The following is a 252,964-nucleotide window of genomic DNA, read 5'->3' as shown; positions in this document are numbered from 1 at the left end:
AAAGGGTATTAGAGGTCGAAGACCAACTTAATGAAACAAAACGACAAGACAAGAATAGAGAAAAAAGGATAAAAAGGAATGAGCAAAGTCTCCAAGAAATATGGGACTATGTGAAAAGACCTAATATACGCTTGATTGGTGTACCTGAATGTGACGGAGAGAATGAAGTCAAGCTGGAAAATACTCTCCAGGACATTATCCAGGAAAATTTTCCTAATTTAGCAAAGCAGGACACTATTCAACCCCAGGCAATACAGAGAACACCACAAAGATATTCCTCAAGAAGACCAACCCCAAGGCACATAATCGTTAGATTCACCAAGATCGAAACGAAGGAGAAAATATTAAGGGCAGCCAGAGAGAAAGATCAAGTTACCCATAAAGGTAAGCCTATTAGGCTTACAGCAGATCTCTCAACGGAAACCCTACAAGCTAGAAGAGAGTGGGGGCCAATATTCAATATACTTAAAGGACAAAACTTTCAGCCCAGAATTTCATATCCTGCCAATTTAAGCTTTACATTTGAAGGAAAAATAAAATCTTTTAGGAACAAGCAAGTACTCAGAGATTTTATTACCACCAGGCCTGCTTTACAAGAACTTCTAAAAGAAGCATTATACACAGAAAGGAACAACCAGTATGATCCTTTCTAAAAATACACCAAAAAGTAAAGAGCGTTAACATAAAGAAGAATTTTTATCAACAAAAGGACAAAATAGCCAGTTAATATCAAATGGCAGCAACCCTAAAGTTAAATCAACCAAATCTCCCAATCAAAAGATACAGACAAAATCCAACGGTATATTCAAAGATATACATAGACTCAAAATAAAGGGTTGGAAAAAAAAAAAACGTACCAACCAAATGGAGAGCAAAAATAAATAAATAAAAAGCAGGAGTTGCAATTTTCACATTTGACAAAATAGATTTCAAAGCTATAAGGATACAAGGGTAAAAGGATTAATGTAACAATAAGAGATCTTAACACCCAGATACATAAGACACATAGATTTAGATTCAACGAGACAACAAATTGATAACGATATCCAGGATTTGAACTCAGAGCCAGAACAAATAAACACAATAGAGGTCTCCATTTTAAACACATAAAATATGCATTAACCACATTAAACACTCAAAATATTGATCGGCCATTATTGAAACCCATTTTAGGAATGAAGTAATATTCCTTTTTCCCCCTTTTTCTTTTTTTCCCCTTCTTTTTCTAAAAAAAAAAAAAAAAAAAAAAAAAGAAAGTGGTCCAATGTAAGCACCTGCCATCTGGTGGCTAGCTGATCACCCTGGAGACAGGTGCCATATAAGAGACTCAGTGTTGCTCTCTGTTTCTGGCAGATTGTACACTCAGCAATGACTATGTTACAGAATTTTGTTCCTTAGTTCAGCTGAAACTGAGTTCTTGTCACATGACCAGGAAAGATTAAGTTCACGCACACATTACAGGGTGAGGAGGGGAATGTGTCGGTTGAAAAGGAAAATTAGGGAGGAAAGAACTCTCAGCAAAGCGAGAGGGAATCCTGCTAACAGGCCCCCACCTCCCAGATTGTTCCTGTGCCATCACACAGAAACCGAAGAGACCAGGCTCCCCATTGCCACTCCTGCACGAGACACAACTTTCCCATGGCTCTACCCTCTTCCCCCGGGTACCCGGCAGCATTAATGAGAAAGACTCAGTTGGGAAAGGGCAAGCAAACAGTGACAATCCTTTTTCTGGGTTGTGGGTTTCATTCAGGACCAGCAGTCTGGTTTTTCAACCTTCAGGCCGTTTTAGGCTTGAAAGTGGAGTTTAGCCAGGGACCCTTGGCTGTCTGATGTCTCTATCGACTGTAGCCAGGTTGGCCTTGGTGAGTGGAAGTCCATGCCTCTGAAGCATAATCTCTATCCCTGTCACTTTGGCCACTTTGTGAGCTCATGAGGCTGTGACACAAGTGTTGGGGAGAGAGGCTGATTAATATCTAGATAATAGGAACCTTATCCTTCAGATTATTAAACTTCTGCTCTGCTGAGGTTACCCTTTGGTGAGAACTCTCATGAGACTCAAATATCTTCACAATGGAAGTCCACTCGGACAGGTCTGTCCACATATTTTTCCCCAGACCTCCTTGTCACAGATTTTCAATCATGTGTCCTCAAAGTCCCTAATCATTCGGCCAATAAATGAGACACAGCCTGTACAAGGATACACACTTAAAAGTCTGGCCATCTCTCCTCCACACAGGAGCACCGCTCAAAGTTCTTTCCTCTGGGAGGATTTCCCTTCTCTACTGTCCTTCAGGGCTATCCCAGTTGGTCCTGTCGTAATGCTGCTGCCCACTTCTGGCTTGCGTGGTTGGCAGGCATTATGAACGGACTGAATATGTGAGACCTCTGAGAATTCATACGATGAAACCCTAAATCCCAATGGGATGATATTTGGAGGTAGACTGTTTGGGAGGTCATTAGGTTTAGATGTGGTCATGATGGTTGGGTCCCTATGATGAGATTAATGCCCTTCTAATTAGAGAAAAGAGAATTTGTTCTTCCATGCCTCTTCAAAATGTAAGGATATAGCAAAGTGGCTGACTACAAGCCCGGAAGAGGACCCCCACCAGAATTTGAGCTCGCTGGCATCCTGAACTTGGACTTCTAACCTCCAGAACGATGAGAAAGAAATGCCTGGTGATGAAGCCACCCAGTCTGTGGTATTCTGTGATAGCAGCTGGAGCTGACTGAGACAGCTGTAGTCTGATTCCCCAGATTCCCATCTCCCGGATACTCAATCAAGCACTAATCCTAATACTGCTATGGTGGGATTTTGCCGGAGAATTAAGGTGTCAAGTCAGTTAACCTTGAGACATGAGTGTGGTGTGGCTGGGCCAGACCTGGCAGCGGAATCCTTGAAAAGTAGAGCATTTTCATCACACAGGAGCAGAAGAAGAGCTAAGAGAGTCAAAGCACAAGAAGGATGTGACACAGCAGGCCCTCTTTGAGGATAAAGCAGTGCGCCCCAGAAGGTATAGGGTGGCTCTAAGCGTTTAAAGCAGTCCCTGGATGACAGCCAACCAAAACATGGGAACCACACTCCTACCACCTTAAGGAACTAGATCCGAATGAGCAATAACCTGAATAAGCTCGGAAGTGGATTATTCCACAATCTCCATATTAGCACCCAGCCGGCCCATTTAGAGTTGGCCTTGGGAGAGACTCAGCAGAGAGGCCGGTTGAGCCTTCCTGGTCTTGACTTGCAGAACTGTGGATAATACACGTGTGTTGTTTTAGGCCGATTAATGTTCTTCTAACGCTGTTTCCTGCTGAGTGGGGCATTCTCCCTGCCTAGCCTGGGCCCTAACGTCTCTTCCTGCCTGATCCTACAGGGTGGGAACCACATGTTTCACTGGACTGGTGGGCAAGACATGAGATAGCTCATTAGCAACCCAAGGTTGAAAGCCTTGCAAGACCATCATATGGACCTGGAGAAGCTGTAAGCAAGAGAGTAAGAAATCAGCATTTTAAACACACTGGGACCAAAAGTCAAAGCTAAAAGTATGTTAACGACTGGCAATGTTAAAGGGAGCAGAGCAGACAATAGCTAATGCTTCCAGTTCCCATGGAAGTTCCTAAAGTGTTCATTTCGTTTGCCTGGGTGATGACATTTCTGATATTTTCTTGGGCTAAACCAGACTGACTGATGTAAAAAGAGCATTCATCTCTCACATACCAACGTGTGTCTTTGACCGTCTGTGAGAAGACTGAAGGCTTTTCGGTTTTGTCGGACTATAATGGCTAGGGAGTCCAGCTGCTGTTGAAGTGTAGGGAGGCCCTCTGCCGTACGTGGGAGGGCCACCGTCATCTCCTCAAACCGGTTATGCTGGATGTCGAGGCTCTACCTCCCGTAGCTGACCATGATAATCCCCATAGAGAGGGCAGTAGTAAACTTAAGGGAATACAGAGGGTCTTGCTGGGAGCTGAATCTTGCTACGCTGGTACACGGGGAAAGGGAGAGACGTGTTAGCCCATGTGAAAGTTAGATAAGGGAAACGTAAGTGATAGAGCATCGCCCCTTCCACAGTGGGTAATTGTAGATATGCTGAAGATCCTCAAACCCCCAAAATTTGTTTGATGCTGAAATTTCTGCTGCAAAAGTATTTTGCATTAAAGTGGTGAAAGCAGTGGAGGGCCGATAAAAGGGGTCTCCCGTTTTCTGGCGTATAATTGAAAGTTTCTGTGCCGCTAAGTCGGCAGTGGTTACTGGACCCGTTAATGAATGGTAGAGTTCGGTGGCGGCATTAGTAAGATCTTTCAATGGACTTCCCCTTTTAGGGTTGGACCACAGGCAGAGTTATCTTTAGACAGGCTATGTTGACAGTCCCTGGGGGATACGTTGAGATGGGGCGAACAAGGGCTTTTCATGCAAGGATGGCCTCAGCAAAACCTAGAGGTTGTAGCTTTGTTGACAGGAAATAGAGGTGGTGCCAGTCCAGGGACATCATAGAGCAAAAAAATTGGTTTCCTGGGTGAGGTGTCCACTTATTAGTTTAGTTCCTGCAGATGCATTGACTCAGATAGGTGACCCGGTGACAAAGTTTCAGCTACACTGTCTGTCCTGGAGTTCTACGAAAGTGGCAGCACTGGCATGATTACTGTAAAGGCAGAAGGGGAACTGCTCTGGATAAAAGGTATGTAGGAAAGCACATTTTCCTTTTGGTACATTTGAACTACTGTCGATAATTAAGAGGAGGAACTTAAGGAACCCATGACTTGATGCAACAAAATCCCTTGGTATTGACTGTTGGGCCTGACATCCCCATTCTTTGGTCCAGTGAGTTTGCCCCTGGAGATGTGCTGGGATGCCAGGCCAGTCTTCTAAGGATCCAGGTCTGGCATATCCCCAGTTTTGGTAGTTACGCAAAGTCAACAAGGTTAAGTTTTGGGTTTGTTTTTTTTTTGTAATAGGTGCTTGTTTTAGCACATTCCTCAATGTTGTTCAGTACCGTGACCCATTGACAAGTGACTGAAACCCTGTTAGCATGGATTGGGCCCAGAAAAAAGAGAAAATTCTCTCATCCTACACCGGTGGTCTCATCTGTAGTTCCCTGTGACCAGTAGACTAGATAATAAAAAACATCATAACTGATTTTCATTTGTTACTTCCGAATATGCAGGCACCACATGTATTAGTTTGTTACTGCGGCAAAAAAAATCACCCCCCATTTAGCAGCTTAGAACAATGCAAATATATAAGCAGTTCTGTAGATCAGAAATCCAGGCAGTCTGGATATGATTCTCTGCTTAGGGTCTCACAAAATCAAAGTTAAGGTATCAACCAGGCTGGTGACTAATTGAAGACTCAGAGAGAAACTCTTTTCAAGCTCATTTGGGTTACTGGCAGGTCTAACTTCTTAAAGTTGTAGAACTGAGGTACCCATATACTTGTGGTCTTCGCCGAGGCCACAGTAAGCTACTTGACCCACATCCATACCTCCTTAGGTGCACCCCGCTATCTTTTAAGCAGTCATGGCGCATCATGACTATGGTGGCTGAGACGGAGGTTGTTCATGGGCTTGGCAACACTAACTTTCATTTACCAGGTCCACGTCACTACAGCAACTGCTGACTATTCCACCTGCTAGCTGCAGAGACCAATGCTGATTCCCCAGTATTGCACCATGTCCCAGACTGGTCAGTCAGCTTCCAGGTGGCACGCTGATTACTTTGGTCTGCTTCCACAGGTAAAGGGGCATCACTTTGATCTTCCTCAAACAGACTCTTCTTCTGCATAAGGATTTTCATTCCTACCCACGGCGCTTCAAGAAAACCAACACTGTGGTATTAGGAAAGGCTGTAACGAAAGGCTGTATCAACTATCGTGGTATCCCATACTGCACCAGTTTTAAACATGCAACTCACTTTACAGGAAATGAATATGGCAATGAGATCATACTAATGCATTACACGAGTCTCCTGATGTTCTTCCCCATGCTGAAATGGTTGGCTCAATAGTACAGTGCAATGATCTTTTAAAACCTGAGATGTCGGAATGCCTTCCCGGCAGTGCCTTGGGGGCTTGGCTGACAGTCTAGGAGGTGGCAATGCTGTATCGCAGCATCAAGTATATGGAACTATTTTTCCTATAGCTACATCTATGTCCTCAAGAATGAAGGAGGCAATATGCAGGCCTCTCTCACTGTTACTCCTGGGTATCTAGTAGCAAAATTTTGCTTCTTGTGCTCCAAAACCAAACTTTGATATCAAGAAGCAAACTTTTGGCTCTGCTGGACTAGAGGTATTAGTTACGAATTCAGAAATTTTTTCAACAGGGGAACCAAAAATGATTCCATTGAAATGGAAGTTGTGTCTACAAGCTGACCACTTTGAACTCTTCATTCATCTGAACTAAGAGACTGGCTTGAGGGGATCCACTACTGGCTCGGCTGATGGAAAGTAAAAAACAAAAACAAAACAAACAAAAACGGATATTGGGTTCCTACTAGACCAGGGGCTAAGGAACACTATGCCTGACATATCTAGAGAGCTTCTTAGTACTCCTGTGTTTTATGATCAGAGTCAATGAAAAATTACAGCAACGCCATCTAGGCAGGACATCTAATGGTTCAGACTGTTCAGTAATGAAGGTTTGAGTCATCCTGCCAGACCAAGCACCATGAGCAGCTGACATGCCATCTCAAGGCAAAGGGGATCAGAAATGGGGAGTGAAAGAAGGCAGTTATAAATACCAGCTACAACAATGTGGGCTGCTGCAGAAACCACGACTGTAATAGTATTTACCTGATGGGTTAATCATGTCTGCCAGCACAGGTGGGAAAATCAACCAACCAACAAATAAGTTATCCTTTCAAATGAAATGCTTAGGGAAAAAGACCAACGTTTACTGACAGAAATTTCTTAGCCTCTGGGAGGCCATTTTATTCACTAACACATGCTAGGAGGCCTCAGCCATATCCTGCTCGATTGTAGGAAAGAGCAATTTGATCCTCTTTCCTCCTCAATCATTAAAGAGATTATGCATTTAGGGTCTGATGTTCCTTCTTGGACAAGTAGTCAGATGTCATTTCTTCCAGTCTCTTTTCAAGGTGCGGAATTAAGTCTCCTCTCATATACCTGAAAAGAAAGAGACGTGTCATTAACCAAAAGAGAGCCAAAGAACCTATGCTGTAGGAAGCACTGTGGGAGATAGAAGGATGAAGTAACAGTCAGCATGGAGACAGAAATGCACCTGCATGGTAAGGGGTAGTCTAGCCAGGCAATAACAAATGCTGGCGAGGGTGTGAAGAAAAGGGAAGCTTCATACACTCTTGTTGAGAATATAATTTACTATGACAACTATGAAGAACAGTTTGGAGATTCCTCGAAAACCTGAAAATGGAGCAATCATATGATCCAGTAATCCCACTGCTGGGTATAGTCCCAAGAGAAAGGAAGTCAGTACACCGCAGAGATATCTGCACTCCCGTGTTGGTTGCAGCCCCGTCCACAGTAGCCAAGCTTTGGAAGCAACCTAAGTGTCCACCAACAGATGAATGGGTAAGGAAAACGCGGTACATATACACAAAGGAGTGCTGTTCGGCCATAGAAAAGAATGAGATTCAGTCTTGTGCAACAACGTGGATGGAACTGAAGGTCATTACGTTAAGTGGAATAAGCCAGGCACAAAAAGACAAACTTCGCATGTTCTCACTTATTGGTGGGAGCAGAAATTTTAAACAACTGAACTACTGGAGATAGAGAGTGGAATGGATGACTGCCAGAGGCTGGGAAGGTTAGTGGGGGTGGGGGGAAGTGCAGATGATTAATACGTGCAAAACGATTTGACAGCATGACAGGGTGACTACAGTCAGTAATAATATAATTGTACATTAAAAATAGCAAGAGTATAATTGGTTTATCTGTAACACAAAAGATAAATGCTTGAGGTGATAGATGCCCCATTTACCTTGATGTGTTTATTACACATTGTTGTCTGTATCACAATATCTCATATACCCCAGATGTACCACAAACCACAAACATTCCTTGTGGTGGTGAAATTTCTGCTGCAAAATATTTTGCATTACTCTGGTGAAAGCAGTGGAGGGTCTATGAAAGGGCTCTCCTGTTTTGTGGCCTGTAAATGAAAGGTTATGTGCAGCCAAGTTGGTAGTGGTTACTGGGTCCAAAAATGAATGCTGGAGTTGGGCAGTGGCATTAATAAGTTCTTTAATTAAAGCTCCTCCTTTAGGGTTTGACCACAAGGCATAGTTATCTTTCGATAGGATATGTTGACAGTCCCTGGGACATATATTGAGATCAGGTGAATAAGGGGTTTCTGTGAGAGGATGGCCTCAGCGAAATCTAGAGGTTGTAGCTTTATTGATAGGAAATAGAGCAAAGAACTGGTTTCCTGGGTGAGGTGTCCACTTATTAGTTTAGTTCCTGCAGAGGTATTGACGCAGATAGGTGACCCAGCGACAAAGTATCAGCTACACTGTCTCTCTTGGAATTCCATGAAAGTGACAGCACTGGCATAATTATTGTAAAGGCAGAAAGGGAATTGCTGTGAATAAAAGTTATGTAAGAAAGCATTTTTTTTTTCTGTTTGGGACATTTCAACTGCTGTTGATAAGGAACTCAGGACCTGACCGAATAAAATCCCTTTGCATTGACCGTCGGGCCTGACATCCGCATTCTTTGGCCCAGTGAGTTTGTCCCTGGAGATGTGCTGGGATGCCAGGCCAGTCTTCTAAGGGCCCAGGTCTGGCATATCCCCAACTTTTGGTAGTGAACCAAAGTCAAGAAGGTTAAGTTTATTTTTTCAAAATTTTATTTTTGACATGCAATTCTGCTCTTGTTGCCAAGGCTGGAGTGCAGTGGTATAATCTCGCCTCACTGCAACCTCTGCCTCCTGGGTTCAAGTGATTCTCGTACCTCAGCCTCTGACGTGGCTGGGATTACAGGCATGCACCACCACGCCTGGCTGATTTTGTGTTTTTAATCGAGACGGCATTTCACCATGTTGGTCAGGCTGGTTTCAAAACTCCTGACCTCCGGTGATCCACCTGCCTCAGTCTCCCCAAGTGCTGGGATTATGGGCTGAGCCGCTGCACCCAGGGGTGAGTTGTTTAATAGACGAACACTGTGGTTAATTACTTCCCCAGCAGACAGGCCACTATCTCTAAAAGCCATTAGAGTATGGCAGGCAGTGCTAAGAAAACAAAGATGAGATGTTACTTGTCTTCCAGATTGGCTTTATCTGGAATTGTGTTCTTGAACAGAAGCTTTAGAGCCTCTATGGGCTGGCAGGTGTCATTAGTAGCTTCCTCTGGTTCCCGTAAATGTGTACTGCAACCTTTAATTCTGGCCATGTGAACCCTATTGGCTATTCCTTGCAGCTTGACCGCCATCGGGGTGGTTAGTAGTACTTACTAGGGCCCCTGTCATTTTAAAAGAAGTAAAAATCAAACAAACGAACAAAGAAAAGTTGATCAGCCTGGGAGCCTTCCTTCCAAGTTTTCAATAGAACCCCGTCTCCAGGTATGATCGTGGGGATGCCTTCCACTTGTCCACATGAGGGCAGCACCGCATCGCTATATTCCTGGATAGCCTGCTGTATAGGGCTTAGATTTTTTTCCTAAGACAGCAGTTTTGTTTGTTTGTTTGTTTGTTTGTTTGTTTTTAGGCAGCAGAGTGCCATTCTGTCGCCCAGGCGGGAGTGCAGTGGTCCAGTCTCGGCTCACTGCAACCTTCGCCTCTCGGGTTCAAGCAACTCTCCTGGCTCAGCCACCCAAGTAGCTGGGATTAAAGGCCCACGCCTCCATGCCTGGGTCATTTTTGTATTTTGGGGGTTTCGCCATGTTGGCCAGGCTGGTCCGGAACCAGTGACCTCCAGTGATCTGCCCACCTCGGTCTCCCAAAGTGACGAGAGTGCAGCTGTGAATCACCGCGCCTGAGCCCTGGCTTAGATTTTGAATACATTCTGTATTAGACTGGGTTTCTGGTTTGATTAACAGGTCTAAGGTCAGGAAGGGTCTCCCAGAAGTCTTTTCAAACGGACCAAGTTTTCTCTTTTCCTTGGGTGCCACTCGTATTCTCATGAGGGCTATAGGCAACAGAGTGTACCGAGGTCCAGAAGTTCCCTGGCACGGTTTCGCCAGGGTCTGCCTTAAAGTTTGATTAGTCCTATTAACCTTGCGTGAGGAGTGTGGCCTCCATGAGGAGTGGAGATGAAGTTTAATTTCCAAAGCTTGTGCTGTCTCTTGGGTCACAGTTACAAGAAAACAGGGCCCTCCGTCGCTCTGGAAGGAGCAGGGGAGGCCAAATCCTGTTATGAACTCTCGGCAGTGCCTTGGCCACTCCTGTAGCTTTCTCTGTTCTGGTGGGGAAAGCCTCTACCCATTCAGTAAAGGCGTCTACAGAAACTAAAAGGTATTTTAAAACCTGGAAGGAGGGCCTTTGGGTGCAGTGAATTTGCCAGTCCTCACCAGAATAGGTTCCTCACCACTGGACTGAGGTTAATAGAGGAGGGGACCTTTATTGAGGTTAATAGAGGAGGGGACCTGTTTTGTCTGCCCACATGGCAATTTTGAGAGCAAAGTTCACAGGCCGGAGTCACCTTCTTATTGTGGTTGCCAGGCCTTTACCTGTAAGCACATGGTCCATCCAGGTGGTCATAGCGTCCTGCCCCACATGGAGGGAATTATGTACATTTCTAACAATTTTTCATGGGTGGCATTAGCAAGAGCTGCAAATCTATGAGCCTCCAACCCTCAGGATTCAGGGTCTTCTGATTTTCTTGAGCCCATGCTTGTTTTCTATAGTATAGGATCTATTTATATCAGAAGAATGGAGCCAAGCCTGGTAACTCGCATTTGTCCATTTCACCACTTTGGGAGGCTAAGGTCAGCCGATCACTTGTGGTCAGGAGCCCAAGACCAGCCTGGCCGATGTGGCGAAACCCCGTCTTTACTGAAAATACAAAAATTAGACAGGTGTGGTGGCATGAGCCTGTAATACCAGCTACTCCAGAGGCTGAGGCAGGAGAATTGCTTGAGTGAGAGAGGTACAGAATTCAGTGAGCTAAGAGTGCGCCACTGTACTCCAGCCTAAGCCACAGAGCAAGACTCCATCTCAAAAAAAATAAAAATAAAAAAATAAGAAATAAAGGGAATGGGCAGAGAGGAATAAGGCCAGCTGGGCTACAGCTTCCGTGGCTGACCTCCTAACTTCCCTGCCAGCCCTTCCATTGCGCAGTGTGACCGAGGAGTTTCTAAAACTAGCTGCACTTGATGGGGGATGAGGACCTCTAAGGTGTGTCTAAAAGTCAGCTTTAGGGCTTCCTCCACTAGAATGGCAGTGGCTGCGATTGTCCTAGGGCAACCAGGCTATCCACAGGCCATGAAGTCATGTGCTTTGAAACGTAGCCAACTGGATCAGGTGGTTCTCCCAGTTTTTGGTGAGGAGGTCCTGTTTCTCTGCCCCATATTAAGTGCCTGGATGTTCCAAGTCAGGAATTTCCAGGGCAGGAACCTCAATAAGGGCCTTTGGTAATGTCTTGAAATGCCCTCGTTCGTTCTTCTTCCCGTTGTAAGATCGGTGTCGGGCCCTTTAGTGATCTCAGAGCGAGGATGAGCCGTTAGTCCAAATCCAGGAATCAGGATTCTACAGGACCATACATTGCGAGCAAAGTTCTGCGTTGTCTCTTGGTTTGGGAGCTAGGCAACTCTAGTGTGGCCTGTTTGCTTTTTCCTGAGAGCCGCCTTATCCCAGGGATTATAATATACCCTCAGTAAGTTACTCTTTGTTTGGTTAATTGTGCCCTGTTATTTGAAACTTTATATCTGCTTGTTCCAAGAAAATTTAAGACTGTGATGGTATTCTTGTCAGATGTTTCCTCAGCAGGGCTACACATTAAGATGGTATCTGCATAGTGTAGGACAGTGCCTTCCCTAAGCGGTAACTTTCAAAGATCTTTGCCTCGGGCTAGTGCAAACAGATGAGGGCTATCTTGAAAGCCCAGGAGCTATAACGCCCGGGTGTACTGTGCGTGTTCCGTGTATTTGGATCTGTCCACTCAAAGGCAAATAGAAACTGAAAGGACAGGTGCACTGGGATAAAAAGAATACGACATCTTTAATGTCTAGTACACTAAACCATTGGCAATGTCCCGGAATTTGGTTCACAAGGTATAAGAGTTCTCTGCTAAGGGATGAAGAGGGTTCCTGCCTCGTTTATGATTCTCAAGTTTTGTGCCGGTTAATATTTCACATTTGGTTTTGTGACTGGTAGAATGGGAGTATTACAAGGAGATTGTCAGGACGCTTGTAGCCATGCTGTAAGAATCTAGAAATTTAGGGCTCCAATCCTTTCTTTGCTTCTAACATTAGGGAATATTTCTTTTTGTTGGGGTACCTATTGGGGTCCTATAATTTAATGACCACAGGTTGAGCCCAAAGGGCTCTTGTGAGCACCCTGTCGTTCCAGATGCAGGGTTTACTCGCTCTGAGATTGACAGACATAGAGAGGTGATCTGTTGGCCCTACAGTGAGGACCGTTTGGGAGGGACTGGTGCCTTTGAGTGGTATGCTGGCCTCTATGTTATTTAATAATTCTCTGCCTAAGAGCAGGGCAGGACACTCAGGCATAAGTAAGAAAGAGTGTGCCATCAACTGATGTCTATACTGACATGTGAGTAAGGCATTAAAATAGTAAGAACGGGGTAGATTATTGACCCCAGTTATAGTACAACCTTTGGAGGTAAGTGGCCCAGCATGAGAAGTTAATACACAGTAGGAGGCTGGATTATCGTTTAAAAAATCTGTGTTCTTACCTGCCACATCAAGGGTCAGCCAGGGTTCCAGATTGGGGACTGGAATGCTCCCTTCAGTGGGGGCTGTCTGGATCCCTGGGCCCCCTCAGTCTTGACTTAGTGCCATCTCGAGGGAGGATGCCCACTTTCCCCTTCGGGACGAAGGGAAATCCGTTCCCCAGTGGCTGTCTTGTTTACAGACTGGGCACGGCCCAGGGGCAGCTGTGTGCACTTTCTGTCCTGGTGCTCTGATTGCTTGGATTGAAGGCAGGCTCCTTGATGGCTGTTACCCTGTTGGTGATCGGTTTCCAAGCTTTGAGGTTTCTGGGGATGACTTGGAGGTTGCAGGTCACTACTGACAGAAAGAGCTATCATTTTAGCCTGGGCCTCATCTCACCTGTTCTTGCACTGGACTCTGCCTTCCTCCTCAGGCAGATTCCTATTATGAAATACTCAAAAAGACACTTCTATCAATTGAGACATAGGCGTTTGTGGCCCTAATTATAATTTCTGTGGTTTTCTCCTGAGATCTGGGGTAGACTGGCTAATCAAGTTGGGTCTTGGTAACACTTGGCCTTGAGCAGAGTCAGGGTCTAGGTTAGCATACTTTCGGGAGGCCTCCTCTACGCACCCCTGAAAGAGGGCAGGGTTTTCACCTTTTCCCTGTGCTTCGACTTTCTCATTGTTAACAGGTTTTGTAAGACATCGTCTGACCCTGCCAGGAGGCACTAGACCGTGGAGTCCGTCCCTATTCTTTATTCCTCCAGACCTGTTGTAATTCCAGTCTGGGTCCTGGGAGAGATCAGCAATAGCTGCCCCTTCATGGGTAGCCGGCTGGTCACCTGCCCTGCTATTCATGTATCTCCGACTGGCTAATCAGACTCTCTGCTGTTTCTGTGGAGTGCGGCAAGGGAAAGGACAACTTGTATACCCTTCCACGTTAAGTCAGAGGCCAAAATGAGAGCCTTGAATGTGACGGTCAATGCACTGGGTTCCTCCGAGAACCGGCTGAGGTTTTGCTTGCACTGGATTAGAACATTCACTGAGAATGGAACATGCACTCTAATGGTCCCTTCTTCATTTAGACTTCCTGTAAAGGGAGCAGTTTCTCTGGCCCTGGATGGTATGAAGTCCCACTGCAGGTTATTCCAACTGGGCTAGTTCTTACCGTACAAGGCAAAGGAGAATAAAGAGGAGCATAAGACGGGGGTTGAAATGGTATTACATTCTACACAAGACTCGGATAGGATGGGTGTGCTGGGGACTCAGAAGGAGGTGTGGGCCCCTGAGGGCCCCTATGTGCAGCTGGTGTTGGACCGTGGGCCCTGGGGTCCCTTTCCCTTAATAAAAGATGATCTCCTAGTGCATCTGCGTGGTTTTCTGTCTTACTGGGTTTAAGTCCACGGGTGCTGCATAGAGCTGGGTTCTGTTCTGAGGCCATGAAGACTTGCACGTAGGGAACATCAGACCACTTTCCTGATTTGCACAGAAAAGATCAAGCTGTAGGACAGTGTTGAAGTTCACATTTCAATTCTCTGGCCCTTTTTCATTGTTAGCTGAATTGTATCCAGGCCAAACAGTGTTAGAAAACAAGGTAAGTTTTTTGTTTGTTTGTTTTTTGTTTCTTAGCTCAACTAACCAAATGGCATTCAGGTTTTTAAAACATACAGCCCAGGGATATTTTTAGTGTAAGTAGGGGAGATGGGTCCCAGGGAACCAAGAGAATCATTCAATGAGAGACACATATACCAAAGTCCAGGAGGTTGTGGGTGTCCCCATGAGCCAATCTAGACCACAAAGTGGCACAGGGAACTTGCTTGAATTCCCATGTGACTGAGGCCCTAGGAGGTCACAGGTGTTTGCCATGCGTCATCCTAGGTCTCCCCAGAACTGGACATCTCCAGGCTCAACTGAGGTGGCCCCCACTGCCAGCTGGGGGCCCAGATGTCTCACGGACAAGAATTTCCCTACCTTACTGGTTTACCATTTGTGATGCCCGATTATAATACATAGAATACCTGGATGCAGTCCCTGCAACCAGGCATCTACATGACTGCACCTCTCTTTTTCAGCATAGAAAGTTTGTTGAAGGACAATCTGAAGGAGTATGAAAATGCATAAAGCCTGGAGGGATAGGGACTCTTAACGTGGCCCTAGAAACAGAACGTTTTATAAACAGAAAACCAGATTAGAAAATAAATCACGGTAGCCACTAAGTGGCAGTCAGGTATTTGCAGAGCAACAGCAAACGTCCTGAGTCTGAAATGCGGCCAGAAATATGTGACGCTAAGCAGCAGAGTGGCCTGAATATTGAGGGCAACCCACATGGTTCGTATAATTACGAATAGTACAGAAGTAGCAGCCAAAAGGAGAGCGCTACTTATATTCACATAAAGAATCAAAGCGATTTAACAACTTTTCTCCACAACTTCAATGTAACAACACTGGAAAAAGCAGTGATACGCAAGCAGGTAGTCTGGGACTGGTGAAAGGAAACGAAAGTCAGTGCAGCAGGCAAAACTCTACCTGTGTCGCGGCACCAGAAATGCTGACAGCCGCTGTGAGAACTCGGTTCTTGTTTTCTTAGTGCAAGAATTTAACCAAGCGACACACGGCTGAGGAGATGCAGCACAGAACAATTTATTGCAATGGAAAAATAATATTTTCAAATTTAAGTGTAGAAAAGGGAATACACCCTGAGACAGAGAGAATTCAGGGTAGCCTGCTTCAAAGCATGAGACAGTACTGGTTAATACTGGGGAAATTCCCTTTACGGGAGTCTTGTATGAATATTCATAAGGAGGTGGGAAAAGGTGTAGCTAGCAGGCATGTTCAGGGTGGTCCTCTGGGTGCACGTTTGCAGTAGCTGTCCATGCTCGTTCATACATCACAGGTCTCATTAGTATCTTAACTCTCCACCCGGGATGTGTTTTTGACTATTATAATGAGCAAAGGGTCAGTGTGAGGACAGGTCAAATCGAAACACAGAGGAAATTCCCGAATGAAGATAGCTTTGCCTGAATGCGCTTCACTACAGTGGGGATGCTGAGCCTTATTGGTGTTGATTGTATATGCTCACCACGACTGCTATGTCCCAAGGACGTGGTCGCTTCCTTGACTCCCTATCCTGCCTCACTGTGTTTACGTTATCATACCTTTGTATATAAAAGAATTTACCTCATGAAAGATTGCAAGAAATTATCGAAAGTCCACATGCTTTAAATTTCTAAATTTAGGCGAACTTACAGGTGTGTATAATGTTGTTACAGCTAACCATAGGCCATCATGGGTCTTATTGGTCGTAAAAATTCAAAACGAATATTTAATGTTTCTGGGAAATCGTGCTAAATCTCGTGAGAACCAAACAAGCAAACCGTGTATTCTCCCTTCTTGATTGTACACCAGATGTAACCAATTCTGAATGAATGTTTCAGACGATAACGCATATTTACATTAACAACCATGTTATAACAATAGAAGAATTTTTTTAACTTCATTGAAATGAAAAGAGTTGGGTAGAGTCTAGTTTATAAAATGATTAACAAATTAGAATATTCTAATGGCATAAAAGTACTCAGAGCTAGGGATATGATAAGAGAGCACTTACGGCAGGTGTATCAAGAGTACATAGCTGCCGGAATTTATGCAGAAGTAATTATGCCAAATACTAGACTCACTGGGCTCATTTTTTGCATGATTTCAATGAGTATAGGGAAATTCTTGTGTCTGTTCCTCATAATACATTAAAGTATTTCTGGAAAATATATATTTATGTGAAGATATACTGGGCATCAAGATAACAGGCAATCGAGACACTAGAAACTAACTAAAGATGGTTATCAACTATTAAAACACAAGACATGAAATGACATAAAACATTATGCCAAGCACCAAGGGGCTTGTCACATGTAGATTACAAAATTTCGTGGAACTTTTTTTGTTTAATAATGTTTTCTGCCAAGTAGAAGCAGTTAATAAAGCTCTATAATTTTTTTAAAACATAAGGAGGCCAGGTGCAGTGACTCAAGCCTGTAATCCAAGCACTTTAGGAGGCTGAGGTGGGTGGATCGCTTGAACCCAGGAGTTCAAGACCAGCCTGGACGACATGATACGATGCTGTATCTAAGAAAATATATAAACATTAGCTACCTGTGCTGGTGCACACATGTAGTCCCAGCTAATAGAGTGCATGAGATGGGAGGATCACTTGAGCCCAAGAGGTCAAGGTTACAGTGAGCTGTGATTGTGCCATGGCACTCCAACCTGGGCAACAGATCAAGACCCTGCCTCAAAAAAAACCCCCAATAACCACACATACAAGAAAGCAAAGCTACATTTGTTTATAGCAAGTGGAAGAAAGAATCTTTGAAAGTATGTTTCATGGAGGTGAAAGTTTCACAAGATAAAAGAATGCATTTCCTTGATTTGAAAACATTGGGAACAGAAAAGTAGAGAAGTTAGAAATGTCCAAATCACCAGCTAAGAATATAGATCTTACTTCAGATTATTTTGGGAAAACTACAATTCAAACAGAAAGTAAGATGTTTACAGATGTCCTAATTTCATAGTAATAATGGAGATATGACAAGGTAAACAGTGTTTGGAATCTTTACATGGAGAAATATTACTTCCTATGAATACATCTGATCTACAAAAGAAGCCACTGATGTAACTTGTAAATATTTGGTTGATAGGTCTTGTAGATTTTCACCTACAATAATTAGTTTGAAGCAGAACCTAGTATCAATACTTTGTAACACATCAACATCAGGTTTGGATCTTGTAAAATTGAGTCACTAATCTCCCTTTGCACAGTCTTATCCAAATTTAGCCCTAAAATTTTTATTAAACAATACCATTCACAGTGGCATCCTGCAAAAGGACTTTCGGTAAGCTGAGGTTGAAAAAAAATCACCTCAGATCATCATTTTGTCAAGAGAAATTGTCACACATGGCAATTCTTCTCACTGAAAACGAGATCAACAAAGTAGTATATTTTCAAAGTATGATGAGTTTGCTTCTATTAGAGCCAGAAAGTAAGATGTTAATAAATTCTATTTGGAGCATAAATAAAAATTCCAATTTAAAATAATGTTGCAGATGGGCCCAGTGTCTCACACCTATAATCTCAGCACTATGAGAGGCCCAGACAGGCGGATCCCTTGAGTCCAGGAATTCAAGACCAGCCTGGGCAATGTGGCAAAATCATCCCTACAAAATATACAAAAAGTAGCCACGCATGGTGGTGTACACCTGTAGTCTCAGCTACTTGGGAAGCTGAAGTAGGAGGATTGCTCAAACCCATGAGGTTGAGGCTGCAGTGAGCCATATAGTGCCACTACACTGCAGCCTGAGTGACAGAGCAAGACCCTGTCTCAATATATATATATATATATATATATATATATATATATATATACACACACACACACACACACACATTCATACATATATATATATATACATCATATATATATAATGTATGTATATATATATATGAGAGAGAGAGAGATGGAGAGAGAGAGAGAGAGACAGAAAGAGAGAGAGAGGGTATTTCAATATCTCTGCGACAACTTTAATGCCCTGGAAACACTAATTGTTTAAAAAATTATGAAAACATGTTCATCGAGGTGCACATTTCCCCTGTGCTTCGGGCTCCAGTGTGACCCCGCACAGCACGAAGTGGGGGCAGGGGAGTACGGCTCTCCACATCCAGGCATGGTGAGCGACTCTTCCTGGAATATAAAAAGGAGAGAAATGGAAGAAGGTAGGGGTGGCTCTGAAAGCAGAGGTTTTCCCAGACCATCTCAGATGACATCTCACTGTCAACAGCTGTGTCAGAGGACCACCCACACTGCAAAGGGTCTAAAATGGAAAACGGTTTTTAAAAGTATGCCCAAAACAAAATCAGTGCTCCAATAGAGAGGAAGAGAGTGGAATGGGTAGTGTGCAGTTAGGTAGCAATGCCTGCCCACGAATGAGACGCTGAACCATGAAATGGATAGACTGTCGGCGAGTTGTAGTGCTGTGATGAAAATAAGGGGCTGAACTCACTGAGGGTCTTACTTTAGACTGGATGACAAAATGGTCGCTCCGAGGGAGTGGTATTTAAGGAGAAATAGAAAAGATGACCAGGCATTGTGGCTCACGCCTGTCATCCCAGCACTTTGGAAGGCCGAGGCAGGTGGAGTGCTTGAAACCAGGAGTTCAAGACCAGCCTAAGCAACAGCAAGACTACATCTCTATAAAAAATGTTTAAATAAAATAAAGAAAAATGGACAAAATGAGAAAGACTGATTTGGGCAGAGGAAAGAACAACTGCAAAGGCCCCACAGAAGACACATCCCTGTCATGTTTGAGGAACAGCAAAGAGGTCAGAGTGGCTTCAGCACAGGGATGGATGGGACAGGAACAGGTAGGTGACCCCACGTGTGGTTGGGAATATGCAGCAGAGGCCTCACTATGCAAAGCTCTTTTAACGGCACTTTCTGTGATTGCCTCATCACTCCTTCTTGGCTGAAAGGTCTAAGATTATGGTTTGGGTTTTTGTTTTTTGGCCTCCATCCACAATATCCATCCTGCCCATCACGGAGTTGAGACGGCCAAGGCAGAAGCCCAAGATTCCTCCAGTTCCTCCAGAAGCCTCAGCTTGGGACTGGTTTTTCTGCCAACCTGCTAGCTGATGCACAGGGGATGAGGCCTCAGCCTGCGCTCACAGCATTCCCTAAAGCACTTCTCTTTAGAATGGGTATGGGACTGCGCTTCTGCTCAGTTTCCTTGACCAGTGCCTCTGGACCTTGTAAAATCTGGGGTCCACCAAACCTTTCATGTATTTTTCTAAATTCTGGAATTTCTATAACCTTGCAAATATTATTCCACTGGAGGCCCAAACCTGCTCATTGTGTCTCCTTTTTCTTACCTGCTTCTTAAAGAGATTGGCCAGGGAGAACCACCTGGACTGTACTCTTCCATTAAGCTTGCTTGTTGGGATCTCAACTGTCCGCTTAGGAAACACAATATTGAGGACCTAGGACCTGCCATCAAACTCTGGCCTTGTAGATGACAGATTCCCGTGTCCCCTGGGCACTGGCCCATCCTAAATCCTTCTTTCCAGTTCAGAAAAAAACCCTCAGTGGCTATTCTGACTTCTGATGCAGGCACTACCACTTTGGGTTCAAACACAGGTTTGCACAGCCCACTGCTGGCTGCACAACAGACACTGTGAAAAGGCAAACATCTATACACCCCTTTTTACATTTCTTTGGGCATCACGTTTACTAATCTCCCTCACAAGTCTTGCAGAGCACTTGGAACTTTCTCGCATGGAAAGATCTCTGCATACATAATTTTACATTCTGTAACAACTTGTTCAGAAACGTCTTCATTCTGGCTCTGAGACGAATGCATTCCATACACTGGACATCCCCCTTGTGAACGTCAACTTTAAGCAGAACATCAGGAATATTCGTGGACCTGCTACACATCTGCGGGAAAACCTTGTGGAAACCATGCTTTTCCACCTTCGGAGGAGACCTACTTTAAAGCAAAAGCTCTTTTGAGAATCATCAGGTTGTATTTGGCATGGGAGCAGGGGAAGGGAGATTAGGCCACGCGTTAGTGTCTTCCCCCCTCACCAAGGCTCCTAAAAGCATCGGCTGGCTCCAGTGTTCCTGTCTTATTGTCCTCAACCGTCAAGATTGGACTTGACCATCTACCGACACTGGGACTTGGTCTCAGTCTCCCCATCTCCATTGGCCTGAACTTCCTCACCAGTAAAGTGGGGTGAGCAAATTCTACTGCATGGATTCCTCAGCAGGAGTAAAAGAGGTGAGACATTCCAAGTATCTGTACTATTCCTGGGGATAGTTGGCACTCAGAAAATTTGTGGGCTAACGATGAGGGCAAAGATGAGTGACACTGACTGGGCTCCACAAGGGCAGGGAACTTTGCTCTATAGGCTGTTCTGCTGATCCTCAGATCCTGGCCTGCAGGCTACCACAGATGATGAATAAATGAAAGAGATGTCAGATCTGGAGTGGAAAGAAAGTCACTCTTTCTAGACAAAAGGGAAGGGTCTATAGAATCGTATAAACCCCGGTATGTTTGATGATGGAGTAGGGATAGAATGCTCAGTTCTAATAGCCACCTCTGTTTTCTCAATGCTTGAGCTAGAAAGGAGCCAGGTTAAGGAGGGCTCACCTAATCTGGCTTCCTGCTGTGTATGGCGTGGCATCGATAGGAAAACTATAAACATAATATCAAGTTAGAATTGTAAAAGGCAGCAAGATAATACAAAATAATGTGTACAAGAAACCTGTGAATGTTTATTCTACTGTCCTACTTGTTTACTGCATGTACTCATTGTGCCAAGAGGTAAAAAGGTAGTTTCATTGTATGATCTCACTTGACCTCTGATGGCAAGATCTGGGATTTCCACGTGGTATATGCTTCTGTTTGATGATACAAATAATTCCCTAGAAACTGATTTGTGTATAGCTGTCTCTCTGGAGGAAGTATGGGGAAAAAAAATCTATGTTGCAGCTCAATCACTTCATTTAGTTTCCAGATGCTAGTGTCATTCACAATGTCCGTGAAGAGAAGATGGAAAACAGCCAGTCACAACCTGATGACACCTTGTCAACTGTTCCATTAGGACTTATTAATTGGGCAGAAGCTGGTGTGTCATCCATGAGTACCAGATATCTGAGTATGTTAGTCTATTAGTTGCACTCTCCTGCTTGGTTTCCATATGTACGCATACTGTAATGAAGGGAAAAAGGTGTTCTGTTTTATTTTCTATTGTGAGCTCCATTTGAGGGGTTTCAGTTGGCCACCTGGCATATCCTCCAGTTTCATGGGACGATTTCCTAGAAACTGAGCATCAGTGGGATATACCAGTGAGGTTGTCATAAAGCACTTACCTCACAGCTCAACCTCTTCCTTTGACAGAGGATGGAAACCCGCTAACCCCAAAATTATAACGTCTTATAAACTGGTCCACCAGTGCTTGGTGATATGGCAGCAGCTGGAATTTCATCCACGAGGACCAGGGATCTGTGTATGTCTGCTTCTTAGTTGTTCCGTCCTACTTGTTTTCCATAAGCAGGCACATTTTCATGAAGGTTAGAAGGTTGGTTTGTTGTATATTTTTTCCTAGCCTCAATTTGAGGGGTATCAAATGGCTGCCTGGCATATGCTCTCCTGCATTCTTAGGTAATTTTACAGAAACTGACCATCAGAAGGATATGCCTGTGGGGTTGACATAATGCACTTAACTCACAGTTCAACCTCTTCATTTGGTTTCCACATTCTATCATGAATCACAATGTCCGTGAAGAGCAGATGAAGAATGGCCAAACACAAATGGAGAACGTCTCGTGAAATGTTCTATCAGGGCTTATGAGTACGGCAGGAGCTGGCATTCCAGCGACGATTACCAGGCATCTGTGTGTGTTTGTTTATTAGTTGCCGTGTCCTCCTTGGTTTCCATATGCATGTGGAGTATCATGAATGGAATAAGGTGGTTTTGTTGAATTATCTTTCCTGGTCCCAATTTTGGGGGATTTAGATCATTATATGGTGTATTCTCCTGCTTTATGGGATAATTTCCCAGAAACTTAGTATCAGTGGGATATACAAGTGTGGTGGACATAAAATGCACTTACCTCACAAATCAACCTCTTCCTTTGGTTTCCAGATGCTATCATCAATCATCAATCACATCCTCTCTTGGTGAAGAGAGGATGTAAAATAGCCAATCCAACATGATAATTTCTTGTCAACTATTCCACCAAGGCTAGGTCATATGGCAGCAGCTGGTGTTCCATCCATGAGTACCAGGGTTCAGTGAATGCTTACCAGTTATACTGTCGTACATGGTTTCTGTATGCATGCAGTGTCATGCAGGAAAGAAGGTGGTTTTATTATCTTTTCTGTCCTATATTTGAGGGACCCCAGACCACCACCTGACATCGCCCCCTGCTTTATGGGATGATTTCCTAGAAGCTGAGCATCAGAGGGACATACCTGTGGCATTGACATAATGCACTTCACTCGCAGCTGAGACTTCTCATTCAATTTCCAGATGCTACTGTGTCTCACAATATCTGTATAGAGAGAAAGTAAAATGGCCAACCGCAACCTGATCATGTCTTGTTTACTGGTCCGACACAGCTTATTTGTATGGCAGCAGCTGGTATTCCGGCCATGAGTACCAGGGATCTTTGTATGTTTGCTTATAAGTTGTACTTTCTTACTTGGTTTTCATATGCATGCACAGTGCCATGAAGGGAGTAACGTGGTTTTGTTGTATGATCATTTCTGGCCTAAATCTGAGGGCTCTCAGATCAGCACCTGATAGATCCTCCTGATTTATGAAATAATTTCATAGAAACTGGGCATCAGAGGGATGTACTTGTGGTTTGGCATAATGCACTTACCTCAGCGCTCAACCTCTTCCTTTGGTTTCCAGATGCTACCATCTTTCACAATGTCCATGAACAGAAGATGGAAAATGTCCAACCAGCACCTGAGAATGTGTTGTTGACTTTTCCATCAGGGCTTAAGATGGCAGCCACTGGTATTTCATCGATGAGTATCAGGGAGCCAAGTAATTTTGTTTGTTAGTATTACTGTCCTACTTGGTTTTCATATGCATGCATACTATCAAAACGGGTAGGAAGTGGTTGTGTTGTATTAACTTTCCTGGCCTCAATTACTACTTGCAATAGCATAAGCATTTCTACATATCTAAGGTTTCAAATCCTGTTTTATGAAACAAGTCATTTGTTATCCCTGAAGTTTTAAATTGATATATTTAATACAAGCAAGTAGAAGGAGGGGAATGATGAAAATTAAAGTAGAAGAAAATCAACAACAACAAAAAAAAAAACAAAGAATGAAATCAAAAGTTGGTTCACTGAAAAGGTGAAAAAAAAAAACAACAACCATTTAGCTTGACTGACCAAGAAAAAACAAAAAAACTATACAGATTCTGAAAATCAAGAATAGAAGGGGGTATATTAATACTGACCTTATAGAAATCAAAAGGAATACATTCTGAACAACATTCTGCCAAAAATTAACTTGGACAAAATGGAAAAATTCCTTGAAGACAAATTACTGAAATAGGACTATAGCATGAAAAGGGATTTAATTAGTCATTTAAAAACTCCCCACAAATACAAGCCAAGCCAAGGTGGCTTCGCTTGCAAATTCTACCAAACATTTAAGGAAGAAATAATACCAACACTTAGGGATGTCTTCTAGAAAATAACGCGGGAAGAAACACTACCGCATTCTGTGAGGCCAGTATTACTCCGTTATCAAAGCCGGACAAATATATCACAAGATATATTTGCCCGTCAGCTCCAAATTCACCCTTTTATCCCGCAGAGTGAGAAGGTTCTGCGTTCCTCTGCCTATGTGCGCGGTGCAGTTGATACAGAAGGCCGCCTTTAGAGGGCGCCAGAGTCAGCGAAGGGGAGCTCTCCTCTTCCTCGGTCTGTCTGGGCTGGCGCGATTGGTCCTGCTGGGTTCGAGGCTTCTCCTCTGGACTCTGGTGCCCCCAACAGGTTCCCAGTGGCCGGCAGCTTCCCTTCCTTCCGTCTCCCTTGGTCACTACGGGATCTGTGCTTCTGGTGAGACGCGACCCATGCACATCACTCCCAGGTGCCCTAGGGGGCACATTTCCCACAGTTCTCAGAGGGCACTTTTCTAGAAAGCTCAACCGGGGGGGAGGCGCCACAACAGTTTCACTGCCATTTTGTGATGTGACGCTTCCGCTTCTCTGGCAAGGTCAGGGCTTCAGGACTGTGAGTGGAGCAGTTTTTCCCTGAATGCTTTCATTTCACCCCGGAAAGGCTCCTTTGTCCTAGGAAAGCCTCTTTTCTGGGGTGCTCTCCGTCGGGTGTGTGGTACGGATCACTGGGCTATGTGTTCCCGCTCTGAGGACACCGCCGTGGGAGCCTGTGTTGGCCGTGGGGGAACATTTTCCTTCGGCATCCAGTCTCAGCTATGTTGTGGGACTGGGGGGTTTTCTCGGGGGCTCTCTCTAGGTGATGCGAGGGACTTTTTCTGCTGAAATGACCTGAACCAGGACGTAGGGATCCTGCCTTGGTTGCCTGTGTCAGCCTCGGGTTTAGGGGTGTGTCTTCCCTGCTCAGTCGCAGCCCTGAGGGGAGACTCTGCCTTGTGGACTCTGCCCGTGCTCATGGGCCGGGGTGGGGGTGTCTGTGCCCCAGACGCACTATCACCTCTCTGTGGGGTCACTGTCGTGGGCTTTATCTCAGCCCGCGAGGGACTCTTTTCTTCGAGTGCTGATGTCCTCCGTGGGGTGCATTTGTCTTTGGATGTTGCTCATGCTCAGCTAAGATGTGTTGGCCTTTCTTGGGTTCTGCTCGTCCCGGATGGGGATGCTTACCAAATGCTTTCCCTTGGTGCTGGTTTTTTTAATTATCTGTGGGTGCTGTCTCCCGGTGCTGCGGGGGAGTGGGGTGCTTGTTCCTTGGATTCTCTAAGCCTACGGTGGGACACGGGGAGCTCTGTGTCGGCCATGAGGGAGGCCACCTGACCCTGGGAGCTCTGTCTCGCCCCGGATTGGGGTGCTTTTCCTCCATTGGTTGATCTCAGTTCTGAAGGAGCTCTTCCCCGGGGTACTATCTGACCTTTCAGCCACAGCCTGGGGTGTCTGTGTGGGAGTCGGTGTACAGAAATATTCGAAGATTCCAGCTGTGCCACATTCACACACTCGCTGTACAGTTAATCTTTCATTCCAGTTGCTCTGATGGGTGTGCAGTGGTCTCTCCTTATGTCTGCACTTGAATTTCTCTGCTGATTGAGATTGAGCACATCTTTTAAAAAATTGTTTTAATTAATTAATTTATTTACTGTTTATTTATTAATTGATACTTGATTTTGTTTTGAAATGGGGTCTCCCTCTGCCTCCCAGGGTGGATACAGCAGCACTTCCACCTCCCGGGCTCGAGCAATTCTTGTGCCTCAACCTCTGGAGTAGCTGGGACTACAAGCATGCACCGGCAAGCCCGGCTAATTTTTGTATTTTTTTTATGCAGAGAGGGGTTTTGCCAAGTTGCCCTGGCTGGTCTCGAACTTCTGGCTTAAGCGATTCACCTGCCTCAGCCTCCCAAGATGCTGGGATTACAGGTATGAGCCACCAATCCCAGCTGTTTATTAATGGGTTTGGAGCACGTTTTTATGTATTTATTGTCATTTAACTGTGCCCTTTAGGAGGTTCCTTTTCAAGCCTCTACCCCCAAATTTTACTGAGATGTTTGTACTTTAAAAATGGATTTACATATTTTCCATATTTCAGTTATACACACATACACACAGGCATATATGTACATGGATAAAATACACATGGAATTTTAATGTCTTCTATAAATCTGTTTTGCTTTTACACTGTCTCGATAAAGTGTTTTTGATGAACAGACTCTTAATTTTATTACTCAGTGTGTTATTTATGGCTACTGCTTTTTATTATTTTAAGAAAAATCTTTGCCTTGCCCAATGCCATGACGATTAGATTCTGTTTTCTTCTAGGTTTCAAATTCATCTCAAATAAATTCTCGTTGAATGGAGTAAAGCCAGAGTCTGGGTGTGTTTTACGTGTTTATTAGAGTCATATTTAAGTGTGACTGTCATGAAGTGTGTATTCAGCTCCCCCTCAAGTTTTATTGGGATGTTTGTTTCTTAAAAATTGAAGTGTAGTTCTGGATATGTTGTGTATTCCACTTGTTTTTTGTCATACATACATACATACATACATACATACGTATATATATGTGTGTGTGCTTGTGTGAGTGTGGTTAATATATATTTTTACATATAACCTATACAATCTAATCTGTGATATGTAATGTACAAATACGCTTTGCTTTTTCACTGTCTTAGTAGTGTCTTTGGAGGAACAGAAATTTTCCATTTAATTATGTCAAATTAAACAATTCATTCTTTATGGTTAGTGCTTTTGTATCCTCATTAGAAACACCTTTGCCTGTTCTATAGTTGTGAAGATAATATCTCAAGTGTTTTACTAGATTGTCTCTCCATCTTTAATAATGTTTTTTGGAGCGGATGAGATAAGAGTCAAGGTTTATATTTTCCCTGCATTTATAAAGTGCATTTATTAAACGCACAGCCCTTTCCACAATGATTTACAGAATCTCTTTTGTGGTAAATCTCGCTCTTTTGTGTTTCCAGACTCTGTGTCCTCTTCCTTTGGTTTATTTGTCTGTCATTGCTCCAATACTACACTGTTTTAATTACTCTACCCTTACAGTAAATCTCATATTTAGTAGTGCATATCTACCAAATTAGTTCTTCTTCTTATAGATTGTCTTGGCTTTTCCAAATCTTTAATTCCCATATACTTTTTTCTTTTTTATTTTTTTAGACAGAGTCTCACTCTGTCACACAGACTGGACTGCAGTGGCACGATCCTGATTCACTGCAACCTCTGCCTCCTCAGTTCAAGTGCTTCTCCTGCCTCAGCCTCCCGAGTAGCTGGGACTACAGGCATGAGCCAGCACACCCAACTAATTTTTCTGTTTTTAGTAGAGATGGGGTTTCACTATGTTGGTCAGTATGGTCTCAGTCTCTTGATGTCGTGATCAGCCTGCCTCAGCCTCCCAAAGTGCTGGGATTTCAGGCTTGAGCCACCGCGCTGGCAATTCCCATATACTTTTTAAAAAACTATCAGCTCGTCAGTTTTTGGAAAATTTATTTTTCATGGTGAAATTTTAAGGACGATTGGCATGATCATTCAGGGAGAATTAACAGTAACATCTCTTAATAATGTCTTCCATTCCATGTAAAGAATATTTCTTCCATTTACTGCAGCCTTGAATTTCTCTCAGTGATGTTTTATAATTATTGTGTAGTGCTCCAGCACATCTTCATTAGATTTATTCCTAAGTATTTGATGTTTCTGGTGCTGTTTTTAATGACATTTGAAATTTCATATTCTAACTATTTGTTTCTATTAGTTATAAAGAAATACCAGTGGTTTTTATTATATCTAGTAACTTGACTAAGTTTGTTTATTAACCCTAATGATTTTATTCTTTTACATTGTCTATGTACAGAACAATGTTGTATGTGAATAATAACAGTTTCATTTCTTTCCAGTTTTTAAACCTATCATGTCTTCCTGATGCCACTGCACTTCTTAGATTCTCCAGTAAATTGCTGAATGGATAGTTGATATTTTTGTCGTGTTTCCAAACTCAGGGAGAAAATACTGATATGTCACTATTAAGTATGGTATTTACCATGATTTTTTGTGTGTGCATATGCTTCCCACCATTAGAAAGTTGCTTTCTTTTCTAAGTTACTGATGGTTTTTGTCATGAATAAATGTTAAACATTGACCCATCTATGAAAATAATCCTGTGGTGTTTCCCTGTTTTTTTTTTTTTTTTTTACTTTTTGTTAATGTGGTGCATTACATTTATTGATTTTCAAATGTGAAATCAATCTCGCCTTTCTGCAATATGTTTGACAATGGTTGATGAACGTTGTTTCTAAGTACTATTGCATTTTGTTCGCTAATCTTTTGTTTAGAATTCTTGTGTTTAAATTCAGGGTGATCTTGGCTTGTAGTTTTGGCTTGATCTTATCATTTACTTGTTTTCTATGGTCCTTGTCAGATGTTGTTACCAGGTTTGTATCAATCTCCTAAAATGAGGACAAAGAAAAGGAATCCCTTTTTCTAACAACGGTTGATACAAATTGATTCATAATCTTCAAAGAGTTAATAATAGTTTAATCTACATTTGGTTGATGGTCGCTGCCTTTTCTGCAATCATTCTCATTGATTTTGATTAAACTATCTTCCTTCTTTTTAACTTAGCATGCATTAAAAATAGGTTTCTTTTCATGAGAACAGAGTGTTTCTTGGGGCTTGGTAAATTTTGGCTCATGATTAAACGTCAAATTAATGATTCACATTCTTGGTTGGATACACATATGCAGACTGTTTGCCATTTGGTGGTTGTTAGATTTTTGTCATGAGTGGGAGGCGTTCATTGATATATTTCAGGAAACCATGACCCATAAAGGAGAGAAGGTGGCTGTAGAACCTGAAAATGTGTTTGAACGTCCCAGGGAATCTGACAGTCCTTCATATCAGAAAAGGCAGAAGATGGCCCTGTCAGCACGGACAGAAGGAGCAGGAGACGGTGGTATTGGACGCTCTGCCATGTCTACGGAAAAGGGTAAGTCAGCCTGTCCTCGCCTCCTTTTCGTGCTGTATCCAGTGCAGCTGGCCTCCTGCCTCTTACCCTCCTGTCCTTGTCAAGGTCAACAGTTTTGGCTTGCATTGCCATAAATTTTACAACAGCATTTGACAGTTGTTCCCTTGCTCCTTCATGGAAACCTTCTAGGATTTCCATTTTCCACAATGTGTACTTTTAAAATTTTCTTATCCTTACTAGTGAGCCCCTGTTTTCTTTTTTTTTTCTTTTTTTTTGAGACAGAGTTTCAGTCTTGTCAGCAAGGCTGGAGTGCAGTATTTCAATCTTGGCTCACTGCAAATTCTGTCTCCCAGTTCAAGTAATTCTCCTGCCTCAGCCTCCCGAGTAGCTGAGATTACAGGCACCTGCCAGCATTCTCAGGAAATTTTTGTATTTTTGGTAGATATGCGGTCTCACTATGTTGGCCAAACTTGTCTCGGACTCCTCTCCTCAGATGATCCACTGATCGCAGCCTCCCAAAGTGCTGGGATTACAGGCATGAGCCACCACTTCCGGCCCCTATCATTCGTTTTTTCTACCTTTCTTTTTCTTCTCTTCTCTAAACACTGTAAATATTCCTTGAATCCCAGCATTTCTCTCTCCTTCTATTCCACTTTGCCATGATGAGTCACTGAGCTACTGTGCTATCTCCATGTCTCCCATTATTGCCCCCATCTAACGCACACCCTCCAGCCCTGCAGCCAGGTCATCGTGTTGGCAGGTAAATGACATCATGCCACATCACTCCTGAAAATCCACCCCCAACTCTCCTAAGCACTCAGAACAGACCGTAAACCAGCTTTGGTCTGCGAGGCCTTCTTCACCCTCTACTAACACGGGTCCTATTCATCTCCTGGCTCTCTCTGCTTATCTCCTTCACTCCATAATGCCCGGTCCATCCTCACTACAGCCCATACCCTTAGACTCATTGCAGCCTGGAAATCCCCCTCTGCCTCTGCACAGGTAGCCCCACTTCTTCCTCCAATCCCTGCCCAAGGGCACCTCCTGAGAAGGCCCTGCCCAACCAGCAGCAGCTCCTGGGGCTCCCTCTGCTGCTGTCTCCCACAGGCCTGTGGATGTCTTCCCCACCACCAGCCTAACGCTGCTTTCTTTCATTTCCTCATTACGTATGTACTGTCTGACTGCCCCTTGAGGGTGTGAACTCCACAAGGGCAGAGAACTTTGCTCTCTGGGCTGTTTACTACTGATCCCTAGATCCTGGCATGCTGCCTGCCACAGACAATGAAGAAATGAAAGAGGTGACAGACCTGGAGTGAAAGGAAAGTCACTTTTCTGAGGCAGAAAAAAGAAAGAGGAAGATCATATGCTAAACGGGATTTTAGGTGATGAGTGGGTATAGAACTTTCAGCATTAACAGCTGCCTATATTTTCTCAGAATATATTTGACATAGCGAGGAGACAGGTTGAGGTGTATCCAAGTTTTCCGGCTTCCAGCTGAGTAAAGCGTGGCAGTTTGTATGTGAACCTGAAAAATCATGATATCAAGTGAAACTTGCTGCTTTCAACTTATAAAGCATGACAAGCTGACACTAACAGATGAGTACCAGGGACCTGTGAATGTTTGTTAGAGTTATACTGTCTTACTTGGTTTCCATATGTATTTATAGAGCCAGAAACTAAGAAATGGTTTTATTGTTTTATGTGTCCTGGCCTCAATTCATCAGGCCTGGGATTTCCCCCTGGTATACCTCCCATCTATGAAATAAATAATTCCCTAGAAACTGAGGAGCACATAGATATACCCAGAGGGGTGATAAAAGACACATTTCCCACAGCTCAACTTCTCAGTTTGGTTTCCAGATCTGTCGTTCGTGATGTCTATGTGGAGGGGAAAGAACATGGTGAAACTCCAACTGATGGCTTTTTGTCAAAATTTGTTCCACCAGAGCTTAAGGTAGCAGTTGGTATTCCAGCCAGCCAACTGGATTCTCGGATTGATGACTTCACTGGCTTCAGCAAAGATGGGCTGGTGCAGAAACCTGGTAGAAATGCACTTGTAGAAAGAATCATTACCAGCAATTTCTCTGCAGATGACCTAAAATGCAGAGAAATACTCCCTTTTCTAAAAAGCCGAGAAGAAATTAGTGCTGATATAAAATACCAGTTAGTGAAGGAAATTCAATGCTTTGGACAAAGTAAGTAGTATAAGAATGTCTGTTTTAAAAAAAATTGAGGAAGTCTCCCTTTCTTTAATTCAGAAGATATGCATGTTGTCTGTTGAGGCTAATTCCTTGCCAGAGTTGAGTTTACCCATAATTTATGGTAATTCGTCTTTTGACTAAAGCACAGTATACATTTTCTTTCTCTTTTCTCACCGGGTTATGGTTTACAAGACTTTCATTCATAGGTAGGTGCAGGTGTCTTTTTTTATTTTTTAGATTTTGTATGTGCAGGTATCTTGATTTAAGCATTTAAAACATTTTAGCCCATGAAGCAGGATTAGTGAGGTATAGGGTAAGCAAGATTCACTTCTATTCTTCTTTGTATTTGATAATACTGAAGTTTTTTTTTAACATCTTCAGAATATGAAAAAATCTTCAAATTGCTTGAAGGAGTGCAAGGACCTATAGAAATCAAAAAACAATTTTTGAATCCAACATCAAGGAAGCAGCAAGGTAGGTAGAGACAGGAACTGTCCAATTTCTTTAAGCACTCTGGTCCAACACAATACTGGCGGTGAGCATGGGGGAACGGCCTGTGCCTTGAATTTCTCAAACCTTGGCCCTCACTTATACTTACGTCTGTCTCCACAGTTACTTAGGTTAATGTTGTCTGAATCTAACTCATTCTTTTAAACCTATGGAGAATTCAATTCTTACCATAGTCTGAGGTAGACATTGTCCCTCAACTGACACTCTTTGTATTTGCTAATTACCTCTTTTTAAGAAATGTGTGTACGTACATAGCAGATGCATATATTCCTGGGGTATATGAGACATTGTGATACAGACAACAATGTGTAATAAACACATCAAGGTAAATGGGGCATCTATCACCTCAAGCATTTATTTTTTGTGTTACAGTTAATCCAATTATACTCGTTATTTTTAATGTACAATTAAATTATTACTGGCTGTAGTCACCCTGTCATGCTATCAGATAGTTTGTATGTATTAATCATCTGTAGTTCCGACCACCCCACTAACCTTCCCAGCCTCTGGCAGTCCTCCATTCTACTCTCTATCTCCATTAGTTCAGTTTAAAATTTTTGCTCCCACAAATAAGTGAGAACATGTGAAGTTTCTCTTTTTGTGCCTGGCTTATTCCACTTAACGTAATGACCTTCAGTTCCATCCATGTTGTTGCACAAGACTGAATCTCATTCTTTTCTATGGCCGAACAGCACTCCTTTGTGTCTATGTACCGCGTTTTCCTTACCCATTCAGCTGTTGGTGGACACTTAGGTTGCTTCCAAAACTTGGCTACTGTGGACGGGGCTGCAACCAACACGGGAGTGCAGATATCTCTGCGGTGTACTGACTTCCTTTCTCCTGGGAGTATACCCAGCAGTGGGATTACTGGACCATATGATTGATCCATTTTCAGGTTTTCGAGGAACCTCCAAACTGTTCTTCATAGTTGTCATAGTAAATTATATTCTCAACAAGAGTGTATGAAGCTTCCCTTTTCTTCACACCCTCGCCAGCATTTGTTATTGCCTGGCTAGACTACCCCTTACCATGCAGGTGCATTTCTGTCTCCATGCTGACTGTTACTTCATCCTTCTATCTCCCACAGTGCTTCCTACAGCATAGGTTCTTTGGCTCTCTTTTGGTTAATGACACGTCTCTTTCATTTCAGGTATGTGCGAGGAGACTTAATTCCGCACCTTGAGAAGAAACTGGAAGAAATGACATCTGGCTACTTGTCCAAGAAGGAACATCAGACCCTAAATGCATAATCTCTTTAATGATTGAGGAGAAAAGAGGATCAAATTGCTGTTTTTTACAATAGAGTAGGATATGGCTGAAACCTCCTAGCATGTGTTAGTGAATAAAATGGCCTCCCAGAGGCTAAGAAATTTCTGTCAGTAAACGTTGGTCTTTTTCCCTAAGCATTTCATTTGAAAGGATAACTTATTTGTTGGTTTGTTGATTTTCCCACCTGTGCTGGCAGACATTATTGACCCATCAAGTAAATACTATTACAGTCGTGGTTTCTGCAGCAGCCCACATTGCTGTAACTGTTATTTATAACTGCCTTCTTTCACTACCCATTTCTCTTTCCCTTTGCCCTAGCGAAAGCATGTCAGCTGCTCGTGGTGCTTGGCCTGGCAGAATGACTCAAACCTTCATTACTGAACAGTCTGAACCATTAGATGTCCTGCCTAGATGGGGTTGCTGTAAGTTTTCATTAACTCTAATCATAAAACATGGGAGTACTAAGAAGCTCTCTAGACATATCAGACATACTGTTCCTTAGCCCATGGTGTAGTAGGAACCCAATATTCATTTTTCTTTCCATCACCCGAGCCAGTAGCAGGCCCCCTACTTTGTCTCTTGGTTGAGAGGAATGAAGAGTTCAAAGCGGTCAGCTTGCAGACACAACTTTCATTTGCTGTAATTTCCATTAACTCTAATCGCAAAACACAGGAGGACTAAGAAGCTCTCTAGACATATAAGACATGCTCTTTCTTAGCCTCTGGTGTAGTAGGAACTCCATCTCCCTTTGATTGTCATTTTCCATCACCCCAGCCAGTAGCGGACCCCCTTCTTTGTCTCTTGTTTGAGAATGAACTTTCCAAAGGGATCAGCTTGCAGACACAACTTTCATTTCAATGGAATGATTTTTGGATCCGCTATTGAAAAAAAAAATCTCTCAATTTGTAACTAAGATCTCTAGTCCAGCAGAGCCAAATGTTTGCAAAAAGCAAAATTTTACTACTAGATACCCAGAAGTAATAGTGAGAGGAGGCCCTCATCTTGCCTCTTTCATTCTTGAAGACATAGATGTGGCTATAGAAAAATAGCTCCATATACTTGATGCTGGGATACAGCATTGCCACCTCCTAGACTGTTAGCCAAGACCCTTACGGCATTACCACAAAGCTGGAACTACAAGTCAGGCTTAGAAGATCATTCCACGGTCCAATTGAGCCCGCCACTTCAGGATGGTGAAGTACATCACGAGACTAGTCTAATTGGCTACCATAGGCCTATTGCCATACTTCATTTCCTGTAAAGTGAGATTCCTGTTTAAAACTAGTACAGTGTGGGATACCACGATGGTGGACACAGCATTTCCTAATACCACAATGTTTGTTTTCTTGAAGTACCATAGGTGAGAATGAAAATCCATATCCAGAATAAGTGTCCATTTGAGCAAATCAAAGTGATGCCCCTTCAATTGTGGAAGCAGATTCAAGTAATCACAGTGCTATCTGGAAGCGGACAGACCACTCTGGGACATGGTTTCATGTTGGGGACTCAGTGTTCGTCTCTGCTGCTGGCAGATTGAATAGCAAGCAGTGGCTGTACTGACATAGACCTGGTAAATGAAAGTTGATATTACCAAGACCATGGATATCCTCTATCTCAACCACCATAATCATGATGCACTGTTACTCTTTATAAGATGGAAGGGTGCACCTAAGGAAGTCTGGAGGTGATTGATGATAGCATCTGGAAACCAAAGGAAGAGGTTGAGCTGTGAGGTAAGTGCATTTTATGTCAACCCCACTTGTATATCTCACTGATACTCAGTTTCTAGGAAATTATCCCGTAAAGCAGGAGAATACACCATATAATGATCTAAATCCCCCCAAATTGGGACCAGGAAAGATAATTCAACAAAACCACCTTATACCCTTCATGATACTACACATGCATATGGAAACCAAGGAGGACACCGCAACTAATGAAAGAACACACACAGATGCCTGGTAATCGTCGCTGGGATGCCAGCTCCTGCCATCTCATAAGCCCTGATAGAACATTTCACGAGACATTCTCCATTTGTGTTTGGCCATTCTTCCTCTGCTCTTCACGGACATTGTGATTCATGATAGATTGTGGAAACCAAATGAGGAGGTTGAACTGTGAGTTAAGTGCATTATGTCAACCCCACAAGCATATCATTCTGATGGCCAGTTGCTGTAAAATTATCTAAGAATGCAGGAGAGCATATGCCAGGCAGCCATTGGATACCCCTCAAATTGAGGCTAGGAAAAAATATACAACAAACCAACCTTCTACCCTTCATGAAAATATGCCTGTTTATTTGGAAACCAAGTAGGACGGAACAACTAAGAAGCAGACATACACAGATCCTGGTCCTCGTGGATGAAATTCCAGCTGCTGCCATATCACCAACCCATGGTGGACCAGTTGATAAGATGTTATCATTTTGGGGTTAGCGGGTTTCCATCCTCTGTCAAAGAAAATGTTTAAGCTGTGAGGTAAGTACATTATGACAACCCCACTTGTATATCCCACTGATGCTCAGTTTCTAGGAAATCGTCCCATGAAAGTGGAGGATATGCCAGGTGGCCATCTGAAACCCCTCAAATTGAGCTCACGAAAGAAGGTACAACTGAACAACCTCCTTCCCTTGATGACACTATGCATACATATGAAAACCAAGTGAGACTTTCCAACTTATACAGAAACATACACAGATCCTTGGTACTCATGGCTGGAATACCAGCTGCTGCCATGTTAATACACCCTGGTGGAAAAGTTAACAAGATGTTACTAAATTGCAGTTGGGCATTTTCTATCCTCTCCTCACGGATGTTGTGAGCCGTGGTAGCATCTGGAAGCAAAATGACCAGGTCAAGCTGTGAAATAAATGCCTTATTTAAACACACAGGTATACTCTTATGATGCAGAGCTTCTAATAAATTATTGCATGGAGCAGGAGGACACGACGGCAGTGTTCTGAGACCCCTCAAATTGCACTTAAGGAAGAGAATAAAACAAAACCACTTTCTCCCCTTTATGACACTATGAGCGGATATGGAAAACAAGTAGGAAAATCCAACTAATAAGAGAAGATACACAGTTATATGGTACTCGTGGCCAGAAGAGCAGCTACTGCCATATTAGTAAGCCCTGAAGGAACATTTGACTACATGTTATGCGGTTGCGGATTTGCCATTTTCCATCCTCTCCTCATGGACATTGAGATGGACTATAGCATCTGAAAACCAAATGAAGAGGTTGAGCTGTGATGTACGTGCGTTATTTCAACCACACAGGTACATCCCTCTGATGCTGAGTTTCTAGGAAATTATCAAAGAGAACAGGGGTGCATATGCCAAGTTGCCCTCTGATACCCTTCATATTGAGGCTAGGAAAGTATATACCACAAAATTACCCTCTACCATCGAAGAAATTATGCCTGCTTAGGGAAACCGAGTAGGACAGCACAACTAAGAAGCAGACATACACAGATCTCTGGTCCTCCTGGATGAAATTCCAGCTGCTGCCATATTACCAAGCCCTGGTGGAGCAGTTGACAAGACGTTATCAGGTACCGGTTGGCTGTTACTTCTCTTCTCTTCACGGACGCTATGCGTCACTGCAGCATCTGGAAACCAAATGAAAGGGTTGAGCTGTGAGTAATTTGCATTATGTAAACCACACAGGCATAGCCCTCAGATGCTCAGCAGCTAGGAAATTATCACTTGGAGAAGAATATACCAGGTAGCAATCTGAGAACCCTAAAATTGAGGCCAGGAAAGATAGTACATCAACACTAGATTCTGTCCTCATGACACTATGCATGCATATAAAAAATAAGTAGGACATTATATCGAGTGAACAAACATACACTGATCCCTGGTACTCATGGATGAAACACCAGCTGCTCCCATATTAATAAGTGCTGGGGGAATAGTTGAGAAGATATTATTGGGTTCTGCTTCAGCATTTTTAATCTTCTCCTCGTGGACGTTGTGAGTGATGGTAGAATCTGGAAAGACAATGAAGACGTTAAGTTTTGAGTTAAGGGCATTATGTCAGCCCACAGGTATATCCCCCTGATGATCAGTTTCTAGAAAACTATTTCAAAAAGCCAGAGATGATATGCCAGATGGGCATCTGAGAACACTCAAATGTGCTCACGAAATATAATACAACAAAATCACTTTCTCCTATTCAGGACACTAGTCATGCCTATGAAAACAAGGTAGGATAGTACAAATGAATAAGCAAATATACACTGATCCCTGGTGCTCATGGCTGGCAGAACAGCTGTGGCCAAAAATGTAAGTGTTTGTAGAACAGTCAACAAGTCGTTATTAGATGTTGGTTGCTTATTTTCCAGCTCCTCTTCACGGACATTTTGAGTGACGGTAGCATCTGAAAGAAAACCCAATGAAGAGGTTGAGCTGTGAAGTAAATACATCATGTGAACTGCACAGGTATATCCCTCTGATGATCAGTTTCTAGGTAATCATCAAAAAAAGCAGGGGTGCATATGCCAAGTGGACATCTGATACCCCTCAAATTGAGGCTACTAAGGTATTTACAACAGAGTTACCCTCTACCATTCATGAAATTATGCCTGCTTAGGGAAACCGAGTAGGACAGCACAACTAAGAAGCAGACATACACAGATCTCTGGTTCTCCTGGATGAAATTCCAGCTGCTGCCATATTACCAAGCCCTGGTGGAGCAGTTGACAAGACGTTATCCGGTACCGGTTGGCTGTTACTTCTCTTCTCTTCACGGATGCTGTGCGTGACTTCAGCATCTGGAAACCAAATGAAATGGTTGAGCTGTGAGTAATTTGCATTATGTAAACCACACAGGCATAGCCCTCAGATGCTCAGCAGCTAGGAAATTATCACTTGGAGAAGAATATACCAGGTAGCAATCTGAGAACCCTAAAATTGAGGCCAGGAAAGATAGTACATCAACACTAGATTCTGTCCTCATGACACTATGCATGCATATAAAAAATAAGTAGGACATTATATCGAGTGAACAAACATACACTGATCCCTGGTACTCATGGATGAAACACCAGCTGCTCCCATATTAATAAGTGCTGGGGGAATAGTTGAGAAGATATTATTGGGTTCTGCTTCAGCATTTTTAATCTTCTCCTCGTGGACGTTGTGAGTGATGGTAGAATCTGGAAAGACAATGAAGACGTTAAGTTTTGAGTTAAGGGCATTATGTCAGCCCACAGGTATATCCCCCTGATGATCAGTTTCTAGAAAACTATTTCAAAAAGCCAGAGAGCATATGCCAGATGGGCATCTGAGAACACTCAAATGTGCTCACGAAATATAATACAACAAAATCACTTTCTCCTATTCAGGACACTAGTCATGCCTATGAAAACAAGGTAGGATAGTACAAATGAATAAGCAAACATACACTGATCCCTGGTGCTCATGGCTGGCAGAACAGCTGTGGCCAAAAATGTAAGTGTTTGTAGAACAGTCAACAAGTCGTTATTAGATGTTGGTTGCTTATTTTCCAGCTCCTCTTCACGGACATTTTGAGTGACGGTAGCATCTGAAAGAAAACCCAATGAAGAGGTTGAGCTGTGAAGTAAATACATCATGTGAACTGCACAGGTATATCCCTCTGATGATCAGTTTCTAGGTAATCATCAAAAAAAGCAGGGGTGCATATGCCAAGTGGACATCTGATACCCCTCAAATTGAGGCTACTAAGGTATTTACAACAGAGTTACCCTCTACCATTCATGAAATTATGCCTGCTTAGGGAAACCGAGTAGGACAGCACAACTAAGAAGCAGACATACACAGATCTCTGGTTCTCCTGGATGAAATTCCAGCTGCTGCCATATTACCAAGCCCTGGTGGAGCAGTTGACAAGACGTTATCCGGTACCGGTTGGCTGTTACTTCTCTTCTCTTCACGGATGCTGTGCGTGACTTCAGCATCTGGAAACCAAATGAAATGGTTGAGCTGTGAGTAATTTGCATTATGTAAACCACACAGGCATAGCCCTCAGATGCTCAGCAGCTAGGAAATTATCACTTGGAGAAGGATATACCAGGTAGCAATCTGTGAACCCTAAAATTGGGGCCAGGAAAGATAGTACAACAACACTAGATTCTTTCCTCATGACACTGTGCATGCATATAGAAACCAAGTAGGACAGTATATCGAGTGAACAAACATACACTGATCCCTGGTACTCATGGATGAAACGCCAGCTGCTCCCATATTAATAAGTGCTGGGGGAATAGTTGAGAAGACATTATTGGGTTCTGCTTCAGCATTTTTAATCTTCTCCTTATGGACGTTGTGAGTTATGGTAGAATCTGGAAAGACAATGAAGACGTTAAGTTTTGAGTTAAGGGCATTATGACAGCCCACAGGTGTATCCCCCTGATGATCAGTTTCTAGACAACGATTTCAAAAAGCCAGAGAGGATATGCCAGATGGGCATCTGAGAACACTCAAATGTGCTCACGAAATATAATACAACAAAATCACTTTCTCCTATTCAGGACACTAGTCATGCCTATGAAAACCAGGTAGGATAGTACAAATGAATAAGCAAACATACACTGATCCCTGGTGCTCATGCTTGGCAGAACAGCTGTGGCCAAAAATGTAAGTGTTTGTAGAACAGTCAACAAATCGTTATTAGATGTTGGTTGCTTATTTTCCAGCTCCTCTTCACGGACATTTTGAGTGACGGTAGCATCTGAAAGAAAACCCAATGAAGTGGTTGAGCTGTGAAGTAAATAAATCATGTGAACCACACACGTATATCCCTCTGATGATCAGTTTCTAGGTAATCATCAAAAAAAGCAGGGGTGCATATGCCAAGTGGACATCTGATAACCCTCAAATTGAGGCTACTAAGGTATTTACAACAGAGTTACCCTCTACCATTCATGAAATTATGCCTGCTTAGGGAAACCGAGTAGGACAGCACAACTAAGAAGCAGACATACACAGATCTCTAGTCCTCCTGGATGAAATTCCAGCTGCTGTCATATTACCAAGCCCTGGTGGAGCAGTTGACAAGACGTTATCAGGTACCGGTTGGCTGTTACTTCTCTTCTCTTCACGGACGCTGTGCGTGACTGCAGAATCTGGAAAACAAATGAAATGGTTGAGCTGTGAGTAATTTGCATTATGTAAACCACACAGGCATAGCCCTCAGATGCTCAGTAGCTAGGAAATTATCACTTGGAGAAGAATATACCAGGTAGCAATCTGAGAACCCTAAAATTGAGGCCAGGAAAGATAGTACAACAACACTAGATTCTGTCCTCATGACGCTATGCATGCATATAAAAAACAAGTAGGACATTATATCGAGTGAACAAACATACACTGATCCCTGGTACTCATGGATGAAACACCAGCTGCTCCCATATTAATAAGTGCTGGGGGAATAGTTGAGAAGACGTTATTGTGTTCTGCTTCAGCATTTTTCATCTTCTCCTCGTGGACGTTGTGAGTGATGGTAGAATCTGGAAAGACAATGAAGACGTTAAGTTTTGAGTTAAGGGCATTATGTCAGCCCACAGGTATATCCCCCTGATGATCAGTTTCTAGACAACGATTTCAAAAAGCCAGAGAGCATATGCCAGATGGGCATCTGAGAACACTCAAATGTGCTCACGAAATATAATACAACAAAATCACTTTCTCCTATTCAGGACACTAGTCATACCTATGAAAACAAGGTAGGATAGTACAAATGAACAAGCAAACATACACTGATCCCTGGTGCTCATGGCTGGCAGAACAGCTGTGGCCAAAAATGTAAGTGTTTGTAGAACAGTCAACAAGTCGTTATTAGATGTTGGTTGCTTATTTTCCAGCTCCTCTTCACGGGCATTTTGAGTGACGGTAGCATCTGAAAGAAAACCAAATGAAGAGGTTGAGCTGTGAAGTAAATACATCATGTGAACTGCACAGGTATATCCCTCTGATGATCAGTTTCTAGGTAATCATCAAAAAAAGCAGGGGTGCATATGCCAAGTGGACATCTGATACCCCTCAAATTGAGGCTACTAAGGTATTTACAACAGAGTTACCCTCTACCATTCATGAAATTATGCCTGCTTAGGGAAACCGAGTAGGACAGCACAACTAAGAAGCAGACATACACAGATCTCTGGTTCTCCTGGATGAAATTCCAGCTGCTGCCATATTACCAAGCCCTGGTGGAGCAGTTGACAAGACGTTATCCGGTACCGGTTGGCTGTTACTTCTCTTCTCTTCACGGACGCTGTGCGTGACTTCAGCATCTGGAAACCAAATGAAATGGTTGAGCTGTGAGTAATTTGCATTATGTAAACCACACAGGCATAGCCCTCAGATGCTCAGCAGCTAGGAAATTATCACTTGGAGAAGGATATACCAGGTAGCAATCTGAGAACCCTAAAATTGGGGCCAGGAAAGATATTACAACAACACTAGATTCTTTCCTCATGACACTGTGCATGCATATAGAAACCAAGTAGGACAGTATATCGAGTGAACAAACATACACTGATCCCTGGTACTTATGGATGAAACACCAGCTGCTCCCATATTAATAAGTGCTGGGGGAATATTTGAGAAGACATTATTGGGTTCTGCTTCAGCATTTTTAATCTTCTCCTCGTGGACGTTGTGAGTGATGGTAGAATCTGGATAGACAATGAAGACGTTAAGTTTTGAGTTAAGGGCATTATGTCAGCCCACAGGTATATCCCCCTGATGATCAGTTTCTAGACAACGATTTCAAAAAGCCAGAGAGGATATGCCAGATGGGCATCTGAGAACACTCAAATGTGCTCACGATATATAATACAACAAAATCACTTTCTCCTATTCAGGACACTAGTCATACCTATGAAAACCAGGTAGGATAGTACAAATGAATAAGCAAACATACACTGATCCCTGGTGATCATGGCTCGCAGACCAGCTGTGGCCAAAAATGTAAGTGTTTGTAGAACAGTCAACAAGTCCTTATTAGATGTTGGTTGCTTATTTTCCAGCTCCTCTTCACGGACATTTTGAGTGACGGTAGCATCTGAAAACCAAATGAAGAGGTTGAGCTGTGAAGTAAATACATCATGTGAACTGCACAGTTATATCCCTCTGATGGTCAGTTTCTAGGTAATCATCAAAAAAAGCAGGGGTGTATATGCCAAGTGGACATCTGATAACCCTCAAATTGAGGCTACTAAGGTATTTACAACAGAGTTACCCTCTACCATTCATGAAATTATGCCTGCTTAGGGAAACCGAGTAGGACAGCACAACTAAGAAGCAGACATACACAGATCTCTGGTCCTCCTGGATGAAATTCCAGCTGCTGCCATATTACCAAGCCCTGGTGGAGCAGTTGACAAGACGTTATCCGGTACCGGTTGGCTGTTACTTCTCTTCTCTTCACGGACGCTGTGCGTGACTGCAGCATCTGGAAACCAAATGAAATGGTTGAGCTGTGAGTAATTTGCATTATGTAAACCACACAGGCATAGCCCTCAGATGCTCAGCAGCTAGGACATTATCACTTGGAGAAGAATATACCAGGTAGCAACCTGAGATCCCTAAAATTGAGGCCAGGAAAGATAGTACAACAACACTAGATTCTGTCCTCATGACACTATGCATGCATATAGAAACCAAGTAGGACAGTATATTGAGTGAACAAACATACACTGATCCCTGGTACTCATGGATGAAACACCAGCTGCTCCCATATTAATAAGTGCTGGGGGAATAGTTGAGAAGACATTATTGGGTTCTGCTTCAGCATTTTTAATCTTCTCCTCGTGGACGTTGTGAGTGATGGTAGAATCTGGAAAGACAATGAAGACGTTAAGTTTTGAGTTAAGGGCATTATTTCAGCCCACAGGTATATCCCCCTGATGATCAGTTTCTAGACAACTATTTCAAAAAGTCAGAGAGGATATGCCAGATGGGCATCTGAGAACACTCAAATGTGCTCACGAAATATAATACAACAAAGTCACTTTCTCCTATTCAGGACACTAGTCATACCTATGAAAACAAGGTAGGATAGTACAAAGGAATAAGCAAACATACACTGATCCCTGGTGCTCATGGCTGGCAGAACAGCTTTGGCCAAAAATGTAAGTGTTTGTAGAACAGTCAACAAGTCGTTATTAGATGTTGGTTGCTTATTTTCCAGCTCCTCTTCACGGACATTTTGAGTGACGGTAGCATCTGAAAGAAAACCAAATGAAGAGGTTGAGCTGTGAAGTAAATACATCATGTGAACTGCACAGGTATATCCCTCTGATGATCAGTTTCAAGGTAATCATCAAAAAAAGCAGGGGTGCATATGCCAAGTGGACATCTGATAACCCTCAAATTGAGGCTACTAAGGTATTTACAACAGAGTTACCCTCTACCATTCATGAATGTATGCCTGCTTAGGGAAACCGAGTAGGACAGCACAACTAAGAAGCAGACATACACAGATCTCTGGTCCTCGTGGATGAAATTCCAGCTGCTGCCATATTACCAAGACCTGGTGGAGCAGTTGACAAGACGTTATCAGGTGCTAGTTGGCCATTATTTATCTTCTCTTTACGGACATTGTGAGTGACTGCAGCATCTGGAAACCAAACAAAGTGGTTTTGCTGTGAGGTAAGTGCATTATGTCAACTACATAGGTATACCACTCTGATGGGTAGTATCTAGGAAATTATGTCATACAGAAGAAAGATATACCAGCTAGTAATCTGAGAACCCTAAAATTGAGGCCAGGAAAGACAGTAAAACAACACTACATTCTTTCCTGCTTACAGTATGCAAGCATGTGGAAACCAAGTAGGACAGTGCACTGAGTGAACAAACTTACACTGATCCCTGGTCTTCATGGATGAAACACCCGCTGCTGCCATATTAATATGTGTAGGGGAAACAGTTGGGAAGACTTTATTGGGTGCTCCTTCAGCATTTTTTATCCTTGCCTCCTGGACAGTGTGAGTGATGGTAGCATCTGGAAACAAAATGAAAAGGTTTAGATTTGAATTAAGTGCATTATCTAAACCCCACAGGTATATCAGCCTGATGCTCAGTTTCTAGAAAACTATTTCATAAAATCAGAAATGATATGCCAGATGGCCATCTGAGAACACTCAAATGCAGCTCATGAAAGATAATACAACAAAATCACCTTCTCCCATTCAGGACACTAGGCATGCCTATGAAAACAAAGCAGGATAGTCCAAATGAATAAGCAAACATACACTGATCCCTGGCGCTCATGGCTGGGAGACCAGCTGTTGCCAAATAAGGAAGTCCTTGGAGAACAGTTGACAAGACGTTACTAGGTGTTGGTTGCTTATTTTCGGTCTTTTCTTTGCAGACATTTTGAGTGACGGTTGCACCTGAAAACCAAAGGAAGAGGTTGAGCTGTGAGCTAAGTACATTATGTCAACCCCAGAGGTATATCCCTATGATCCTCACTTTCTAGGAAATTATCAAAGAAACCAGGGTAGGGTATGCCACGTGGCTATCTCATACCCCTCAAAGTGAGGCTAGGAAAGTACATACAACAAAATTAACTTGTAGCATTCATAAAACTATGCCTCCTTAGGGAAACCAAGTAGGACAGTACAACTAAGAAGCGGACCTACACAGACCTGTGGTTTTCATGGATGAATTTCCGGCTGCTACCATATTACCAAGACCTGGTGGAGCAGCTGACAACACGTTGTCAGGTGCTAGTTGGATGTTATTTATCTTTGCTTCACGGATATTGTGAGTGACTGCAGCATCTGGAAACCAACAGAAATGGCTGGGCTGTGAGGTAAGTGCATTTTGTGAATGGCACAGGCATATCCCTCTGATGCTCAGTATCTAGGAAATTATCTCATAAAGAAGAAGGACATACCAAGTAGCAGTCTGAGAAGCTTAAGATTGAGGCCAGGAAAGATAGTACAAAAACTACATTCTCCCCTCATGACACTATGCACGCATATGGAAACCTAGTAGGATTGTAAACCAATTGCACAAAGGTACACTGATCCCTGGTGCTCATGGATGACACAACAGCTGCTGCCATATTAATAAGTGCTGGGGAACTAGCTGGGAAGGTTTCATTGAGTGCTGCTTGGGCATTTTTAATCTTCCCTCACAAACATTGTGAGTGATCGCAGCATATGGAAATGAAATGAAGGGGTTCAGTGTTCAGGTATGGGCATTATGTTAACCCCACAGGTATATCCTCCTGGTGGTCACTTTCTAGAAAACTATTTCATAAAGCCAGAGAGGATAGGAAAACTATTTCATAAAGCCAGCAGGGGTGAATATGCTAAATGTACATATGATGCCCCTCAAATTGAGGCTTGGAAATTATAGACAACAAAATTAATTTGTAGCATTCATCAAACTATGCCTGGTTAGGGACACAAAGTAGGACAGTACAACTAAGAAGTAGACAAACACACACCTCTGGTCCTCGTGGATGAAGTTCCAGCTGCTGCCATATTACCAAGCCCTGGTGGAGCAGTTGACAAGATGGTGTCAAGTGCTCGTTGGCCGTTATTTATCTTCGCTTCATGGACATTGTGAGTAACCGCAGCATCTGGAAACCAAATGAAGTGGTTGAGCTGTGCGTTATGTGCATTATGGCAACCGCACAGGCATACCCCTCTGATGTTCAGTAATGAGGAAATTATCTCAAAGAAAAAGAAGGACATACAAAGTAGCAATCTGAGAACCGTAAAATTGAGGCTAGTAAGGATAGTACAACAACACTGTATTCTTCCCTCATGACACTACACATGCATATAGAAAACAAGTAGGACAGCACGCCAAGTGAGCAAACTTACACTGATCCCTGGTACTCATGGATGAAACACCTGCTGCTGCCATATTAACACGTGCTGGTGGAATAACTGAGAAAAGATTATTGGGTGCTGTTTGTGCATTTTTAATCTTCTCCTCACGGACATTGTGAGTGATGGCAGAATCTGGAAATGAAATCAGGAGGTTCAGTTTTGAGTTATGTGTGCTATGTCAACTCTACAGGCATATCCTCCTGATACTCAGTTTCTAGAAAACTATTTCATAAAGCTGAAGAGGATATGCCAGATGGCGATCTGAGAACACTCAAATGCAGCTCACAGAACACAATACAACAAAATCACCTTCTCCCGTTCAGGACACTAGGCATGCCTATGAAAACCAAGTAGGATAGTCCGAATGAATAATCAAACATACACTGATCCCTGGTGCTCATGGCTGGGAGATCAGCTGTTGCCAAATAAGGAAGTCCTTGGAGAACAGTTGACAAGACGTTATTAAGTGTTGGTTCATTATTTTCCATCTTCTCTTTGCAGACATTTTGAGTGACGGTAGCATCTGAAACCCAAATGAAGAGGTTGAGCTGTGAGGTAAGTACAGTATGTCAACCCCAGAAGTACATCCGTCTGATCCTCAGTTTCCTGGAAATTATGAAAGAAACCAGTTTAGGATATGCCACGTGGCTATCTGATCCCCCTCAAATTGATGCTAGGAAACTATATACAACAAAATTAACTGGTAGCATTCATCAAACAATGCCTCCATAGGGAATCCAAGTACGATGGTCCAACTAAAAAGCAGACATACATAGATCTCTGGTCCTCGTGGATGAAATTCCAGCTGCTGCCAAATTACCAAGCCCTGGTGGAGCAGTTGACAAGACGTTATCAGGTGCTAGTTGACCATTATTTATCTTCGCTTCACGGACGTTGTGAGTGACCGCAGCATCTGGAAACCAAATGAAGTCGTTGAGCTGTGTGTTTCATGCATTATGTCAACCGTACAGGCATACCGCTCGTATGGTCGGTATCGAGGAAATGATCTCATAAAGAAGAAGGACATACCAACTAGCAGTCTGAGAACCGTAAAGTTGAGGCCAGTAAAGATAGTACAACAACAGTGTATTCTTTTCTCATGGCACTACGCATGCATATAGAAACCAAGTAGGACAGCACGCCAAGTGAACAAACGTACACTGATCCCTGGTACTCATGGATGAAACACCCGCTGCTGCCATATTAATACGTGCTGGTGGAATAGCTGAGAAGACATTATTGGGTGCCGTTTGGGCATTTTTAATCTTCTCCTCATGGACATTGTGAGTGATGGTAGAATCTGGAAATGAAATCAGGAGGTTCAGTTTTGAGTTATGTGTACTATGTCAATTCTACATGTATATCCTCCTGATATTCAGTTTCTAGAAAACTATTTCATAAAGCTGAAGAGGATATGCCAGATGGCGATCTGAGAACACTCAAATGCAGCTCACAGAAGATAATACAACAAAATCACCTTCTCCCGTTCAGGACACTAGGCATGCCTATGAAAACCAAGTAGGATAGTCCAAATGAATAAGCAAACATACACTGATCCCTGGTGCTCATGGCTGGGAGACCAGCTGTTGCCAAATATGGAAGTCCTTGCAGAACAGTTGACAAGACGTTATTAGGTGTTGGTTGGTTATTTTCCATCTTCTCTTTGCGGACATTTTGAGTGATGGTAGCATCTGAAAACAAATGAAGAGGTTGAGCTGTGAAGTTAGTACATTATGTCAGCCCCAGAGGTATTTCTGTCTGATCCTCAGTTTCTAGAAAATTATCAAAGACAGCAAAGTTGCATATGCCATGTGGCTATCTGATACCCCTCAAATTGACGCTAGGAACATGTATACGACAAAATGAACTTGTAGCTTTCATTGATCTATGCTTCCTTAGAGAAATCAAGTCGGACGGTACGACAAAGAAGCAGACCTACACAGACCTGTGTTCCTCGTGGATGAAATTCCAGCTGTTGCCGTATTACCAAGACCTGGTGGAGCAGCTGACAAGACATTGTCAGGTGCTAGTTGGCCGTTATTTATCTTGGCTTCACGGACATTGTGAGTGACGGCAGCATCTGGAAACCAAGAGAAATGACTGGGCTGTGAGGGAAGTGCATTATGTCAACCACAGCATACCCCTCTGATGCTCAGTATCCAGGAAATTATCTCATAAAGAAGAAGGACATACCAAGTAGCACTCTGAGAACCTTAAGATTAAGGCCAGGAAAGATAGTACAACAAAACTACATTCTTCCCTCATGACACTATGCACGCATATGGAAACCTAGTAGGATAGTAAACCAATTGCACAAAGGTACACTGATCCCTGGTGCTCATGGATGACACAACAGCTGCTGCCATATTAATAAGTGCTGGGGGACTAGCTGGGAAGGTTTCATTGGGTACTGCTTGGGCATTTTTAATCTTCTTCTCACAGACATTGTGAGAGATCATACCATCTGGAAATGAAATGAAGGGGTTCAGTTTTGAGTTACGTGCATTATGTTAAACCCACTGGTACATCCTCCTGATGCTCACTTTTTAGAAAATTATTTCAGAAATCCAGAGAGGATATGCCAGGTGGCGATCTGAGAACACTCAAATGCAGCTCATGAAAGACAATACAACAAAATCACCTTCTCCCATTCAGGACACTAAGCATGCCTATGAAAACCAGGTAGGATAGTCTAAATGAATAAGCAAACATACACTGATCCCTGGTGCTCATGGCTGGGAGACCAGCTGTTGCCAAATAAGGAAGTCCTTGGAGAACAGTTGACAAGGCCTTATTAGGTGTTGGTTGGTCATTTTCCATCTTCTCTTTGCAGACATTTTGAGTGATGGTAGCATCTGAAAACCAAATGAAGAGGTTGAGCTTTGATGGAAGTGCAGTGTGTCAACCCCAGAGGTATATCCCTCTGATCCTCACTTTCTAGGAAATTATCAAAGAGTCCAGGGGTTGATATGCCACGTGGCCATCTGATACCCCTCAAATTGATGCTAGTAAACTATATCCAACAAAATTAACTTGTAGCATTCATCAAACAATGCCTCCTTAGAGAAACCAAATAGCACAGTACAACTAAGAAGCAGACGTACACAGATCTCTGGTCCTCTTAGATGAAAGTCCAGCTGCTGCCATATTACCAAGACCTGGTGGAGCAGTTGACAAGAGGTTTTCAGGTGCTGATTGGCCGTTATTTATCTTCTCTTCTAGGATTTTATGAGTCACTGCAGCATCTGAAAACCAAGTGAAGTGGTTGAGCTGTGAGGTAAGTGCATTATGTCAACCCCACTGGTATGATATCCCTCTGATGCTCAGTTTCAAGGAAATTATCAAAGAAAGCATGGGTGAATATGCCAAGTGCACATCAGATACCCCTCGAATTGAGGTGAGGAACGTATATAGAACAAAATTGGCTTGTAGCATTCATCAAACAATGCCCCTTAGAGAAACCAAGTAGGACGGTACAACTAAGAAGCAGACATACACAGATCTCTGGTCCTCGTGGATGAAATTCCAGCTGCTGCCAAATTACCAAGCCCTGGTGGAGCAGCTGATAAGACGTTATCAGGTGCTGGTTGGCGGTTATTTATCTTCTCTTCACGGACATTCTGAGTGACTGCAGCATCTGGAAACCAAAGGAAGTGGTTGAGCTGTGAGGTAAGTGCTTATGTCAACGCCACATGTATGTCCTTCTGACAATGAGTTTTTAAGAAATTGTTCCATCACACAAGAGGCTGTATCAGGTGGCGATCTGAGACCCTTCAAGTTTAGGTCGGAAAAGATAATACAACCAAAGCACCTTTTTCCCTGCATGATACTGCATGTTTATGGAAACCAAGTAGCACAACGGAGTTAGTAAATAAACATGCAGAGATCCCTGGTACTCGGGGGTTGAATACCTGCTTCTGTGAAATTCCTAAGCCCTGCTGTAATAGTTGACAAGAATTCATGAGGTGCTGTTTTGTCACTTTTTATCTTTTCTTCACAGACATGTTGAGCAATGGTAAAACCTGCAAACCACATGAAGAGTTTCAGCTGGGAGCTAAGTGCATTATATCAGCCCTATAGGTCTATCTCTCTGACGCTCAGTTTCTAGGAAATTATCTAATAAAGCAGGGGAGGATATGCCAGGTGGCCCTGTGAGAACCCTCCAATTGATCCCACCAAAGTATATGCTATAAAACCACTTTGTACCTTTCATGAAATATGCAATCATATGGAAACCAGTGATGACACTACAACTAATTAAGAGACATACACAGATCCCTGGTACTCATGCATGGAAGAGCAGCTGCTACCATATGACCAAGCAGTGGTGGAACAGGTAACATGAGATTACCAGTTTGGGATGGGCCATTTTCCATCTTCTCTTCATGTACATTGTGAGAGATGGTACCATCTGGAAACCAAAGGAAGATTTTGAGCTTGAAGTAAGTGAATTACGTCAATGCCACCAGTATATCCCATTGATGATCAGATCCTAGGAAATAATACCATAAAGCAAAAGAACACATCAAATAATGATCTGCAGCTCCTCAAATTGAGGCCAAGGAGGACAATTCACAAAACAACCTTCTTCCCTTCATGGCACTATGCCTGCATATGGAAACCAAGGAGGACAGTACAAGTAAAAAATGAACATACACAGATCCCTGGTACTCATTGCTGGAATACCAGCTCCTGCCATATTAATAAACCATGCTAGAATATTTGGCCAGACGTTATCCTGTTGCGGTTGGTCATTTTCCATCCTCTGTTCATGGACATTGTGACTGACGGTGGCATCTGGAAAACAAATGAAGAGGTCAAGATAGGAGTAGGTGCATTATGCCGCCCCCACAGGTATATCCCTGTGATGCTCAGCTCCTGAGAAATTTTTGCACAAATCAAGATGACATGAGCGGCATCTGGGACCCCTCAAACTGATATCAAGAAAGATAATACAACAAGATCTCCATCTCCCCTTCCTGACAATATACATGCATATGGAAACAAAGTAGGAAAATCCAACTAAAAAGTGAACATACACAGACCATCGGTACTCATGGCTGGAATAGCAGCTCCTGCCACATTAGTAAGTCCTATTGGAGCAGTTGATGAGATGTTGCCATGTTGGTGTTCGCCCTTTTCCATCTTCTCCTTAAGGACATTATAAGTCTTGGTAGCATCTGGAAACCAAATGAAGAGATGTGAGTAAGTGTATTATGGTAACTCCACAGGTATATCTGTGCTCAGTTTCTAGGAAATTATCTCATAAACCAGAGGATATACCAGGTTGCCATCTGAGACCCCTGAAATTGAGGCCTGGAAACATAGTATAACACAACCACCTCCTACCTTTTTTGACACTATACATGCATATGGAAACAAAGTAGGACAGTAATACTAACACACAAACTTACCCAGATCCCTGGTACTCATGGATGAAATACCAGTGCCTGCCATATTAATAAGTCGTGGTGGACGTGTCAACAACACGTTGTCAGGTGCTGGTTGGACATATCCCATCTTCTGTTCATGGACGCTGTGAGTGATGGTAGCCTCTGGAAATCAAAGGAAGAGGTTGAGCTGTGAGGTAAGTGCATTAGGCCAAACCATAAGTATATCCCTCTGATGCTCACTTTCCATGAAATTATTTCATAAAGCAGGAGGATATATAAGGTGGTGTATATATCTGGGGCCCCTCAGATTTAGTTCAGAAAATATAATACAACAAAACCACCTGCTTCCCTTCAGAAGGTACTACCAATGCTTGTGAAGAGCAAGTAGGACAGTACAACTTATAAGCGGACATATAGCGATCTCTGGGACTCATGGCCGGAATAGCAGTTGCTACCATATTACAAAGCCCTGTGGAATCAGTTGACAAGACGTTACCAGGTTGGGGCTGGCCATTTTTCATTCTCTCTTCATTGATATTGTGAGTGACGGTAGCATCTGGAAACCAAATGAAGAGTTCAAGCTCTGAGGAAAGTGCATTATGTCAACCCCACAGGTATATCCCTCTGGTGGTCAGTTTCTATGAAGTTAACCCATAAAGCAGGACATATCAGGTGGAAAATGAGACCCCAGAAATTCAGACCAGAAACAATAATAAAACAAAACCACCGTTTTCCCTCCATGTCATTGCATGCATACGGAAACCCAGTAGGACAGTATAACTAGTAAACAAACATACGCTGATCCCCAGTACTCAGGGGTGGAATACCAGCCCCTGCGAAATTTATAAACCCTTCTATAACACTTGACAAGAATCTATCAGGTGCCATTTGTTCATTTTCTATCTTCTCTTCACAGACATTCTGAGGAACAGTAGAATCTGGAAACCAAAGGAAAAGGTTGAGCTGTGATGTAAATGCATTATGTCAGTCCCACAGGTGTATCCCTCTGATGCTCAGTTTCTACGAAATTATCTAAGAGACAGGGTAGGATATGGCTGGGCACGGTGGCTCACGTCTGTAATCCCAGCACTTTGGAAGGCTGAGGCGGGTGGATCTCGAGGTCAAGAGATCAAGACCATCCTGGCCGACACGGTGAAACCCTGTCTCTACTAAAAATACAAATATTAGCTGGGCGTGGTGGTGCATGCCTGTTATCCCAGCTACTCAGGAGGCTGAGGCAGGAGAATCACTTGAACCCGGGAGGTGGAGATTGCAGCGACCGAGATAGCATCACTGCGCTACTGCCTGGGCGAGAGAGTGAAAATCAGTTTTGAAAGAAAAAAAGAAAAAAAAGAGAGATAAAAGAGGAAGGAAGGACGGAAGGACGGACGGATGGAAGGATGATATGCGGCCATCTGAGACCCCTCAAATTGAGAGTAGGAAAGAAAATACAAGAATACTGACTTCTACCATTCATGCACATATGCATGTTAGGGAAACCAAGTATTCAGTACTACTAATTAAAAGACATACACAGATCCCTGATACTCATGGATGGAATACCAGCTGCAGTCATATGACCAAGGCATAGTGGAACAGTTGACAAGACTTTATCAGTTTGGGGTTGGCCATTTTCCATCTTCTGTTCATGGACATTTTGAGTGACAGTAGCATATGAAAACCAAACAAAGAGGTTGAGCTGTGAGGTAAGTGCATTATGACAACCTCACTGGTATATCACTCTGATCTTCACTTTCTAGGAAATTATCTGATAAAGCAGGAGCAGACATCATATAATGATTCGAGTTCCATCAAATTGAGGTTGGGAAAGATAAGTCACCAAAACGACCTTCTCCTCTCCATGACATTACGCATGCATATGGAATCCTAGTAGGATACTACATCTAATAAACAAACATACACACATCTCTGGTATTCATCACTAGAATACCAGATCCTGTCATATAAATGAGCTGTGACCGAACATTTGACAAGACACTATCTGGTTGCAGTTGACCATTTTCCATCCTTTCCTCAGGGATATTGTGATTGACGGTAGTAGGTGGAAACCAAGTGAAGAGGTTGAGCTCTGAAGTAAGTGCATTATGTCAACCCCACAGGAATATCCCTCTGATGCTCAGTTTCTAGAAAATTATCTAAAAAATCAGGAGAGAATATGCCAGGTGGCCATCTGATATCCCCCAAATGGAGGCTAGTAAAGAATATGAAACAAAACCACCTTCTACCGTTCATGAAAATATGCCTGCTTATGGAAATCAGGTAGGATAGTACAATAAAGAAGCAGACATACACAGATCTCTGGTCCTCGTGGATGAAATTCTAGGGGCTGCCAAATTACCAAGACCTGGTGGAGCAGTTAAAAACACAGTATGAAGTGCTGGTTGGCCGTTATTCATCTTCTCTTCATGGACGTTGTGAGTCACTGCAGCATCTGGAAACCAAATGAAGTGGTTGAGCTGTGTGTTTCATGCATTATGTCAACCGCACAGGCATACCGCTCGGATGCTCAATATCGAGGAAATTATCTCATAAAGAAGAAGGACATACCAAGTAGCAGTCTGAGAACCGTAAATTTGAGGCCAGTAAAGATAGTACAACAACACTGTATTCTTTTCTCATGACACTACGCATGCATATGGAAACCAAGTAGGACAGCACGCCAAGTGAACAAACGTACACTGATCCCTGGTACTCATGGATGAAACACCCGCTGCTGCCGTATTAATACGTGCTGGTGGAATAGCTGAGAAGACATTATTGGGTGCCGTTTGGGCATTTTTAATCTTCTCCTCATGGACATTGTGAGTGGTGGTAGAATCTGGAAATGAAATCAGGAGGTTCAGATTTGAGTTATGTGTACTGTCAACTCTACATGTATATCCTCCTGATACTCAGTTTCTAGAAAACTATTTCATAAAGCTGAAGAGGATGTGCCAGATGGCGATCTGAGAACACTCAAATGCATCTCACAGAAGATAATACAACAAAATCACCTTCTCCCATTCAGGACACTAGGCATGCCTATTAAAACCAAGTAGGATAGTCCAAATGAATAAGCAAACATACACTGATCCCTGGTGCTTATGGCTGGGAGACCAGCTGTTGCCAAATATGGAAGTCCTTGCAGAACAGTTGACAAGACGTTATTAGGTGTTGGTTGGTTGTTTTCCATCTTCTCTTTGCGGACATTTTGAGTGATGTTAGCATCTGAAAACAAATGAAGAGGTTGAGCTGTGAAGTAAGTCCATTATGTCAACCCCAGAGGTATTTCTGTCTGATCCTCAGTTTCTAGAAAATTATCAAAGATAGCAAAGTTGCATATGCCATGTGGCTATCTGATACCCCTCAAATTGACGCTAGGAACATGTATACAACAAAATGAACTTGTAGCTTTCATTGATCTAGGCTTCCTTAGAGAAATCAAGTCAGACGGTATGACAAAGAAGCAGACCTACACAAACCTGTGTTCCTTGTGGATGAAATTCCAGCTGTTGCCGTATTACCAAGACCTGGTGGAGCAGCTGACAAGACATTGTCAGGTGCTAGTTGGCCGTTATTTATCTTGGCTTCACGGACATTGTGAGTGACTGCAGCATCTGGAAACCAAGAGAAATGACTGGGCTGTGAGGGAAGTGCATTATGTCAACCACAGCATACCCCTCTGATGCTCAGTATCCAGGAAATTATCTCATAAAGAAGAAAGACATACCAAGTAGCACTCTGAGAACCTTAAGATTAAGGCCAGGAAAGATAGTACAGCAAAACTACATTCTTCCCTCATGACACTATGCACGCATAAGGAAACCTAGTAGGATAGTAAACCAATTGCACAAAGGTACACTGATCCCTGGTGCTCATGGATGACACAACAGCTGCTGCCATATTAATAAGTGCTGGGGGACTAGCTGGAAAGGTTTTATCGGGTACTGCTTGGGCATTTTTAATCTTCTTCTCACAGACATTGTGAGAGATCATACCATCTGGAAATGAAATGAAGGGGTTCAGTTTTGAGTTACGTGCATTATGTTAAACCCACTGGTATATCCTCCTGATGCTCACTTTCTAGAAAATTATTCCAGAAATCCAGAGAGGATATGCCAGGTGGCGATCTGAGAACACTCAAATGCAGCTCACGAAAGACAATACAACAAAATCACCTTCTCCCATTCAGGACACTAAGCATGCCTATGAAAACCAGGTAGGATAGTCCAAATGAATAAGCAAACATACACTGATCCCTGGTGCTCATGGCTGGGAGACCAGCTGTTTCCAAATAAGGAAGTCCTTGGAGAACAGTTGACAAGACCTTATTAGGTGTTGGTTGGTTATTTTCCATCTTCTCTTTGCAGACATTTTGAGTGATGGTAGCATCTGAAAACCAAATGAAGAGGTTGAGCTTTGATGGAAGTGCAGTGTGTCAACCCCAGAGGTATATCCCTCTGATCCTCACTTTCTAGGAAATTATCAAAGGATCCAAGGGTTGATATGCCACGTGGCCATCTGATACCCCTCAAATTGATGCTAGTAAACTATATCCAACAAAATTAACTTGTAGCATTCATCAAACAATGCCTCCTTAGGGAAACCAAGTAGGACAGTACAATTAAGACGCAGACGTACACAGATCTCTGGTCCTCGTAGATGAAAGTCCAGTTGCTGTCATATTACCAAGACCTGGTGGAGCAGTTGACAAGAGGTTATCAGGTGCTGATTGGCCGTTATTTATCGTCTCTTCAAGGATTTTATGAGTGACTGCAGCATCTGAAAACCAAGTGAAGTGGTTGAGCTGTGAGGTAAGTGCATTATGTCAACCCCACTGGTATGATATCCCTCTGATGCTCAATTTCAAGGAAATTATCACAGAAAGCATGGGTGAATATGCCAAGTGCACATCAGATACCCCTCGAATTGAGGTGAGGAACGTATATAGAACAAAATTGACTTGTAGCATTCATCAAACAATGCCCCTTAAAGAAACCAAGTAGGACGGTACAACTAAGAAGCAGACATACACAGATCTCTGGTCCCCGTGGATGAAACTCCAGCTGCTGCCAAATTACCAAGTCCTGGTAGAGCCGTTGACAAGACGTTATCAGGTGCTGGTAGGCGGTTATTTATCTTCTCTTCACAGACGTTGCGAGTGACCGCAGCATCTGGAACCCAAATGAAGTGGTTTAGCTGTGTGTTTCATGCATTATGTCAACCACACAGTCATACCGCTCGGATGCTCAGTATCGAGGAAATGATCTCATAAAGAAGAAGGACATACCAAGTAGCAGTCTGAAAACCGTAAAGTTGAGGCCAGTAAAGATAGTACAACAACAGTGTATTCTTTTCTCATGGCACTACGCATGCATATAGAAACCAGGTAGGACAGTACGCCAAGTGAGCAAACGTACACTGATCCCTGGTACTCATGGATGAAACACCCACTGCTGCCATATTAATACGTGCTGGTGGAATAGCTGAGAAGACATTATTGGGTGCCGTTTGGGCATTTTTAATCTTCTCCTCACGGACATTGTGAGTGATGGTAGAATCTGGAAATGAAATCAGGAAGCTCAGTTTTGAGTCATGTGTACTATGTCAACTCTACAGGCATATCCTCCTGATACTCAGTTTCTAGAAAACTATTTCATAAAGCTGAAGAGGATATGCCAGATGGCGATCTGAGAACATTCAAATGCAGCTCATGAATGAGAATACAACAAAATCAGCTTCTCCCATTCAGGACACTAGGCATGCCTATGAAAACGAAGTAGGATAGTATAAATGAATAAGCAAACATACACCGATCCCTGGTGCTCATGGCTGGGAGACCTGCTGTTGCCAAATAAGGATGTTCTGGTAGAACAGTTGACAAGACGTTATTAGGTGTTGGTTGCATATTTCTCATCTTCTCTTTTTGGACATTTTGAGTGACAGTAGCACCTGAAAACCAAATGAAGAGGTTGAGCTGTGAGGTAAGTGCATTATGTCAACCCCACTGGTATAATATCCCTCTGATGCTCACTTTCAAGGAAATTATCAAAGAAAGCATGGGTGAATATGCCAAGTGCACATCAGATACCCCTTGATTTGAGGTGAGGAACGTATATAGAACAAAATTGACTTGTAGCATTCATCAAACAATGCCCCTTAGGGAAACCAAGTAGGACAGTACAACTAAGAAGCAGACATACACAGATCTCTGGTCCTCGTGGATGAAATTCCAGCTGCCAAATTACCAAGCCCTGGTGGAGCAACTGATAAGACGTTATCAGGTGCTGATTGGCGGTGATTTATCTTCTCTTCACGGACGTTGTGAGTGAATGCAGCATCTGGAAATCAAAGGAAGTGGTTGAGCTGTGAGGTAAGTGCTTATGTCACTGCCACATGTATGTTTTTCTGACAATGAGATTTAAGAAATTGTTGCATCACACAAGAGGCTGTATCAGGTGGCGATCTGAGACCCTTCAAGTTTAGGTCGGAAAAGATAATACAACCAAAGCACCTTTTTCCCTGCATGATACTGCATGTTTATGGAAACCAAGTAGCACAACGTAGTTAGTAAATAAACATGCAGAGATCCCTGGTATTCGGGGGTTGAATACCTGCTTCTGTGAAATTCCTAAGCCCTGCTGTAATAGTTGACAAGAATTCATGAGGTGTTGTTTTGTCACTTTTTATCTTTTCTTCACAGACATTTTGAGCAATGGTAAAACCTGCAAACCACATGAAGAGTTTCAGCTGTGAGCTAAGTGCATTATATCAGCCCTATAGGTCTATCTCTCTGACGCTCAGTTTCTAGGAAATTATCTAATAAAGCAGGGGAGGATATGCCAGGTGGCCCTGTGAGAACCCTCCAATTGATCCCAGGAAAGTATATGCTATAAAACCACCTTCTACCTTTCATGAAATATGCAATCATATGGAAACCAGTGATGACACTGCAACTAATTAAGAGACATACACAGATCCCTGGTACTCATGCATGGAAGAGCAGCTGCTACCATAAGACCAAGCAGTGGTGGAACAGGGGACATGATATTACCAGTTTGGGATGGGCCATTTTCCATCTTCTCTTCATGTACATTGTGAGAGATGGTACCATCTGGAAACCAAAGGAAGATTTTGAGCTTGAATTAAGTGAATTACGTCAATGCCACTGACGATCAGTTCCTAGGAAATTATCCCATAAAGCAAAAGAACACATCAAATGATGATCTGCGGCTCCTCAAATTGAGGCCAAGGAAGACAATTCACAAAACAAGCTTCTTCCCTTCATGGCACTATGCCTGCATATGGAAACCAAGGAGGACAGTACAAGTAAAAAATGAACATACACAGATCCCTGGTACTCATTGCTGGAATACCAGCTCCTGCCATATTACTAAACCATGCTAGAATATTTAGCCAGACGTTATCCTGTTGTGGTTGGTCATTTTCCATCCTCTGTTCATGGACATTGTGACTGACGGTGGCATCTGGAAAACAAATGAAGAGGTCAAGATAGGAGTAGGTGCATTATGCCGCCCCCACAGGTATATCCCTCTGATGCTCAGCTCCTGAGAAATTTTTGCACAAATCAAGATGACATGAGCGGCATCTGGGACCCCTCAAACTCATATCAAGAAAGATAATACAACAAGATCTCCATCTCCGCTTCCTGACAATATAAATGCATATGGAAACAAAGTAGGAAAATCCAACTAAAAAGTGAACATACACAGACCATCGGTACTCATGGCTGGAATAGCAGCTCCTGCCACATTAGTAAGTCCTATTGGAGCAGTTGATGAGATGTTGCCATGTTGGGGTTCGCCCTTTTCCATCTTCTCCTTAAGGACATTATAAGTTTTGGTAGCATCTGGAAACCAAATGAAGAGCTGTGAGTAAGTGTATTATGGTAACCCCACAGGTATATCTGTGCTCAGTTTCTAGAAAATTATCTCATAAACCAGAGGATATACCAGGTTGCCATCTGAGACCCCTGAAATTGAGGCCTGGAAACATAGTATAACACAACCACCTCCTACCTTTTTTGACACTATACATGCATATGGAAACCAAGTGGGACAATAATACTAACAAACAAACTTACCCAGATCCCTGGTACTCATGGATGAAATACCAGTGGCTGCCATATTAATAAGTCCTGGCTGAAGAGTCAACAACACGTTGTCAGGTGCTGGTTGGACATATCCCATCTTCTGTTCATGGACGCTGTGAGTGATTGTACCGTCTGGAAATCAAAGAAAGAGGTTGAGCTGTGAGGTAAGTGCATTAGGCCAAACCATAATTATATCCCTCTGATGCTCACTTTCCATAAAATTATTTCATAAAGCAGGAGGATATATAAGGTGGTGTATATATCTGGGACCACTCAGATTTAGTTCAGAAAATATAATACAAGAAAGCCACCTGCTTCCCTTCAGAAGGCACTACGCATGCTTGTGAAAAGCAAGTAGGACAGTACAACTTATAAGCGGACATATAGCGATCTCTGGGACTCATGGCCGGAATAGCAGTTGCTATCATATTACAAAGCCCTGTAAAATCAGTTGACAAGACGTTACCATGTTGGGGCTGGCCATTTTTCATTCTCTCTTCATTGATATTGTGAGTGACGGTAGCATCTGGAAACCAAATGAAGAGTTCAAGCTCTGAGGAAAGTGCATTATGTCAACCCCACAGGTATATCCCTCTGGTGGTCAGTTTCTATGACATTAACCCATAAAGCAGGACATATCAGGTGGAAAATGAGACCCGAGAAATTCAGAACAGAAACAATAATAAAAGAAAACCACCATTTTCCCTGCATGTCATTGCACGCATACGGAAACCCAGTAGGACATTATAACTAGTAAACAAACATACGCTGATCCCCAGTACTCAGGGGTGGAATACCAGCCCCTGCGAAATTTATAAGCCCTTCTATAACACTTGACAAGAATCTATCAGGTGCCATTTGTTCATTTTCTATCTTCTCTTCACAGACATTCTGAGGAACAGTAGAATCTGGAAACCAAAGGAAAAGGTTGAGCTGTGATGTAAATGCATTATGTCAGTCCCACAGGTGTATCCCTCTGATGCTCAGTTTCTACGAAATTATCTAAGAAACAGGGTAGGATATGGCTGGGCACGGTGGCTCACGTCTGTAATCCCAGCACTTTGGAAGGCTGAGGCGGGTGAATCTCGAGGTCAAGAGATCAAGACCATCCTGGCCGACACGGTGAAACCCTGTCTCTACTAAAAATACAAATATTAGCTGGGCGTGGTGGTGCATGCCTGTTATCCCAGCTACTCAGGAGGCTGAGGCCGGAGAATCACTTGAACCCGGGAGGTGGAGATTGCAGCGACCGAGATAGCATCACTGCGCTCCAGCCTGGGCGAGAGAGTGAGAATCAGTTTTGAAAGAAAAAAAAGAAAAAACAGAGAGAGAGAGAGAAAGAAAAAAAGGGAGATAAAAGAGGAAGGAAGGAAGGAAGGACGGACGGATATACGGATGATATGCGGCCATCTGAGACCCCTCAAATTGAGAGTAGGAAAGAAAATACAACAAAACCGACTTCTACCATTCATGAACATATGCATGTTAGGGAAACCAACTATTCAGTACTACTAATTAAAAGACATACACAGATCCCTGATACTCATGGATGGAATACAAGCTGCAGTCATATGACCAAGGCATAGTGGAACAGTTGACAAGACTTTATCAGTTTGGGGTTGGCCATTTTCCATCTTCTGTTCATGGACATTTTGAGTGACAGTAGCATCTGAAAACCAAACAAAGAGGTTGAGCTGTGAGGTAAGTGCATTATGACAACCTCACTGGTATATCCCTCTGATCTTCACTTTCTAGGAAATTATCTGATAAAGCAGGAGCAGACATCATATAATGATTCGAGTTCCATCAAATTGAGGTTGGGAAAGATAATTCACCAAAACCACATTCTCCTCTTCATGACATTACGCATGAATATGGAATCCTAGTAGGATACTACATCTAATAAACAAACATACACACATCTCTGGTACTCATCACTAGAATACCAGCTCCTGTCATATAAATCAGCTGTGGCCGAACATTTCACAAGACACTATCTGGTTGCAGTTGACCATTTTCCATCCTTTCTTCACGGATATTGTGATTGACGGTAGTATGTGGAAACCAAGTGAAGAGGTTGAGCTCTGAAGTAAGTGCATTATGTCAACCCCACAGGAATATCCCTCTGATGCTCAGTTTCTAGAAAATTATCTAAAAAATCAGGAGAGAATATGCCAGGTGGCCATGTGATATCCCCCAAATGGAGTCTAGGAAAGAATATGCAACAAAACCACCTTCTACCGTTCATGAAAATATGCCTGCTTATGGAAATCAGGTAGGATAGTACAATAAAGAAGCAGACATACACAGATCTCTGGTCCTCGTGGATGAAATTCTAGGGGCTGCCAAATTACCAAGACCTGGTGGAGCAGTTGAAAAGACAGTATGAGGTGCTGGTTGGCCGTTATTCATCTTCTCTTCATGGATGTTGTGAGTCACTGCAGCATCTGGAAACCAAATGAAGTGGTTGAGCTGTGTGTTATGTGCATTACGTCAACTGCACAGGCATACCCCTCGGATGCTCAGTATCTAGGAAATTATCTCATGAAGGAGGAGGACATACCAGTTAGCAATCTCAGAACCCTAAAATTGAGGCCAGAAAAGACAATAAAACAAAATTACCATCTTCCCTCATGACGCCATGAATGTATACGGAAACCAAATAGGACAGTACAACAAGTGAACAAACTTACACTGATCGCCGAAACCCAGGGATGAAATACCAGCTGCTACCATATTAATAAGCGCTGATGGAACAGTTGGAAAGACATTATCGGGTGTTGGTTGGCCATTTTTAACCTTTTCTTCACAGACATTGTTAGTGACGCTAGCATCTGGAATCCAAATGAAGAGGCTCAGGTGCAAGATAGGTGTGTTTTGTCCCATCATCCCGGTGAGACAGCTATGTATGAATCCGTTTCTATGGAATTATTCATTTCACGAAACAGAAGGACTTACCACATGGAAACATATATCAGGTCAGATTACACAATAAAACTACGTATGTATCTCTTGGCATAACGATGGTATGTAGTAAGTACGACAGTAGAATAAACATTCACAGATTTCTTGCACTCATCATTTTGTATCATCTTGCTGCCCTTTACAATTCTCACTTGATATCGCTTTTATAGTTCACCTATACATGCCATGCTGTGCGCAGCAGGAAAGCCAGACTAAGTGAGGCCTTGTTAACTTGCCTCCTATCTACCTCATATAATCTGAGAAAATAGAGGTGGCTATTGGAGTTGAACACTCTTATCTCCACTCCATCGTCACACATCTCTAGTTTTTACGTGATTCTACAGATCCTCCCCTTTTGTCTGGAAAAGTAACATTCTTTTTACTCCAGGTCTGTCACCTCTTTCATTTATTCATTGTCTGTGGCAGGCGGCATGCCAGGAGCTGGGGATCAGCAGTAAAGAGGACGGAGAGCAACGGTCCCTGCCTTTGTGGGACTCATATCCCCATGGGGCAGTCACACAGGACATACACAATGAGCAAATGAAACAAGTAGCATTGGGCTGGTGTCGGGGAAGTAGTCCACAGGCCTGAGGGAGACAGCAGCAGAGGGAGCCTCAGGGGCTCTGGCTCCTTGTGCAGAGCCATCTGAAGAAGTGCCATTGGACAGGGCTTGGAGGAAAAAGCAGAGCCTTCTGTGGAGAGGCAGAGGGAGAGTTCCAGACTGCGGTGAGGCCAAGGGTAGGGGCTGGAGTGGGAATGGACTGGGCACTACAGGGTGTTAGACAGAGGCAAACAGAGCCAGGAGGAAATGGATGGGACCCTTGTTAGGAGAGGGAGAGTTGAGGATGGGGTTTTAGGAGGGAAATGGCATGCTGACCTAATTTTCTAGCCACAGGGTTAGAGAGTATGCTACAGATGAGGGAAGATTAGAAACAGAGCTAAGAAGATGTTGTACTACCTTGGTCAGCGATCACGGCAGTGTGCACTGGAGGGATAGAGGGAAATGGTGGGATGCAGAGTTTATACTGGGCATTGACTGCTGAACTTGATAAGAGATTGGAAATGAGAGAATAATAAAAGAATCATAAGAGAAATCATAAGTGACTTTAAGTATTTTGGGGTGACCTACTAAGTAAAAGTATACCAGGCATGTGCAGGAGGGGTTAGGCAACCGACTACGGGAGCAGAATGCTGCCAACTCTTCCTGATTCTGGTTCAGTGACCTTATGTCGACAGCTTGAACTAGGCCATGGTGGGATTATTTGTACCGTGGACAGCTGAAAACTCTAAAATCAGGACTTCTGAATCCCCCATACCTGTGAACAGCTGCTTGTTACACCTTTGTGGATGTTTCACCTAATGGACAGTGTCTTTAACTGAAACAGTGAAGGCTGCCAGTAAAGTATTTTTGGAGAGAGGGAGGTCAGAAATTTGAACTTGGAGAGCTGGTTGAAATGTAGATGCCTGTTAGACACCCTATAGAGATACAACACGTGTAGTTGTTTATGAGTTTGGATTTCAGGAGCAAGTCGTAGCCTAGAAGTTTAATGGTGACAGTTCTTGTAGTGTGAATCATTTAAAATTCTAAGACAGCATGACATCACCTAAGGAGATAGGATATTGAAGAGAAGAGAGGATAAGATCAAGTTTTGGCGCCCTGAAATATTTAGAGGTGGGAAGGAAGAGGAGAAAAACAAAAAAGGAGAAGGAAAATGAGCCCGTAGTAACAGAGTAAGAAATCCAGGTGTCTGGGGACCCAAGAAGTTTTCCGTGCAGGAGGGCGTAAACAACTGTGTCACATGCTGCTGAGGAATTGATGTCAAAGTGCAGCAAACATGGCGACCTCGATGGCACTATTTTCATTGGAGTAGACTAAGAAGAAGCCATACTGCACTGGGTTAGAGAGGAGTGTGTGGACAGGCGGAAAGTGAGCAGACCTGTCCCCTTGTTGTGCCCACCACCTCCTTCTGCCTCAGGAACCTGCTTTATTCATCTCACGCTTGCAGCAACTGCAAATTGTTGCACCTAATTAGAACCTTGCCCTTCCACTTGCAAATGTGCTCATATCTGTTCATCCTTCAAGGACAAGACCACAAATGTCCTTTGACAGGATTGAAGCCCAAAGATTGGATTCCCCCTCAGCTTCCTGTTGGTGTAACCACAGGGACGTACCCTGCCTTGTCGTAGAATAATAGCGTCTCTTGGATTTTCTGGAACGACTCCTTTTCCTTCGATGCCTTCTTGCAGCCTGATTTACTTTGTCACTCCTCATTTGCTGAAAAACATCAGTGAACATATTGCATTAAAGACAAATACAACCATTGCAAAGTCACAGTCTTCATATGCATACACAGCCATGCATTTATATCATTAAGTTTTAGCCAAAGGTCAAAGATTCATCATCACACACGATGCTCACAGAAGAGGCAAGCCAACTATAATGTAGTTTCAGTGAAACAAGCGAAGGCAAAATACAAGGTGTTATCCAAAGTCAAAAATGGTACAGTCACGATTAATCGGAGTGCTTGGGGAATGAGTGGCTTTCATCAACCAAGGCAAGAAACATGCTTATCTCTCTAATGTAGTACACATAATTGTCTCTCAGCCCTTGTTAGGGGACAAAAAAAAGCAAATACCGTTTTTATTTTTTAGTTGTTGAAAGTTACTTATTAACAAATACTGATTAATACATTATTAGATAATATACGTAGACAGTGAAAGGTAGCATCGATTGAAAAGGTAAATTTTCCCACCTCCAAGCTTATGGTGACTCAAATATGTTCATTTTGGAGCCAGGCAGGGGCAGGAGGTGCTTTGAAATATTGGTGGTAAATAAGACATGAAATTGAAGGATATACTAGGTTAACTAAAAGGTCCTGCCATCAAAAGATAACCCGAGCATATGCTCCTGCCTACTAAAAAAGTACAATTTGGCACTATTTCTACTGAAAGTATATAAAAAAATTGAAAAGGAGGGACTCCTACTACATTTTAGGAGACCAGCATCATCCGGATACCAAAATCTGGCAGCGATACAGCAACAACAAACACTTCAGGCTGGTGTTCCTGATGAACAATGACACAAAAATCCTTAATAAAATCCTGGCCAACTGAATCGAGCAGCACATCAAAAAACTTATCTACCATGATGAAGTTGGCTTCATTGCCAGGACTCAAGGTCAGTTCAGAATAGGTAAATCAATAAATGTAATTCATCACATAAATAGAACTAAAGGCGAAAACCACATGATTATCTCAATGGATGCAGAAAAGGCCTTTGATAAAATTCAACATCCCATTATATTAAAAGCTCTCGGGCCGGGCGCGGTGGCTCAAGCCTGTAATCCCAGCACTTTGGGAGGCCGAGGCGGGGGGATCACGAGGTTAAGAGATCGAGACCATCCTGGTCAACATGGTGAAACCCCGTCTCTAATTAAAATACAAAAAATTAGCTGGGCATGGTAGCACGTGCCTGTAATCCCAGGTACTCGGGAGGCTGAGGGAGGAGAATTGCCTGAACCCAGGAGGTGGAGGTTGTGGTGAGCCGAGATTGTGCCATTGCACTCCAACCTGGGTAACAAGAGCGAAACTCCGTCTCAAAAAAAAAAAAAGCTCTAAAGAAACCAGGTATTGAATGAATACATCTCAAGACAGTAAGAGTCATATATGACAAACTCACAGCCAATATCATATCGAATGGGAAAAAGCTGGAAGCATTCCTCTTGATACTTGCACAAGACAAGGATGCCCTCCCTCACCAGTCCTCTCCAACATAGTATCAGACGTTCTGGCCAGGGCAATCAGGCAAGACAAAGAAAGAAAGGCTATTCAAATAGGGAAAGAGGACATGAAGTTATCTTTGTTTGCAGATGACATGGCCCCATATATAGAAAATACCATCATCTCAGTCCAAAAGTTTCTGAAGAGGATAAGCAACTTCAGCAAACTCTCATGATATAAAATCCATGCGCAAAAATTGCTAGCATCCCTGTATACGAAAAAAAGGCAAGCAGAGAGCCAAATCATGAATGAACTCCCATTCACAATTGCTACAAAAAGAATAAAATACTTATGATTACAGCTAACAAGGGAAGTGAAGGACTTCCTCAGAGGGAACTTCAAACCACTGCTCAAAGAAATCAAATGGAAAAACACTCCATGCTCACGGATAGGAAGAATGAATATCGTGAAAATGGCCATACTGCCCAAAGTAATTGAGAGATTCAATGCTATTCCCATTAAACTACCATGGACATTCTTCACAGAAGTAGAAGAAACTCTTTTAAATTTCATATGGATCCCCCGCAAAAAAGCCACAATCGCCAAGACAATCCTAAGCAAAAGGGAGAAAGCTGGAGGCATCATGCTGCCTAACTTCAAACTATACCGTGGGGCAACAGTAACCAAGACGGCATGGTACTGGTAGAGAAACAGATACATGGACCAATGGACCAGATTAGAGAACGTGGAAGTAAGATCACACAATGATAAACATCTGATCTTGACAAACCTGACAAAAATAAGCAATGGAGACAGGATTCCCTATTTAATTAATGATACTGGGAGAATTGGCTAGCCATATACAAAAATTGAAACTGGGCCCCTTCCTTACAACTTATACAAAAATTAACGGAAGATGGATTAAATACTTAAATGTAACATCCAAAACTATAAAAACCCTATAAGAAAATCAAGGCAATATTATTCAGGACATAAGTTCGGCCAAAGATTTCATGACAAAAATGCCAAAAGCCATGGCAACAAAATAAAATCTGACAAATGGTATCTAATGAAACTAAAAGCCTTCTGCAGAGCAAAATGAACAATAATCAGAGTGAACAGACAACCTACAGAATGGGAGAAAACTTCTGCAATCTGTCTATCTGACAAAGGTCTAATATCCAGAGTCTACAAGAAACTTAAACACATTTACAAAAGAAAACTAAACAACCCCATTAAAAAGTATGCAAAGGACGTGAACAGACACTTCTCAAAAGAAGATATTCATGCGGCCAACAAACATATGAAGAAAAGCTCAACATCACTGATCATTAGAGAAATGCAAATCAAAACCATAATAAGATACCATGGCACACTAGTCAGAATGGCGATTATTAAAACGTCAAAAAACTAGAGATGCTGGCAAGGTTGCGGAGAAAAAGGAACATATATATATTTGGAAAAGCTAAGACAATATTTAAGAAAAAGAACTAAGTTTGTAGACATACACTACTAAACACGAGATTTACTATAAAGGTAGAGTAATTGAAACAGTATGGTATTGGAGCAATGACAGACAAATACACTAAAGGTAGAGGACATGGAGGCCAGAAAGGATCTAGAAATGGAAAACAGCTAGATTTACCACAGATGAGTGGAAAGACTAGTGCTTTTAAAAAATGCACTTCATAAATGCAGGGAAAATACTAACTTGGACTCTTACCCCATCCCACTCCAGAAAAAGTTACTAAAGATGGATAGTAAATCCAGTACAAAACATAAGATATTAGTGTTACAGCTTTAGAATAGGCCAAGGTATTTTTGATTAGGATAAAAAGGCACTAACGATAAAGAATACATTGTTTAATTAGACATAATTAAATGTAAAACTTGTATTCCTCAAAAGACAGTCTTAGGAGTGAAAAAGCAAAGCATATCTGTAGATTACATATTATATAATATATAGTATAGGTTATATATAAAAATATACATTAATCATATATATGTATATATCTGACAAAAAAATGAGTGGAATCCAGAATATAACCAGAACTACAAATCAATTTTAAAAAATAAACATTGCAATAAAACGTGCGGGAAACAGCTGAGTACTCATTCATAAGAGTCATACTCAAATATGACTTTAATCATCACATAAAATATACCCAGACTATGACTTTACTCCAATCCATGAAAATTTATTTGAGATGAATGGGAGATCTAAAAGACAGCTTAGAATATTATCATCATGGCATTGGGCGAGGCAAAGATTATTCTTAAAATAATAGGAAGCACCAGCCCTAAACAAGAAACTGATTAATAAAATTAAGAGAATCTGTTCATCTAAAACACAATATTGAGATAGTGTAAAAGCAAAACAGATTTGTAGAAGATACTAAAATTGTGTGTGTATTTTAATACATGTACATATATGCCTGTGTGTATGTGTCTAACTGAAACCCAGAACTTATATGTAAACCACGAATCCATTTTTAAAATACAAATATCTCAATAAAATTTGGAGGAAAAGTGCTGAAAAGGGACTTCGTAAAAGACATATTTAAATGGCGAATAAACACATTTAAAAAGTGCTCTAAAAATAATAAATAGGTGGGCACAGTGGCTCATACCTGTAATCCCAGCACCTTGGGAGGCTGATGCAGGCAGAGGCCACTTGAGCCCAAGGGTTCGAGACCAGCCTGGGCAACTTGGCGAAACGCCGTCTCTACCAAAAAATACAACGATTAGCCAGACTTGGCGGCATGCCCAAAACTGCAAATGCAGACATAAGGAGAGATCACTGCACACTCATCAGAGTGGCTGAAATGAAAGACTAATTGCACACCCAGGGTGTGCATCTGGAACCTTCAAACATTTCTGGACAGAAATGTTTCCTACACAGACACCCGATGGGTACGGCTGAAAGGTGAGATAGTTCCCGGGGAAAGAGCTCCTTCACGACTGAGAACCAACGGAGGAAAAGCACCCCAACCCGGGGCAAGATAGAGCTCCCAAGGTCAGGTGGCCTCCCTCATGGCTGACACAGAGCTCTGAGAGTCCCACCATAGGCTTAGAGAATCCAAGAAACAGCACCCCACTCCCTCGCAGCACTGGGAGACAGCACCCACAGATAATAATTTAAAAACCCAGCACCAAGAGAAAGCATCCGATAGGCGTCCCAATCGGGGATAAACAGATCCAAAGAAAAGCCAACACATCCTAGCTGAGAGTGAGCAACATCCAAGGCCAAATGTGCCCCACGGCTGACATCAGCAGCCAGCGAAGAGTCTCTCGCGGGCTGAGATAAACCCCGCGACAGAGAGTGAACCCACAGGGCAGTGATCATGTGTCCGCAGGACAGCCACCCTCACCCCAGCCCCGAACACAGACAGAGTCCCTAAGGCAGAGTCTCCCCGCAGTGTCGTGGCCAAGCGGGGAAGAAACACCGCCGCACCCGAAGGTGACACAGGCGACCAATGTAGGGTCCCCACCCTTGGGTTCAGTCATTGCAGCAGGAAAAGTTCGTCGCATCACTAAGAGGGAGTCCCCAAGAAAAGCTCCCCAGCCCCACAACATAACCGAGACGGGGTGTCCAAGGAAAAGGCTCCCCGACAGCTGACACACGCGCCCATGGTAGTGTCCACACAGCGAAGCCGTACCACTCACCGGACAAAGAACACCCCAGAAAAGAAGCTTTCCTAGGAAAAAGGACACCTTCTGGGGAGAAATTAAAGCATCCAGGGAAAAACTGCCCACTTACGTGGTCGTGAAGTCTTGACCTTGCCGGAGGAGCTGCGGCTGCACTTCCCAAAATGGCAGAGAAGTTGTGGCGCCTCCCCACTGCTGGAACTTTCTAGAAACTTGCTCTCTGGGAGTTATGGGAAGTGTGCCCCGGATGCCTGTGAGTGATGCTCCTTGGGAGGCGTCCCACCAGAAGCACCAATCTGGTAAGGCTCAAGGGAGGCAGAAGGCAGGGAAGCTGCCGGCCACCGCGGGCCCCGCCCCAGCCGAACACTGGGAGCCTGTTGGGGGGGCCAGAGTCCCGAAGTGAAGCCTCGTGCACTGCGAGACCGCCGGCGCCAACCGGAAGAACCGGGAAGCGTGGCGTCCCCGCCCTTCGCTAACTCTAACCCTCTTTACGCGCAGCCTTCGGTATCGGCAGTACGGCGGACATAGGCAGAGGAACGCGGAACCTCACACAGCGGAATCAAAGGGTGAATTTGGAGCTGACGGGCAAAAACATCTTATAATATGTTTGTCTGGCTTTGATATCAGGGTAATATTGGCCTCATAGAATGAAGTAGTGTTCCTTCCTCTTTTATTCTTTTGAAATCCTTTGCTAAGTATTGGTATTACTTCTTCCTTAAATGTTTGATAGAATTTACATGCGAAACCACCTCGGCTTGCCTTCCATTTGTGGGGAGATTTAAAATTACTAATTAAATACCTTTCCATGCTATAGTCCTATTGCAAATTTCTATTTCTTTTGAGTCAGTAATTTGTTCTCTAGGAATTTCTCTGTTTCACCTGCGTTGTTTAATTTGTTGGCATAAAGGTGTTCATAATGTATGTCTTTAAATTTCTCACTTTCTTTGTGTGTGTGTGCATGTGAGACGGTGTCTCACTCTTTTGCTGAAGATGGAGGGTGGTGGCGCGATCTGGGCTCATAACTACTTCTACATTTCTGGTTCAAGCACTTCTTCTGTCTCGGTCTCCTGGGTAGCTGGGGTTACAGGTGGCATCATATCGCCCGGCTAATTTTTTGTGTTTTAGTAGAGTCAGGGTTTCACCATGTTGTCCAGGCTGGTCTCAAACTCCTGACCTCAGGTGATCCGCTGGTCTCGGCTCCCCAAAGTGCTGGGATTACGGGAGTGAGCCACCGCGCCTGGCCCCTTTTAATTTCTGTAAGGTCAGTATTCATAACACCCTTTTCATTCTTGATTTTGGTAATCTGTGTAGTCCTTTCTTTTATTCTTGGTCAGTCAAGCTAAAAGATAAGTTAGGTTTTTTTTCTCAACTATTCTGTGAACCAATTTTTTATTTCATTGATTTTTATTTCACTGATTTTCTTTAATTTTCATCATTCCCCTCTTTCTGCTTGCTAGTATGAAATACATCAGTTTAAAACTTCAGGAATAACAAATGGTTTGTTTCATAAAGGAGGATTTGAAACCTTAAACATATAGAAATGCTTATGATATTGCCAAGTAGTAGTCATTTTCGACCAGTTAACCAGAAGGAAATTTGGTATGCTGAAACCAGACAAGTTTTTTGTACCAGGTTTTATTAATTTTGAAAATATAAATCTAGTTTGTAAGAAGGTGTTTTTTGCATGAGTAGTTTGTTTTTTTTAATATTTAGACTTCTCATTTTCACTGAATCCCACAAATTTATTTTTTTTAAGCTTCAAAGTATGTATCAACCAGCACATTCACTATCTTCTTTGTGCTTTATCTCTGATAATCCTTATAAGAGCACCATGAGTTAGGTACTGTTTTATGCCCATTTTACGGAAATAGAATCTTAGGGTGCACATTTAAGTAGCTCTTTCAGGTTTAACCAGTTGGAAAAGTGACAAAATCTAGGTATGTCAGATTCCAGAGATTGCACACACAAATACTATATCACACTGCTTACTGCTGTGAGTTTGGTAGAGAATTCCTTGTTTATATGGAAATCACAAAACTGATAATATCCAGGATAATTGGCAGCAGTTTATAAACCCTCTTTACCGCTAATTTGGTGATTTTGTGTGCGGTCACCTGTCCACTAATCTAATCGGATCTTAGGCTCGTCACACTTCTGAATTTGCACACCAACTTTGTGTGTAAGGGTACTTCTCCAGGGGAAAATATCTGTAGATTTCATCAAATTTTCCAAAGAGGGTTAGGCCCGCTACTCAGCGTTCCCTGGAAGGTAAGAGAATGCCATGTAGCCTACACCCTTCTCCACCTGAAGAACTTCATACAGTTGGCTATGACTTTACAAATGATGGGCAGGTAGGACAACTAGGAAAGTGTATGTGCTCATTAATACATACTTCTCCTTTAAGCCTGAAAAGATGAACTTGTGGAATTACAAAAATTGGCATTCTAAATATTTAAGTATTACTATTTAGAATTATAGATCTTTTAGTCGGGATGGTGGCATAAGGAAGGTCAGTCTGCTCTCAAACTAAGCTGGAGGCATAAGGGATTTGTTTAACCTAGTGGTGTGAACCTACAGGAAGTCGTGATGGTAGCGTGAGTCATCACTTAGATAAAGTGAGATTTATAGATCACAGAACATGATATAGATTCTAGATATGAGATTCTAAACTCTGTTTGCTACCAAGGCACCCATTGCTAAAACAGTCTGTGATCATGTGCTCTCAGGAGGATCATATATTTCAGCTGTATAGTGCCAATTTATGTGCCAGTTATGTTCCAGGTATAAATGAAAGTGTTCTAGTAACACACAGAGATAATTATCAGACATATCTGCAGATGCCGGTTTCTCCACTTCAAACGAGTCAGCCAACTCCACCTGGAAAACGTCACACTGTTGGCTCTGTGCTTACAAATGATGGCCAGGTAAGATAACTTTCTATTTCTGCCCTAATTGTGACATTCTTAGTATAAGTATTTTCTCAGTGGAAAGATGAATATAAACTATATGTGTTAATTCTCTTGATTTAAAAGATAAGAATATGACACAGGAATTCTCATGTGAACATAAAATGGGAACTTTTTGGTCCAAGAGTAGATTCATTGGACTAGGAGCTGATGTTTTTAATTATCACATTTAATGCTCATAATTGTTCTGCAGATGTGTATTACTATCTCGCCTTTAATGAGAAATCAAGGCTGACAGCGGTCAAATGGCTTGCCCTACATGACACATGGTAGGACATAGAGCCAGGGTTCGAATGCATAGTCTGTATTCTTTCCCACTCCTCAATTAATTAGACTCTTCCCTAATTTTCCGTGCCTTTATTTTCGCTTTCTTAAGGAAAGAGATAAGAATCACACCTCACTCATAGGGATTGGCCAAGGATTGAGTTAATACATGCAAAGCATTTAGAAAAGTACCTGGAGGGTAGTAAATGTTCAGTAAAAATGTCTTCACACATTCTCAGCTCCTCTTTTATAGGATGTGAGAATGCTTTGGAAAATTTTAAAATCAAAATTATATATTATATACGTTCTATATATTACATGGTATATATATATAATATGTATTTCTTGAAATATATGCTGATACTCTTTCCTATTTAATGCGGGAGCATATTCGTTATTACTTCACCTATTATTTTAAGTTCTGGGGTACATGTGCAGGATATGGAGGTTTCTTACATAGGTAAATGTGTGGCACGGTGGTTTGCTGCACCTGTCAATCAATCACCTTGGTATTAAGCCCAGCATCCATTAGCTATTCTTCCTGATGTACTCTCTCCCCCCAGCCCTCCCCCAGAAAGACCCAGCATGTGTTGCCCTACCTGATGTGTCTGTGTGTTCTCATCATTCAGCTCCCACTTAAAAGTGAGAACACGCACTGTTTGGTTTTCTTTCTCTGCATTAGTTTGTTGAGGATAATGGCTTCCAGCTCCGTCAATGTTTCCACAAAGGACATGATCTCATTCCTTTTTATGGCTGCATAGTGTTCCCTGGTATATGTGTACTACATTTTCTTGATCCAGTCTATCATTGATGGCCATTTGGGTTGATTCCACGTCTTTGCTATTGTAAATAGTGCTGCAATGAATATACGTGTGCATATATCTTTATAATGGAATGATTTCTATTTCCTTGGGTGTATACCCAGTATAACTTGATTGGTGAATCAAGTTATATTTCTGCCTCTAGATCTTTTGGGAATCACCACACTGTCTTCCACATGGTTGAAGTAATTTACATTCCCACCAACAGTGTAAAAGTGTTCCTTTTTCTCCGCAACCTTGCCAGCATCTGTAGTTTTTGACGTTTTAATAATCGCCATTCTGACTACTGTGCGATGGTATCTTATTATGGCTTTGATTTGCATTTCTCTAATGATCAGTGATGTTGAGCTTTTCTTCATATGTTTGTTGGCCGCATGAATATCTTCTTTTGAGAAGTGTCTGTTCACGTCCTTTGCCTACTTTTTAATGGGGTTGTTTAGTTTTCTTTTGTAAATGTGTTTAAGTTTCTTGTAGACTCTGGATATTAGACCTTTGTCAGATAGACAGATTGCAGAAGTTTTCTCCCATTCTGTAGGTTGTCTGTTCACTCTGATCATTGTTCATTTTGCTCTGCAGAAGGCTTTTAGTTTCATTAGATACCATTTGTCAGATTTTATTTTGTTGCCATGGCTTTTGGCATTTTTGTCATGAAATCTTTGGCCGAACTTATGTCCTGAATAATATTGCCTTGATTTTCTTATAGGGTTTTTATAGTTTTGGATGTTACATTTAAGTATTTAATCCATCTTCCGTTAATTTTTGTATAAGTTGTAAGGAAGGGGCCCAGTTTCAATTTTTGTATATGGCTAGCCAATTCTCCCAGTATCATTAATTAAATAGGGAATCCTGTCTCCATTGCTTATTTTTGTCAGGTTTGTCAAGATCAGATGTTTATCATTGTGTGATCTTACTTCCAAGTTCTCTAATCTGGTCCATTGGTCCATGTATCTGTTTCTCTACCAGTATCATGTCGTCTTGGTTACTGTTGCCCCACGGTATAGTTTGAAGTTAGGTAGCATGATGCCTCCAGCTTTCTCCCTTTTGCTTAGGATTGTCTTGGCGATTGTGGCTTTTTTGGGGGGATGCATATGAAATTTAAAAGAGTTTCTTCTACTTCTGTGAAGAATGTCCATGATAGTTTAATGGGAATAGCACTGAATCTCTCAATTACTTTGGGCAGTATGGCCATTTTCATGATATTCATTCTTCCTATTCGTGAGTATGGAGTGTTTTTCCATTTGTTTGTGTCCTCTTGGATTTCTTTGAGCAGTGGTTTGAAGTTCTCTCTGAGGAAGTCCTTCACTTCCCTTGTTAGCTGTATTCATAAGTATTTTATTCTTTTTGTAGCAATTGTGAATGGGAGTTCATTCATGATTTGGCTCTCTGCTTGCCTGTTTTTGGTATATAGGGATGCTAGCAATTTTTGCGCATGGATTTTATATCATGAGAGTTTGCTGAAGTTGCTTATCATCTTCAGAAACTTTTGGACTGAGATGATAGTATTTTCTATATATGGGGCCATGTCATCTGCAAAGAAAGATAACTTCATGTCCTCTTTCCCTATTTGAATACCCTTTCTTTCTTTGTCTTGCCTGATTGCCCTGGCCAGAACGTCTGATACTATGTTGGACAGGACTGGTGAGGGAGGGCATCCTTGTCTTGTGCAAGTTTCAAGAGGAATGCTTCCAGCTTTTTCCCATTCGATATGATATTGGCTGTAAGTTTGTCATATATGGGTCTTACTGTTTGGAGATGTGTGCATTCAATACCTGGTTTCTTGGGAGCTATTTTTTTTTTTTGAGACGGAGTTTCACTCTTGGTACCCAGGTTGGAGTGCAATGGCGCAATCTCGGCTCACCGCAACCTCCGCCTCCTGGGTTCAGGCAATTCTCCTGCCTCAGCCTCCCGAGTAGCTGGGATTACAGGCACGCGCCACCATGCCCAGCTAATTTTTTGTATTTTTAGTAGAGACGGGGTTTCACCATGTTGAGCAGGATGGTCTCGATCTCTTAACCTCGTGATCCACCCGCCTCGGCCTCACAAAGTGCTGGGATTACAGGCTTGAGCCACCGCGCCCGGCCCGAGAGCTTTTAATATAATGGGATGTTGAATTTTATCAAAGGCCTTTTCTGCATCCATTGAGATAATCATGTGGTTTTTGCCTTTAGTTCTATTTATGTGATGAATTACATTTATTGATTTACCTATTCTGAACTGACCTTGAGTCCTGGCAATGAAGCCAACTTGTTCATGGTAGATAAGTTTTTTGATGTGCTGCTCGATTCAGTTGGCCAGTATTTTATTAAGGATATTTGCGTCATTGCTCATCAGGAACACCAGCCTGAAGTGTTTGTTGTTGCTGTATCGCTGCCAGATTTTGGTATCCGGATGATGCTGGTCTCCTAAAATGTAGTAGGAGTCCCTCCTTTTCAATTTTTTTATATAGTTTCAGTAGAAATAGTGCCAAATAGTACTTTTTAAGTAGGCAGGACCATATTCTCGGGTTATCTTTTGATGGCAGGACCTTTTAGTTAACCTAGTATATCCTTCAATTTCATGTTTTATTTACCACCAATATTTCAAAGCACCTCCTGCCCCTGCCTGGCTCCAAAATGAACATATTTGAGTCTCCATAAGGTTGGAGGTGGGAAAATTTACCTTTTCAATCGATGCTACCTTTCACTGTCTACATATATTATCTAATATAGTATTAATCAGTATTTGTTAATAAGTAACTTTCAACAACTAAAAAATAAAAACGGTATTTGCTTTTTTTTGTCCCCTAACAAGGGCTGAGAGACAATTATGTGTACTACATTAGAGAGATAAGCATGTTTCTTGTCTTGGTTGATGAAAGCCACTCATTCCCCAAGCACTCTGATTAATCATGACCGTACCATGTTTGACTTTGCATAACACCTTGTATTTTGCCTTCGCTTGTTTCACTGAAACTACATTAGAGTTGGCTTGCCTTTTCTGCGAGCATCGTGTGTGATGATGAATCTTTGACCTTTGGCTAAAACTTAATGATATAAATGCATGGCTGTGTATGCATATGAAGACTGTGACTTTGCAATGGTTGTATTTGTCTTTAATGGAATATGTTCACTGATGTTTTTCAGCAAATGAGGAGGGACAAAGTAAATCAGGCTGCAAGAAGGCATCGAAGGAAAAGGAGACGTTCCAGAAAATCCAAGAGACGCTATTATTCTACGACAAGGCAGGGTACGTCCCGGTGGTTACACCAACAGGAAGCTGAGGGGGAATGCAATCTTTGGGCTTCAATCGTGTCAAAGGACATTTGTGGCCTTGTCCTTGAAGGATGAACAGATATGAGCACATTTGGAAGTGGAAGTGCAAGGTTCTAATTAGGTGCAACAATTTGCAGTTGCTGCAATCGTGAGATGAATAAAGCAGGTTCCTGAGGCAGAAGGAGGTGGTGGGCACAACAAGAGGACAGGTCTGCTCACTTTCCGCCTGACCACACACTCCTCTCTAACCCAGTGCAGTATGGCTTCTTCTTAGTCTACTCCAATGAAAATAGTGCCATCAAGGTCGCCATGTTTGCTGCACTTTGACATCAATTCCTCAGCAGCATGTGACACAGTTGTTTACGCCCTCCTGCACGGAAAACTTCTTGGGTCCCCAGACACCTGGATTTCTTACTCTGTTACTAAGGGCTCGTTTTCCTTCTCCTTTTTTGTTTTTCTCCTCTTGCTTCCTACCTCTAAATATTTCAGGGCACCAAAACTTGATCCTAGCCTCTCTTCTCTTCAATATCCTATCTCCATATGTGATGTCATGCTGTCTTAGAATTTTAAATGATTCACACTACAAGAACTGTCACCATTAAACTTCTAGGCTACGACTTGCTCCTGAAATCCAAACTCATAAACAACTACACGTGTAGTATCTCTATAGGGTGTCTAATAGGCATCTACATTTCAACCAGCTCTGCAAGTTCAAATTTCTGACCTCCCTCTCTCCAAAAATACTTTACTCACAGCCTTCACTGTTTCAGTTAAAGACACTGTCCATTAGGTGAAACATCCACAAAGGTGTAACAAGCAGCTGTTCACAGGTATGGGGGTTTCAGAAGTCCTGGTTTTAGAGTTTTCAGCTGTCCACGGTACAAATAATCCCACCATGGCCTAGTTCAAGCTGTCGACATAAGGTCACTGAACCAGAATCAGGAAGAGTTGGCAGCATTCCGCTCCCATAGTCGGTTGCCTAACCCCTCCTGCACATCCCCGGTATACTTTTACTTAGTAGGGCACCCCAAAATACTTAAAGTCACTTATGATTTCTCTTATGATTCTTTTATTATTCTCTCATTTCCAATCTCTTATGAAGTTCAGCAGTCAATGCCCAGTATAAACTCTGCATCCCACCATTTCCCGCTATCACTCCAGTGCACACTGCCGTGATCGCTGACCAAGGTAGTACAACATCTTCTTAGCTCTCTTTCTAATCTTCCCTCATCTGTAGCATACTCTCTAACCCTGTGGCTAGAAAATTAGGTCAGCATGCCATTTCCCTCCTAAAATCCCATCCTCAACTGTCCCTCTCCTAACAAGGGTCCCATCCATTTTCTCCTGGCTCTCTTTGCCTCTGTCTAACACCCTGTAGTGCCCAGTCCATTCCCACTCCAGCCCCTACCCTTGGCCTCACCGCAGTCTGGAACTCTCCCTCTGCCTCTGCACAGAAGGCTCTGCTTTTTCCTCCAAGCCCTGTCCAATGGCACTTCTTCAGATTGCTCTGCCCAAGGAGCCAGAGCCCCTGAGGCTCCCTCTGCTGCTGTCTCCCTCAGGCATGTGGACTACTTCCCCGACACCAGCCCAATGCTACTTGTTTCATTTGCTCATTGTGTATGTCCTGTCCGACTGCCCCATGGGGATATGAGTCCCACAAAGGCAGGGACCGTTGCTCTCCGTCCTCTTTACTGCTGATCCCCAGCTCCTGGCATGCCGCCTGCCACAGACAATGAATAAATGAAAGAGGTGACAGACCTGGAGTAAAAAGAATGTTACTTTTCCAGACAAAAGGGGAGGATCTGTAGAATCACGTAAAAACTAGAGATGTGTGACAATGGAGTGGAGATAAGAGTGTTCAACTCCAATAGCCACCTCTATTTTCTCAGATTATATGATGTAGAAAGGAGGCAAGTCAACAAGGCCTCACTTAGTCTGGCTTTCCTGCTGCGCACAGCATGGCATGTATAGGTGAACTATAAAAGCGATATCAAATGAGAATTGCAAAGGGCAGCAAGATGATGCAAAATGATGAGTGCAAGAAATCTGTGAATGTTTATTCTACTGTCGTACTTACTACATACCATCGTTATGCCAAGAGATACATACGTAGTTTTATTGTGTAATCTGACCTGATATGTGTTTCAATGTGGTAAGTCCTTCTGTTTCGTGAAATGAATAATTGCATAGAAACTGATTGATACATAGCTGTCTCACCGGGATGATGGGACAAAACACACCTATCTTGCAACTGAGCCTCTTCATTTGGTTTCCAGATGCTAGCATCACTCACAATGTCTGTGAAGAAAAGGTTAAAAATGGCCAACCAACACCCGATAATGTCTTTCCAACTGTTCCATCAGCGCTTATTAATATTACAGCAGCTGGTATTTCATCCCTGGGTTTCGGTGATCAGTGTAAGTTTGTTCACTTGTTGTACTGTCCTATTTGGTTTCCGTATACATTCATGGCGTCATGAGGGAAGATGGTAATTTGGTTGTATTATCTTTTCTGGCCTCAATTTTAGGGTTCTGAAATTGCTAACTGGTATGTCCTCCTCCTTTATGAGATAATTTCCTAGATACTGAGCATCCGAGGGGTATGCCTGTGCAGTTGACGTAATGCACATAACACACAGCTCAACCACTTCATTTGGTTTCCAGATGCTGCGGTGACTCACAACATCCATGAAGAGAAGATGAATAACGGCCAACCAGCACCTCATACCGTCTTTTCAACTGCTCCACCAGGTCTTGGTAATTTGGCAGCCCCTAGAATTTCATCCACGAGGACCAGAGATCTGTGTATCTCTGCTTCTTTATTGTACGATCCTACCTGATTTCCATAAGCAGGCATATTTTCATGAACGGTAGAAGGTGGTTTTGTTTCATATTCTTTCCTAGCCTCCATTTGGGGGATATCACATGGCCACCTGGCATATTCTCTCCTGATTTTTTAGATAATTTTCTAGAAACTGAGCATCAGAGGGATATTCCTGTGGGGTTGACATAATGCACTTACTTCAGAGCTCAACCTCTTCACTTGGTTTCCACATACTACCGTCAATCACAATATCCGTGAAGAAAGGATGGAAAATGGTCAACTGCAACCAGATAGTGTCTTGTCAAATGCTCGGTCACAGCAGATTTATATGACAGGAGCTGGTATTCTAGTGATGAGTACCAGAGATGTGTGTATGTTTGTTTATTAGATGTAGTATCCTACTACGATTCCATATGCATGCGCAATATGATGAAGAGAAGAAGGTGGTTTTGGGGAATTATCTTTCCCGACCTCAATTTGATGGAACTCGAATCATATGATGTCTGCTCCTGCTTTATCAGATAATTTCCTAGAAAGATCAGAGGGATATACCAGTGAGGTTGTCATAATGCACTTACCTCACAGCTCAACCTCTTTGTTTGGTTTTCAGATGCTACTGTCACTCAAAATGTCCATGAACAGAAGATGGAAAATGGCCAACCCCAAACTGATAAAGTCTTGTCAACTGTTCCACTATGCCTTGGTCATATGACTGCAGCTGGTATTCCATCCATGAGTATCAGGGATCTGTGTATGTCTTTTAATTAGTAGTACTGAATAGTTGGTTTCCCTAACATGCATATGTTCATGAATGGTAGAAGTCGGTTTTGTTGTATTTTCTTTCCTACTCTCAATTTGAGGGGTCTCAGATGGCCGCATATCATCCTTCCATCCGTCCTTCCTCCCTCCCTCCCTCCCTTCCTTCCTTCCTCCCTTTATCTCTCTTTTTTTCTTTCTCTCTCTCTCTCTTTTTTCTTTTTTCTTTCAAAACTGATTCTCACTTTCTCACCCAGGCTGGAGCGCAGTGATGCTATCTCGGTCGCTGCAATCTCCACCTCCCGGGTTCAAGTGATTCTCCTGCCTCAGCCTCCTGAGTAGCTGGGATAACAGGCATACACCACCACGCCCAGCTAATATTTGTATTTTTAGTAGAGACAGGGTTTCACCGTGTCGGCCAGGATGGTCTTGGTCTCTGACCTCGAGATCCACCCGCCTCAGCCTTCCAAAGTGCTGGGATTACAGACGTGAGCCACCGTGCCCAGCCATATCCTACCCTGTTTCTTAGATAATTTCGTAGAAACTCAGCATCAGAGGGATACACCTGTGGGACTGACATAATGCATTTACATCACAGCTCAACCTTTTCCTTTGGTTTCCAGATTCAACTGTTACTCAGAATGTCTATGAAGAGAAGATAAAAAAGGAACAAATGGCACCTGATAGATCCCTGTCAACCGTTATAGAAGGGCTTATAAATTTCACAGGGGCTGGTATTCCACCCCTGAGTACTGGGGATCAGCATATGTTTGTTTAGTAGTTATACTGTCCTACTGGGTTTCCGTATGCATGCAGTGACATGCAGGGAAGACAGTCGTTTTGTTTTATTATTGTTTCTGGTCTGATTTTCTGGCGTCTCATTTTCCACCTGATATGTCCTGCTTTATGGGTTAATTTCATAGAAACTGACCACCAGAGGGATATACCTGTGGGGTTGACATAATGCACTTTCCTCAGAGCTTGAACTCTTCATTTGGTTTCCAGATGCTACCGTCACTCACAATATCAATGAAGAGAGAAGGAAAAATGGCCAGCCCCAACCTGGTAACGTATTGTCAACTGATTCCACAGGGCTTTGTAATATGGTAGCAACTGCTATTCCGGCCATGAGTCCCAGAGATCGCTATATGTCCGCTTATAAGTTGTACTGTCCTACTTGCTTTTCATATGCATGCGTAGTGCCTTCTGAAGGGAAGCAGGTGGTTTTGTTGTATTATATTTTCTGAACTAAATCTGAGGGGCCCCAGATATATACACCACCTTATATATCCTCCTGCTTTATGAAATAATTTCATGGAAAGTGAGCATCAGAGGGATATACTTATGGTTTGGCCTAATGCACTTACCTCACAGCTCAACCTCTTCCTTTGATTTCCAGACGCTACCATCACTCACAGCGTCCATGAACAGAAGATGGAATATGTCCTACCAGCACCTGACAACGTGTTGTTGACACTTCAGCCAGGACTTATTAATATGGCAGGCGCTGGTATTTCATCCATGAGTACCAGGGATTTGGGTAAGTTTGTTTGTTAGTGTTACTGTCCTACTTGGTTTCCATATGCATGTATAGTGTCAAAACAGGTAGGAGGTGGTTGTGTTATACTATGTTTCCAGGCCTCCATTTCAGGGGTCTCAGATGGCAACCTGGTATATCCTCTGGTTTATGAGATAATTTCCTAGAAACTGAGCACAGATATACCTGTGGAGTTACCATAATACACTTACTCACAGCTCTTCATTTGGTTTCTAGATGCTACCGAAATTTATAATGTCCTTAAGGAGAAGATGGAAAAGGGCGAACCCCAACATGGCCACATCTCATCAACTGCTCCAATAGGACTTACTAATGTGGCAGGAGCTGCTATTCCAGCCACGAGTACTGATGGTCTGTGTATGTTCACTTTTTAGTTGGATTTTCCTACTTTGTTTCCATATGCATGTATATTGTCAGGAAGCGGAGATGGAGATCTTGTTGTATTATCTTTCTTGATATCAGTTTGAGGGGTCCCAGATGCCGCTCTTGTCATCTTGATTTGTGCAAAAATTTCTCAGGAGCTGAACATCAGAGGGATATACCTGTGGGGGCGGCATAATGCACCTACTCCTATCTTGACCTCTTCATTTGTTTTCCAGATGCCACCGTCAGTCACAATGTCCATGAACAGAGGATGGAAAATGACCAACCACAACAGGATAACGTCTGGCCAAATATTCTAGCATGGTTTAATAATATGGCAGGAGCTGGTATTCCAGCAATGAGTACCAGGGATCTGTGTATGTTCATTTTTTACTTGTACTGTCCTCCTTGGTTTCCATATGCAGGCATAGTGCCATGAAGGGAAGAAGGTTGTTTTGTGAATTGTCTTCCTTGGCCTCAATTTGAGGAGCCGCAGATCATCATTTGATGTGTTCTTTTGCTTTATGGGATAATTTCCTAGAAACTGATCATCAGTGGGATATACCGGTGGCATTGACGTAATTCACTTACTTCAAGCTCAAAATCTTCCTTTGGTTTCCAGATGGTACCATCTCTCACAATGTACATGAAGAGAAGATGGAAAATGGCCCATCCCAAACTGGTAATCTCATGTCACCTGTTCCACCACTGCTTGGTCTTATGGTCGCAGCTGCTCTTCCATGCATGAGTACCAGGGATCTGTGTATGTCTCTTAATTAGTTGTAGTGTCATCACTGGTTTCCATATGATTGCATATTTCATGAAAGGTAGAAGGTGGTTTTATAGCATATACTTTCTTGGGATCAATTGGAGGGTTCTCACAGGGCCACCTGGCATATCCTCCCCTGCTTTATTAGATAATTTCCTAGAAACTGAGCGTCAGAGAGATAGACCTATAGGGCTGATATAATGCACTTAGCTCACAGCTGAAACTCTTCATGTGGTTTGCAGGTTTTACCATTGCTCAAAATGTCTGTGAAGAAAAGATAAAAAGTGACAAAACAACACCTCATGAATTCTTGTCAACTATTACAGCAGGGCTTAGGAACTTCACAGAAGCAGGTATTCAACCCCTGAGTACCAGGGATCTCTGCATGTTCATTTACTAACTACGTTGTCCTACTTGGTTTCCATAAACATGCAGTATCATGCAGGAAAAAAGGTGCTTTGGTTGTATTATCTTTTCCGACCTAAATTTGAAGGGTCTCAGATCGCCACCTGATACAGCCTCTTGTGTGATGGAACAATTGCTTAAATCTCTTTGTCAGAAAAACATACATGTGGCAGTGAGATAAGCACTTACCTCACAGCTCAACCACTTCATTCGGTTTCCAGATGCTGCAGTCACTCACAATATCCCTGAAGCAAAGGTAAATAATGGCCAACTAGCACCTCACAACGTCTCGTCAGCTGCTCCAGCAGGTCTTGGTAATATGGCGGCAGCTGGAATTTCATCCACGAGGACCACAGGTCTGTGTATGTCTGCTTCTTAGTTGTACTGTCCTACTTGGTTTCCCTAAGGAGGCATAGTTTGATGAATGCTACAAGTTAATTTTGTTGTATGTACTTTCCTAGCCTCAATTTGAGGGGTATCAGATGTTTCACTTGGCATATTCACCCCTGGATTCTTTGATAATTTCCTAGAAAGTGAGGATCAGAGGGATATACCTCTGGGGTTGAATAATGTACTTACCTCACAGCTCAACCTCTTCATTTGGTTTTCAGGTGCTACTGTCACTCAAAATGTCCACAAAGAGAAGATGAGAAATACACAACCAACACCTAATAACGTCTTATCAACTGTTCTACCAGAACATCTTTATTTGGCAACAGCAGGTCTCCCAGCCATGAGCACCAGGGGTCAGTGTATGTTTGCTTATTAATTTATACTATCCTACTTCGTTTTCATAGGCATGCCTAGTGTCCTGAATGGGAGAAGGTGATTTTGTTGTGTTCTCATTCATGAGCTGCATTTGAATGTTCTCAGATCACCATCTAGCATATCCTCTTAAGCTTTATGAAATAGTTTTCTAGAAACTGAGTATCAGGAGGATATGCCTGTAGAGTTGACATAGTACACATAACTCAAAACTAAACCTCCTGATTTCATTTCCAGATTCTACCATCACTCACAATGTCCATGAGGAGATTAAAAATGCCCAAACGGCACCCAATAATGTCTTCTCAGGTATTCCACCAGCACGTGTTAATATGGCAGCAGCGGGTGTTTCTTCTATGAGTACCAGGAATCAGTGTAAGTTAGCTCACTTGGCGTACTGTCCTACTTGGTTTCTATATGCATGCGTAGTGCCATGAGGGAAGAATACAGTGTTGTTGTACTATCTTTACTGGCCTCAACTTTACGGTTCTCAGACTGCTACTTGGTATGTCTTTTTTCTTTATGAGATAATTTCCTCGATACCGAGCATCCGAGCGGTATGCCTGTGCGGTTGACATAATGCATGAAACACACAGCTCAACCACTTCATTTGGTTTCCAGATGCTGCAGTCACTCATGCAATCCTTGAAGAGAAGATAAATAACGGCCAATCAGCACCTGATAACCTCTTGTCAACTGCTCCACCAGGTCTTGCTAATATGGCAGCAGCTGGACTTTCATCTACGAGGACCGGAGATCTGTGTATGTCTGCTTCTTAGTTGTACTGTCCTACTTGGTTTCCCTAAGGAGGCATTGTTTGATGAATGCTACAAGTTAATTTTCTTGGATATAGTTTCCTAGCATCAATTTGAGGGGTATCACGGCTACGTGACATATCAACCCCTGGATTCTTTTATAATTTCCTAGAAAGTGAGGATCAGAGGGATATACCTCTGGGGTTGACACACTGCACTTCCGTCACAGCTCAGCCTCTGTATTTGGTTTTCAGATGCTACCATCATTCAAAATGTCTGCAAAGAGAAGATGGAAAATAACCAACCAACACTTAATAACGCCTTGTCAACTGTTCTCCAAGGACCTCCTTATTTGGCAACAGCTGGTCCCCCTGCAATGAGCACCAGGGATCAGTGTATGTTTGCTTATTCATTTGGACTATCCTGCCTGGTTTTCATAGGCATGCCTAGTGTCCTGAATGGGAGAAGGTGATTTTGTTGTATTGTCTTTCGTGAGCTGCATTTGAGTGTTCTCAGATCGCCACCTGGCATATCCTCTCTGGCTTCCTGAAATAGTTTTCTAGAAAGTGAGCATCAGGAAAATATACCTGTGGGGTTAACATAATGCACATAACTCAAAACTGAACCCCTTTATTTAATTTCCAGATGGTATGATCTTTCACAATGTTTGTGAGAAGAAGATTAAAAATGCCCAAGCAGTACCCGATAAAAGCTTCCCAGCTAGCTTCCCAGCTAGTTCCCCAGCACTTATTAATATGGCAGCAACTGTTGTGTCATCCTTGAGCAACAGGGATCAGTGTACCTTTGAGCAATTGGTTTAGTATCCTACTAGGTTTCCATATGCGTGCATAGTGTCATGAGGGAAGAATGTAGTTTTGTTGTACTATCTTTCCTGGCCTGAATCTTAAGTTTCTCAGAGTGCTACTTGGTATGTCCCACTTCTTTATGAGATAATTTCCTGGATACTGAGCATCAGAGGGTATGCTGTGGTTGACATAATGCACTTACCTCACAGCCCAGCCTTTTTTGTTGGTTTCCAGATGCTGCAGTCACTCACAATGTCCGTGAAGCGAAGATAAATAACAGCCAACTAGCACCTGACAACGTCTTGTCAGCTGCTCCACCAGGTCTTGGTAATATGGCAGCAGCTGGAATTTCATCCACGTGGAACACAGGTCTGTGTAGGTCTGCTGTTTGTCTTACCGTCCTACTTGATTTCCCTAAGGAGGCATAGATCCATGAATGCTACAAGTTAATTTTATTGTATACACTTTCCTAGCATCAATTTGAGGGGTATCAGATAGTCACAGGGCATATCCAACCCTGCTGTCTTTGATAATTTCCTAGAAACTGAGGATCAGACGGATATACCACTGGGGTTGACATAATATACTTACCTTACAGCTCAACCTCTTCATTTGGTTTTCAGATGCTACCATCACTCAAAATGTCCGCAAAGAGAAGATGGAAAATAACCAACCAACACCTAATAACGTCTTGTCAACTGTTCTCCAAGGTCTTCCTTATTTGGCAACAGCTGGTCTCCCAGCCATGAGCACCAGGGATCAGTGTATGTTTGCTTATTCATTTGGACTATCCTACTTGGTTTTCATAGGGATGCCTAGTGTCCTGAACGGGAGAAGGTGATTTTGTTGTATTATATTCTGTGAGCTGCATTTGAATGTTCTCAGATAGCCATCTGGCATATCCTCTTCAGCTTTATGAAATCGTTTTCTACAAACTGAGTATCAGTGGGATATGACTGTAGAGTTGACCTAGTACACATAACTCAAAACCAAAACTCCTGATTTCATTTCCAGATTCTACCATCACTCACAATGTCCATGAGGAGAAGATTAAAAATGCACAAACACCACCCAATAATGTTTTCTCAGCAATTCCACCAGCACATATTAATATGGCAGCAGCGGGTGTTTCGTCCATGAGTACCAGGGATCATTGTAAGTTAGCTCACTTGGCGTACTGTCCTACTTGATTTCTATATGCATGTGCAGTGTCATGAGGGAAGAATACAGTGTTTTTGTACTATCTTTACTGGCCTCAACTTTACGGTTCTCAGACTGCTCCTTGGTATGTCCTTCTTTATGAGTTAATTTCCTCGATACTGAATATCAGAGGCGTATGCCTGTGCGGTTGACATAATGCATGAAACACACAGCTCAACCACTTCATTTGGTTTCCAGATGCTGCGATCACTCACAACGTCTATGAAGCAAAGATAAATAATATCCAACTAGCACCTGATAGCATATTGTCAACTGCTCCACCAGGGCTTGGTAATTTGGCAGCAGCTGGAATTTCATCCACGAAGACCAGAGATCTATGTATGTCTGCTTCTTAGTTGGACCGTCCTACTGGGATTCCCTAAGGAGGCATTGTTTGATGAATGCTACAAGTTAATTTTGTTGGATATAGTTTCCTAGCATCAATTTGAGGGTTATCAGAGAGCCACGTGGCATATCCTACCCTGGTTTCTTTGATAATTTCCTAGAAACTGAGGATCAGAGGGATATAACTCTGGGGTTGAAATAATGTACTTACCTTACAGCTCAACCTCTTCATTTGGTTTTCAGATGCTACCATCACTCAAAATGTCCGCAAAGAGAAGATGGAAAATAACCAACCAACACTTAATAAAGTCTTGTCATCTGTTCTCCAAGGACTTCCTTATTTGGCAACAGCTGGTCTCCCAGCCATGAGCACCAGGGATCAGTGTATGTTTGCTTATTCATTTGGACTATCCTACTTGGTTTTCATAGGCATGCTTAGTGTCCTGAATGGGAGAAGGTGATTTTGTTGTATTGTCTTTCGTGAGCTGCATTTGAGTGTTCTCAGATTGCCGTCTGGCATATCCTCTCTGGCTTTATGAAATAGTTTTCTAGGAAGTGAGCATTAGGAGGATATACCTGTGGGGTTAACATAATGCACATACCTCAACACTGAACCCCTTCTTTTCATTTCCAAATGCTACGATCACTCACAATGTCTGTGAGAAGAAGATTAAAAATGCCCAAGCAGTACCTGATAAAATCTTCCCAGCTAGTCCCCCAGCACTTATTAATATGCCAGCAGCTGTTGTGTCATCCATGAGCAACAGGGATCAGTGTACCCGTATGCAATTGGTTTACTATCCTACTAGGTTTCATTATGCGTGCATAGTGTCATGAGGGAAGAATGTAATTTTGTTGTACTATCTTTCCTGGCCTTAATCTTAAGGTTCTCAGACTGCTACTTGGTATGTCCTTCTTTATGAGATAATTTTCTGGATACTGAGCATCAGAGGGGTATGCTGTGGTTGACATAATGCACTTACCTCACAGCCCAGCCATTTCTGTTGGTTTTCAGATGCTGCAGTCACTCACAATGTCCGTGAAGCGAAGATAAATAACGGCCAACTACTACCTGACAACGTCTTGTCAGCTGCTCCACTAGGTCTTGGTAATGTGGCAGCGGCTGGAGTGTCATCCACGAGAACCACAGGTCTGTGTAGATCTGCTTCTTAGTTGTACTGTCCGACTTGATTTCCCTAAGGAGGCATAGATCGATGTATGCTACAGGTTAATTTTGTCATATACACGTTCCTAGCGTCAATTTGAGGGGTATCAGATAGCCACATGGCATATGCAACCCTGCTGTCTTTGATAATTTCCTAGAAACTGAGGATCAGACGGACATATCTCTGTGGTTGACATAATGTACTTACCTCACAGCTCAACCTCATCTTTGGTTTTCAGATGCTACCGTCACTCAAAATGTCCGCAAAGAGAAGATGGAAAATAACCAACCAACACTTAATAACGTCTTGTCAACTGTTCTCCAAGGACTTCCTTATTTGGCAACAGCTGGTCTCCCAGCCATGAGCACCAGGGATCAGTGTATGTTTGCTTATTCATTTGGACTATCCTACTTGGTTTTCATAGGCATGCCTAGTGTCCTGAACGGGAGAAGGTGATTTTATTGTATTATCTTCAGTGAGCTGCATTTGAGTGTTCTCAGATCGCCATCTGGCATATCCTCTTCAGCTTTTTGAAATCGTTTTCTAGAAACTGAGTATCAGGAGGATATACCTGTAGAGTTGACATAGTACACATAACGCAAGACTGAACCTCCTGATTTCATTTCCAGATTCTACCACCACTCACAATGTCCATGAGGAGATGATTAAAAATGCCCAAACGGCACCCAAGAATGTTTTCTCAACTATTCCACCAGCACATATTAATATGGCAGCAGCGGGTGTTTCATCCATGAGTACCAGGGATCAGTGTAAGTTTGTTCACTTGGCGTACTGTCCTACTTGATTTCTATATGCATGCGTAGTGTCATGAGGGAAGAATACAGTGTTGTTGTACTATCTTTACTGGCCTCAAATTTACGGTTCTCAGACTGCTACTTCGTATGTCCTTCTGCTTTATGAGATAATTTCCTCGATTCTGAGCATCCGAGGGGCATGCCTGTGCGGTTGACTTAATGCACATAACGCACAGCTCAACCACTGCATTTGGTTTCCAGATGCTGCGGTCACTCACAACGTCCGTGAAGCGATGATAAATAACGGCCAACGAGCACTTTACAACATCTTTTCAACTGCTCCACCAGGTCTTGGTCATAGGGCAGCAGCTGGAATTTCATCCACGAGGACCAGAGGTGTGTGTATGTCTGCTTCTTAGTTTTCCTGTCCTACTTGGTTTCCCTAAACAGGCATAGTTTGATGAATACTACAAATTAATTTTGTTGTATATACTTTCCAAGCCTCAATTTTAGGGGCATCTTATGCACATTTAGCATATTCACCCCTGCTGGCTTTATGAAATAGTTTTCATGTCCTCTATGGCTTTATGAAATAGTTTTCTAGAACGTGAACACCAGGAGGATATACCTGTGGGGTTAACATAATGCACATACCTCAACACTGAACCCCTTCATTTCATTTCCATATGGTGCGATCACTCACAATGTTTGTGAGGGAAGATTAAAAATGCCCACGCAGCACTCAATGAAACCTTCCCAGCTAGTCCCCCAGCACTTATTAATATGGCAGCAGCTGTTGTGACATCCATGAGCACCAGGGATCAGTGTACCTTTGTGCAATTGGTTTACAATTCTACTAGGTTTCCATGTGCGTGCATAGTGTCATGAGGGAAGAATGTAGTTTTCTTGTACTATCTTTTCTTTTTTTTTAAATTTTTTATTGGATTTTAGGTTTTGGGGTACATGAGCAGAGCATGGAAGACAGTTGCGTAGGAACACACATGGCAGTGTGCTTTTCTTTCCTTCTCCCCTTCACCCATATTTGGCATTTCTCCCCAGGCTATCCCTCCCCACCTCCCCCTCCCACTGGCCCTCCCCTTTTCCTCCCAATAGACCCCAGTGTTTAGTACTCCCCTTTCTGTGTCCATGTGTTCTCATTTTTCATCACCCGCCTATGAGTGAGAATATGCGGTGTTTCATTTTCTGTTCTTGTGTCAGTTTGCTGAGGATGACGTTCCCCAGATTCATCCATGTACCTACAAACGATACAAACTCATCATTTCTGTTTGCTGCATAATATTCCATGGTGTATATGTGCCACATTTTTCCAATCCAGTCTATTATCAATGGGCATTTTGGTTGATTCCAGGTCTTTGCTATTGTAAACAGTGCTGCAATGAACACTCGTGTACATGTGTCCTTATAGTAGAACAATTTATAGTCTTTTGGATATATACCCAGTAATGGGATTGCTGGGTCAAATGGAATTTCTATTTCTAAGGCCTTGAGGAATCGCCACACTGTCTTCCACAATGGTTGAACTAATTTACACTCCCACCAACAGTGTAAAAGTGTTCCTTTTTCTCCACATCCTCTCCAGCATCTGTTGTCTCCAGATTTTTTAATGATCGCCATTCTAACTGGCGTGAGATGGTATCTCAATGTGGTTTTGATTTGCATCTCTCTGATGACCAGTGACGATGAGCATTTTTTCATATGATTGTTGGCCTCATATATGTCTTCTTTCGTAAAGTGTCTGTTCATATCCTTTGCCCACTTTTGAATGGGCTTGTTTGTTTTTTTCCTGTAAATCCGTTTGAGTTCTTTGTAAATTCTGGATATCAGCCCTTTGTCAGATGGGTAAACTGCAAAAATTTTTTCCCATTCTGTTGGTTGCCGATCCACTCTAGTGACTGTTTCTTTTGCCGTGCGGAAGCTGTGGAGTTTGATTAGGTCCCATTTGTCTATTTTGGATTTTGTTGCCCATGCTTTGGTGTTTTGTTCATAAAGTCCTTGCCTACTCCTATGTCCTGGATAGTTTTGCCTCGTGGCCTCAATCCTAAGCTTCTCAGACTGCTGCTTGGTATGTCCTTCTTCTTTATGAGATAATGTCCTAGATACTGAGCATCAGAGGGATATGCCTGTGATGTTCACAGGATGCACTTACCTCACAGCCCAGCCATTTCTGTTGGTTTCCAGATGCTGCAGTCACTCACAATATCCATGAAGTAAAGATAAATAACATCCAACTAGCAACTGACAACGTGTGGTCAGCTGCTCCACCAGGTCTTGGTAATATGGCAGTAGCTGGAATTTCATCCAGGAGGACCGGAGGTCTGTGTATATCTGCTTCTTAGTTGTACTCTCCTACTTGATTTCCCTAAGGAGGCATAGTTTGATGAATGCTACAAGTTAATTTTGTTGTATATAGTTTCCTAGCATTAATTTGAGGGGTATCAGATAGCCACGTGGCATATACTACCCTGATTTCTTTGATAGTTTTCTAGAAACTGAGGATCAGAGGGATATACCTGTGCGGTTGACATAATGCACTTTAATCACAGCTCAACCTCTTCATTTGGTTTTCAGATGCTACCATCACTCAAAATGTCCACAAAGAGAACATGGAAAACAAGCAACCAACACCTAATAACGTCTTGTCAACTGTTCTCCAAGGACCTCCTTATTTGGCAACAGCTGGTCTCCCAGCCATGAGCACCAGGGATCAGTGTATGTTTGCGTATTCATTTGGACTATCCTACTTGGTTTTCATAGGCATGACTAGTGTCCTGAATAGGAGAAAGTGAATTTGTTGTATTATATTCCATGAGTACATTTGAGTGTTCTCAGATGCCCATCTGGCATATTGTCTCTGGCTTTTTGAAATAGATTCCTAGAAACTGATCATCAGGGGGATACACCTGTGGGCTGACATAATGCGCTTAAATCAAAACTTAACGTCTTCATTGTCTTTCCAGATTCTACCATCACTCACAACGTCCATGGGGAGAAGATTAAAAATGCTGAAGCAGAACCCAATAATGTCTTCTCAACTATTCCCCCAGCACTTATTAATATGGGAGCAGCTGGTGTTTCATCCATGAGTACCAGGGATCCGTGTATGTTTGTTCACTCGATATACTGTCCTACTTGGTTTCTATATGCATGCACAGTGTCATGAGGAAAGAATCTAGTGTTGTTGTACTATCTTTCCTGGCCTCAAGTTTAGGGTTCTCAGATTGCTGCCTGGTATATCCTTCTCCAGGTGATAATTTCCTAGACGCTGAGCATTTGAGGGCGATGCCTGTGTGGTTTACATAATGCAAGTAACTCACAGCTCAACCATTTCATTTGGTTTCCAGATGCTGCAGTCACGCACAGCGTCCGTGAAGAGAAGAGAAGTAACAGCCAACCAGTACCTGATAACGTCTTGTCAACTGCTCCACTAGGGCTTGGTAATACGGCAGCAGCTGGAATTTCATCCAGGAGGACCAGAGGTCTGTGTATATCTGCTTCTTAGTTGTACTGTCCTACTTGATTTCCCTAAGGAGGCATAGTTTGATGAATGCTACAAGTTACTTTTGTTGTATATATTTTCGTAGCATTAATTTCAGGGGTATCAGATAGCCACGTGGCATATACTACCCTGATTTCTTTGATAGTTTTCCAGAAACTTTCATCACAGCTCAACCTCTTCATTTGATTTTCAGATGCTACCATCACTCAAAATGTCCACAAAGAGAACATGGAAAACAAGAAACCAACACCTAATATCGTCTTGTCAACTGTTCTCCAAGGACCTCCTTATTTGGCAACAGCTGGTCTCCCAGCCATGAGCACCAGGGATCAGTGTATGTTTGCTTATTCATTTGGACGATCCTACTTGGTTTTCATAGGCATGACTAGTGTCCTGAAAGGGAGAAGGTGATTTTGTTGTATTATATTTCGTGAGCACATTTGAGTGTTCTCAGATGCCCATCTGGCATATTGTCTCTGGCTTTTTGAAATAGTTTCCTAGAAACTGATCATCAGGGGGATACACCTGTGGGCTGACATAATGCGCTTAAATCAAAACTTAACGTCTTCATTGTCTTTCCAGATTCTACCATCACTCACAACGTCCATGGGGAGATGATTAAAAATGCTGAAGCAGAACCCAATAATATCTTCTCAACTATTCCCCCAGCACTTATTAATATGGGAGCAACTGGTTTTTCATCCATGAGTACCAGGGATCAGTGTATGTTTCTTCACTCGATATACTGTCCTACTTGGTTTCTATATGCATGCACAGTGTCATGAGGAAAGAATCTAGTGTTGTTGCACTAAATTTCCTGGCCTGAATTTTAGGGTTCTCAGATTGCTACCTGCTATATCCTTCTCCAAGTGATAATTTCCTAGATGCTGAGCATTTGAGGGCTATGTCTGTGTGGTTTCCATAATGCAAGTAACTCACAGCTCAACCATTTCATTTGGTTTCCAGATGCTGCAGTCACGCACAGCGTCCGTGAAGAGAAGAGAAGTAACAGCCAACCGGTACCTGATAACGTCTTGTCAACTGCTCCACCAGGGCTTGGTAATATGGCAGCAGCTGGAATTTCATCCAGGAGGACCAGAGATCTGTGTATGTCTGCTTCTTACTTGTGCTGTCCTACTCGCTTTCCCTAAGCAGGCATAATTTCATGGATGGTAGAGGGTAATTTTGTTGTATATACTTTCCTAGCCTCAATAGGAAGGGTATCAGAGGGCAACTTGGCATATCCACACCTGCTCTCTTTGATAATTTCCTAGAAAGTCAGCATCAGAGGGATGTACCTGTGGGGTTGAAATAATGCACTTACCTCACAGCTCAACCTCTTCATTTGGTTTTCAGATGCTATAGTCATTCTCAATGTCCATGAGGAGAGGATGGAAAATGGCAAATCCGCAATCGCATAACATATAGTCAAATGTTCCTTCAGGGCTTACTAGTATGGCAGGAGCTGCTCTTCTGGCCACGAGTACCATTCAACTGTGTATCTTCTCTTATTAGTTGGATTTTCCTATTTGATTTCAGTATATGCTCATAGTGTCATAAATGGGAGAAAGTGGTTTTGTTGTATTCTCTTCCTTATGTGCAATTTGAGGGGTCTCAGAACACTGCCGTCGTGTCCTCCTGCTCCATGCAATAATTTATTAGAAGCTCTGCATCATAAGAGTATACCTGTGTGTTTAAATAAGGCATTTATTTCACAGCTTGACCTGGTCATTTTGCTTCCAGATGCTACCACGCCTCACAACATCCGTGAGGAGAGGATGGAAAATGCCCAACTGCAATTCAGTAACATCTTGTTAACTTTTCCACCAGGGTGTATTAACATGGCAGCAGCTGGTATTCCAGCCATGAGTACCAAGGATCTGTGTATGTTTGTTTATAAGTTGGAATGTCTCACTTGGTTTTCATATGTATGCATAGTGTCATCAAGGGAAGGAGGTTGTTCAGTTGTACCTTCTTTCGTGAGCTCAATTTGAGTGTTCTCAGATCGCCACCCAGCATATCCTCTCCTGCTGCATGAAATATTTTCCTAGAAACTGAGCGTCAGAGGGATATACCTGTAGGGTTACCATAATACACTTACCTTACAGCTCAACCTCTTCATTTGGTTTCCAGATGCTGCAGTCACTCACAATGTCCATGGAGAGAAGATGAACAATGGTCAAAGAGCACCTGAGAACTTCTTGTCATCCATTACACCAGGGCTTATTAATGTATCAGGAGCTGGTACTCCACCCATGAGTACCAGGGCTCAGTGTATGTTTCCTGGTTGTTTCTGCTTGGTTTCCTACTTGGTTTCCATAATCATGCAGGGTCATACATCAAACAAGGTCGTTTTATTATATTATCTTTTGTGAGCTCATTTTGGGAGGTCTCAGATAGCCACCTGGTATATCCTTCTGCTTAATGAGATCATGTTCTAAAAACTGAGCATCAGAGGGATATACCTGCAGGGTTGTTGTAATGCACTGACCTCACAGCTTGACGTCTTCTCTCGGTTTCCAGTTGCTACTGTCACTCATAATGTCCGTGAAGAGAAGATGGAAAATGGCCAACAAGCACCTGATAACATTTTGTCAGCTGTTCCACCAGGGCTTATTAACATGGCAAAAGCTGGTATTCCAGCCATGAGTAGCAATGATCTGTATATGTTAGCTTATAAGTTGGATTGTCCTCCTTGGTTTCCACATGCATGCATGGTGTCATGAAAGGGAGGAGGCAATTTTGTTGTATTATCTTTTGTGACCTGAATTTAGGGTTTTCAGAACACCGCCTGGCCTGTCCTCCTGCTTTATGCAATGATTTCCTAGAAACTGAGCATCGGGAATATACCCGTAGGGTTGACATCATGTATTTTTCTCACAACTCATCCTCTTCATTTGGTTTCCACATGCTACCATCACTCACAATGTCGGTGAAAAGAAGATAAAAAACAGCCAACTAGCACCTGATAACTTCCTGCCCACTGTTACACCAGGGCTTAATAATTTGGCAGGAGCTGGTATCATGGCCAAGACTACGAGGGATCTGTTTACTAGTTGTACTTCCAACTTGGTTTCCATATGAATTCATAGTGTCATAAAGAGAAGAAGGTGGTTTTGTTGTATTATCTTTTGTTAGCTTAGTTTGAGGGTTTTCAGATCGTCACCTGGCACATCATCTCCTGCTTTATGGCATAATTTCCTTGAAACTTAGCCTCAGTGGAATATACCTGGGGCTTCACATAATGCACGTACCTCACACCTCCTCCTCCTCACTTGATTTCCAGATGCTTCCATCACTCACAATGTTCATGAAGAGAAGATAAAAAACGGCCAACCAGCAACTCAAAACTTCTTGTCAACTCTTCCATCAGGACTTCCTAATATGACAGGGGCTAGCATCCTAGCCATGAGTACCAGGGATCTGTGTATGTTTCCTTATAAGTTGTGTCCTACTTGATTTCCATATGCGGGCATAGTGTCATCAAGGGAAGAAGGTGGTTTTGTTGTATTATCTTTTCTTGCCTCAATTTCAGGGTTCTCTGGTTGCCACCTGGTATATACTCATGCTTTATGGGATAATTTTCTAGAAACTGAGCATGAGCGGGATATACCTGTGGGGCTCTCATTATGCACTTAACCTCACAGCTCGGCCTCTACATGTTTTTTCCAGATGCCACCATCTCTCACAATGTCCATGAGAAGAAGACGAATAATGGCCAACAAGCACCTGATAACTCCTCATCAGCGGTTCCACCATGGCGTAGTAATCTGTCAGGAGCTGGTGCTTCATCCAGGAGTAGCAGGGATCTGTGTATGTTTGTGTATTGGTTGTACTGTCCTACTTGGTTTCTGTATGCATGCATAGTGTCCAGCAGGGAAGCAGGTGGTTTTGTTGTATTGTCTTTTTTGAGCTCAGTCCGAGGGGTCTGGCATCGCCACCTTGTATATCCTCCTGCTTTCTGACATAACTTCCTCGAAACTGAGCCTCCGAGGGATATACCTGTGGGAGTGACATAATGCACTTACCTCGCAGCTCAATTTTTCCATTTGGATTCCAGATGCTACTGTCATTCATGATATCCAGAAGGAGATAGAAAATGGTCAGACCCCACCTGATGGCTTCCTGTCAGATTCTGCTCCCCCAGAGCTTATAAATATGACAGGAGATTGTATGCAACCCAACACATTAGATTCTTTGTCTTACAACTGCACTAGTCTCAGCAAAGATAAGCTGCTTTACAAACCTGATAGTAACGAATTTGTGGTAGGAGCCCAAAACTACCGTGTCTCTGCAGGTGATTCACCAGTCACAGCAAGGTCTCCGGTGGAAACTGTGCCAAATACAGCACGAATATCTCCTGCTATGGTAAAGAAAGTTAATGATGATATAAAACATCAATTGATGAAAGAAGTTCGAAGGTGTGGGCGAAGTAAGTAGTGCAAGAATGTCTATCAATGAAAGCCTGAGAAGTCTCCCATTCTATGATTTAGAACTCAATTATGCTGCCCCTTGAGCTCATTGTTTGGCTAAATCGGATCTGTCTGTAATTTAGCAGGGCTTCTATTTAATTTCACTGAAAATTTCAAATACATCTGCTTAGGTGTTTTTCCTTGTTAGTTTTCACAATAGTTTCCTTAGTAATATACTGATGTGATTTAAGCATTCAAAACACAAACACTGTGTATGTGCACATAAAAATGTATACTGCTGTAGTGGATGCAATGAGATTGAAGTATATTTCATTTTCATAATTTTAGAAATACTAACTTTTTAATACCTTCAGATTATGAAAGAATTTTCATTTTGCTTGATGAAGTACAAGGATCTATGGAAGTCAAGAAACAACTTGTTAAATTTGCCATTAAGGAAGCAGCAAGGTGGGTGCCAAAAGGAAACTCTTCTATTGTTTTAAGCACTTGTGCCCAGTTTGGGACAGGAGCAGGAACAAATCATGCCTTGTTCTTCCTAATCCCTGGCCCTCAGTCATAGTTCATGCTATTTCCCCAAGCATTTAGGTTGATATTTTCTTATTCTAACCCCTTTTTCCAATGCCATGGAGCCTTCCAAATTTATCATAATCTGGGAGTGGGTGTGGGCCCTCAGGTGACTCACTTGGTCTTTCTCTAGTTTGTATTTTCCATGAGCATGCATTTTCTATCTGCATGTACATTGTAAAGTCTGTTTTGTATCCACTACTACCTCCTACATATCACAGATGCCGTGGGTATCCTCTGGTTAATGGAATACCTCTTTCAATTCAGGCTTAAAAATTTTGCCTTAATTCAGCAACTCAAGAAGGTGCTAAAAAAGTAGATTCCAACTGCCATCTCAGCAAAGTTAAGCACATGAGAAAAAATAATTGTGTTAATGCAAATACCAAGGAGAAACAAGGACATGTGCTGTAAAGTGGAGTAGGTCATTGCTGAAGCTTCCTGTAATTTTGAAGTGAAGAAAATTCCCTTCCTGAAGCTAAGAAAAGATGGAGCTTTTGAAATTTAATAAATTTCTGTTAGTAAAAGCTAGACTTTTGTGGTTTGTTTGTTGGTTTATTCTTCCACCTGAGGAGGGATACGAGTTGAGAAATCACCAATGTATTTAGTATTACGGTCATGGTTTCTGCATAGTTGTAGCCGGTATTTATAACTGCCTTCGTTCACTACCCATTTTTCATTCCCTTTGCCCTGAGATAGTATGTCATCTGGTCATGGTGCTTGACCTGGCAGGATGACTCAAACCTTCATCACTGTACAGTCTGAAGGACCATTAGATACCTGCCTGGATTGGGTTGCTGTACTTTTCCATTAAGTGTAATCAGAAAACATGGGAGGACTAAGAAGCTCTCTAGACACAGCAGACATACTCCTTTTTAGCTCCTGGTGTAGTGCAATTAATCCCCCCCCTTTGATCGTCAGGTTCATCATCCCAAGCCAGTGGATGACCCCCTCCTTTGCCTCTAGATGGAAAGTGATGAAGAGACCAAAATGGCCAGCTGGCAGTATGAATGTCTTTTCAATGGAATCACTGTTGTGTCCCTTGGTGAAAGCATTTCTTCCTTTGGAAATAAGACTTCTAGTTCAGCAGAGCCTAACGTCAGGAGAATAGGAAACGTTTTTGCTAGTGGGTCACTGGGGTATAGAGTATGAGTAGAGACACCCCCAGTTATACCCCTTGAATCTAGGACCAAGAATCCTGACTATGGGAAAGAAAGCAAACTGTGTTGGATGCAAATATACAGCAAACACTGCTTCCTAAGTGATTTCTCAGATCTGCAAGACATTGCCACCTAGCTTGCACTATAACTGAGTTCCACAAGTCCATTGCACAGTTCTGTTGATCCAGTCATCTTCAGATAATGTGGGACAGTTCGGGAGCCTGATTTGGAGTTCAAGGCCAATGTGGGTAAGACAGTACCACCATAAAAAAAAGCTGATGGAGGATAAGGGAATATAAATATTAAGACCAGTGAATTCCTATGAGGGTGGGCCCATCGCTACACTTTATTATCTGTGAGTGCCTTGTGTGGAATACCCTGGTGGTAAATAAGGCATTTTTTCTAACTGCACAAATGTTGATTTTCTCAAATTACTGTGGGTGGAAATGAAAATCCATAGTCAGTATGGACAGCCCTGTCCCTTCTATATTGAAAGTGGTCCAATGTAAGCACCTGCCATCTGGTGGCTAGCTGATCACCCTGGAGACAGGTGCCATATAAGAGACTCAGTGTTGCTGTCTGTTTCTGGCAGATTGTACACTCAGCAATGACTATGTTACAGAATTTTGTTCCTTAGTTCAGCTGAAACTGAGTTCTTGTCACATGACCAGGAAAGATTAAGTTCACGCACACATTACAGGGTGAGGAGGGGAATGTGTCAGTTGAAAAGGAAAATTAGGGAGGAAAGAACTCTCAGCAAAGCGAGAGGGAATCCTGCTAACAGGCCCCCACCTCCCAGATTGTTTCTGTGCCATCACACAGAAACCGAAGAGACCAGGCTCCCCATTGCCACTCCTGCACGAGACACAACTTTCCCATGGCTCTACCCTCTTCCCCCGGGTACCCGGCAGCATTAATGAGAAAGACTCAGTTGGGAAAGGGCAAGCAAACAGTGACAATTCTTTTTCTGGGTTGTGGGTTTCATTCAGGACCAGCAGTCTGGTTTTTCAACCTTCAGGCCGTTTTAGGCTTGAAAGTGGAGTTTAGCCAGGGACCCTTGGCTGTCTGATGTCTCTATCGACTGTAGCCAGGTTGGCCTTGGTGAGTGGAAGTCCATGCCTCTGAATCATAATCTCTATCCCTGTCACTTTGGCCACTTTGTGAGCTCATGAGGCTGTGACACAAGTGTTGGGGAGAGAGGCTGATTAATATCTAGATAATAGGTACCTTATCCTTCAGATTATTAAACTTCTGCTCTGCTGAGGTTACCCTTTGGTGAGAACTCTCATGAGACTCAAATATCTTCACATTGAAAGTCCACTCGGACAGGTCTGTCCACATATTTTTCCCCGGACCTCCTTGTCACAGATTTTCAATCATGTGTCCTCAAAGTCCCTAATCATTCGGCCAATAAATGAGACACAGCCTGTACAAGGATACACACTTAAAAGTCTGGCCATCTCTCCTCCACACAGGAGCACCGCTCAAAGTTCTTTCCTCTGGGAGGATTTCCCTTCTCTACTGTCCTTCAGGGCTATCCCAGTTGGTCCTGTCGTAATGCGGCTGCCCACTTCTGGCTTGCGTGGTTGACAGGCATTATGAACGGACTGAATATGTGTGACCTCTGAGAATTCATACGATGAAACCCTAAATCCCAATGGGATGATATTTGGAGGTAGACTGTTTGGGAGGTCATTAGGTTTAGATGTGGTCATGATGGCTGGGTCCCTATGATGAGATTAACGCACTTCTAATTAGAGAAAAGAGAATTTGTTCTTCCATGCCTCTTCAAAATGTAAGGATATAGCAAAGTGGCTGACTACAAGCCCGGAAGAGGACCCCCACCAGAATTTGAGCACGCTGGCATCCTGATCTTGGACTTCTAACCTCCAGAACGATGAGAAAGAAATGCCTGGTGATGAAGCCACCCAGTCTGTGGTATTCTGTGATAATAGCTGGAGCTGACTGAGACAGCTGTAGTCTGATTCCCCAGATTCCCATCTCCCGGATACTCAATCAAGCACTAATCCTAATACTGCTATGGTGGGATTTTGCCGGAGAATTAAGGTGTCAAGTCAGTTAACCTTGAGACATGAGTGTGGTGTGGCTGGGCCAGACCTGGCAGCGGAATCCTTCAAAAGCAGAGCATTTTCATCACACAGGAGCAGAAGAAGAGCTAAGAGAGTCAAAGCACAAGAAGGATGTGACACAGCAGGCCCTCTTTGAGGATAAAGCAGTGCTCCCAAGAAGGTATAGGGTGGCTCTAAGTGTTTAAAGCAGTCCCTGGATGACAGCCAACCAAAACATGGGAACCACACTCCTACCACCTTAAGGAACTAGATCCAAATGAGCAATAACCTGAATAAGCTCGGAAGTGGATTATTCCACATTCTCAACATTAGCACCCCGCCGGCCCATTTAGAGTTGTCCTTGGGAGAGACTCAGCAGAGAGGCCGGTTGAGCCTTCCTGGTCTTGACTTGCAGAACTGTGGATAATACACGTGTGTTGTTTTAGGCCGCTTAATGTTCTTCTAACGCTGTTTCCTGCTGAGTGGGGCATTCTCCCTGCCTAGTCTGGGCCCTAACTTCTCTTCCTGCCTGATCCTACAGGGTGGGAACCACATGTTTCACTGGACTGGTGGGCAAGACATGAGATAGCTCATTAGCAACCCAAGGTTGAAAGCATTCCAAGACCATCATATGGACCTGGAGAAGCTGTAAGCAAGAGAGTAAGAAATCAGCATTTTAAACACACTGGGACTAAAAGTCAAAGCTAAAAGTATGTTAACGACTGGCAATGTTAAAGGGAGCAGAGCAGACAATAGCTAATGCTTCCAGTTCCCATGGAAGTTCCTAAAGTGTTCATTTCGTTTGCCTGGGTGATGACATTTCTGATACTTTCTTGGGCTAAACCAGACTGATGTAAAAAGAGCATTCATCTTTCACATGCAAACGTGTGTCTTTGACCAGCTTTGAGAAGACTGAAGGCTTTTCGGTTTTGTCGGACTATAATGGCTCGGGAGTCCAGCTGCTGTTGAAGTGTAGGGAGGCCCTCTGCCGTTCGTGGGAGGGCCACCGTCATCTCCTCAAACGGGTTATGCTGGATGTTGAGGCTCTACCTCCCGTAGCTGACCATGATAATCCCCATAGAGAGGGCAGTAGTAAACTTAAGGGAATACAGGGTCTTGCTGGGAGCTGAATCTTGCTACGCTGGTACACGGGGAAAGGGAGAGACGTGTTAGCCCATGTGAAAGTTAGATAAGGGAAACGTAAGTGATAGAGCATCGCCCCTTCCACAGTGGGTAATTGTAGATATGCTGAAGATCCTCAAAACCCCAAAATTTGTTTGATGCTGAAATTTCTGCTGCAAAAGTATTTTGCATTAAAGTGGTGAAAGCAGTGGAGGGCCGATAAAAGGGGTCTCCCGTTTTCTGGCGTATAATTGAAAGTTTCTGTGCCGCTAAGTCGGCAGTGGTTACTGGACCCGTTAATGAATGGTAGAGTTCGGTGGCAGCATTAGTAAGATCTTTCAATGGACTTCCCCTTTTAGGGTTGGACCACAGGCAGAGTTATCTTTAGACAGGCTATGTTGACAGTCCCTAAGGGATATGTTGAGATGGGGCGAACAAGGGCTTTTGATGCAAGGATGGCCTCAGCAAAACCTAGAGGTTGTAGCTTTGTTGACAGGAAATAGAGGTGGTGCCAGTCCAGGGACATCATAGAGCAAAAAATTGGTTTCCTGGCTGAGGTGTCCACTTATTAGTTTAGTTCCTGCAGATGCATTGACTCAGATAGGTGACCCGGTGACAAAGTTTCAGCTACACTGTCTGTCCTGGAGTTCTACGAAAGTGGCAGCACTGGCATGATTACTGTAAAGGCAGAAGGGGAACTGCTCTGGATAAAAGGTATGTAGGAAAGCACTTTTTCCTTTTGGGACATTTGAACTACTGTTGATAATTAAGAGGAGGAACTTAAGGAACCCATGACTTGATGCAACAAAATTCCTTGGTATTGACTGTTGGGCCTGACATCCCCATTCTTTGGTCCAGTGAGTTTGCCCCTGGAGATGTGCTGGGATGCCAGGCCAGTCTTCTAAGGATCCAGGTCTGGCATATCCCCAGTGTTGGTAGTTACGCAAAGTCAACAATGTTAAGTTTTGGGTTTGTTTTTTTTTTGTAATGGGTGCTTGTTTTAGCACATTCCTCAATGTTGTTCAGTACCGTGACCCATTGACAAGTGACTGAAACCCTGTTAGCATGGATTGGGCCCAGAAAAAAGAGGAAATTCTCTCATCCTACACCGGTGGTCTCATGTGTAGCTCCATAACTGATTTTCATTTGTTACTTCCGAATATTCAGGCACCACATGTATTAGTTTGTTACTGCGGCAAAAGAAATCATCCCCCATTTAGCAGCTTAGAACAATGCAAATATATAAGCAGTTCTGTAGATCAGAAATCCAGGCTCTCTGGATATGATTCTCTGATTAGGGTCTCACAAAATCAAAGTTAAGGTATCAACTAGGCTGGTGACTAATTGAAGACTCAGAGAGAAACTCTTTTCAAGCTCATTTGGGTTACTGGCAGGTCTAACTTCTTAAAGTTGTAGAACTGAGGTACCCATATACTTGTGGTCTTCGCCGAGGCCACAGTAAGCTACTTGACCCACATCCATACCTCCTTAGGTGCACCCCGCTATCTTTTAAGCAGTCATGGTGCATCATGACTATGGTGGCTGAGACAGAGGTTGTTCATGGGCTTGGCAACACTAACTTTCATTTACCAGGTCCACGTCACTACAGTAACTGCTGACTATTCCACCTGCTAGCTGCAGAGACCAATGCTGATTCCCCAGTATTGCACCATGTCCCAGACTGGTCAGTCAGCTTCCAGGTGGCACGCTGATTACTTTGGTCTGCTTCCACAGGTAAAGGGGCATCACTTTGATCTTCCTCAAATAGACTCTTGTTCTGCATGAGGATTTTCATTCCTACCCACGGCGCTTCAAGAAAACCAACACTGTGGTATTAGGAAAGGCTGTAACGAAAGGCTGTATCAACTATCGTGGTATCCCATACTGCACCAGTTTTAAACATGCAACTCACTTTACAGGAAATGAATATGGCAATGAGATCATACTAATGCATTACCCGAGTCTCCTGATGTTCTTCCCCATGCTGAAATGGTTGGCTCAATAGTACAGTGCAATGATCTTTTAAAACCTGAGATGTAGGAATGCCTTCCCGGCAGTGCCTTGGGGGCTTGGCTGACAGTCTAGGAGGTGGCAATGCTGTATCGCAGCATCAAGTATATGGAACTATTTTTCCTATAGCTACATCTATGTCCTCAAGAATGAAGGAGGCAATATGCAGGCCTCTCTCACTGTTACTCCTGGGTATCTAGTAGCAAAATTTTGCTTCTTGTGCTCCAAAACCAAACTTTGATATCAAGAAGCAAACTTTTGGCTCTGCTGGACTAGAGGTATTAGTTACGAATTGAGAAATTTTTTCAACAGGGGAACCAAAATGATTCCATTGAAATGGAAGTTGTGTCTACAAGCTGACCACTTTGAACTCTTCATTCATCTGAACTAAGAGACTGGCTTGAGGGGATCCACTACTGGTTCGGCTGATGGAAAGTAAAAAACTAAAACAAAACAAACAAAAACGGATATTGGGTTCCTACTAGACCAGGGGCTAAAGAACACTATGCCTGACATATCTAGAGAGCTTCTTAGTACTCCTGTGTTTTATGATCAGAGTCAATGAAAAATTACAGCAACGCCATCTAGGCAGGACATCTAATGGTTCAGACTGTTCCGTAATGAAGGTTTGAGTCATCCTGCCAGACTGAGCACCATGAGCAGCTGACATGGCATCTCAAGGCAAAGGGAATCAGAAATGGGGAGTGAAAGAAGGCAGTTATAAATACCAGCTACAACAATGTGGGCTGCTGCAGAAACCACGACTGTAATAGTATTTACCTGATGGGTTAATCATGTCTGCCAGCACAGGTGGGAAAATCAACCAACCAACAAATAAGTTATCTTTTCAAATGAAATGCTTAGGGAAAAAGACCAACGTTTACTGACAGAAATTTCTTAGCCTCTGCGAGGCCATTTTATTCACTAACACATACTAGGAGGCCTCAGCCATATCCTGCTCGATTGTAGGAAAGAGCAATTTGATCCTCTTTCCTCCTCAATCATTAAAGAGATTATGCATTTAGGGTCTGATGTTCCTTCTTGGACAAGTAGCCAGATGTCATTTCTTCCAGTCTCTTTTCAAGGTGCGGAATTAAGTCTCCTCTCATATACCTGAAAAGAAAGAGACGTGTCATTAACCAAAAGAGAGCCAAAGAACCTATGCTGTAGGAAGCACTGTGGGAGATAGAAGGATGAAGTAACAGTCAGCATGGAGACAGAAATGCACCTGCATGGTAAGGGGTAGTCTAGCCAGGCAATAACAAATGCTGGCGAGGGTGTGAAGAAAAGGGAAGCTTCATACACTCTTGTTGAGAATATAATTTACTATGACAACTATGAAGAACAGTTTGGAGGTTCCTCGAAAACCTGAAAATGGAACAATCATATGATCCAGTAATCCCACTGCTGGGTATAGTCCCAAGAGAAAGGAAGTCAGTACACCGCAGAGATATCTGCACTCCCGTGTTGGTTCCAGCACCGTCCACAGTAGCCATGCTTTGGAAGCAACCTAAGTGTCCACCAACAGCTGAATGGGTAAGGAAAACGCGGTACATATACACAAAGGAGTGCTGTTCGGCCATAGAAAAGAATGAGATTCAGTCTTGTGCAACAACATGGATGGAACTGAAGGTCCTTACGTTAAGTGGAATAAGCCAGGCACAAAAAGACAAACTTCGCATGTTCTCACTTATTGGTGGGAGCAGAAATTTTAAACAACTGAACTACTGGAGATAGAGAGTGGAATGGATGACTGCCAGAGGCTGGGAAGGTTAGTGGGGGTGGGGGGAAGTGCAGATGATTAATACGTACAAAACGATTTGATAGCATGACAGGGTGACTACAGTCAGTAATAATATAATTGTACATTAAAAATAGCAAGAGTATAATTGGTTTATCTGTAACACAAAAGATAAATGCTTGAGGTGATAGATGCCCCATTTACCTTGATGTGTTTCTTACACATTGTTGTCTGTATCACAATATCTCATATACCCCAGATGTACCACAAACCACAAACATTCCTTGTGGTGGTGAAATTTCTGCTGCAAAATATTTTGCATTACTCTGGTGAAAGCAGTGGAGGGTCTATAAAAGGGGTCTCCTGTTTTGTGGCCTGTAAGTGAAAGGTTATGTGCAGCCAAGTTGGTAGTGGTTACTGGGTCCAAAAATGAATGCTGGAGTTGGGCAGTGGCATTAATAAGTTCTTTAATTAAAGCTCCTCCTTTAGGGTTTGACCACAAGGCATAGTTATCTTTCGATAGGATATGTTGACAGTCCCTGGGACATATATTGAGATCAGGTGAATAAGGGGTTTCTGTGAGAGGATGGCCTCAGCGAAATCTAGAGGTTGTAGCTTTATTGATAGGAAATAGAGCAAAGAACTGGTTTCCTGGGTGAGGTGTCCACTTATTAGTTTAGTTCCTGCAGAGGTATTGACGCAGATAGGTGACCCAGCGACAAAGTATCAGCTACACTGTCTCTCTTGGAATTCCATGAAAGTGACAGCACTGGCATAATTATTGTAAAGGCAGAAAGGGAATTGCTGTGAATAAAAGTTATGTAAGAAAGCATTTTTTTTTTTTTTCTGTTTGGGACATTTGAACTGCTGTTGATAAGGAACTCAGGACCTGACCGAATAAAATCCCTTTGCATTGACCGTCGGGCGTGACATCCCCATTCTTTGGCCCAGTGAGTTTGTCCCTGGAGATGTGCTGGGATGCCAGGCCAGTCTTCTAAGGGCCCAGGTCTGGCATATCCCCAACTTTTGGTAGTGAACCAAAGTCAACAAGGTTAAGTGTATTTTTTCAAAATTTTATTTTTGACATGCAATTCTGCTCTTGTTGCCAAGGCTGGAGTGCAGTGGTATAATCTCGCCTCACTGCAACCTCTGCCTCCTGGGTTCAAGTGATTCTCGTACCTCAGCCTCTGACGTGGCTGGGATTACAGGCATGCACCACCACGCCTGGCTGATTTTGTGTTTTTAATCGAGACGGCGTTTCACCATGTTGGTCAGGCTGGTGTCAAAACTCCTGACCTCCGGTGATCCACCTGCCTCAGTCTCCCCAAGTGCTGGGATTATGGGCCGAGCCGCTGCGCCCAGGGGTGAGTTGTTTAATAGACAAACACTGTGGTTAATTACTTTTCCAGCAGACAGGCCACTATCTCTAAAAGCCATTAGAGTATGGCAGGCAGTGCTAAGAAAACAAAGATGAGATGTTGCTTGTCTTCCAGATTGGCTTTATCTGGAATTGTGTTCTTGAACAGAAGCTTTAGAGCCTCTATGGGCTGGCAGGTGTCATTAGTAGCTTCCTCTGGTTCCCGTAAATGTGTACTGCAACCTTTAATTCTGGCCATGTGAACCCTATTGGCTATTCCTTGCAGCTTGACCGCCATCGGGGTGGTTAGTAGTACTTACTAGGGCCCCTGTCATTTTAAAAGAAGTAAAAATCAAACAAACGAACAAAGAAAAGTTGATCTGCCTGGGAGCCTTCCTTCCAAGTTTTCAATAGAACCCCGTCTCCAGGTATGATCGTGGGGATGCCTTCCACTTGTCCACATGAGGGCAGCACCGCATCGCTATATTCCTGGATAGCCTGCTGTATAGGGCTTAGATTTTTTTCCTAAGACAGCAGTTTTGTTTGTTTGTTTGTTTGTTTGTTTGTTTGTTTGTTTGTTTGTTTGTTTGTTTTTAGGCAGCAGAGTGTCATTCTGTCGCCCAGGCGGGAGTGCAGTGGTCCAGTCTCGGCTCACTGCAACCTTCGCCTCTCGGGTTCAAGCAACTCTCCTGGCTCAGCCACCCAAGTAGCTGGGATTAAAGGCCCACGCCTCCATGCCTGGGTCATTTTTGTATTTTGGGGGTTTCGCCATGTTGGCCAGGCTGGTCCGGAACCACTGACCTCCAGTGATCTGCCCACCTCGGTCTCCCAAAGTGACGAGAGTGCAGCTGTGAATCACCGCGCCTGAGCCCTGGCTTAGATTTTGAATATATTGTGTATTAGACTGGGTTTCTGGTTTGGTTAACAGGTCTAAGGTCAGGAAGGGTCTCCCAGAAGTCTTTTCAAATGGACCAAGTTTTCTCTTTTCCTTGGGTGCCACTCGTATTCTCATGAGGGCTATAGGCAACAGAGTGTACCGAGGTCCAGAAGTTCCCTGGCACGGTTTCGCCAGGGTCTGCCTTAAAGTTTGATTAGTCCTATTAACCTTGCGTGAGGAGTGTGGCCTCCATGAGGAGTGGAGATGAAGTTTAATTTCCAAAGCTTGTGCTGTCTCTTGGGTCACAGTTACAAGAAAACAGGGCCCTCCGTCGCTCTGGAAGGAGCAGGGGAGGCCAAATCCTGTTATGAACTCTCGGCAGTGCCTTGGCCACTCCTGTAGCTTTCTCTGTTCTGGTGGGGAAAGCTTCTACCCATTCAGTAAAGGCGTCTACAGAAACTAAAAGGTATTTTAAAACCTGGAAGGAGGGCCTTTGGGTGCAGTGAATTTGCCAGTCCTCACCAGGATAGGTTCCTCACCACTGGACTGAGGTTAATAGAGGAGGGGACCTGTTTTGAGGTTAATAGAGGAGGGGACCTGTTTTGTCTGCCCACATGGCAATTTTGAGAGCAAAGTTCACAGGCCGGAGTCACCTTCTTATTGTGTAAGCACATGGTCCATCCAGGTGGTCATAGCGTCCTGCCCCACATGGAGGGAATTATGTACATTTCTAACAATTTTTCATGGGTGGCATTAGCAAGAGCTGCAAATCTATGAGCCTCCAACCCTCAGGATTCAGGGTCTTCTGATTTTCTTGAACCCATGCTTGTTTTCTGTAGTATAGGATCTATTTATATCAGAAGAATGGAGCCAAGCCTGGTAACTCGCATTTGTACATTTCACCACTTTGGGAGGCTAAGGTCAGCCGATCACTTGTGGTCAGGAGCCCAAGACCAGCCTGGCCGATGTGGCGAAACCCCGTCTTTACTGAAAATACAAAAATTAGACAGGTGTGGTGGCATGAGCCTGTAATACCAGCTACTCCGGAGGCTGAGGCAGGAGAATTGCTTGAGCGAGAGAGGTACAGATTGCAGTGAGCTAAGAGTGCGCCACTGTACTCCAGCCTAAGCCACAGAGCAAGACTCCATCTCAAAAAAAATAAAAATAAAAAAATAAGAAATAAAGGGAATGGGCAGAGAGGAAGAAGGCCAGCTGGGCTACAGCTTCCGTGGCTGACCTCCTAACTTCCCTGCCAGCCCTTCCATTGCCCAGTGTGACCGAGGAGTTTCTAAAACTAGCTGCACTTGATGGGGGATGAGGACCTCTAAGGTGTGTCTAAAAGTCAGCTTTAGGGCTTCCTCCACTAGAATGGCAGTGGCTGCGATTGTCCTAGGGCAACCAGGCTATCCACAGGCCATGAAGTTCATGTGCTTTGAAACGTAGCCAACTGGACCAGGTGGTTCTCCCAGTTTTTGGTGAGGAGGTCCTGTTTCTCTGCCCCATATAAGGTGCCTGGATGTTCCAAGTCGGGAATTTCCAGGGCAGGAACCTCAATAAGGGCCTTTGGTCATGTCTTGAAATGCCTTCGTTCGTTCTTCTTCCCGTTGTAAGATCGGTGTCGGGCCCTTTAGTGATCTCAGAGCGAGGATGAGCCGTTAGTCCAAATCCAGGAATCAGGATTCTACAGGACCATACATTGCAAGCAAAGTTCTGCGTTGTCTCTTGGTTTGGGAGCTGGGCAACTCTAGTGTTGCCTGTTTGCTTTTTCCTGAGAGCCGCCTTATCCCAGGGATTATAATATACCCTCAGTAAGTTACTCTTTGTTTGGTTAATTGTGCCCTGTTATTTGAAACTTTATATCTGCTTGTTCCAAGAAAATTTAAGACTGTGATGGTATTCTTGTCAGATGTTTCCTCAGCAGGGCTACACATTAAGATGGTATCTGCATAGTGTAGGACAGTGCCTTCCCTAAGCGGTAACTTTCAAAGATCTTTGCCTCGGGCTAGTGCAAACAGATGAGGGCTATCTTGAAAGCCCAGGAGCTATAACGCCCCGGTGTACTGTGCGTGTTCCGTGTATTTGGATCTGTCCACTCAAAGGCAAATAGAAACTGAAAGGACAGGTGCACTGGGATAAAAAGAATACGACATCTTTAATGTCTAGTACACTAAACCATTGGCAATGTCCCGGAATTTGGTTCACAAGGTATAAGAGTTCTCTGCTAAGGGATGAAGAGGGTTCCTGCCTCGTTTATGATTCTCAAGTTTTGTGCCGGTTAATATTCCCCATTTGGTTTTGTGACTGGTAGAATGGGAGTATTACAAGGAGATTGTCAGGACGCTTGTAGCCATGCTGTAAGAATCTAGAAATTTAGGGCTCCAATCCTTTCTTTGCTTCTAACATTAGGGAATATTTCTTTTTGTTGGGGTACCTATTGGGGTCCTATAGTTTAATGACCACAGGTTGAGCCCAAAGGACTCTTGTGAGCACCCTCTCGTTCCAGATGCAGGGTTTACTCGCTCTGAGATTGACAGACATAGAGAGGTGATCTGTTGGCCCTACAGTGAGGACCGTTTGGGAGGAACTGGTGCCTTTGAGTGGTATGATGGCCTCTATGTTATTTAATAATTCTCTGCCTAAGAGCAGGGCAGGACACTCAGGCATAAGTAAGAAAGAGTGTGCCATCAACTGATGTCTATACTGACATGTGAGTAAGGCATTAAAATAGTAAGAACGGGGTAGATTATTGACCCCAGTTATAGTACAACCTTTGGAGGTAAGTGGCCCAGCATGAGAAGTTAATACACAGTAGGAGGCCGGATTATCATTTAAAAAATCTGTGTTCTTACCTGCCACATCAAGGGTCAGCCAGGGTTCCAGATTGGGGACTGGAATGCTCCCTTCAGTGGGGGCTGTCTGGATCCCTGGGCCCCCTCAGTCTTGACTTAGTGCCATCTCGAGGGAGGATGCCCACTTTCCCCTTCGGGACGAAGGGAAATCCGTTCCCCAGTGGCTGTCTTGTTTACAGACTGGGCACGGCCCAGGGGCAGCTGTGTGCACTTTCTGTCCTGGTGCTCTGATTGCTTGGATTGAAGGCAGGCTCCTTGATGGCTGTTACCCTGTTGGTGATCGGTTTCCAAGCTTTGAGGTTCCTGGGGATGACTTGGAGGTTGCAGGTCACTACTGACAGAAAGAGCTATCATTTTAGCCTGGGCCTCATCTCACCTGTTCTTGCACCGGACTCTGCCTTCCTCCTCAGCCAGATTCCTATTATGAAATACTCAAAAAGCCACTTCTATCAATTGAGACATAGGCGTTTGTGGCCCTAATTATAATTTCTGTGGTTTTCTCCTGAGATCTGGGGTAGACTGGCTAATCAAGTTGGATCTTGGTAACACTTGGCCTTGAGCAGAGTCAGGGTCTAGGTTAGCATACTTTCGGGAGGCCTCCTCTACGCACCCCTGAAAGAGTGCAGGGTTTTCACCTTTTCCCTGTGCTTCGACTTTCTCATTGTTAACAGGTTTTGTAAGACATCGTCTGACCCTGCCAGGAGGCACTGGACCGTGGAGTCCGTCCCTATTCTTTATTCCTCCAGAACTGTTGTAATTCCAGTCTGGGTCCTGGGAGAGATCAGCAATAGCTGCCCCTTCATGGGTAGCCGGCTGGTCACCTGCCCTGCTATTCATGTATCTCCGACTGGCTAATCAGACTCTCTGCTGTTTCTGTGGAGTGCGGCAAGGGAAAGGACAACTTGTATACCCTTCCACGTTAAGTCAGAGGCCAAAATGAGAGCCTTGAATGTGATGGTCAATGCACTGGGTTCCTCTGAGAACCGGCTGAGGTTTTGCTTGCACTGGATTAGAACATTCACTGAGAATGGAACATGCACTCTAATGGTCCCTTCTTCATTTAGACTTCCTGTAAAGGGAGCAGTTTCTCTGGCCCTGGATGGTATGAAGTCCCACTGCAGGTTATTCCAACTGGGCTAGTTCTTACCGTACAAGGCAACGGAGAATAAAGAGGAGCATAAGACGGGGGTTGAAATGGTATTACATTCTACACAAGACTCGGATAGGATGGGTGTGCTGGGGACTCAGAAGGAGGTGTGGGCCCCTGAGGGCCCCTATGTGGAGCTGGTGTTGGACCGTGGGCCCTGGGGTCCCTTTCCCTTAATAAAAGATGATCTCCTAGTGCATCTGCGTGGTTTTCTGTCTTACTGGGTTTAAGTCCACGGGTGCTGCATAGAGCTGGGTTCTGTTCTGAGGCCATGAAGACTTGCACGTAGGGAACATCAGACCACTTTCCTGATTTGCACAGAAAAGATCAAGCTGTAGGATAGTGTTGAAGTTCACATTTCAATTCTCTGGCCCTTTTTCATTGTTAGCTGAATTGTATCCAGGCCAAACAGTGTTAGAAAACAAGGTAAGTTTTTTGTTTGTTTGTTTTTTGTTTCTTAGCTCACCTAACCAAATGGCATTCAGGTTTTTAAAACATACAGCCCAGGGATATTTTTAGTGTAAGTAGGGGAGATGGGTCCCAGGGAACCAAGAGAATCATTCAATGACAGACACATGTACCAATGTCCAGGAGGTTGTGGGTGTCCCCATGAGCCAATCTAGACCACAAAGTGGTACAGGGCAGTTGCTTGAATTCCCATGTGACTGAGGCCCTAGGAGGTCACAGGTGTTTGCCATGCATCATGCTAGGTCTCCCCAGAACTGGACATCTCCAGGCTCAACTGAGGTGGCCCCCACTGCCAGCTGGGGGACCAGATGTCTCACGGACAAGAATTTCCCTACCTTACTGGTTTACCATTTGTGATGCCCGATTATAATACATAGAATACCTGGATACAGTCCCTGCAACCAGGCATCTACATGACTGCACCTCTCTTTTTCAGCATAGAAAGTTTGTTGAAGGACAATCTGAAGGAGTATGAAAATGCATAAACCCTGGAGGGATAGGGACTCTTAACGTGGCCCTAGAAACAGAACGTTTTATAAACAGAAAACCAGATTAGAAAATAAATCACGGTAGCCACTAAGTGGCAGTCAGGTATTTGCAGAGCAACAACAAACGTCCTGAGTCTGAAATGCGGCCAGAAATATGTGACGCTAAGCAGCAGAGTGGCCTGAATATTGAGAGCAACCCACATGGTTCGTATAATTACGAATAGTACAGAAGTAGCAGCCAAAAGGAGAGCGCTACTTATATTCACATAAAGAATCAAAGCGATTTAACAACTTTTCTCCACAACTTCAATGAAACAACACTGGAAAAAGCAGTGATACGCAAGCAGGTAGTCTGGGACTGGTGAAAGGAAACGAAAGTCTGTACAGCAGGCAAAACTCTACCTGTGTCGCGGCACCAGAAATGCTGACAGCCGCTGTGAGAACTCGGTTCTTGTTTTCTTAGTGCAAGAATTTAACCAAGCGACACACGGCAGAGGAGATGCAGCACAGAACAATTTATTGCAATGGAAAAATAATATTTTCAAATTTAAGTGTAGAAAAGGGAATACACCCTGAGACAGAGAGAATTCAGGGTGGACTGCTTGAAAGCATGAGACAGTACTGGATAATACTGGGGAAATTCCCTTTACGGGAGCCTTGTATGAATATTCATAAGGAGGTGGGAAAGGTGTAGCTAGCAGGCATGTTCAGGGTGGTCCTCTGGGTGCACGTTTGCAGTAGCTGTCCATGCTCGTTCATACATCACAGGTCTCATTAGCATCTTAACTGTCCACCCGGGATGTGTTTTTGACTATTATAATGAGCAAAGGGTCAGTGTGAGGACAGGTGAAATCGAAACACAGAGGAAATTCCCGAATGAAGATAGCCTTACCTGAATGCGCTTCACTACAGTGGGGATGCTGAGCCTTATTGGTGTTGATTGTATATGCTCACCACGACTGCTATGTCCCAAGGATGTGGTCGCTTCCTTGACTCCCTATCCTGTCTCACTGTGTTTAGGTTATCATACCTTTGTATATAAAAGAATTTACCTCATGAAAGATCGCAAGAAATTATCGAAAGTCCACATGCTTTAAATTTCTAAATTTAGGCGAACTTACAGGTGTGTATAATGTTGTTACAGCTAACCATAGGCCATCATGGGTCTTACTGGTCGTAAAAATTCAAAACGAATATTTAATGTTTCTGGGAAATCGTGCTAAATCTCGTGAGAACCAAACAAGCAAACCGTGTATTCTCCCTTCTTGATTGTACACCAGATGTAACCAATTCTGAATGAATGTTTCAGACGATTAAGCATATTTACATTAACAACCATGTTATAACAATAGAAGAATTTTTTTAACTTCATTGAAATGAAAAGAGTTGGGTAGAGTCTAGTTTATAAAATGATTAACAAATTAGAATATTCTAATGGCATAAAAGTACTCAGAGCTAGGGATATGATAAGAGAGCACTTACAGCAGGTGTATCAAGAGTACATACCTGCCGGAATTTATGCAGAAGTAATTATGCCAAATATGAGACTCACTGGGCTCATTTTTTGCATGATTTCAATGAGTATAGGGAAATTCGTGTGTCTGTTCCTAATAATGCATTAAAGTATTTCTGGAAAATATATATTTATGTGAAGATATACTGGGCATCAAGATAACAGGCAATCGAGACACTAGAAACTAACTAATGATGCTTATCAACTATTAAAACACAAAACATGAAATGACATAAAACATTATGCCAAGCACCAAGGGGCTTGTCACATGTAGATTACAAAATTTCGTGGAACTTTTTTTGTTTAATAATGTTTTCTGCCAAGTAGAAGCAGTTAATAAAGCTCTATAATTTTTTTAAAACATAAGGAGGCCAGGTGCAGTGACTCAAGCCTGTAATCCAAGCATTTTAGGAGGCTGAGGTGGGTGGATCGCTTGAACCCAGGAGTTCAAGACCAGCCTGGACGACATGATACGATGCTGTATCTAAGAAAATTTATAAACATTAGCTACGTGTGCTGGTGCACACATGTAGTCCCAGCTAATAGAGTGCATGAGATGGGAGGATCACTTGAGCCCAAGAGGTCAAGGGTACAGTGAGCTGTGATTGTGCCATGGCACTCCAACCTGGGCAACAGATCAAGACCCTGTCTCAAAAAAAACCCCCAATAACCACACATACAAGAAAGCAAAGCTACATTTGTTTATAGCAAGTGGAAGAAAGAATCTTTGAAAGTATGTTTCATGGAGGTGAAAGTTTCACAAGATAAAAGAATGCATTTCCTTGATTTGAAAACATTGGGAACAGAAAAGTAGAGAAGTTAGAAATGTCCAAATCACCAGCTAAGAATATAGATCTTACTTCAGATTATTTTGGGAAAACTACAATGCAAACAGAAAGTAAGATGTTTACAGATGTCCTAATTTCATAGTAATAATGGAGATATGACAAGGTAAACAGTGTTTGGAATCTTTACATGGAGAAATATTACTTCCTATGAATACATCTGATCTACAAAAGAAGCCACTGATGTAACTTGTAAATATTTGGTTGATAGGTCTTGTAGATTTTCACCTACAATAATTAGTTTGAAGCAGAACCTAGTATCAATACTTTGTAACACATCAACATCAGGTTTGGATCTTGTAAAACTGAGTCACTAATCTCCCATTGCACAGTCTTATCCAAATTTAGCCCTAAAATTTTTATTAAACAATACCATTCACAGTGGCATCCTGCAAAAGGACTTTCGGTAAGCTGAGGTTGAAAAAAAATCACCTCAGATCATCATTTTGTCAAGAGAAATTGTCACACGTGGCAATTCTTCTCACTGAAAATGAGATCAACAAAGTAGTAAATTTTCAAAGTATGATGAGTTTGCTTCTATTAGAGCCAGAAAGTAAGATGTTAATAAATTCTATTTGGAGCATAAATAAAAATTCCAATTTAAAATAATGTTTCAGATGGGCCCAGTGTCTCACGCCTATAATCTCAGCACTATGAGAGGCCCAGACAGGCGGATCCCTTGAGTCCAGGAATTCAAGACCAGCCTGGGCAATGTGGCAAAACCATCCCTACAAAATATACAAAAACTAGCCACGCATGGTGGTGTACACCTGTAGTCTCAGCTACTTGGGAAGCTGAAGTAGGAGGATTGCTCAAACCCATGAGGTTGAGGCTGCAGTGAGCCATATTGTGCCACTACACTGCAGCCTGAGTGACAGAGCAAGACCCTGTCTCAATATATACATATATATATATGTATATATATATATATATACACACACACACATTCATACATATATATATATACATCATATATATATATAATGTATGTATATATATATATATATATATATGAGAGAGAGAGAGAGACGGAGAGAGAGAGAGAGAGAGACAGAAAGAGAGACAGAGGGTATTTCAATATCTCTGCGACAACTTTAATGCCCTGGAAACACTAATTGTTTAAAAAATTATGAAAACATGTTCATCGAGGTGCACATTTCCCCTGTGCTTCGGGCTCCAGTGTGACTCCGCACAGCACGAAGTGGGGGCAGGGGAGTACGGCTCTCCACATCCAGGCATGGTGAGCGACTCTTCCTGGAATATAAAAAGGAGAGAAATGGAAGAAGGTAGGGGTGGCTCTGAAAGCAGAGGTTTTCCCAGACCATCTCAGATGACATCTCACTGTCAACAGCTGTGTCAGAGGACCACCCACACTGCAAAGGGTCTAAAATGGAAAACGGTTTTTAAAAGTATGCCCAAAACAAAATCAGTGCTCCAATAGAGAGGAAGAAAGTGGAATGGGTAGTGTGCAGTTAGGTAGCAATGCCTGCCCACGAATGAGACGCTGAACCATGAAATGGATAGACTGACGGCCAGTTGTAGTGCTGTGATGAAAATAAGGGGCTGAACTCACTGAGGGTCTTACTTTAGACTGGATGACAAAATGGTCGCTCCGAGGGAGTGGTATTTAAGGAGAAATAGAAAAGATGACCAGGCATCGTGGCTCACGCCTGTCATCCCAGCACTTTGCAAGGCCAAGGCAGGTGGAGTGCTTGAAACAAGGAGTTCAAGACCAGCCTAAGCAACAGCAAGACTACATCTCTATAAAAAATGTTTAAATAAAATAAAGAAAAATGGACAAAATGAGAAAGACTGATTTGGGCAGAGGAAAGAACAACTGCAAAGGCCCCGCAGAAGACACATCCCTGTCATGTTTGAGGAACAGCAAAGAGGTCAGAGTGGCTTCAGCACAGGGATGGATGGGACAGGAACAGGTAGGTGTCCCCACGTGTGGTTGGGAATATGCAGCAGAGGCCTCACTATGCAAAGCTCTTTTAACGGCACTTTCTGTGATTGCCTCATCACTCCTTCTTGGCTGAAAGGTCTAAGATTATGGTTTGGGTTTTTGTTTTTTGGCCTCCATCCACAATATCCATCCTGCCCATCACGGACTTGAGACAGCCAAGGCAGAAGCCCATGATTCCTCCAGGTCCTCCAGAAGCCTCAGCTTGGGACTGGTTTTTCTGCCAACCTGCTAGCTGATGCACAGGGGATGAGGCCTCAGCCCGCACTCACAGCATTCCCTAAAGCACTTCTCTTTTGACTGGGTTTGGGACTGCGCTTCTGCTCAGTTTCCTTGACCAGTGCCTCTGGACCTTGTAAAATCTGGGGTCCACCAAACCTTTCATGTATTTTTCTAAATTCTGGAATTTCTATAACCTTGCAAATATTATTCCACTGGAGGCCCAAACCTGCTCATTGTGTCTCCTTTTTCTTACCTGTTTCTTAAAGAGATTGGCCAGGGAGAACCACCTGGACTGTACTCTTCCAGTAAGCTTGCTTGTTGGGATCTCAGCTGTCCGCTTAAGAAACACAATATTGAGGACCTAGGACCTGCCATCAAACTCTGGCCTTGTAGATGACAGATTCCCGTGTCCCCTGGGCACTGGCCCATCCTAAATCCTTCTTTCCAGTTCAGAAAAAAACCCACAGTGGTTTTCTGACTTCTGATGCAGGCACTACCACTTTGGGTTCAAACACAGGTTTGCAGAGCCCACTGCTGGCTGCATAACAGACACTGTGAAAAGGCAAACATCTATACACCCCTTTTTACATTTCTTGGGCATCACGTTTACTAATCTCCCTCACAAGTCTTGCAGAGCACTTGGAACTTTCTCGCATGGAAAGATCTCTGCATACATAATTTTACATTCTGTAACAACTTGTTCAGAAACGTCTTCATTCTGGCTCTGAGACGAATGCATTCCATACACTGGACATCCCCCTTGTGAACGTCAGCTTTAAGCAGAACATCAGGAATATTCGTGGACCTGCTACACATCTGCGGGCAAAACCTTGTGGGAACCATGCTTTTCCACTTTCGGAGGAGACCTACTTTAAAGCAAAAGCTCTTTTGAGAATCATCAGGTTGTATTTGGCATGGGAGTAGGGGAAGGGGGATTAGGCCACACGTTAGTGTCATCCCCCCTCACCAAGGCTCCTAAAAGCATCGGCTGGCTCCAGTGTTCCTGTCTTATTGTCCTCAGCCGTCAAGATTGGACTTGACCATCTACCGACACTGGGACTTGGTCTCAGTCTCCCCATCTCCTTTGGCCTGAACTTCCTCACCAGTAAAGTGGGGTGAGCAAATTCTACTGCGTGGATTCCTCAGCAGGAGTAAAAGAGGTGAGACATTCCAAGTATCTGTACTATGCCTGGGGATAGTTGGCACTCCGAAAATTTGTGGGCTAACGATGAGGGCAAAGATGAGTGACACTGGCTGGGCTCCACAAGGGCAGGCAACTTTGCTCTATAGGCTGTTCTGCTGATCCTCAGATCCTGGCCTGCAGGCTACCACAGATGATGAATAAATGAAAGAGATGTCAGATCTGGAGTGGAAAGAAAGTCACTCTTTCTAGACAAAAGGGAAGGGTCTATAGAATCGTATAAAACAGGAATGTTTGATGATGGAGTAGGGATAGAATGCTCAGTTCTAATAGCCACCTCTGTTTTCTCAATGCTTGAGCTAGAAAGGAGCCAGGTTAAGGAGGGCTCACCTAATCTGGCTTCCTGCTGTGTATGGCGTGGCATCGATAGGAAAACTATAAACATAATATCAAGTTAGAATTGTAAAAGGCAGCAAGATAATACAAAATAATGTGTACAAGAAACCTGTGAATGTTTGTTCTACTGTCCTACTTGTTTACTGCATGTACTCATTGTGCCAAGAGGTAAAAAGGTAGTTTCATTGTATGATCTCACTTGACCTCTGATGGCAAGATCTGGGATTTCCACGTGGTATATGCTTCTGTTTGATGATACAAATAATTCCCTAGAAACTGATTTGTGTATAGCTGTCCCTCTGGCGTTGTATGGGGAAAAAAAGTCTATGTTGCAGCTCAATCACTTCATTTAGTTTCCAGATGCTAGTGTCATTCACAATGTCTGTGAAGAGAAGATGGAAAACGGCCAGTCACAACCTGATGACACCTTGTCAACTGTTCCATTAGGACTTATTAATTGGGCAGAAGCTGGTGTGTCATCCATGAGTACCAGATATCTGTGTATGTTAGTTTATTAGTTGCACTCTCCTGCTTGGTTTCCATATGTACGCATACTGTAATGAAGGGAAAAAGGTGTTCTGTTTTATTATCTATTGTGAGCTCCATTTGAGGGTTTTCAGATGGCCACCTGGCATATCCTCCAGTTTCATGGGACGATTTCCTAGAAACTGAGCATCAGTGGGATATACAAGTGGGGTTGTCATAATGCACTTACCTCACAGCTCAACCTCTTCCTTTGAACAGAGGATGGAAACCCGCTAACCCCAAAATGATAACGTCTTATCAACTGGTCCACCATGGCTTGGTGATATGGTGGCAGCTGGAGTTTCATCCACGAGGACCAGGATCTGTGTATGTCTGCTTCTTAGTTGTTCCGTCCTACTTGGTTTCCATAAGCAGGCACATTTTCATGAAGGGTAGAAGGTTGGTTTGTTGTATAGTTTTTCTAGCCTCAATTTGAGGGGTATCAAATGGCTGCCTGGCATATGCTCTCCTGCATTCTTGGGTAATTTTACAGAAACTGACCATCAGAAGGATATGCCTGTGGGGTTGACATAATGCACTTAACTCACAGTTCAACCTCTTCATTTGGTTTCCACATTCTATCATGAATCACAATGTCCGTGAAGAGCAGAGGAAGAATGGCCAAACACAAATGGAGAAGGTCTCGTGAAATGTTCTATCAGGGCTTAAGAGTACGGCAGGAGCTGGCATCCCAGCGATGATTACCAGGCATCTGTGTGTGTTTTTTCATTAGTTGCCGTGTCCTCCTTGGTTTCCATATGCATGTGTAGTATCATGAAGGGAATAAGGTGATTTTGTTGAATTATCTTTCCTGGTCCCAATTTGGGGGGGATTTAGATCATTATATGGTGTATTCTCCTGCTTTATGGGATAATTTCCTAGAAACTGAGTATCAGTGGGATATACAAGTGGGGTTGACATAAAATGCACTTACCTCACAGCTCAACCTCTTCCTTTGGTTTCCAGATGCTATCATCAATCACCTCCAGACTTCCTTAGGTGCACCCTTCCATCTTATAAACAGTAACCGTGCATCATGATTATGGTGGTTGAGATAGAGGTTATCCATGGTCTTGGTAATATCAACTTTCATTTCCCAGGTCCATGTCAGTACAGCCACTGCTCACTATTCAATCTGCCAGCAGCAGAGACCAACACTGAGTACCCAACATGAAACCATGTCCCAGAGTGGTCTGTCCGCTTCCAGATAGCACTGTGATTTCTTGAATCTGCTTCCACAATTGAAGGGTCATCACTTTGATTTGCTCAAATGGACACTTATTCTGGATATGGATTTTCATTCTCACCTATGGTACTTCAAGAAAACAAACATTGTGGTATTAGGAAACGCTGTGTCCACCATCGTGGTATCCCACACTGTACCAGTTTTAAACAGGAATCTCACTTTACAGGAAATGAAGTATGGCAATAGGCCTATGGTAGCCAATTAGACTAGTCTCGTGATGTACTTCACCATCCTGAAGTGGCTGGCTCAATTGAACCGTGGAATGATCTTCTAAAGCCTGACTTGTAGTTCCAGCTTTGTGGTAGTGCCTTAAGGGTCTTGGCTAACAGTCTAGGAGGTGGCAATGCTGTATCCCAGCATCAAGTATATGGAGCTATTTTTCTATAGCCACATCTATGTCTTCAAGAATGAAAGAGGCAAGATGAGGGCCTCCTCTCACTATTACTTCTGGGTATCTAGTAGTAAAATTTTGCTTTTTGCAAACATTTGGCTCTGCTGGACTAGAGATCTTAGTTACAAATTGAGAGATTTGTTTTTAATAGCGGATCCAAAAATCATTCCATTGAAATGAAAGTTGGGTCTGCAAGCTGATCCCTTTGGAAAGTTCATTCTCAAACAAGAGACAAAGAAGGGGGTCCGCTACAGGCTGGGGTGACGGAAAATGACAATCAAAGGGAGATGGAGTTCCTACTACACCAGAGGCTAAGAAAGAGCATGTCTTATATGTCTAGAGAGCTTCTTAGTCCTCCTGTGTTTTGCGATTAGAGTTAATGGAAATTAGAGCAAATGAAAGTTGTGTCTGCAAACTGACCGCTTTGAACTATACATTCCTCTCAACCAAGAGACAAAGTAGGGGGCCTGCTACTGGCTTGGGTGATGGAAAGAAAAATGAATATTGGGTTCCTACTACACCAGGGGCTAAGGAACAGTATGTCCGATATGTCTAGAGAGCTTCTTAGTACTCCCATGTTTTATGATTAGAGTTAATGAAAACTTACAGCAACCCCATCTAGGCAGGACATCTAATGGTTCAGACTGTTCAGTAATGAAGGTTTGAGTCATTCTGCCAGACCAAGCACCATGAGCAGCTGACATGCTTTCGCCAGGGCAAAGGGAAAGAGAAATGGGTAGTGAAAGAAGGCAGTTATAAATACCAGTTACAACAAATGTTGGCTGCTGCAGAAACCACCGCTGTAATAGTATTTACTTGATGGGTCAATAATGTCTGCCAGCACAGGTGGGAAAATCAACAAACCAACAAATAAGTTATCCTTTCAAATGAAATGCTTAGGGAAAAAGACCAGTGTTTACTGACAGAAATTTCTTAGCCTCTGGGAGGCCATTTTATTCACTAACACATGCTAGGAGGCTTCAGCCATATCCTACTCTATTGTAAAAAACAGCAATTTGATTCTCTTTCCACCTCAATCATTAAAGAGATTATGCATTTAGGGTCTGATGTTCCTTCTTGGACAAGTAGCCAGACGTCATTTCTTCCAGTTTCTTCTCAAGGTGTGGAATTAAGTCTCCTCTCATATACCTGAAAAGAAAGAGACGTGACTTTAACCAAAAGAGAGCCAAAGAACCTATGCTGTAGGAAGCACTGTGGGAGATAGAAGGATGAAGTAACAGTCAGCATGGAGACAGAAATGCACCTGCATGGTAAGGGGTAGTCTAGCCAGGCAATAACAAATGCTGGCGAGGGTGTGAAGAAAAGGGAAGCTTCATACACTCTTGTTGAGAATATAATTTACTATGACAACTATGAAGAACAGTTTGGAGGTTCCTCAAAAACCTGAAAATGGAGCAATCATATGATCCAGTAATCCCACTGCTGAGTATACCCCCAGGAGAAAGGAAGTCAGTACACCGCAGAGATATCTGCACTCCCGTGTTGGTTGCTGCACCGTCCACAGTAGCCAAGCTTTGGAAGCAACCTAAGTGTCCACCAACAGCTGAATGGGTAAGGAAAACGCGGTACATATACACAAAGGAGTGCTGTTCGGCCATAGAAAAGAATGAGATTCAGTCTTGTGCAACAACATGGATGGAACTGAAGGTCATTACGTTAAGTGGAATAAGCCAGGCACAAAAAGACAAACTTCACATGTTCTCACTTAATTTGTGGGAGCAAAAATTTTAAACTGAACTAATGGAGATAGAGAGTAGAACGGAGGACTGCCAGAGGCTGGGAAGGTTAGTGGGGTGGGCAGAACTACAGATGGTTAATACATACAAACTATCTGATAGCATGACAGGGTGACTACAGCCAGTAATAATTTAATTGTACATTAAAAATAACAAGAGTATAATTGGATTATCTGTAACACAGAAAAATAAATGCTTGACGTGTTAGATGCCCCATTTACCTCGATGTGTTTATTACACATTGTTGTCTGTATCACAATGTCTCATATGACCCAGAAATATATGCATCTGCTATGTACCTACACACATTTCTTAAAAAGAGGTAATTAGCAAATACAAAGAGTGTCAATTGAGGGACAATGTCTACCTCCGACTATGGTAAGAATTGAATTCTCCATAGGCTTAAAAGAATGAGTTAGATTCAGACGACATTAACCTAAGTAATTGTGGAGACAGACGTAAGTATAAGTGAGGGCCAAGGTTTGAGAAATTCAAGGCACAGGCCGTTCCCCCATGCTCACCGCCAGTACTGTGTTGGACCCGAGTGCTTAAAGAAATTGGACAGTTCCTATCTCTACCTACCTTGCTGCTTCCTTGATGTTGGATTCAAAAAATTGTTTTTTGATTTCTATAGGTCCTTGCACTCCTTCAAGCAATTTGAAGATTTTTTCATATTCTGAAGATGTTTAAAAAAATCTTCAGTATTATCAAATACAAAGAAGAATAGAAGTGAATCTTGCTTAACCTATACCTCACTAATCCTGTTTCATGGGCTAAAATGTTTTAAATGCTTAAATCAAGATACCTGCACATACAAAATCTAAAAAATAAAAAAAGACACCTGCACCTACCTATGAATGAAAGTCTTGGAAACCATAACCCGGTGAGAAAAGAGAAAGAAAATGTGTACTGTGCTTTAGTCCAAAGACGAATTACCATAAATTATGGGTAAACTCAACTCTGGCAAGGAGTTAGCCTCAACAGACAACATGCATATCTTCTGAATTAAAGAAAGGGAGACTTCCTCAATTTTTTTAAAACAGACATTCTTATACTACTTACTTTGTCCAAAGCATTGAATTTCCTTCACTAACTGGTATTTTATATCAGCACTAATTTCTTCTCGGCTTTTTAGAAAAGGGAGTATTTCTCTGCATTTTAGGTCATCTGCAGAGAAATTGCTGGTAATGATTCTTTCTACAAGTGCATTTCTACCAGGTTTCTGCACCAGCCCATCTTTGCTGATGCCAGTGAAGTCATCAATCCGAGGATCCAGTTGGCTGGCTGGAATACCAACTCCTACCTTAAGCTCTGGTGGAACAAATTTTGACAAAAAGCCATCAGTTGGAGTTTCACCATGTTCTTTCCCCTCCACATAGACATCACGAACGACAGATCTGGAAACCGAACTGAGAAGTTGAGCTGTGGGAAATGTGTCTTTTATCACCCCTCTGGGTATATCTATGTGCTCCTCAGTTTCTAGGGAATTATTTATTTCATAGATGGGAGGTATACCAGGGGGAAATCCCAGGCCTGATGAATTGAGGCCAGGACACATAAAACAATAAAACCATTTCTTAGTTTCTGGCTCTATAAATACATATGGAAACCAAGTAAGACAGTATAACTCTAACAAACATTCACAGGTCCCTGGTACTCATCTGTTAGTGTCAGCTTGTTATGCTTTATAAGTTGAAAGCAGCAAGTTTCACTTGATATCATGATTTTTCAGGTTCACATACAAACTGCCACGCTTTACTCAGCTGGAAGCCGGAAAACTTGGATACACCTCAACCTGTCTCCTCTCTATGTCAAATATATTCTGAGAAAATATAGGCAGCTGTTAATGCTGAAAGTTCTATACCCACTCATCACCTAAAATCCCGTTTAGCATATGATCTTCCTCTTTCATCTTTCTGCCTCAGAAAAGTGACTTTCCTTCCACTCCAGGTCTGTCACCTCTTTCATTTCTTCATTCTCTGTGGCAGGCAGCATGCCAGGATCTAGGGATCAGTAGTAAACAGCCCAGAGAGCAACGTTCTCTGCCCTTGTGGAGTTCACACTCTCAAGGGGCAGTCAGACAGTACATACGTAATGAGGAAATGAAAGAAAGCAGCGTTAGGCAGGTGGTGGGGAAGACATCCACAGGCCTGTGGGAGACAGCAGCAGAGGGAGCCCCAGGAGCTGCCACTGGTTGGGCAGGGCCTTCTCAGGAGGTGCCCTTGGGCAGGGATTGGAGGAAGAAGTGGGGCTACCTGTGCAGAGGCAGAGGGGGATTTCCAGGCTGCAATGAGTCTAAGGGTATGGGCTGTAGTGAGGATGGACCGGGCACTATGGAGTGAAGGAGATAAGCAGAGAGAGCCAGGAGATGAATAGGACCCGTGTTAGTAGAGGGTGAAGAAGGCCTCGCAGACCAAAGCTGGTTTACGGTCTGTTCTGAGTGCTTAGGAGAGTTGGGGATGGATTTTCAGGAGTGATGTGGCATGATGTCATTTACCTGCCAACACGATGACCTGGCTGCAGGGTTGGAGGGTGTGCGTTAGATGGGGGCAATAATGGGAGACATGGAGATAGCACAGTAGCTCAGTGACTCATCATGGCAAAGTGGAATAGAAGGAGAGAGAAATGCTGGGATTCAAGGAATATTTACAGTGTTTAGAGAAGAGAAGAAAAAGAAAGGTAGAAAAAACGAATGATAGTGGCCGGAAGTGGTGGCTCATGCCTGTAATCCCAGCACTTTGGGATCATCTGAGGAGAGGAGTTCGAGACAAGTTTTGCCAACATGGTGAGACCGCATATCTACCAAAAATACAAAAATTTCCTGAGAATGCTGGCAGGTGCCTGTAATCTCAGCTACTCGGGAGGCTGAGGCAGGAGAATTACTTGAACTGGGAGACAGAATTTGCAGTGAGCCAAGATTGAAATACTGCACTCCAGCCTTGCTGACAAGACTGAAACTCTGTCTCAAAAAAAAAGAAAAGAAAAAGAAAACAGGGGCTCACTAGTAAGGATAAGAAAATTTTAAAAGTACACATTGTGGAAAATGGAAATCCTAGAAGGTTTCCATGAAGGAGCAAGTGAACAACTGTCAAATGCTGTTGTAAAATTTATGGGAATGCAAGCCAAAACTGTTGACCTTGACAAGGACAGGAGGGTAAGAGGCAGGAGGCCAGCTGCACTGGATACAGCACGAAAAGGAGGCGAGGACAGGCTGACTTACCCTTTTCCGTAGACATGGCAGAGCGTCCAATACCACCGTCTCCTGCTCCTTCTGTCCGTGCCGACAGGGCCATCTTCTGCCTTTTCTGATATGAAGGACTGTCAGATTCCCTGGGACGTTCAAACACATTTTCAGGTTCTACAGCCACCTTCTCTCCTTTATGGGTCATGGTTTCCTGAAATATATCAATGAACGCCTCCCACTCATGACAAAAATCTAACAACCACCAAATGGCAAACAGTCTGCATATGTGTATCCAACCAAGAATGTGAACCATTAATTTGACGTTTAATCATGAGCCAAAATTTACCAAGCCCCAAGAAACACTCTGTTCTCATGAAAAGAAACCTATTTTTAATGCATGCTAAGTTAAAAAGAAGGAAGATAGTTTAATCAAAATCAATGAGAATGATTGCAGAAAAGGCAGCGACCATCAACCAAATGTAGATTAAACTATTATTAACTCTTTGAAGATTATGAATCAATTTGTATCAACCGTTGTTAGAAAAAGGGATTCCTTTTCTTTGTCCTCATTTTAGGAGATTGATACAAACCTGGTAACAACATCTGACAAGGACTTTAGAAAAAAAGTAAATGACAAGATCAAGCCAAAACTACAAGCCAAGATCACCCTGAATTTAAACACAAGAATTCTAAACAAAAGTTTAGCGAACAAAATGCAAGAATACTTAAAAACAACGTACATCAACCATTGTCAAACATATTGCAGAAAGGCGAGATTGATTTCACATTTGAAAATCAATAAATGTAATGTACCACATTAACAAAAAGTAAAAAAAAAAAACAGGGAAACACCACAGGATTATTTTCATAGATGGGTCAATGTTTAACATTTATTCATGACAAAAACCATCAGTAACTTAGAAAAGAAAGCAACTCTCTAATGGTGGTAAGCATATGCACACACACAAAAAATCATGGTAAATACCATACTTAATAGTGACATATCAGTATTTTCTCCCTGAGTTTGGAAACACGACAAAAATATCAACTATCCATTCAGCAATTTACTGGAGAATCTAAGAAGTGCAGTGGCATCAGGAAGACATAATAGGTTTAAAAACTGGAAAGAAATGAAACTGTTATTATTCACATACAACACTGTTCTGTACATAGACAATGTAAAAGAATAAAATCATTAGGGTTAATAAACAAACTTAGTCAAGTTACTAGATATAATAAAAACCACTGGTATTTCTTTATAACTAATAGAAACAAATAGTTAGAATATGAAATTTCAAATGTCATTAAAAACAGCACCAGAAACATCAAATACTTAGGAATAAATCTAATGAAGATGTGCTGGAGCACTACACAATAATTATAAAACATCACTGAGAGAAATTCAAGGCTGCAGTAAATGGAAGAAATATTCTTTACATGGAATGAAAGACATTATTAAGAGATGTTACTGTTAATTCTCCCTGAATGATCATGCCAATCTTCCTTAAAATTCCACCATGAAAAATAAATTTTCCAAAAACTGACGAGCTGATAGTTTTTTAAAAAGTATATGGGAATTGCCAGCGCGGTGGCTCAAGCCTGTAATCCCAGCACTTTGGGAGGCTGAGGCAGGCTGATCACGACATCAAGAGACTGAGACCATACTGACCAACATAGTGAAACCCCGTCTCTACTAAAAACAGAAAAATTAGTTGGGCATGCTGGCTCATGCCTGTAGTCCCAGCTACTCTGGAGGCTGTGGCAGGAGAAGCACTTGAACTGAGGAGGCAGAGGTTGCAGTGAATCAGGATCGTGCCACTGCAGTCCAGCCTGTGTGACAGAGTGAGACGCTGTCTAAAAAAATAAAAAAGAAAAAAGTATATGGGAATTAAAGACTGGGAAAAGCCAAGACAATCTGTAAGAAGAAGAACTAATTTGGTAGATATACGCTACTATATATGAGATTTACTGTAAGGGTAGAGTAATTAAAACAGTGTAGTATTGGAGCAATGACAGACAAATACACCAAAGGAAGAGGACACAGAGTCTGGAAACACAAAAGAGCGAGATTTACCACAAAAGAGATTCTGTAAATCATTGTGGAAAGGGCTGTGTTTTAATAAATGCACTTTATAAATGCAGGGAAAATATAAACCTTGACTCTTATCTCATCCGCTCCAAAAACCATTATTAAAGATGGAGAGACAATCTAGTAAAACACTTGAGATATTATCTTCAGAACTATAGAATAGGCAAAGATGTTTCTAATGAGGATACAAAAGCACTAACCATAAAGAATGAATTGTTTAATTTGACATAATTAAATGGAAATTTTCTGTTCCTCCAAAGACACTACTAAGACAGTGAAAAAGCAAAGTATATTTGTAGATTACATATCACAGATTAGATTGTATAGGTTATATGTAAAAATATATATTAACCACACTCACACAAGCACACACACATATATATACGTATGTATGTATGTATGTATGACAAAAAACAAGTGGAATGCACAACATATCCAGAACTACACTTCAATTTTTAAGAAACAAACATCCCAATAAAACTTGAGGGGGAGCTGAATACACACTTCATGACTGTCACACTTAAATATGACTCTAATAAACACGTAAAACACACCCAGACTCTGGCTTTACTCCATTCAACGAGAATTTATTTGAGATGAATTTGAGACCTAGAAGAAAACAGAATATAATCGTCATGGCATTGGGCAAGGCAAAGATTTTTCTTAAAATGATAAAAAGCAGTAGCCATAAATAATACACTGAGTAATAAAATTAAGAGTCTGTTCATCAAAAACACTTTATCGAGACAGTGTAAAAGCAAAACAGATTTATAGAAGACATTAAAATTACATGTGTATTTTATCTATGTACATATATGCCTGTGTGTATGTGCGTATAACTGAAATCCGGAATATATGTAAATCCATTTTTAAAGTAAAAACATCTCAGTAAAATTTGGGGGTAGAGGCTTGAAAAGGAACCTCCTAAAGGGCACAGTTAAATGACAATAAATACATAAAAACGTGCTCCCAAACCATTAATAAACAGCTGGGATTGGTGGCTCATACCTGTAATCCCAGCATCTTGGGAGGCTGAGGCAGGTGAATCGCTTAAGCCAGAAGTTCGAGACCAGCCAGGGCAACTTGGCAAAACCCCTCTCTGCGTAAAAAAATTACAAAAATTAGCCGGGCTTGCCGGTGCATGCTTGTAGTCCCAGGTACTCCAGAGGTTGAGGCACAAGAATTGCTCGAGCCCGGGAGGTGGAAGTGCTGCTGTATCCACCCTGGGAGGCAGAGGGAGACCCCATTTCAAAACAAAAACAAGTATCAATCAATAAATAAACAGTAAATAAATTAATTAATTAAAACAATTTTTTAAAAGATGTGCTCAATCTCAATCGGCAGAGAAATTCAAGTGCAGACATAAGGAGAGACCACTGCACACCCATCAGAGCAACTGGAATGAAAGATTAACTGTACAGCGAGTGTGTGAATGTGGCACAGCTGGAATCTTCGAATATTTCTGTACACCGACTCCCACACAGACACCCCAGGCTGTAGCTGAAAGGTCAGATAGTATGCCGGGGAAGAGCTCCTTCAGAACTGAGATCAACCAATGGAGGAAAAGCACCCCAATCCGGGGCGGGACAGAGCTCCCAGGGTCAGGTGGCCTCCCTCATGGCCGACACAGAGCTCCCCGTGTCCCACCGTAGGCTTAGAGAATCCAAGGAACAAGCACCCCACTCCCCCGCAGCACCGGGAGACAGCACCCAGAGATAATTAAAAAAACCAGCACCAAGGGAAAGCATTTGGTAAGCATCCCCATCCGGGACGAGCAGAACCCAAGAAAGGCCAACACATCTTATCTGAGCATGAGCAACATCCAAAGACAAATGCACCCCACAGAGGACATCAGCGCTCGAAGAAGAGTCCCTCGCGGGCTGAGATAAAGCCCACGACAGTGACCCCACAGAGAGGTGATAGTGCGTCTGGGGCACAGACACCCCCACCCCGGCCCATGAACACGGGCAGAGTCCACAAGGCAGAGTCTCCCCTCAGGGCTGCGACTGAGCGGGGAAGACACACCCCTAAACCCGAGGCTGACACAGGCAACCAAGGCAGGATCCCTACGTCCTGGTTCAGGTGACTTCAGCAGAAAAAGTCGCTCGCATCACCTAGAGAGAGCCCCCGAGAAAACCCCCCAGTCCCACAACATAGCTGAGACTGGGTGCCGAAGTAAAATGTTCCCCCACGGCCAACACAGGCTCCCACGGCGGTGTCCTCAGAGCGGGAACACATAGCCCAGTGATCCGTACCACACACCCGACGGAGAGCACCCCAGAAAAGAGGCTTTCCTAGGACAAAGGAGCCTTTCCGGGGTGAAATGAAAGCATTCAGGGAAAAACTGCTCCACTCACAGTCCTGAAGCCCTGACCTTGCCAGAGAAGCGGAAGCGTCACATCACAAAATGGCAGTGAAACTGTTGTGGCTCCTCCCCCCCGGTTGAGCTTTCTAGCAAAGTGCCCTCTGAGAACTGTGGGAAATGTGCCCCCTAGGGCACCTGGGAGTGATGTGCATGGGTCGCGTCTCACCAGAAGCACAGATCCCGTAGTGACCAAGGCAGACGGAAGGAAGGGAAGCTGCCGGCCACTGGGAACCTGTTGGGGGCACCAGAGTCCAGAGGAGAAGCCTCGAACCCAGCAGGACCAAGCGCGCCAGCCCAGACAGACCGAGGAAGAGGAGCGCTCCCCTTCGCTGACTCTGGCGCCCTCTAAAGGCGGCCTTCTGTATCAACTGCACCGCGCACATAGGCAGAGGAACGCAGAACCTTCTCACTCTGCGGGATAAAAGGGTGAATTTGGAGCTGACAGGCATATATATCTTGTGATATATTTATCCGGCTTTGATAACGGAGTAATACTGGCCTCACAGAATGAGGTAGTGTTTCTTCCCGCGTTATTTTCTAGAAGACATCGCTAAGTGTTGGTATTATTTCTTCCTTAAATGTTTGGTAGAATTTGCAAGCGAAGCCACCTTGGCTTGGCTTGTATTTGTGGGGAGTTTTTAAATGACTAATTAAATCCCTTTTCATGCTATAGTCCTATTTCAGTAATTTGTCTTCAAGGAATTTTTCCATTTTGTCCAAGTTAATTTTTGGCAGAATGTTGTTCAGAATGTATTCCTTTTGATTTCTATAAGGTCAGTATTAATACTTCTACTCTTGATTTTCAGAATCTGTATAGTTTTTTTGTTTTTTCTTGGTCAGTCAAGCTAAATGGTTGTTGTTTTTTTTTTTTCACCTTTTCAGTGAACCAACATTTGACTTCATTCTTTGTTGTTTTTTTGTGGTTGTTGATTTTCTTCTACTTTAATTTTCATCATTCCCCTTCTTCTACTTGCTTGTATTAAATATATCAATTTAAAACTTCAGGGATAACAAATGACTTGTTTCATAAAACAGGCTTTTAAACCTTAGACATGTAGAAATGCTTATGCTATTGCAAGTAGTAATTGAGGCCAGGAAAGTTAATACAACACAACCACTTCCTACCCGTTTTGATAGTATGCATGCATATGAAAACCAAGTAGGAAAGTAATACTAACAAACAAAATTACTTGGATCCCTGGTACTCATCGATGAAATACCAGTGGCTGCCATCTTAAGCCCTGATGGAAAAGTCAACAACACATTCTCAGGTGCTGGTTGGACATTTTCCATCTTCTGCTCATGGACATTGTGAAAGATGGTAGCATCTGGAAACCCAAGGAAGAGGTTGAGCGCTGAGGTAAGTGCATTATGCCAAACCACAAGTACATCCCTCTGATGCCCAGTTTCTATGAAATTATTTCATAAATCAGGAGGATCTATCAGGTGCTGATCTGAGAGCCCTCAGATTTAGGCCAGAAATGATCATACAACAAAACCACGTTACTCCCTTCATGGCACTGTGCATGCATATGACCCAAGTAAGAAAGTACTACTTATAAGCAAACATACAAAGATCCCTGGTACACATGGCGGGAATACCAGCTGCTGCCATACAAATAAGCTGTGTCGGACCAGTAAACAAGACATGATCAGGTTGCGGTTGGCCATTTTACTTTCTCTCTATACAGATATTGTGAGACACAGTAGCATCTGGAAACTAAATGAAGTGATTGAGCTGCAACATAGATTTTTTTCCCCATACTTCCTCCAGAGGGACAGCTATACACAAATCAGTTTCTAGGGAATTATTTGTATCATCAAACAGAAGCATATACCACGTGGAAATCCCAGATCTTGCCATCAGAGGTCAAGTGAGATCATACAATGAAACTACCTTTTTACCTCTTGGCACAATGAGTACATGCAGTAAACAAGTAGGACAGTAGAACAAACATTCACAGGTTTCTTGTACTCATTATTTTGTATTATCTTGATGCCTTTTACAATTCTAACTTGATATTATGTTTATAGTTTTCCTATCGATGCCACGCCATACACAGCAGGAAGCCAGATTAGGTGAGCCCTCCTTAACCTGGCTCCTTTCTACCTCAAGCATTGAGAAAACAGAGGTGGCTATTAGAACTGAACATTCTATTTCTACTCCATCATCAAACATACCGGGGTTTATACGATTCTATAGACCCTTCCCTTTTGTCTAGAAAGAGCGACTTTCTTTCCACTCCAGATCTGACATCTCTTTCATTTATTCATCATCTGTGGTAGCCTGCAGGCCAGGATCTGAGGATCAGCAGAACAGCCTATAGAGCAAAGTTACCTGCCCTTGTGGAGCCCAGCCAGTGTCACTCATCTTTGCCCTCATCGTTAGCCCACAAATTTTCGGAGTGCCAACTATCCCCAGGCATAGTACAGATACTTGGAATGTCTCATCTCTTTTACTCCTGCTGAGGAATCCATGCAGTAGAATTTGCTCACCCCACTTTACTGGTGAGGAAGTTCAGGCCAAAGGAGATGGGGAGACTGAGACCAAGTCCCAGTGTCGGTAGATGGTCAAGTCCAATCTTGACGGTTGAGGACAATAAGACAGCAACACTGGAGCCAGCCGATGCTTTTAGGAGCCTTGGTGAGGGGGGATGACACTAACGCGTGGCCTAATCTCCCTTCCCCTGCTCCCATGCCAAATACAACCTGATGATTCTCAAAAGAGCTTTTGCTTTAAAGTAGGTCTCCTCCGAAGGTGGAAAAGCATGGTTCCCACAAGGTTTTGCCCGCAGATGTGTAGCAGGTCCACGAATATTCCTGATGTTCTGCTTAAAGCTGACGTTCACAAGGGGGATGTCCAGTGTATGGAATGCATTCGTCTCAGAGCCAGAATGAAGACGTTTCTGAACAAGTTGTTACAGAATGTAAAATTATGTATGCAGAGATCTTTCCATGCGAGAAAGTTCCAAGCGCTCTGCAAGACTTGTGAGGGAGATTAGTAAACGTGATGCCCAATGAAATGTAAAAAGGGATTTATAGATGTTTGCCTTTTCACAGTGTCTGTTATGCAGGCAGCAGCGCACTGTGCAAACCTGTGTTTGAACCCAAAGTGGTAGTGCCTGCATCAGAAATCTGAATAGCCACTGTGGTATTTTTTCTGAACTGGAAAGAAGGATTTAGGATGGGCTAGTGCCCAGGGGACACAGGAATCTGTCATCTACAAGGCCAGAGTTTGATGGCAGGTCCTAGGTCCTCAATATTGTGTTTCCTAAGCGGACAGTTGAGATCCCAACAAGCAAGCTTACTGGAAGAGTACAGTCCAGGTGGTTCTCCCTGGCCAATCTCTTTAAGAAGCAGGTAAGAAAAAGGAGACACAAAGAGCAGGTTTGGGCCTCCAGTGGAATAATATTTGCAAGGTTATAGAAATTCCAGAATTTAGAAAAATTCATGAAAGGTTTGGAGGACCCCAGATTTTACAAGGTCCAGAGGCACTGGTCAAGGAAACTGAGCAGAAGCGCAGTCCCAAGAAGCTGGGCCAACTCTAAAGAGAAGTGCTTTAGGGAATGCTGTGAGCGCAGGCTGAGGCCTCATCCCCTGTGCATCAGCTAGCAGGTTGGCAGAAAAACCAGTCCCAAGCTGAGGCTTCTGGAGGAACTGGAGGAATCATGGGCTTCTGCCTTGGCCGTCTCAACTCCGTGATGGGCAGGATGGATATTGTGGATGGAGGCCAAAAAACAAAAACCCAAACCATAATCTTAGACCTTTCAGCCAAGAAGGAGTGATGAGGCAATCACAGAAAGTGCCGTTAAAAGAGCTTTGCATAGTGAGGCCTCTGCTGCATATTCCCAACCACACGTGGGGACACCTACCTGTTCCTGTCCCATCCATCCCTGTGCTGAAGCCACTCTGACCTCTTTGCTGTTCCTCAAACATGACAGGGATGTGTCTTCTGCGGGGCCTTTGCAGTTGTTCTTTCCTCTGCCCAAATCAGTCTTTCTCATTTTGTCCATTTTTCTTTATTTTATTTAAACATTTTTTATAGAGATGTAGTCTTGCTGTTGCTTAGGCTGGTCTTGAACTCCTGGTTTCAAGCACTCCACCTGCCTTGGCCTTCCAAAGTGCTGGGATGACAGGCGTGAGCCACGATGCCTGGTCATCTTTTCTATTTCTCCTTAAATACCACTCCCTCGGAGCGACCATTTTGTCATCCAGTCTAAAGTAAGACCCTCAGTGAGTTCAGCCCCTTATTTTCATCACAGCACTACAACTCGCCGACACTCTATCCATTTCATGGTTCAGCGTCTCATTCGTGGGCAGGCATTGCTACCTAACTGCACACTACCCATTCCACTTTCTTCCTCTCTATTGGAGCACTGATTTTGTTTTGGGCATACTTTTAAAAACCGTTTTCCATTTTAGACCCTTTGCAGTGTGGGTGGTCCTCTGACACAGCTGTTGACAGTGAGATGTCATCTGAGATGGTCTGGGAAAACCTCTGCTTTCAGAGCCACCCCTACCTTCTTCCATTTCTCTCCTTTTTATATTCCAGGAAGAGTCACTCACCATGCCTGGATGTGGAGAGCCGTACTCCCCTGCCCCCACTTCGTGCTGTGCGGGGTCACACTGGAGCCCGAAGCACAGGGGAAATGTGCACCTCGATGAACATGTTTTCATGATTTTTTAAACAATTAGTGTTTCCAGGGCATTAAAGTTGTCGCAGAGATATTGAAATACCCTCTCTCTCTCTTTCTGTCTCTCTCTCTCTCTCTCCGTCTCTCTCTCTCTCATATATATATATATATATATATGATGTATATATATATGTATGAATGTGTGTGTATATATATATGTATATGTGTATATATATATATGTATATGTATATATATATATGTATATGTATATGTATATGTATATGTATATGTATATGTATATGTATATGTATATATTGAGACAGGGTCTTGCTCTGTCACTCAGGCTGCAGTGTAGTGGCACAATATGGCTCACTGCAGCCTCAACCTCATGGGTTTGAGCAATCGTCCTACTTCAGCTTCCCAAGTAGCTGAGACTACAGGTGTACACCACCATGCGTGGCTACTTTTTGTATATTTTGTAGGGATGGTTTTGCCACATTGCCCAGGCTGGTCTTGAATTCCTGGACTCAAGGGGTCCGCCTGTCTGGGCCTCTCATAGTGCTGAGATTATAGGCGTGAGACACTGGGCCCATCTGCAACATTATTTTAAATTGGAATTTTTATTTATGCTCCAAATAGAATTTATTAACATCTTACTTTCTGGCTCTAATAGAAGCAAACTCATCATACTTTGAAAATATACTACTTTGTTGATCTCGTTTTCAGTGAGAAGAATTGCCATGTGTGACAATTTCTCTTGACAAAATGATGATCTGAGGTGATTTTTTTTCAACCTCAGCTTACCGAAAGTCCTTTTGCAGGATGCCACTGTGAATGGTATTGTTTAATAAAAATTTTAGGGCTAAATTTGGATAAGACTGTGCAAAGGGAGATTAGTGACTCAGTTTTACAAGATCCAAACCTGATGTTGATGTGTTACAAAGTATTGATACTAGGTTCTGCTTCAAACTAATTATTGTAGGTGAAAATCTACAAGACCTATCAACCAAATATTTACAAGTTACATCAGTGGCTTCTTTTGTAGATCAGATGTATTCATAGGAAGTAATATTTCTCCATGTAAAGATTCCAAACACTGTTTACCTTGTCATATCTCCATTATTACTATGAAATTAGGACATCTGTAAACATCTTACTTTCTGTTTGAATTGTAGTTTTCCCAAAATAATCTGAAGTAAGATCTATATTCTTAGCTGGTGATTTGGACATTTCTAACTTCTCTACTTTTCTGTTCCCAATGTTTTCAAATCAAGGAAATGCATTCTTTTATCTTGTGAAACTTTCACCTCCATGAAACATACTTTCAAAGATTCTTTCTTCCACTTGCTATAAACAAATGTAGCTTTGCTTTCTTGTATGTGTGGTTATTGGGGGTTTTTTTTGAGACAGGGTCTTGATCTGTTGCCCAGGTTGGAGTGCCATGGCACAATCACAGCTCACTGTAACCTTGACCTCTTGGGCTCAAGTGATCCTCCCATCTCATGCACTCTATTAGCTGGGACTACATGTGTGCACCAGCACACGTAGCTAATGTTTATATATTTTCTTAGATACAGCATCGTATCATGTCGTCCAGGCTGGTCTTGAACTCCTGGGTTCAAGCGATCCACCCACCTCAGCCTCCTAAAATGCTTGGATTACAGGCTTGAGTCACTGCACCTGGCCTCCTTATGTTTTAAAAAAATTATAGAGCTCTATTAACTGCTTCTACTTGGCAGAAAACATTATTAAACAAAAAAAGTTCCACGAAATTTTGTAATCTACATGTGACAAGCCCCTTGGTGCTTGGCATAATGTTTTATGTCATTTCATGTTTTGTGTTTTAATAGTTGATAACCATCGTTAGTTAGTTTCTAGTGTCTCGATTGCCTGTTATCTTGATGCCCAGTATATCTTCACATAAATATATATTTTCCAGAAATACTTTAATGTATTATTAGGCACAGACACAAGAATTTCCCTGTACTCATTGAAATCATGCAAAACATGAGCCCAGTGAGTCTCATATTTGATATAATTACTTCTGAATAAATTCCGGCTGGTATGTACTCTTGATACACCTGCCGTAAGTGCTCTCTTATCATATCCCTAGCTCTGAGTACTTTTATGCCATTAGAATCTTCTAATTTGTTAATCATTTTATAAACTAGACTCTACCCAACTCTTTTCATTTCAATGAAGTTAAAACAATTCTTCTATTGTTATAACATTGTTGTTAATGTAAATATGCTTAATCGTCTGAAACATTCATTCAGAAATGATTACATCTGGTGTATAATCAAGAAGTGAGAATACACGGTTTGCTTGTTTGGTTCTCACGAGATTTAGCACGATTTCCCAGAAACATTAAATATTCATTTTGAATTTTTACGACCAATAAGACCCATGATGGCCTATGGTTAGCTGTAACAACATTATACACACCTGTAAGTTCGCCTAAATTTAGAAATTTAAAGCATGTGGACTTTCGATAATTTCTTGCGATCTTTCATGAGGTAAATTCTTTTATATACAAAGGTATGATAACGTAAACACAGGGAGGCAGGATAGGGAGTCAAGGAAGCGACCACGTCCTTGGGACATAGCAGTCGTGGTGAGCATATACAATCAACACCAATAAGGCTCAGCATCCCCACTGTAGTGAAGCGCATTCAGGCAAGGCTATCTTCATTCGGGAATTTCCTCTGTGTTTCGATTTGACCTGTCCTCACACTGACCCTTTGCTCATTATAATAGTCAAAAACACATCCCGGGTGGAGAGTTAAGATACTAATGAGACCTGTGATGTATGAACGAGCATGGACAGCTACTGCAAACGTGCACCCAGAGGACCACCCTGAACATGCCTGCTAGCTACACCTTTTCCCACCTCCTTATGAATATTCATACAAGACTCCCGTAAAGGGAATTTCCCCAGTATTAACCAGTACTGTCTCATGCTTTCAAGCAGTCCACCCTGAATTCTCTCTCTCTCAGGGTATATTCCCTTTTCTACACTTAAATTTGAAAATATTATTTTTCCATTGCAATAAATTGTTCTGTGCTGCATCTCCTCTGCCGTGTGTCGCTTGGTTAAATTCTTGCACTAAGAAAACAAGAACCGAGTTCTCACAGCGGCTGTCAGCATTTCTGGTGCCGCGACACAGGTAGAGTTTTGCCTGCTGTACAGACTTTCGTTTCCTTTCACCAGTCCCAGACTACCTGCTTGCGTATCACTGCGTTTTCCAGTGTTGTTTCAGTGAAGTTGTGGAGAAAAGTTGTTAAATCGCTTTGATTCTTTATGTGAATATAAGTAGCGCTCTCCTTTTGGCTGCTACTTCTGTACTATTCGTAATTATACGAACCATGTGGGTTGCCCTCAATATTCAGGCCACTCTGCTGCTTAGCGTCACATATTTCTGGCCGCATTTCAGACTCAGGACGTTTGTTGTTGCTCTGCAAATACCTGACTGCCACTTAGTGGCTACCGTGATTTATTTTCTAATCCGGTTTTCTGTTTATAAAACGTTCTGTTTCTAGGGCCACGTTAAGAGTCCCTATCCCTCCAGGCTTTATGCATTTTCATACTCCTTCAGATTGTCCTTCAACAAACTTTCTATGCTGAAAAAGAGAGGTGCAGTCATGTAGATGCCTGGTTGCAGGGACTGCATCCAGGTATTCTATGTATTATAATCGGGCATCACAAATGGTAAACCAGTAAGGTAGGGAAATTCTTGTCCGTGAGACATCTGGGCCCCCAGCTGGCAGTGGGGGCCACCTCAGTTGAGCCTGGAGATGTCCAGTTCTGAGGAGACCTAGCATGATGCATGGCAAACACCTGTGACCTCCTAGGGCCTCAGTCACATGGGAATTCAAGCAAGTGCCCTGTACCACTTTGTGGTCTAGATTGGCTCATGGGGACACCCACAACCTCCTGGACTTTGGTATATGTGTCTGTCATTGAACGATTCTCTTGGTTCCCTGGGACCCATCTCCCCTACTTACACTAAAAATATCCCTGGGCTGTATGTTTTAAAAACCTGAATGCCATTTGGTTAGGTGAGCTAAGAAACAGAAAACAAACAAACAAAAAACTTACCTTGTTTTCTAACACTGTTTGGCCTGGATACAATTCAGCTAACAATGAAAAAGGGCCAGAGAATTGAAATGTGAACTTCAACACTATCCTACAGCTTGATCTTTTCTGTGCAAATCAGGAAAGTGGTCTGATGTTCCCTACGTGCAAGTCTTCATGGCCTCAGAACAGAACCCAGCTCTATGCAGCACCCGTGGACTTAAACCCAGTAAGACAGAAAACCACGCAGATGCACTAGGAGATCATCTTTTATTAAGGGAAAGGGACCCCAGGGCCCACGGTCCAACACCAGCTGCACATAGGGGCCCTCAGGGGCCCACACCTCCTTCTGAGTCCCCAGCACACCCATCCTATCCGAGTCTTGTGTAGAATGTAATACCATTTCAACCCCCGTCTTATGCTCCTCTTTATTCTCCTTTGCCTTGTACGGTAAGAACTAGCCCAGTTGGAATAACCTGCAGTGGGACTTCATACCATCCAGGGCCAGAGAAACTGCTCCCTTTACAGGAAGTCTAAATGAAGAAGGGACCATTAGAGTGCATGTTCCATTCTCAGTGAATATTCTAATCCAGTGCAAGCAAAACCTCAGCCGGTTCTCGGAGGAACCCAGTGCATTGACCGTCACATTCAAGGCTCTCATTTTGGCCTCTGACTTAACGTGGAAGGGTATACAAGTTGTCCTTTCCCTTGCCGCACTCCACAGAAACAGCAGAGAGTCTGATTAGCCAGTCGGAGATACATGAATAGCAGGGCAGGTGACCAGCCGGCTACCCATGAAGGGGCAGCTATTGCTGATCTCTCCCAGGACCCAGACTGGAATTACAACAGGTCTGGAGGAATAAAGAATAGGGACGGACTCCACGGTCCAGTGCCTCCTGGCAGGGTCAGACGATGTCTTACAAAACCTGTTAACAATGAGAAAGTCGAAGCACAGGGAAAAGGTGAAAACCCTGCCCTCTTTCAGGGGTGCGTAGAGGAGGCCTCCCGAAAGTATGCTAACCTAGACCCTGACTCTGCTCAAGGCCAAGTGTTACCAAGACCCAACTTGATTAGCCAGTCTACCCCAGATCTCAGGAGAAAACCACAGAAATTATAATTAGGGCCACAAACGCCTATGTCTCAATTGATAGAAGTGGCTTTTTGAGTATTTCATAATAGGAATCTGGCTGAGGAGGAAGGCAGAGTCCGGTGCAAGAACAGGTGAGATGAGTCCCAGGCTAAAATGATAGCTCTTTCTGTCAGTAGTGACCTGCAACCTCCAAGTCATCCCCAGGAACCTCAAAGCTTGGAAACCGATCACCAACAGGGTAACAGCCATCAAGGAGCCTGCCTTCAATCCAAGCAATCAGAGCACCAGGACAGAAAGTGCACACAGCTGCCCCTGGGCCATGCCCAGTCTGTAAACAAGACAGCCACTGGGGAACGGATTTCCCTTCGTCCCGAAGGGGAAAGTGGGCATCCTCCCTCGAGATGGCACTAAGTCAAGACTGAGGGGGCCCAGGGATCCAGACAGCCCCCACTGAAGGGAGCATTCCAGTCCCCAATCTGGAACCCTGGTTGACCCTTGATGTGGCAGGTAAGAACACAGATTTTTTAAAAGATAATCTGGCCTCCTACTGTGTATTAACTTCTCATGCTGGGCCACTTACCTCCAAAGGTTGTACTATAACTGGGGTCAATAATCTACCCCGTTCTTACTATTTTAATGCCTTACTCACATGTCAGTATAGACATCAGTTGATGGCACACTCTTTCTTACTTATGCCTGAGTGTCCTGCCCTGCTCTTAGGCAGAGAATTATTAAATAACATAGAGGCTATCATACCACTCAAAGGCACTAGTCCCTCCCAAACGGTCCTCACTGTAGGGCCAACAGATCACCTCTCTATGTCTGTCAGTCTCAGAACGAGTAAACCCTGCATCTGGAACGACAGGGTGCTCACAAGAGCCCTTTGGGCTCAACCTGTGGTCATTAAACTATAGGACCCCAATAGGTACCCCAACAAAAAGAAATATTCCCTAATGTTAGAAGCAAAGAAAGGATTGGAGCCCTAAATTTCTAGATTCTTACAGCATGGCTACAAGCGTCCTGATAATCTCCTTGTAATACTCCCATTCTACCAGTCACAAAACCAAATGGGGAATATTAACCGGCACAAAACTTGAGAATCATAAACGAGGCAGGAACCCTCTTCATCCCTTAGCAGAGAACTCTTATACCTTGTGAACCAAATTCCGGGACATTGCCAATGGTTTAGTGTACTAGACATTAAAGATGTCGTATTCTTTTTATCCCAGTGCACCTGTCCTTTCAGTTTCTATTTGCCTTTGAGTGGACAGATCCAAATACACGGAACACGCACAGTACACCGGGGCGTTATAGCTCCTGGGCTTTCAAGATAGCCCTCATCTGTTTGCACTAGCCCGAGGCAAAGATCTTTGAAAGTTACCGCTTAGGGAAGGCACTGTCCTACACTATGCAGATACCATCTTAATGTGTAGCCCTGCTGAGGAAACATCTGACAAGAATACCATCACAGTCTTACATTTTCTTGGAACAAGCAGATATAAAGTTTCAAATAACAGGGCACAATTAACCAAACAAAGAGTAACTTACTGAGGGTATATTATAATCCCTGGGATAAGGCGGCTCTCAGGAAAAAGCAAACATTCCACACTAGAGTTGCCTAGCTCCCAAACCAAGAGACAACGCAGAACTTTGCTCGCAATGTATGGTCCTGTAGAATCCTGATTCCTGGATTTGGACTAACGGCTCATCCTCGCTCTGAGATCACTAAAGGGCCCGACACCGATCTTACAACGGGAAGAAGAACGAACGAGGGCATTTCAAGACATGACCAAAGGCCCTTATTGAGGTTCCTGCCCTGGAAATTCCCGACTTGGAACATCCAGGCACCTTATATGGGGCAGAGAAACAGGACCTCCTCACCAAAAACTGGGAGAACCACCTGATCCAGTTGGCTACGTTTCAAAGCACATGGACTTCATGGCCTGTGGATAGCCTGGTTGCCCTAGGACAATCGCAGCCACTGCCATTCTAGTGGAGGAAGCCCTAAAGCTGACTTTTAGACACACCTTAGAGGTCCTCATCCCCCATCAAGTGCAGCTAGTTTTAGAAACTCCTCGGTCACACTGGGCAATGGAAGGGCTGGCAGGGAAGTTAGGAGGTCAGCCACGGAAGCTGTAGCCCAGCTGGCCTTCTTCCTCTCTGCCCATTCCCTTTATTTCTTATTTTTTTATTTTTATTTTTTTTGAGATGGAGTCTTGCTCTGTGGCTTAGGCTGGAGTACAGTGGCGCACTCTTAGCTCACTGCAATCTGTACCTCTCTCACTCAAGCAATTCTCCTGCCTCAGCCTCCGGAGTAGCTGGTATTACAGGCTCATGCCACCACACCTGTCTAATTTTTGTATTTTCAGTAAAGACGGGGTTTCGCCACATCGGCCAGGCTGGTCTTGGGCTCCTGACCACAAGTGAGCGGCCGACCTTAGCCTCCCAAAGTGGTGAAATGTACAAATGCGAGTTACCAGGCTTGGCTCCATTCTTCTGATATAAATAGATCCTATAGTATAGAAAACAAGCATGGGCTCAAGAAAATCAGAAGACCCTGAATCCTGAGGGTTGGAGGCTCATAGATTTGCAGCTCTTGCTAATGCCACCCATGAAAAATTGTTAGAAATGTACATAATTCCCTCCATGTGGGGCAGGACGCTATGACCACCTGGATGGACCATGTGCTAACAGGTAAAGGCCTGGCAACCACAATAAGAAGGTGACTCCGGCCTGTGAACTTTGCTCTCAAAATTGCCATGTGGGCAGACAAAACAGGTCCCCTCCTCTATTAACCTCAATAAAGGTCCCCTCCTCTATTGACCTCAGTCCATTGGTGAGGAACCTATTCTGGTGAGGACTGGGAAATTCACTGCACCCAAAGGCCCTCCTTCCAGGTTTTAAAATACCTTTTAGTTTCTGTAGACGCCTTTACTGAATGGGTAGAAGCTTTCCCCACCAGAACAGAGAAAGCTACAGGAGTGGCCAAGGCACTGCCGAGAGTTCATAACAGGATTTGGCCTCCCCTGCTCCTTCCAGAGCGACGGAGGGCCCTGTTTTCTTGTAACTGTGACCCAAGAGACAGCACAAGCTTTGGAAATTAAACTTCATCTCCACTCCTCATGGAGGCCACACTCCTCAGGCAAGGTTAATAGGACTAATCAAACTTTAAGGCAGACCCTGGCGAAACCATGCCAGGGAACTTCTGGACCTCGGTACACTCTGTTGCCTATAGCCATCATGAGAATACGAGTGGCACCCAAGGAAAAGAGAAAACTTGGTCCGTTTGAAAAGACTTCTGGGAGACCCTTCCTGACCTTAGACCTGTTAATCAAACCAGAAACCCAGTCTAATACACAATATATTCAAAATCTAAGCCAGGGCTCAGGCGCGGTGATTCACAGCTGCACTCTCGTCACTTTGGGAGACCGAGGTGGGCAGATCACTGGAGGTCAGTGGTTCCGGACCAGCCTGGCCAACATGGCGAAACCCCCAAAATACAAAAATGACCCAGGCATGGAGGCGTGGGCCTTTAATCCCAGCTACTTGGGTGGCTGAGCCAGGAGAGTTGCTTGAACCCGAGAGGCGAAGGTTGCAGTGAGCCGAGACTGGACCACTGCACTCCCGCCTGGGCGACAGAATGACACTCTGCTGCCTAAAAACAAACAAACAAACAAACAAACAAACAAACAAACAAACAAACAAACAAACAAAACTGCTGTCTTAGGAAAAAAATCTAAGCCCTATACAGCAGGCTATCCAGGAATATAGCGATGCGGTGCTGCCCTCATGTGGACAAGTGGAAGGCATCCCCGCGATCATACCTGGAGACGGGGTTCTATTGAAAACTTGGAAGGAAGGCTCCCAGGCAGATCAACTTTTCTTTCTTCGTTTGTTTGATTTTTACTTCTTTTAAAATGACAGGGGCCCTAGTAAGTACTACTAACCACCCCGATGGTGGTCAAGCTGCAAGGAATAGCCAATAGGGTTCACATGGCCAGAATTAAAGGTTGCAGTACACATTTACGGGAACCAGGGGAAGCTACTAATGACACCTGCCAGCCCATAGAGGCTCTAAAGCTTCTGTTCAAGAACACAATTCCAGATAAAGCCAATCTGGAAGACAAGCAACATCTCATCTTTGTTTTCTTAGCACTGCCTGCCATACTCTAATGGCTTTTAGAGATAGTGGCCTGTCTGCTGGGGAAGTAATTAACCACAGTGTTCGTCTATTAAACAACTCACCCCTGGGCGCAGTGGCTCGGCCCATAATCCCAGCACTTGGGGAGACTGAGGCAGGTGGATCACCGGAGGTCAGGAGTTTTGAAACCAGCCTGACCAACATGGTGAAACGCCGTCTCGATTAAAAACACAAAATCAGCCAGGCGTGGTGGTGCATGCCTGTAATCCCAGCCACGTCAGAGGCTGAGGTAGGAGAATCACTTGAACCCAGGAGGCAGAGGTTGCAGTGAGGTGAGATTATACCACTGCACTCCAGCCTTGGCAACAAGAGCAGAATTGCATGTCAAAAATAAAATTTTGAAAAAATAAACTTAACCTTGTTGACTTTGGTTCACTACCAAAAGTTGGGGATATGCCAGACCTGGGCCCTTAGAAGACTGGCCTGGCATCCCAGCACATCTCCAGGGACAGACTCACTGGGCCAAAGAATGGGGATGTCAGGCCCGACGGTCAATGCAAAGGGATTTTATTCGGTCAGGTCCTGAGTTCCTTATCAACAGCAGTTCAAATGTCCCAAACAGAAAAAAAAAAATGCTTTCTTACATAACTTTTATTCACAGCAATTCCCTTTCTGCCTTTACAATAATTATGCCAGTGCTGTCACTTTCATGGAATTCCAAGAGAGACAGTGTAGCTGATACTTTGTCGCTGGGTCACCTATCTGCGTCAATACCTCTGCAGGAACTAAACTAATAAGTGGACACCTCACCCAGGAAACCAGTTCTTTGCTCTATTTCCTATCAATAAAGCTACAACCTCTAGATTTCGCTGAGGCCATCCTCTCACAGAAACCCCTTATTCACCTGATCTTAATATATGTCCCAGGGACTGTCAACATATCCTATCAAAAGATAACTATGCCTTGTGGTCAAACCCTAAAGGAGGAGCTTTAATTAAAGAACATATTAATGCCACTGCCCAACTCCAGCATTCATTTTTGGACCCAGTAACCACTACCAACTTGGCTGCACATAACCTTTCACTTACAGGCCACAAAACAGGAGACCCCTTTTATAGACCCTCCACTGCTTTCACCAGAGTAATGCAAAATATTTTGCAGCAGAAATTTCACCACCACAAGGAATGTTTGTGGTTTGTGGTACATCTGGGGTATATGAGATATTGTGATACAGACAACAATGTGTAATAAACACATCAAGGTAAATGGGGCATCTATCACCTCAAGTATTTATCTTTTGTGTTACAGATAAACTAATTATACTCTTGCTATTTTTAATGTACAATTATATTATTACTGACTGTAGTCACCCTGTCATGCTATCAGATAGATTTGTACGTATTAATCATCTGCACTTCCCCCCACCCCCACTAACCTTCCCAGCCTCTGGCAGTCATCCGTTCCACTCTCTATCTCCAGTACTTCAGTTGTTTAAGATTTTTGCTCCCACCAATAAGTGAGAACAGGCGAAGTTTGTCTTTTTGTGCCTGGCTTATTCCACTTAACATAATGACCTTCAGTTCCATCCATGTTGTTGCACAAGACTGAATCTCATTCTTTTCTATGGCCGAAGAGCACTCCTTTGCGTATATGTACCGCGTTTTCCTTACCCATTCAGCTGTTGGTGGACACTTAGGTTGCTTCCAAAGCTTGGCTACTGTGGACGGAGCTGCAACCAACACGGGAGTGCAGATATCTCTGCGGTGTACTGACTTCCTTTCTCCTGGGATTATACCCAGCAGTGGGATTACTGGATCATATGATTGCTCCATTTTCAGGTTTTCGAGGAACCTCCAAACTGTTCTTTATAGTTGTCATAGTAAATTATATTCTCAACAAGAGTGTATGAAGCTTCCCTTTTCTTCACACCCTCGCCAGCATTTGTTATTGCCTGGCTAGACTACCCCTTACCATGCAGGTGCATTTCTGTCTCCATGCTGACTGTTACTTCATCCTTCTATCTCCCACAGTGCTTCCTACAGCATAGGTTCTTTGGCTCTCTTTTGGTTAATGACACATCTCTTTCTTTTCAGGTATATGAGAGGAGACTTAATTCCGCACCTTGAAAAGAGACTGGAAGAAATGACATCTGGCTACTTGTCCAAGAAGGAACATCAGACCCTAAATGCATAATCTCTTTAATGATTGAGGAGAAAAGAGGATCAAATTGCTGTTTCCTACAATCGAGCAGGATATGGCTGAGGCCTCCTAGCATGTGTTAGTGAATAAAATGGCCTCCCAGAGGCTAAGAAATTTCTGTCAGTAAACGTTGGTCTTTTTCCCTAAGCATTTCATTTGAAAGGATAACTTATTTGTTGGTTGGTTGATTTTCCCACCTGTGCTGGCAGACATGATTAACCCATCAGGTAAATACTATTACAGTCGTGGTTTCTGCAGCAGCCCACATTGTTGTAGCTGGCATTTATAACTGCCTTCTTTCACTCCCCATTTCTCATTCCCTTTGCCTTGCGATGCCATGTCAGCTACTCATGGTGCTCAGTCTGGCATGATGACTCAAACCTTCATTACGGAACAGTCTGAACCATTAGATGTCCTGCCTAGATGGGGTTGCTGTAATTTTTCATTGACTCTGATCATAAAACACAGGAGTACTAAGAAGCTCTCTAGATATGTCAGGCATAGTGTTCCTTAGCCCCTGGTGTAGTAGGAACCCAATATCCTTGTTTTTTGTTTGTTTGTTTTTGTTTTTTACTTTCCATCAGCCGAGCCAGTAGTGGATCCCCTCAAGCCAGCCTCTTAGTTCAGATGAATGAAGAGTTCAAAGTGGTCAGCTTGTAGACACAACTTCCATTTCAATGGAATCATTTTTGGTTCCCCTGTTGAAAAAATTTCTCAATTCGTAACTAAGACCTCTAGTGCTGCAGAGCCAAAAGATTGCTTCTTGATATCAAAGTTTCGTTTTGCAGCACAAGAAGCAAAATTTTGCTACTAGATACCCAGGAGTAACAGTGAGAGAGGCCTGCATATTGCCTCCTTCATTCTTGAGGACATAGATGTAGCTATAGGAAAAATAGTTCCATATACTTGATGCTGCGATACAGCATTGCCACCTCCTAGACTGTCAGCCAAGCCCCAAATGCACTGCCGGGAAGGCATTTCTACCACTCAGGTTTTAAAAGATCATTGCACTGTACTATTGAGCCAACCATTTCAGCATGGGGAAGAACATCAGGAGACTCGGGTAATGCATTAGTATGATCTCATTGCCATATTCATTTCCTGTAAAGTGAGTTGCATGTTTAAAACTGGTGCAGTATGGGATACCACGATAGTTGATACAGCCTTTCGTTACAGCCTTTCCTAATACCACAGTGTTGGTTTTCTTGAAGCGCCGTGGGTAGGAATGAAAATCCTTATGCAGAAGAAGAGTCTATTTGAGGAAGATCAAAGTGATGCCCCTTTACCTGTGGAAGCTGACCAAAGTAATCACCGTGCCACCTGGAAGCTGACTGACCAGTCTGGGACATGGTGCCATACTGGGGAATCAGCGCTGGTCTCTGCAGCTAGCAGGTGGAATAGTCAGCAGTTATTGTAGTGAGATGGACCTGGTAAATGAAAGTTCATGTTGCCAAGCCCATGAAAAACCTCTATCTCAGCCACCATAGTCATGATGCACCATAACTGCTTAAAAGATAGCGGGGTGCAGCTAAGGATGTATGGATGTGGGTCAAGTAGCTTATTGTGGCCTTGGCGAAGACCACAGGTATATGGCTACCTCAGTTCTACAACTTTAAGAAGTTAGACCTGCCAGTAACCCAAATGAGCTTGAAAACAGTTTCTCTCTGAGTCTTCAATTAGTAACCAGCCTGGTTGATACCTTAACTTTGATTTTGTGAGACCCTAAGCAGAGAATCATATCCAGACTGCCTGGATTTCTGATCTACAGAACTGCTTATATATTTGCATTGTTCTAAGCCGCTAAATGGGGGATGATTTCTTTTGCCGCAGTAACAAACTAATACATGTGGTGCCTGCATATTCGGAAGTAACAAATGAAAATCAGTTATGATGTTTTTTATTATCTAGTCTACTGCTCACAGGGAATTACACATGAGACCACCGGTGTAGGATGAGAGAATTTTCTCTTTTTTCTGGGCCCAATCCATGCTAACAGGGTTTCAGTCACTTGTCAATGGGTCACGGTACTGAACAACATTGAGGAATGTACTAAAACAAGCATCTATTACAAAAAAACAAACCCCAAAGTTAACCTTGTTGACTTTGCGTAACTACCAAAACTGGGGATATGCCAGACGTGGATCCTTAGAAGACTGGCCTGGCATCCCAGCACATCTCCAGGGGCAAACTCACTGGACCAAAGAATGGGGATGTCAGGCCCAACAGTCAATACCAAGGGATTTTATTGCATCAAGTCATGGGTTCCTTAAGTTCCTCCTCTTAATTATCGACAGTAGTTCAAATGTCCCAAAAGGAAAATGTGCTTTCCTACATACCTTTTATCCAGAGCAGTTCCCCTTCTGCCTTTACAGTAATCATGCCAGTGCTGCCACTTTCGTAGAACTCCAGGACAGACAGTGTAGGTGAAACTTTGTCACCGGGTCACCTATCTGAGTCAATGCATCTGCAGGAACTAAACTAATAAGTGGACACCTCACCCAGGAAACTAATTTTTTTGCTCTATGATGTCCCTGGACTGGCACCACCTCTATTTCCTGTCAACAAAGCTACAACCTCTAGGTTTTGCTGAGGCCATCCTTGCATCAAAAGCCCTTGTTCGCCGCATCTCAACGTATCCCCCAGGGACTGTCAACATAGCCTGTCTAAAGATAACTCTGCCTGTGGTCCAACCCTAAAAGGGGAAGTCCATTGAAAGATCTTACTAATGCCGCCACCGAACTCTACCATTCATTAACGGGTCCAGTAACCACTGCCGACTTAGCGGCACAGAAACTTTCAATTATAGGCCAGAAAAAGGGAGACCCCTTTTATCTGCCCTCCACTGCTTTCACCCCTTTAATGCAAATACTTTTGCAGCAGAAATTTCAGCATCAAACAAATTTTGGGGGTTTGAGGATCTTCAGGATATCTACAATTACCCACTGTGGAAGGGGCGATGCTCTATCACTTACGTTTCCCTTATCTAACTTTCACATGGGCTAACACGTCTCTCCCTTTCCCCGTGTACCAGCATAGCAAGATTCAGCTCCCAGCAAGACCCTGTATTCCCTTAAGTTTACTACTGCCCTCTCTATGGGGATTATCATGGTCAGCTACGGGAGGTAGAGCCTCAACATCCAGCATAACCCGTTTGTGATGACGGTGGCCCTCCCACGAACGGCAGAGGGCCTCCCTACACTTCAACAGCAGCTGGACTCCCTAGCCATTATAGTCCGACAAAACCGAAAAGCCTTCAGTCTTCTCACAGCTGGTCAAAGACACACGTTTGCATGTGAAAGATGAATGCTCTTTTTACATCAGTCTGGTTTAGCCCAAGAAAGTATCAGAAATGTCATCAGCCAGGCAAACGAAATGAACACTTTAGGAACTTCCATGGGAACTGGAAGAATTAGCTATTGTCTGCTCTGCTCCCTTTAACACTGCCAGTCGTTAACTTACTTTTAGCTTTGACTTTTAGTCCCAGTGTGTTTAAAACGCTGATTTCTTACTCTCTTGCTTACAGCTTCTCCAGGTCCTTATGATGGTTTTGCAAGGCTTTCAACCTTGGGTTGCTAATGAGCTATCTCATGTCTTCCCCACCAGTCCAGTGAAACAGGTGGTTCCCACCCCGTAGGATCAGGCAGGAAGAGACGTTAGGGCCCAGGCTAGGCAGGGAGAATGCCCCACTCAGCAGGAAACAGCTTTAGAAGAACATTAAGAGGCCTAAAATAACACACGTGTATTATCCACAGATCTGCAAGTCAAGACCAGGAAGGCTCAACCGGCCTCTCTGCTGAGTCTCTCCCAAGGCCAACTCTAAATGGGCCGGCTGGGTGCTAATGTGGAGACTGTGGAATAATCCACTTCCGAGCTTATTCAGGTTATTGCTCATTTAGATCTAGTTCCTTAAGGTGGTAGGAGTGTGGTTCCCATGTTTTGGTTGGCTGTCATCCAGGGACTGCTTTAAACGCTTAGAGCCACCTATACCTTCTCGGGAGCACTGCTTTATCCTCAAAGAAGGCCTGCTGTGTCACATCCTTCTTGTGCTTTGACTCTCTTAGCTCTTCTTCTGCTCCTGCTTGAGGAAAATGCTCCGCTTTTCAAGCATTCCGCTGCCAGGTCTGGCCCAGCCACACCACACTCATGTCTCAATGTTAACTGACTTGAGACCTTAATTCTCCAGCAAAATCCCACCACAGCAGTATTAGGATTAGTGCTTGATGGAGTATTCAGGAGATGGGAATCTGGGGAATCAGACTACAGCTGTCTCAGTCAGCTCCAGCTGCTATCACAGAATACCACAGACTGGGTGGCTTCATCACCAGGCATTTCTTTCTCATCGTTCTGGAGGTTAGAAGTCCAAGATCAGGATGCCAGCGTGCTCAAATTCTGGTGGGGGTCCTCTTCCTGGCTTGTAGTCAGCCACTTTGCTATATCCTTACATTTTGAAGAGGCATGGAAGAACAAATTCTCTTTTCTCTAATCAGAAGGGCATTAATCTCATCATAGGGACCCAGCCATCATGACCACATCTAAACCTAATGACCTCCCAAACAGTCTACCTCCAAATATCATCCCATTGGGATTTAGGGTTTCGTCGTATGAATTCTCAGAGGTCACACATATTCAGTCCGTTCATAATGCCTGTCAACCACGCAAGCCAGAAGTGGGCAGCCGCATTACGACAGGACCAACTGGGATAGCCCTGAAGGACAGTGGAGAAGGGAAATCCTCCCAGAGGAAAGAACTTTGAGCATTGCTCCTGTGTGGAGGAGAGATGGCCAGACTTTTAAGTGTGTATCCTTGTACAGGCTGTGTCTCATTTATTGGCCGAATGATTAGGGACTTTGAGGACACATGATTGAAAATCTGTGACAAGGAGGTCTGGGGAAAAATATGTGGACAGACCTGTCCGAGTGGACATTCAATGTGAAGATATTTGAGTCTCATGAGAGTTCTCACCAAAGGGTAACCTCAGCAGAGCAGAATTGCAATAATCTGATGGATAAGATACCTATCATCGAGATATTAATTAGCCTCTTTCTCTAACACTTGTGTCATAACCACACAGGCTCACAGAGTGGTCCAGGTGACAGGCATAGAGATTATGCTTCAGTAGCACCGACTTCCACTCACCAAGGCCAACCTGTCTACAGTTGATAGAGACATGAAACAGCCAAGGGTCCCTAGTGAAATCCCGCCATCAAGCCCAAAGTGGCCCGAAGGTTGAAAAATCGGACTGCCCGTCCCAAATGAAACCCGCGACTGAGAGGAAGAACTGGCACTGCTTGTTCACCCTTTCCCAACTGATTATTTCTTAAGAATGCCCACACTTCCACTGGGAGAACAGGGCGGAGCCACAGGAAGGTTGCGCCTTGTGCAGGGGTAGCGGTGGGAGCCTGGTCTCTTTGGTGACTATGTGGTGGCCCCGAATGAATCTGGGAGGTGGTAGCCTGTTAATAGGACTCCCTCTCACTTTGCTGAGAGTCTTTTTCCTTTTCACCCAATCAATTCCGCTCACACCTTTCAATGTGTGCGCGAACCGAATCTTTCCTGGTCATGTGAAAAGAACTCAGTTTTAGCTGAACTAAGGAGCAAAATTATACAACACAGCCATTGTTGTATGACTGCTAGTGTACAACCTGCCAGAAACAGAGCAACACTGAGCCTCTTATATGGCACCTGTCTCCAGGGTGATCAGTCAGCTACCAGATGGCAGGTAGGACCTTCCTACATTGGACCATTTCCATTATGGAAGGGACAGGGCTGTGTTCTTACTCAAATAAGACAGTTATTCTGAATATGGATCTTCTTTCCTGCCAACAGTACTTTGAGAAAATCAACATTCGTGCACTTGGAAAAATACCTTATATACCATCAAGGTATTTGTCACAGAATCACCTCTAAACAAGGCAGTCACTTCACAGAAAATTTAGTGCAGCAATGGGCCCGTTTTCACAGGAAATCACTGGAATAACTGGTCTTATTTTTTATATTCTCCTCTCCCCCCATGATCTTTTTTTCTTTTTTGAGATGATACTGTGCTTCCCACGCTGGTCTTGAACACCAACTCAGCCTCCCAAAGTCTCCGCCATTATCCGAAAGCGACCGGATCAACAGGACAGTGGAATGGACTTGTGGAACTGTTACAGTGCTAGCCAGTTGGCAGTACCTTGCAGGTCTGACAAATTACTTTTAGGAAGCAATGTCTGCTGTATGTATGCATCCAACATACTTTGCTTTCTCTCCCATAGTCAGGATTCATGGGTCCTAGAATCAAGGGGTATAACTGGGAGTGTCTCTACTCTCTATTCACCCCTGTGACCCACTAGCAAAAATGCTTCCTATTTAGGCACTGCTGACCTAGAAGTCTTATTTCCAAAGGAAGAATTGCTTGTGCCAAGGGACACAACAGTGATTCCATTGAAAAGAGATTCATACTGCCAGCTGGCCATCTTGGTCTCTTCATCACTTTCCATCTAGAGGCAAAGGAGGGGGTCATCTACTGGCTTGGGATGATGAACCTGACGATTAAAGGGGGACTAATTGAACTACACCAGGAGCTAAAAAAGGGTGTGTCTGTTGTGTCTAGAGAGCTTCTAAGTCCTCCCATGTTTTTTGATTACACTTAATGGAAAATTACAGCAACCCAATCCAGGCAGGGTATCTAATGGTCCAGACTGTTCAGTAATGAAGGTTTAAGTCATCCTGCCAGGCCAAGCACCATGACCAGCTGACATGCTATCTCAGGGCAAAGGGAATGGGAAATGAGCAGTGAAAAAGAGACAGTTATAAATACCGGCTACAACAATGTGAGCTGCTGAAGAAACCAGGACTATAATACTTCATACCTTGGTGAGTTATTAACTCATCCCCCTCCTCAGGTGGAAGAACAAACAAACAACAAAAGTACAGCTTTTACTATCAGAGATTTATGAAACTTTAAAAGCTCCCACTTATTTTTCTTAGCTTCTGGAAGGGAATTCTCTTCACTTCAAACTACAGGGAGCTTCAGCAATAACTTGTTCCACCCTACAGCATACCTCCTTGTTTCTCCTTGGTCTTTGCACTAATGCAATTATTTTTTCCTCATGTGCTTAACTTTTCTGAGATGGCAGTGGGAATCTATTTCTTTAAGCGCCTTCTTGAGTGGCTGAATTCACACAACTTTTTTAAACCTGAAATTAAAGAGGTATTCCGTTAACCAGAGGATACCTACAGCATCTATGATATGTAAGAAGTAGTAGTGGATAGAAAATAGAGTTTACAATCTACATGCAAATAGAAAATGCATCCTATGGAAAAATACAAACTAGAAAAATATGAAGTGAGTCACCTGAGGGCCCATGCCCACTCCCAGATTATGATAAATTTGGAAGGCTCCATGGCATTAGAAGGAAGTGTTAGAATAAGACAATATCAACCTACATGCCTGTGGAAATAGCATGAACTATGACTGAGGGCCAGGGATTAGGAAGAACAAGACATGATTTGTTCCTGCTCCTGTCCCAACTTGGGCACAAGTGCTTGAAACAATAGAAGAGTTTCCTTTTGCACCTACCTTGCTGCTTCCTTGAGGGTAAATTCAACAAATTGTCTCTTGACTTTCAGAGATCCTTGTACTTCTTCTTCAAGCAAAATGAAAATTCTTTCATAATCTGAAGATATTTTAAAAATTATTATTTCTACAATTATAAAAATGAAATAGACCTCAACCTTAGTGCATCCGCTAACACAGTATACATTTTTAAATGGGCTACAATGTTACATAGTGTTTGTGTTTTGCATGTTTAAATCACAGCTTCTGTATATTACTAAGGAAACTATCATGAACACTAACAAAAAGCACTTAAGCAGATGTATTAGAAATTTTCAGTGAAATTAAGGAGAAGCCATGCTAAATTATATACAGATCCAATTCAGCTAAACAATGAGCTCAAGAGGCAGCGTAATTGTGTTCTAAATCATAGAATGAGAGACTTCTCAGGCTTTCATTGATAGACATTCTTGCACTACTTACTTCGCCCACACCTTCGAACTTCTTTCATTAATTGATATTTTACATCATCATTAAATTTCTTTGCCATAGCAGGAGATATTTGTGGCGTATTTGGCAGTTTCCATTGAAGACATTGCTGTGACTGGTGAGTCACCTGCAGAGACATTGTTGTTTTGGGTTCCTACCACAAACTCATTGCATTAATTTTGTAAAGCAGCTCATCTTTGCTGAGACTAATGAAGTTATAAGAGAAAGAATCTAATGGTTTGGGTGGCATATGCTCTCCTGTCATATTTATACTCTCTAGTGGAGCAGAATCTGACAGGAAGCCATCAGGAGGGGTTTGGCCATATTCCAACTCCTCCTCCTTGATATGGTTAATGACAGTAGCATTTGGAAACCAAATGTAAAAGCTGAGCTGCGAGGTAAGTGCATTATGTCACCCCCACAGGTATATCCCTCTGCTGCTCAGTTTCTAGGAAGTTACCTCATAAAGCAGGCGAATAAACCAGGTGGCTATCCGAGACCCCTCAAACTGAGCTCAAGAAAGGCAATACAACAAAACCACCTACTTCCCTGCAGGACACTATGCATGCATACGGAAACCAGGTAGGACAGTACAACCAATACACAAACATACACAGATCCCTGGTACTCCTGGATGAAGTACAAGCTCCTGACATATTACTACGCCCTGGTGGAACCACTGACAAGGAGTTATCAGGTGCTTCTGGGCGGTTTTTCATCTTCTCCTCATGGAGATTACGATTGTTGGTGGCGTCTGGAAACAAAATGAAGAGGTCGAGCTATGAGGCTAAGTGCATAATGACAACCCCACAGGTATACCCCACTGATGCTCAGTTTCTAGAAAATTATCCCGTAAAGCAGGACGATATGCCAGGTGGCAATCAGAGAACCCTGAAATTCAGGCAAGAAAAGATAATACCACAAAACCACCTTCTTCCCTTGATGACACTATGCATGAATATGGAAATCAACTAGGACAGTACAACTTATAAGAAAACATGTACAGATCCCTGATACTCATGGCTGGAAAATACCAGCTCCTGCCATATTAATACACCCTGATGCAACAGTGGACAAGAAGTTATGAGGTGCTGGTTGGACTTTTTGTATCTTCCCTTCACAGACATTGTGAGGGATGGTAGCATCTGGAAACCAAATGAACAGGTTGAGCTGTGAGGTAAGTGCATTATGTCAACCCGGCAGGTATACCTCTCTGATGTTATGTTTCTAGGAAATTATTTCATAAAGCAGGAGAGGATATGCCAGGTGACGATCTGAGATACCTCAAATTGAGCTCATGAAAGACAATATAACAAAACCACCTTCTTCCCCTTATGACAGTATGCATTCATATGGAAACCAAGTAGGACAGTACAACTAGTAAACAGATGTACACAGATCCCTGGGACTCATGGCCGGAATACCAGCTCCTGCCAAATTAATACGCCCTGGTGTAACAGTGGACAGCAAGTTATCCGGTGCTGGCTGGCTGTTTTTAAAGTCTTTTCGCCGACATTGTGAGTGACGGTAGCATCTGCAAATCTAATGAACAGGTTGCATTGTGAGGAAAGTGCATTATGTCAACCCCACTGGTATATCCCTCTGATGCTGAGTTTCTAGGAAATTATAGCACAAAGCAAGAGGACATGCCAGGTGGCAACCTGAAACCCCTTAAATTGAGCTCACGAAAGATAATAAAACAAACCACTTTCCCCTCTTCATGACATTATGCATGCATATGGAAACCAAGGAGGACAATCCAACTTACAAGAGAACATACAGAGATCACTGGCACTCATGGCTGGAATACCAGCTCCTGCCATATTAATAAGCCCTGGCAGAATAGCTGACAAGATGTTATTAGGTGCTGGTTGGCCATCTTCCATCTTCTCTTCACGGACATTGTGAGTGACGGTCGAGTCTAGAAACCAAAACAACAAGTCAAGCTGTGAGGTAAGTGCATTATGTCAATAACATGTATGTATGCCTCTCATGCTCAGTTTTTAGGACATTATCTCATAAAGCAGAAGGATATTCCAGGTGGCGATCTGAGACCCCTCAGATTGAGCTCACAAAAGATAATACAATAAAACCACCTTCTTCAACTTATGACACTGCATGCATACGGAAACCAAGTAGAAACAACGAGTAAAGAAACATACACTGATCCCTTGTACTCGTGGGCGGAATGCCAGCTCCTGACAGATTAATAAGCACTCATGTAATGGTTGGCAAAAAGTTATCAGGTGCTGGATGGCCATTATTTATCTTCTCTTCACAGATATTGTGAGTGACTGTAGAATCTGAAAATCAAATGAAAAGGTTGAGCTGTGAGGTACATGCATTATGTCAACCCCACAGGTATGTCCCTCTGATGCTCAGATTCTAAGAAATTATTTCATAAATAAGGAGAAGATATGCCAGGTGGTGATCTGAGATCACCCAAATTGAGCTCACAAAAGAAAGTACAACCAAACTACCTTCTTTCCTTGATGACACCATGCATACATATGAAAACAAAGTAGGACAATCCAACTTACAAGCAAATGTACACAGATACCTGGTAACTCATGGATGAAATACTATCAGCTTCCATATTAATAATCCCAGGTAGAACTGTTTACAAGACGTTATCAGGTACCGGTTGGTCATTTTGCATCTTATCTTCACGGACATTGTGAGTGAGAGTAGGATCCGGAAAATATAATAGGTTTAAAATTTGGAAAGAAATAAAACCATCATTAGTCACAGATGATATTGCTCTGTACATAGAAAATGTCAAACAGGCCAGACGTCCTCCAAGATGGATGAATAGGAACAGCTCCAGTCTGCAGTTCCCAGTGAGAGAGCGACAGAAGATGAGTGATCTGTGCATTTCCAACTGAGATACCAAGTTCATCTCATTGGGACCGGTTAGACAGTAGGAACAGCCCAAGGTGGGTAAGCCGAAGCAGGGTGGGGCATTGCCTCACCTGAGAGGCACAAGGGGCCAGAGTACTCTCTCTCCCAGGCAAAGGAAGCAATTAGGGACTTTTCTGGACACTTCAGTACTCCGGCTCAGATACTGCACTTTTCCCACAGTCTATACAACCTACAGACCAGGAGATTCCCTCTGGCACCTACAATGCCAGTGCCCAGGTTTCCAACATGAAACTAGGCAGCCATTTTAGTCAAGTGGCACCTGGAACGCCAACGAGAGACAACTGCTCATTCCCCCTGAAAAAGGGTGCTGAACCAGGGAGCCAAGTGAGCTGGCTCAGCAGGTCCCACCCCTACGAACACTAGCAAGCTAAAATCCACTGGCTTGAAATTCTCGCAGCCAGCACAGCAGTCTGAGTTTGACCTGAGATGTTCGAGCTTGGTAGGGGGAGGGGCACCCACCATTGCTGACGCTCCAGTAAGAGGTTCCACATTGCTGTGTAAACAAAGCCACCAGGAAGTTTACACAGCAGCTGGGCAGAGCCCAGCATGGCAGCTCAGCAAGGCCTCTCTGCAGGCAGACTGTCAAGCAGATTCCCTTCTTGCTGGGCAGGGCATCTCAGAAAAAAACAAAAGAGGGCAGATTGTCAGGGACTTGCAAAGCTCCCAGCTTCCTGGGATAGAGCACCTGGGAAAAGGGACGGTTGTGGGTTCAAATTCAGCAGACTTAAACATCCCTGCCCAGCAGCTCTGAAGGGAGCAACGGATCCCTCAGCACAGTGCTTGAGCTCTGTTAAGGGACAGGCTGCCTCCTCAAGTGGCTCCCTGACCCCCCGTGTATCCTGTGAGTCACGTCATACGAGAGAGCTCTGGCTGACATCAGGCAGGTACCCTTTTGGGACAAAGCTACCAGAGGACAGAACAGGCAGCAATCTTTGCTGTTCTGCAGACCCCACTGGTGACTCCCAGGCAAGCAGGGTCTGGAGTGGACCTCCAGCAAACTCCAGCAGACCTGTAGCAGAGGAGCCTGACTGTTAGAAGGAAAACTAACAAACAGAAAGAAATAGCTTCAACATAAACAGAAAGGGCGTCCACTCAGAAGCTCCAGCCAAAAGTCACCAACTTCAAAGACCAAAGGTAGATAAATCCACAAAGATAGGAAGGATCCAGCACAAAAAGGCTGAAATCACCAAAAGCCAGAATGCCTCTTCTCCTCCAAGGGATCACCACCCCTCACCAGCAAGGGAACTAAACTGGATAAAGAATGAGTGTGATGAACTGACAGAAGCAGGCTTCAGAAGGTGAGTAATAACAAACTTCTCTGAGCTAAAGGAGGATGTTCTCACCCAATGTAAGGAAACTAAGGATCTTGACAAAACGTTAGATGAAATGCTAACGAGAATAACCAGCATTGAAAAGAACATAAACGACATGACAGAGCTGAAAAACACAGCACGAGAACTTCATGAAGCATATACAAGTTTCAATAGCCGAATCGATCAAGCAGAAGAAAGAATACCAGAGATTGAAGATCAACTCAATGAAATAAAGTGAGAAGGCAAGATTAGAGAAAAACAGTGAAAAGAAATGAACAAAGCCTGCAAGAAATATGGGATTCTGTGAAAAGACCAAATCTATGTTTGATCAGTGTGTCTGAAAGTGATGGGGAGAACAAAACCAAGCTGGAAAACACTCTTCAGGATATTATCCAGGACAACTTCCCCAGCCTAGCAAGGCAGGCCAACATTCAAATACAGGAAATACAGAGAACACCACAAAGGTATTACTCGAGAAGAGCAACTCCAAGGCACATGATCGTCAGATTCACCAGGGTTGAAATGAAGGAAAAAATGCTAAGGGCAGCCAGAGAGGAAAGGTCAGGTTACCCACAAAGGGAAGCCCATCACACTCACAGCAGATCTCTCAGCAGAAACCCTATAGGCCAGAAGACAGTGGGGGCCAATATTCAGCATTCTAAAAGAAAAGCATTTTCAACCCAGAATTTCATATCCAGCCAAACTAAGCTTCATAAGCGAAGGAGAAATAAAATCCTTTACGGACAAGCAGATGCTGAAAGATTTCATCACCAACAGGCCTGCTCTACAAGAGCTCCTGAAGGAAGCACTAAACGTGGAAAGGAACAACCAGTACCAGCCATTGCAAAAGCATACCAAACTGTAAAGACCATTGATGCTGTGAAGAAACTGCGTCAACTACTGGGCAAAACAACCAGCTAGCATCAAAATGGCAGGATCAAATTCACACACAACATTATTAACCTTAAATGTAAATGGAATAACTGCCCCAATCAAAAGACACAGACTGGAAAATTGGATAAAATGTGGGTTTGTTATAAATAGCTCTTATTTATAAATAGCACACCCATCAGTGTGCTGTATTCAGAAAACCCATCTCTTGTGCAAAGACACACATAGGCTCAAAATAAAGAGATGGAGGAAGATTTACCAAGCATTGGAGAGCAAAAAAAAAAAAAAAAAAAAAAAAAAAAAAAAAACAAAACAAAACAAAACAAAACCAGGGGTTGCAATCCTAGTCTCTGATAAAACAGACTTTAAACTGACAAAGATCAAAGGAGACAAAGAAGGGCATTACATAATGGCAAAGGGATTAATGCAACAAGAAGAGCTAACTATCCTAAATATATATGCACCCAATACAGGAGCACCCAGATACATAAAGAAAGTTTTGATGGTCTACAAAGAGACTTAGACTCCCACACAATAAGAGTGGGAGACCTTAACACACCACTGTCAATACTAGATGGATCGGTGAGATGGAAAATTAACAAGGATATCCAGGACTTAAACTCAGATCTGGACTAAGCGGACCTAATAGACATCTACAGAACTCTCCACCCCAAAACCACAGAATATACTTTCTTCTCAGCACATCATCGCACTTATTCTAAAATTGACCATATAATCGGAAGTAAAACACTCCTCAGTAAATGCAAAAGAATGGAAATCATAACAAACAGTCTGTCAGACCACAGTGCAATCAAATTAGAACTCAGGATTAAGAAACTCACTCAAAACCGCACAACTACATGGAAACTAAACAACCTGCTCCTGAATGACTACTGGATAAATAATGAAATGAAGGAAGAAATAAAGATGTTCTTCAAAGCCAATGAGAAAGAAGACAGAACATTCCAGAATCTCTGGAACACATTTAAAGCAGTGTCTAGAGGGCAATTTATAGCACTAAATGCCCGCCAGAGAAGTGAGGGAAGTTATAAAATCAACACCCTAACGTCACGATTAAAAGAACTAGAGGAGCAAGATCAAACAAATTCAAAAGCTAGCAGAAGGCAAGAAACAACTAAGATCAAAGCAGAACTGAAGGAGAGAGACACAAACAATCTTTCAAAAAATGAATGACTCCAGGAGCTGGTTTTTTGAAAAGATCAACAAAATAGACAGTTGGCTAGCCAGACTAATAAAAAAGAAAAGAGATAAGATTCAAATAGATTCAATAAAAAATGATAAAGGGGATATCACCACTTATCCCACAGAAATACAAACTACCATCATAGGTTACTACAAACACCTCTATGCACATAAACCATTAAATCTAAAAGAAATGGTTAGATTCCTGGACACTTACACCCTCCCAACACTAAACTAGGAAGAAGTTGAATTCCTGAATAGACCAATAACAAGGTCTGAAGTTGAGGTTGCAATTAATAGCCTACCAACTAAACTATGTCCATGCCAGATGGGTTCACAGCCGAATTCTACCAGAGGTACAAAGAGGAGCTGGTATCATTCCTTCTGAAACTATTCCAAACAATATAAAAAGAGGGAATCCGCCCTAACTAATTTTTTGAGACCATCATCATGATATTAATACCTGGCAGTGATACAACTAAAAAAAGAAAATTTCAGGCCAATATCCATGAGGAATATCGATGCAAAAATCTTCAATAAAATACTGGCAAACCAAGTCCAACAGCACATCAAAAAGCTTATCCATCATGATCAAGTTGGCTTCATCCCAGGGATGCAAGGCTGGTTCAACACCTGCAAATCTAACCCATCACATAAACAGAACCAAAGACAAAAACCACATACTTATCTCAATAGATGCAGAGAAGGCCTTCAACAAAATCAACAGCCCTTTATGCTAAACATTCTCAATAAACTAGACATCGATGTATCATATCTCAAAATAATAAGAGCTATTTATGACAAACCCACAGCCAATATCATACTGAATGGGCAACAACTGGAAGCATTCCCTTTGAAAACTGGCACAAGACAAGAATGCCCTCTCTCACCATTCCTATTCAATGTAGTATTGGACGTTCTGGCTAGGGCCGTCAGTCAAGAGAAAGAAATAAAGGGTATTTAAATAGGAAGAGAGGACGTCAAATTGTCCCTGTTTGCAGATGACATGATTGTATATTTAGAAAACCCATTGTCTCAGCCCCAAATCTTCTTAAGCTGATAAGCAACTTCAGCAGTCTCAGTATACAAAATAAATGTGCAAAATTCGCAAGCATTCCTACACACCAATAATAGACAAACAGAGAGCCAAATCATGAGTGAACTCCCATTCACAATTGCTACAGAGAATAAAATACCTAGGAATACAACTAACAAGGGATGTGATGGACCTCTTCAAGAAGAACTACAAACCACTGCTCAAGGAAATAAGAGAGGACACAAACAGATGGAGAAACATTCCATGATCATGGTTAGGAAGAATCATACTGCCCAAAGTAATGTATAGATTCACTGTGATCCCCATCAAGCTACCAATGACTTTCTTTACAGAATTGGAAAAAACCACCTTAAACTTCATATGGAACCAAAAAAGAGCCCACATAGCTAAGTCAATCCTAAGCAAAAACAAAAGCAAAAAACAAAAAACTGGAGGCATCATGCTACCTGACTTCAAACTATATTACAAGGCTACTGTACTTAAAACAGTATGGTACTGGTACCAAAACAGAGATATACACCAATGGAACAGAACAGAGGTCAGAAACAATGCTACACAACTACAACCATCTGATCTTTGACAAACCAGACAGAAACAAGCAATGGGGAAACGTTTCCCTATTTAATGAATGGTGTTAGGAAAACTGGCTAGCCATATGCAGAAAGTTGAAACTGGATCCCTTCCTTACACCTTATACAAAAATTAACTCTAGATAGATTAAAGATTTAAACATGAGGCCTAACACCATAAAAACTCTAGAAAAAAACCTAGGCAATACCATTCAGGACATAGGCATGGACAAGGACTTCATGATTAAAACACCAAAAGCAATGGCAACAAAAGCCAAATTAGACAAATGGGATCTAATTAAACATAAGAGCTTCTGCACAGCAAAAGAAACTATCAATAGACTGAACCAGCAACCAATAGAATGGGAAGAAAATTTTGCAATCTACCCATCTGACAAAGGGCTAATATCCAGAACCTAAAGAGAACTTAACATTTACAAGAAAAAACCCAAACAACCTCATCAAAAAGTGGGCAAAGGTTATGAACAGACACTTTTCAAAAGAAGACTTATATGCAGCCAACGAACATATGAAAAAAACCTCATCATACCAGTCATTAGAGACACCACATTGAGATACCATCTCAGGCCAGTTAGAATGGCGATCATTAAAAAATCAGGAGACAACAGATGCTGGAGAGGATGTGGAGAAATAGGAATGCTTTTACACTGTTGGTGAGAGTGTAAATTAACTCCACCATTGTGGGAGACAGTGTGACAATTCCTTAAGCATCTAGAAATAGAAATACCATTTGACCCAGCAATCCCATTACTGTGTATATACCCAAAAGATTTAAATCACTATTATAAAGACACATGCACACATATGTTTATTCTGGCACTGTTCACAATAGCAAAGAATTGGAACCAACTCAAATGCCTATCAATGATAGATTGGGTAAAAAAAAATGTGGCACATACACACTATGGAATACAATGCAGCCATAAAAAAGGATGAGTTCATGTCCTTTTCAGGAACGTGGATGAAACTGGAGATCATCATTCTCAGCAAAGTGACACAAAAACAGAAAACCAAAGACCACATGTTCTCACTCATAAGTGGGTGTTGAACAATGAGAACACATGGACATAAGGAGGGGAACATCACATACTGGGGCCTGAGGGTGTGGGGGGCTAGGGGAAGAATAGCAGGGTGGGGGGGATTGGGGAGGGATAGCATTATGAGAAATATCTAATGTAGATGACGTGGCAATGGATGCAACAAATACCACCATGGCATGTGTATACCTATGCAACAAACCTGCACGATCCGCACATGTACCCCAGAACTTAAAGTATAATAAATAAATAAATAAGAAAATGTAAAACAATAAAATCATTACAGTGAATGAGAAAATTTAGTCAAGTTACTAGATATTATAAAAATGACTGGTATTTCTTTATAATTAATAGCAACAAATAATTAGAATATAAAATTTCAAATGTCATTAAAAACAGTACCCAAAACATCAAATGCATAGGAATAAATCTAATCAGAGGTTGCAGTGAGCCGAGATCACACCATTGCACTCCAGCTTGGGCAACAAGAGCAAAACTCCAAAAAAAAAAAAAAAGAAATAGAATGATGCTGGTAGATATACCCTATTAAATATGAGATTTCTCATAGAGTAACTAAAACAGTGTGATATTGGAGAAATGACTGGCAAATACACCAAGGGAAGAGGACACAGAAGCCAGACACAATCTGGAAATACAAAACAGCCAGATTTACCACAGAAGAGCTCCTGTAAAACACTGTGGAAATGACAGTGCTTTATAATAAATGCACTTCATAAATGCAGGGAAAATACAAATCTTGAATCTTACCTCATCCCACTCCAAAACATTATGGAAGATGGATAGACAATCTAGTAAACACTTAAGATATTATCTTGACAAGTATAGAATGGGCGAGGATGTTTTTAATGAGGGTAGAAAAACACTAGCCGTAAAGAATGAATTGTTTAATTAAACATAATTAAATGGAAAACTTCTATTCCTCAAAAGACACTATTAAGACAATGAGAAAACGAAGTATATTTGTAGATTACATATTGTATAGTATATAGGTTATACATATAAATTTATATTAATTACACACACCCTCACACACACACCATATATGTGCATACACACACATATACACACGCATATACGTATATGCGTGTGTATATGTGTATACACACATATATTGGACAACAACTGAGTGGGATCCAGAACATATCCAGAACCATAAATCAATTTTAAAAAACCAACATCCCAATAAAATTTGGGGGGGAAAGCTCAATATGCACTTCATAAGAGTCATACTCTAATATGACTTTAATAATCACATCAAATACACCCGAACTCTGACTTTACTCCATTCCATGAATATTTATTTGATATGAATGGCAGATCTAGAAGAATACTTAGAATATTATCATCATGGCATTGAGTGATGCAAAGATGTTCTTAAAATAAAAAAAAAGGACTAGCCCTAAATAATGTGCTGATTAATAAATTTAAGACAATCTGTTCATCCAAAACACATTTTTGAGATAGTCCGAAAGCAAAATAGATTTGTAGACGATACGAAAATTGCATATGTATTTATATATATATATATATATATATATATATATATATACACACGTATGTGCCTGTTTATAACTGAAATCCAGAATATATGTAAACTACAAATCCATTTTTAAAATACAAACATCTCAACAAAATTTGGGGAAAAAGACCTGAGAAGTAACTTCTGAAAAGACGTAGCTAAATGGCCAATGAACACATAAAAAGGCACTCCCCAAAAACTCAATAAATAGCTGGGCGCCATGGCTCAGGCTTGTAATCCCAACACTTTGGAAGGCTAAGGTAGGCGAATCACTTGAGCCCAGGAGTTGCAGACCAGCCTGGGCAACTTGGCGAAACCCTGTCTCTACCAAAAAATACAAAGATTCGGTGGGCTTGGTGGCATGCACTTGTAGTCCTAGCTACTTGGGAGACTGAGAAAATAGAATCGATTGAACCCAGGAGGTTGAGGTTGCAGTGAGCCGAGATCATGCCACTGCACTCCAGCCTGGGCGAAAGAGGTAGACCCCGTCTCAAAAGACAAAAATCAAGAAATAAAAGTATTTTTAAAAAATACAGTGCTCAATCTCATTAATCAGCAGAGAAATGCAAGTGTAAACATAAGGAGAGATCACTGCACACCCATCAGAATGGCTGGAATGAAAGACTAACTGGCTGCGCGGTGGCTCAGGCCTGTAATCCCAGCATGTTGGGAGGCCGAGGTGGGCCGATCACGAGGTCAGGATATCAAGACCATCCTGGCCAACATGGTGAAACCCTGTCTCTATGAAATACAAAATATTAGCCAGGTGTGGTGGCTTGCGCCTGTAGTCCCAGCTACTCCAGAGTCTGAGGCAGGGGAATCGCTTGAACCCGGGAGTTGGAAGTTGTAGTGGGCAGAGATCACACCACACCACTGTACCCCAGCCTGGGCGACAGAGTAAGACTCCGTCTCAAAAAAAAAAAAAAAAAAAAAAAAAACGAAAAGAAAAGAAAGAGAGAGAGAAGGAAAAAGGAGGGAGAGAGAGAAAGAAAGAAAGAAATAGAGAAAGAGAGAGAAAGAAAGACTAACTGTACAGGGATTGAGCCAATGTGGCACAGCTGGAACTTCTGAATATTTAACTCTGATTTCCACACAGACACCCAAGGCTGTGGCCCAAAGGTCAGACAGAACCCAAAATAAGAGGTCCTTCAGGACTGAAATCAACCAACGGAGGAAAAGCACCCCACCCCAGGGTGAGGCAGAGCTCCCAAGGTCAGGTAGCCTCCCTCATGGCTGACACGGAGCTCCCCGAGTCCCACCATAGACTTAGATAATCCAAGGGATAGCACCCCCCTGCCCCCATGGCACCGGGAGACAGCACCCACGGATAATAATTTTAAAACCCGGCACCAAGAGAAAGCATCCGGCAAGCGTCCCTACTGGGGATAAACAGATCCACAGAAAAGCCAACACATCCTAGTTGAGAGCGAGCAACAACCAAGGACAAATGCACCCCACGGTCAAAAACAACACCCAAAGAAGAGTCCCTCACGTGCTGAGATAAAGCCCCTGATTGAGAGTGACCCCACAGGGTGACAATCACACGTCTGGGGCACAGCCACCCCAACCCAGCTCCTGAGCGCAGAGTCCCCAAGACAGAGTACCCACTCAGGGCTGCGACCGCAGAAACACCAGCCGCCCCTGAGGCTGACACAGGTAACCAAGGCAGGGTCCCCACCCCCGGGCTCACATCATTTCAACAGGAAAAGTCCCTCATATTACCGAAAGGAAGCCCCCAAGAAAAGGCCCGGCCCCACCACATAGCAGAGACGAGGTGGCCAGGGAAAACTCCCCCATGACTGACACAGGCGCCATGGCAGTGTCCCCAGAGTGGAACCACATCACCCAGGGAGCCCGTACCACACACCCAATGGAGAGCACCCCAGAAAAGACACTTTCTGAAGACTGACCTTGCCAGAGAAGCTGCGGCGGCACCTCACAAAATGGCAGTGACGTTGTGGTGCCTCCCCCTGGTGGAACTTTCTAGAAACCTGCCTTCTGGGAGTTGTGGGAAATGTGCCCCCTAAGGCACTTGTGAGTGATGCGCATGGGTCTCACCAGAAGCACCGATCCAGTAGGGGATGGAAGAGAAGCTGCCGGCCACTGCATGCCCTGCGCCAGCCAAACACTGGGAAACTGGGGGCGCCAGGGCCCCGAGGTGAAGCCTTGTGCTCAGCAGGACCGCGTGCACCAGACAGCGCAGCCCTCCCCTTCTCTTACTCTGGCGCCCTCTACAGGCGGCATTCAGTAACAACCGCACAGCCGTCATAGGGAGAGGAACGCAGAACCACTTTCTCATACAGCGGGTTGAAATCGCTTGGGTAACATAGCCAGATCCTGGCTTTACAAAACAACCAGCCAACCAAAAAGAAAAAGAAAACACAAAAATTAGGTGGGCGTGGTGGCACGCAGCTGTGGCCCCAATTACTCAGGAAGTTAACATGGGAGGATCACTTGAACCCAGGAGGCAGAGGTTGCAGTGAGGCGAGATCATCCCACTGCACTCCATCTTGGGCGACAGACCCAAACCCTGTCTCAAAAACAATAGGGTGAATTTGTAGCTGACAACCAGTAAGTTGATGTCTGGCACACCATATAAATAAAAAAAGAAGAAATGCATGTCATCATCGCTTTTAAAGCAGAAACCATGGTAAAATGCAACAACCTATTCATGAGAAAAAAACGTAAACACATGTAAGAAAGGTCTCTATCATTCAGTATGATACTAGGTGTGGGTCTATCAGAAATCCACTGCACGCATTATTCCTAGGGGAGAAACCTTAGATACATTCTATGTAAAACCCAAACAGGACAGAATTGCCTACTGCCATCATTTCTGTGCAACGCTGCCCTGCAGGAATTCCTAGCTTACACCTGAAGACGGCGGATGGGGTATTCACACAGAGCCAGCTATCAGTTAATTAAACACAAGCTCTGTCCCCCGCACTGGGGTTCCACATCCTCGCCTGGTAGCTGCAGCTCAGACTAGGTGCCACCAGGGCTCAGTGTTGCCTCAGCACCCGGGTCTGACCCAGGAAAAGCCCTACCTGAGCTCCACCGCAGGCCGTTTTTTTTCCCTGTGCCATGAGCTGCCTTGCTTCCTGGGCACACTCATCTCTCCACAGCCAGGGGCCTGCAAGACCCAGCCACGCAGCCTGAGCCCACTCCAGCAGTGAATGGCTGGGATGGGCTTTTGCAGATGGCATATCCCTATCTCAGTTATCCCTGAGTTGTCCCTGTGGATAGGCTTGCCACACTCAGTTGAGTCCTTTAAAAGCAGACAGGATGGGCACAGTGTTTCATGCCTGTAATCTCAGTGCTTTGGGAGGGTGGGGCGGGTGGACCTCTTGAGTCCAGGAGTTCGAGACCAGCCTGGCCAACATAGTGAAACCCTGTCACCAAACACAATTTTTTAAAAATTAGGTGGGTGTCGCAGTGCATGCCTGTAGTCCCAGCTACTTGGGAGGCTGAGGCGAGAAGATCACTTGAACCCAGCAATCTGAGGCTCTGCACTCCAACCTGGGAGACAGAGTGAGACCCTAACCCTAACCCTAACCCTAACCCTAACCCTAACCCTAACCCTAACCCTAACCCTAATGAACGAACAACACTGCCACCCCACCCATACCCCAACTAAAACAAATAAAAGCAGACAGATTTCTCTACCAGAGAGCACAAAAAGAAGCATAAGATAGTCAAAGGACAAGAAGGCTTTGACTGGGCTTTACTGTTTTGAAGATGCAGGAATACATGATGAGGCTATGCTGGAGAGCCTAGGAGTTGAGAGTGGCCCCTGGCTGTCACCCAGCAAAGAAACTGGGGCCTCATTTCTACAACCCTAGACACAGGAATAGATCATCAATGTCCTCAGTCATTATGGAAATGGAAATCAAATCCACAAGGAGATCCTACTTCACCTCACTGGGGTAACTATTAACAAGTACTCAACAAGTGTTGTAGAGGATGTGGAGAAATTAGAACCCTCCACCGTTGCTGCTGAGAATGTAAAATGGTGCAGCATCTTTGAAAAATAGTCTGGCATTTCATCAAAGATTTAATAACAAAATTTCCAGATGATCTGGAAATTCCACTTCTAGCAAAATATCCAAGAGAAATACAAGCATATATCCACAGAAGAACTTGCACGCAAATATTTGAAGCCACATCCAATATTATATGGTGTCCAACTTCATACCCCAGCCTTAAGAACTGTTTTCACACGTTTACCCCCGACTACTAGATAAACTGTGTATTGGAAAAATTATACAGTTGTTTTGGTGAGTATCATGCCTCCTGACAGGGCTCAGTTTTTAACTCACTGTTTGCCAGCAGGAGCTTAAATTTAAGTATAGGTTAAGAAGCAAAGGAGGGTGGTGGTGGTACCTCCAGAGGAGGAGCAGCAGTGCCCTTCAAGGCAACAATCTCAGGTGAGACACTTCCAGGCACTTTGGGCAAAGGAGAACCTCAGGCAGGAGGAGCAGGAGGGCGGCTTCTGCTGGCAAAGACACTGGCGGAATTTAGGGATTTGCAATGGACTGAATGTTTGTGTCCCCCGCCACATTCATTTGTTGAAATCCTGACTCCTATTGTGATGTTATGAGGAGGTGGAGCCACTGGAAGGTGATTAAGCCATGAGGGTGGAGCCCTAATACATGAGAATAGAGTGCCCTCGCCAGAACCTGACCATGCTGGCACCCTGATCTCAGACTTCCAACCTCTAGAAATGTGAGAAATACAATTTCTGTTGTTTATAAGCTACCTAGTCTATGGTATTTTATTATGGCAGCCCTAACTGACTAAAACATGGTTCGAGGTGCCCAGATTGATTGGCAAAAACCTCTATGTTTCTATTCCAGTTTTCAGTATCTGATTTCTCCCTATTAGTGCCCTAATATTAACAGAAAATGTTGCGAATTCAATTTGTGTTGTAATTTAGCTACTCGCAGGAGTAGACTTTGGATTTTATTTTCCCAAATCTTGGCCGGGTGACTATAGGAGATAGCAGTTTTTTTCAGGCCAGTCATAGATGTTTTCAGGTCCTTCATTCAGATCTTGAGCAAAAACTTTAACAGCTTCTTTGTGTTCTACAGTACGTTCAAAACAAGAGATCGACCCCTTAATATTCCTTACTTTGACCAAACTATTCTAAGATAATAAAGCACAAGTAAGACGATTAGGCCAAGACCAGTGGCTCACGTCTGTAATCTCAGCACTTTGGGAGGCTGAGGCAGGAGTATTGCTGGAGCCCAGGAGATGGAGACCAGACAAATATATATGTATGTTATGAGGAGGTGGAACCATTGCAAGGTGATTAAGTCATGAGGGTGGAGGGTGACTACATATATGTAGCCACCCAGACACTTGTCTTTTATAGGCTCTTGATTATAGGACTCTAAAGATGTGCATTTGAGTAATTCTTTTCCTATTTCTTACCGTGTACTACCAGGGATCATTTTGCTACTGAAAACAGGATCATTAAAGCCTCTAAATTTAATCAGAATAAAGACACATTCCAGGAAACCCAGAATTAATTCAAGGAAGGTGCCATTAAGATTTCCTCTGGAAGCACTCTCAATGTTCAAATCTGTATCAGCCAGCCTTCCACAAAAAGGCAGAACTAATGAGATATTTTAAAGTGTGTGTGTGTGTATATACACACTTTAAAATCTCTCCATACACACACACACACACACTTTAAAATACACACACGCACTTTGAAATTTCCCATTATACATGTAATATATATTATACCCATGTGTGTGCATGTTGGCGGGATATCTGTATATACACACACACTTTATAATCTCCCTTTATGCATATAATGCACATTATACACATTAAACATATAAAACCCCCACCATATATACGCATATATATATATATATATATATATATATATATATATATATATGCATTTGTGTGTGGGGGGTGTATCCAATCTATATAATGAAGGTAGTTCTTAGATAGAATTGGCCTGATACAATAATTTGGAGCTGCAGCAGCAGTCCCTGTAAGGCTGTTGTCTCTAGATATGACTTGCACAGTTTATGCTTTTTTATTTTTTGAGACAGAGTTGTGCTTTGTTGCCCAGGTTAGAGTGTGGTAGCATGATCTCAAGTCACTGCAGCCTCTGCCTCCACCCGGATCAAGCAATCCTCGTGCCTCAGCGTCACAAGCAGCTTGGATTATAGGTGTGTACCATCATGCTGCTAATTTTTGTATTTTTAGTAGAAATGGGGATTTTCCATGTTGGCCAGGCTGGTCTTGAAACCTGGCCTCAAGTGATCCGCCCATCTCAGCCTCCCAAAGTGCTGGGATTATTAGCGTGAGCCACTGCGCCCAGACCATTCTATGCTCTTAAAGCATAAAAAGAGCAAAATATTGTGTGTTTTTTCCTTTCATGTTTTACAACGGTTTAAATTAACTCCTGGGCTCGAGCAATCCTCCTGCCTCAGCCTCCCAAAGTGCTGGGATTACAAGCATCAGCCACCACATCACCCAGCTTAGTTGTCTTTCTTGTGCTTTGTTATTCCTCCATAGAAAAGTAAATCGTACTATTTTATTTAAGAATATTAAGATAAGAACATAATTTAGACTTAAAAACTGCACTCAGTGTCAACAGTGCTATTTGTTCATGCTTGAATAGGAAATACGGACCTTAACAGCAACGAAATTTTTTAAAATGGATTTCAAGACAGGCCGTGTGTACTAGTTATCAGCATAAAGTAAAACTACACAACTCTATAAGCAGGTGATACAATGAGGTTTAATAAAGGCAGTGGATAGATACACAGATGATTGATTTGTTAAAAAGAATTGGTCTTATGCAATTGTGAAAGGTGGTAACGTCGTCTCTATAAGGCTTTTGTCATCTCTACTGAGGATGGCGACATAACAAACAGGCTGAAACCCACAAACATGATCTGGAACATTATGAGCAGATGGAGATACATGTTCACTTTTATTGCCTCTGATCTTGGTGACGAGGGTGTCCTGCAGAAGCCAGGAAGAGCTGTTTGTGACAGAGCTAAACACATACATCTGGCCCAGAAGATAGAGAAGGTGAAAAAGCATCCATGAGAAGGAAGATAAATTGCAGGTCTGGCTGCAGCTTCATACAAACAAGGTGAATCAAGAGAGTAGCAACAATGTGTGTGAGCTACAAAGGGCTGCTGCTTCCCATCCACTGCCCTGCACAATGCTCAGAGAACCTCAACGGAGAACACCAGATGCTTCACAGAAAGAGGATTGTTGCTAATATAATTCTGCCTAGCCAAGTTGACAAATTACACGTGATACCCCTGTCACTTTGGTATCCATGCACATCTCCTTATGCCATTCTTAATCTCTACATAGAGGTAATAACAAATCACAATTCTCCCTAACGTGGTACAACTCTCCCACCTGCAACCTGTAGGACGCTAAAGTCCTACATTATTCTTAAATCTTGTTAAAATTTCTGCTACCTAATTCACACTGTGCCTTTAATGTCCTGTACCTTAAATACTGAAAAATAAAGTTAACTTAATAGCACATCTTGTGCTAGGAGATCAGGGGATGAGACGAAAGGGGGTCAAAACCAAAACTATTTAGTATATATATGCATATATATATATACACACACACACACATACATATACACACACATATATAAAATAAAGCATATATGACACATATTAATATAATGCAAATGAATTAATATTAATAAGGAAAAGATACTCTTTACTCTGAAACAAAAACAGAAACAAAGACTTATGATAGTCCTTGTTTCTGCCTGTGGTCATGTAGTCACTCCTCCCACTACCCATTTCATACTCCCTTTCTCCTCAGCAAGCACCTTCCCTGGCGACAGACATTTTCCTAGTGGGGTGACTCAAACCTCCATTCTTGAGGTTCATGGCCATAGGCAGTCCTGACTGAATTAGGCTGTTGTAGTTTCCATTGACTTTCATCGCTGGACACAGGAGTACTAAGAGGTGCTCGGTAGGATCTTCTGAATTTCAGACATATCCCTCCTTAATCCCATGATGATTGAAGGGTTGTGCCTCAATCAACTTGCAGACTAGACTAGTTTATAGACCTAAAACCTCATGAATTAAGACAAGGCCTCTTGGGCTGGGCGCGGTGGCTCAAGCCTGTAATCCCAGCACTTTGGGAGGCTGAGGCAGGTGGATCACGAGGTCAAGAGATCGAGACCATCTAGGTCAACATGGTGAAACCCTGTCTCTACTAAACATACAAAAAATTAGCTGGGCATGGAGGTGCGTGCCTGTAATCCCAACTACTCAAGAGGCTGAGGCAGGAGAATTGCCTGAACCCAGGAGGCGGAGGTTGCAATGAGCCAAGATTGCACCAATGCACTCCAGCCTGGGTAACAAGAGCGAAACTCCGTCTCAAAAAAAAAAAAAAAAAAAAACAAGAAACACAAGGCCTCTTGAGGAGGGAGCTTTCTAGACTCAAAAAGTTTTATAAATCGTTCTATTATAGCAACACGTGCACATGTATGTTTATTGTGGCAATGTTCACAATGGCAAAGACTTGGAACCAACCCAAATGCCCATCAATGATAGACTGGATAAAGAAAATGTGGCACATATACACCATGGAATACTATGCATCCATAAAAAGGATGAGTTCATGTCCTTTGCAGGGACATGGATAAAATTGGAAACCATCATTCCCAGCAAGCTGACACAAGAACAGAAAACCGAACACCGCATGTTCTCACTCATAAGTGGGTGTTGAACAACGAGGACACATGGACACAGGGAGGGAAATATCACACACCAGGGCCTATCAGGGGGTAGGGGGCTAGGGGAGCGATGGCAGAGGGTGGGGGCATAAGAGAAGGATAGCATTGGGAGAAATATCTAATGTAGATGACAGGTGATGGATGCAGCAAACCACCATGGCATGTGTATACCTATGTAACAAACCTGCATGCTCTGCACAAGAACCCCAGAACTTCAAGTATAATTTTAAAAAGTTTATACCATTACCCTTTCTCACATTCTTACTCTAAGAAGGCCCATAGCCCTTCACTAAGGAAGGTTAAAGTATATGGGAAAGAGAAATTACTAGATTTCTCAATGATTACAGCACCCCACTTCTGAATTGACACGAATTTCTTGAAGACACAAACATCATTCTGACCCTTTTGAAACATATTTGATTTATTAGTGACCCTTGATCATGGATGCCAAATTATAATGCTACTTAGAGAAGCCTGTCTTATCCTAGGTGCTTTCTGACCCACCAAGTTACAGCAATGGATATGCATAGAAGCACCCCATTATTAAATGGAAGTGGTATGTAGAAGATCAAGCAGGTCCTCAAGGCGAAAGTAAGTTCCATGATGAAGTGACCAAAATGCCTCATGGATCGTAATCCTGGGACACAACTTTCTCCATCTACCATTGGGAGAATTATAAACCGGTCTCCATCAATTTCACTCTCTTAGGATGTTACGTAGCATGACAAAAGCGATTTTGCAGATGTAATTAAGGTTACTTATCTGTTAGTCTAAATATTGAGGAATTCTCTAGGTTGGCCTAACCTACACACATGAGCCCTTAAAAGCAGAGCTTTTTCTCCAGCTGGTAGCATAAGAGGATGAGATAGTTACGAAGAATGGGGAGAATTTGACATGCTGATGCTGGCTTGAAGTTAGGGAAGGGACCACATGAAAACACCTGATGAGCATCTTTATGAGTTGAGAGTGAGCCCAAGCTCACAGCCTGCCAGAATCAAGGATTTCGGTTCTGCGCAGCAGCAAGGAATTGGATTCTGTCAATAATCTGAATGGATTTGGAATTGCATTCCACCCCTTATGTTTTAGATGAGAACACTGACGCACAAAATTTTGATTTTGGGCTTTTGAGATCTGAAGTAGAGAACAAAGTCAAGACCTCCCAGATTTCTGAACTGCAGAGCTGTGAGATAATAAATATAATAATTTGGTGTTGCTTTCAGCCATTAAGTTTGGTGTAGTTTGTCACAGGGCAATAAAACTAATACATTCTCTCAATCTGTACCTATATACCCATGGGGAGTACACTATAACCAGCTGCTTGAAGAAACAGTACCTCAGGGCTAGTTTACCAATAGAGGTGAATGATATGCAGGCACCACCTATATTAGTTTTCATACAGGGAAAAAAGAGAGAGAACATAAATTAATTACAATATTATTTGTTGGGTTTATAGTTAGGTTAAAATTTAACATATAGGAAAAGACAACTGGAATCATGGAGGAAAGACCAGTGAAAATACACTCCTTCATTTAAAAAAAAGTGTCAAATATTGTCAACATAAAGATTATTCGAATTCCGGGAATTAACCATAGACTTCCAACAATCTGAAGACTATTTATTCAAGAAAAATGGCTAAATCACACTACAAACCATAAGCTTTGTGGTGTTTTAACTTGCACTATTCCCACATGCTCCTCCGTTGCTCCACGGTAGCCTTGAAACAAACATCATCACAACTCCGATAGCTCTGAATACCAGCAAACTATCAGCCACTGCAGAGGGCTACTGGTTGGAGTTCTCCTAAAATCTCTATTTCCAGGCAATCATCACTATTTATACTGATATTGTTATTATTTTGAGACAGGCTCTCCCTCTGTCTCCAAGGCTGAATGGCAGTGGTGCAATCATGGCTCACTCCACCTCGACGTTGTGGGTTCAAGTGATCCTCCTGCCTCATCCACCTGAGTAGCTTAAACTACAGGCATGAGCCACTGCAGCCAGCCTAATCACCATTATTTAGCGTGCCAGAGCTTTTGGGCAGGCACCCCAGGACTCAAGATAAGGGCAGCCACCAGAGCCACCTCCAACTGCCACAGTCCAAGGCAATGGCTGGGTGGCTGTCCATTCTACCAAGGTTCTTTCCTTTCAGCATTAGTTGGTAGTACCCCAAAGAGTTTCCAGGGAATGACCCCAGACATTTCCTAAGGTACCTGAAGAAGAATGCAGCGTTGAAGATGGGGTGCTTGACGCTAAGAATCCCGACTCCTTTGGCCATATCAAATGACTTTGATGTTGTAATTTGCATTTGTGTGGGAAAGGGTCAAAATACTTCAGGGGTAGACTGGCAGTCGATTTTTCTAGAGAACAATCACTACTTTACCTCATACTTCTACCTTAAAAAAGATGTGGCTATCAGAGTGGCAAGAGTTCCCTGAATGTGATGTTCTCTTTCTAAGGACTTAGATTGCCACCTGCAGTTTCTACAGCACTGCTGATGAAGTACATATAAAAACTTGGAAAAGAAAGGAAATTAGTATATGGAAGAGGTATCTGTACCCCCATGTGTGTTGCAGCATTATTCGTAGTAACTAAGACTTGGAAGCAGCCTAAATGTCTTCCAACAGATGAATGGATAAAGAAAATGTGGTACATATACACAATGGAGTACTACTATTCAGCCATTAAAAAGTATGAGATCCCATCATTCGCAACAACATGGATGGGACTGGAGGTCATTACGTTAAGTGAAATAAACCAGGCAAAGAAAGACAAACTTCACATTTTCTCACTCCTTTGTGGAAGCTAAAAATTAAAGCCACTTAACTCATGGAGATAGAGCGTAGAAGGATGGTTACCTGATGCAGAGAAGAGCAATGCGGGTATTGGGGGAAGTGGGGATGGCTCGTGGGTACAAAAATATAGTTAAGTAGAATGAATAAGATGTAGCATTTGATAGCACAACAGGGTGACCCACAGTCACTAATTTATTGTATATTTTAAAATCACTAAAAGAGTTTAATTGGATTGTTTGTAACACAAAGAAAGGATAAATGGTTGAGGTGATGGAAACCCTATTTAGCCTGACATGATTATTACACATTGTGTGCTTTATCAAAGTATCTCATGTAATCCATAAATATATGCACCTACTATGTACTGACAAAAACTAAAAATGAAAAAACCCTGGAAATCCACAGAACACAATATGGGTCTAGCCTTCACCTGGGATGCCAATTAGAAGTGGATTGAATGCAATTGGATGCACAGACATTTTCTCTTCTGCTGGTGATTATAACTAGGACTGAACTCTTCAATATTTGTACCTTGGCTTCCAAAATTCTGGAAACGCTAGTTCCTCAAGTTCCTAGGGTTATTCATTCTGGAGACTCTAGTATGCACTGCAAGAAAACCTGCAGGCCATCTACTGGAGTGCCCAATGGAGCCACTCTTCAATAACAAGTGCTACACGTTTCCAAAAACTCTAAATATCAGTGAAAAGTTTACGATGGCAGCCATTTCGCCACCCAGGACAATTGGAGAATGGCAGATATTAGGGATCATTAACTCTGTCAAAGCTGTAGAAGACCTCAGTGAAGAATCACAGTTACAGAACCAAGAGTCACGGCCTTCTATTTTGGATGTTTGTACAACAAAGAGGATATACAATTAATCAAAGGGTCGAGGAACAGGTTTCTGCTTTAATACAAACAAACTAACATAGAAACCTGTAAAGGTGTCCAAGTATAGTAATCCTTTTCATGTATATCTGGTTACAATTTAAAACTGAAGCTTTTTTAAACGTTTAAAAATCATAGATGAGGAGGGGTACATGTACAGCTTTCTCACATGGGTATAATTGCACAATGCTGGGGTTTGGGCTTCTAGCGAACCCATCACTCAAATAGTGAACAGAGAATAGGTAGTTTTTCAACCCTCTGACCTGCTCCCTCCCTCCCCTCCTCCTTCCTTTTGGAGCCCTCAGAATCAATGGTTTCTAGCTTTATGTTCATGCCTACCTACTGTTTAGTTCCCACATATGAATGAGAACATGCAGTATCTCATTTTTTGCCAGACACATTGGCTCACGCCTGTAATCCCAGGATTTGGGAGGCAGAAGTGGGCAGATCACTTGAGGTCAGGAGTTCCAGACAAGGCTGGCCAACATGGCAAAACCCTGTCTCTAACAAAACTACAAAAATTAGCCAGGGCCCGGCATGGTGACATGCACCTGCAGCCCTAGCACTTTGGGAAGCTGAGGTGGGTGGATCACTTGAGGTCAGGAGTTGGAGACCAGCCTGGGCAACATGGTGAAACCCTGTCTCTACTAAGAAATACAAACAGGCCAGGCGCTGTGGCTCACGCCTGTAATCCCAGCACTTTGGGAGGCTGAGGTGGGAAGATCACGAGGTCAGGAGTTCGAGACCAGCCTGGCCAACATAGTGAAAACCCTTCTCTACTAAAAATACCAAAATTAGCCAGGCATGTGGTATACACCTACAGTCCCAGCTACTAGAGTGGCTGAAGCAGGAGAAGCACTTGAACCCAGCAGGCGGAGCTTGTGGTGAGCCAAGATCCCGCCACTGCACTCTAGCCTGGGCAACAGAGTGAGACTCTATCTCAAAAATTAAAAAAAAACAAAAGAAATACAAATAATTAGCCAGGTGTGATAGTGTGTGCCTATAGCAGCTACACAGGAGGCTGAGGCAGGAGAATTGCTTGAACCCAGAAGGTGGAGGTTGCAGTGAGCCGAGATTGCACCATAAACTTAATCAAATTGTTGTTCCAATGGCAGTTGCTACACTATAGGTGGTTGTGTCGCTTCAGCAACTGTAACATCCATGGGAACCTGATATATAATATTGGACAGGTGAATGTTTTATTTTCTTTAAGTAATTGTTACAAACAAGAGTTTGAGTTCAGCTAGGAAGGACAGCAATGTACTATGACCTCCTATTTCAAGCTTCTATCAACTCTCTAGGCTTACATCCTAAACGAGTCCTTAGGGACCTTGGCCACCATTCCCTTACACCAGATGTGACACCATTCTTTGAACTGATGACATTATGCTGACTGAACAGGAGGCACCAACTAATCCAGACACATTAGCAACACACTTGAAAGACATTATGTGTGAAATAATTCCCACACAAAATCAGGGGCCTTCTGAGAGAGATCCAAGATGGCTGATCAGTAACAGCTTGGGATTGTAGCTCCTAGTGAAAGTGCAGAGAACGAGAGGACGCCACATTTTCAGATGAATTTTTGTCACTCACGGACCAGAAAATTCCCAGCAGAGGACCCCCACGGGTCACCAGTGCGACTCTTGCGGCCAGCGCGGCGGCGGCTCTTGGTGCAGAGTAAACGGGACTGGTTCCCCTTCTGACCGACATTTGGAGCTCCAGGAAGGCAGAGTCGCCTATTACAACCTCAAGAAGGAAGCCAGACCGGAGTTTCCCGGGCAGAAGAGCACCATCAGTCTTAACGCCGCTGTTTTGGCTGGTGCAGTGGGTTGCTCAGATTCCGGCGCTGGGAATCAATAAATTGGACGTCCACTCAGAAACCTAATTAGAAAGGCGGTAATTGCAAAGATGACAGATGGATAAATTTATAACGAAGGGAAGAAACCAGCCTAAAAAGGCTGAGAATACCCAAAATCAGAATGCCGCCTCTCCCTCTACAGGGGATTACAGTTCCTCATCAGCAATGGAACAAGACCTGAGGGAGAAAGACTGTGTTCCATTAACAGAAGTAGGCTTCAGAAGGTGGATGATAAGAAACTTCTGGGAGTTAAAAGAACTTGTTCATACCCAATGTAAAGAAACTAAGAACTTTGAAAACAGATTATGAAAAAATGCTAACAAGAATAGACAATATAGAGAGGACTATAAATGAATTAACAGAGTTGAAAAACACAACAAGAGAACTTCACAAAATATGCACAAGTTTTAATAGCCAAATTGACCAAGCAGAAGAAAGGATATCAGAGGTTGAAGACGAACTTAATGAAATAAAACGAGAAGACAAGAATAGAGAAAAAAAGGGTAAAAAGGAATGAGCAAAGTCTTCAAGAAATATGGGACTATGTGAAAAGACCTTATCTACATTTGATAGGTGTACCTGAATCTGACAAAGAGAATGAATCCAAGCTGGAAAATACTCTTCAGAATATTATTCAGGAAAACTTTCCCAACCTAGCAAGGCAGGGCAATATTCAACTCCAGGTAATACAGAGAACACCACAAATATATTCCTCAAGAAGAGCAACCCCAAGGCACATAATCGTTAGATTCACCAGGGTTGAAATGAAGGAGAAAATACTAAGGGCAGCCATAGAGAAAGGTCAGGTTACCCACAAATGAAAGCCTAGCAGACTTACAGCAGATCTCTCAGCAGAAACCCTACAAGCCAGAAGAGAGTGGGGGCCAATATTCAACATCCTTAAAGGAAAGAACTTTCAGCCCAGAATTTCATATCCAGCCAAACTAAGCTTCACAACTGAAGGAAAAATAAATTTTTTTATGAACAAGCAAGTACTCAGATTTTATTACCACCAGGCCTGCTTTACAAGAGCTTCTGAAAGAAGCATTACACATAGAAAGGAACAACCAGTATTAGCCTTTCCAAAAATATACCAAAAAGTAAAGAGCATCAACATAATGAAGAATTTACATCAACAAATGGACAAAACAGCCAGCTAACATCAAATGGCAGTAATCCTAAATTTAAATCGACTAAATCCCCCAATCAAAAGATACAGCCAAAACCCAACGGTATGCTGCATCCAGACCCATTTCACATGCAAGGATACACAAAGATTCAAAACAAAGGGATGGAGAAAGATTTACCAACCAAATGAAGAGCAAAAATAAATGAATAATAAAAAGCAGGAGTTGCAATTCTCGCCTTTGATAAAATAGATTTTAAAGCAACAAAGATATAATGGTAAAAGGATCAATGTAACAAGAAGAGCTAACGATCCTAAATATATACGTACCCAATACAGGAACACCCAGACACATAAGACCTATAAAGAGACTTAGACTCCCTAGACTCCCACACAATAAAAGTAGGAGACTTCAACATCAATATTAGATAGATCAATAAGACAGAAAATTAATAAGGATATCCAAGACTTGAACACAGATCCGGAACAAGTAAACTTCATAAACATTTATAGAACTCTCCACTTTAAATACACAAAATATACAATTCTTATCCGTATCACATCACACCTACTCATAGGTTTAAAGAAAATACAGATCAGCCATTATTAAGCACAATTATTGGCATAAAAGAGGTTATCAATACCCATTTTTAGAATAAAACGACATTCCTGTTGTCTCCCTTTTTTTTCTTCCTCTCTGTCTTCCTCTCCTTCATTCCTATTTTTTCTTTCTTTCCTTCTCTCCTTCTTTCAAAAAAAAAAAAAAAAAAAAACCAGGGGCCTTCTAACTGAGTGAAATGTTTAATGATCTAGTAGGCCCACATGTCAAGATGGTGCTTATAAGGTCAACAGCAAGTTCCTACATCTTGACTTTCATACCACTAAATGAGCAAAGAAACGAGTTGCATAATAGATGCTTCTTTTAGCGCATACCTCAATGTTGTGCAGTACCGTGACCCACTGACAAGTGACTGAAACCCTGCTAGCATGGATTGGGCCCAGAAAAAGAGAAGCTTCCCTAATCCCGCAACGTGGTCTCACGTGGGGTTCCCCGTGACCAGTTGACTAGAAAAAAAAACAAAAACAAAACAAGTTATCCCCAATTTAGCAGCTTACAATAACACAAATATATAAGCAGTTCCATAGATCAGAAATCCAGGCGTCCTCGATTTGTTTCTCTGCTTAGCATCTCACAAAATCAAAGTATCAACCAGGCTGCTGACTGAAGACTCAGAGACAAACAAGCTTATTTGGGTTACTGGCAGGTCTAACTTCTTAAAGTTATAGAACTGAGGTAACCATATACTTGCGGTCTTTGCTGAGGCCACAGTAAGCTACCTGAGCCACTTCCATACCTCCTTAGGTGCACCCCTCTATCTTCTAAGCAGTCATGGTGCATCATGACTATGGTGGCTGAGATAGAGGTTGTTCATGGGCTTGGCAACATGAACTTTCATTTACCAGGTCCATGTTACTACAGTAACTGCTGACTATTCAACCTGCTAGCTGCCGAGACCAACGCTGATTCCCCAATATGGCACCATGTCCCAGACTGGTCAGTCAGCTTCCAGGTGGCACTGTGATTACTTGGGTCTGCTTCCACAATTGAAAGAGCATCACTTTGATGTTGCTCAAATAGACACTCTTCTGGATATGGATTTTCATTCCTATCCATGGTACTTCAAGAAAACCAACACTGTGGTAATAGGAAAGGCTGTACCCACCATCGTGGTATCCCACACTTTACCAGTTTTAAACATGAAACCCACTTTACAGGAAATGAATACGGCAATGGGATCATGCTCACGGATTTCACTCGTCTCCTGATGTTCTTTACCATCCTAAAGTGGCTGGCTCAATAGAACATTGGAGGATCTTTCAAAGCCTGAGTTGTAGTTGCAGCTTTGTGACAGGGCCTTGTGTGGCTTGGCTGACAATCTAGAAAGTGACAAAGCTGAATCCCAGCATCAAAGATATGGAACTCTTTCTCCCATAGCCACATCTATGACTTCAAGAATGAAGGAGGCAATATGCAGGCCTCTTCTCACTATTAATCCTGGGTATCTAGTAGCAAAATGTTGCCTCTTATGCTCAAGAAGCAAAATTTGCTGTAAAGAAGAAAACTTTTGGCTCTGCTGGACTAGAGGACATTTTACACACTGAGACATTATTTCAACATGGGAACCAAAAGTGATTCCATTGAAATGACAGCTGTGTCTGGCCAGGAGCAGTGGCTCACACCTGTAAACCCAGCACTTTGGGAGAACAAGGTGGGCAGATCACCTGAGGTCAGGAGTTGGAGACCAGCCTGCCGAACATGATGAAACCCCGTCTCTAATAAAAATACAAAAATTAGCCAGACGCAGTGGTGCAGGCCTGTAGTCCCAGCTACTTGGGAGGCTGAGGGTGAGAAAACACTTGAAACTGGGAGGCAGAGGCTGCCACGAGCTGGGATGGCGCCACTGAACTCCTGAACTCCAGCCTGGGTGATAGAGTGATATTCCATCTCAAAATCAAAAGAAAACAACAACAACAACAACAACAAATAAAAGTCGTGTCTGCAAGCTGACCACTTTGGACTGTTCATTCCTCTCAACCAAAAGACAAAGGAGGAGGTCCACTACTGGCTGGAGTGATGGAAACTGACAATCAAAGGGAGATGGGGTTCCTAATATACTAGGGGCTAAGAAAGAGCATGTCTTATATGTCTAGACAGCTTCTTAATTCTCCTGTGTTTTGTGATTAGAGTTAATGGAAAATTACAGCAACCCCATCCGGGCAGGACATCTAATGGTTCAGACTCTTCATAATGAAGGTTTGAGTCACCCTGCCAGGCCAGGCACCATGACCAGCTGACATGCTATCTCAAGGCAAAGGAAATGAAAAATGGGGAGTGAAAGAAGGCAGTTATAAATACCAGCTACCACAATGTGGGCTGCTACAGAAACCACGACTGTAATAGTATTTACTTAATGGGTTAATAATATCTGCCAGCACAGGTGGGAAAATCAACCAACGAACAAACAAGTTATCCTTTCAAATGAAATGCTTAGGGAAAAAGACCAACTTTTACTGACAGAAATTTCTTAGCCTCTGGGAGGCCATTTTATTCACTAACACATGCTAGGAGGCCTCAGCCATATCCTGCTCGATTGTAGAAAACAGCAATTTGATCCTCTTTTCTCCTCAATCATTAAAGAGATTATGCATTTAGGGTCTGATGTTCCTTCTTGGACAAGTAGCCACATGTCATTTCTTCCAGTTTCTTCTCAAGGTGCGGAATTAAGTGTCCGCTCATATACCTGAAAAGAAAGAGACGTGTCATTAACCAAAAGAGAGCCAAAGAACCTATGCTGTAGGAAGCACTGTGGGAGATAGAAGGATGAAGTAACAGTCAGCATGGAGACAGAAATGCACCTGCATGGTAAGGGGTAGTCTAGCCAGGCAATAACAAATGCTGGCGAGGGTGTGAAGAAAAGGGAAGCTTCATACACTCTTGTTGAGAATATAATTTACTATGACAACTATGAAGAACAGTTTGGAGGTTCCTCGAAAACCTGAACATGGAGCAATCATATGATCCAGTAATCCCACTGCTGGGTATACTCCCAAGAGAAAGGAAGTCAGTATACCGCAGAGATATCTGCACTCCTGTGTTCATTGAAGCACCGTCCACAGTAGCCAAGCTTTGGAAGCAACCTATGTGTCCACCAACAGATGAATGGGTAAGGAAAACGCGGTACATATACACAAAGGAGTGCTGTTCGGCCATAAAAAAGAATGAGATTCAGTCATTTGCAACAACATGGATGGAACTGAAGGTCATTACGTTAAGTGGAATAAGCCAGGCACAAAAAGACAAACTTCGCATGTTCTCACTTATTGGTGGGAGCAAAAATTTTAAACAACTGAACTAACGGAGATAGAGAGTAGAATGACGGTTACCAGAGGCTGGGAAGGTTAGTGGGGTGGGGGGAAGTGCAGATGATTAATACGTACAAAAATGGCATGAGTAAGATGTAGTATTTGAAAGCATGACGGGGTAAATATAGTCAGTAATAATTCAATTGTACATTAGAAATAACAAGAGTATAATTGGATTATCTGTAACACAAAAGATAAATGCTTGAGGTGATAGATGCCCCATTTACCTTGCTGTGTTTATTACACGTTGTTGTCTGTATCACACTATGTCATATACCCCAGAAATATATGCATCTGCGATGTACCTACACACATTTTTTTTAAAAAAGAGGTAATCTAGCAAATACAAGGAGTGTCAATTGAGGGACAATGTCTACCTCAGACTATGGTGAGAAGGGAAGTCTCCATAGGCTTTGGAGAAGGAGTTAGATTCAGAAAACATTAACCTATGTAACTGTGGAGATAGCCGTAACTATAAGTGAAGGCCAGGGTTTGCGAAATTTGAGGCACGGGCTGTTCCCCCACGCTCATGCCCAGTACTGTGTTGAGCCCAAGTACTTAAAGAAATTGAGCAGTTCCTAGTTCTGCCCACCTGACTGCTTCCTTGATGATGGATTCAAAATAGCATCCCTTGACTTCTACAGGTGTTTGCAGTCCTTCAGGCAATTTGACTTTTTTTTCACGTTCTGAAGATGTTAAAAAAATAAACTTCAGTATTATAAGGAAGAATAAAAGTGAATCTTGGTTAAACTATACCTCAGCAATCATGCTTCATAGGCTAAATGTTTTAAATGCTTAAATAAAGATGCCAGCTCATACAAAAACTAAATAAATAAACAAACACCTGCATGTACATAGGAATGAAACTCTTGTAAACAATAACCAAGAAAGAAAAGAAAAAGAGAAGTTGTACTATATTTTAGTCAAAGAACAGAAAAACCACTGTAAATTATATGCAATCTCAACTCTGGCAAAGAATGAGCCTCAGCAGATAACATGCACATCTTCTAAATTATAAAAAGAGAGACTTCGTGGAGTTTTTTTTTTTTTGAAACAGACATTCTTATATTACTTACTTCTCCAAAGTAATGTAGAATTTCCTTCATTAATTTGCCTTCTGTTTCAGCATTAATATCTTTTTGGATTCTTGAAAAAGGGAGTATTTCTGTGACTTTTAGGTCATCTGCAGAGAAAGTGCTGGTAATGATGACTCCTACAAGTGCATTTCTACCAGGTTTCTGCATCAGCCCACCTTTGCTGAAGCCAGTGAAGTCATCAATCCGAGAATCCAGTTGGCTGGCTGGAATACCAACTCCTACCTTAAGCTCTGGCGGAACAAATTTTGACAAAAAGCCATCAGTTGGGAGTTTCACCATGTTCTTTCCCCTCCACATAAACATCACGAACGACAGATCTGGAAACCAAACTGAGAAGTTGAGCTGTGGGATATGTGTGTTTCATCAGCCCTCTGGGTCCATCTATGTGTTCCTCAGTTTCTGGGTAATTATTTATTTCATAATTGGGAGGATGTACCGGGGGAAACCCCAGGCCTGACGAACTGAGGCCAGGACACATAATACAGTAAAACCACCACTTATTTTCTGGCCCTATGAATGCATATGGAAACCAAGTAAGACAGTACAACTCTAACAAACATTCACAGGTCCCTGGCACTCATGGGTTAGTGTCAGCTTGTTATGCTTTACTAGGTGAAAGCAGCACGTCTCATTTGACATCATGACTTCTCAAATTGACATACAACCCACCGTGCTTTACTGAGCTGGAAGCCAGACAACTTGGATACACCTCAACCTGCCTCCTCTCTACATCAAATATGTTCTGAGAAAATAGAGGCAGCCATTAGTGCTGAAAGTTCTATATGCACTCCATCACCAAAAATCCATTTTAGTGTATGATCTTCCTCATCCTTCTTTCTTTGTCTCAAAAACGTTACGTTCTTTTCACTCCAGATCTGTCACCTCTTTCATTTATTCATCGTCTGTGGTAGGCAGCATGCCAGAAGCTGGGGATCAGCAGTAAACTACCAGAGAGCAACATTTCCTGCTCTTGTGGAGCTCACATCCTCATGTGGCAGTCAGACAGTACGTGCCCAATGAGCGAAGGAAATTAACAGCATTGGGCTGATGGTGGGGAGGCCGTCCACAGGCTTGTGGGAGACAGCGGCAGAGGGAGCCACAGGGGCTATTACTGGTTGGGCAGGGCCTTCTGAGGAGGTGGCCTTGTGCAGCGATTGGAGGAAGAAGTGGGGCAGCCTGTGCAGAGGCAGAAGGGGATTTCCAGGCTGCAGTGAGGCCAAGGGTAGGGGCTGGAGTGGGGATAGACTGGGCACTATGGGGTGAAGGACAGAAACAGAGAGAGCCAGGGGATGGATGGGACCCGTGTTAGCAGAGGGTGACGGAGGTCAGGCCACCTAGAGCCTCGTAGACCAAAGCTGGTTTACAGTCTGTTCTGAGTGCTTAGGGGAGTTGAGGATAGGTTTTCAGGAGCGACACGACATGATGTCATTAACATGCCAACACGATGACCTGGCTGCAGGGTTGGAGGGTGTGTGTTAGATGGGGGCAATAATGGGAAACATGGAGATGTCACTGTAGCTCAGTGACTGACCATGGCACAGTGGATAAAAAGGAGAGAGAAAAATTCTGGGATTCAGAAATTTTTACAGGATTTACAGAAGAGAAGAAAAATAAAGGTAGAAAAACAGAGTGATGGGGTGCAGTAGCTCATGCCTGTAATCCCAGCACTTTGGGAGGTCGAGGTGGGTAGATCACCTGAGGTGAGGAATCTGAGATCAGTCTGGCTGCCATGGCGAAACCCCATTTTACTAAAAATATAAGAATTGGCTGGGCATGGTGGCTGGTGCCTATAACCCCAGCTACCCGAAAGGCTCAGACTGGTGAATAGTTGAACCCCAGAGACGGAGGTTGCAGTGACCCAGGATGGTGCCACTGCACTCCAGCCTGGCCTACAAGAAAGAAACTCCATCTGAAAACAAAAAAGGTCGGGATTCACCAATAAGGACAATACATTTTAAAAGAAGATTGTGGAAAACGGAAATCCTAGAAGCTTTCCATGAAGAAGCAGTGAACAACTCTCAAACGCTGCTGAGAAATTGATGGCAACGTCGGCCAAGACTGTTGATCTTGACAAGCACAGTTTCAGTGGAGGGGAAGAGGCAGGAGACTGACTGCACTGGATACAGCATGAAGAGGAGGTGAGGACAGGCTTATTTACTCTTTTCTTTAGACGTGGCAGAGCCTCCAATAAGGCCATCTCCTATTCCTCGTTTCCTTACCAACAGGGCCATCTTCTGCCTTTTCTGGGATGAAGAACTCTCACATTCCCTGGGATGTTTAAATGCATTTTGAGGTTTTGCAGCAACCTTCTCTTCTTTAATCCGTGATTGTGTCCTGAAAAACATCAATGAACATTTTCCATTCATGACAAATATCTAACAATCAGAAAATGACAAACAGTCTGCATATATCAATACAATCAAGAACTTCAATCATTAGTTTGACTTTTAATAATGAGCCAAGATTTACCGAGTCTCAACAAACACTCTGTTTTCAGGAAAAGAACCTAATTTTGATGCGTGCTAAGAAGAAAGAAAGAAAGAAAGAAAGAAAGAAAGAAAGAAAGAGAGAGAGAGAGAGAGAGAGAGAGAGAGAGAGAGAGAGAGAGAGAGAAGGAAGGAAGGAAGGAAGGAAGGAAGGAAGGAAGGAAAGAAAGAAAGAAAGAAAGAAGAAAGAGAAAGAAAGAAAACTACAGACCAATATCCATGATGAACATTGATGCAAAAATGTTCAATAAAATACTGGCAAACCGAATCCAAAAGCACATCTAAAAGCTTATCCGCTATCATCAAGTAAACTTCATCCCGGGATGCAAGGCTGGTTCAACATAGGCAAATTTATAAATGTAATTCACCACATAAACAGAACCAAAAATAAAAACCACATGATTATCTCAATAGATGCAGAGAAGGGCTTTGACAAAATTCAACAGCCCTTTATGCTAAAGACTCTCAATAAACTAGGTATCGAAGGAACACACCTCAAAAGCCATATAGGAGAAACCCACAGCCAATATCATACTGAATGAGCAAAAACTAGAAGCATTCACTTTAAAAACTGGCACTAGACAAGGATGCCTTCTCTCACCACTCCTATTCAATATAGTATTGGAAGTTCTAGCCAGAGAAATTAGGCAAGAAAAAGAAATAAAGGGCATTCAATTAAGAAAAGAAGAAGTCAAATTGTCCCACTTGCAGACAACATGATCGTATATTTAGAAGAACTCATCATCTCAGCCCAAAACCTCCTTAGGCTGATAAGCAACTTCGGCAAAGTCTCAGGATACGAAATCAATGTGCAGAAATCACAAGCATTCCTATACACCAATAACAGACAAATAGAGAGCCAAATCATGAGTGAACTCCCATTTACAGTTGCTACATAGAGAATAAAATACCTAGGAATACAACTAACAAAGTATGTAAAAGATCTATTCAAGGTGAACTACAAACCAAATCAAGGAAATAAGAGAGGACACAAACAGCTGGGAAAACATTCTATGCTCATGGTTAGGAAGAATCAATATTGTGAAAATGGCCATACTGCCCAAAGTAATGTATAGATTCAATGCTATCCCCATCAAGCTACCACTGATCTTCTTCACACAACTGGGAAAAACCACTTTAAACTTCATATGGAATCAAAAGAGAGCTTGCACAGCCAAGACAATCCCAAGCAAAAAGAACAAAGCTGAAGGCATCATGCTACCTGACTTCAAACCATACTGGCAAGGCTACAGTAATCAAACAGCATGGTACTGGTACCAAAACAGAGATTCAGACCAATAGAACAGAACAGAGGCCTTGGAAGCAACACCACACATCTACAATCATCTGATCTCTGATGAACCAGACAAAAACAAGCAATGGGGAAATGATTCCCTGTTTAATAAATGGTGTTGGGAAATTCCATTCTATTACAAGCGAGCCATATGCAGGAAGCTGAAACCTTTCTTACACCTTATACAAAAATTAACCCCAGCTGGATTAAAGGTTTAAACATAAGAACTAACACCCTAAAAACCCTAGAAGAAAACCTAGGCAACACCATTCAGGACATAGGCACAGCAAGGACTTCATGACTAAAACACCAAAAGCAATGGCAACAAAAGCCAAAATAGACACATGGGATCCAATTAAACTTAAGAGTTTCTGCACACGAAAAGAAACAATCATCACAGTAAAGCGGCAACCAACAGAATGGGAAAAATGTTTGCAATCTACCTGTCAGACAAAGGGCTAATATCCAGAATCTACAAAGAACTAAAGGAGATTTACAAGAAAAAACAAACAAACAAACAAACAAACCAACCCATTCAAAAGTGGGCAAAGGATATGAACAGATAGTTTTCAAAAGAAGGCAAATATGCGGCCCACAAACATATGAAAAAATGCTCATCATCACTGGTCATTAGAGAAATGCAAATCAAAACCACATTGAGATACCATCTTACACCAGTTAGAATGGCAATCATTTAAAAATCTGTGGACAACAGATGCCAGAGAGGAAGTGGAGAAAAAGGAACACTTTTGTACTGTTGGTGGGAGTGTAAATTAGTTCAAACATTATGGAAGACATTGTGGCGATTCCTCAAGGACCTAGAAATAGAAATTCCATTTTGACCCAGCAATGCCATTACTGGGTATATACCCAAAGGATTATAAATCATTCTATCATAAAGACACACCCACACGTATGTTCATTGTGGTGCTGTTTACAATAGCAAAGACCTGGAACCAACCCAAATGCCCATCCATGATAGACTGGACAAAAAAAAAAAAAAAGTAGCACATATACACCATCGAATACTATGCAGCCATAAAAAACGACGAGTTTGTGTCCTTTTTAAGAGACATGGATGAATCTAGAAACCGTAATTTTCAGCAAACTGACCCAAGAACAGAAAACCAAACACCGCATGTTTTCACTCACAGGTGGGTGATGAACAATGAGCACACTTGGGCACAGGGAAGGGAACAACACTCACATGGCTAGGTGGGGGAGTGGAGGGGAGCAGCGGGACAGCGAAGGGGGAGGGGTGGATGGGGAAGGATAACACCGGGAGAAATGCTGATCTAGGTGACATGGGGGGCGGAGGGATGGAGACAGGAAACCATCATGGCATATATATACCTATGCAACTATCCTGCAGGATGCATGATGTGCACATGTACCCCAGAGCCCAAATGCAATTTAAAAAAAAGAAAGAAAAAGAAGAAGAAAAATGGTACAACCAGAATCAATCAGAATGCTTTCAGAATAAGCAGCTCTCATCAAACAAAAGTAGATAAAAATGTTATTACCTCTTTGAAGATGGATAAACTAATCTGTATCAACACTTGCTAGGAAAAATAATTCCTTTTCTTTGTCCTCATTCTAGGAGATTGATACAAATCTGATAATATTTGACAAGGACATCAGAAGAAAGAAAAACTACAAGATCAAGCCAAAACTACAAGCTAAGATCACCCCTGAACCCAGACTCCCAAATTCTAAACTAAAGGTTAGCAAATAAAATACAATAGTGCTTAAAAAGAACTCCATCAGCCATGGTGGAGTATACTGTATAAAGACAAGAATGATTTAACATTTGAAAATCAATAAATGTAATGCACCACATTAAAAACAACAAAAATACAGGGAAACACCACATGATCATTATTATAGATGGGTCACTGTTTAAAATGTATTCATGATAAAAACTATCAGCCTCTTAGAAAAAAAAGGTAAGCATATTTTGGTAAGCATATGCATACACACAAAAAATAGTAAATGCCATACTTCATAGTGAAGTATCAGGATTTTCTTCCTGAGTTTGAAAACAAGACAAATGTGTCCACTATCCGTTAAACAATTTACTGGAGGTTCTAAAAAGTGCAGTAACATCAGGAAAATATGAATCGGTTTAAAATCTTAAAAGAAAGAAAACTGTCATTATTTAGAGATGACATTGTTCTGTACCTAGAAAATGTAAAAGTATAAAATCATTATGGTTAATAAGCAAATTTACTCAAGTCACTGGATATAATAAAAATCAATGATATTTCTTTATAATTAATAGCAACAAATAATTAGAATATAAAATTTCAAATGTCGTTAAAACAGTAAAAAAATTGAATACTTAGAAATAAATCTAATCAGAATGTGCTAGAGCAGTACACAAAAATTATAACACATCTCTGAGAGAAATTCAAGACTGCAGTATATGGACAAAAATATTCTTTCCATGGAATGAAAAGACAGTATTAAGAGGCATTATTGTTAACTCTTTCAGAATGACATAGCAATCATATTTAAAATTCTACCATATTTACAAAAAGTTTTTCTAAAAATCGACAAACAGATAATTGTCTGAAGCATATGCAAATTAAAGATTTGGGAAAGCTGGCCGGAGGCGGTGACTCACGCCTGTAATCTCAGCACTTTGCGGGGCTGAGGTGTAGAGATCTAGAGATCACAAGATCCAGAAATCAAGACCATCCTGACCAACATGGTGATACCCCATCTCTACTAAAAATACCAAATTAGCTGGATGTGGTGGTGCGTGCCTGTAGTCCCAGCTACTCTGGAGGCTGAGACCTGAGAATCAATGGAACCAGGGAGGCGGAGGTCACAGTGAGCTGAGATTGTGCCACTGCACTCCAGCCTGGCAACAGAGTGAGACTCTGTCTCAAAATATATATATTTGGGAAACCTAAGACAATATTTAAGAAAAAGAACTAAGTTTGTAGACATACACTACTAAACATGAGATTTACTATAAGGGTAGAGTAATGAAAACAGTATGGTATTGGTGCAATGACAGACAAATACACTAAAGGTAGAGGACATGGAGGCCAGAAAGAATCTGGAAATGGAAAACAGCTAGATTTACCACAGAAGAGCTCCTGTAAAACACTGTGGAAAGACTAGTGCTTTTAAAAAATGCACTTCATAAATGCAGGGAAAATACAAACTTGGACTCTTACCCCATCCCACTCCAGAAACGTTACTAAAGATGGATAGTAAATCCAGTAGAAAACATAAGATATTAGTGTTACAGCTTTAGAATAGGCCAAGGTATTTTTGATTAGGATAAAAAGGCACTAATGATAAAGAATACATTGTTTAATTAGACATAACTAAATGTAAAACTTGTATTCCTCAAAAGACAGTCTTAGGAGAGTGAAAAAGCAAAGCATATCTGTAGATTACATATTATATACTATATAGTCTAGGTTATATATAAAAATATACATTAATCATATATATGTATATATCTGACCAAAAAAATGAGTGAAATCCAGAATATAACCAGAACTACAAATCAATTTTAAAAAACAAACATTGCAATAAAATGTGCAGAAAACAGCTGAGTACTCATTCATAAGAGTCATACTCAAATATGACTTTAATCATCACATAAAATATACCCAGGCTATGACTGTACTCCATTCCATGAAAATTTATTTGAGATGAATGGGAGATCTAAAAGACAGCTTAGAATATTATCATCATGGCATTGGGCGAAGCAAAGATTATTCTTAAAATAATAGGAAGCACCAGCCCTAAACAAGAAACTGATTAATGAAATTAAGAGAATCTGTTCATCTAAAACACAATATTGAGATAGTGTAAAAGCAAAACAGATTTGTAGAAGATACTAAAATTGTGTGTGTATTTTAATACATGTACATATATGCCTGTGTGTATGTGTCTAACTGAAACCCAGAACTTATATGTAAACCATGAATCCATTTTTAAAATACAAGTATCTCGATAAAATTTGGAGGAAAAGAGCTGAAAAGGGATTTCGTAAAAGACATATTTAAATGGCGAATAAACACATTTAAAAAGTGCTCTAAAAATAATCAATAAATAGCTGGGCACAGTGGCTCATACCTATAATCCCGGCACCTTGGGAGGCTGATGCAGGCAGAGGCCACTTGAGCCCAAGGGTTCGAGACCAGCCTGGGCAACTTGGCGAAACGCCGTCTCTACCAAAAAATACAAAGATTAGCCAGAATTGGCGGCATGCACTTATAGTCCCAGCTACTCGGGAGGCTGAGGCATGAGAATCGATCAAGCCTGGGAGGTCGAGGTTGCAGTGAGCCGAGATGGTGCCACTGCACTGCAGCCTGGGTAACAGAGCAAGACCTCGTCTCAAAAAACAATCAAAACTCAATAAATAAACCCTTAAAAAAAAAACAGGTCCTCAATCTCATTAATCAGCCCCAAACTGCAAATGCAGACATAAGGAGAGATCACTGCACACCCATCAGAGTGGCTGAAATGAAAGACTAATTGCACACCCAGTGTGTGCATCTGGAACCTTCAAACATTTCTGGAAGGAAATGTTTCCTAGACTGACACCCGATGGGTACGGCTGAAAGGTCAGATAGTTCCCGGGGAAAGAGCTCCTTCACGACTGAGAACCAACGGAGGAAAAGCACCCCAACCCGGGGCCAGATAGAGCTCCCAAGGTCAGGTGGCCTCCCTCATGGCTGACACAGAGCGCTGAGAGTCCCACCATAGGCTTAGAGAATCCAAGAAACAGCACCCCACTCCCTCGCAGCACTGGGAGACAGCACCCACAGATAATAATTTAAAAACCCAGCACCAAGAGAAAGCATCCGATAGGCGTCCCAATCGGGGATAAACAGATCCAAAGAAAAGCCAACACATCCTAGCTGAGAGTGAGCAACGTCCAAGGCCAAATGTGCCCCACGGCTGACATCAGCACCCAGCGAAGAGTCCCTCGTGGGCTGAGATAAACCCCGCGACAGAGAGTGAAGTGATCATGTGTCCGCAGGACAGCCACCCTCACCCCAGCCCCGAACACAGACAGAGTCCCTAAGGCAGAGTCTCCCAGCAGGGTCGTGGCCAAGCGGGGAAGAAACACCGCCGCACCCGAAGGTGACACAGGCGACCAATGTAGGGTCCCCACCCCTGGGTTCAGTCATTGCACAGGAAAAGTTCATCGCATCACTAAGAGGGAGTCCCCAAGAAAAGCTCCCCAGCCCCACAACATAACCGAGACGGGGTGTCCAAGGAAAAGACTCCCCGACAGCTGACACACGCGCCCATGGTAGTGTCCACACAGCGAAGCCGTACCACTCACCGGACAAAGAACACGCCAGAAAAGAAGCTTTCCTAGGAAAAAGGACACATTCTGGGGAGAAATTAAAGCATCCAGGGAAAAACTGCCCACTTACGTAGTCGTGAAGTCTTGACCTTGCCAGAGGAGCTGCGGCTGCACTTCCCAAAATGGCAGAGAAGTTGTGGCGCCTCCCCACTGCTGGAACTTTCTAGAAACTTGCTCTCTGGGAGTTATGGGAAGTGTGCCCCGGATGCCTGTGAGTGATGCTCATTGGGAGGCGTCCCACCAGAAGCACCAATCTGGTAAGGCTCAAGGGAGGCAGAAGGCAGGGAAGCTGCCGGCCACCGCGGGCCCCGCCCCAGCCGAACACTGGGAGCCTGTTGGGGGGGCCAGAGTCCCGAAGTGAAGCCTCGTGCACTGCGAGACCGCCGGCGCCAACCGGAAGAACCGGGAAGCGTGGCGTCCCCGCCCTTCGCTAACTCTAACCCTCTTTACGCGCAGCCTTCGGTATCGGCAGTACGGCGGACATAGGCAGAGGAACGCGGAACCTCACACAGCGGAATCAAAGGGTGAATTTGGAGCTGACGGGCAAAAACATCTTATAATATGTTTGTCTGGCTTTGATATCAGGGTAATATTGGCCTCATAGAATGAAGTAGTGTTCCTTCCTCTTTTATTCTTTTGAAATCCTTTGCTAAGTATTGGTATTACTTCTTCCTTAAATGTTTGATAGAATTTACATGCGAAACCACCTCGGCTTGCCTTCCATTTGTGGGGAGATTTAAAATTACTAATTAAATACCTTTTCATGCTATAGTCCTATTGCAAATTTCTATTTCTTTTGAGTCAGTAATTTGTTCTCTAGGAATTTCTCTGTTTCACCTGCGTTGTTTAATTTGTTGGCATAAAGGTGTTCATAATGTATGTCTTTAAATTTCTCACTTTCTTTGTGTGTGTGTGCACGTGAGACGGTGTCTCACTCTTTTGCTGAAGATGGAGGGTGGTGGCGCGATCTGGGCTCATAACTACTTCTGCCTTTCTGGTTCAAGCACTTCTTCTGTCTCGGTCTCCTGGGTAGCTGGGGCTACAGGTGGCATCATATCGCCCGGCTAATTTTTTGTGTTTTAGTAGAGTCAGGGTTTCACCATGTTGGCCAGGCTGGTCTCAAACTCCTGACCTCAGGTGATCCGCTGGTCTCGGCTCCCCAAAGTGCTGGGATTACGGGAGTGAGCCACCGCGCCTGGCCCCTTTTAATTTCTGTAAGGTCAGTATTCATAACACCCTTTTCATTCTTGATTTTGGTAATCTGTGTAGTCCTTTCTTTTATTCTTGGTCAGTCAAGCTAAAAGATAAGTTAGGTTTTTTTTCTCAGCTATTCTGTGAAGCAATTTTTTAATTCATTGATTTTTATTTCACTGATTTTCTTTAATTTTCATCATTCCCCTCTTTCTGCTTGCTTGTATTAAATACATCAGTTTAAAACTTCAGGAATAACAAATGGTTTGTTTCATAAAGGAGGATTTGAATCCTTAAACATATAGAAATGCTTATGATATTGCCAAGTAGTAGTCATTTTCGACCAGTTAACCAGAAGGAAATTTGGTATGCTGAAACCAGACAAGTTTTTTGTACCAGGTTTTATTAATTTTGAAAATATAAATCTAGTTTGTAAGAAGGTGTTTATTGCATGAGCAGTTTGTTTTTTTTTAATATTTAGACTTCTCATTTTCACTGAATCCCACAAATTTATTTTTCTTAAGCTTCAAAGTATGTATCAACCAGCACATTCACTATCCTCTTTGTGCTTTATCTCTGATAATCCTTATAAGAGCACCATGAGTTAGGTACTGTTTTATGCCCATTTTACGGAAATAGAATCTTAGGGTGCACATTTAAGTAGCTCTTTCAGGTTTAACCAGTTGGAAAAGTGACAAAATCTAGGTATGTCAGATTCCAGAGATTGCACACACAAATACTATATCACACTGCTTACTGCTGTGAGTTTGGCAGAGAATTCCTTGTTTATATGGAAATCACCAAACTGATAATATCCAGGATAATTGGCAGCAGTTTATAAACCCTCTTTACCGCTAATTTGGTGATTTTGTGTGGGGTCACCTGTCCACTAATCTAATCGGATCTTAGGCTGGTCACACTTCTGAATTTGCACACCAAGTTTGTGTGTAAGGGTACTTCTCCAGGGGAAAATATCTGTAGATTTCATCAAATTTTCCAAAGAGGGTTAGGCCCGCTACTCAGCGTTCCCTGGAAGGTAAGAGAATGCCATGTAGCCTACACCCTTCTCCACCTGAACAACTTCATACAGTTGGCTATGGCTTTACAAATGATGGGCAGGTAGGACAACTAGGAAAGTGTATGTGCTCATTAATACATACTTCTCCTTTAAGCCTGAAAAGATGAACTTGTGGAATTACAAAAATTGGCATTCTAAATATTTAAGTATTACTATTTAGAATTATAGATCTTTTAGTCGGGATGGTGGCATAAGGAAGGTCATTCTGTTCTCAAACTAAGCTGGAGGCATAAGGGATTTGTTTAACCTAGTGGTGTGAACCTACAGGAAGTCGTGATGGTAGCGTGAGTCATCACTTAGATAAAGTGAGATTTATAGATCACAGAACACGATATAGATTCTAGATATGAGATTCTAAACTCTGTTTGCTACCAAGGCACCCATTGCTAAAACAGTCTGTGATCATGTGCTCTCAGGAGGATCATATATTTCAGCTGTATAGTGCCAATTTATGTGCCAGTTATGTTCCAGGTATAAATGAAAGTGTTCTAGTAACACACAGAGATAATTATCAGACATATCTGCAGATGCCGGTTTCTCCACTTCAAACGAGTCAGCCAACTCCACCTGGAAAACGTCACACTGTTGGCTCTGTGCTTACAAATGATGGCCAGGTAAGATAACTTTCTATTTCTGCCCTAATTGTGACATTCTTAGTATAAGTATTTTCTCAGTGGAAAGATGAATATAAACTATATGTGTTAATTCTCTTGATTTAAAAGCTAAGAATATGACACAGGAATTCTCATGTGAACATAAAATGGGAACTTTTTGGTCCAAGAGTAGATTCATTGGACTAGGAGCTGATGTTTTTAATGATCACATTTAATGCTCATAATTGTTCTGCAGATGTGTATTACTATCTCGCCTTTAATGAGAAATCAAGGCTGACAGTGGTCAAATGGCTTGCCCCACGTGACACATGATAGGAGATAGAGCCAGGGTTCGAACGCATATCTTTGTGACTCCAGAGTCTATATTTTTTCCCACTCCTCAATTAATTAGACTCTTCCCTATTTTTCCGTGCCTTTATTTTCGCTTTCTTAAGGAAAGAGATAAGAATCACACCTCACTCATAGGGATTGGCCAAGGATTGAGTTAATACATGCAAAGCATTTAGAACAGTACCTGGAGGGTAGTAAATGTTCAGTAAAAATGTCTTCACACATTCTCAGCTCCTCTTTTATAGGATGTGAAAATGCTTTGGAAAATTTTAAAATCAAAATTATATATTATATACGTTCTATATATTACATGGTATATATATATATATTATATGTATTTCTTGAAATATATGCTGATACTCTTTCCTATTTAATGCGGGAATATATTCGTTATTACTTCACCTATTATTTTAAGTTCTGGGGTACATGTGCAGGATATGGAGGTTTGTTACATAGGTAAATGTGTGGTACGGTGGTTTGCTGCACCTGTCAATCAATCACCTTGGTATTAAGCCCAGCATCCATTAGCTATTCTTCCTGATGTACTCTCTCCCCCCAGCCCTCCCCCAGAAAGACCCAGTGTGTGTTGCCCTACCTGATGTGTCTGTGTGTTCTCATCATTCAGCTCCCACTTAAAAGTGAGAACACGCACTGTTTGGTTTTCTTTCTCTGCATTAGTTTGTTGAGGATAATGGCTTCCAGCTCCATCAATGTTTCTGCAAAGGACATGATCTCATTCCTTTTTATGGCTGCATAGTGTTCCCTCGTGTATGTGTACTACATTTTCTTGATCCAGTCTATCATTGATGGCCATTTGGGTTGATTCCACATCTTTGCTATTGTGAATAGTGCTGCAGTGAATATACGTGTGCATATATATTTTTTTTTTCTTAGCAATTCTGAATGGGAGTTCATTCATGATTTGGCTCTCTGCTTGCCTGTTTTTGGTATATAGGGATGCTAGCAATTTTTGCGCATGGATTTTATATCATGAGAGTTTGCTGAAGTTGCTTATCATCTTCAGAAACTTTTGGACTGGGATGATGGTATTTTCTATATATGGGGTCATGTCATCTGCAAACAAAATAACTTCATGTCCTCTTTCCCTATTTGAATACCCTTTCTTTCTTTGTCTTGCCTGATTGCCCTGGCCAGAACGTCTGATACTATGTTGTTTAGGACTGGTGAGGGAGGGCATCCTTGTCTCGTGCAAGTTTCAAGAGGAATGCTTCCAGCTTTTTCCCATTCGATATGCTATTGGCTGTGAGTTTGTCATATATGGCTCTTACTGTTTTGAGATGTGTTCATTCAATACCTGGTTTTTTGAGAGCTTTTTTTATTTTTTGAGACGGAGTTTTGCTCTTGTTACCCAGGTTGGAGTGCAATGGCGCAATCTCGGCTCACCGCAACCTCCGCCTCCTGGGTTCAGGCAATTCTCCTGCCTCAGCCTCCCGAGTAGCTGGGATTACAGGCACGCGCCACCATGCCCAGCTAATTTTTTGTATTTTTAGTAGAGACGGGGTTTCACCATTTTGAGCAGGATGGTCTCCATCTCTTAACCTCGTGATCCAACCGCCTCGGCCTCCCAAAGTGCTGGGATTACAGGCTTGAGCCACCGCGCCCGGCCTGAGAGCTTTTAATATAAGGGGGTGTTGAATTTTATCAAAGGCCTTTTCTGTATCCATTGAGATAATCATGTGGTTTTTGCCTTTAGTTCTATTTATGTGATGAATTACATTTATTGATTTACCTATTCTGAACTGACCTTGAGTCCTGGCAATGAAGCCAACTTGATCATGGTAGATAAGATTTTTGATGTGCTGCTCGATTCAGTTGGCCAGTATTTTATTAAGGATTTTTTCCGTTATTGTTCAACAGGAACACAGCCTGAAGTGTTTGTTGTTGCTGTATCGCTGCCACATTTTGGTATCCGGATGATGCTGGTCTCCTATAATGTAGTAGGAGTCCCTCCTTTTCAATATTTTGATATAGTTTCAGTAGAAATAGTGCCAAATAGTACATTCTAAGTAGGCAGGAGCATATTCTCGGGTTATCTTTTGATGGCAGGACCTTTTAGTTAACCTAGTATATCCTTCAATTTCATGTTTTATTTACCACCAATATTTCAAAGCACCTCCTGCCCCTGCCTGGCTCCAAAATGAACATATTTGAGTCTCCATAAGGTTGGAGGTGGGAAAATTTATCTTTTTCATCGATGTTACCTTTCACTGTCTACATATATTATCGAATAAAGTGTTAATCAGTATTTGTCAATAAGTAACGTTCAACAACTAAAAAATAAAAACGGTATTTGCTTTTTTTTGTCCCCTAACAAGGGCTGAGAGACAATTATGTGTACTACATTAGAGAGATAAGCATGTTTCTTGTCTTGGTTGATGAAAGCCACTCATTCCCCAAGCACTCTGATTAATCATGACCGTACCATGTTTGACTTTGCATAACACCTTGTATTTTGCCTTCGCTTGTTTCACTGAAACTACATTATAGTTGGCTTGCCTTTTCTGGGAGCATCGTGTGTGATGATGAATCTTTGACCTTTGGCTAAAACTTAATGATATAAATGCATGGCTGTGTATGCATATGAAGACTGTGACTTTGCAATGGTTGTATCTGTCTTTAATGGAATATGTTCACTGATGTTTTTCAGCAAATGAGGAGTGACAAAGTAAATCAGGCTGCAAGAAGGCATCGAAGGAAAAGGAGACGTTCCAGAAAATCCAAGAGACGCTATTATTCTACGACAAGGCAGGGTACGTCCCGGTGGTTACACCAACAGGAAGCTGAGGGGGAATGCAATCTTTGGGCTTCAATCGTGTCAAAGAACATTTGTGGCCTTGTCCTTGAAGGATGAACAGATATGAGCACATTTGCAAGTGGAAGGGCAAGGTTCTAATTAGGTGCAACAATTTGCAGTTGCTGCAAGCGTGAGATGAATAAAGCAGGTTCCTGAGGCAGAAGGAGGTGGTGGGCACAACAAGAGGACAGGTCTGCTCACTTTCCGCCTGTCCACACCTCTCTAACCCAGTGCAATATGGCTTCTTCTTAGTCTACTCCAATGAAAATAGTGCCATCAAGGTCGCCATGTTTGTGGCACTTTGACATCAATTCCTCAACAGCATGTGACACAGTTGTTTACGCCCTCCTGCACGGAAAACTTCTTGGGTCCCCAGACACCTGGATTTCTTACTCTGTTACTAAGGGCTCGTTTTCCTTCTCCTTTTTTGTTTTTCTCCTCTTGCTTCCTACCTCTAAATATTTCAGGGCACCAAAACTTGATCCTAGCCTCTCTTCTCTTCAATATCCTATCTCCTTAGGTGATGTCATGCTGTCTTAGAATTTTAAATGATTCACACTTCAAGAACTGTCACCATTAAACTTCTAGGCTACGACTTGCTCCTGAAATCCAAACTCATAAACAACTACACGTGTTGTATCTCTATAGGGTGTCTAATAGGCATCTGCATTTGAACCAGCTCTGCAAGTTCAAATTTCTGACCTCCCTCTCTCCAAAAACACTTTACTCGCAGCCTTCACTGTTTCAGATAAAGACACTGTCCATTAGGTGAAACATCCACAAAGGTGTAACAAGCAGCTGATCACAGGTATGGGGGATGCAGAAGTCCTGGTTTTAGAGTTTTCAGCTGTCCACAGTACAAATAATCCCACCATGGCCTAGTTCAAGCTGTCGACATAAGGTCACTGAACCAGAATCAGGAAGAGTTGGCAGCATTCCGCTTCCGTAGTCGGTTGCCTAACCCCTCCTGCACATCCCTGGTATACTTTTACTTAGTAGGTCACCCCAAAATACTTAAAGTCACTTATGATTTCTCTTATCATTCTTTTATTATTCTCTCATTTCCAATCTCTTATCAAGTTCAGCAGTCAATGCCCAGTATAAACCCTGCATCCCACCATTTCCCTCTATCCCTCCAGTGCACACTGCCGTGATCGCTGACCAAGGTAGTACAACATCTTCTTAGCTCTCTTTCTAATCTTCCCTCATCTGTAGCATACTCTCTAACCCTGTGGCTAGAAAATAATGTCAGCATGCCATTTCCCTCCTAAAACCCCATCCTCAACTCTCCCTCTCCTAACAAGGGTCCCATCCATTTCCTCCTGGCTCTCTTGCCTCTGTCTAACACCCTGTAGTGCCCGGTCCATTCCCACTCCAGCCCCTACCCTTGGCCTCACCGCAGTCTGGAACTCTCCCTCTGCCTCTGCACAGGAGGCTCTGCTTTTTCCTCCAAGCCCTGTCCAATGGCACTTCTTCAGATGGCTCTGCCCAAGGAGCCAGAGCCCCTGAGGCTCCCTCTGCTGCTGTCTCCCTCAGGCCTGTGGACTACTTCCCAGACACCAGCCCAATGCTGCTTGTTTCATTTCCTCATTGTGTATGTCCTGTCTGACTGCCCCGTAGTGATATGAGTCCCACAAAGGCAGGGACCGTTGCTCTCTGTCCTCTTTACTGCTGATCCCCAGCTCCTGGCATGCCGCCTGCCACAGACAATGAATAAATGAAAGAGGTGACAGACCTGGAGTAAAAGGAATGTTACTTTTCCAGACAAAAGGGGAGGATCTGTAGAATCACGTAAAAACTTGGGATGTGTGACGATGGAGTGGAGATAAGAGTGTTCAACTCCAATAGCCACCTCTGTTTTCTCAGAATATTTGAGGTAGAAAGGAGGCAATTTAACAAGGCCTCACTTAGTCTGGCTTTCCTGCTGCGCACAGCATGGCATGTATAGGTGAACTATAAAAGCGATATCAAGTGAGAATTGTAACAGGCAGCAAGATGATACAAAATGATGAGTGCAAGAAATCTGTGAATGTTTATTCTACTGTCATACTTACTACATACCATCATTATGCCAGGAGATACATACGTAGTTTTATTGTGTAATCTGACCTGATATATGTTTTAATGTGGTAATTCCTTCTGTTTCGTGAAATGAATAATTCCATAGAAACTGATTCATACATAGCTGTCTCTCCGGGATGATGGGACAAAACACACCTATCTTGTAACTGAGCCTCTTCATTTGGTTTCCAGATGCTAGCGTCACTCACAATGTCTGTGAAGAAAAGGTTAAAAATGGCCAACCAACACCCGATAATGTCCTCCCAACTGTTCCATCAGCGCTTATTAATATGACAGCAGCTTGTATTTCATCCCTGGGTTTCGGCGATCAGTGTAAGTTTTTTCACTTGTTATACTGTCCTATTTGGTTTCCATATACATGCATAGCGTCATGATGGAAGATGGTAATTTTGTTGTATTATCTTTTCTGGCCTCAATTTTAGGGTTCTGAGATTGCTAACTGGTATGTCCTCCTCCTTCATGAGATAATTTCCTAGATACTGAGCTTCCGAGGGGTATGCCTGTGCGGTTGACATAATGCACATAACACACAGCTCAACCACTTCATTTGGTTTCCAGATGCTGCGGTGACTCACAACGTCCATGAAGAGAAGATGAATAACGGCCAACCAGCACCTCATACTGTCTTTTCAACTGCTCCACCAGGTCTTGGTAATTTGGCAGCCCCTAGAATTTCATCCACGAGGACCAGAGATCTGTGTATCTCTGCTTCTTAATTGTACTATCCTACCTGATTTCCATAAGCAGGCATATTTTCATGAACGGTAGAAGGTCGTTTTGTTTCATATTCTTTCCTAGCCTCCATTTGGGGGATATCAGATGGACACATGGCATATTCTCTCCTGATTTTTTAGATAATTTTCTAGAAACTGAGCATCAGAGGGATATTCCTGTGGGGTTGACATAATGCACTTACTTCAGAGCTCAACCTCTTCACTTGGTTTCCACCTACTACCGTCAATCACAATATCCGTGAAGAAAGGATGGAAAATGGTTAACTGCAACCAGATAGTGTCTTGTCAAATGTTCTGTCACAGCTTATTTATATGCCAGGAGCTGGTATTCTAGTGATGAGTACCAGAGATGTGTGTATGTTTGTTTATTAGATGTAGTATCCTACTAGGATTCCATATGCATGCGTAATGTCATGAAGAGAAGAAGGTGGTTTTGGGGAATTATCTTTCCCGACCTCAATTTGATGGAACTCGAATCATTATATGATGTCTGCTCCTGCTTTATCAGATAATTTCCTAGAAAGTGAAGATCAGAGGGATATACCAGTGAGGTTGTCATAATGCACTTACCTCACAGCTCAACCTCTTTGTTTGGTTTTCAGATGCTACTGTCACTCAAAATGTCCATGAACAGAAGATGGAAAATGGCCAACCCCAAACTGATAAAGTCTTGTCAACTGTTCCACTATGCCTTGGTCATATGACTGCAGCTGGTATTCCATCCATGAGTATCAGGGATCTGTGTATGTCTTTTAATTAGTAGTACTGAATAGTTGGTTTCCCTTACATGCATATGTTCATGAATGGTAGAAGTCGGATTTGTTGTATTTTCTTTCCTACTCTCAATTTGAGGGGTCTCAGATGGCCGCATGTCTTCCTTCCTTCCTTCCTTCCTTCCTTCCTTCCTCTCATTATCTCACTTTTTTTATTTCTCTCTCTCTCTCTCTCTCTTTTTTTTTTCTTTCAAAACTGATTCTCACTCTGTCGCCCAGACTGGAGCGCAGTGATGCTATCTCGGTCGCTGCAATCTCCACCTCCCGGGTTCAAGTGATTCTCCTGCCTCAGCCTCCTGAGTAGCTGGGATAACAGGCATGCACCACCACGCCCAGATAATATTTGCATTTTTGGTAGAGACAGGTTTCACCGTGTCGGACAGGATGGTCTCGATCTCTTGACCTCGAGATCCACCTGCTTCAGCCTTCCAAAGTGCTGGGATTACAGACGTGAGCCACCGTGCCCAGCCATATCCTACCCTGTTTCTTAGATAATTTCGTAGAAACTCAGCATCAGCGGGATACACCTGTGGGACTGACATAATGCATTTACATCACAGCTCAACCTTTTCCTTTGGTTTCCAGATTCTACTGTTACTCAGAATGTCTGTGAAGAGAAGATAAAAAATGAACAAATGGCACCTGATAGATTCTTGTCAACCGTTAAAGAAGGGCTTATAAATTTCGCAGGGGCTGGTATTCCACCCCTGAGTACTGGGGATCAGCGTATGTTTGTTTACTAGTTATACTGTCCTACTGGGTTTCCGTATGCATGCAGTGACATGCAGGGAAGACGGTGGTTTTGTTTTATTATTGTTTCTGGTCTGAATTTCTGGGGTCTCATTTTCCACCTGATATGTCCTGCTTTATGGGTTAATTTCATAGAAACTGACCACCAGAGGGATATACCCGTGGGGTTGACATAATGCACTTTCCTCAGAGGTTGAACTCTTCATTTGGTTTCCAGATGCTACCGTCACTCACAATATCAATGAAGAGAGAATGAAAAATGGCCAGCCCCAACCTGGTAACGTCTTGTCAACTGATTCCACAGGGCTTTGTAATATGGTAGCAGCTGCTATTCCGGCCATGAGTCCCAGAGATCGCTATATGTCCGCTTATAAGTTGTACTGTCCTACTTGCTTTTCATAAGCATGCATAGTGCCTTCTGAAGGGAAGCAGGTGGTTTTGTTGTATTATATTTTCTGAACTAAATCTGAGGGGCCCCAGATATATACACCACCTTATATATCCTCCTGCTTTATGAAATAATTTCATGGAAAGTGAGCATCAGAGGGATATACTTATGATTTGGCCTAATGCACTTACCTCACAGCTCAACCTCTTACTTTGATTTCCAGACGCTACCATCACTCACAGCGTCCATGAACAGAAGATGGAATATGTCCAACCAGCACCTGACAACGTGTTGTTGACACTTCAGCCAGGACTTATTAATATGGCAGCCACTGGTATTTCATCCATGAGTACCAGGGATCTGGGTAAGTTTGTTTGTTAGTATTACTGTCCTACTTGGTTTTCATATGCATGTATAGTGTCAAAACAGGTAGGAGGTGGTTGTGTTATACTATGTTTCCAGGCCTCAATTTCAGGGGTCTCAGATGGCAACCTGGTATATCCTCTGATTTGTGACATAATTTCCTAGAAACTGAGCACAGATATACCTGTGGGGTTACCATAATACACTTACAGCTCTTCATTTGGTTTCCAGATGCTACCAAAACTTATAATGTCCTTAAGGAGAAGATGGAAAAGGGCGAACCCCAACATGGCAACATCTCATCAACTGCTCCAATAGGACTTACTAATGTGGCAGGAGCTGCTATTCCAGCCATGAGTACCGATGGTCTGTGTATGTTCAATTTTTAGTTGGATTTTCCTACTTTGTTTCCATATGCATGTATATTGTCAGGAAGGAGAGATGGAGATCTTGTTGTATTATCTTTCTTGATATCAGTTTGAGGGGTCCCAGATGCCGCTCATGTCATCTTGATTTGTGCAAAAATTTCTCAGGAGCTGAGCATCAGAGGGATATACCTGTGGGGGCGGCATAATGCACCTACTCCTATCTTGACCTCTTCATTTGTTTTCCAGATGCCACCGTCAGTCACAATGTCCATGAACAGAGGATGGAAAATGACCAACCGCAACAGGAAAATGTCTGGCCAAATATTCTAGCATGGTTTATTAATATGGCAGGAGCTGGTATTCCAGCACTGAGTACCAGGGATCTGTGTATGTTCATTTTTTACTTGTACTGTCCTCCTTGGTTTCCATATGCAGGCATAGTGCCATGAAGGGAAGAAGGTTGTTTTGTGAATTGTCTTCCTTGGCCTCAATTTGAGGAGCTGCAGATCATCATTTGATGTGTTCTTTTGCTTTTTGGGATAATTTCCCAGAAACTGATCATCAGTGGGATATACCGGTGGCATTGACGTAATTCACTTACTTCAAGCTCAAAATCTTCCTTTGGTTTCCAGATGATACCATCTCTCACAATGTACATGAAGAGAAGATGGAAAATGGCCCATCCCAAACTGGTAATCTCATGTCACCTGTTCCACCACTGCTTGGTCTTATGGTAGCAGCTGCTCTTCCATGCATGAGTACCAGGGATCTGTGTATGTCTCTTAATTAGTTGTAGTGTCATCACTGGTTTCCATATGATTGCATATTTCATGAAAGGTAGAAGGTGGTTTTATAGCATATACTTTGGTGGCATCAATTGGAGGGTTCTCACAGGGCCAACTGGCATATCCTCCCCTGCTTTATTAGATAATTTCCTGAAAACTGAGCGTCAGAGAGATAGACCTCTCTGGGGTCTATATAGGGCTGATATAATGCACTTAGCTCACAGCTGAAACTCTTCATGTGGTTTGCAGGTTTTACCATTGCTCAAAGTGTCTGTGAAGAAAAGATGAAAAGTGACAAAACAACACCTCATGAATTCTTGTCAACTATTACAGCAGGGCTTAGGAATTTCACAGAAGCAGGTATTCAGCTGCCGAGTACCAGGGATTTCTGCATGTTTGTTTACTAACTACGTTGTGCTACTTGGTTTCCATAAACATGCAGTATCATGCAGGGAAAAAGGTGCTTTGGTTATATTATCTTTTCCGACCTAAACTTGAAGGGTCTCAGATCGCCACCTGATACAGCCTCTTGTGTGATGGAACAATTTCTTAAATCTCATTGTCAGAAGGACATACATGTGGCAGTGACATAAGCACTTACCTCACAGCTCAACCACTTCATTCCGTTTCCAGATGCTGCAGTCACTCACAATATCCCTGAAGCAAAGGTAAATAACGGCCAACTAGCACCTCACAACATCTTGTCAGCTGCTCCACCAGGTCTTGGTAATATGGCGGCAGCTGGAATTTCATCCACGAGGACCAGAGGTCTGTGTATGTCTGCTTCTTAGTTGTACTGTCCTACTTGGTTTCCCTAAGGAGGCATAGTCTGATGAATGCTACAAGTTAATTCTGTTGTATGTACTTTCCTAGCCTCAATTTGAGGGATATCAGATGTCCACTTGGCATATTCACCCCAAGATTCTTTGACAATTTCCTAGAAAGTGAGGATCAGAGTGATTTACCTCTGGGGTTGAATAATGTATTTACCTCACAGCTCAACCTCTTCATTTGGTTTTCAGGTGCTACCATCACTCAAAATGTCCACAAAGAGAAGATGAGAAATATGCAACCAACACCTAATAACGTCTTGTCAACTGTTCTACCAGAACATTCTTATTTGGCAACAGCTGGTCTCCCAGCCATGAGCACCAGGGGTCAGTGTATGTTTGCTTATTCATTTATACTATCCTACTTCGTTTTCATAGGCATGCCTACTGTCCTGAATGGGAGAAGGTGATTTTGCTGTATTCTCATTCATGAGCTGCATTTGAATGTTCTCAGATCACCATCTAGCATATCCTCTTCAGCTTTATGAAATAGTTTTCTACAAACTGAGTATCAGGTGGATATGCCTGTAGAGTTGACATAGTACACATAACTCAAAACTGAACCTCCTGATTTCATTTCCAGATTCTACCATCACTCACAATGTCCGTGAGGAGAAGATTAAAAATGCCCAAACGGCACCCAATAATGTCTTCTCAGGTATTCCACCAGCATGTATTAATATGGCAGCAGCTGGTGTTTCTTCTATGAGTACCAGGGATCAGTGTAAGTTTGCTCACTTGGCGTACTGTCCTACTTGTTTTCTATATGCATGCGTAGTGTCATGAGGGAAGAACACAGTGTTGTTGTACTATCTTCACTGGCCTCAACTTTACGGTTCTCAGACTGCTACTTGCTATGTCCTTCTTTTTTATGAGGTAATTTCCTCGATACTGAGCATCCGAGGGGTATGCCTGTGCGGTTGACATAATGCATGAATCACACAGCTCAACCACTTCATTTGGTTTCCAGATGCTGCAGTCACTCACAAAATCCTTGAAGAGAAGATAAATAACGGCCAATCAGCACCTGATAACCTCTTGTCAACTGCTCCACCAGGTCTTGGTAATATGGCAGCAGCTGGACTTTCATCTATGAGGACCAGAGATCTGTGTATGTCTGCTTCTTAGTTGTACCGTCCTACTTGGTTTCCCTAAGGAGGCATGGTTTGATGAATGCTACAAGTTAATTTTGTTGGATATAGTTTCCTAGCATCAATTTGAGGGGTATCAGAGAGCCACGTGGCATATCAACCCATGGATTCTTTGATAATTTCCTAGAAAGTGAGGATCAGAGGGATATACATCTGGGGTTGACACACTGCACTTCCATCACAGCTCAGCCTCTTCATTTGGTTTTCAGATGCTACCAGCATTCAAAATGTCTGCAAAGAGAAGATGGAAAATAACCAACCAACACCTAATAATATCTTGTCAACTGTTCTTCAAGGACTTCCTTATTTGGCAACAGCTGGTCTCCCAGCCATGAGCACCAGGGATCAGTGTATGTTTGCTTATTCATTTGGACTATCCTGCCTGGTTTTCATAGGCATGCCTAGTGTCCTGAATGGGAGAGGGTGATTTTGTTGTATTGTCTTTCGTGAGCTGCATTTGAGTGTTCTCAGATCGCCACCTGGCATATCCTCTCTGGCTTTCTGAAATAGTTTTCTATAAAGTGAGCATCAGGAGGATATACCTGTGGGTTAACATAATGTACGTAACTCAGAACTGAACCCCTTCATTTAATTTCCAGATGGTATGATCTCTCACAATGTCTGTGAGAAGATTAAAAATGCCCAAGCAGTACCCGATAAAACCTTCCCAGCTAGTTCCCCAGCACTTATTAATATGGCAGCAGCTGTTGTGTCATCCATGAGCAACAGAGATCAGTGTACCTGTGTGCAATTGGTTTACTAACCTACTAGGTTTCCATATGCGTGCATAGTGTCATGAGAGAAGAATGTAGTTTTGTTGTACTATCTTTCCTGGCCTTAATCTTAAGGTTCTCAGAGTGCTACTTGGTATGTCCTTCTTCTTTATGAGATAGTTTCCTGGATACTGAGCATCAGAGGGGTATGCTGTTGTTGACATAATGCACTTACCTCACAGCCCAGCCATTTCTGTTCGTTTCCAGATGCTGCAGTCACTCACAATGTCCGTGAAGCCAAGATGAATAACAGCCAACTAGCACCTGACAACGTCTTGTCAGCTGCTCCACCAGGTCTTGGTAATATGGCAGCAGCTGGAATTTCATCCACGTGGACCACAGGTCTGTGTCGGTCTGCTGCTTTGTCTTACCACCCTACTTGATTTCCCTATGGAGACATAGATCGATGAATGCTACAAGTTAATTTTGTTGTATACACCTTCCTAGCATCAATTTGAGGGGTATCAGATAGTCCCAGGGCATATCCACAACTCCTGTCTTTGATAATTTCCGAGAAACTGAGGATGAGAGGGATATACATCTAGGGTTGACATAATGTACTTACCTTAAAGCTCAACCTCTTCATTTGGGTTTCAGATGCTACCATCACTCAAAACGTCCGCAAAGAGAAGATGGAAAATAACCAACCAACACCTAATAACGTCTTGTCAACTGTTCTCCAAGGACTTCCTTATTTGGCAACAGCTGGTCTCCCAGCCTTGAGCACCAGGGATCAGTGTATGTTTGCTTATTCATTTGGACTATCCTACTTGGTTTTCATAGGCATGCCTAGTGTCCTGAATGGGAGAAGGTGATTTTGTTGTATTATATTCTGTGAGCTGCATTTGAGTGTTCTCAGATCGCCATCTGGCATATCCTCTTCAGCTTTATGAAATAGTTCTCTCGAAACTGAGTATCAGGAGGATATGCCTGTAGATTTGACGTAGTACACATAACTCAAAACTGAACCTCCTGATTTCATTTCCAAATTCTACCATCACTCACAATGTTTGTGAGGAGAAGATTAAAAATGCACAAACAGCACCCAATAATGGTTTCTCAGCTATTCCACCAGCACGTATTAATATGGCAGCAGTGGGTGTTTCTTTTATGAGTACCAGGGATCAGTGTAATTTAGCTCACTTGGCGTACTGTCCTACTTGATTTCTATATGTATGCGTAGTGTCGTGAGGGAAGAATACAGTGTTGTTGTACTATCTTTATTGGCCTCAAATTTACGGTTCTCAGACTGCTACTTAGTATGTCCTTCTTCTTTATGAGATAATTTCCTCGATACTGAACATCAGAGGGGTATGCCTGTGCGGTTGCCATAATGCACATAACGCACAGCTCAACCACTTCATTTGGTTTCCAGATGCTGCGGTTACTCACAACGTCCGTGAAGCGAAGATAAATAATGGTCAAGTAGCACCTGATAACATCTTGTCAACTGCTCCACCAGGGCTTGGTAATTTGGCAGCTGCTGGAATTTCATCCACGAGGAGCAGAGATCTATGTATGTCTGCTTCTTAGTTGGACTGTCCTACGTGGTTTCCCTAAGGAGGCATTGATTGATGAAGGCTGCAAATTAATTTTCTTGAATATAGTTTCCTAGCATCAATTTGTGGGGTATGAGATAGCCACGTCGCATATCCTAACCTGGTTTCCTTGATAATTTCCTAGAAACTGAATATGAGAGGGATATAAATCTGGGGTTGACATAATGTACTTACCTTACAGCTCAACCTCTTCATTCGGTTTTCAGATGCTACCATCACTCAAAATGTCCTCAAAGATAAGATGGTAAATAACCAACCAACACCTAATAATGTCTTGTCAACTGTTCTCCAAGGACTTCCTTATTTGGCAACGGCTGGTCTCCCAGCCATGAGCACCAGGGATCAGTGTATGTTTGCTTATTCATTTGGACTATGCTACTTGGTTTTCATAGGCATGCCTAGTGTCCTGAACGGGAGAAGGTGATTTTGTTGTATTATATTCTGTGAGCTGCATTTGAGTGTTCTCAGATCGCCACCTGGCGTATCCTCTTCAGCTTTATGAAATAGTTTTCTAGAAACTGAGTATCAGGAGGATATACCTGTAGAGTTGACATAGTACACATAACTCAAAACTGAACATCCTGATTTCATTTCCAGATTCTACAATCACTCACAATGTCTGTGAGGAGAAGATTAAAAATGCGCAAACGGCACCCAGTAAGGTTTTCTCAGCTATTCCACCAGCACATATTAATATGGCAGCAGCGGGTGTTTCGTCCATGAGTACCAGGGATCAGTGTAAGTTAGCTCACTTGGCGTACTGTCCTACTTGATTTCTATATGCATGTGTAGTGTCATGAGGGAAGAATACAGTGTTGTTGTACTATCTTTACTGGCCTCAACTTTACGGTTCTCAGACTGTTCCTTGGTATGTCCTTCTTTATGAGTTAATTTCCTCGATACTGAATATCAGAGGCGTATGCCTGTGCAGTTGACATAATGCATGAAACACACAGCTCAACCACTTCATTTGGTTTCCAGATGCTGCGATCACTCACAACGTCTATGAAGCAAAGATAAATAATGGCCAACTAGCACCTGATAGCATATTGTCAACTGCTCCACCAGGGCTTGGTAATATGGCAGCAGCTGGAATTTCATCCACGAGGACCAGAGATCTATGTATGTCTGCTTCTTAGTTGAACCATCGTACTTGGATTCCCTAAGGAGGCATTGTTTGATGAATGCTACAAGTTAATTTTGTTGGATATAGTTTCCTAGCATCAATTTGAGGGTTATCAGAGAGCCACGTGGCATATCCTACCCTGGTTTCTTTGATAATTTCCTAGAAACTGAGGATCAGAGGGATATAACTCTGGGGTTGACATAATGTACTTACCTTACAGCTCAACCTCTTCATTTGGTTTTCAGATGCTACCATCATTCAAAATGTCTGCAAAGAGAAGATGGAAAATAACCAACCAACACTTAATAAAGTCTTGTCATCTGTTCTCCAAGGACTTCCTTATTTGCCAACAGCTGGTCTCCCAGTCATGAGCACCAGGGATCAGTGTATGTTTGCTTATTCATTTGGACTATCCTACTTGGTTTTCATAGGCATGCTTAGTGTCCTGAATGGGAGAAGGTGATTTTGTTGTATTGTCTTTCGTGAGCTGCATTTGAGTGTTCTCAGATTGCCATCTGGCATATCCTCTCTGGCTTTATGAAATAGTTTTCTAGAAAGTGAGCATTAGGAGGATATACCTGTGGGGTTAACATAATGCACATACCTCAACACTGAACCCCTTCTTTTCATTTCCAAATGCTACGATCACTCACAGTGTCTGTGAGAAGAAGATTAAAAATGCCCAAGCAGTACCCGATAAAATCTTCCCAGCTAGTCCCCTAGCACTTATTAATATGGCAGCAGCTGTTGTGTCATCCATGAGCAACAGGGATCAGTGTACCTGTGTGCAATTGGTTTACTATCCTACTAGGTTTCCATATGCGTGCATAGTGTCATGAGGGAAGAATGTAGTTTTATTGTACTATCTTTCCTTGCCTCAATCTTAAGGTCCTCGGACTGCTATTTGGTATGTCCTTCTTTATGAGATAATTTTCTGGATACTGAGCATCAGAGGGGTATGCTGTGGTTGACATAATGCACTTACCTCACAGCCCAGCCATTTCTGTTGGTTTTCAGATGGTGCAGTCACTCACAATGTCTGTGAAGCGAAGATAAATAACGGCCAACTAGCACCTGACAACGTCTTGTCAGCTGCTCCACCAGGTCTTGGTAATGTGGCAGCGGCTGGAATGTCATCCACGAGAACCACAGGTCTGTGTAGATCTGCTTCTTAGTTGTACTGTCCGACTCGATTTCCCTAAGGATGCATAGATCGATGTATGCTACAGGTGAATTTTGTCATACACATGTTCCTAGCGTCAATTTGAGGGGTATCAGATAGCCATATGGCATATGCAACCCTGCTGTCTTTGATAATTTCCTAGAAACTGAGGATCAGACGGACATACCTCTGTGGTTGACATAATGTACTTACCTCACAGCTCAACCTCATCGTTTGGTTTTCAGATGCTACCGTCATTCAAAATGTCCGCAAAGAGAAGATGGAAAATAACCAACCAACACTTAATAACATCTTGTCAACTGTTCTCCAAGGACTTCCTTATTTGGCAACAGCTGGTCTCCCAGCGATGAGCACCAGGGATCAGTGTATGTTTGCTTATTCATTTGGACTATCCTACTTAGTTTTCATAGGCATGCCTAGTGTCCTGAACGGGAGAAGGTGATTTTATAGTATTATCTTCAGTGAGCTGCATTTGAGTGTTCTCAGATCGCCATCTGGCATATCCTCTTCAGCCTTTTGAAATCGTTTTCTAGAAACTGAGTATCAGGAGGATGTACCTGTAGAGTTGACATAGTACACATCACGCAAGACTGAACCTCCTGATTTCATTTCCAGATTCTACCATCACTCACAATGTCCATGAGGAGAAGATTAAAAATGCCCAAGCAGTACCCGATAAAAGCTTCCCAGCTAGTTCCCCAGCACTTATTAATATGGCAGCAGCTGTTGTGTCATCCATGAGCACCAGGGATCAGTGTACCTTTGTGCAATTGGTTTACAATTCTACTAGGTTTCCATATGCGTGCATAGTGTCATGAGGGAAGAATGTAGTTTTTTTGTACTATCTTTTCTTTTTTTTTTAAATTTTTCATTGGTTTTTAGGTTTTGGGGTACATGAGCAGAGCATGGAAGACAGTTGCGTAGGAACACACATGGCAGTAGGAACACACATGGCAGTGTGCTTTTCTTTCCTTCTCCCCTTCACCCACATTTGGCATTTCTCCCCAGGCTATCCCTCCCCACCTCCCCCTCCCACTGGCCCTCCCCTTTTCCTCCCAATAGACCCCAGTGTTTAGTACTCCCCTTTCTGTGTCCATGTGTTCTCATTTTTCATCACGCGCCTATGAGTGAGAATATGCGGTGTTTCATTTTCTGTTCTTGTGTCAGTTTGCTGAGGATGACGTTCCCCAGATTCATCCATGTACCTACAAACGATACAAACTCATCATTTCTGTTTGCTGCATAATATTCCACGGTGTATATGTGCCACATTTTCCCAATCCAGTCTATTATCAATGGGCATTTTGGTTGATTCCAGGTCTTTGCTAATGTAAACAGTGCTGCAATGAACATTCGTGTACATATGTCCTTATAGTAGAACGATTTATAGTCTGTTGGATATATACCCAGTAATGGGATTGCTGGGTCAAATGGAATTTCGATTTCTAAGACCTTAAGGAATCGCCACACTGTCTTCCACAATGGTTGAACTAATTTACACTCCCACCAACAGTGTAAAAGTGTTCTTTTTTCTTCACATCCTCTCCAGCATCTGTTGTCTCCAGATTTTTTAATGATCGCCATTCTAACTGGCGTGAGATGGTATCTCAATGTGGTTTTGATTTGCATCTCTCTGATGACCAGTGACGATGAGCATTTTTTCATATGATTGTTGGCCTCATATATGTCTTCTTTCGTAAAGTGTCTGTTCATATCCTTTGCCCACTTTTGAATGGGCTTGTTTGTTTTTTTCCTGTAAATCCGTTTGAGTTCTTTGTAAATTCTGGATATCAGCCCTTTGTCAGATGGGTAGACTGCGAAAATATTTTCCCATTCTGTTGGTTGCCGATCCACTCTAGTGACTGTTTCTTTTGCCGTGCAGAAGCTGTGGAGTTTCATTAGGTCCCATTTGTCTATTTTGTCTTTTGTTGCCCATGCTTTTGGTGTTTTGTTCATAAAGTCCTTGCCTACTCCTATGTCCTGGATAGTTTTGCCTCGTGGCCTCAATCTTAAGCTTCTCAGACTGCTACTTGGTATGTCCTTCTTCTTTATGAGATAATGTCCTAGATACTGAGCATCAGAGGGATATGCCTGTGACGTTCACAGGATGCACTTACCTCACAGCCCAGCCATTTCTGTTGGTTTCCAGATGCTGCAGTCACTCACAATATCCGTGAAGTAAAGATAAATAACATCCAACTAGCACCTGACAACGTGTTGTCAGCTGCTCCACCAGGTCTTGGTAATATGACAGCAGCTGGAATTTCATCCAGGAGGACTGGAGGTCTGTGTATATCTGCTTCTTAGTTGTACTGTCCTACTTGATTTCCCTAAGGAGGCATAGTTTGATGAATGCTACAAGTTAATTTTGTTGTATATAGTTTCATAGCATTAATTTGAGGGGTATCAGATAGCCACGTGGCATATACTACCCTGATTTCTTTGATAGTTTTCTAGAAACTGAGGATCAGAGGGATATACCTGTGCGGTTGACATAATGCACTTTCATCACAGCTCAACCTCTTCATTTGGTTTTCAGATGCTACCATCACTCAAAATGTCCACAAAGAGAACATGGAAAACAAGCAACCAACACCTAATAACGTCTTGTCAACTGTTCTCCAAGGACCTCCTTATTTGGCAACAGCTGGTCTCCCAGCCATGAGCACCAGGGATCAGTGTATGTTTGCTTATTCATTTGGACTATCCTACTTGGTTTTCATAGGCATGCCTAGTGTCCTGAAAGGGAGAAGGTGATTTTGTTGTATTATATTTCGTGAGCACATTTGAGTGTTTTCAGATGCCCATCTGGCATATTGTCTCTAGCTTTTTGAAATAGTTTCCTAGAAACTGATCATCAGGGGGATACACCTGTGGGCTGACATAATGCGCTTAAATCAACACTTAACGTCTTCATTGTCTTTCCAGATTCTACCATCACTCACAACGTCCATGGGGAGATGATTAAAAATGCTGAAGCAGAACCCAATAATATCTTCTCAACTATTCCCCCAGCACTTATTAATATGGGAGCAACTGGTTTTTCATCCATGAGTACCAGGGATCCGTGTATGTTTCTTCACTCGATATAGTGTCCTACTTGGTTTCTATATGCATGCACAGTGTCATGAGGAAAGAATCTAGTGTTGTTGCACTATCTTTCCTGGCCTCAATTTTAGGGTTCTCAGATTGCTACCTGCTATATCCTTCTCCAAGTGATAATTTCCTAGATGCTGAGCATTTGATGGCTATGTCTGTGTGGTTTACATAATGCAAGTAACTCACAGCTCAACCATTTCATTTGGTTTCCAGATGCTGCAGTCACGCAGAGCGTCCGTGAAGAGAAGAGAAGTAACAGCCAACCGGTACCTGATAACGTCTTGTCAACTGCTCCACCAGGGCTTGGTAATATGGCAGCAGCTGGAATTTCATCCAGGAGGACCAGAGATCTGTGTATGTCTGCTTCTTAGTTGTGCTGTCCTACTCGCTTTCCCTAAGCAGGCATAATTTCATGAATGGTAGAGGGTAATTTTGTTGTATATACTTTCCTAGCCTCAATATGAAGGGCATCAGAGGGCAACTTGTCATATCCACCCCTGCTCTCTTTGATAATTTCCTAGAAAGTCAGCATCAGAGGGATGTACCTGTGGGGTTGAAATAATGCACTTACCTCACAGCTCAACCTCTTCATTTGGTTTTCAGATGCTATAGTCAATCTCAATGTCCATGAGGAGAGGATGGAAAATGGCAAATCCGCAACCGCATAAAATATAGTCAAATGTTCCTTCAGGGCTTACTAGTATGGCAGGAGCTGCTCTTCTGGCCACGAGTACCATACAACTGTGTATCTTCTCTTATTAGTTGGATTTTCCTATTTGATTTCAGTATATGCTCATAGTGTCATAAATGGGAGAAAGTGGTTTTGTTGTATTCTCTTCCTTAAGTGCAATTTGAGGGGTCTCAGAACACTGCCGTCGTGTCCTCCTGCTCCATGCAATAATTTATTAGAAGCTCTGCATCATAAGAGTATACCTGTGTGTTTAAATAAGGCATTTATTTCACAGCTTGACCTGGTCATTTTGCTTCCAGATGCTACCACGCCTCACAACATCCGTGAGGAGAGGATGGAAAATGCCCAACTGCAATTTAGTAACATCTTGTTAACTTTTCCACCAGGGTGTATTCACATGGCAGCAGCTGGTATTCTAGCCATGAGTACCAAGGATCTGTGTATGTTTGTTTATAAGTTGGAATGTCTCACTTGGTTTTCATATGTATGCATAGTGTCATCAAGGGAAGGAGGTTGTTCAGTTGTACCTTCTTTCGTGAGCTCAATTTGAGTGTTCTCAGATCGCCACCCAGCATATCCTCTCCTGCTGCATGAAATATTTTCCTAGAAACTGAGCGTCAGAGGGATATACCTGTAGGGTTACCATAATACACTTACCTTACAGCTCAACCTCTTCATTTGGTTTCCAGATGCTGCAGTCACTCACAATGTCCATGGAGAGAAGATGAACAATGGTCAAAGAGCACCTGAGAACTTCTTGTCATCCATTACACCAGGGCTTATTAATGTATCAGGAGCTGGTACTCCACCCATGAGTACAAGGGCTCAGTGTATGTTTCCTGGTTGTTTCTGCTTGGTTTCCTACTTGGTTTCCATAATCATGCAGGGTCATACATCAAACAAGGTCGTTTTATTATATTATCTTTTGTGAGCTCATTTTGGGAGGTCTCAGATAGCCACCTGGTATATCCTTCTGCTTAATGAGATCATGTTCTAAAAACTGAGCATCAGAGGGATATACCTGCAGGGTTGTTGTAATGCACTGACCTCACAGCTTGACGTCTTCTCTCGGTTTCCAGTTGCTACTGTCACTCATAATGTCCGTGAAGAGAAGATGGAAAATGGCCAACAAGCACCTGATAACATTTTGTCAGCTGTTCCACCAGGGCTTATTAACATGGCAAAAGCTGGTATTCCAGCCATGAGTAGCAATGATCTGTATATGTTAGCTTATAAGTTGGATTGTCCTCCTTGGTTTCCACATGCATGCATGGTGTCATGAAAGGGAGGAGGCAATTTTGTTGTATTATCTTTTGTGACCTGAATTTAGGGTTTTCAGAACACCGCCTGGCCTGTCCTCCTGCTTTATGCAATGATTTCCTAGAAACTGAGCATCGGGAATATACCCGTAGGGTTGACATCATGTATTTTTCTCACAACTCATTTGGTTTCCACATGCTACCATCACTCACAATGTCGGTGAAAAGAAGATAAAAAACAGCCAACTAGCACCTGATAACTTCCTGCCCACTGTTACACCAGGGCTTAATAATTTGGCAGGAGCTGGTATCATAGCCAAGACTACGAGGGATCTGTTTACTAGTTGTACTTCCTACTTGGTTTCCATATGAATGCATAGTGTCATAAAGAGAAGAAGGTGGTTTTGTTGTATTATCTTTTGTTAGCTTAGTTTGAGGGTTTTCAGATCGTCACCTGGCACATCATCTCCTGCTTTATGGCATAATTTCCTTGAAACTTAGCCTCAGTGGAATATACCCGGGGCTTCACATAATGCACGTACCTCACACCTCCTCCTCCTCACTTGATTTCCAGATGCTTCCATCACTCACAATGTCCATAAAGAGAAGATAAAAAACGGCCAACCAGCAACTCAAAACTTCTTGTCAACTCTTCCATCAGGACTTCCTAATATGACAGGGGCTAGCATCCTAGCCATGAGTACCAGGGATCTGTGTATGATTCCTTATAAGTTGTGTCCTACTTGATTTCCATATGCGGGCATAGTGTCATCAAGGGAAGAAGGTGGTTTTGTTGTATTATCTTTTCTTGCCTCAATTTCAGGGTTCTCTGGTTGCCACCTGGTATATACTCATGCTTTATGGGATAATTTTCTAGAAACTGAGCATGAGCGGGATATACCTGTGGGGCTCTCATTATGCACTTAACCTCACAGCTCGGCCTCTTCATTTTTTTTCCAGATGCCACCGTCTCTCACAATGTCCATGAGAAGAAGACGAATAATGGCCAACAAGCACCTGATAACTCCTCATCAGCGGTTCCACCAGGGCGTAGTAATCTGTCAGGAGCTGGTGCTTCATCCAGGAGTAGCAGGGATCTGTGTATGTTTGTGTATTGGTTGTACTGTCCTACTTGGTTTCTGTATGCATGCATAGTGTCCAGCAGGGAAGCAGGTGGTTTTGTTGTATTGTCTTTTTTGAGCTCAGTCCGAGGGGTCTGGCATCGCCACCTTGTATATCCTCCTGCTTTCTGACATAACTTCCTCGAAACTGAGCCTCCGAGGGATATACCTGTGGGAGTGACATAATGCACTTACCTCGCAGCTCAATTTTTCCATTTGGATTCCAGATGCTACTGTCATTCATGATATCCAGAAGGAGATAGAAAATGGTCAGACCCCACCTGATGGCTTCCTGTCAGATTCTGCTCCCCAAGAGCTTATAAATATGACAGGAGATTGTATGCAACCCAACACATTAGATTCTTTGTCTTACAACTGCACTAGTCTCAGCAAAGATAAGCTGCTTTACAAACCTGATAGTAACGAATTTGTGGTAGGAGCCCAAAACTACTGTGTCTCTGCAGGTGATTCACAAGTCACAGCAAGGTCTCCGGTGGAAACTGTGCCAAATACAGCACGAATATCTCCTGCTATGGCAAAGAAAGTTAATGATGATATAAAACATCAATTGATGAAAGAAGTTCGAAGGTGTGGGCGAAGTAAGTAGTGCAAGAATGTCTATCAATGAAAGCCTGAGAAGTCTCCCATTCGATGATTTAGAACACAATTATGCTGCCCCTTGAGCTCATTGTTTGGCTAAATTGGATCTGTCTGTAATTTAGCAGGGCTTCTATTTAATTTCACTGAAAATTTCAAATACATCTGCTTAGGTGTTTTTCTTTGTTAGTGTTCACAATAGTTTCCTTAGTAATATACTGATGTGATTTAAGCATCCAAAACACAAACGCTGTGTAACATTGTAGCCCATAAAAAATGTATACTGCGGTAGTGGATGCAATGAGATTGAAGTATATTTCATTTTCATAATTTTAGAAATACTAACTTTTTAATACCTTCAGATTATGAAAGAATTTTCATTTTGCTTGATGAAGTACAAGGATCTATGGAAGTCAAGAAACAACTTGTTAAATTTGCCATTAAGGAAGCAGCAAGGTGGGTGCCAAAAGGAAACTCTTCTATTGTTTTAAGCACTTGTGCCCAGTTTGGGACAGGAGCAGGAAGAAATCATGCCTTGTTCTTCCTAATCCCTGGCCCTCAGTCATAGTTCATGCTATTTCCCCAAGCATTTAGGTTGATATTTTCTTATTCTAACCCCTTTTTCCAATGCCATGGAGCCTTCCAAATTTATGATAATCTGGGAGTGGGTGTGGGCCCTCAGGTGACTCACTTGGTCTTTTTCTAGTTTGTATTTTCCATGAGCATGCATTTTCTATCTGCATGTACATTGTAAAGTCTGTTTTGTATCCACTACTACCTCTTACATATCACAGATGCCGTGGGTATCCTCTGGTTAATGGAATACCTCTTTCATTTCAGGCTTAAAAATTTTGCCTTAATTCAGCAACTCAAGAAGGTGCTAAAAGAGTAGATTCCCACTGCCATCTCAGCAAAGTTAAGCACATGAGAAAAAATAATTGTGTTAATGCAAATACCAAGGAGAAACAAGGATATGTGCTGTAAAGTGGTGTACGTCATTGCTGAAGCTTCCTGTAATTTTGAAGTGAAGAAAATTCCCTTCCTGAAGCTAAGAAAAGATGGAGCTTTTGAAATTTAGTAAATTTCTGTTAGTAAAAGCTAGACTTTTGTGGTTTGTTTGTTGGTTTATTCTTCCACCTGAGGAGGGATACGAGTTGATAAATCACCAATGTATTTAGTATTACGGTCATGGTTTCTGCATAGTTGTAGCCGGTATTTATAACTGCCTTCGTTCACTACCCATTTTTCATTCCCTTTGCCCTGAGATAGTATGTCATCTGGTCATGGTGCTTGACCTGGCAGGATGACTCAAACCTTCATCACTGAACAGTCTGAAGGACCATTAGATACCTGCCTGGATTGGGTTGCTGTACTTTTCCATTAAGTGTAATCAGAAAACATGGGAGGACTAAGAAGCTCTCTAGACACAGCAGACATACTCCTTTTTAGCTCCTGGTGTAGTGCAACTAATCCCCCTTTGATCGTCAGGTTCATCATCCCAAGCCAGTGGATGACCCCCTCCTTTGCCTCTAGATGGAAAGTGATGAAGAGACCAAAATGGCCAGCTGGCAGTATGAATGTCTTTTCAATGGAATCACTGTTGTGTCCCTTGGTGAAAGCATTTCTTCCTTTGGAAATAAGACTTCTAGTTCAGCAGAGCCTAACGTCAGGAGAATAGGAAACGTTTTTGCTAGTGGGTCACTGGGGTATAGAGTATGAGTAGAGACACCCCCAGTTATACCCCTTGAATCTAGGACCAAGAATCCTGACTATGGGAAAGAAAGCAAACTGTGTTGGATGCAAATATACAGCAAACACTGCTTCCTAAGTGATTTCTCAGATCTGCAAGACATTGCCACCTAGCTTGCACTATAACTGAGTTCCACAAGTCCATTGCACAGTTCTGTTGATCCAGTCATCTTCAGATAATGTGGGACAGCTCGGGAGCCTGACTTGGAGGTCAAGGCCAATGTGGGTAAGCCAATACCACCTTAAAATAAAACCTGATAGAGGATAAGAGAATATAAATATTAAGACCAGTGAATTCCTATGAGGGTGGGCCCATCGCTACACTTTATTATCTGTGAGTGCCTTGTGTGGAATACCCTGGTGGTAAATAAGGCGTTTGTTCTAACTGCACAAATGTTGATTTTCTCAAATTACTGTGGGTGGAAATGAAGATCCATAGTCAGTATACGTGTCTATTTGAGTAAGAACACAGCCCTGTCCCTTCTATATTGAAAGTGGTCCAATGTAAGCACCTGCCATCTGGTAGCTAGCTGATCACCCTGGAGACAGTTGCCATATAAGAGACTCAGTGTTGCTCTCTGTTTCTGGCAGATTGTACACTCAGCAATGACTATGTTACAGAATTTTGTTCCTTAGTTCAGCTGAAACTGAGTTCTTGTCACATGACCAGGAAAGATTAAGTTCACGCACACATTACAGGGTGAGGAGGGGAATGTGTCGGTTGAAAAGGAAAATTAGGGAGGAAAGAACTCTCAGCAAAGCGAGAGGGAATCCTGCTAACAGGCCCCCACCTCCCAGATTGTTTCTGTGCCATCACACAGAAACCGAAGAGACCAGGCTCCCCATTGCCACTCCTGCACGAGACACAACTTTCCCATGGCTCTACCCTCTTCCCCCGGGTACCCGGCAGCATTAATGAGAAAGACTCAGTTGGGAAAGGGCAAGCAAACAGTGACAATCCTTTTTCTGGGTTGTGGGTTTCATTCAAGACCAGCAGTCTGGTTTTTCAACCTTCAGGCCGTTTTAGGCTTGAAAGTGGAGTTTAGCCAGGGACCCTTGGCTGTCTGATGTCTCTATCGACTGTAGCCAGGTTGGCCTTGGTGAGTGGAAGTCCATGCCTCTGAAGCATAATCTCTATCCCTGTCACTTTGGCCACTTTGTGAGCTCATGAGGCTGTGACACAAGTGTTGGGGAGAGAGGCTGATTAATATTTAGATAATAGGTACCTTATCCTTCAGATTATTAAACTTCTGCTCTGCTGAGGTTACCCTTTGGTGAGAACTCTCATGAGACTCAAATATCTTCACATTGAAAGTCCACTCGGACAGGTCTGTCCACATATTTTTCCCCAGACCTCCTTGTCACAGATTTTCAATCATGTGTCCTCAAAGTCCCTAATCATTCGGCCAATAAATGAGACACAGCCTGTACAAGGATACACACTTAAAAGTCTGGCCATCTCTCCTCCACACAGGAGCAATGCTCAAAGTTCTTTCCTCTGGGAGGATTTCCCTTCTCTACTGTCCTTCAGGGCTATCCCAGTTGGTCCTGTCGTAATGCTGCTGCCCACTTCTGGCTTGCGTGGTTGGCAGGCATAATGAACGGACTGAATATGTGTGACCTCTGAGAATTCATACGATGAAACCCTAAATCCCAATGGGATGATATTTGGAGGTAGACTGTTTGGGAGGTCATTAGGTTTAGATGTGGTCATGATGGTTGGGTCCCTATGATGAGATTAACGCCCTTCTAATTAGAGAAAAGAGAATTTGTTCTTCCATGCCTCTTCAAAATGTAAGGATATAGCAAAGTGGCTGACTACAAGCCAGGAAGAGGACCCCCACCAGAATTTGAGCACGCTGGCATCCTGATCTTGGACTTCTAACCTCCAGAACTATGAGAAAGAAATGCCTGGTGATGAAGCCACCCAGTCTGTGGTATTCTGTGATAGCAGCTGGAGCTGACTGAGACAGCTGTAGTCTGATTCCCCAGATTCCCATCTCCCGGATACTCAATCAAGCACTAATCCTAATACTGCTATGGTGGGATTTTGCCGGAGAATTAAGGGGTCAAGTCAGTTAACCTTGAGACATGAGTGTGGTGTGGCTGGGCCAGACCTGGCAGCGGAATCCTTGAAAAGTAGAGCATTTTCATCACACAGGAGCAGAAGAAGAGCTAAGAGAGTCAAAGCACAAGAAGGATGTGACACAGCAGGCCCTCTTTGAGGATAAAGCAGTGCTCCCGAGAAGGTATAGGGTGGCTCTAAGCGTTTAAAGCAGTCCCTGGATGACAGCCAACCAAAACATGGGATCCACACTCCTACCACCTTAAGGAACTAGATCTAAATGAGCAATAACCTGAATAAGCTCGGAAGTGGATTATTCCACAATCTCCACATTAGCACCCAGCCGGCCCATTTAGAGTTGGCCTTGGGAGAGACTCAGCAGAGAGGCCGGTTGAGCCTTCCTGGTCTTGACTTGCAGAACTGTGGATAATACACGTGTGTTGTTTTAGGCCGATTAATGTTCTTCTAATGCTGTTTCCTGCTGAGTGGGGCATTCTCCCTGCCTAGCCTGGGCCCTAACGTCTCTTCCTGCCTGATCCTATGGGGTGGGAACCACATGTTTCACTGGACTGGTGGGCAAGACATGAGATAGCTCATTAGCAACCCAAGGTTGAAAACCTTGCAAGACCATCATATGGACCTGGAGAAGCTGTAAGCAAGAGAGTAAGAAATCAGCATTTTAAACACACTGGGACAAAAAGTCAAAGCTAAAAGTATGTTAACGACTGGCAATGTTAAAGGGAGCAGAGCAGACAATAGCTAATGCTTCCAGTTCCCATGGAAGTTCCTAAAGTGTTCATTTCGTTTGCCTGGGTGATGACATTTCTGATATTTTCTTGGGCTAAACCAGACTGATTGATGTAAAAAGAGCATTCATCTCTCACATACCAACGTGTGTCTTTGACCGTCTGTGAGAAGATTGAAGGCTTTTCGGTTTTGTCGGACTATAATGGCTAGGGAGTCCAGCTGCTGTTGAAGTGTAGGGTGGCCCTCTGCCGTTCGTGGGAGGGCCACCGTCATCTCCTCAAACCGGTTATGCTGGATGTCGAGGCTCTACCTCCCGTAGCTGACCATGATAATCCCCATAGAGAGGGCAGTAGTAAACTTAAGGGAATACAGGGTCTTGCTGGGAGCTGAATCTTGCTACGCTGGTACACGGGGAAAGGGAGAGACGTGTTAGCCCATGTGAAAGTTAGATAAGGGAAACGTAAGTGATAGAGCATCGCCCCTTCCACAGTGGGTAATTGGAGATATGCTGAAGATCCTCAAACCCCCAAAATTTGTTTCATGCTGAAATTTCTGCTGCAAAAGTATTTTGCATTAAAGTGGTGAAAGCAGTGGAGGGCCGATAAAAGGGGTCTCCCGTTTTCTGGCGTATAATTGAAAGTTTCTGTGCCGCTAAGTCGGCAGTGGTTACTGGACCCGTTAATGAATGGTAGAGTTCAGTGGCGGCATTAGTAAGATCTTTCAGTGGACTTCCCCTTTTAGGGTTGGACCACAGGCAGAGTTATCTTTAGACAGGCTATGTTGAGAGTCCCTGGGGGATGCGTTGAGATGGGGCGAACAAGGGCTTTTCATGCAAGGATGGCCTCAGCAAAACCTAGAGGTTGTAGCTTTGTTGACAGGAAATAGAGGTGGTGCCAGTCCAGGGACATCATAGAGCAAAAAAATTGGTTTCCTGGGTGAGGTGTCCACTTATTAGTTTAGTTCCTGCAGATGCATTGACTCAGATAGGTGACCCGGTGACAAAGTTTCAGCTACACTGTCTGTCCTGGAGTTCTACGAAAGTGGGAGCACTGGCATGATTACTGTAAAGGCAGAAGGGGAACTGCTCTGGATAAAAGGTATGTAGGAAAGCACTTTTTCCTTTTGGGACATTTGAACTACTGTTGATAATTAAGAGGAGGAACTTAAGGAACCCATGACTTGATGCAACAAAATCCCTTGGAATTGACTGTTGGGCCTGACATCCCCATTCTTTGGTCCAGTGAGTTTGCCCCTGGAGATGTGCTGGGATGCCAGGCCAGTCTTCTAAGGATCCAGGTCTGGCATATCCCCAGTTTCGGTAGTTACGCAAAGTCAACAAGGTTAAGTTTTGGGTTTGTTTTTTTTTTGTAATAGGTGCTTGTTTTAGCACATTCCTCAATGTTGTTCAGTACCGTGACTCATTGACAAGTGACTGAAACCCTGTTAGCATGGATTGGGCCCAGAAAAAAGAGAAAATTCTCTCATCCTACACCGGTGGTCTCATGTGTAGTTCCCTGTGACCAGTAGACTAGATAATAAAAAACATCATAACTGATTTTCATTTGTTACTTCCGAATATGCAGGCACCACATGTATTAGTTTGTTACTGCGGCAAAAGAATCATCCCCCATTTAGCAGCTTAGAACAATGCAAATATATAAGCAGTTCTGTAGATCAGAAATCCAGGCTGTCTGGATATGATTCTCTGCTTAGGGTCTCACAAAATCAAAGTAAAGGTATCAACCAGGCTGGTGACTAATTGAAGACTCAGAGAAAAAGTCTTTTCAAGCTCATTTGGGTTACTGGCAGGTCTAACTTCTTAAAGTTGTAGAACTGAGGTACCCATATACTTGTGGTCTCCGCCGAGGCCACAGTAAGCTACTTGACCCACATCCATACCTCCTTAGGTGCACCCCGCTATCTTTTAAGCAGTCATGGCGCATCATGACTATGGTGGCTGAGACAGAGGTTGTTCATGGGCTTGGCAACACTAACTTTCATTTACCAGGTCCACGTCACTACAGTAACTGCTGACTATTCCACCTGCTAGCTGCAGAGACCAATGCTGATTCCCCAGTATTGCACCATGTCCCAGACTGGTCAGTCAGCTTCCAGGTGGCACGCTGATTACTTTGGTCTGCTTCCACAGGTAAAGGGGCATCACTTTGATCTTCCTCAAATAGACTTTTCTTCTGCATAAGGATTTTCATTCCTACCCACGGCGCTTCAAGAAAACCAACACTGTGGTATTAGGAAAGGCTGTAACGAAAGGCTGTATCAACTCTCGTGGTATCCCATACTGCACCAGTTTTAAACATGCAACTCACTTTACAGGAAATGAATATGGCAATGAGATCATACTAATGCATTACCCGAGTCTCCTGATGTTCTTCCCCATGCTGAAATGGTTGGCTCAATAGTACAGTGCAATGATCTTTTAAAACCTGAGATTTAGGAATGCCTTCCCGGCAGTGCCTTGGGGGCTTGGCTGACAGTCTAGGAGGTGGCAATGCTGTATCGCAGCATCAAGTATATGGAACTATTTTTCCTATAGCTACATCTATGTCCTCAAGAATGAAGGAGGCAATATGCAGGCCTCTCTCACTGTTACTCCTGGGTATCTAGTAGCAAAATTTTGCTTGTGCTGCAAAACCAAACTTTGATATCAAGAAGCAAACTTTTGGCTCTGCTGCACTAGAGGTATTAGTTACGAATTGAGAAATTTTTTCAACAGGGGAACCAAAAATGATTCCATTGAATTGGAAGTTGTGTCTACAAGCTGACCACTTTGAACTCTTCATTCATCTGAACTAAGAGACTGGCTTGAGGGGATCCACTACTGGCTCGGCTGATGGAAAGTAAAAAACAAAAACAAAACAAACTAAAACGGATATTGGGTTCCTACTAGACCAGGGGCTAAGGAACACTATGCCTGACATATCTAGAGAGCTTCTTAGTACTCCTGTGTTTTATGATCAGAGTCAATGAAAAATTACAGCAACGCCATCTAGGCAGGACATCTAATGGTTCAGACTGTTCAGTAATGAAGGTTTGAGTCATCCTGCCAGACAAAGCACCATGAGCAGCTGACATGCCATCTCAAGGCAAAGGGAATCAGAAATGGGGAGTGAAAGAAGGCAGTTATAAATACCAGCTACCACAATGTGGGCTGCTGCAGAAACCACGACTGTAATAGTATTTACCTGATGGGTTAATCATGTCTGCCAGCACAGGTGGGAAAATCAACCAACCAACAAATAAGTTATCCTTTCAAATGAAATGCTTAGGTAAAAAGACCAACGTTTACTGACAGAAATTTCTTAGCCTCTGGGAGGCCATTTTATTCACTAACACATACTAGGAGGCCTCAGCCATATCCTGCTCGATTGTAGGAAAGAGCAATTTGATCCTCTTTCCTCCTCAATCATTAAAGAGATTATGCATTTAGGGTCTGATGTTCCTTCTTGGACAAGTAGTCAGATGTCATTTCTTCCAGTCTCTTTTCAAGGTGCGGAATTAAGTCTCCTCTCATATACCTGAAAAGAAAGAGACGTGTCATTAACCAAAAGAGAGCCAAAGAACCTATGCTGTAGGAAGCACTGTGGGAGATAGAAGGATGAAGTAACAGTCAGCATGGAGACAGAAATGCACCTGCATGGTAAGGGGTAGTCTAGCCAGGCAATAACAAATGCTGGCGAGGGTGTGAAGAAAAGGGAAGCTTCATACACTCTTGTTGAGAATATAATTTACTATGACATCTATGAAGAACAGTTTGGAGGTTCCTCGAAAACCTGAAAATGGAGCAATCATATGATCCAGTAATCCCACTGCTGGGTATAGTCCCAAGAGAAAGGAAGTCAGTACACCGCAGAGATATCTGCACTCCCGTGTTGGTTGCAGCCCCGTCCACAGTAGCCAAGCTTTGGAAGCAACCTAAGTGTCCACCAACAGATGAATGGGTAAGGAAAACGCGGTACATATACACAAAGGAGTGCTGTTCGGCCATAGAAAAGAATGAGATTCAGTCTTGTGCAACAACGTGGATGGAACTGAAGGTCATTACGTTAAGTGGAATAAGCCAGGCACAAAAAGACAAACTTCGCATGTTCTCACTTATTGGTGGGAGCAGAAATTTTAAACAACTGAACTACTGGAGATAGAGAGTGGAATGGATGACTGCCAGAGGCTGGGAAGGTTAGTGGGGGTGGGGGGAAGTGCAGATGATTAATACGTGCAAAACGATTTGACAGCATGACAGGGTGACTACAGTCAGTAATAATATAATTGTACATTAAAAATAGCAAGAGTATAATTGGTTTATCTGTAACACAAAAGATAAATGCTTGAGGTGATAGATGCCCCATTTACCTTGATGTGTTTATTACACATTGTTGTCTGTATCACAATATCTCATATACCCCAGATGTACCACAAACCACAAACATTCCTTGTGGTGGTGAAATTTCTGCTGCAAAATATTTTGCATTACTCTGGTGAAAGCAGTGGAGGGTCTATGAAAGGGGTCTCCTGTTTTGTGGCCTGTAAATGAAAGGTTATGTGCAGCCAAGTTGGTAGTGGTTACTGGGTCCAAAAATGAATGCTGGAGTTGGGCAGTGGCATTAATAAGTTCTTTAATTAAAGCTCCTCCTTTAGGGTTTGACCACAAGGCATAGTTATCTTTCGATAGGATATGTTGACAGTCCCTGGGACATATATTGAGATCAGGTGAATAAGGGGTTTCTGTGAGAGGATGGCCTCAGCGAAATCTAGAGGTTGTAGCTTTATTGATAGGAAATAGAGCAAAGAACTGGTTTCCTGGGTGAGGTGTCCACTTATTAGTTTAGTTCCTGCAGAGGTATTGACGCAGATAGGTGACCCAGCGACAAAGTATCAGCTACACTGTCTCTCTTGGAATTCCATGAAAGTGACAGCACTGGCATAATTATTGTAAAGGCAGAAAGGGAATTGCTGTGAATAAAAGTTATGTAAGAAAGCATTTTTTTTTTCTGTTTGGGACATTTCAACTGCTGTTGATAAGGAACTCAGGACCTGACCGAATAAAATCCCTTTGCATTGACCGTCGGGCCTGACATCCGCATTCTTTGGCCCAGTGAGTTTGTCCCTGGAGATGTGCTGGGATGCCAGGCCAGTCTTCTAAGGGCCCAGGTCTGGCATATCCCCAACTTTTGGTAGTGAACCAAAGTCAACAAGGTTAAGTGTATTTTTTCAAAATTTTATTTTTGACATGCAATTCTGCTCTTGTTGCCAAGGCTGGAGTGCAGTGGTATAATCTCGCCTCACTGCAACCTCTGCCTCCTGGGTTCAAGTGATTCTCGTACCTCAGCCTCTGACGTGGCTGGGATTACAGGCATGCACCACCACGCCTGGCTGATTTTGTGTTTTTAATCGAGACGGCATTTCACCATGTTGGTCAGGCTGGTTTCAAAACTCCTGACCTCCGGTGATCCACCTGCCTCAGTCTCCCCAAGTGCTGGGATTATGGGCTGAGCCGCTGCGCCCAGGGGTGAGTTGTTTAATAGACGAACACTGTGGTTAATTACTTCCCCAGCAGACAGGCCACTATCTCTAAAAGCCATTAGAGTATGGCAGGCAGTGCTAAGAAAACAAAGATGAGATGTTACTTGTCTTCCAGATTGGCTTTATCTGGAATTGTGTTCTTGAACAGAAGCTTTAGAGCCTCTATGGGCTGGCAGGTGTCATTAGTAGCTTCCTCTGGTTCCCGTAAATGTGTACTGCAGCCTTTAATTCTGGCCATGTGAACCCTATTGGCTATTCCTTGCAGCTTGACCGCCATCGGGGTGGTTAGTAGTACTTACTAGGGCCCCTGTCATTTTAAAAGAAGTAAAAATCAAACAAACGAACAAAGAAAAGTTGATCAGCCTGGGAGCCTTCCTTCCAAGTTTTCAATAGAACCCCGTCTCCAGGTATGATCTTGGGGATGCCTTCCACTTGTCCACATGAGGGCAGCACCGCATCGCTATATTCCTGGATAGCCCACTGTATAGGGCTTAGATTTTTTTCCTAAGACAGCAGTTTGTTTGTTTGTTTGTTTGTTTGTTTGTTTGTTTGTTTGTTTGTTTGTTTTTAGGCAGCAGAGTGCCATTCTGTCGCCCAGGCGGGAGTGCAGTGGTCCAGTCTCGGCTCACTGCAACCTTCGCCTCTCGGGTTCAAGCAACTCTCCTGGCTCAGCCACCCAAGTAGCTGGGATTAAAGGCCCACGCCTCCATGCCTGGGTCATTTTTGTATTTTGGGGGTTTCGCCATGTTGGCCAGGCTGGTCCGGAACCACTGACCTCCAGTGATCTGCCCACCTCGGTCTCCCAAAGTGACGAGAGTGCAGCTGTGAATCACCGCGCCTGAGCCCTGGCTTAGATTTTGAATATATTGTGTATTAGACTGGGTTTCTGGTTTGATTAACAGGTCTAAGGTCAGGAAGGGTCTCCCAGAAGTCTTTTCAAACGGACCAAGTTTTCTCTTTTCCTTGGGTGCCACTCGTATTCTCATGAGGGCTATAGGCAACAGAGTGTACCGAGGTCCAGAAGTTCCCTGGCACGGTTTCGCCAGGGTCTGCCTTAAAGTTTGATTAGTCCTATTAACCTTGCGTGAGGAGTGTGGCCTCCATGAGGAGTGGAGATGAAGTTTAATTTCCAAAGCTTGTGCTGTCTCTTGGGTCACAGTTACAAGAAAACAGGGCCCTCCGTCGCTCTGGAAGGAGCAGGGGAGGCCAAATCCTGTTATGAACTCTCGGCAGTGCCTTGGCCACTCCTGTAGCTTTCTCTGTTCTGGTGGGGAAAGCTTCTACCCATTCAGTAAAGGCGTCTACAGAAACTAAAAGGTATTTTAAAACCTGGAAGGAGGGCCTTTGGGTGCAGTGAATTTCCCAGTCCTCACCAGAATAGGTTCCTCACCACTGGACTGAGGTTAATAGAGGAGGGGACCTTTATTGAGGTTAATAGAGGAGGGGACCTGTTTTGTCTGCCCACATGGCAATTTTGAGAGCAAAGTTCACAGGCCGGAGTCACCTTCTTATTGTGGTTGCCAGGCCTTTACCTGTAAGCACATGGTCCATCCAGGTGGTCATAGCGTCCTGCCCCACATGGAGGGAATTATGTACATTTCTAACAATTTTTCATGGGTGGCATTAGCAAGAGCTGCAAATCTATGAGCCTCCAACCCTCAGGATTCAGGGTCTTCTGATTTTCTTGAGCCCATGCTTGTTTTCTATAGTATAGGATCTATTTATATCAGAAGAATGGAGCCAAGCCTGGTAACTCGCATTTGTACATTTCACCACTTTGGGAGGCTAAGGTCAGCCGATCACTTGTGGTCAGGAGCCCAAGACCAGCCTGGCCAATGTGGCGAAACCCCGTCTTTACTGAAAATACAAAAATTAGACAGGTGTGGTGGCATGAGCCTGTAATACCAGCTACTCCGGAGGCTGAGGCAGGAGAATTGCTTGAGTGAGAGAGGTACAGATTGCAGTGAGCTAAGAGTGCGCCACTGTACTCCAGCCTAAGCCACAGAGCAAGACTCCATCTCAAAAAAAATAAAAATAAAAAAATAAGAAATAAAGGGAATGGGCAGAGAGGAAGAAGGCCAGCTGGGCTACAGCTTCCGTGGCTGACCTCCTAACTTCCCTGCCAGCCCTTCCATTGCGCAGTGTGACCGAGGAGTTTCTAAAACTAGCTGCACTTGATGGGGGATGAGGACCTCTAAGGTGTGTCTAAAAGTCAGCTTTAGGGCTTCCTCCCCTAGAATGGCAGTGGCTGCGATTGTCCTAGGGCAACCAGGCTATCCACAGGCCATGAAGTCCATGTGCTTTGAAACGTAGCCAACTGGATCAGGTGGTTCTCCCAGTTTTTGGTGAGGAGGTCCTGTTTCTCTGCCCCATATAAGGTGCCTGGATGTTCCAAGTCGGGAATTTCCAGGGCAGGAACCTCAATAAGGGCCTTTGGTCATGTCTTGAAATGCCCTCGTTCGTTCTTCTTCCCGTTGTAAGATCGGTGTCGGGCCCTTTAGTGATCTCAGAGCGAGGATGAGCCGTTAGTCCAAATCCAGGAATCAGGATTCTACAGGACCATACATTGCGAGCAAAGTTCTGCGTTGTCTCTTGGTTTGGGAGCTAGGCAACTCTAGTGTGGCCTGTTTGCTTTTTCCTGAGAGCCGCCTTATCCCAGGGATTATAATATACCCTCAGTAAGTTACTCTTTGTTTGGTTAATTGTGCCCTGTTATTTGAAACTTTATATCTGCTTGTTCCAAGAAAATTTAAGACTGTGATGGTATTCTTGTCAGATGTTTCCTCAGCAGGGCTACACATTAAGATGGTATCTGCATAGTGTAGGACAGTGCCTTCCCTAAGCGGTAACTTTCAAAGATCTTTGCCTCGGGCTAGTGCAAACAGATGAGGGCTATCTTGAAAGCCCAGGAGCTATAACGCCCCGGTGTACTGTGCGTGTTCCGTGTATTTGGATCTGTCCACTCAAAGGCAAATAGAAACTGAAAGGACAGGTGCACTGGGATAAAAATAATACGACATCTTTAATGTCTAGTACACTAAACCATTGGCAATGTCCCGGAATTTGGTTCACAAGGTATAAGAGTTCTCTGCTAAGGGATGAAGAGGGTTCCTGCCTCGTTTATGATTCTCAAGTTTTGTGCCGGTTAATATTCCCCATTTGGTTTTGTGACTGGTAGAATGGGAGTATTACAAGGAGATTGTCAGGACGCTTGTAGCCATGCTGTAAGAATCTAGAAATTTAGGGCTCCAATCCTTTCTTTGCTTCTAACATTAGGGAATATTTCTTTTTGTTGGGGTACCTATTGGGGTCCTATAGTTTAATGACCACAGGTTGAGCCCAAAGGGCTCTTGTGAGCACCCTGTCGTTCCAGATGCAGGGTTTACTCGCTCTGAGATTGACAGACATAGAGAGGTGATCTGTTGGCCCTACAGTGAGGACCGTTTGGGAGGGACTGGTGCCTTTGAGTGGTATGCTGGCCTCTATGTTATTTAATAATTCTCTGCATAAGAGCAGGGCAGGACACTCAGGCATAAGTAAGAAAGAGTGTGCCATAAACTGATGTCTATACTGACATGTGAGTAAGGCATTAAAATAGTAAGAACGGGGTAGATTATTGACCCCAGTTATAGTACAAACTTTGGAGGTAAGTGGCCCAGCATGAGAAGTTAATACACAGTAGGAAGCCGGATTATCGTTTAAAAAATCCACATCAAGGGTCAGCCAGGGTTCCAGATTGGGGACTGGAATGCTCCCTTCAGTGGGGTCTGTCTGGATCCCTGGGCCCCCTCAGTCTTGACTTAGTGCCATCTCGAGGGAGGATGCCCACTTTCCCCTTCGGGACGAAGGGAAATCCGTTCCCCAGTGGCTGTCTTGTTTACAGACTGGGCATGGCCCAGGGGCAGCTGTGTGCACTTTCTGTCCTGGTGCTCTGATTGCTTGGATTGAAGGCAGGCTCCTTGATGGCTGTTACCCTGTTGGTGATCGGTTTCCAAGCATTGAGGTTCCTGGGGATGACTTGGAGGTTGCAGGTCACTACTGACAGAAAGAGCTATCATTTTAGCCTGGGCCTCATCTCACCTGTTCTTGCACTGGACTCTGCCTTCCTCCTCAGCCAGATTCCTATTATGAAATACTCAAAAAGCCACTTCTATCAATTGAGACATAGGCGTTTGTGGCCCTAATTATAATTTCTGTGGTTTTCTCCTGAGATCTGGGGTAGACTGGCTAATCAAGTTGGGTCTTGGTAACACTTGGCCTTGAGCAGAGTCAGGGTCTAGGTTAGCATACTTTCGGGAGGCCTCCTCTACGCACCCCTGAAAGAGGGCAGGGTTTTCACATTTTCCCTGTGCTTCGACTTTCTCATTGTTAACAGGTTTTGTAAGACATCGTCTGACCCTGCCAGGAGGGACTGGACCGTGGAGTCCGTCCCTATTCTTTATTCCTCCAGACCTGTTGTAATTCCAATCTGGGTCCTGGGAGAGATCAGCAATAGCTGCCCCTTCATGGGTAGCCGGCTGGTCACCTGCCCCGCTATTCATGTATCTCCGACTGGCTAATCAGACTCTCTGCTGTTTCTGTGGAGTGCGGCAAGGGAAAGGACAACTTGTATACCCTTCCACGTTAGGTCAGAGGCCAAAATGAGAGCCTTGAATGTGACGGTCAACGCACTGGGTTCCTCCGAGAACCGGCTGAGGTTTTGCTTGCACTGGATTAGAACATTCACTGAGAATGGAACATGCACTCTAATGGTCCCTTCTTCATTTAGACTTCCTGTAAAGGGAGCAGTTTCTCTGGCCCTGGATGGTATGAAGTCCCACTGCAGGGTATTCCAACTGGGCTAGTTCTTACCGTACAAGGCAACGGAGAATAAAGAGGAGCATAAGACGGGGGTTGAAATGGTATTACATTCTACACAAGACTCGGATAGGATGGGTGTGCTGGGGACTCAGAAGGAGGTGTGGGCCCCTGAGGGCCCCTATGTGCAGCTGGTGTTGGACCGTGGGCCCTGGGGTCCCTTTCCCTTAATAAAAGATGATCTCCTAGTGCATCTGCGTGGTTTTCTGTCTTACTGGGTTTAAGTCCACGGGTGCTGCATAGAGCTGGGTTCTGTTCTGAGGCCATGAAGACTTGCACGTAGGGAATATCAGACCACTTTCCTGATTTGCACAGAAAAGATCAAGCTGTAGGACAGTGTTGAAGTTCACATTTCAGTTCTCTGGCCCTTTTTCATTGTTAGCTGAATTGTATCCAGGCCAAACAGTGTTAGAAAACAAGGTAAGTTTTGTGTTTGTTTGTTTTTTGTTTTTTAACTCACCTAACCAAATGGCATTCAGGTTTTTAAAACATACAGCCCAGGGATATTTTTAGTGTAAGTAGGGGAGATGGGTCCCAGGGAACCAAGAGAATCGTTCAATGACAGACACATATACCAAAGTCCAGGAGGTTGTGGGTGTCCCCATGAGCCAATCTAGACCACAAAGTGGTACAGGGCACTTGCTTGAATTCCCATGTGACTGAGGCCCTAGGAGGTCACAGGTGTTTGCCGTGCATCATGCTAGGTCTCTTCAGAACTGGACATCTCCAGGCTCAACTGAGGTGGCCCTCACTGCCAGCTGGGGGCCCAGATGTCTCACGGACAAGAATTTCCCTACCTTACTGGTTTACCATTTGTGATGCCCGATTATAATACATAGAATACCTGGATGCAGTCCCTGCAACCAGGCATCTACATGACTGCACCTCTCTTTTTCAGCATAGAAAGTTTGTTGAAGGACAATCTGAAGGAGTATGAAAATGCATAAAGACTGGAGGGATAGGGACTCTTAACGTGGCCCTAGAAACAGAACGTTTTATAAACAGAAAACCAGATTAGAAAATAAATCACGGTAGCCACTAAGTGGCAGTCAGGTATTTGCAGAGCAACAACGAACGTCCTGAGTCTGAAATGCGGCCAGAAATATGTGACGCTAAGCAGCAGAGTGGCCTGAATATTGAGGGCAACCCACATGGTTCGTATAATTACGAATAGTACAGAAGTAGCAGCCAAAAGGAGAGCGCTACTTATATTCACATAAAGAATCAAAGCGATTTAACAACTTTTCTCCACAACTTCACTGAAACAACACTGGAAAAAGCAGTGATACGCAAGCAGGTAGTCTGGGACTGGTGAAAGGAAACGAAAGTCAGTGCAGCAGGCAAAACTCTACCTGTGTCGCGGCACCAGAAATGCTGACAGCCGCTGTGAGAACTCGGTTCTTGTTTTCTTAGTGCAAGAATTTAACCAAGCGACACACGGCAGAGGAGATGCAGCACAGAACAATTTATTGCAATGGAAAAATAATATTTTTAAATTTGAGTGTAGAAAAGGGAATATACCCTGAGACAGAGAGAATTCAGGGTGGCCTGCTTGAAAGCATGAGACAGTACTGGTTAATACTGGGGAAATTCCCTTTACGGGAGTCTTGTATGAATATTCATAAGGAGGTGGGAAATGGTGTAGCTAGCAGGCATGTTCAGGGTGGTCCTCTGGGTGCACGTTTGCAGTAGCTGTCGGTGCTCGTTCATACATCACAGGTCTCATTAGTATCTTAACTCTCCACCCGGGATGTGTTTTTGACTATTATAATGAGCAAAGGGTCAGTGTGAGGACAGGTCAAATCGAAACAGAGGAAATTCCCGAATGAAGATAGCCTTGCCTGAATGCGCTTCACTACAGTGGTGATGCTGAGCCTTATTGGTGTTGATTGTATATGCTCACCACGACTGCTATGTCCCAAGGACGTGGTCGCTTCCTTGACTCCCTATCCTGCCTCACTGTGTTTAGGTTATCATACATTTGTATATAAAAGAATTTACCTCATGAAAGATCGCAAGAAATTATCGAAAGTCCACATGCTTTAAATTTCTAAATTTAGGCGAACTTACAGGTGTGTATAATGTTGTTACAGTTAACCATAGGCCATCATGGGTCTTATTGGTCGTAAAAATTTAAAACGAATATTTAATGTTTCTGGGAAATCGTGCTAAATCTCGTGAGAACCAAACAAGCAAACCGTGTATTCTCACTTCTTGATTGTACACCAGATGTAACCAATTCTGAATGAATGTTTCAGACGATTAAGCATATTTACATTAACAAACATGTTATAACAATAGAAGAATTTTTTTAACTTCATTGAAATGAAAAGAGTTGGGTAGAGTCTAGTTTATAAAATGATTAACAAATTAGAAGATTCTAATGGCATAAAAGTACTCAGAGCTAGGGATATGATAAGAGAGCACTTACGGCAGGTGTATCAAGAGTACATACCTGCCGGAATTTATGCAGAAGTAATTATGCCAAATATGAGACTCACTGGGCTCATTTTTTGCATGATTTCAATGAGTATAGGGAAATTCGTGTGTCTGTTCCTAATAATGCATTAAAGTATTTCTGGAAAATATATATTTATGTGAAGATATACTGGGCTTCAAGATAACAGGCAATCGAGACACTAGAAACTAACTAAAGATGGTTATCAACTATTAAAACACAAAACATGAAATGACATAAAACATTATGCCAAGCACCAAGGGGCTTGTCACATGTAGATTACAAAATTTCGTGGAACTTTTTTTGTTTAATAATGTTTTCTGCCAAGTAGAAGCAGTTAATAAAGCTCTATAATTTTTTTAAAACATAAGGAGGCCAGGTGCAGTGACTCAAGCCTGTAATCCAAGCATTTTAGGAGGCTGAGGTGGGTGGATCGCTTGAACCCAGGAGTTCAAGACCAGCCTGGACGACATGATACGATGCTGTATCTAAGAAAATTTATAAACATTAGCTACGTGTGCTGGTGCACACATGTAGTCCCAGTTAATAGAGTGCATGAGATGGGAGGATCACTTGAGCCCAAGAGGTCAAGTTTACAGTGAGCTGTGATTGTGCCATGGCACTCCAACCTGGGCAACAGATCAAGACCCTGTCTCAAAAAAAACCCCCAATAACCACACATACAAGAAAGCAAAGCTACATTTGTTTATAGCAAGTGGAAGAAAGAATCTTTGAAAGTATGTTTCATGGAGGTGAAAGTTTCACAAGATAAAAGAATGCATTTCCTTGATTTGAAAACATTGGGAACAGAAAAGTAGAGAAGTTAGAAATGTCCAAATCACCAGCTAAGAATATAGATCTTACTTCAGATTATTTTGGGAAAACTACAATGCAAACAGAAAGTAAGATGTTTACAGATGTCCTAATTTCATAGTAATAATGGAGATATGACAAGGTAAACAGTGTTTGGAATCTTTACATGGAGAAATATTACTTCCTATGAATACATCTGATCTACAAAAGAAGCCACTGATGTAACTTGTAAATATTTGGTTGATAGGTCTTGTAGATTTTCACCTACAATAATTAGTTTGAAGCAGAACCTAGTATCAATACTTTGTAACACATCAACATCAGGTTTGGATCTTGTAAAACTGAGTCACTAATCTCCCTTTGCACAGTCTTATCCAAATTTAGCCCTAAAATTTTTATTAAACAATACCATTCACAGTGGCATCCTGCAAAAGGACTTTCGGTAAGCTGAGGTTGAAAAAAAATCACCTCAGATCATCATTTTGTCAAGAGAAATTGTCACACATGGCAATTCTTCTCACTGAAAACGAGATCAACAAAGTAGTATATTTTCAAAGTATGATGAGTTTGCTTCTATTAGAGCCAGAAAGTAAGATGTTAATAAATTCTATTTGGAGCATAAATAAAAATTCCAATTTAAAATAATGTTGCAGATGGGCCCAGTGTCTCACGCCTATAATCTCAGCACTATGAGAGGCCCAGACAGGCGGATCCCTTGAGTCCAGGAATTCAAGACCAGCCTGGGCAATGTGGCAAAACCATCCCTACAAAATATACAAAAAGTAGCCACGCATGGTGGTGTACACCTGTAGTCTCAGCTACTTGGGAAGCTGAAGTAGGAGGATTGCTCAAACCCATGAGGTTGAGGCTGCAGTGAGCCATATTGTGCCACTACACTGCAGCCTGAGTGACAGAGCAAGACCCTGTCTCAATATATACATATATATATATATATATATATACGCACACACATTCATACATATATATCTATACATACATTATATATATATATATGATGTATATATATATATATGAGAGAGAGAGAGAGAGACGGAGAGAGAGAGAGAGAGACAGAAAGAGAGAGAGAGGGTATTTCAATATCTCTGCGACAACTTTAATGCCCTGGAAACACTAATTGTTTAAAAAAATTATGAAAACATGTTCATCGAGGTGCACATTTCCCCTGTGCTTCGGGCTCCAGTGTGACCCCGCACAGCACGAAGTGGGGGCAGGGGAGTACGGCTCTCCACATCCAGGCATGGTGAGCGACTCTTCCTGGAATATAAAAAGGAGAGAAATGGAAGAAGGTAGGGGTGGCTCTGAAAGCAGAGGTTTTCCCAGACCATCTCAGGTGACATCTCACTGTCAACAGCTGTGTCAGAGGACCACCCACACTGCAAAGGGTCTAAAATGGAAAACGGTTTTTAAAAGTATGCCCAAAACAAAATCAGTGCTCCAATAGAGAGGAAGAAAGTGGAATGGGTAGTGTGCAGTTAGGTAGCAATGCCTGCCCACGAATGAGACGCTGAACCATGAAATGGATAGACTGAAGGCGAGTTGTAGTGCTGTGATGAAAATAAGGGGCTGAACTCACTGAGGGTCTTACTTTAGACTGGATGACAAAATGGTCGCTCCGAGGGAGTGGTATTTAAGGAGAAATAGAAAAGATGACCAGGCATCGTGGCTCACGCCTGTCATCCCAGCACTTTGGAAGGCCAAGGCAGGTGGAGTGCTTGAAACCAGGAGTTCAAGACCACCCTAAGCAACAGCAAGACTACATCTCTATAAAAAATGTTTAAATAAAATAAAGAAAAATGGACAAAATGAGAAAGACTGATTTGGGCAGAGGAAAGAACAACTGCAAAGGCCCCGCAGAAGACACATCCCTGTCATGTTTGAGGAACAGCAAAGAGGTCAGAGTGGCTTCAGCACAGGGATGGATGGGACAGGAACAGGTAGGTGGCCCCACGTGTGGTTGGGAATATGCAGCAGAGGCCTCACTATGCAAAGCTCTTTTAACGGCACTTTCTGTGATTGCCTCATCACTCCTTCTTGGCTGAAAGGTCTAAGATTATGGTTTGGGTTTTTGTTTTTTGGCCTCCATCCACAATATCCATCCTGCCCATCACGGAGTTGAGACGGCCAAGGCAGAAGCCCATGATTCCTCCAGTTCCTCCAGAAGCCTCAGCTTGGGACTGGTTTTTCTGCCAACCTGCTAGCTGATGCACAGGGGATGAGGCCTCAGCCTGCGCTCACAGCATTCCCTAAAGCACTTCTCTTTAGAGTTGGCCCAGCTTCTTGGGACTGCGCTTCTGCTCAGTTTCCTTGACCAGTGCCTCTGGGCCTTGTAAAATCTGGGGTCCACCAAACCTTTCATGTATTTTTCTAAATTCTGGAATTTCTATAACCTTGCAAATATTATTCCACTGGAGGCCCAAACCTGCTCTTTGTGTCTCCTTTTTCTTACCTGCTTCTTAAAGAGATTGGCCAGGGAGAACCACCTGGACTGTACTCTTCCAGTAAGCTTGCTTGTTGGGATCTCAGCTGTCCGCTTAGGAAACACAATATTGAGGACCTAGGACCTGCCATCAAACTCTGGCCTTGTAGATGACAGATTCCCGTGTCCCCTGGGCACTGGCCCATTCTAAATCCTTCTTTCCAGTTCAGAAAGAAACCCACAGTGGCTATTCTGACTTCTGATGCAGGCACTACCACTTTGGGTTCAAACACAGGTTTGCAGAGCCCACTGCTGGCTGCACAACAGACACTGTGAAAAGGCAAACATCTATACACCCCTTTTTACATTTCTTTTGGCATCACGTTTACTAATCTCCCTCACAAGTCTTGCAGAGCGCTTGGAACTTTCTCGCATGGAAAGATCTCTGCATACATAATTTTACATTCTGTAACAACTTGTTCAGAAACGTCTTCATTCTGGCTCTGAGACGAATGCATTCCATACACTGGACATCCCCCTTGTGAACGTCAGCTTTAAGCAGAACATCGGGAATATTCGTGGACCTGCTACACATCTGCGGGCAAAACCTTGTGGGAACCATGCTTTTCCACCTTCGGAGGAGACCTACTTTAAAGCAAAAGCTCTTTTGAGAATCATCAGGTTGTATTTGGCATGGGAGCAGGGGAAGGGAGATTAGGCCACGCGTTAGTGTCATCCCCCCTCACCAAGGCTCCTAAAAGCATCGGCTGGCTCCAGTGTTCCTGTCTTATTGTCCTCAGCCGTCAAGATTGGATTTGACCATCTACCGACACTGGGACTTGGTCTCAGTCTCCCCATCTCCTTTGGCCTGAACTTCCTCACCAGTAAAGTGGGGTGAGCAAATTCTCCTGCGTGGATTCCTCAGCAGGAGTAAAAGAGGTGAGACATTCCAAGTATCTGTACTATGCCTGGGGATAGTTGGCACTCTGAAAATTTGTGGGCTAACGATTAGGGCAAAGATGAGTGACACTGGCTGGGCTCCACAAGGGCAGGCAACTTTGCTCTATAGGCTGTTCTGCTGATCCTCAGATCCTGGCCTGCAGGCTACCACAGATGATGAATAAATGAAAGAGATGTCAGATCTGGAGTGGAAAGAAAGTCACTCTTTCTAGACAAAAGGGAAGGGTCTATAGAATCGTATAAAACAGGAATGTTTGATGATGGAGTAGGGATAGAATGCTCAGTTCTAATAGCCACCTCTGTTTTCTCAATGCTTGAGCTAGAAAGGAGCCAGGTTAAGGAGGGCTCACCTAATCTGGCTTCCTGCTGTGTATGGCGTGGCATCGATAGGAAAACTATAAACATAATATCAAGTTAGAATTGTAAAAGGCAGCAAGATAATACAAAATAATGAGTACAAGAAACCTGTGAATGTTTGTTCTACTGTCCTACTTGTTTACTGCATGTACTCATTGTGCCAAGAGGTAAAAAGGTAGTTTCATTGTATGATCTCACTTGACCTCTGATGGCAAGATCTGGGATTTCCACGTGGTATATGCTTCTGTTTGATGATACAAATAATTCCCTAGAAACTGATTTGTGTATAGCTGTCCCTCTGGAGGAAGTATGGGGAAAAAAAAATCTATGTTGCAGCTCAATCACTTCATTTAGTTTCCAGATGCTAGTGTCATTCACAATGTCCGTGAAGAGAAGATGGAAAACGGCCAGTCACAACCTGATGACACCTTGTCAACTGTTCCATTAGGACTTATTAATTGGGCAGAAGCTGGTGTGTCATCCATGAGTACCAGATATCTGTGTATGTTAGTCTATTAGTTGCACTCTCCTGCTTGGTTTCCATATGTACGCATACTGTAATGAAGGGAAAAAGGTGTTCTGTTTTATTATCTATTGTGAGCTCCATTTGAGGGGTTTCAGATGGCCACCTGGCATATCCTCCAGTTTCATGGGACGATTTCCTAGAAACTGAGCATCAGTGGGATATACCAGTGGGGTTGTCATAATGCACTTACCTTACAGCTCAACCTCTTCCTTTGAACAGAGGATGGAAACCCGCTAACCCCAAAATGATAACGTCTTATAAACTGGTCCACCATGGCTTGGTGATATGGCAGCAGCTGGAATTTCATCCAGGAGGACCAGGGATCTGTGTATGTCTGCTTCTTAGTTGTTCCGTCCTACTTGGTTTCCATAAGCAGGCACATTTTCATGAAGGGTAGAAGGTTGGTTTGTTGTATACTTTTTCTAGCCTCAATTTGAGGGGTATCAAATGGCTGCCTGGCATATGCTCTCCTGCATTCTTAGGTAATTTTACAGAAACTGACCATCAGAAGGATATGCCTGTGGGGTTGACATAATGCACTTAACTCACAGTTCAACCTCTTCATTTGGTTTCCACATCCTATCACGAATCACAATGTCCGTGAAGAGCAGATGAAGAATGGCCAAACACAAATGGAGAACGTCTCGTGAAATGTTCTATCAGGGCTTATGAGTACGGCAGGAGATGGCATCCCAGCGACGATTACCAGGCATCTGTGTGTGTTTGTTTATTAGTTGCCGTGTCCTCCTTGGTTTCCATATGCATGTGTAGTACCATGAAGGGAATAAGGTGGTTTTGTTGAATTATCTTTCCTGGTCCCAATTTGGGGGTATTTCGATCATTATATGGTGTATTCTCCTGCTTTATGGGATAATTTCCCAGAAACTGAGTATCAGTGGGATATACAAGTGGGGTGGACATAAAATGCACTTACCTCACAGCTCAACCTCTTCCTTTGGGTTCCAGATGCTATCATCAATCATCAATCACATCCTCTCTTGGTGAAGAGAGGATGCAAAATAGCCAATCCAACACTGATAATTTCTTGTCAACTATTCCACCAAGGCTTGGTCATATGGCAGCAGCTGGTGTTCCATCCATGAATACCAGGGTTCAGTGAATGCTTACCAGTTACACTGTCATACATGGTTTCTGTATGCATGCAGTGTCATGCAGGAAAGAAGGTGGTTTTGTTTTATTATCTTTTCTGTCCTATATTTGAGGGGCCCCAGACCACCACCTGACATAGCCCCCTGCTTTATGGGATGATTTCCTAGAAGCTGAGCATCAGAGGGACATACCTGTGGCATTGACATAATGCACTTCACTCGCAGCTGAGACTTCTCATTCAATTTCCAGATGCTACTGTGTCTCACAGTATCTGTATAGAGAGAATGTAAAACGTTGAACCGCAACCTGATCATGTCTTGTTTACTGGTCCGACACAGCTTATTTGTATGGCAGCAGCTGGTATTCCGGCCATGAGTACCAGGGATCTTTGTATGTTTGCTTATAAGTTGTACTTTCTTACTTGGTTTTCATATGCATGCACAGTGCCATGAAGGGAGTAACGTGGTTTTGTTGTATGATCATTTCTGGCCTAAATCTGAGGGCTCTCAGATCAGCACCTGATAGATCCTCCTGATTTATGAAATAATTTCATAGAAACTGGGCATCAGAGGGATGTACTTGTGGTTTGGCATAATGCACTTACCTCACCGCTCAACCTCTTCCTTAGGTTTCCAGATGCTACCATCTTTCACAATGTCCATGAACAGAAGATGGAAAATGTCCAACCAGCACCTGAGAATGTGTTGTTGACTTTTCCATCAGGGCTTAAGGTGGCAGCCACTGGTATTTCATCGATGAGTACCAAGGATCCAAGTAATTTTGTTTGTTAGTATTACTGTCCTACTTGGTTTTCATATGCATGCATACTATCAAAACGGGTAGGAAGTGGTTGTGTTGTATTAACTTTCCTGGCCTCAATTACTACTTGCAATAGCATAAGCATTTCTACATATCTAAGGTTTCAAATCCTGTTTTATGAAACAAGTCATTTGTTATCCCTGAAGATTTAAATTGATATATTTAATACAAGCAAGTAGAAGGAGGGGAATGATGAAAATTAAAGGAGAAGAAAATCAACAACAACAAAAAAACAACAAAAAATGAAATCAAAAGTTGGTTCACTGAAAAGGTGAAGAAAAAAAAATAACAACCTTTTAGCTTGACTGACCAAGAAAAAACAAAAAAACTATACAGATTCTGACAAGAATAGAAGGGCGTATATGAATACTGACCTTATAGAAATCAAAAGGAATACATTCTGAACAACATTCTGCCAAAAATTAACTTGGACAAAATGGAAAAATTCCTTGAAGACAAATTACTGAAATAGGACTATAGCATGAAAAGGGATTTAATTAGTAGTTTAAAATCTCCCCACAAATACAAGCCAAGCCAAGGTGGCTTTGCTTGCAAATTCTACCAAACATTTAAGGAAGAAATAATACCAACACTTAGCGATGTCTTCAAGAAAATAACGGAGGAAGAAACACTACTTCATTCTGTGAGGCCAGTATTACTCCGTTATCAAAGCCGGACAAATATATCACAAGATATACTGCCTGTCAGCTCCAAATTCACCCTTTTATCCCGCAGAGTGAGAAGGTTCTGCGTTCCTCTGCCTATGTGCGCGGTGCAGTTGATACAGAAGGCCGCCTTTAGAGGGCGCCAGAGTCAGCGAAGGGGAGCGCTCCTCTTCCTCGGTCTGTCTGGGCTGGCGCGCTTGGTCCTGCTGGGTTCGAGGCTTCTCCTCTGGACTCTGGTGCCCCCAACAGGTTCCCAGTGGCCGGCAGCTTCCCTTCCTTCCGTCTGCCTTGGTCACTACGGGATCTGTGCTTCTGGTGAGTCGCGACCCATGCACATCACTCCCAGGTGCCCTAGGGGGCACATTTCCCACAGTTCTCAGAGGGCACTTTGCTAGAAAGCTCAACCGGGGGGGAGGCGCCACAACAGTTTCACTGCCATTTTGTGATGTGACGCTTCCGCTTCTCTGGCAAGGTCAGGGCTTCAGGACTGTGAGTGGGGCAGTTTTTCCCTGAATGCTTTCATTTCACCCCGGAAAGGCTCCTTTGTCCTAGGAAAGCCTCTTTTCTGGGGTGCTCTCCGTCGGGTGTGTGGTACGGATCACTGGGCTATGTGTTCCCGCTCTGAGGACACCGCCGTGGGGGAACATTTTCCTTGGGCACCCAGTCTCAGCTATGTTGTGGGACTGGGGGGTTTTCTCGGGGGCTCTCTCTAGGTGATGCGAGGGACTTTTTCTGCTGAAATCACCTGAACCAGGACATAGGGATCCTGCCTTGGTTGCCTGTGTCAGCCTCGGGTTTAGGGGTGTGTCTTCCCCGCTCAGTCGCAGCCCTGAGGGGAGACTCTGCCTTGTGGACTCTGCCCGTGCTCATGGGCTGGGGTGGGGGTGTCTGTGCCCCAGACGCACTATCACCTCTCTGTGGGGTCACTGTCGTGGGCTTTATCTCAGCCCGCGAGGGACTCTTTTCTTCGAGTGCTGATGTCCTCTGTGGGGCGCATTTGTCTTTGGATGTTGCTCATGCTCAGCTAAGATGTGTTGGCCTTTCTTGGGTTCTGCTCGTCCCGGATGGGGATGCTTACCAAATGCTTTCCCTTGGTGCTGGTTTTTTTAATTATCTGTGGGTGCTGTCTCCCGGTGCTGCGGGGGAGTGGGGTGCTTGTTCCTTGGATTCTCTAAGCCTACAGTGGGACACGGGGAGCTCTGTTTCGGCCATGAGGGAGGCCACCTGACCCTGGGAGCTCTGTCTCGCCCCGGATTGAGGTGCTTTTCCTCCATTGGTTGATCTCAGTTCTGAAGGAGCTCTTCCCCGGGGTACTATCTGACCTTTCAGCCACAGCCTGGGGTGTCTGTGTGGGAGTCGGTGTACAGAAATATTCGAAGATTGTGCCACATTCACACACTCGCTGTACAGTTAATCTTTCATTCCAGTTGCTCTGAAGGGTGTGCAGTGGTCTCTCCTTATGTCTGCACTTGAATTTCTCTGCTGATTGAGAATGAGCGCATCTTTTTAAAAATTGTTTTAATTAATTAATTTATTTACTGTTTATTTATTGATTGATACTTGTTTTTGTTTTGAAATGGGGTCTCCCTCTGCCTCCCAGGGTGGATACAGCAGCACTTCCACCTCCCGGGCTCGAGCAATTCTTGTGCCTCAACCTCTGGAGTACCTGGGACTACAACCGTGCACCGCCATGCCCGGCTAATTTTTGTATTTTTTTACGCAGAGAGGGGTTTTGCCAAGTTGCCCTGGCTGGTCTCCAACTTCTGGCTTAAGCGATTCACCTGCCTCAGCCTCCCAAAATGCTGGGATTACAGGTATGAGCCACCAATCCCAGCTATTTATTAATGGTTTGGGAGCACGTTTTTATGTATTTATTGTCATTTAACTGTGCCCTTTAGGAAGTTCCTTTTCCAGCCCCTACCCCCAAATTTTACTGAGATGTTTGTACTTTAAAAATGGATTGATCCGCATATTCTCACTCATAGGTGGGTGATGAAAAATGAGAACACATGGACACAGAAAGGGGAGTACTAAACACTGGGGTCTATTGGGGAGAAAAGGGGAGGGCCAGTGGGAGGGGGAGGTGGGGAGGGATAGCCTGGGGAGAAATGCCAAATGTGGGTGAAGGGGAGAAGAAAAGTAAAGCACACTGCCATGTGTGTACCTACGCAACTGTCTTGCATGCTCTGCTCATGTACCCCAAAACCTATAATCCAATAAAAAATTAAAAAAAAAAATGGATTTACATATTTTCCGGATTTCAGTTATACACACATACACACAGGCATATATGTACATAGATAAAATACCCTGGCTGACCCTTGATGTGGATTTTTTAAACGATAATCCGGCTTCCTACTGTGTATTAACTTCTCATGCTGGGCCACTTACCTCCAAAGTTTGTACTATAACTGGGGTCAATAATCTACCCCGTTCTTACTATTTTAATGCCTTACTCACATGTCAGTATAGACATCAGTTTATGGCACACTCTTTCTTACTTATGCCTGAGTGTCCTGCCCTGCTCTTATGCAGAGAATTATTAAATAACATAGAGGCCAGCATACCACTCAAAGGCACCAGTCCCTCCCAAACGGTCCTCACTGTAGGGCCAACAGATCACCTCTCTATGTCTGTCAATCTCAGAGCGAGTAAACCCTGCATCTGGAACGACAGGGTGCTCACAAGAGCCCTTTGGGCTCAACCTGTGGTCATTAAACTATAGGACCCCAATAGGTACCCCAACAAAAAGAAATATTCCCTAATGTTAGAAGCAAAGAAAGGATTGGAGCCCTAAATTTCTAGATTCTTACAGCATGGCTACAAGCGTCCTGACAATCTCCTTGTAATACTCCCATTCTACCAGTCACAAAACCAAATGGGGAATATTAACCGGCACAAAACTTGAGAATCATAAACGAGGCAGGAACCCTCTTCATCCCTTAGCAGAGAACTCTTATACCTTGTGAACCAAATTCCGGGACATTGCCAATGGTTTAGTGTACTAGACATTAAAGATGTCGTATTATTTTTATCCCAGTGCACCTGTCCTTTCAGTTTCTATTTGCCTTTGAGTGGACAGATCCAAATACACGGAACACGCACAGTACACCGGGGCGTTATAGCTCCTGGGCTTTCAAGATAGCCCTCATCTGTTTGCACTAGCCCGAGGCAAAGATCTTTGAAAGTTACCGCTTAGGGAAGGCACTGTCCTACACTATGCAGATACCATCTTAATGTGTAGCCCTGCTGAGGAAACATCTGACAAGAATACCATCACAGTCTTAAATTTTCTTGGAACAAGCAGATATAAAGTTTCAAATAACAGGGCACAATTAACCAAACAAAGAGTAACTTACTGAGGGTATATTATAATCCCTGGGATAAGGCGGCTCTCAGGAAAAAGCAAACAGGCCACACTAGAGTTGCCTAGCTCCCAAACCAAGAGACAACGCAGAACTTTGCTCGCAATGTATGGTCCTGTAGAATCCTGATTCCTGGATTTGGACTAACGGCTCATCCTCGCTCTGAGATCACTAAAGGGCCCGACACCGATCTTACAACGGGAAGAAGAACGAACGAGGGCATTTCAAGACATGACCAAAGGCCCTTATTGAGGTTCCTGCCCTGGAAATTCCTGACTTGGAACATCCAGGCACCTTATATGGGGCAGAGAAACAGGACCTCCTCACCAAAAACTGGGAGAACCACCTGATCCAGTTGGCTACGTTTCAAAGCACATGGACTTCATGGCCTGTGGATAGCCTGGTTGCCCTAGGACAATCGCAGCCACTGCCATTCTAGGGGAGGAAGCCCTAAAGCTGACTTTTAGACACACCTTAGAGGTCCTCATCCCCCATCAAGTGCAGCTAGTTTTAGAAACTCCTCGGTCACACTGCGCAATGGAAGGGCTGGCAGGGAAGTTAGGAGGTCAGCCACGGAAGCTGTAGCCCAGCTGGCCTTCTTCCTCTCTGCCCATTCCCTTTATTTCTTATTTTTTTATTTTTATTTTTTTTGAGATGGAGTCTTGCTCTGTGGCTTAGGCTGGAGTACAGTGGCGCACTCTTAGCTCACTGCAATCTGTACCTCTCTCACTCAAGCAATTCTCCTGCCTCAGCCTCCGGAGTAGCTGGTATTACAGGCTCATGCCACCACACCTGTCTAATTTTTGTATTTTCAGTAAAGACGGGGTTTCGCCACATTGGCCAGGCTGGTCTTGGGCTCCTGACCACAAGTGATCGGCTGACCTTAGCCTCCCAAAGTGGTGAAATGTACAAATGCGAGTTACCAGGCTTGGCTCCATTCTTCTGATATAAATAGATCCTATACTATAGAAAACAAGCATGGGCTCAAGAAAATCAGAAGACCCTGAATCCTGAGGGTTGGAGGCTCATAGATTTGCAGCTCTTGCTAATGCCACCCATGAAAAATTGTTAGAAATGTACATAATTCCCTCCATGTGGGGCAGGACGCTATGACCACCTGGATGGACCATGTGCTTACAGGTAAAGGCCTGGCAACCACAATAAGAAGGTGACTCCGGCCTGTGAACTTTGCTCTCAAAATTGCCATGTGGGCAGACAAAACAGGTCCCCTCCTCTATTAACCTCAATAAAGGTCCCCTCCTCTATTAACCTCAGTCCAGTGGTGAGGAACCTATTCTGGTGAGGACTGGGAAATTCACTGCACCCAAAGGCCCTCCTTCCAGGTTTTAAAATACCTTTTAGTTTCTGTAGACGCCTTTACTGAATGGGTAGAAGCTTTCCCCACCAGAACAGAGAAAGCTACAGGAGTGGCCAAGGCACTGCCGAGAGTTCATAACAGGATTTGGCCTCCCCTGCTCCTTCCAGAGCGACGGAGGGCCCTGTTTTCTTGTAACTGTGACCCAAGAGACAGCACAAGCTTTGGAAATTAAACTTCATCTCCACTCCTCATGGAGGCCACACTCCTCACGCAAGGTTAATAGGACTAATCAAACTTTAAGGCAGACCCTGGCGAAACCGTGCCAGGGAACTTCTGGACCTCGGTACACTCTGTTGCCTATAGCCCTCATGAGAATACGAGTGGCACCCAAGGAAAAGAGAAAACTTGGTCCGTTTGAAAAGACTTCTGGGAGACCCTTCCTGACCTTAGACCTGTTAATCAAACCAGAAACCCAGTCTAATACACAATATATTCAAAATCTAAGCCAGGGCTCAGGCGCGGTGATTCACAGCTGCACTCTCGTCACTTTGGGAGACCGAGGTGGGCAGATCACTGGAGGTCAGTGGTTCCGGACCAGCCTGGCCAACATGGCGAAACCCCCAAAATACAAAAATGACCCAGGCATGGAGGCGTGGGCCTTTAATCCCAGCTACTTGGGTGGCTGAGCCAGGAGAGTTGCTTGAACCCGAGAGGCGAAGGTTGCAGTGAGCCGAGACTGGACCGCTGCACTCCCGCCTGGGCGACAGAATGACACTCTGCTGCCTAAAAACAAACAAACAAACAAACAAAACTGCTGTCTTAGGAAAAAAATCTAAGCCCTATACAGTGCGCTATCCAGGAATATAGCGATGCGGTGCTGCCCTCATGTGGACAAGTGGAAGGCATCCCCACGATCATACCTGGAGACGGGGTTCTATTGAAAACTTGGAAGGAAGGCTCCCAGGCTGATCAACTTTTCTTTGTTCGTTTGTTTGATTTTTACTTCTTTTAAAATGACAGGGGCCCTAGTAAGTACTAATAACCACCCCGATGGCGGTCAAGCTGCAAGGAATAGCCAATAGGGTTCACATGGCCAGAATTAAAGGCTGCAGTACACATTTACGGGAACCAGAGGAAGCTACTAATGACACCTGCCAGCCCATAGAGGCTCTAAAGCTTCTGTTCAAGAACACAATTCCAGATAAAGCCAATCCGGAAGACAAGTAACATCTCATCTTTGTTTTCTTAGCACTGCCTGCCATACTCTAATGGCTTTTAGAGATAGTGGCCTGTCTGCTGGGAAAGTAATTAACCACAGTGTTCGTCTATTAAACAACTCACCCCTGGGCGCAGCAGCTCAGCCCATAATCCCAGCACTTGGGGAGACTGAGGCAGGTGGATCACCGGAGGTCAGGAGTTTTGAAACCAGCCTGACCAACATGGTGAAATGCCGTCTCGATTAAAAACACAAAATCAGCCAGGCGTGGTGGTGCATGCCTGTAATCCCAGCCACGTCAGAGGCTGAGGTACGAGAATCACTTGAACCCAGGAGGCAGAGGTTGCAGTGAGGCGAGATTATACCACTGCACTCCAGCCTTGGCAACAAGAGCAGAATTGCATGTCAAAAATAAAATTTTGAAAAAATACACTTAACCTTGTTGACTTTGGTTCACTACCAAAAGTTGGGGATATGCCAGACCTGGGCCCTTAGAAGACTGGCCTGGCATCCCAGCACATCTCCAGGGACAAACTCACTGGGCCAAAGAATGCGGATGTCAGGCCCGACGGTCAATGCAAAGGGATTTTATTCGGTCAGGTCCTGAGTTCCTTATCAACAGCAGTTGAAATGTCCCAAACAGAAAAAAAAAATGCTTTCTTACATAACTTTTATTCACAGCAATTCCCTTTCTGCCTTTACAATAATTATGCCAGTGCTGTCACTTTCATGGAATTCCAAGAGAGACAGTGTAGCTGATACTTTGTCGCTGGGTCACCTATCTGCGTCAATACCTCTGCAGGAACTAAACTAATAAGTGGACACCTCACCCAGGAAACCAGTTCTTTGCTCTATTTCCTATCAATAAAGCTACAACCTCTAGATTTCGCTGAGGCCATCCTCTCACAGAAACCCCTTATTCACCTGATCTCAATATATGTCCCAGGGACTGTCAACATATCCTATCGAAAGATAACTATGCCTTGTGGTCAAACCCTAAAGGAGGAGCTTTAATTAAAGAACTTATTAATGCCACTGCCCAACTCCAGCATTCATTTTTGGACCCAGTAACCACTACCAACTTGGCTGCACATAACCTTTCATTTACAGGCCACAAAACAGGAGACCCCTTTCATAGACCCTCCACT

At 43.0% G+C, this 252,964-nt stretch overlaps 8 protein-coding genes across 23 annotated transcripts; 4 read left to right on the top strand and 4 right to left on the bottom strand.

The window, feature by feature from the left end:
- Window positions 1-35,031: 35,031 nt before the first annotated feature.
- On the bottom strand, window positions 35,032-40,941 carry LOC144576558 (uncharacterized). Of its 2 annotated transcripts, XM_078363459.1 has the most exons (13): window positions 40,737-40,941; window positions 40,348-40,488; window positions 39,964-40,104; window positions 39,570-39,710; window positions 39,181-39,321; window positions 38,797-38,937; window positions 38,403-38,543; window positions 38,014-38,154; window positions 37,630-37,770; window positions 37,236-37,376; window positions 36,847-36,987; window positions 36,463-36,603; window positions 35,032-35,442 (listed from the first exon to the last, which is right to left on the bottom strand). In XM_078363459.1, coding segments are annotated over exons 1-13 (1,743 nt in total). In that variant the 5' UTR covers window positions 40,927-40,941; the 3' UTR covers window positions 35,032-35,440. The 2 variants fall into 2 exon arrangements, with proteins under 2 accessions (XP_078219585.1, XP_078219584.1); XM_078363458.1 differs by lacking the exon at window positions 35,032-35,442 and having other exon boundaries at window positions 35,522-36,603.
- Window positions 40,942-41,005: 64 nt separating this feature from the next.
- Window positions 41,006-43,406, bottom strand: LOC144581114 (uncharacterized). Its single transcript, XM_078363470.1, has 6 exons — window positions 43,067-43,406; window positions 42,678-42,818; window positions 42,294-42,434; window positions 41,904-42,044; window positions 41,515-41,655; window positions 41,006-41,271 (listed from the first exon to the last, which is right to left on the bottom strand). Exons 1-6 carry the CDS (start codon window positions 43,254-43,256, stop codon window positions 41,114-41,116), a joined length of 912 nt encoding a protein of 303 aa, XP_078219596.1. The 5' UTR covers window positions 43,257-43,406; the 3' UTR covers window positions 41,006-41,113.
- On the bottom strand, window positions 43,319-70,040 carry LOC144576489 (uncharacterized). 12 transcript variants are annotated; one of them, XM_078363450.1, is made up of 27 exons: window positions 69,785-70,040; window positions 68,655-68,749; window positions 64,477-64,579; window positions 62,034-62,174; window positions 61,647-61,787; window positions 60,384-61,009; window positions 60,108-60,248; window positions 59,807-59,866; window positions 51,249-51,389; window positions 50,874-51,014; window positions 50,491-50,631; window positions 50,186-50,245; window positions 49,746-49,856; window positions 49,331-49,471; window positions 48,939-49,079; window positions 48,549-48,689; window positions 47,780-47,914; window positions 47,385-47,525; window positions 46,994-47,134; window positions 46,607-46,747; window positions 46,217-46,357; window positions 45,826-45,966; window positions 45,444-45,578; window positions 44,635-44,769; window positions 44,239-44,379; window positions 43,848-43,988; window positions 43,427-43,601 (listed from the first exon to the last, which is right to left on the bottom strand). In XM_078363450.1, exons 6-27 carry the CDS (start codon window positions 60,514-60,516, stop codon window positions 43,444-43,446), a joined length of 2,901 nt encoding a protein of 966 aa, XP_078219576.1. In that variant the 5' UTR covers window positions 60,517-61,009; window positions 61,647-61,787; window positions 62,034-62,174; window positions 64,477-64,579; window positions 68,655-68,749; window positions 69,785-70,040; the 3' UTR covers window positions 43,427-43,443. The 12 variants fall into 12 exon arrangements, with proteins under 12 accessions (XP_078219583.1, XP_078219581.1, XP_078219576.1 ...); XM_078363449.1 differs by having other exon boundaries at window positions 61,695-61,787; XM_078363446.1 differs by having other exon boundaries at window positions 61,647-62,174.
- On the top strand, window positions 69,812-88,510 carry LOC144576551 (uncharacterized). The gene is made up of 21 exons (XM_078363049.1): window positions 69,812-69,971; window positions 70,171-70,238; window positions 72,510-72,596; window positions 76,846-76,948; window positions 79,251-79,391; window positions 79,638-79,730; window positions 80,408-80,548; window positions 81,559-81,618; window positions 81,953-82,093; window positions 82,328-82,468; window positions 82,711-82,851; window positions 83,870-84,010; window positions 84,260-84,394; window positions 84,723-84,788; window positions 85,035-85,175; window positions 85,423-85,563; window positions 86,209-86,343; window positions 86,598-86,738; window positions 86,989-87,129; window positions 87,373-87,513; window positions 87,763-88,510. Exons 1-21 carry the CDS (start codon window positions 69,902-69,904, stop codon window positions 87,978-87,980), a joined length of 2,586 nt encoding a protein of 861 aa, XP_078219175.1. The 5' UTR covers window positions 69,812-69,901; the 3' UTR covers window positions 87,981-88,510.
- LOC144581062 (uncharacterized) lies at window positions 88,353-222,265 on the top strand. Its single transcript, XM_078363048.1, is given in 29 exon segments — window positions 88,353-88,424; window positions 88,510-88,669; window positions 88,924-89,064; window positions 89,315-89,455; window positions 89,702-89,836; window positions 208,450-208,590; window positions 208,841-208,981; window positions 209,228-209,368; window positions 209,618-209,758; window positions 210,389-210,523; window positions 210,779-210,919; window positions 211,557-211,697; window positions 211,947-212,087; window positions 212,338-212,478; window positions 212,722-212,862; window positions 213,112-213,252; window positions 213,884-214,018; window positions 214,274-214,414; window positions 216,199-216,333; window positions 216,589-216,729; window positions 216,978-217,118; window positions 217,362-217,502; window positions 218,529-218,669; window positions 219,673-219,813; window positions 220,059-220,199; window positions 220,684-220,818; window positions 221,179-221,272; window positions 221,657-221,703; window positions 221,706-222,265. Coding segments are annotated over 29 exon segments (3,822 nt in total). The 3' UTR covers window positions 221,801-222,265.
- On the top strand, window positions 93,176-98,488 carry LOC144581112 (uncharacterized). Of its 3 annotated transcripts, XM_078363464.1 has the most exons (9): window positions 93,176-93,291; window positions 93,540-93,680; window positions 93,924-94,064; window positions 95,091-95,231; window positions 96,244-96,384; window positions 96,630-96,770; window positions 97,255-97,389; window positions 97,744-97,837; window positions 98,222-98,488. In XM_078363464.1, the coding sequence occupies exons 1-9, from the start codon at window positions 93,186-93,188 to the stop codon at window positions 98,271-98,273; spliced, it is 1,092 nt and encodes a 363-aa protein (XP_078219590.1). In that variant the 5' UTR covers window positions 93,176-93,185; the 3' UTR covers window positions 98,274-98,488. The 3 variants fall into 3 exon arrangements, with proteins under 3 accessions (XP_078219590.1, XP_078219591.1, XP_078219592.1); XM_078363465.1 differs by lacking the exon at window positions 95,091-95,231 and having other exon boundaries at window positions 98,222-98,480; XM_078363466.1 differs by lacking the exon at window positions 96,244-96,384 and having other exon boundaries at window positions 98,222-98,469.
- On the bottom strand, window positions 181,836-195,482 carry LOC144581116 (cancer/testis antigen family 45 member A6-like). Of its 2 annotated transcripts, XM_078363472.1 has the most exons (5): window positions 195,227-195,482; window positions 188,191-188,366; window positions 186,012-186,262; window positions 185,528-185,621; window positions 181,836-184,313 (listed from the first exon to the last, which is right to left on the bottom strand). In XM_078363472.1, the coding sequence occupies exons 2-4, from the start codon at window positions 188,261-188,263 to the stop codon at window positions 185,574-185,576; spliced, it is 372 nt and encodes a 123-aa protein (XP_078219598.1). In that variant the 5' UTR covers window positions 188,264-188,366; window positions 195,227-195,482; the 3' UTR covers window positions 181,836-184,313; window positions 185,528-185,573. The 2 variants fall into 2 exon arrangements, with proteins under 2 accessions (XP_078219598.1, XP_078219599.1); XM_078363473.1 differs by lacking the exon at window positions 185,528-185,621.
- LOC128930691 (uncharacterized) lies at window positions 194,790-208,311 on the top strand. The gene is made up of 15 exons (XM_078364208.1): window positions 194,790-195,413; window positions 195,613-195,680; window positions 197,953-198,039; window positions 201,038-201,140; window positions 203,438-203,578; window positions 203,825-203,917; window positions 204,603-204,743; window positions 205,359-205,499; window positions 205,741-205,800; window positions 206,135-206,275; window positions 206,506-206,640; window positions 206,889-207,029; window positions 207,677-207,787; window positions 208,061-208,153; window positions 208,301-208,311. The coding sequence occupies exons 1-15, from the start codon at window positions 195,344-195,346 to the stop codon at window positions 208,309-208,311; spliced, it is 1,536 nt and encodes a 511-aa protein (XP_078220334.1). The 5' UTR covers window positions 194,790-195,343.
- Window positions 222,266-252,964: the final 30,699 nt, after the last annotated feature.

The sequence above is a fragment of the Callithrix jacchus genome, chromosome X (assembly GCF_049354715.1).
Source record: "Callithrix jacchus isolate 240 chromosome X, calJac240_pri, whole genome shotgun sequence".
Lineage (NCBI taxonomy): Eukaryota > Metazoa > Chordata > Mammalia > Primates > Cebidae > Callithrix > Callithrix jacchus.
This window is presented reverse-complemented; position numbering and strand designations above follow the sequence as displayed.

Excerpts from the sequence above, each read along its gene's own strand:
- LOC144576558 (XM_078363458.1), bottom strand. The coding sequence starts at position 40,926 with ATGATGTATTTACTTCACAGCTCAACCTCTTCATTTGGTTTTCTTTCA. Across the intron at positions 39,711-39,963 it reads CAGGAGGACTAGAGATCTGT|ATGCTACCGTCACTCAAAAT; the intron begins GTATGTCTGCTT and ends GTTTTCTTTCAG. Across the intron at positions 39,322-39,569 it reads CATGAGCACCAGGGATCAGT|ATTCTACCATAACTCACAAC; the intron begins GTATGTTTGCTT and ends TTGTCTTTCCAG.
- LOC144581114 (XM_078363470.1), bottom strand. The coding sequence starts at position 43,256 with ATGATGTATTTACTTCACAGCTCAACCTCTTCATTTGGTTTTCTTTCA. Across the intron at positions 42,435-42,677 it reads CATGAGTACCAGGGATCAGT|ATGCTGCAGTCACGCACAGC; the intron begins GTATGTTTGTTC and ends TTTGGTTTCCAG. Across the intron at positions 42,045-42,293 it reads CAGGAGGACCAGAGATCTGT|ATGCTACCGTCACTCAAAAT; the intron begins GTATGTCTGCTT and ends TTTGGTTTTCAG.
- LOC144576489 (XM_078363446.1), bottom strand. The coding sequence starts at position 60,516 with ATGCACCACCACGCCCAGCTAATATTTGTATTTTTAGTAGAGACAGGG. Across the intron at positions 46,358-46,606 it reads CACGAGGACCAGAGATCTAT|ATGCTACCGTCACTCAAAAT; the intron begins GTATGTCTGCTT and ends TTTGGGTTTCAG. Across the intron at positions 44,770-45,443 it reads TTCATCCACGAGGACCAGAG|ATGCTGCAGTCACTCACAAT; the intron begins GTGTGTGTTTGT and ends GTTGGTTTCCAG.
- LOC144576551 (XM_078363049.1), top strand. The coding sequence starts at position 69,902 with ATGGGAAGTGTGCCCCGGATGCCTGTGAGTGATGCTCCTTGGGAGGCG. Across the intron at positions 81,619-81,952 it reads AAATGGCCAGCCCCAACCTG|ACGCTACCATCACTCACAGC; the intron begins GTAACGTATTGT and ends TTTGATTTCCAG. Across the intron at positions 82,852-83,869 it reads AATGAGTACCAGGGATCTGT|ATGCTGCAGTCACTCACAAT; the intron begins GTATGTTCATTT and ends TTCGGTTTCCAG.
- LOC144581112 (XM_078363464.1), top strand. The coding sequence starts at position 93,186 with ATGGAAAACAAGAAACCAACACCTAATATCGTCTTGTCAACTGTTCTC. Across the intron at positions 94,065-95,090 it reads CAGGAGGACCAGAGATCTGT|ATGCTGCAGTCACTCACAAT; the intron begins GTATGTCTGCTT and ends TTTGGTTTCCAG. Across the intron at positions 96,771-97,254 it reads CAGGAGTAGCAGGGATCTGT|GTGATTCACCAGTCACAGCA; the intron begins GTATGTTTGTGT and ends GTGTCTCTGCAG.
- LOC144581116 (XM_078363472.1), bottom strand. The coding sequence starts at position 188,263 with ATGGCCCTGTTGGTAAGGAAACGAGGAATAGGAGATGGCCTTATTGGA. Across the intron at positions 186,263-188,190 it reads TGCCACGTCTAAAGAAAAGA|AGCTTAAGGTAGGAGTTGGT; the intron begins GTAAATAAGCCT and ends TTGTTCCGCCAG. Across the intron at positions 185,622-186,011 it reads TTCTACATTACTTTGGAGAA|AACGTGAAAAAAAAGTCAAA; the intron begins GTAAGTAATATA and ends TAACATCTTCAG.
- LOC128930691 (XM_078364208.1), top strand. The coding sequence starts at position 195,344 with ATGGGAAGTGTGCCCCGGATGCCTGTGAGTGATGCTCATTGGGAGGCG. Across the intron at positions 198,040-201,037 it reads TGCTTACAAATGATGGCCAG|CAAATGAGGAGTGACAAAGT; the intron begins GTAAGATAACTT and ends GATGTTTTTCAG. Across the intron at positions 205,500-205,740 it reads CCTGAGTACTGGGGATCAGC|ATGCTACCGTCACTCACAAT; the intron begins GTATGTTTGTTT and ends TTTGGTTTCCAG.